Source organism: Pinus tabuliformis, chromosome J (assembly GCF_031772625.1).
Source record: "Pinus tabuliformis cultivar Carrire ecotype Pingquan chromosome J, CPIR1, whole genome shotgun sequence".
Classification (NCBI taxonomy): domain Eukaryota; kingdom Viridiplantae; phylum Streptophyta; class Pinopsida; order Pinales; family Pinaceae; genus Pinus; species Pinus tabuliformis.
In genome coordinates, this window is record NC_142295.1 from 826,727,127 (window position 1) to 827,015,484 (window position 288,358).

The following is a 288,358-nucleotide window of genomic DNA, read 5'->3' on the forward strand; positions in this document are numbered from 1 at the left end:
GAGTGTATATGTAAGTGAAGTTGTTTGAATTCCTGAGTTGATTTCCTTCCATTCCCGAAGGAGCTTAACACATGTTTCCTTTGTGTGTGAGATAAGTTGTGTGATCTCAAAGTTGGTTTCTCTCCATCATAAAAATAACTAAACACATGTAAGACTACCCTAGCAGACCTTAATTAGATATTTTATCCTATTTTATCCTTTTATTCAATAAAACCATATCACCGTCCTGGTATACACAAGAAGAGTTAATATATGGTCCTACCTAGCTCTCTTCTTGCAATTAAACTCACCTTATTTAAGAAAATTTTAATGACCTTCAAGGGAGCCAAGTCTATGGAATCCATTTGCTTTGGTTGCCTCCATAACATATCCAATTTTTTGGAAATTTTTTCTTTGTCTGCCTTAATGAAATCCTAGAAGGTCAAGATAGCACCCTCCACGATTCCAGCCAATTGGGAGGCAGCTACTAAAGTTGCTTTTTCTTCTGGGATCTAGTCTTGTTATTCTCCTACTGAAGCTACTTCTACATATACATATATTAGACATTAGGATTTCATCTGATATAGAAAGAAATAATATGGGCACAAGCCCAAAGTATTGAGAATATAATAGGATAAAATATTTGATTAATGCTAATTACCCTTGACAATAGGAACTTGAAGCAACTTAGGCAATTGGTATTTACATTTGGCATAGACTTGGTTTATGAGTCCCTGATCATAGGGCTCGTTCTCTATAAATCTCTGCAACAAAACTTGAAAGTACTGAAATTTCTCTGCTGAGCTATCATAGCATGGAGAAGGTTTTGAATTGGAGGCTACCAATTGTTGAATTTTCTTGTATTGCCATTACAATTCCTCCCATGTTAAGCATGTCTGAGACACATAAATGGTCTCTAACTCATCCTTATGATGCTGAAATTCAATCTCATTATCTCACAGTTCCCTTCTTCTTGATGATAGTTGATGTAGAGATGATACCATTCTCTGGGATCTAGACTTCATGAGCTATTGTGGTAGAGGAAAACCTTGAGAAACAACACTATACAGTCAGTAATGGGACCCAGATTCTAGCACCAACATTTTGATCCCTCTCTATGCAACCACAAACAAATGTTTCATGTTGTCCCAACTAAACAAATGAAAATAGCTAGCAACCATAGTATATCATATTCATTTGCGATATACAAAATAAATAGAATGAACAGGAAGTGGAGGACATAGAAGAGAAAAAGACAATCATGACTTTGTTGGCTTCGATACATCCTCAACTACGTTACAACATAGAACTCGAGTTGTGCTTGTCTTGGGGATCTTGGAATGCATGTATGGTCCTATCAAAATAAATTGACATATAATTCTTATAACGATGAGAAAAGAAACAATAGTCTTCTAGCTCTCATATCTAGTTTTGTACACAGAAGGAATTGGAGATACATAATTAGGTATGGTTGGTCAAGCAATTGATGTGGTAATAGAGGTTTTCCTTGAGGAAATGGTCGACTGAGCATCATCAAATTTCTCAACATCAATACCAGAGTTACAACTGGAAGTGGAAGGAGCAAGGGTGAATAATATAATTTCTTGATTGAGAAGTACCCAATCATTGTACTCTGGGAGATGAACAAAGCTGACAGAATCCTAGTGTGCATATGAGGCCACATACTCCCATTTCTCTCATAAGAGACCACATACACATTAAGTACCCGCACACACCAAATAAAAGAGGTCATCATTATTGGGAGGAATAGAATTTCCAAGTAGCGTAATGATTGAGTTAGTTTGCCACCTAAAATTAACTTGGTCATCAATGGTCAACTCGGACCCATCACTGACATGCTTATGATTGTAATTGTGCTTTCACAACTTTTGTAGAATAAACACCCCCTACTCACCACTTCTAGGCAGAAGGTCACTAAATTGAATGGTGCTAAAGGTAAATAAGAGGAAGCAAGTTCAAAAAAAAATTGTTTGAAATAATTTTCACCATTAAAGGATGGTGCAAACAATCAACCCATAAGAATATTTAGCCTTATTTCTATGAATAATGCATTAGCATTGCCTGAAACTGATGAAGAAAATTCACAACATAAATTTAAGTTAATATGAATAAACATTGAAGGAAACTTTCAACCTTATTTCTGTGAACAATGCTTTAGCATTGCCTCAAACTGATGAAGAAAATTCAGAACATAACAACTTTAACTTAATCCTAAAAAACATTGCAAAAAAATGGTATAAATATACACTATTTCAAGCTAAGTGAACAACCACAAATAGATGTTTCATTTTTGCCCAACTAAGCAAATGAAAATAGCTAGCATCCATAGTATATCAAATTCATTTGCAATATACAAAATAAATAGAATGAACAAGAAGAAGAGAATATAGAAGATAAATAGACAATCATGACTCTGTAGGCTCCGATACATCCTACACTATGTTACAACAGAGAACTTGAGTTGTGCTCATCTTAGGGATCTTGGAACACTTGTATGGTCCTAACAAAATAAAATGACATATTATTCTTATAACGATGGGAAAAGCAACAATAGTCTCCTGGATCTCATATATGGTTTTGTACACATAAGGAATTGGAGAAACAGAATTAGGTATGGTTGGTCAAGAAATGGATATAGTAAAAGAGGTCGTCCTTCAGGAAATGGTAGATTGAGCATCCTTAAATTTCTCAACATCAATACCATAGTTACAAGTGGAAGTGGAAGGAGCAAGGGAAAATAATATAATTCCTTGATTGAGAAGTACCCAATCATTGTAATCTCAGAGATGAACAAAGCTGACAAAATCCTAGTGTGCATATGAGGCCACATACGCCCATTACTCTCATAAGAGGCCACATACACATTAGGGGGTGGGGTTTGACTGTAATCAAGTGGCCAGGCTAATACAAGAATTGTAGTTATAGCTAGACTTGAGCTCTTTCTTCTTAGAGTTTTTGAAGAGGATTACTAGGTCAATCGCCATCTAAATCCTACTAATACTGCCACAAATATATTGACAATGAAAGGATAGAAGCAACTCCATATCAATCCTATTAATTCTCTAGGAATAGATTTACAATAAACATAGAGCAGGTTGCAAATTCAACCAATCAGTTAACTCAAAAATACTTTTAAAGAGAAAAATCATCATGTAGTATACACATTGAAATACATTATTGTTTGTTTCCATCCCATGTCTAGATGGTGTCTTTGAGGTCAGGCTTTAGATCCCCACTGTTGAACTTATTATATTCCAATGAATCTCCTCCAGTCTTCTGAAGCTCCACCACGAAGAGCGAGGACGTGACTTCAAAAATCTTGGCCTCAATGGAGAAATGCCCCTTTCGCCCATGCCCCCACCCCTGCAACTTCACCTTACTGTCCTTAGACTTCTTGAAACTGAATTGGGAAAGACTTCCAATCTACTCTAGCTTCGACATTATTCTCGACGCTAGCTGACTCAAAGTGAACCTCGACTCCTCCTACTTCACCACATCATCCTTGAACAGTCCCGAGAGATTGAACCCAAATGAGAGGGAAATTATGTCAAAGGCATTCAGGCAAGTTAGCTTGGGGTGGGTAAGGTGGTGTCAACATCTTCCAGTTGTTTGACATCGACATTATTGTTGGCCTTCATGGGCTTGAATCCCCAGCAAAATCAAGAAACCTCGATGAGCTATCGAACTATGATCTTCGTTAGATGGTTAGGGTTTAGCTGCTGGATAACTGGATGCCATACTTCAGAGGAAAACCAAGGAGATGAACAAACTAATAGAATCCTAGTGTGCATATGAGGCCACATACACCCATTGTTCTCATAAGAGGCTACATACACATTAATTTCATTCACACACCAAATAAAGGAGGTCATCAACTTAAACAACACCTTAAAATTTCTATTTATTTACCTTGCAATAATGCATATATGAGCCGCAACCCATTCCTTAGCTTCTCTTATTATCCCAAGTCTAGTTCATATGGAATTTGGGAGCACCAATTTCCATGTGTTAAAAACAAAGGAAGTTGTGAGACAAAGGGAGAGCCACTTGATTTTGAAGCACAAACCATCCCACAAGGAACATAACAAACAACATGACTCCATAGAAACCTAGACCATGTTCTCCAAAATACACTCCATTCTAGGAGTACAGAGTTTTCTTGTTGATTCCTGGCCTCTACACTTTGCATGAGATTTGTTCTAGAGTTGGGTGATCCATGACCTGCATAATCTGCAAGCTCATCTTACAACATTCTCTGTATATGCACAATATTTCTGTGAACATATACAAAATAGATAATACAAAATTGATAGTGTGCGATGGCTTCCAGATGCGGTGATCATTGCCTCATTTTGCGAGCAGTGGGAGCTTATAGAAAGCACCTTTACATATGCCCTAGAATCGATGACCAGTCTGCAACAAATTATTAACTACTTTCGCTTGATCGAACAATTGACCCTTTTTGAATCATCTAAAATATCATCTTAGGGTTAACATATCATCTTAGGGTGCACAATGATGACAGGGGGGCAAAAGGGGAGTCGATTTCAAAGGGGAACACCTTACGACATAATGAACCTAGCTTTTGCAAAAATCCTACTTCGATATTGATGAGGGTTTTATATGGATTTTATATTGCAAGAAAATACAAGGTTGTTGTCATTGAACTCTGCTACGGAAGAAAAACATGTTGGAAGAAGCTTCAACAAAAGCAAAACTCTTGACTACAAGCTAGAGCAACAAGAAAAGAAAGAAAATCGTAAGGTCAGTGAAGATCCCTCGACAACATGGTCGAGGAGAAAAGAATGAGGGAAATTTTAGTGAAGTACCTACCATATGTTCATGGGTTATGATAAATATCAACAAGGTGAATTTTTAATCTTCTCATTATCCTTGAACACTTGCCATTGCTTAACATTATCATAAATAACAGTTGGATGGAGTGGAATAGATGGTTAAAGTCAAGTGATTTAAAATAGATTTGTCAAGTTATCCAGTCTTTGATTTCTTTCCCAATATGCAACAATAATATTGATAGCATTAAAGAGATTATCCAATATGTCCTATATGGCATATTCATATTTCTTTAGCCTCACATGTTTAGTCTACAATTTCCTTCTCACTTGATTTACAATCAAGTTTGGAGCTCCCAATATTTCAGGTTGCTTCGAACCCATCTTTTTCATTGTTTCTACTCCCAACTTCATTCCTCATATTCATCAACCTTGTTGGCACATTTAAAGTTCAATTTGAAGCAATGCAGGAACTCTATTCGGTTGGGTGAGTTCAACAAGACACATGCCCAATTTCCTTATTTTTTATAGAATCCATTGCAATGTAAGGTCTATAATGAAAAATGGTTATACATTTATCCTTCACACATCAAAGGCATGCAATTTTTAGAAATTGGGGGTTCATGCCCAAGCAAGAAGATTCCTACATTATTGATTTTGTAGGAAGGGAAGTTAGAAGGATTTTAAGGGTTTTTGATAACATAGATCATCTCAAGCTCTCTATACAATTGTTGGGTCTCTCCCCTAAAGATAAGAATGGTGTCATATGATATACTCCTACAAAAGTGCCCTAGTGTCTACAAAATAACATACTATAAGTGTTAGGAATTCCAAAATTGTATTGCTACCCTTCCCTTGTCCCTGTAGGTCACTCAAATTTAGAAACAACTGTAGCTCAATCAAATTCAAAAACAATTGTTAAATTGCATTATTTTTCCCATGCTATTGATTGAAGGCTAAGTGTCGATAATGCTTGCAACTCAACAAATTTGTTTTAGGAGCTAGATAAGGACCAAACCTAAATCCCTTTGTATTGAAAATAAGAGAATTTTGCATGGAAATTTTCACTTCATATTGTAAATATCCTCATTCATTTTGGATCCCCATTTTAATACAAATAACAGATCCAAATCATTCAACAACTGTGCTTTAGCTGATCTAGCCCCAATTCATGAGTGACTTTCATGAAGAGTTTATGTCATCACTTGCAATGTACTTAATATATATCGGGAATTTTTTTTCCATCACATAATAAATATTACAAACCCAAAGATATTCTGATAATGTATGTGCATCCCTTACATATATTATGATAAGGCACAACTATTGTCTCTTTAACATGCATCTATTAAGAAATGATAACAATAGGTTTGTCCTTAAGCTATTCTCATGAGCTTCAACTATAGTAATACAACTAACGTAGACCAAGTTTGAGTTTGATGAACATAGTATAGGGAGTACAAGTTCAGTCATAAAGATAATTTCAGCTGTCGTGAAATTGCACCAACATAGCACTTTTCTAGAACATGTCTCTCCAATTAATATTGTTATCTCAAAAAGGGAGCTTATAGCTCGCTTCACTTTTTCTATTCTAAATCACCTTAGAGATAAGAAAACTTATTATCAAGGCATGTGAAGTGCATAAATAAGGGTGTTCTAACATGAATATCAATTCCTCAACAAGATTCTTCTGATCCAGGTGGATATTGGTGGCCACCTGCCAAGTCCACCTGGACCCCCACCATTGTCTTTCTCAGCATTCTCAGTTTCCTTAATTGTAGCACAACTTACTATTTTTAGCAGTTTTTCGGGTCCTGAACTTCCGGAGCCATTTTGAGGCCCTAAACGACGTTTTTTGGGGAGTCCGGGGGCAACACGAGTCCATGGAATGGACTGGTGTTGCCCATTCCAACAATGATAGTGCTCGGATAGATCTTTCTAATAAGCTATTGTACGCGTCAAACAGAGATCATATGCCAAAGTTACAACCCCGGGAAGTTGATGTACCAACTTACCCCCAAACGGGGCCCACAGTTTGGCGTTTCATCTCCTAGGGTTAGGTTTTGGAATGATAAGGGTTTTTTCCATTGTTTCTCAACAATAAATAGGCCTTCGACCCTCATTGTAACACAGTTCAGAGGCATGTAGCCATCACATCTCTTCTCAGAGATAAGCTACCATCGCCCTAGCTAGTTTATTTCCATTTCTGTTTGTAAGCATATTTCAGTATTTTCCATTAATGAAATGAAGTATTATTTTCGCTGCATCTTTGTGTATATGGTTATCTCTGTAATTTGTTGCGTTCCTATTTAAATCTGGATCAGTGGTATCAGAGCGGTCTGCTTTTTCTCTGTTTTTCTTTGCATGTCCCCAACAAGGTCGGGATATAAGGAGTTAGGGCTTGAACTGGTTGAACCTTTGCAAGACCAGTCTCGCAAATCTCGACGGCCTCCCATGGCGGACGAGAAGAAAGACGAGGGGGCAGGAGATCCCATCAAAATCTTGCTCGAAGAAGCACTCGAGCGACAACGGAACGCGATGATGGACAGCTTTGCGCAGATCCTTCAGCGGCTACCCAGAAGCGGCACATCGGCTTCCAGCAGCTCCTCTGGAAACGCCACACCCTTTAAGGTACAAGCTAATTTTGAAATCCCCATATTCGAGGGTCAGATAGACGCCGATGCCGTAGATAAATGGTTAAATCTGCTAGAGGGTTACTTTTCTGTTCATGAATTTTCGAGTCGGGAAAAGATTGTTTTTGCTCTTCTCAAAGCAGCCCCCCACGTCAAGGACTGGTGGGAAACCTACTGCGAGCAGAAGGATGAAAGTACTGGCTCACTATTTTCAGCCGCACCCACCTGGGATTTGTTTCGGGATGCCATCAAGGAGCAGTACTACCCTGTCGGAAGCTATGAGGATGAATACATAAAGTGGACCACGCTGCGGCAGGGAAGGGACCAAGACGTGCTGGAGTTCACCAATCTTTTCCATACCCTTCGCACAAAGTTGGGTATCAAGGATTCGGAGCAACATTTGATACTCAAATACCGTGGCTGCCTGCACAAGTACATCCAGGAAGAAATACAGTTCCTAAACATCCCCTCGCTCGGCGCAGCATACCGGTATGCCGTCAAGGTCAAGCAGAAGTTTAAACAAAAGAAGTGAGACTTTGGATTTGCGAATCCAAAGCAGGGGAAAGGTGCCCCTAAACCACAGAACAAAGGACAAAGCCAAGGCGAGACAGCCCAAGACAACCAGCCGAAGCTGCAAGCAAAGAGCAACACCGCGAAGCCGAGAAAGGACACTGGAAAATGGTGCGAGTTCCATAAGAGCTCCACTCACAACACAAGTGAGTGTCGGGCCAAGCAGTCACTAGTGGCTGAGCTAAAGGTTTCAGAATCAGATGCATGTTCCGACTCTGAGTCAGAACCCGATAAGGGGTATGAAAAAGGGAAGCAGATCATTGATGCGGATCCCAGCGCCACTGTTGCTACCGCAAAGATCCAGAAAAATGAACCCGAAGATCCAGAGGAGGAGGAGCGTCTCTTCCACTCCCAAATGTTGGTAAAGGGCTCGCCGATACAGTTCATTGTTGATAGTGGGAGTCAAAAGAACCTCATTTCGGTAGAGGTCGTGAAGCGGTTGGGCTTACCGACCACAGCACATCCACAACCATACACCATTGGGTGGCTTCACCAAGGGCGAGATCTTCGCGTGAGCCAGCAGTGTCACCTTCCATACAACATCAAGCCCTTCACGGATGAGGTATTGTGTGACATTGCTCCCCTTGAAGTTTGTGATGTATTACTAGGACAACCATACTTGTGGAAGCGACATGCTGTGTATGAATCAAGGCCCCGTGCTGTTATTATTAAATTGGGAAATAAGTTGTTCAGGATACCAGAGGTAGCACCACCTACCGCCATCTCTTTGATTACTGCAAAACAATGCAGTAAGATCATTTCCAAAACCAGGAAATTTGTTTTCCTGATGATACGCCCTCAAGGGAAGAAGAAGATAGTGGTCGCGGCCTCCAAACGGGGTCCCTCTGCACGGCAGCTACAGATGGACAAGATTGTGGAGGAGTACGAAGACATCTTCACCTCCCCGGCAGGGGTTCCTCTGCACTGTCAAGTCAAGCACTCCATCGATCTGACCCCAGGTGCGCCGCTACCCAATGGACCAATTTATCGGCGCTCCATTCTGGAGAACAATGAAATCAAGAGGCAGATTCAGGAGCTCCTGCAGAAAGGTCACATCCGTCTGAGTTCTTCGCCCTGTGGGAGCCCGATAGTGTTGGTACAGAAGAAAGATGGGACGTGGAGACTCTGTATTGACTATCGGGTGTTGAACAAGATCACTGTCCGTAATAGGTACCCAATCCCGCGGATTGATGACCTCCTAGACCAACTAAAGGGGGCGAAATATTTCAGGAAGATCGATCTGAAGTCAGGATATCACCAGGTACCAATTGAACCCTCAGATGTGTGGAAGACTGCCTTCAAATCCAAGGAGGGCCTCTTCAAATGGTTGGTCATGCCTTTCGGATTGACGAATGCTCCTACAACCTTTATGAGGCTAATGGATGACATCTTGCGGCCATTCACCAACTCCTTTGTAGTAGTATACTTGGATGACATTCTGATCTTCAGCCAGAGTTGGGAAGAGCACCTCCACCACATCCGACAGGTTCTCCAAACACTGTGGCAACACAAGCTATGTGCCAATTTGGAGAAATGCACTTTTGGCATGACCGAGGTTCAGTATCTGGGATACATCATTGATGAACAGGGGGTGCATGTTGATCCAGCCAAGGTCCAAGTCATTCGGGATTGGCCCTCTCCAACCACTCTAACAGAGCTCCGCAGCTTTCTAGGTCTTGCCAACTTCTACCGCAGGTTTGTGTTGGGATTTTCTCATATTTCTTGGCCCTTGAGTCAAGTCACCAAGGGCGGGGCGAAAGCAAAATTCTTTTGGTCTGAATCTCAACAGAAGGCATTCAAGGAGTTGAAGGATCGCCTCTGCACGGCACCAGTGCTCGCGTTACCAGATTTACAACAACCATTTGAGGTCGAGACAGATGCCTCTGACTATGCTATTGGGGCAGTCCTTACTCAACATGGACATCCAGTGGCATATCACAGTGAAACACTTTCAGACACAGTCCAGAAGTATCCCACTTATGATAAAGAGATGTATTCCATTGTACAGGCCTGCCAACAATGGAAGCATTACATTTTGGGGAAGAAAACGGTCATCCACACAGACCACTGACCTCTGCAGTTCATACAGACCCAAGGGAAATTGCAGAATGATCGCCATCAGAACTGGTCTACATACCTGCAACAGTTTCACTTGAATATCAAGTATAAAAAGGGCAGCACCAATAATGTTGCAGATTGCCTCAGTCGACCACCGATCATGGCGCTAACCACCGTGCTCAACTCTTGCAGGCACGAGACTTCTGATTGGCCACTTCTGTACAAAAGTGACCCAGAATTCGGTCACACATACCAGACACTCTTGGAGGGTCGGCAGGTTGCAGATTTTCACCTCCACGATGCCCTGTTATGCCACCTCAGTCACCTTTGTGTTCCTTCAAGCGAGCATGCCAAGATGATTTGGGAAGCACACTACAGTCGGGCTGCTGGGCATTTCGGGGTCGAGAAAACAGTGGCAGTACTGCAAAACTATTTCTATTGGCCGAATCTTCGACATGATGTTGGGAAGTACATCCGATCATGTACTGCCTGTGCCATTGCCAAACCGACCATTAAGAAGCAAGGCCTCTATACCCCGTTGCCTTCCCCTAGTCGACCTTGGGAATCCATCTCCATGGATTACATGTCAGGCCTTCCTTCCACTAAGCATGGAAATGACTGTGTTTTTGTGGTCGTCGACAGGTTCTCAAAGATGGCCATTATGATGGCCTGCAAGAAGAATATCACAGCAGAGGCCACTGCTAAACTCTTCTTTGAACGAGTGTGGGTGCACTTTGGGATCCCACAGTCTATCATCTCAGATCGGGACAGTCGGTTTCTCAGCACCTTTTGGTCCAGTCTCTGGTCAATGCTGGACACCAAACTCACGAAGTCCACAGCCTTCCATCCTCAAACTGATGACCAGACAGAGGTTGTCAATAAGATGATTGTGCACATTCTGTGCATGTATAACTCAAAGCATCCACGCACATGGGACGAGAGCCTCCCCTACGTTCAGCACAGCTACAACTGAGCTCTTCACAACTCCACTGGCCATAGCCCTTTTCAGGTGGGTTTGGGATTCCAGCCACTATGCCCCATTGATGTGGCCATGCCACTTGCAGCTACTCACATGAATTCAGCTCATGTCCAGTCCGAAACAGATAAGGCCACCAGCTTCATTGAGCGCATCCAACATATTCGCCAGCAGGTCCATGACATTCTTGAGAAATCAAATGCCAAGTACAAGCAACGACAGGATCAACATCGGGTGCCACACAAGTTTCAGGTGGGCGACAAAGTCTGGTTGCATTTGCAAAAGGAATGCCTTACTAGAGCCTATCGGAAATTGAGACCACTCTGATATGGTCCTTACACCATTACTAAGGCTATGGGAGACAATGCATTTGAGCTCAGCATTCCCCCATTCCTTGGCATGCACCCAGTATTCAATGTGGACCGCCTTCGGCCATACTTTCCACCATTGCTAGACACATCCGACATTGCAGAACAGCTCAAACCCACAGAATTAAATCCAAATTGCATGGAACAAGCTGCAACTGATCGGATCATGGACACACAGATCAAGAACACTCGCTAACAGAATATCCAACTGTATCGAGTTGTCAAAGCGGGCCAACTCCTTCAGCAGGGCAAGTGGCTCACCAGGGAACAAGTTCAGCAGAAGTTTCCTCATCTCATGGAGGACCTCAACGCAATGGGGACCATTGCTTCCTAAGGGGGGAGGAATGATCCAGGTGGATATTGGTGGCCACCTACCAAGTCCACCTGGACCCCCACCATCGTCTTTCTCAGCATTCTCAGTTTCCTTAATTGTACCACAACTTACTATTTTTAGTAGTTTTTTGGGTCCTGAACTTCCGGAGCCGTTTTGAGCCCCTAAACGACGTTTTTTGGGGAATCCGGAGGCAACACGAGTCCATGGAATGGACTGGTGTTGCCCGTTCCAACAATGATAGTGCTCGGATAGATCTTTCTAATGAGCTATTGTACGCGTCAAACGGAGATCATATGCCAAAGTTACGACCCCGAAAGTTGATGTACCAACTTACCCCCAAACGGGGCCCACAGTTTGGCGTTTCATCTCCTAGGGTTAGGTTTTGGAATGATAAGGGTTTTTTCCATTGTTTCTCAACAATAAATAGGCCTTCGAGCCTCATTGTAACACAGTTCAGAGGCATGTAGCCATCACATCTCTTCTCAGAGATAAGCTACCATCGCCCTAGCTAGTTTATTTCCATTTCTGTTTGTAAGCATATTTCAGTATTTTCCATTAATGAAATGAAGTATTATTTCTGCTGCATCTTTGTGTATATGGTTATCTCTGTAATTTGTTGCGTTCCTGTTTAAATCCGGATCATCTTCATACATCAGTCAATCCTAGCTTCCCCTCTTCTTATTCTAGCTTGCACCTTGACACTCCTCCTCCTTGCAAAAATTTAAACTATGAGACAAAAGGTAGATGTTGCATAAAGGAGCATTTAGTACTAATAAGAAAAGTGCAATACTCTGTTGTAATTTTCTCTACAAATGTGATGGAAAGTGTGCCTTTAATGTTGGAAATTTCACGGTTAATGTAGTATAAGATGAATCCAAACATACAGTCTTTTATACAAGATAAAGAAATCAAATACCAATATCCAACACCATAGAGCAAGACATGTTCACCAATTGAATAGATTCTACCCAATCTCTTGGTGTTGGAGTTGTTTTTTCAAAGACTTGTTTTTACTGCTCTTAAAGTGATGAAATCCAACATTGTTTCATATAGGAGCATATAGGAACTCTGATATTATGAATTTTATACAACGTTCATTGGGTAATTGTCTTTAACATTTTCAATTATAATTTTAAGTTACTTCTTTGATTTTACAAATTTTTTTTAGTGTTGCTTCTCTTGCTTCATATCCTCTTTTTTTGTTAAAATCTCTAGTCAAATTTGAGTTGAAATTTTAATTTATTTGTATCAAGTTCAATTTAGTTTCCTTTGACACTAATATGATGCATGTTTACTCATGATGAGATTCAATGACTCATTTTGTACAAATTAGTCCCCATGACAATGGCATGGGAGAAACTTTGTTCTTGCTAGACTTTGCCATTAAAGTTAAAGGATTAAAGCTTGGTCCTACTTTAAGGTAGTAAGATGATGGTTTATTTTTCAAGTAAAAGTTTTGTGTTTTGTTTACTTTAATTTGAAAAACTTTTTCAGTCCACCAAAGCACCATTGGATAAAGTATAATTATGATTGAAAACTCAAAATGTTGTGCATAACATTAACACCTTTGCTTCATGGTATTTCAAAAGGATTGGTGCCTCTAATGAGTTGCATAGTACAACAAACAATTTAAAAATTTGTGTTGACCACAAAAGATGACAATTATTGATAACGAATAGTTCCATATTCATTTCAAAATGAGTTGGTCCATTAGGAATATATTATGTTTACTTCAGCTGCAATGAAACTACTAGTGTCAACTTTTGTAATCAAACTACGAACAACTTGCCTAATTTCTAGAATCAAGTATGCAAGGCCATTGACCCAATCTAGACCCGAATCAGTAAGCATTACAACAATTTACAATCCTTTTTGTGTATGTAAATGATTTCAAAAAACATGTTTCCAGTCTACTAGTGTGTCCGGAATTCCAAAATTGTATTGCTACCCTTTCACTGTCCCTGTATGGCATTCAAATTTAGAAGCAAATGTGGCTTAATCAAATTTAGAAACAATTTTTAAATTGGATTTTTTCCCATGCTATTGATTGAAGGACAAGTGTCGATAATTCTTGAAGCTCGGAAAAATTGTTTTAGGAGTCAGATGAGGACCAAAACTAATTCTCTTTGTATCAAAAAGAGGAGAAATTTGCATGGAAATCGTTGCTTCATGTGGTAAGTAGCCTCATTCTTTTTGGATCCTTGTTTTAATAAAAATAACACAACAAAATCATTCAATAGCTATGCTTTGGATGATCTAGCCCCAATTCATGAGTGAGTTTCATGAAGAGTCTATCCATCACTTGCAATGTACTTAATATCTATGGTGAAATTTCTTTCCATCGCATAATAAATGTTGCAAACCCAAAGATAATATAATAATGTATGTGCATATGTTACATATATTATCATAAGACTCAAATATGGTATCTTTAACAAGCATCTATTAAGAAATTCTAACAATAGGTTTGTGCTTAATCTATGCTCGTGAGCTTCAACTATAGTAACAAAACTAATGTAGCCCAACTTTGAGCTTGATGAACATAGTATGGGGACTACAAGGTTAGTCATAAAGATAATTTTAGTTATGAAGAAACTGTTCCAACATAGTACTTTTCTAGAACATGTCTCTCCAATTAATACTATTATCTCAAATAGGGATCTTATAACTTGCTCCACTTTTACTATTCTAAATCACCTTAGAGATTCAAGAAACTTATTATAAAAGCATGTGTGATGCATAAATAAGAGTGTCCTAACATGAATCTCAAGTCCGAAACAAGATTATTTATATAATGCACATTCTTGATTTCCCATCTTCTTATTCTAGCTTACACCTAGACACTCCTCCTCCTTGCACAAATATAAATTATGAGGGAGAAGGTAGCTATTGCATATAGGAGAATTTAGATCTGCTAAGAAAACTGTGATATTATAGTGTAATTTTGATCTATAAATGTGATGGAAAGTGTTCCTTGAATGTTGGCAATTTCACAGTTAATGCAGTACAAGTTAAATTTAAATATATAGTCTTGTATACAAGATCAAGAAAGTTATGCCCAAATAGCCAACACCACAGAGCAAGACTTGTTTTCCAATTCCAGTGTTGCTACAAAATCCCTCTTGACACTGGATTTGTTTTCTCAATAGAAATATTTTTATTGCCCTTGAAGTGTTCAAAGCCACCGATGTTGCATATATAAGGATTTAGTTATGATAAGAAAAGTGTGATACTCTGTTATAATTTTCTCTAGAAATGTGATGGAAAGTATGCCCTAAATGTTGGCAATTTTGTGGTTAATGTAGTATAAGATAGATGAAAATTTACTTTCTTCTATACAAGATAAAGAAATCTATGCCCTGTAGCGAAAACCACAGAGAAAAAAGGTTCACCAATTCCACAGTTGCTACCAAATTGCTCTCAGTGTTGGAGTTATTTTCTCAATAACCTTGTTTTTACTCCTCATGAAGTGATGAAAGCCACCACTCCATATATTTTTTAATATCTTCACAAAGAACAAAAGTGACCAACTTCATATCAGCTACTGAAATATAAATAATTTCCTTTTAAGACACTCAAAAATATAATGAAAAATTATTAGATTAAACAATTTTTAATAGGTCAAGAAACCACAAAAAAGTCATACTCAGTGAGTATGAAATTAAATCAACATAAAATGTTTAATTACATCCATATAAAACCATCATTAATATGGAAGTAAGATTTGTGCAAAAGCTAGATTCATTATAGTACAATATTAAGATTCATCAGGTTGGAAAGAAGAGTACCTAAAGAAAATATAACATACGACAACATATTCTCAAGAGAAAAAATATTCATCCATGAATGACAAAAAATATTTCATTTCAGTTTGAACTCTCATCACCTACCAATGGAAACGAGGATATAGAGAGATATAAATCAGGAAAATTATATGCTTCCTTTCCAGGCAAGGAGAATTTGATGATTAATTGTACCAAAATGACCGTTTATTTAGAAGGTAGAAAATCACAATCTATTTCTTTATTTACGAGGAATTCATGTTGGAATAATCATACACAATCTTTAACTTCAACCATAGAAAATTTTAGGGGCCAATGTTCGCCCTTTGGCGAAATTAAGGGGTTTTAAATTTTTAGTGGGCGAATATTTTGTATCATAGTACATTTTTACAAATCACCTCAAATAGCCCACCTTATTTTAAGGGAGAGGGTAAAAAAGGTAAATTTAGCCCTTGAAATTAGGAGTTACAACCTTCCATTCGCCCATTTTCAAGAATATATTTTATTTAAGTGAATCCATTCGCCCATTTTCAAGAATAGGTTTTATTTAAGTGAATCCTATGGGATAAATACCATATTTATAAAAGAGGTATGGTAAATTAATAAAAATATAAATAAATGAGAGGTATGGTAAATAAATAAAACATTTTTTATATTTACTCCGTAAGTCACCTTATATACATGCAAGGGTGTAAACAAATAAAAATATAAGTAAAGTGGAGGTATGGTAAATAAATAAAAATATAAATAAACTAGACGTATGGTAAATAAATAAAACCTCTTTTTATATTTAGTCCATAACCCTCATTCTATTTATGAAGGCTCAAGAAAGAGGTTTTATTTAAGTGAATCCTATGGGCCAAATACCATATTTGTAAAAGAGGTATGGTAAATTAATAAAAAACTAAATAAATGAGAGGTATGGTAAACAAATAAAACATTTTTTTATATTTACTCCATAAGTCACCTTATATTTACGAAAAATACGTTATATTTAGGTGAAACCTATGGATAAAATACTATGGGACAAATACCATGGACTAGATTGTTATTAATACCATGCAAAAAAACATTATTAACCCTAATATTAGTATTAATAAAAATAAAAATGGCACATTGTGTTGACCCATGGTATTCACCAAAATGGCACGTGGTATTGAACCATGGTATTCACCAAAATGGCACATGGTATTGACCCATGGTATTCACCTGGAATGTAGCCTATTTAAATGGGGGAATTAAACCAGCATAGATCCATCTTTACTCTGGATCTACTAACCCCGAGAGGTATCAAATATCGTGATATGCAAACTAGAATAGAGTGAAAAAACATTTGATCCCTCTCTGGGTGGATGAAGAGTAAAAATGGATGTTGTAATTTAATGTACGTTAAACATTTTAGCTTGGTTAAAATAAAAAATAAAATAAAAATCACTTTTAATTTTATTAATTTTTATAAATTACTAATAGTAACTTTTAAGCTCCAGGTTTATAATAACCCATGGTATTGACCCATGGTAATACCAAGATCTTACAAGATTTTATAATTGAGTAAAATATTCACCATGCCTGGTGAGAGATTCGCCAAAAAATTATATATACATATTATATTATTGATAAAATCGCCTTCCATTTTTCCTATATACCATGGAGATTCGCCCATTTATTATATATATAAATTTAGGGGGGTTCTTAAAATTTTCCCTAACTTCAACATTGGCCTCATGATTTGTAAAGCCCAAGGAAGAAGTTTGCAGTAATATTTCATTGTAGCATGGTCATTGCCTTTCATTGATATTATTTTTCCTTTCAACAATTGTCAAAGAAGCATTAATTAGTTTTATATGATATTGCCTTATGGGGTTTCCTTTGCAACATCTAGTGCAATTGCTGGTTAAAAATATCTTAGGAAGAAGTGTGATATGAAATTTGTTATGGGTCTTTTGGTATTCGGTATTGCTAAGCCATGTTATTTTAATAAAGTCTATGTACATATCAATAATTTCCTGGTAAAGTGGGGAAAATCATCATCTTTAAGAATCTTGTTTCATGTTTTCTCAATTGTATGTATGATTAATTATTTTTATAATTAACAACAACAACAGCAACAATAATAATAATAATAAATTTATAATTTAGTTAGTTGTATGAGTTTTTAAATTTTAGCAATGCAAGATGTATTATGAAGTAATTGTTTTGATACTTGTTAGGCCCTATAATTTCTCTAACCTTTACCTATAAAACCCCATCCTCTCTTCTAGGGTGGCAAGAAGGGGAGGGATTCTTACTAATCCAAAAGGAATACTTGTCAACGAATATTCCTAGGGCTTCGGAAAGAAGTTCAACAACAAAATTGAAGCTTATGGCCTCTATCTTGGGCTCCTTTTATTCCACCAAAGGGTAATCGATGAAGTGAAAATTCTGGGAGACTCCTTGCTGGTCATAAAGAACATGCATTCCATATCTTCTCCCAAAACAGTGAGATCAATAAATTTCTCTAGCATGCCAATGGAGTTCTCCCTCTCTTTTCTAAATTACAATTTTATCATATTTTAAGAAGCCTAAACTCTGAGGTGGATTCACAAGCCAATAAGGCTTTTCAATTGAATGAAGGGCATATGTTTGTTAACGGAAACTATGGTTTTTCACGCATCCCCTAATTTCATAATTCAAGTATCCATAATATTTTCCCTACTCCTAAGACTTCTATTATTGAAGTGCATATTGATCCTAATCCCCCTTTCATATCACCTGCCCCTCCTTGGCTTCTCTTCCCACCATCTCCCCTCCTTGTCTTCCCTGGGCTCTCCCATTTGGTAGATCCACCTAGCACTGCTTCAGGACTCATCCATCATCTCTCCAAACATGAGGCATTATGAAATCGATACATATGAGATCACCAAGTGTGAAGGACCTAATAAGTATTCTCAGATTATGGTTTCTCACTGGTATTCTCAAGTGTTCTCCGTGAAAATTCGCTTTGTGAGTGAGCTACATTTACTCCTCATATTTCATATCGGAAAAATCACCCACTTGAAGGAAAGGATGGTTGAACTGAAGGTCATTCCAGTGTCCAAAAAAATCATGGAGCCACAATGTGATCATGGGGGAACAAAAACCACTACTATGTGTTCCACGAGGCTCTTGTATGGATCACTATATATATCATGGGTTTGGAGTTCGATTTTCTTCATACCATTGGTGTTCGACTCCTTTCTACAAATTGATAGTGTTTGGCTCCTTTTGAAGGGCCTAGGTATCCCTTGGCTAGTCAAGTTTGAAGTAGGTTGTTATGATCCCCAATATTGGGTGCCTCTACCTTCTGTGAAGCTGGTTCAGTCAATGACGCATCAAGGGAAGCATTCAATGAAAAATTCAGTGTCTTTTCATGCAAGAAAGAGGTGGTTTGAAGGGGTTCTCATTATGACCTCCATAATGGTAATGGGTTCCTGGCGCTATCATTGTCCTCACTTAGGAAAGGTGGCAAGGGATTTCTCACATGATTGGGTCATGGTCAAGATATTCCCACCCTTATCCACCTTACCTCCACCTACATGTGAAATTTTCATCAACGAGCATGCAAAATTGCGTGCAAACTTTGCTAAGTTACATGTGCTCCTTCATCAATGGAGGTAGTCGACGAGTGAGAATCAGAAAATGATAGTGGCAAAAAGAAAAGGAATTGGATGGATGGAAAACGAAATCAGGGTTCTCAGAAGCATGCTGGAAGACCTCCAAATGTAGTTCTCCAAGAAGAATTCTTTGCATGTAGATGAAAACTCGAGCCTGGACCCTAATCACCCTATTGTTTCTAAGGACTAGTCTATGTTTTTATGTTTGGTTTCCTATGTATCTTTCTCTTATTAGAGTTCTATCAAGTATATATTAGTAGAGTAATAGGAGTGTTGTTTAGTTTTGAGGTATTTTTGGATAATTGGGCATGGTTTGATAACCTGCATATGAATCTCATGAAGCCCAATGATGTAATGGAATTGTAAATTTCTAGAGTATATACTGCGTCCGAGCACAAAATTATTATAATACGTACTTTTTTTTGTTAAAAAAAAAACCATCCTCTCCTTTGTTTTACAACTTAGAAAAAAACATTTTCTACATGCATTCTTAGCCTCCACTAATATATCTATGAGAAATTGGGTAAAGGTTGCTCATTTTAAAAGAAAATGTCAATAGATTAATAATTTTGTGATTATGTGCTTGTATTCTTGTTATCCTAGGAATGCTTGTTGACATTTCTCATTTACCATAGTTTGAAGTGCATTTGGTACAAGAAAAAGTTAATCTCGGGATTCCTACACTAGTCTAAATACAATTCTTGCACCAATTTAGGAGAGTCATTAGATGAGGAAGTATGGCTGGTATTCAAAATGAGTTGTCACAATAAGGTTTTCATGGAAATCAAGGATGAAAGTGTGCGCTTCGCACTCCTAGTGATCCAAAATGGATCTAACATAGACTTCTAAGTCTAAAAATATTCCTCGTAGAGAAAAATGAAAGTCAAAGGATGCTCTTGGAAATAGTCTCATTGCATAGTTCTCCTCATTCTGAATCTAACACAATTTGAATGGGCGAAAACAGACTTTGGATGAAGAAGTTATTATAAAAGGAAATTTGCCCATTGTCCTTTGAAAAGGAGGCAATTTATTACTAAATGGGACATAAGGGAAAATGTGCTTTTAAACCTAAAATCCCTTAAAGTTTATCGAATCACAAAATTTCATTGCATCAGAGAAAATCCAAGCGGAGTGTTTAAAGGACCGTGGCCTTAGGGGATTGCGATTAGTGATCAATGTGATATAACGTGGACCGTAGATCGGGCATGCAGATCAATGGTGGATATGATAATATCGCATTGCAGATTTCCAAGAGGAAGGGACCACGACCTGCGACCATTGCGATTAGTAATTGCGATGAGGCAAATCAGGGGATCGGTGATCAGAGATCGGATCACAACAAAGCAGGAGAAGAATACACCGATCCATGTGACATGCAATATGTGATGGGCCAATCGGCGATATCAGTGATCAGAGATCGAGAATCCCAAATACCAATGGACCATGACCTTTGGGCAACGTGATATGAGATATGCGATAAGAGCATGGACTCGATAAGGTTTATGGACACGATTTCATATCATTTGAAATCCGGCCTTGGCGCCTGATAGAGGATTTTCTGTGTATTTCCTATGTATTGGTTATTATGGTCGTTTTCAAGATTTTGTCCGAAGAAAAGTCACCAATTCCTTTGTAACTGTCCCTATTCTAAAATCATTGTGCCATGCTGTAAGCGGGCATTTTGTAATAAATGATGCGTTTTGAAACAATGATGTGTTTGTAATAGGAATGTGTTATGTAACGCGCAAAGCCACAGAGCCAGAAGCTAGAGGGCCAGACGTAGAGCCATAAAGCCATAGAGCTAGAGGGCCAGACGTAGAGCCATAGAGCCAGTAAGTCAGAGGGCCAGTCGAAGAGAGAGGGAGCAGAAGAATCCGCAGAGTGGCAGAGGAATGATTGCGCAGAGAGGAATGTACATGGAAGCTGTAGAGTCGGAGGATTCCTAATATAAAAGGCTAGAGAGCCAAGCGAAGAAGAAGGGTATCCCTTTAGAGCTATCCCTTCAGGAGTCTCCCTTGAGGGAGCTCACAGTTGGGCAAAGAGCCACTAGAGGTTGGAGGCAGAGCCGTTGTTCCAGAGAAAGCTAGAGAAGCCACCAGAGGTTGGGGGTGATGCCAAAGGGGTGGTTCCTCAGAGAGCTAAGCATAGCAGAGTTGCAAAGCTAGAGAGCCATAGAGCCGAGGATTCGCAGAGAGCCACCAGAGGTTGGAGGCTTGATAGAGGTAGAGCCGCAGAGCCAGAGAGCTCAAAATAGACTTCTAAGAGCCATGAGGCTGTAATGAAGATTCAGAGAAGCAAAGAGATCAAATGATCAAGCTATTACTGATGTCCGAGGTGTGCTGAAGACAAAAGAAAGAATTCCAGAGATAGTAAAAGAATTCTAAGGGAGTTGGTGCAAGTCAGGAGCTCAAGATAGCCCAGAGTGTTGACTGAAGGAATCTAGTCTCGAGAAGTCTAGATCTGTCTGCAAAGTATGGACAGCTAGCAGAATATGATGGTATTCTAAACCCATAGGTTTAGTTGTAAATCAATGGAGTTGAGTGTGGAACTTGTAAAATAATTTAAGCCATAATCCCAAAGAGCCTATTTGAGTTGATTAAAGCTCATGGAGACGTAGCCCAAAAGGTTTGGGTGAACTCCATATTATATTGTTGTCTTTATGGTTTGTTTATTTGCTGCATTTATTGTTACGTGTGTTTGTATATCAGTTTAAGCAAATAAATTTAAGGCAATTAAGTAGTTAAAGGCAAACACAAGCATACACATATTTCAAGTTCTTTTAATTCCGCAAATTATCAATCATAAGCATAGACCTTGGAAATTATTTAAACTTTGGAGTGGGAGAGGTTTTTGTAAGTTGAAAAGAAGACTTTTAGGTCCCCATTTCAGATCAGGTGGTGTCAGATCCCCAGGATGATTAACCCCAACTTCAAAGAAGGTGATATCAAAGCTCAAGTTATACTAGAGCAGGTGGTATCATCGAGTAGGTGGTATCATGAAGCAGATGTTATCATGATGCAAGCGGTATTAGATCAGGATGCTTGATTGACAAAGCAATCTATTTTCTTGTTTAACTTGAAAGATGTTTAATCAGTCAAGGATTGATTGTTTTATTATTTGAAAACTGATTGTTGTTTGAGTTTGCAGAGGTCAAGGGAAAACTATTGATAGCTAAGTCCAGGAGAGGACAAGAAGGAAGAAGGGTTGAAGGCATTCTTCTTATCCCAAAGGACCTCAAAGCAATCCTTGAAGCACGAGAGGTCTGTTGCAAAAGGTTGCTTGAATAAGCTCTTTGTTAATCTTGTTTGAAGTTCTTTTGTTCATTTTGATAATGACAACTTCTACAAGTGAGTCCTCAAATTCTTCTTTCTTCACAACATTCTATGATGAAGACATGAAGCAAGACTTTTTCATATTGATGGATATGGTAAGAGAAATGTATGAGGATGGAAGGAAGAGCATCATACTATGAGAGCAATTGAATTCCATGAAGGAAGAGAAGCAATTGCTTTCTGACAAATTGCAGGAAATGGAGAGACAACTTCATTTTGCAAATATGAACCTGGAAAGGATGCATGAGTTGGAGACACAGCTCCTTGTTGCCGAAGAAGCCTTACTCAAGTATCAGCGTGAAGAAGAGGTAAATAATTCTAGTTTGTCTTCAATTTCCTCTAAGAATGTTTATATTGGTTCTTTTGAAAAACCTACTAGAGGCATAGGTTCCAAGTTAATGCCCAAAATGGGCTATGAAGGAAAAGGATTGGGCAAACATGCATAGGGTATTGTTGAGCCAATAATGGTTGAGGAAAGGGCTAAGTATTTGGGTCTTGGCTATGGACAATCTTATAGAGAATGTTCCAAAGCTGCCATGAAGACAATTGAAACAATTCCAAGAAGGAGTTTCATTTCAGAGCTTCTACCTCAAAAGTGTAAAGATTGTATTAAGGGGAATGCAATAGCTTGAAACATCATTTTCAGGAAGAAGGTGTTCATAAGCATACACTTGAACCAGAGAGTTGTGGAAACTCTGAAAGCCTTGAAGATATTGATGGTGTTCCAAAGGGAGCCACTTCTTCATTTGATTCACCTCCTCATGAAGGTAATAAAGGTGAAAAAGAAAGGTATAAATCTGGTTCTAACCATATTCCTTTTGATTATGTAAAGCATGGTAAATTTCCATATAAGCATTGGAAAAGAATTGCATGTTCCTTTTGTGGTTGGGATAACCATAATGTTTCTAGCTGTTGGAAGAGGATGGCCACATGCAGGAAACTTTGGAAGGAAAAGAAGAAAGAAGCCAAAGGTCCATTGGACAAGGCAAATCATGTTGTTGAGGAGATGCACATGTGTTGCACTTACTGCCATAAGTGCGGACATATTGCTGAAAGGTGTTGGACTTTGAATCCAATAATGCTTCCACGAAACTTGAAGAAGGTGGAAATAAAGAATGGCAGGAATGGAAAGAAAGATTCCATAATTGATGTATTTCAGGATGATTCACATGTTGATGCTGATGTGTAGACAAAATTAGCACCTTTGAAATGAATTGGTAAGAAATGGTTAGAATTCTTATCCAATTAAGATTGCATGTCTATTGATATAATGCACTTATTTGCATTTCTTTGCTAATGGAATGCAAGTTGTAGGGTTTTACCAAGAAGGTGAATGGAAAAGTTGAGTAGGAAACTCGCTTTATTGCTGCAACATTATGTTCATTTCAGCTTCAAAAGTCCAGTGTACTTAAGCGAAAGTTGAAGGATGAAATGCATGTATGAGGATGATGTGCATGAACACAGGGATGTTGATGATTTCCTTGTATTTGAACATGTATGTGTAATTCACTTGAAGGGTTGATTGGTTTGTTTTTAAGCATGCATGTAATGTTAATGTTGACTTGGAAAAAATTGATTTGGTCTCCAAGATGGACATAATGATGAAGTGTTTCATCTTTGAAAAAGAATCCTAAAGTTCCTTTTCTACATGCTTGACTTGAAGGGTCAATTGTTTTAAAGACATGTTTTGTTGGCTTGTTATCTAGTCAATCATTAGTATGTATATGTAAAGACATGGAGGTGTTCACAAGATGTGAAATCTGTTTCTTTTGATGAAGCAAGAGTTTGGGCCATCCAGTTGTTGTCTGTAATTCTGTTGCTGTTAACAATATGTCAAACAGATACAAATGTAAATTTTTTTGTGAAGAAGAAGTAACTTCACATTTGTTTGAGCCACCTTGGATCAATGATTGAGGAAGATAATTTCAAACTACATTATGTAACCTTCTTAGCAGGAGTTCTGCATGAAGTCAAGGAGGAAGACAGTTCTTTCGAAGAGGACCAACACATCCAAGAAGGAAGTGTTCAAAGGCTTTGGTCTAGAGGAATTATGCAAGGCAAGTGTATGGAGGCTAAAAGAAGAGGGTGGTGTACTTTCATTTACTGTTCAGATCAGTATATCAATCTTTTGGAGTCCAAAAGCTTTTTAGTGGGAAGGTGTGATCCAAAATGGATCTAATATAAGCTTCTAAGTCTAAAAATATTCCTCATAGAGAAAAATGAAAGTCAAAGGATTCTCTTGTAAATAGTATCATTTCATAGATCTTACCATTCTGAATCTAACATAATTTGAATGGGCTAAAACGGGCTTTGGATGAAGAAGTTATTGTAAAAAGAAATTTACCCATTGTCCTTTGAAAATGAGGCAATTTATTACTAAATGGGACTTAAGGGAAAATGTGTTTTTAAACATAAAATCCCTTAAAGTTATTGCATTGCGACCTTTCGTCGCATTGGAGAAAATCCAAGCAGAGTGTTTAAAGGATCGTGGCCTTAGGGAATTGCGATTAGCGACCAGCGTGATATAACATGGACCATAGATTGGGTGTGCAGATCAATCGTGGATATGATAATATCGCATCACAAATTTCCAAGAGGAAGGGACCAAGACCCACGACCATTGTGATTAGTGATTGCAATGAAGCGGATCGAGGGATCGGCGATCAGAGATCAGATCGCAAAAAAGTAGGAGAAAAGTACACCGACCCATGTGACATGCGATATGCAATGGGCTAATAGGCAATATTGGCGATCAGAGATTGGGAATCCCAAATACAAATGGACCATGACCTTTGGGAAATGTGATATGCGATATGCGATAAGAGCACGAACCCGATCAGGTTTATGGACGCGATTTCATATCATTTGAAATCTGGCCTTAGCACCCGATAGAGGATTTTCCGTGTATTTCCTATGTATTGGTTATTATGGTTGTTTTCGGGATTTTTTGCAAAGAAAGGCCATCAATTCGTTTGTAACAATCCATGTTCTAAAACCATTGTGCCACGCTGTAAGCAGGCATTTTGTAACAAGTGATGTGTTTTGAAACAATGATGTGTTTGTAACAGGAATGCGTTATGTAACGCGCAGAGCAACAAAGCCAGAAGCCAGAGGGCCAGAAGTAGAGCCATAGAGCCAAAGAGCTAGACGACCAAATGGAGAGCCACAGAACCAGTAAGCTAAAGGGCCAGTCGAACAGACAGGGAGTAGAAGAAGCCATAGAGGAATGATTGCACAGAGAGGAACGAACATGGAAGCCGCAGGGTCGGAGGATTCCTAAAAGGCTAGAGAGCCAAGTGAAGAAGAAGGGTCTTCCTTTAGAGGTCTCCCTTCAGGAGTCTCCCTTGAGGGAGCTCATAGCTGGGCAAATAGCCACTAGAGGTTGGAGGCTTGATAGAGGCAGAGCCACCAGAGGTTGGAGGCAAAGCCGCAATTCCAGAGAAAGCCAGAGAAGCCACCAAAGGTTGGGGGCAATGGCAAAGTGGTGATTCCTCAGAGAGCTAAGCGTAATAGAGTGCAAAGCCAAAGAGTTGTAGCGCTGAGGATTCGTAGAGAGCCACCAGAGGTTGGAGGCTTGATAGAGGCAAAGCCACTAGAGGTTGGATGTAGAGCCGCAGAGCGAGAGAGCTCAAAATAGATTTCTAAGAGCCATGAGACTGTAATGAAGTTTCAGAGCAGAAAAGAGATCAGATGATCAAGATATTACTGATGTTCGAGGTGTGCTGAAGATAGAATAAGGAATTCCAAAGATAGTAAAAGAATTCTAAGGGAGTTTGTGCAAGCCAAGAGCTCAAGATAGTCGAGAGTGCTGATTGAAGGAATCTAGTCCAAAGAATCCTAGATATGTCTACAGAGTATGGACAGCCAGTGGGATAAGATGGTATTCCAAACCCATAGCTTCAGTTGTAAACCAATGGAGTTGAGTTTGGAACTTGTAAAAAAATTTAATCCATAATCCCAAAGAGCCTAGTTGAGTTGACTAAAGGTCACGAAGATGTAGCCCAAGAGGTTTGGCTGAACTCCATATTATATTGTTGTCTTTATGGTTTGTTTATTTGTTTCATTTATTGTTATCTGTGTTTATATATCAGTTTAAGCAAATAAACTTAAGGCAATTAAGTAGTTAAAGTCAAACACAAGCATACACCTATTTCAAGTTCTTTTAATTCCGCAAATTATCAATCATAAGCATAGATCTTGGAAATTGTTTAAGCTTTGGAGTGGGAGAGGTTCTTGTAAGTTGACAAGAAGCCTTTTAGGTCCCCATTTCAAATCACCTAGTCTCTAGCAAAGAAGCTATAGTTTTGGTCTCCTCCCACTAAAGATAGTCCAAGATAAAATAGAGTGTGAGAAAACATGGGATGTTTGTGGGAGAGGTCTATTGTTGGGAACTTGTTAGTAACAACCTCCATTTTAGTTTTGTTAGAATATGGCTTGGTGTGGCCAAGTATTTACTGTAGAAATGTATATATATCAAGTCATATAAAGGCAGAGGTTAGCAATACCACTGGTTATTTTCCATCCCTTGTGTCAAAGACTTGTATCACCCAGATCTCTACTAGAGTCAGATCTAGCTATATATCAGATTTATTAAGAATGGAATTTCATTAAGAAAAAGAAGCTTTAATGTTAGTTTTAAATAACTTTTATGTTTAATCCCGTGAATGATTTATTGTACTTCATAAGTTAGTCTCTTTCTTCTTCCAGGGAAAAGAGTTGGTTGGATAGGGCCCAACCAACCCAGCTCGTTCTCCCTTAGATAGGTGCACTGTGCATGCTCCATTTTCTATTTTTGGTGTGTGATTTTTTTAAATGAATGGTTTTAAGAGTATGTGAAGTGTTATGAAACCTTGGTTTCTTATGATTCATGGGTATATTCTTTCAAAGGAGTGATAGTAATCCAAATTTGGAAAGCAGGTATGTGTGTTTTTAGGGATTATTATATTGTTGTGCTAATTATCTTTGGGATCCTTCTTCTAACATGGATTCAAACCCTAGGTGGTTATTCTTGTGTTATTTTTTTTTATTATAAAACCGTCAACAATGAAATAAAGCTTGGGAGCATAAGTTATGACTGAGAAACCCTAGTAAACTTGAGATTTGGTTTATCCTTTCACATTTCAATCATTTTAGTATTGGGAAGACTTGTTGATATACTGTGGAACTTGGGCGATTGAATTATCATCACACGTTTTTGGAAAACATATCTTTTTTCTTTAAGTTTGAAGTTGTGACAAAACTTTAAGGTCAATCCGTTAAGATTCTTTTATATTTATGGTTAATTTAGTGTCATTTTGCAAAGATTTTATGGTTTAAAAAGGATTCCTGATGTTAAAAGAATCAAGCCAGTAAGCTGGTTGTCTTGTGGTTCTTTGGTACAATAATAGAATCCTTAGTGAACTCTATGAATATTGAATGATTCCAAGTCACATATTGTGTCTTTTTACTTAACAATAAGAGCAGGAACAACAACATTAACATCTATACATTGAGGTCTAGTTTTGGAATGTGGAGTAAATCAAGTAGAGTATTGTATGATTGGACTTGTCAATGGTTAAAGCACGAATTTGTTTCTTTGTAGTGATGTATACACAAGTGTGAAAAGATTCTATAACAAGAATTAACTGTTGACTTGTTATTTTTATCCTATCATGAGATTTGATTGGTATTATTGGGCCCAAGTTTGACAAGTTTCTTTTGTAAGTTCATTCGAAGGAAAGAGTAATTTTTTTTAATTGAGCGAGACTTATTTGGGTTAAATTTTGAATGCATCGGAATATTTGTGCTTCCCTCATATAATTTACAAGAGATTGATGATTTGAAGTAGTGCAGGAACATGAGTAATTGAAAAGATTTCTCACTAGAGGAATAATTTGGTGATTCGTGTATTTGATTTTCTTGAGTGTGTTTCTTTAGAGTCATCACTAAAACCCGTGTTCACTTTTCTTGGAAGAAGTATTTCAGTTTAAAATCCTTCTCAACATTCTGAAAGAAGGACAACATTCAGAGTGATCTCGGTGCTAGTTTTTATGTAGTGCAAGAATATAAGCAAGAAGTTTTCATTTTTCAATTTCATGACAAAATCTGGAAATATTGATTGATTGGGGTAGAAATAGGATTTTCATAATTTAAAATATTATTTTGGCATTAATTGTGCTAAACATCAAAGTTCTTGAGGCCCTGGTTTAACAAGTAAGTGTTCTGGATTGAAAATACAATTCTATCACCAAATATTTTGACGTCGTTGTTGGGGAGGGGTTGAAAGGAAATCTAGGAAAAATATGATTTTCTTTTCTGCAGTAGAGGTAAGGTGCTTTTTTTTTTATCTGCAATGTGATTCTATTGCTTGAGGTGATTTATTTTGTATTGATTGGGTTTCTTTAGAACTATTTTTTGAGTAGCTTCAACATTAAATTTGAATTTGGATTGACTTGTTTGCAGTAAGAGTTTTTATAGATTTCTATTATTATTTTCTGCATTGGCTTTCTTTTTTTAAAAATGCATGATTAGGAGAGATAGGGGTCCAAATCCCAAGAAGGGTAGAGGAAAACATAATAAATATGAAAAATTTTCTCATAGTGGGGCTTCTGTTGCAGGCAAAAACTCGAAACAAAGTGAAACCAACTAATCTGGTACTATGCACTTGGATTTTGGAGACAATAGTTCAAGGGTATCACATCCATTCATAGGATAGAGGGAGACTATTGGAATTGGTCAAATAAATCTAAAACACAGACAACATTCATATACTATAGGGAAAATTTGTTTGGAGGAAAAAATATTGTAGATCATGAAGATTCTCATGGTGAAGGGGTTGGTGAGAATCAGCTAATGGAAGAACAATCCACCTTTGCATTTCCCATTGTGAACCCTGATGCATTCGTTCAAATGAAAAACATCCCACCTTCATTTCTTCCACATTTCCATGGTAAGTCAAACGAGGATCCCTATTTTTTCCTTTTTGAGTTTGATATACTTTGTAGGAGATATGAGTATTCATTGGATTCTCATAACTTAAAAAAATTCCCTGCAACCCTTAAAGACTCGACCTTACACTGGTTATGGGGTTGGGATGAAATACTATTACTTCTTGGGAGTAAATGAAGAGGATTTTTCTGAATAAATATTAGGAATATTGTAAGACATGAGAAATGCAAGACAAAATTTTTACTATCACACAACATGATGATGAGAGTTTGGAGGATTATTTGGAAAGATTGATGTATATCGTTTAAAGGTCAAAGCACAAATTTTACATGAGCACTATTAGATACTTGTTTTTATGAGGAATTTTGGATGATTCTAGGAATAATTTGAATCTGTTAGTATAAGGGAACATTTCTTAGCTTTATTTTGACCAAATATGTGACTTGTGTAGGAAGTTTTCACGAAATCAATCTTGATCTGGTAAGGGAATTATAGGCAATTTTATGAACAAAATATTTGGATCTATGATGCTATGATTATTGCTTTGGAAAATAAAATGGATAACATGAAAAATGAAATTATGAATACTATTAGTAAGTGGATAGAATCTTTAAAATTTCAGCAAAAATTAGTAGAAGAACAAGAAATATTGTCCATTTATTGCCCACAATGTAGAAAAAAGCATATTTTATGTGAATGTCCTACAAATGTCAAATTTATTAACAAATTTTGATATGTGCTAGTAAAAATCCTACCGAGGAATGCCCGTCTATACTTGAATTGAAGCTAACATTTGAAGAGGAGCATTTAGTCCCTAAGCCATTTGATGCTATGGGAGTATGTAAATCATGGCCATAGGTTACTATAGGTATGATTGCTGAACATGCACCATATTATCCTAATTTTCATAATGTACCACAATATTCTTTTCAAAACATGAACTATCCTTAGTCTTGGCAGCATGGGCATCAGTCTCAGTTTGGGCAATCTCCTCCTCCTTGGAGACAAGGATGGAGAGGAACACCACATTCTCATTTTTCCTATCCCATTCCTACCCATCCATATCCTACATAGTATGCACCTGATCCTATGGCACAACCCTCGCTGCGAGCTTCTCTACCTTAGTAGACATAACCCATGCCACCACCTTTGCCATTGCCACCCCTATTCTAACCACCTTAGTTTCCAAGACAACTTATGCCCAACCCAAATAATAAAGTGGTATATATGATTGATTCTATTAGATTGATCCCTTTCCCCACTTATTAGACCATGCTAGTTGGGGTCAATGACCTCCAGTTGAGATCAGGAAGGGTAATAAATTTAGAAAAAAAAAACAACCTACAGTAATCATTTAGGATAAAAATAAGGAGAAAATTCATATTCTTTCGAACAATGATGTTGTCTCACATCCTATTTGCATGCACTCAGAGTCCTTACCTTCTTCTTCAAACCATCCTCCCTTTTCAGAGAAGCTAGTTGTGGAAAACATTGACCCTACCCTTGAGTTTGACCAGATTTTGAGTTGAGAAACCTTTGAATAAAGGTTCTTCTAATTCAGGCTATAAAATAGATTCCTATTTGTACCAAAATTATTTAGGAACTCTGTCTTAAAAATCCAGGAGGGAAGAGAGTTGAATCCCCACTCTCCACTTTGTTGGGAGAGCAACTGAGTTGATGATAGGATGTGCTCAAGTTGAAAAATATATTGATCTTGGAAACCCAATTGTCTCTGTTTATGTAGGTGGTATCCTTGTAATCAATTTGTCGATAGATCTCAAAGAAGCTATTAATGTTTTAACTAGGAAAACTATGGATAAACTTCAGCTGACTCAAATCCTTACTACTCCCACCATGCTTGAACTTGCTGACATGATTAAAATCAAGATGAAGGGTGTGTTAGATTATTTTATTGTCTCAATTGATTCATGGGAGTACAAATTTTATTGTTTTAGAACCAAAGAATCCTATTGGGGAGAAACCTTTGATTTTGGGATGACCATGGCTTGCCACAACTGATGCCTATATAGTTTGTCGCACCGGTGATATGTATATTTCTCATGGGGATGCTAGGAAGAAGGTCACCTTGTACCCACCTTTCAGATCCATCCAAGGGCTTCGTGAAACCTTATGGTTGTATTATGATAAGAATAATGAAGAGACTCAATCTCTTTCCATTATTCATCAATATACTGAGTATAGTGAGGATAGTATGATTCGAGATTTTCTTGGTAACTTGGATATTATGCAAGACTTCAAACTAATTCTTCAAATTTTTAGCCTATTTTTCTAGGAAAATTGTGACCCACAATCCTCATCATCATTACATAGTTTGGTATCCACCTCAAATATTCACAAGTTAGACACTACTATTCTTGAGGTAAGTCGAGGCAAAAGTTTATACATTAGCACAGACTTGGACGCATCCCAGCAAGAGTAGCTTGTGAGTTTTCTACATGAGCATATTGATTCCTTTGCATGGAATTATGAGGACATGAGGGGAATCCCTCCTGAAACTTGTACACGTCATATTTATATTCAGGAGGGGTCTTGACCTATCTGACAATCTCAAAGGCAAATGACACCTACACTTAGAGATGTTGTCAAAGAATAACTTCAAAAACTCTTAGATGCTGCTTTTATCTATCCTATATATGATAGCTTGTGGGTCTCTCCATTGGTAGTAGTCCCAAAGAAAAATGGGAGATGGAAAATTTTTATTGACTATAGAGAATTAAATAAATCCATTCTCAAGGATTACTTTCTGCTTCCCTTCATTGATCAGGTACTAGACACCCTTGTGGGTAAAAATTACTTCTCATTTTTGGATGGTTTCAGTGGTTACAAGTAGATACGAATTGCACCCGAGGGGAGTATCCACTTACCGAGTGCTTCTTTTCAGACATTGCAATTATCGCACTACATTTCAATGGATAGTCTTGGCTATTTTGCTGACCTCGAGTGTGTATAAGTTTATATGGATGATTTTTCAGTATTTCGAGATTCATTTTAATAAGACCTAAAAAATTTGAAGAAATTGACAGTTATATGCCAAGAGGCCCACCTTGCTTTGAGTGACAAAGAATGTAGATTTATGTACAAATAATGGGTGGTCCTTGGCCATCTCATTTCTAATAAGGGTATACAAGTAGATCCAACTAATATATATGTCATCATACAACTTCTTGTACCAAAAAAAAAAGGGAAGTGATAGGGTTCCTGGGTCATGCAGGTTACTATCAAAGATTCATTGAGAATATTTCTAGTATAGTTTCCCCTCTTTTTCGATTATTGGCTAAGGATAGTATTTTTTCTTGGATCGAAGCTTTCCAATGAGATTTCAATATTCTCAATGGGAGATTAGCACAAGAACCAATTATGAGGGGGCTTAATTGGACCCTTCCATTCCATACACCTTGGATGCCTCAGATACTGCTATTGGTACAAGAGTTGGAAAAGAGGAAAATCAACAATCCTATGCCATATACTTCATTAGTAAAAACTTATTACCCGCCGAGATTGAATATAGAGTGACAAAGAAAGAGTTCATAACTGTGGTTTTTTCTATCAATAAGTTGAGACACTATATTATTGGATACTGAGTATTTATACATACATATCACTCTGCTATAAAATATTTGATGAATTAACCTTTAACTAGTGGTAGGATAGCTAGATGGTTAATTTTACAATGCAAATTCAATGTAACTATAGTTGATAGGCTAAGAAAGTCAAATGTGGTAGCTGATTTTCTTTCTAGATCGAACAATCATGGTCAAGAAATTCATGTAGATGATTTAGTTCCCAATGAATATCTCTTTGTGTTTTTAGCAAACTCCCCTTGGTTTGCTAATATAGAAAATTATCTTGTCACGGGGAAAATGTCGCCACACCTATCCACTAGGAAAAGGTGGAGGATCATTCATAATAGTGCTTCATACTCCTGGATTCAAGGAAATCTCTTTTACACGAGACCTGATCTTATTATAAGTAGATGTGTAAGAGAAGAAGATGTGTTTGACATTATAAAATTCAACCATGATGAGCCTTGTGGAGGCCATTTCACAAACAAAAGGACAACATATAAAATTCTTTGCGCTGACTAATTTTGACCTTCTTTGTTTAAGGATTCCAAACAATATGTTAAGTGTTGTGATAGTTGTCAACTGATGAGCTAACCTAGTCAAGATGATGGGATTCCTTTGTGCCTACAAGTCAAGTTAGAATCATTTGAAAAATGGGTTATTGACTTTATGTGACCTATTGCTAAAACATCTTTAAACAAAAGACATATATTGGTTTGTAAATATTTTGTGACAAAATGGGTAGAAGCTAAGGTGTTCCTTATGCCAATGAAAAATTTGTTGTTGATTTCATATTTACTAAAATTTTTACTAGATTTGGTATACCACGAGAAATTGTTATTGACAATGGATCATAATTTATGTCTAATCTGGTGAAAGGATTTATAGATCAATACAAGATTTGGCATAGGAAATCTACATTGTACCATCCACAAGCAAATGGCTAGGTAGAATCCACAAATAAAGTAATTGAATCCATCCTCACAAAAATAGTTAATATCCATAAGAAGGATTCAGACATAAGGCTACGGGAATAATTGTGACCATACACAACTACTTGGAGGAACAATACATGCCACACACCTTATGAGCTAGTGTACGGAAAATAGGTATTAGCGCTAATTGAATTCCATATTAAAACATTTAGGACGACAGTCGAATTGGGACTAGATCTATTGGAGCACAACAACGACACCTTTTGTAGTTAAGTGAATTGGATGATATGAAAAGGGATATTGTACAACAAATTATTTTTATTAAACAACAACGTAGTAAATGGAATGATAAATTAATCAATAAAAAGCAGTTTGAGCTGTGCAATTGGGTGCTCCTCTATGACAGAAAGTTCAAAAACGTTTAAGGGGAAGCTCCACACTCACTAGCTAGGAACATATGAGGTGATTAAAGTTTTATAGAATGTGGCAATTGTGATAAAAATCGTTGATGAACAAGCTACTATTTTCTTGGTGAATGGACATAGGCTTAGGTTCTATATTCAGCCCAACACTAAGAAATATTTCATGCAGCAAGTTCAGCAACAGTCAGACTTAAGACTAGTAGGTAGAGGAAATATCCCAACACTGTGAGTACTTTTTTGAGATTGCTCTTTATCTGGAATAATAAAAAGGAAGAAAAAAGGATGAAAAATGCATAACTATGAAAATTAACTTGTTGGCACATTTGTGTAAGGATATGCTTGAAAATTAGGTCACTAGCAGACATATTCTTTCTTTTTAATAAAATGGGATGCTACTTGAATTTTTATGCATGACTAACCTACCTCTGAGAAGAAGCCAATTTCTATAGGGACTTCTAGTGGAAACATAAAAGGACCAGAAGAGACATAACCCTTATCAAAGTTCAGGGCAGGTGGCATGTTAAATTTGTATACGTGTGGCACAAAAATATTGGTGCAGCTTAATTTTTTACTCAGGTTACAACATTATTCAACAAATACATCATCATTAAACGCGGATACTATGTCTTTCTTCTCTTCCTATTTCTTAATTCCCTCTGATTTCATCCTTATTCCTTAATTATATATGCCCTTCCTATTCTTCTACTTTTCTCCTATTCCCGCTTCTTTTTTCCCTCTCATTCCCTTAAATTTTTTCCCCTTGTTCTTTTTTCTTGTCTCCCTCTAGATTCATTACTCCATCCTATTTCTAAAATGTCCCTAGTAATATTCCCTCCCTTTCTTTTTATAATACTCCTATCCCATTTCTTTTTGTCCCTCTTCTTTTTTAGGTTCTAGTTATTTTTTTCTAGAAACCTCATTCGTTCCATGACCAAAAGATAGCAATACTTGATCTTGGTGATGAAGGCTCCCTAACTCTGCAATTTGTTTTCACCTAATCCAATATGAAATTCTTCTTGCTCCAACAATTGGAACCTGTCACCTATACATAGTAAAGGACTAAACATGGATGATCCTTTATGCCTAATGAAAGGAAAGTATACATAAAAACATCAAACATATAAATGCATATTTTGATCTCATATAAAACAACATCTAAGAGGGGGAACAATTCAACAAACGAGTTATATGCATATTGTGATCTCATATAAAACAACATCTAAGAGGGGGAACAATTCAACAAAGGAGTGATAACTCCTACTCTTCATCTAGATATCTTACTCCAACACATGGAATGTGCCACCTACATATAGTAATAGATAAACAAGGAATGATCATTTGTGTCTAATCAAAGGAAATTATACATAAAAGAATCAAACATATAAATGCATATCATGATCTCATATAAAACATGTAAGAGGGCGAAACAATTCAAAATCCATATAATTGTATTTCAAATTAAGTGAAATCACCTTGAAAGAAAAGTACTCCTCCGCAGTTCCTCAATCCTAACCCTTCCTTAACTGACAAACATAGATTGGGCTCATCCATGTAGTAGGGAAAGGCTCTAGCTGAAAATTATTTTACTTGATAAGCTAATATACAATCTCTCTTGCCCCTTCACCCTTAATGTGGTATGGTTATATAGGATTTTCTTAGATCTAGAACATTATCTCAAGATTACTAGTCATTATTGTTTATGTTTCAGTAATAATAATATTGTTGTTGTTAAAGGTTATGCAAATGCAAATATTGCTACATATGTGGATACTACAAAGTCAACCAACGGTTATATATATACTTTTGTAGGTGAAGTAGTGTCTCGGGTGTCTAGACTGTAGAAGACAATAGCCCTCTCCGCAACATAAGTAGAATACATAACTGCCACAAAAGGTTATAAATAGATGTTGTAGATATAGAAATTTTTAGGACATATAGGATTAGAGAAAGATAAATATTTTCTACATTATGAAGGTCAGAGCACCATTCATTTAGCAAAAAAAAACAAACATATCAGTCTAACACAAATCAATTTCAAGTGAGAAATCACTGGATTAGTCAATTGCTAGATGATGGGATGCTATACTTGGAGGAAATACAAATGAAAGATAATCCAGTTGATATGTTAACAAATATTTTGCCAAAGGATAAGCATAAGTTTTCCGAAACATTGGCTAGGCTCATGCAAATGTAACAAAAGGCATCTTGGGAAAGGAGTAGTAATAAAGAGAAAAAATATTCATTGAAGCTTTTATTTAGTCCCAAGACATTGACTAGGCTCATGCAATGTATCAAAAGGCATATTGGGAGAGGATTAGGAGTAAAGAGAAAAAGTATTCATTGAAGCTTTTATTTGGTCTCAAGTGGAAGATCATTAGATGTGAGACTAGATCAAATTAAATTGAAGTATATAATATTTTGACTTCTTCATACTTTGGAATGTTAAAAGAGTCAAATAAGTTGAAATTGTTTTAGGCATGTGGTATTGATAATCCATGGTATTAACCCATTGTTATAGATCATGGTATTGTAACAAAACCAATTTACAAGCTAAGAATCATTTATAGTCAAACTAAGAGCGAGATAAGTGAATAAATAAATGTATGTATTTGTTGATTCACTAAACCTCTAATCGTTTGCTTATATTTTTTTCCATTATCCTATTTTCCAATCTGTAATAAATTTTACCTTTAACTTATTTATTTTAAATCATTTTTATTCTCTACTATATTATTAACCAACATGACCACATCTCTGCCTAATTAAAACTAATATATAAAAATATATACAATATTAATTTAATAAAACATAAAATCATCAAATATAAAATATAGCTAATTCATCACAACCTTTCTAAAATTACAATTTCTTTGAGCTGTAATAAAACATAAAATCATCAAATATAAAATATAGCTAATTCATCACAACCTTTCTAAAATTACAATTTCTTTGAGCTGAAAGTATAGAATAAATAATTCAACACATTTTTTTCACCCTTAGAATTTTTTCGAGTGTAGGAAACACGCCTAGCCTAATTTTTGAAAGCGTAATAAACACGCCTTGCTCTCCTCTATCTATATTTTAACACTTTGTCATGAAACTACGCGCAGGAAACACGCCAAGCGTCCGCATTTCATGATCCAAACTTTACCAAATGAGTTGTACAAAATGAACAAAGAATCATAAAATGGAAATGGTTACTCTGGCACTAAATAAATGTCTGGTTCGTGTAGAAACGGCTCCTCCATTCACTTTTGGAATTGATTCATTAACTCATCTTATTTCCCCATCACTCCTCCGTCTATATTGGATAGTAATGTAATCCTCCGTCTATATTGTATAGTAATATTACATTATTCTTGGTATAGTTCCTTTGTATCTATGAAATAGTAATATCACATTATTCTCATTCAACTAAAAAATAAAACAACAACTAATCAATAAATATTGAGTTATTACAACAATATAATATTTAGCCTCGGTGTTCCACCCAGCCGTTAACGGGCTCCAAAAAGTAGAGAGTTTGGTCATCGCAACACCTGCAATCTGCAGTACAAAATTGCGGTCCCTGGTTTGTTGAAGAAGGTGGAAGAATCATTGCAGGTGGGCCGTGGGAAATGGCTTTTCAAGATTACGAAAGCAGCTGGGCAATGACGTTCATCCTATTTGTTTATTTACCGTTGAAGAATATTGACAGGTTTTGCCGTACTTTTCGTTAAGCCTGGCAAATATTTAACTATCGGCAGTTTATGAAGGACAGCGATGGGCATGTGCTCTTCCTTACTATATTCTCCGAATCCGTCCCCATCCCACCTGTATTTCTCATTGACGGACATGATCAACTATATAAATTCCAGCATCCATCGTTTCTGATCGATAACTGGTTTAAACGATAACTCTGCTGACATAATATTAAGTAAGCAATTCCAAGGAATAGTGCCTAGCAAAATGGGTAACAGCGTGAGCAACTCTCGTTTAACATTTTTTTTTTTATATATGAATTTGATATCACATGTTATAATATATTTGAAAAATTTAAAATTTAAAATTTTTTTTTACATATTTTTTTTACTTGAAATTATATTCATCATATAAATTAATATTTTTTTATTATATCAAGTATTTCTTTATTTAAAATATTTTATTTTTATTTTAACAAACACAAATATACTTACTTACACATTAGCTTCATACTACTTTGTAAAATAAATCTGCTTCTCACACTGTTGCATGAACGGTTGCTCTAGAATGAGGTTGTCGTTTCCAGATAATCAACAATTCATGTCCAGGCAAAGGGACTCATAATACAAGCGGATTATTGTTATGCCTAACCCTAAATTTTCACTTTCTGAGAGAAAGCCTTGCAAGCCCGCTAAAAGTCATTTCAGACGTAATATTGTAGCTGCCTCGGATGAGCGACATGCAGGTGGTCGTAGCATTTATCGGTTGAAGGTGGCCATATCTGCGAAGGAGTTGTGCTAGCTGATTATAAATTCTGAAAGTGCAGCGCATGACAGTAGATAGTGAGCCTTGGCATCACTTGCGTTGGAGAAATTCTTGGAGAGGTGTAGTAATGGTGGTGTAATGATCATGAATTCGGCAAGCAAATCAACAGGATCAAAACTGCAGTGCAAGGGTAAGAAGGCACTGCAGTGCACGGGTAAGAAAGATGATAATAACAATAATCATTTATGGAGATTTTTATTAGAGGATATTGTCGAACTGTTTGATAAGGAACGAAGATAAAAAGTGGAGCACCGGGTTGTTTTTCTCAGTATTACGAATTAGTTAAATACGATTATATTGGGGATATCATTAATAAATGAGTGCAGTGAGACTGAACTAAAGTGGGACTAACTCAAATTGAACTAAGACACTTGGATTGAAGGTTTTGACACCTCGTTGGTGGTTGGAATTAGATTCTCCAACACCCCCACTTAATTACAACCACATAAAAAATCAATGAAGATGCATGCTCTCTCTGAGCTAAGCTTACAATTTAAAAAATTGACTTCAAATAGATTTAATTTTCTCTTCTTCCATTCTGTAGCCTCTAAATTGTTTATGTTTTTTCTTCTTGTTGTATCATTCAAACGTTAGTTTCTTTCATTTGTTGGTGCAGGTCTTCCATTGTTCCAGGTTGTCTAAGTATGTCCTGGACTTTGTCAAAAATCAGATTGTATGTGGATTGCTCCTACATGTCATCTTTTGTGATCTTCGTCATCAATGTGTTGCAACATAAGGTTATAATAAAAAAATATTTCTTTTGTATTTCAATAACTAAAAATTTCATTAATGTTTTCATCATCCAACTTGTCTTCAACATTCATTTCCACAGTTTCTATGCAGACTTCATCATCCAATTTCTTTGGTGTTGCAAGCCATGCTTAAGGAAATTTAATAATGGTAAGTGTAAAAACATCTATAAAACCACATTGGTTATGTTCCTTCCGCTCTTCAATGAGAACTTTCTCATGTTGCACTTTGTTCTCTGCCTTTGCCTCTGTCTTTTTTTTCTCTTTGTGGGTTTCCTTATTTTCCTTTGCCTCTATCTCTATCTCTATCTCTCCTGGTATCTTCCACTTCTTTCCTAACCTGTGTTGTCTTCCACTTGGTTTGCAGACTCAAGTGTGATTATTTCACCAAATAGCATCATGTCAATATGATGTTTTTGTTATTTCACCAAATAGCATCATGTCAATATGATGTTTTTGTTTCATCACCTGCAACCGTTCATCATTAACCAACAATTCTTCATCAAAATTTACATCAACAATGTTAATTGTTGGATTCACCATAGCATTGACTGCTCCAATGGTGGCTTCACTGTGATGAACAATCTTTGTTGCTGGATTCGCAAAATTGTAATAAGCAAGCTCTATTGTTGGATTCACCAAATTGTTATTAGAAAGCTCTATTACCGTAATCACCAAGTTGTCATCATAAAGGTTTGCTCCTAGAATCACGAAATTGTAATCAACAAGCTCTGTTATTGGAATCACCAAATATTGGAATCACCAAATTTTTGTCCACTTTTGGTTGTGCACAGTGGGATTCACGAGGATCTATCTTCTTCTTCTCTTCTTCTTTTACAAATTCTTTACTCATCATCTGCTGAGCACAATCGGATTCACCAAATTCTTTGTCTTCAATTGGATTACTCCCCCTTACACCGAAACTCATTTTTTTGTTTCCAAATCTTAAAAAAAAATTCAAATATCTCCTGCCACTTTGAATTTCATAACTTCTTGGTCTTTTCCCATTTGTTGAGCATTGGCTAACTGTAGCTTAACAAGCAAATGTACTTGCATACATAGTGGTTGTCTGGAACAAAAATATATTTGTGATGGAAGTAAAAAAAATGGGTCTAAGATTTTTCACAAGGGCAATTCTTTCTCCTCAGCTTCTTGTCCACAAACTCAGATGACACTTGCTACAAAAAGTTTGAAACATTGGTCATGGAGTCTTGTGCGACCTAGCGGTCCTTCTCTATGTTTCTCTAAACGAGTCTTACGTAGCCTACACTATGATGCCATGATGAAAAATGAAAATAAAAGTGGAGAAAAGGATTGCTCTTGCTTTTTTCACAGTGGGCCTTCCGTTGCAGGTAAAAACTCCAAACAAACTCAAACCAACCAAGGTGGCACTATGCACTTGGATTTTGGAGACAATAGTTCAGGGGTATCACATTGATTGGTAGGACGGAGGGAGACTATTGGAACTGATCAACTGAATTTGAAACACAGTTAACCTTCACATTCTATAGGGGAAATTTGTTTGGAGGATAAAATATTGGAGATCATGAAGATTCTCATGGTAAAGGGCTTGGTGAGAATCAGCCCTTGGAAAAACAATCCACCTTTGCATTTTCAATTGTTGACCCTGATGCAGTCATTCAAATGAAAAACACACCACCTTCATTTCTTCCACATTTCCATGGTAAAGCAAATGAGGATCCAAATTCCTTTTTTTTGGAGTTTGATATACTTTGTAGGAGATATGATTATTCATTAGATGCTCATAACTTAAAAATTTTCCCTGCAACCCTTAAAGACTTAGCCTTACGTTGTTTTGTGGTGTTCGGAGAACATACTATTACTTCTTGGGAGTAAATGAAGAGGATTCTTCTAAATAAATATCAAGAATATTGTAAGACAAGAAAAATGAAAGATGAAATTTTTACTATCACAGGTCAAAGGTCAAAGCACAAATTTGACACGATCGCCATTATATACCTATTTTTATGAAAACTTTTATATGATTCTAGGAATAATTTGAATCTGTTAGGATAAGGGGACATTTCTTAGCTTTATGTTGACCAATTTTGTGACTTGTGCAGGAATTTTTCATGAAATCAGTCTTGATCTCATAACAGAATTAGAGGAAATTTTAAGAACAAAAGATTTGGATCTACGATGTTATGATTATTGGTTTGGAAAATAAAATTGATAACATGAAAACTCAAATTATGAACACTATTAGTAAGCAGATAGATACTTTAAAATTTCAGAAAAAATTAGTAGAAAAACAAGAAAGATTGACCATTTATTTCCCGAAATGTAGAAAAAAGCATATTTTATGTGAATTTCCTACAAATGTCAAATTTATTAAAAAATTTTGACATGTGTAGGTAAAAATCCTACCGAGGAATGCCCATCTATACTTGAATTGAAGCCAACATTTGAAGAGGAGCATTTAGACCATGAGCCATTTGATGTTACGGGAGTATGGAAATCATGGCCATAGGTTACTACAGGTATGACTAGTGAACATGCACCATATTATCCTAATTTTCATGTAAGGCACCACAATATTCTTTTCAAAACATGAACTATCCTCAATCTTGGCAGCATGGGTATCAATCTCAGTTTGGGCAATCTCCTCCTCATTGGAAACAAGGATGGAGAGGACCACCACATTCTCATTTTTCTTATCCCATTCCTACCCATCCATATCCTACACAGTATGCACCTTATCTTATGGCACAACCCATGTTACCAGCTGCTCTGCCTTAGCAGACACTACCCATGCCACCACCCTTGCCATTGCCACCTACATCCTCACCACCTCAGTTTCCAACACAACCTATGCCCAAACCAAATAATAAAGTGGTATACATGATTCATTCTATTAGACTGATCCCTCTCCCCACTTATCAGACCATGCCATTTGTGGTTAATGACCTCTAGTTGAGATCAAGAAGGGTAATAAATTTAGAAAAGAAAAAACAAAAACAAAAACAACCTACAATAATCATTTAGGATAAAAATAAGGAGGAAACTCCTATTATTTCAAACAATGGTTTTTCCTCACAGCCTGTTCCCAGGCACTCAGAGTCTTTGCCTTCTCCTTCAAACAATCCTCCCTTTCCAGAGAGGCTAGTTGTGGAAAACGTTGACCCTGCCCTTGAGTTTGACCTCAATTTCGAGTTTAGAAACTTTTGTATATAGATTCCTCTAATTCAGGCTATACAAGAGATTCCTATTTGTACCAAAATTGTTCAAGAACTCTATCTTAAAACACTAGGATGGAAGAGAGTTGAACCCCCACTATCGACTTTGTTGGGAGAGCGACTGAGTGGATGACATGATGTGCTCAAGTTGAAAAATATATTGATCTTGGAAACTGAGTTGTCTTTGTTCAGATAGGTGATATCCTTGTTCCCATTTTGTTCATAGATCTTAGAGAAGCTATTAATGTTATAACTATGGAGTAACTTTGGCTGACTCACACCCATGCTACTCCCACCATGCTTGAACTTGCTGGCAGGTCTAAAATGAGTGAAGAGTTTGTTAGATGATTTTATTGTCTCAATTAATTCATGGGAGTGTCCCACAAATTATATTGTTTTAGAACCAAAGAATCCTATTGGGGGACACCCTTTGATTTTGGGATGACCATGGCTTGCCACAATCGATGCCTATATAGTTTGTCACACTGATGATATGTATATTTCTCATGGGGATGCTAGGAAGAAGGTCACCTTGTACCCACCTTCCAGATCATTCCAAGAGCTTCATGATACCTTGTGGTTAGATTATGATACGAAAGATGAAGAGACTTAGTCTCTTTCCATTATTCATCAATAAACTGAGTATACTAAGGAGAGTGTGATTCATGATTTTCTTGGTAACCTGGATATTATGCAAGACTTAAGACAACTTCTTCAAAGTTTTAGTGCAACTTTCCAGGAAAATTGTGACCCACAATCCTCATCATCAATACATAGTTTGGTATCCACCACAAATATTCACGAGCCACACACTACTCTGCTTGAGGTAAGCCTAGGAAAATGTTTATACATTAGCACAAACCTAGACCCATCCCAGCAAGAGTAGCTTGTGATTTTTCTATGAGACCATCTTGATGCCTTTGCATGGATTTATGAGGACACGAGGGGCATCCCTCTATAACTTATACCCATCATATTTATATTCAGGAGGGTTCTATACTTGTCCAACAACCCCAAAGGAAAATGATCCTTGCACTTAGAGATATTGTCAAAGAATAACTTCAAAAACTCTAAGATGTTGGTTCTATCTATCCTATATCTAATAGCTTGTGGGTCTTTCCATTAGTAGTAGTCCCAAGGAAAAATGGGAGACAGAAAATTTTTATTGACTATAGAGAACTAAATAAATCCATTCTCAAGGATTACTTTCCACTTCCCTTCATCGATCAGGTACTAGACACCCTTGTGGGTAAAAATTACTTCTCATTTTTGGATGGCTTAAGTGGTTACAACCAGATATAGGTTACACATGAGGATCAAGACAAGACTACATTTACATGTCCTTGGGGAACATTCGCTTGTCGAGTACTTCTCTTTGGACCTTGTAATGCTCCCACTACTTTTTAAAGGACATTCTTGGTGATTTTCTGATCTCAAGTGTGTAGAGGTTTATATGGATGATTTTTCAGTATTTGTAGATTCATTTCAAGAAGCCCTCCAAAATTTGAAGAAATTGCTAGCTAGATGCCAAGAGGCCCACCTTGCTTTGAGTGACAAAGAATGTAGACTGATGTACAAATCATGGTTGTCCTTGGCCATCTCATTTCCGATAAGGGTATACAGGTAGATCTAGTTAATATAGATGTCATCATACAACTTCTTGTACGAAAAACGCAAAGGGAAGTGAGAGGGTTCCTGGTTCATGTGGGTTACTATCAAAGATTCGTTGAGAATTTTTCTAGGATGGCAACCCCTATTTTCTTACTATTAGCGAAGGATAGTGATTTCTCTTGGACTGAAGCTTGCTAATGATATTTCAAGATTCTCATTGAGAGATTAGTACAGGAACTAGTTACGAAGGGGCCTAATTGGACCCTTTCATTCCATATGCCTTGGATGCCTCGAATACTTCCATTGGTGCAACCGCGTGACAAGATGAAAATCAACAATCCTATGCCATATACTTCATTAGTTAAAACTTATTACCCACCTAGATTAACTATAGAGTGATAGAGAAAGAGTTCCTAGCTGTGGCTTTTGCTATCAATAAGTTGAGGCACTATATTACAGGATAATAAGTATTTATACATACATATCACTCTACTATAAAATATTTGTTGAATTAAGCTTTAACTAGTGATAGGATAACTAGGTGGTTGATTTTACTATGGGAATTGAATGTAACTATAATTGATAGGCTAAGAAAGTCAAATCTAGTAGCTTATTTTCTTTCTAGATTGAACAATCCTAGTCAAGAAATTCCTGTAGATGATTCAGTTCCCAATGAATATCTCTTTACTTTTTTAGCAAACTCCCCTTGGTTTGCTGATATAGAAAATTATCTTATCACGGGGAAAAAACTGCCACATCCGTCCACTAGGAAACGTTGGAGGATCATTCAAAATAGTCCTTCATACTCTTGGATTGAAGGAGAGCTCTTCTACATAGGACCTGATCTTATTATAAGTAGATGTGTAAGAGAAGAATATGTGTTTGACATTTTAAAATCAAACCACGATGAGCCTTGTGGAGGCCATTTCGCAGACAAAAGGAAAAAATATAAAATTCTTTGTGCTGACTACTTTTGGCCTTCCTTGTTTAAGGATGCCAAAAAGTATGTTAAGGGTTGTGATAGTTGTAAACTCATGAGCCAACATGGTCAAGATGATGAGATGTCTTTGTGCCCGTAAGTCATGTTAGAACCATTTGAAAATTGGGTTATTGACTTTGTGGGACCTATAACTCCAATGTCTTTAAACAAAAGACATATATTGGTTTGTAAGTATTTTTTGAGAAAATGGGTAGAAGCTAGGGTTGTTCCTTATGCCAATGAATTTTTTTTTGTTGATTTCTTATTTACTGAAATTTTTACTAGATTTGGTGTACCACGAGAAATTGTTATTGACAATGGACTGCAATTTATTTATAATATGGTGAAAGGAGTTATAGATCAATACAATATTTGGCACATGAAATACACACCATACCATCCATAAGAAAATGCCCAAGTAGAGTCCACAAATAAAGTAATTGAATCCATCCTCACAAAATAGTTAATATCAATAAAAAGGATTGGGAAAGAAGGCTACCGAAATAATTGTTCCCATACAAAAATACTTGGAGGAATAGTACATGCCACACACCTTACGAGCTAGTGTATAGAAAACAGGTATTGTTGCTAATTGAATTCCAGATTAAAATGTTTAGGATGACAGTCCAATTGGAACTAGATCTATTAGAGGCACACCAACAACACCTTTTGCAGTTAAGTGAATTAGATGATATGAGAAGGTATATTGTACAACACATTATTTTTATTCAACAACAACATAGTAAATGGCATGATAAGTTAATCAATAAAATCCAGTTCGAACTGAGCAATTGGGTGCTCCTCTATGACAAAAGGTTTAAATTTTTTTAAGGGGAAGCTCCACATGCACTATTTAGGAACATATAAGGTGATTAAAGTTTTAGAGAATATGGAAATTGAGATAAAAACCGTTGATGAACAAGTTGTTATTTTCTTGGTGAATGGGCATAGGCTCAGGTTATATTTTTAGCCCAACACCAAAGAATATTTCATGCAGTAAGTTTAGCAATAGTCAGACTTGAGACTAGTAGGCAGAGGAAATATCCAAACTATTGTGAGTACTTTTTGAAGAATACTCTTTTTATGGAATAATAAAAGGAAAATAAAAAAGGATGAAAAATGCATAACCGTGATAATAAACTTGTTGGCGCATTTGTGTAAGGATATGCTTGAAAATTATGTTACTAGCAAACATATTCTTTCTTTTTAATAAAATGGGATGCTACTTGAATTTTTATGCATGACTAACCTACCTATGAGAAGAAGCCAATTTCTATAGGGAATTTTGGTGGAAATAGAAAAGGAGAAGAAGAGGCATAACCCTTACCAAAGTTCAAGGCAAGTGGCATGTTAAAATTATATACAGGTGGCACAAAAATATTGCTGCAACTTAATTTTTTACACAACTTACAACATTATTCGACAAAGACATCATCATTAAAGGTGGATAGTTTGTATTTATTCTCTTCCTATTTCTTAATTCCCTTTGATTTGTTCATCATTCCTTAATTATATATTCCCGTCCTATTCTTCTACTTTTCTCATATTCCCGCTTCTGTTTTTCCTCTCATTCCCTTAAATTTTTTCCCCTTGTTCCTTTTTCTTGCTGCCCTCTAGATTCATTAACCCATCCTATTTCTAAAATGCCCCTAGTATTATGCCCTCCCTTTCCTTTTATAATACTCCTATCCCATTTCTTTTTGTCCCTATTATTTTTTAGGTTCTTGTTATTTTTTTTCCAGAAACCTCATTCATTCGACGACCAATAGATAGCAATACTTGATCTTGGTGATGAAAGCTTGCTAACTCTGTAATTTTCTCTCACATGATCTAGTATGAAATTCTTTAGAACAATTGATTAGTCATCGTTTTCTAGAATCAACATCAAGTTGGTGGATTGTCTTTCAATTAAGTACAGAAATCACAAGAGTACAGGAAAAAGTTTCAACTGCAAGAATCCTCTCCCAACACCACTAGAATTAAGCCAAATTTTTATATTTTATGAGGATATTTATGGGATAATAGAATAGTCATTTATAAAAAGGTAAACATACATGATTATCTAATCCCGAAATATGGGGTACCATTTCTTTCATTATATTTAAAAAAAAGTTGTATTGATAAAATATTTTTAGAGGTCTCTAAATTTATAATTGTAATCTATATGACCTTTATCATAATAGAGAAACACCCCTTTCCATGGTAAACCATTATGACAACTAAAGTTCATTCATGAAGGATCAATCCTTATTAAATTTTTTGTCATTATGTTTAAATAGACTACTATCAATTACCCTGATCCTAATTCTTTTAAAGTAATGGCCCATATGGTTGCTACCCCTTCCTAAACGCTCATGTCAATTACTATCCCTTTACTGATTTTGGCAACGTTACCGAAATTTGCCACTCCTTAACCGATTTCCGTACCTTGTGCGCTATGATTACTATCTATGCTGATGAGGAGTCAAGGAATGAAGTGACAGTGCAAGAATTAAAATCCGAAATAAACTGTTGTTTTGATTAAGTGCATGGTACCAAAATTGTATGTGTTTTCATTCCTGCACCCCTTGATTGTGAATAAAAAAGAGTTGTGAATTGTGCAGTGTTGAAAGGACTACGCTATTGTTGTTTAGATTGTGATGGTGGTTTTACATGTATCATGGCACCAGTAAGAATAGATAAATATTCAATTAAGGAGGTCGAAGAAAATGAAGAATTTGAGTCTAGCCTCCCCATTCTATAGGAATATGGATGGCTCCCTTTTTTATACAAGTTCAACGATTTTGATTCAACTGCTACAAGGGAATTCACACATAATTTTGATGGGAAGATGGTTACTATAGGCACATTAAAATTCGATGTAACAAAGTAGTTTATTTCTCATTCTATGGAGTTACATACTACCAAAGAGTAGTGGTCCAAGAAGGGTGAAGTGACAAAGGGAGCTTGGTGCAGGTTCTTAATAAAGGCTGACTACCCAGTCAATTGGAAGAAAGGTGTGCCTAGAAGTGAAATGGTTGAGAAATGGGGAAAATTTTTATTCATCCTACAGAAATTTCTTACTTGTGAGGGAAGGTATTCATGACCTATCTAGACGATACGCCATCTTATGCATTTTGAATCAGGAAAGTCTACTATTTTTCCATATTTTTTTACTCAACAGTCTTGCTAAAATGTCTCGAAGTGTTTAGAAAATCTGTGAGATTCAGATTGAGTATAAGATCTATCACTATGGGCTAGTTAAGATATTAGTTAGCGAGGACTTAAAAATAGGGGCTCTACATAAGAAAAATTCCTCGAATTTGATCAATTTGGGAACATCACATAGGTTGTGAGTATTAAGGAGCTATCTGAGAAAGAATGTATAGTTAAGGATGTTTGGTCTCAAAAAGAGGAAAAACAGGAAGAAAAATGAAAGAAAATAAAGGATTCCAAGACTGCCTAGTTTAAAGAAGAGGAGCTACAGGAAGGGAAAAGTAAGAAAGTAAGAAAGAAAATGCTATACAAGGAAGTGGCACTAGAACCACCATGTAGGTTAACAAGAGGGTTATTACAACATCAACATGAATCTTCTCATAGGAAGATATCAAAAGAAGGAAAATTTGCAAATATAGAAGTTGCCATGGAGTCAGAATCACCAAAGGAAGATTGCATTCAATCAGAATAAATAAAGGACACTCCACCAGCTACTCCTGCAAGAAAATGAGATGAAGGCATGGTTAGTGAAAAAGTGTAATTTGTAAAATGAAGCACATAAATGATAAGAGGAACCTTTCCCTTTTAGTGGATGTAGTAACAATGGGAGCCCCTACCACTGGCCAAAAGCAACATGTATAAGAGAAAGAGGATTCTATTCCTCTTGCATTATTGATGAAGAAAATTAAGAAACAAAAGGGGAGTCAAAAACAAAAGGAGGAAGAACAAGAGGATTTTTTTCCTCTTGTGCTTTTTATGAAAAAGACTGAGGATGAGAAGAGGATCTAGCAACTAAAACATGAAATCAAGGAATTGGAAGCTCTCAATCAATATACAAAATACGGAAATGCAACGTTGATGAACAGGAATGAAGAATCAGTTGTAGAAGTGGTTGGAATAAAGGAAAAAGTGAAAAAGTGGAGGATTCATGTTGCTTATATGAATACTTGCGCTAGGAGTTTCAAAAGTCATATGAGAAAGCTTCAAGGTGAAAATTCGAGGATAAATATTAAAATCCATAAATGATAAGGGAAGAAGTTCAAGTTTTTTTTTTGTAGAGGTTAGTAGACAATTGTGTTGGGACACACAACATGATTGGGTTGGGGGGATGTTAGGCCCTATAATTTCTATAATATTTACATATAAAACCCCATCCTCTCTTATATTTTATATCTTTAAAAATAAAACTTTTATGCATGCATTCTTAGCCTCCAGTAATATATCTATGAGAAATTAGGTTTTAAAGGATGCTCATTTTTAAAGAAAAGGTCGGTATATTGATATTTTTGTGACTATGTGCTTGTATTCATGTTATGCTAGGAATTTTTGTTGATATCTTCCATTACTATAGTTTGAAGTGCATTTGGTATAGGAAGCAGTGAATCTTGAGATTGTTGCACTAGTCTAAATTTGATTCCTGCACCAATTTAGGAGATTCGTTGGATGAAGAAGTCTGGCTGGTAGTCAAAGTGATTTGTCATGATAAGGCTTTCATGGAAAAAAAGGAAGAAAGTGTGCACTTCTCACTCTTGGTCTCCAACATAGCAGCTATAGTTTTGGTCTCCTCCTACTGAAGATAGTGTGAGATAAAACAAAGTGTGAGCGAACTAGTGATGTTTGTTGGAAAGGTATATTGTTAGGAAATTGCTAGTAATGACCTACGTTCTATGAGAATATGGCTCGATGTGTCCAAGTATTTGCTGCAAAAGTGTATTTATATTGAGTCATAGAAAGGCATAGGTTAGCGATACTACTAGTTATTTTGTGTCACTTGCGTCAAAGAATTGTACTGCCTGGATCTCCTATGGAGTTGGACCTACGTACATCGGATGTATTAAGTAGAGTATTTCATTAATAAAAATGAGATTTAATGCTAGGTTCAAATAAATTCTATGTTTAATCTATTTAATATTATGAATGATTTATCGTACTTCATAAGTTAGTCTCTTTCTTCTTACAGGGAAATGAGGTTGTTAGCTAGGGCCCAACCAACCCAACTGTTTCTCCCTTAGATAGATGCGATGTGTATGTTATATTTACTATTTTTTGTTGTGAGTTTTGCTCAATGAATGGTGTTAAGAGTATTTGAACTGTTATGAAACCCTAGTAGCTTGTGATTCATAGAAGGTGTATTCTTTGAAAGGAGTGATAGTAATCCATATCTAGAAAGCAGGTGTGTGTGTTTGGAAGGATTATTATATTATTTTGCTCTATATTTTGGATCATTCCTTTAATAGGGATTCAACCCCTAGGTTTTTAGTGATCTGTTATATTTTTGTTATAAAACTATCAACAATGAAACAGGGCTTAGGAGCGGAAGCTATGACTAGGAAACCCTAATAAACTTGAGATTTGATTTATGTTTGTGCATTTCAATCAATTTAGTATCGGAAAGGCTTGTTGATATATTGTGGGACCTGGGTAATCGAATTATTATCATAAGTTTTTGGCAAACATGCCCTATTTATCTAAGCTTAGATCCGTGACAAAACTTTAAGGCCAAACTACTATAATTCTTGTTGGGTAGCGGAGGTCCCGCGTAACAGTTTTGGGGCCTAAAGTGTATAAGTTAGGATAATAATATTGTAAATCTCCGAAATATGTGGAGCGCGAAACGTAATAGGTAGATTCAAAGGGTTGTCCACCCAAGAAATAGTATAGAATAATAGGTAGTAAGTCGGCCTGGCGGAATCTATAAATAGAGCAAGGCTCTAAGGGTAAAAGGCAGTGGATGAATCTTAGTGTTATGGGTTTGTAAAGACAATATTTTCCACAATTGTAAGTTCAAGTCAAGGGTGTTGGTGAGTAGATAGAGGCTCTGCAGTTGTGTGCACAGAGCCCTGGTAGAGTCCGCAGCTGTGTGCACAGACCCCTGCAGCTGAGTGCGTAGGGTAGATCTGGTTGTATTGGCGAAAGAGGTCAATAAAGATAAGTTGATTCTAAAATACTCTGTTGATTCTGAAATATTGTGGACCTGGTTAATTTCAAGTTTATATATCTGTTTATGGGTGGAGTTTATGCAAATCTATAACATTTCTGGATGCACGCACTAGTTATTTTTATTAAATGTTTGCTTCAAGACTGTAAGAAGTAGATCGGACCTGTAACAAACTCTGTAATAATAAATATTAAGGAGTTGCTTTGTTCCGGATCTGCATGGAAGCAGAGTAGCACGAAGCTACAGAATGGTTTGCAAACCCTCCAAACCATATCAAGACATCCCAAGGGTGAAAAAACCTAGTTCCAGTACCCTCCCTTGATACCTCGGGTGAGACCTCAGTTCGCGCTTCGCGTGCTGTTGCCGAAAGGGCCAATAGCTACAGGATTTGTTTGGCTAATAACTCTTCCGAACCTTGGTTAGGGCCCAATAAGCCAACAAATGGTTTCATTGCCTGGACCAAGTTCTGCCTAAGGATGTTTGATGTTGGGACGCTACAACCCTATAGAGAAAGAGTTTGAGGATTGATTGAATCAGGAGTGGTATGAGTTCATAGTAGGTCCTAGTACACCGATGTGCAAACCAGAAGTTAAACATGACGAGCGCAAACTAGTTGCCAATATTCAAAGGAGCAGGAAGTGAAGATCCAAAACAATTTTGGTTCGTGGTAAAGGGTAGTATGGGAAGCGCACGGAGTTATGGACAACAACATAAAAAATGCTAACCTAGTTAGCGTGCTGCAGGACTGCGCACTGACGCAATATATAAAGTACTCAAGCGATCATCTGAATGCGAGAACAATAGAGATCCGGGCTTAATTGAAAAAGGAATTTAGCCGGCCAAAATCAGAAACACAGTCGATCGTAGGGTTCAAAGAGATCGCGATCATGCCTGGTGAAACTTCGTGGGATTTGAATTAGAGACTGAAAAGTACAATCCACGAGGCGAACATGATGTTGTCAGATGCGCAGCACTACGCATGGCTTGTGGTGTCATTGACACCACATCTGAGGACAGAGCTGTCACAACAAAAGATCTCAACCCAGGCTGAAGCATTAGAGACAGCGATGAGGTTGCATAAGAGTCTAATACATGATATGGGGTTGGGAGTTCAACAAATCGACATGCAAATAAAAAACCTATGTTTAGAGATGTAGAGTTTAAGAAAGGAAAAGGCACCCTGGCCAGAGGTATGGGAGGAAGTCTGGTGTATAAAGTGTAGAATCCAGGGTCACGATAAGGATCACTGCCCGGTCTTTCGGAACTATGTGGCAGTGGGGGGACCAACGCTGTTATGACCAGAGGCACAAGCAGGGCCAAGCGCAGCACCCTCGCTCTAGTGCACAATCTGTTCAGTGGGAGGAAAGCACAACATGACAACTGTCATCTACTACCAAAATTTAACTAGACCCCCCAGTAGCTATTTTGCAACTTTTGTAGATCGGTGGGCCACGAGGAGCGAGACTGCGATAGTTATCAATTATTAATGGACTGGTCACTTGCCTACAAAATGCAGACTAAAGTGCGAGGTCAAGATCCAGCTGTGGCGATAGCGTGTGGTGGGTTCCAAGGACGTGGATGAGGACGAGGAGGAATGGTGCTAGGAAGGGGTTGCAAGAATCTAATCTGTTACAACCGCAGAGGACCAGGACATTGCACGTGGGACTGTACCAACCCAACCAGAATATCGTGCCTTTACTGCGAGTAGTTAAATCATGAAATGATAGATTGCCCCACATTTATAGCACAGATACGGGAGAAGAGGGTAGCGCAACCTACGACGATGCAGAATGCACAAATGATGAGGGTCGAACTACATAAGGAAGACCCCAACATAAGCATGGTGCTTAGAAGTGGCACAGCTACAGGAGAGGATAAGAGGAATGTAACCAAGGACGATGCTGGGGTTCACAAGGAGATAGATCTGGAAGCTAGGAAGAGCTTCGAAGAAGTCTCTACCCAGGTAGTAAGGATAACCCGAGCCAGAGAGGGATCCCTCAATGCTAACTACCTTTATAGAGACATGCATGAAATTGCTTCACGACAATATGGCAGTTAAAGGATTAAAAGAATTAATAACTAGGTGTGTAGGGTCAAGGTAACCTCGTGTGGTCCGAAAATTGGGAAAACATGTGTTGTGGACTAGGCGGGAAATGTGATTAACGACATAGATTGGTAACTATGAGATGGATCAGATCATTCTGGACTTAAGCTCAGATGCAAATGAACTACCTAAACAGACATGGGAACACATGGGCAAGCCCACACTAAAATGGTCTCCTGTTCAATTGCGGATGGGGAATCAATAGAAGATCCTACCCATGGGAAGACTGCATGGAATTACAGTAGATATAAAAGGTGCAAGCACCCGAACGGACTTTGATGTAATAGAAATCGTGGATGAAAGTAGCCCTTACCCTGCGTTGTTAGGGATAGATTGGGCCACTGATATGAATGGGGTTATTAATTTAAAGAAGCAGAAAATGATATTTGAGAAGAAGTCACTCGGCATAGTCATTCCGCTAGACTCGGCTAAAGGACCGCGTTACACTGAACCTGTGTGCGAGGAAGCAAGTGATGATGAGTTATCTTGTATCTACAAAATTACCACACGAAATCTAGATTGGGTCAATCCAAAAGTAGAAGGAAGAATATCTTGGGGACATGCAAAGTCCTGCACCGAAGATTCAGATGAGGAAGACGAGTGGTGGCATAATCGGTTGAATGGGGTAACCACGTTAAACTGCAATATGATGACTAAGTCACTATATTGCATCAAAGATTAGGATCACGAACTGCCGATGTATGATGGGCTGATAGTAGTAGATGAATTCCTGACCAAATTTGAAAGTGTGGTCCCAGAGAACCAATTGTTTGATGAGTTGCGATGGGCATTGTGCGCGACGACTACGCATTGGTGGGGAATGCATGAAGGAACTTTCGACGATTGGCATGGCTACAGGTGCATGATGCAGATAAGATTTAGGAACCCGGAACTACGAATAACTAAGAAATGTGATGGATGTGATGACTCGCGCATGAACCTTACCAGACGGGTGAAAGCTTATGGAGAAGAGCCTCAATCGAAGTGGTTACACTTATTTTATCATACCTTGTATGTCATTCCAAGGAACTGGTATACTGAAACCGAGCTCTGACATGGTATAGGCGAATGGGATATCTTGCGCAAAGGTTTCTTGTTACATTCCTCTTTGAAGATCAATGGATGGATACTGTGGACAACACGTTGTAGCTGGTGAAGGTCGCTATGTTCAAAATACCACTGGAACCAGAAGAAGTCATGCAACCAAACTGGTCAAGACAGTTGAGCCAAGCCCTGGAATGTTAGAATATGCAGGTAGAATATGATGTGGACGACCCTAGAAACATCAATATTCTAGAAACAGAGGGGAGTCGTGAGGTTCGCAGACCAGCAATCGAGGATCTAGACATCACCATGCCATTGAAAACAAAACAAGTAAACATCAGAACGGAGGACGAGCCGAAGTATGAAATGCTTGGGGACTATTGGGATGATGCCATGGTGAAAAAGGTCGTTGAATTGCTTCGAGAGTATCAAGACTTATTCCTGACTAAAATCACGGAGTTAAAATGGATAATCGGTGACCTGGGAGTGATGAAGATAACCTTGAAGCTGGATGGAAATCCAGTTAAGTAGTGGCCTTACCAGTTGAATCCAAAATACAAAGCAAAGGTCCACGAAGAGTTGGACAAGATGCTTGCAGGAATAATTGATCCAATGGAGGAGTCTGACTGGGTAAGTCTTACGGTGGTGCAGGAGAAAAAACAGAAAGGTGAAATTTGCATCTGCGTGGATCTCCAGAAGCTCAATGATGCATGTGTTAATGATCCATTTTCGTCACCATTTATAGATGAGGTACTAGAAAATGTGGGAGGACAGGAAGCCTACTCCTTTACAGATGGCTTCTTGGGGTACCACCAAATCAGGATCACACAACTGGAGGAACTGGAGGAAGAGCGATTTCAAGCACGATTTTATCAGCAAGTACAAAAGCAGCTAGAGAAAGCTTCACATGATCACCATCTCAAGATGTGCATGTTCAAAGAGAATGACCTAGTATTACTATATGACAACAAGTTCGAAAAATTCCCTGGCAAGCTCTGCATGCACTGGTTGGGACCTTATGTAGTCAAAGAAGTTATAGATGTAGGTGTGGTCTAGCTTGCTAAGCTCAATAGAGACCCCTTCCCAGGAAGACTAAATGGCAATTTCTTGAAGCTCTACATGGGTGGGCCAACTGCCTGACTAACCGCTTGAATGAAAGTCTCACCGCTCTAGCCAGTTGAAAGAAAGCGCAGGATGTTAAAGCAGTCTGGGGAGCAGCTGCGTGACAATCGGGGTGCGCGTAGATTTGATCTGTCACAAGGGTCGCGGTTGTATGGAAAGGGCTGTGCCGTTGTGTTGAAAAGCAGAGAGGTAATCGTTGTTGTCACTATTCATGACAAGATGTCAAATTTATGGCAAAAGAGAGCGGGTGGTGGGAAATTAAGAGACGAGGTACGAGCTAGATCTGGAACGATCTACCACAAGCTTAGCATGACGACACCAGAAAAGGCGGGAGCCAATGAATTTGAATTTCGAGACACTTATAAATCACAGGGGGCATCCATCGAACGAGCTACGGTTTTGAGAATAGTATGTCATTGTGCCTTCCGGCCGCTATGTAATTATTAATTATCTACGCTCAAGGAGTAAGCCCTAGGGTTTTGATCAGGCCATTCGAGATGTAGGGCTTTCTGAGGAAGACAATGTTGACAACTATGAGCACCACGCAGAGTTCAACATCGACGGTAGGGGATGTGCCAGAAATTTGTAGACATGAAGCAAAACTGGTCGAGATGCTACTGCCTCACCCATGGGCTGGATAGCGAACCATGAAGGATAAGGGAAAGGTTTTAAATATGGAGAAAAATGGTGGAATTGTAGTTAATAAGTCATCTCTAATGAACCTTGAAGATTGGGATCTCGCGGACAGCAGCAATGGTCTTGCAAAATCGAAACACAAACTGTAGTAGAAAGGGCATACAGAAGATATGAAACTGGAAAATGGTTGTGTTGGTACAAGGAGTTCCCGTATGTGGCACCCCAACTAGAGCTAAAATCCTATGAGGGGGTGTTATGTGTTAACCGAGCAGAGCAGAATGAGCAGTATCAGTTGCATGAATTGGTGGCGACAATGGAGCAGGAGCTGGAAGAAGTGTTGCAGGAGACAAAGAGGGAGTAGTGCGTCACTCATAGGAAGGTGAACCGCGGAGCCTAGGTAGCATGTATAACCACACCAACGAGTGAATCGGGACAAGTCGCGATGATTGTGTTGGGGGGCTGTTGGGTAGCGGAGGTCCTGCATAACAGTTTTGGAGCTTAAATCCTATAAGTTAGGATAATAATATTGTAAATATCCGAAATATGCGGAGCGTTAAACGTAATAGGTCAAGTCAAAGGGTTGTCTACCCAAGAAATAGTATAAAATAATAGGAAGTAAGTCGACATGCCCATGGTTCGTGGACCATGGGAATGTATAAATAGAGCGAGGCTCTAAGGGTAAAAGGAAGTTCTTGTTTTGGATGAGTCTTAGTGCTATGGGTTTTAAAGACAGTAATTTCCGCATGTGTAAGTTCGAGTCAAGGGTGTTGGTGAGAAGATAGAGGCTTTGCAACTGTGTGTCCAGAGGCCTGGTAGAGTCTGCAGCAGTCTCTGCGGACCCCTGCAGTTGAGTGCGCAAGGTAGATTTGGTTGTATTGGCGAAAGAGGTGAATAAAGATAAGTTGATTCTGAAATACTGTGTTGATTCTGAAATATTGTGGACCTGGTTAATTTCAAGTTTATATATATATTTATGGGTTGAGTTTATGCAAATCTATAACATTTTTGGATGCATGCACTGGTTATTTTTATTAAATGTTTGCTTAAAGACTGTAAGAAGTAGATCGGACCTGTAACAAACTCAGTAATAATAAATATTAAGGATTTTCCTTGTTCCAAATATGCACAGAAGTAGAATAGCGCGAAGCTATAGATTGGTTCGCAAATCCTCCAGACCACATCAAGACATCCCAAGGGTGCGGAAATCTGATTCCAGCACCCTCCCTTGCTACCTCGGGTGAGACCTTAGTCCGCGCTCCACGGGTTGTTGCTGAAAGGGCCGGTAGCTACGGGATTTGTTTGGCTAATAACTCTTCCGAACATGGGTCAGGGCCCAATAAGCCAACAATTCTTTTATATTTATGATTAATTTGGTTTCATTTTGCAAATCCTTTTATGGTTTAAAAAGGATCCCTGATCTTAAGAGAATTGGGCTAGTAAGCTTAATTTCTTATGGTTCTTTGGTATAAGAATAGAATCCTTACTGAAATATATGAATATTCAATGATTCCAACTCATAGATTGAGTCTTTTTATTTAAACATAAGACCAGGAACAACGACACTAAAATTTATACATTGAGGTCTGGTTTTGGAATGTGGGGTACATCAAGCAAAGTATTTTATGATTGAAAGTCTTGTCAATGGCTGAAGTACAAATGTTTTTCTTTGTAATGATGTATGCATAGGTGAAAAAGTTGATCGGACAAGGATTCGTTGATGACTTTCTTTTTCATCCTAGCACACTATTTGATTGGTATTAGTGGGCTGGGGTTTGAGAAGTTTCTTTTATAAGTGCATTTGAAAAAAAGAGTGATTCCTTTTCAATTGAGTGAGACTGATTTCGCTTATATTTTGAATGCACTAGGATAGTTGTGTTTCCCTCATACAATGTACAAGTGATTGATTATTTGAAATAGTATAGGAACAAGAGTAATTGAAAAGTTTGCTCAGTACATGAACAATATGGTGATTCGTGTATTTCCTTTTCTTTAGTATGTTTCTTTTGAGTCATCGTTAAAATCTATGTTCGCGTTTCTTGGAAGAAGTATTTTAGTTTAAAGATCTTGTCAACATTCTTAAAGAAGGTTAGAATCCAAAGTGATCTCGGTGTTGTTGTGTAAGTAGTGCAGGAATATAAGCAAGAGGTTTTCATTTTTGATTTTCATTATAAAATCTACAAAGATTGATTGATTGGGGTAGAAATAGGATTTGCAAAATTTACATATTATTTTTCCATTAATTGTGCTACGCCTCAAAGTCTAGGAGGCCCCTGGTTTGACAACTAATCATTGTAGATTGAAAATGCAATTCTAACACCCAACAATGCTTATTAAGGATTTATGTCTATGAACATTTATTAAATATTTAACTTATATGAATGCACTTGTTTACATTATTTTTTCTATTATATAAAAAAAAAATGATAACACATTAAAAATGCACTCTTTATTCAATGCTTTTATGTTTTCTTAAAAAAAACCAATGTTTTCTTTAAAAAACATAAATGTATAGTATAAAATATGGTTAACATAATTGTATTTTTTTATTAGAAGAATTGTAAAAGAAAGCTTAGAGTAGTTGATTTTAACATTCTATTTTATATGCTCGATGTACTAGTATAAAATATAATATATGTTAGTTATATAGGGAAATATTTTTCTTTAAAAATTCTGTCAACCAAAGTCTTAGAATAGATCAATTTAGATCATCAAAAATGATCATTTAAACTAATTCCAGGCAGGTGATTTCTCTATCTCAATTTTGAGAGAAGACAATGTTTCGGTATGGTATCTGTGAGATATAATTTTGATGAAGTGAGCATGCAATATTTCCCACATTATGTATTGGTTTTAAATTAATTCTATTCTTAAAGAATGTCCCATCAATATTTTCTTCCTTATGTTGCAATTCCAAATTGCAGGTATCGATAAGCAAAGACTAAGACCATCGATATTTTCTTCTTGATGGTGGAATTTCAATTTCGAGGTATCCATACGCAATGTAAAAATGATAGAAGCAATGGCAAGGTTATTTCCGTTTTATGTCTTTATACCTTTTCAACTTTCTTCTTTTATACCTTTAATGATGAGTCCTTATTTGGACTTGAAACGTGGATTAAAAATATCAGTGTAGATAAAAATGCAAAAACATATTCTTAAAAAAATGACCAACACAACCACATAAACCTGCATACGAGGTTATTTCCATTTGACAGTGGGAAAGTAAATGTTTAAGCAAAATATGATATGCCATATCACACATAAATAAAGTTCCCAAAAGAGATAACAAAGTGAGTACGGCTATGAATACCAAAACATAGAAGATACAATCACAATATATTCTCTTAATACCATCTCTTCAAACAAAATGACAATTATATCACAACATTTGTGTTCAGGGCCATCAGATTTAACCGAGAAACATAATCTAATACATTGATAAATATTTCCTTCTATGTCAAGAGCTGTCAGCTGTAAGCCAGAAAGATGAATTATGAATCAAGTCTGGTATAACCTAATACATTGATAAATGTTTCCATCTCATGAAAAATATCTAAAAATATCTAAATCCCTTCCTCTGAATTTAACCACTGAAGAACTATAATCCTCGATATCGTAGTTCTATCCTTCAAGGAATATGACGCTTCACACTGCACTTTTGTAGTTGCTTTCCATATCATCAATTCACATAGAAATCAATTTTGATAAGCATTTATTCATGGTATATCTCTATCAAAATCTATGCATGCTGAATATTCATCTTCTTAGGAAGGGATCACAACTGTCTATTATGTATATTGGAAATACATCCACTACTAGCCACAAAGTATATCCAAAGCTGAACAACCCAATGTATTCAAATAAACATATATCTAATGTGTGTATATATTATATACTCAAGGGTACTTGGGTCTGTTTCCATGTGTTTTATGGTTGGCATAATAGGGGCATAGATCATCGTTTCCAAATGTGCCATGGGGAACACAATTGCATCTGGAACAACACGTACTGCGGGCTCTTAAACACATGCTATGGAGTATGCTTTTATGCATCTTCGTCCATATTCTTCTTAGCAATGTGCATTAGGGAGTTAAAGGAAGCAATGATGGCAATGACCAACCTTGAATTCATACTCAGAATTTCAAAGAACAAACAATAATATGAATTATAGATATTGAATATAAACCCTGAAAATAGATATTGAATATAAACCCTGAAAATGTTTAGGTAGCAACAAAATATCCCTAAGATGAGCCTTGAATTGAAAAGAGAAAGCTCACAAACATAGCAGCACCATCAACAGACAAATGATGCCATTAAGGTAAAAAAACGAAAGTGATCGCAAACCACAAAAGGATTGCTAAAATGAAAAATGAAATCACAAGGTAAAAAAACGAAATTGATCGCAAATGACAAAAGGATTGCTAAAATGAAAAATGAAATCACAAGAAAATGTTGAAGCAATAGTGAACATCATGATAAATTCACAGGAAAGGAAAAACTAATTAAATGATCATAAAATCCAACAATTGTAATAAAATAGAATAAAAATGGTGGAGCTTTCTTCTCAAGCAAATTTTCCGAATGGCACTCATGGTCTCTCAGCTTGGCCTCACATATAGCTAGAGTCTTCCTCATAATGATAATTATTCATAATGCTTGAGCCTCACCAAAAAAATGATCAATAATACCATTACCATTTGTCCATACGAAGGAAATCACGATCAAATCATGATGCATTTCCACAAGAAGGGGTTAATTAAATCTATTGATGTTATCCAAGACATTGTCTCCATATACACCTACTCGGTTTGGGTTTGAAGGACCGCAATATTACAATTAATATGAGCTAGATTTCAATTTTTCCCATTTTTTCATTTTCTACAGGATTCTCAACATGTGGCCATGCTCATGGCGTCATTGTTTCTCCTCCTCCTCCTACTTCTACGACACTCTGTAATAATTTGTAAAGATAATTCCCTACAATTTTTCTTAAGAAAAACAAGGGCACAAGGTAGAATTCCAATTGAAAATGATAATGATCAAAGAGGGAAAAAAGCGATAAATGTAGCACAAAGGAAGTGTTGAGAAATGGCAACAAGAAATTCCAATTTAATTTGTCCTTGAATTAAACTAAGAATTAAAATCGAATTCTATTCTTATAGTAACTTGTAAATAGTTAATTAAGTTTAATTAACTTGATTAGCTTAGGAATTTTGAGTTGGAAATCTTTCTGAAGTCATGTATATGTTCTCCCTATATTATAGGGGTCTAGGATGAGCTAATTGTGAGTTGTAATTAGATAACTTAGTGTACTGAGTTAAATTAAGTTAAATTAGTTCTAAATTGTTTGAGGAACTAATAGTGAGTTAACAGTGAGTTGGTGCACTAATGCATTAACTAGTGCTACTTCGGTTAACTGAATATTTCCTCATCAAAAACTCATGCATGTCGATTCTGAGAAAGACCCAGTTTAGACTAGAGTGCAATGACAATGTATTATCAGTTGTCTGATTTACTGAGTTGTATAGATCATACATGCAATAAAGAACTAAACGTTGAAGGGATTGTGCAGTTTTGGATGCACTCATTTCCCATTAATATGGGCTAATCAACCATATGAATTGCACAAGGAAATAGGGGCTTGAAAAACTGGAGAATTGGCTAAGAGTTGGCCAAGAGTTTGCTTGTGAGATGGAGATTGATTTTACTGAGTGCTAGGATTGTTCTTGTAAGAACAAGAATTGTATTATCATCTTAGGTATCTGATATATGAAATAAAAATACTAGGGTTTTCAGCTGTGGATTTCCCTGGATATTTATTGTGTTATGTGTATTTGATTATCTTCATCTTGTCGATTATTGTTTTCATCGATCTATTGGTTTCCGTTGAATGAAAGTTGAAGTGGATTCTTCTCATGTGTTTTAGTACATTCCATGAGCTTGTGAATCTACAAGATTTTTTACATAGTATTAGAGCTAAGAATAGTATACTAGAGGATATTTCAATGTTTTGAGTTCAGGCTCACAGGTGAAATTTGAATTTGCATTTCATACTTCAGGATCGGCATATGGCATTCTACGGTTTGCGACTCGAGTACGCATTGGAAGGAAAATCGAATTTTATAGCCTGGAGGGACACAATGGAGGTTGTTCTAGAAGATAATGGCTTGAAGGAATTCATTGATCAAGAAATCCCTAAGACAGTAGCATTGGATGCACAAAATTTGGCCAAATGGAAGAAGTGTGTGGCGAAGGCAAGGCAAATAATCCTTGAGGGAGTTCGAGACCACATTGTCTCGAGTCTCCATGGCAAGGAAACTCTATATGCTACATGGAAAACATTGACGGACATGTATCAGAACAACAGTGACCAAAGTAAATTGACACTGAAGGACAAGCTTTGAAAAATCAAAATGGAGAAAGGCAAAGCTATGTCCAAATACTTGACCTAGTTCACTCAATGTCGCAATGAACTTGGAAGTGTTGGAATCATGGTTGCTGAGGAATATATGGCGAGTCTTGCTCTTATAGGAATCCCAAAGAGTTGGCATAGCTATCAGGACTCTGTCAATGGTTAGGAGAAGCTGCTAGATTTGGAAAGACTATGGTCAGATTTGATGCAGGAGGACATAAGGAGGAACACCAGGGATGGCTCCTCATCAAAGAATGACAATGAAGAGAATTGTGCCCTAGTGATTAAGGAGAAGAAGGGAAAAGGGAAATCTTCCAATTCCAAATCAAATTCTTATCATGGAGGTAAGAAGAAATACATGACAAAAGTTATGTTCTTTCATTGTCATGAGCTTGACCATTTTGCTACAAATTGTCTACTCAAGAAGTCCAAGAAGAAGTCCTTAGGAGGATCGGCGGGTGAGGCTTTGGCTTCTCAATTCGAATTGAACTTTTCCCTCATTGCATGCATGCTGTCATCAATCATGGGAAGTGTATAGTACTTAGACAGTGGAGCTTCATTCCACATGACTAGCGACAAAGAGTTATTCAGTGACCTAGAGGAGAAAGATCTCTAGATGCATATCGAGATGGATGACGATGGAAAATATGGTGTTATTGGATTGGGCACAATTAATTTTTAGAGGGAGCATGGGGTTCTACTAACCTTGAAGAATGTTATGTATGTCCCCGGGTTGAATGAGAACTTGGTATCTGTTTCCATGCTTGAGGATAGAGGTTATGATGTGATCTTCTCGAAAGGAAAGGCATTCCTTCGACACATAGCCACAGGTCAAGTAAAGAAGATAGGGATTCGGGTGAAGAATCTCTATACATTGGAGGTAGATGAGTGTGCTGCTTTGAGCTCAAAAGAAGAAAGGGTGCAGAGCTGAGACATTGGCAAGTTGTGGCACAGGCAATTGGGCCACTTGCACCATGGGGCTTTGAATATATTGAAGCAGATCTCTACCGGTCTTCCCAAAGGTACTCTTTAGCAAGTTGATACATGCAAGGGGTGTACTTTGGGAAAATACACCAAATCTTCCTTTCACAATAGAGACAGTCGAGAAGAGGCTATTCTAGAGAGAGTCCATTCAGATGTCTGTGGACCATTCTCGACAACATCCACAACCAAACACACATATTATGTTATATTTATTGATGACTATTCTCGTAAATGCTGGATATTCTTCATGTAGAAAAAGGATCAAACTTTCACAAAATCATAGTAGGGGTAGCGAGGGAAATGTTGCATGATCAGGTACTACCACTACACTTGTGGGCTAAGGCATGCAACACAGTGGTTTATGTTCAAAACCGTAGCCCACATCAGATAATTGAGATGAAGACACCAGAGGAGGCTTATTCCGGTAAGAGGCTAGATGTTGGTCACTTCAGGATTTTTCAGTCATTGACATATTTCCATGTGACTAAAGATGCACGGAAGAAGCTTGAGCTGACAGTAGAGTTGGGGATATTTTTGGGGTACACTGAAACACCTCACAACTATCAGGTGTACATGCCGGCCAGTAGGATGAAAGTGGTTTGCAGGGATGTCAGATTTGATGAGGAGAAGGCCATGCGAGTTTCCCTTGAGAGGGAGCTTGAGCTACATCCGAATGAGAACCTTTTAGCTCCTAATGTTGAGTAGCCTTAGATTCATGTGGAGCAGCCACATGCAGAGGATCCGGGAGTGGGGACATCCACTCTGTCAAAGTATTCAAGAGAGGGAAGAAAGCACACAAGAGAGGCTAACAGATTGTTGGATGATGCACAAGAGAATGTGGGAACACCCACTTCTTAGTGTAGGCATAGGAGGTCACATGAGAGGTACATTGGGTACATGGCTCTTATGGGCGGATGTGTTGTGACAAAGACACCTTCGTTTAAGGAAGCAATGCAGCAGTGGGTTTGGGTTGATGCCATGGTGGAGGAATATGACTCCATAGTTTGTAAGAGTGTTTGGGATGTGGTCCTGAGACCGGAGGACAAGTTATTGGTGAGCTCCTGTTGGCTTTATAAGGTAAAGAAAGCTACATATGTTAGCGTGGAGAAGCATAAGGCTAGATTTGTGGCCCGTGGCTTTTCATAGGTAGAGGGAATTGACTATGATGAGACCTTTGCTCCTATTGCAAGGTAGTCGTCAATCATATATATATTGGGACTATCAGCACATATGGGTTGGAAGATCCATCAGATGGATATGAAAACATCCTTCCTTAATGGCATGATTAAGGAAGAGGTGTACATAGATCAACCTGAAGGTTTTGAAACCTTTGACCATGAGTCACATGTGTGCCGGCTCAAGAGAGAATTCTATAGGCTTAAGCAAGCACCCCATGCTTAGTACACTAGGATAGATAGCTACTTCACTAGGTTGGGCTTCACGAAGAGTGAAGCGGATGTGAACCTCTACCACATAGTGGTCGAAGGTAAATTGTTAATCATTGTACTTTATGTTCATAATCTCATACTGATAGGTGATGATCAGTTGATCAAATCTTGCAAGGAAGAACTTGCAAGAGAGTTTGAGATGAATGACATGGGTCTCATGCATTACTTTCTTGGCATGGAGATATGGGAGGGAGATGGGGAGTTGTTTGTGTCTCAGGGTAAGTATGCCAATGAGATACTCAAGAGATTCTGAATGGAGAGTAGCAAACCCATGGAGACTCCTCTAGCAGGTAACTGGAGGAAGGAGGATGCTACTTCAGGAGAAGTAGTAGAAGCTATTGTTTATAGGCAGCTTGTGGGTTCACTCATGTACTTGGTGGACACACGACCAGATATTTGTTATGCAGTTAACCAGCTTAGGCAATCAATGGTTAGGCTTACCAAACTGTATTAGAAGGCATCAAAGAATGTGTTGAGAAACCTTAGGGGCAATTCTCAGTATGGATTATGGTACAAACTGATAGAGGGAGTGAAGCTTCAAGGTTTCACCAATGTAGATTGAGCAGGGAATCCTTCTGACAGGAAGAGCACATTAGAAGGGATACTCAGTATTGGGTTAGTGGTAGTTTCTTGGTACAACAACAAACATAGATCCGTTGCACCCAGTTCGGTAGAGGCAGAGTACATGGATGCAAGTCATGAAGCATGTGAGGCCATCTGGATGAGGACGGTCATGGTTGGTTTGTTTGGTCAGAGATGGATCCAACTATGATTTACTATGATAATCAGAGTTGCATCAAAATCTCTGAACATCTAATTTTTCATGATCGGTCCAACCATATTGATATCTGATATCATCATCTCAGAGATTATGTATTGAGGCAAATTATGCTGTTCGAGCACATTCCCACGGAGGAGCAAGATGCTGACATTTTGACAAAGGCATTTTAAACATGTAAATTCGAGTTTCACAAAGAAGGGATTGGGGTAGTTGATAATCCCTTTTTTGTTTAGAGGGAGAGTTGAGAAATGAAAATAAGAAATTCCATTTTAACTTGTCCTTGAATTAAATGGAGAATTAAAATCAAATTATATTCTCATAGCAACTTGTAAATAGTTAATTAAGTTTAATTAACTTAATTAGCTTAGGAATTTTGAGTTGGAAGTCTTTCTGAAGTCATGTATATGTTCTCCCTATATTATAGGGGTCAAGGATGAGTTAATTGTGATTTCTAATTAGGAAACTCAATTTACTGAGTTAAGTTCGGTTAAATTAGTTCCAAATTGTTTGAGGAAATAATAGTGAGTTAACAATCAATTAGTGCACTAATGCATTAACTAGTGCTACTCCAGTTAGCTCAAGATTCCCTCATCATAAACTCATACATGTCGAATTTGAGAAAGACCCTGTTGATACTAGAGTGTAGTGATAGTGTACTATCAGTTGTATGATTTACTGAGTTGTATAGATCATGCATGTAATCAAGAACTGAACCTTGAAGGGATTGTGCAGTTTTGGATGCATTGGTTTCCCATTAATATGGGCTAATCAGCCATAGGAATTGTGCAAAGGAAATAGGGGCTTGAAGAGCTAGATAAAATGCTAAGTGTTGGGCAAGAGTTTTCTTGTGAGCCGGAGATTGATTTTACTGAGTGTTGGGATTGTTCTTGTGAGAACAAGTATTATATTATCATCTTGGATTTCTAATATATGCAATTCAGATAGCAAGGTTTTGAGCTCTGGCTTTCCCCGAATATTTGTGGTATGCGTATTTGATTATCTTCCTCTTGTCGATTATTGTTTTCATCGATCTATTCGCTTCTGCTGAATGAAAGTAGAAGTAGATTCTTGTCATGTTCTTTAGTACATTGCATGAGTTTGTAAATCTACAATATTTTCTACAGGAAGTTGTGTTACCGGCTTCTTACTATCAAGGAAGATCGAGTGAGGTCCACCATAGCTAGGCTTTCAGATTTCATGAAACTACAAGTTAGTTATTGTTGAAATTAGCTATGAAGGAAACCTTTGCTAGAAGAACCTTCAACAAAAGCCAAAATCTCGACTATAGGCTAGAGAAACAAGAAAAAAAAGGATAAACCTAAAGTGGGTGCAGAGCCTTCAACGCCATCATTAAGGAGAATGGAGAGGTCGATGATGTACATGAAACATGTCCATGGGTTATAATAATGATAAAGATCAACAACGTGAGCGGTTGCACAAATCAAGGTTCAGGTGACAGTTAAAGCAGTGGGGTCCAATGGTGGAATAAGTTTCAATCATCTAACATTGGATCTTATGGTGTAGAGGAGTGCAGAGTGGTATAAGAGGGAGTTCTTCCCAAAGGGAATGCCTTATGACATAATTATATGATTTAACTTTCCATTATTATAATTTTAGAAATAATTTTTATTTTCTAAAAGATTAAAGTAATACAAATTTTGAAGCTTGTGTTGTTTCAAGTTTATGTGTTAAAAAGCCAATTAACAATCCAAAACAATTAATAATGCATTTATGTTGAGGATTTTGCACAAACATTTGTTTCTAAATATGTAGAAAGTAAATTTTACAACTTTTAGTTTTCCTAAATATGTAAAAAATAATATTTTACAACTTAAAAAGAAAAAGCTAAAATTTTACATACATAAAAAATTTAAATATTAATATTTATATAAAATATAAACAAATAATAATTTAAAAGTAGCATTTTCATTATTTTATATAAAACCTGAAAAATATATATATATAATCAATTTATCAACCCAAAATTAGGAAATTTATTGTGAACTATTATTTCAAAACTAATATAGAAGTGAAAACAATTTTATTAATCAATAATATTATTAATTAAATTTTAAAAATCATTATAAATTTTTATAATTAATATAAAAATAAAAATAATTTTGAAAAATATATTAAACAATAATACTAAATTTGTAAAATATATATTATATAATTAATATTCTATTATTATAGCTTTTATGTTTTTACAACAAAACCATTGTAAATTACACCAATACCTTTAATAGAATCGTTCATCTCCTTTACATTTTAATTGCGAAAAATAAACTACAACGAGAAGAAAACATATTTCAAGGCATTCCAACAAGCATAGCAGAAGCGAGGAGCAAAGAAGCTTTTGTTGGTAGATTTCTTGCCCTAGCTGTGCATATTCATGCTTGGAACCGTCTTTATGTTTCCGGCGTTGTTTGTCACTCACCAGAGCTAACGGTTCTTGAGAGAATTTGACTTCTGATAGATCCTTATACATCGGTATTTGGAGGTGACGATTATCAATGTTCACTAATTGCTTCGTAGCTAGGCTTGTCACACATGTGTTTGTTGATTGCTTTGATAGCTATGTTTTGTCACCATTGTAAATGGTTAATGGTTTTAGCCTCTGTTACAGTCCTAGGATCTGCAAATAATGAAAAACACTGATTAATTAAAATATAAAAATAAATAACTATTAAAATTAAAAGGAAAATTAAAAACCTCTTAAAGAAATAAATGTTTATATCATTCAAAATCAAGAAAACTCGTGCAGTCAACACAAAAATATTTTTAATATTTTCGAGTTCATTCACCCTCCCCATTGTCAATTTAAAACTCCAACTGTGGATAACCAAAAATATGTCAATTTAACACTCCAACTGTGAGATAACCAAAAGTATGGAAGGGTGTCTCTTTATTCTTGGTTCAGCAAGAGAAAATGCTAAGGAGCTCATAACTGTAGGGTTGTAAGAGGCAATAATTTCACTATGTTAGTAATCTTTCCCAATATATCTCATATGTAATAGAAATGCAAACAAGGTTTAATACTTTCTACTCCAAAATGAAATTATTTTTTTTGTCCACTAGTTTTGAGTTCATGAAGTCTCACTTATCAACTTATTAAAATTTAATAAATAAATTAAAATAATATTAACAAATAATAAAATTCAATTTTTACTCTTAAAGTACGGATATTTTTTAAATTTATTTTTAATCAAACATAAATAATAAACAATCAAACAAAAAATTTAATATATAATATCATACATATGGTAGATATAATAATGTACTATACAAGGCTACCAAAATTTAAGTGATGAAAGGAAAGTTTCCCCACTAGTGTTGTGATTGCTGTGAGCATAGAAAAAAAAATTGAAATATCTACATTACATTTACATTTTAAAATTTAAATATTTACATGATATTATGTTATAGAATATAAATAATTATATATATTTTTTGTTAGAGGATGGTAATCTGGCTAGGCTTGTACTCACACAAGACAAGGTCAATTTTCAATTTTAATCACTATCACTATAATTCTTAGGTGAACCATGTCACCTCTCTACCACTATAACCTGTCACCCCCAACATATGTCACCCCAACATGAGGCCATGAGTTAACAACCCCAAGGATTTGAACATGAAACTTAGTACTCACACTTACTTGTCACCCCCAACATATGTCACCCCAACATGAGGCCATGAGTTAACAACCCCAAGGATTTGAACATGAAACTTAGTACTCACACTTACTTCACATTTTAATCGCTTTTCCAAGTGAGCTATGGGAGGTGAGCATTTAAAGTAGATTTTACATTATAAATATATATTATTGGTATATTTTGAATGATTAAATTAAATTTATTTTGTTGGTGATTATATTTATACTTTTTATTGCTATTAACTATTTGAGATAGAGTTTGTTTATAGTGCAGAAGTTAGTTTTTATTGTGTCTATGTTTTAGAAGGTTGTTGGATCTAGTTGGATATGAAATAATCTCTTCAACTAGTTTATCCCTAGTTTGATGTGTGGTTGAGATAAGGTTGTTGAATCTAGTTGGATATGAAAGATTCTCTTCAACTAGATTATCCCTAGTTTGATGTGTGGTTGAGATATTCTCTCGTAGGATTATTACTTCACTAAAATGATCCATTTATCACAAATTAAAGATTTATATATTTATATGTAACATGATTTCATATTAACCAACATAAATCCATCTTAATTTCGGATCTATCAATATCAAGCACCTAGAGGGATCAAATCTCTCAAGGTGCAAACCTTTGTTTTGAGTGCAAAAGGGATTTGAGCCCTCTTGGAACTTGATATATCGGAAGCTAAGGTGGATCTAGGTTGGATTAATTTATGTAAATAAAGAGTCTTTCCCCATTTAAATAGACTATATTTCACATGAATACCATGGGTCAATACTATGAGTTCTCATAACCTTGTAGCTCAAATACAGGGACCTAGTCAAATATATCTTAACTACCAAAAACAAATTAATGATAATAAAAATAATATGAAAGGTAAAATTTTTGTTTTTACTATTTTAGTTTGAATTTTTTTTTACTTTAACATAAGGTTTTTTTTGTATTATTACATTAAGAGGCTCTCTCTAGCATCGTATGGAAAAGACTTTATAGTGTCTTGTATTATCCTATTATATAAACATTTTGATTTATATCAAATTACAGAAAAATAAAATAAAATTAATAAGATAAAATAAAATAAAAAATATAATTAATAATTAAAATAAAATCGTGGTAAAATAATTAATTAATTTACCATTAATAATTTTTAGACTTTAAATTTTTACAACTCATATTAAAACCAATATCTATATATATATAAAACTAACTTACCTCCATCCTAACTTAACAACAATTGATATTTACAAATCCTTCTTATGCCATATAAGCTAAAAATATGAGTAAATCAATTTAAATTTAAAAATATATATTTATTATATTTAAACTTTATTTTATTTGAAAAACTATTTTATATATAGATATTATGTTATTTTGATAACAAATTGGAAGCATCCTAAGGAAAAACCGTTAATGTGGTCAAGTAATAGATAATATTCTAGATCATAACAAACCTATTAATAATGTTTCCATCAATAATGCTTCTCAAATGTATATAATGTTAGATTATTAGCTTGACACTTAATTTACTAATGAGTCATGAATTTCAACATTGTTAATAAAAAATTTAATTCTATAATTATTAATGAGCACAATAATATATGTGTGAAGTTAAGGTGATGGCTATATGTTTATCAATGGCACTAATTAAAATAGTAGAAATTGATATAACCATTTTTAATTATCTATTTAATTTAGTGGATGGGTGGTATGTATAGTCAAGATTAGTAAATTTGTGAATTAAAATATTTCTTCAATAATATTAAAATAACAACTAGTTATTATGGTTAATTATATTTGACTATTAGTTATTATGATTGAGTATTGTTAACTATCTTAAAATATTGTTAACCATATTTGAAAATCAATCATTATGGTCAATTAGGTTTAATGATTGGCTTTAACTGATTATGGGTGACCATGTTTGACTTTAGTTGACAATGGTTCCTTGTGATTATCCATGATTGACTATATTTCATAATGATTGATGTCGATTAACATGGCTGACAATACATAACCGTGGATGATGATGTTTGATTATGATTGATTATGCTAAATTATATTTGACAATAATTGAATATGGATGACCATGTTTGACCAAGGTTGACTTTGGCCAATTATGGAAAATATTCATTAATTTTGGTTAAATTTGGTTGGTCATGGTTGGATACAATTAATTATGATTTACCATGTTTGATGATAGTTTACTACGTTAAACCATAGGTAAGCATCTATAAATGTGATAGTCTATGTTTAACCAAGGTAGGCCTTGTAATATCCATAATTTCAATTTTCCATTTCAGGGGATTAATAGAGTTTACTGGGGAGGTGCTAAGCATAGCACAATTTCATAATCTGGGCATTGAAGACCATTTTGGTGTATGATACTTAGGAGAAATGGAAAATTATAGAACTAGTGGAGAGTGGGAGCCACCAAGGAGGAGAGGGCCAACATTTATAAATAGAGAATGAAGGCTCTCATTCAGAAATCTTTGGTCATTTTACAATTCAACACCAGTTCTCGTGATCTCCTTAGCTAAGACAACCCGTGTTGTTCAACAAAAAGAATTTCTAAACGAGAATTCCACCATCATTTCAGAGAACTTTGAGTGTCTCCCTAGTGAAGAAATTTAGGGAGCTCAATTTAGAGCTTCCATTAGACATGATTGCAGGAGTTTACTCAGTAGTGTGCATTTCTTAGTCGTAGAGGTATTTTCAGGGAGAAAATTTTGTGAGAATGCATGGGCTAGAGGCTCCAGGATTTTGCAGGGAATTTTTTTATTATTAGACCAGAGTTTGGGCAAAGAATTTTCTAGGCTAGATTGGAGGCTATTATTTGGGTCGATTTTTCTATCTTTTAGCAACGGTGTAGAAGTTGTTGACCATGTGCTACGTAGGGGTTTAGTGAAGTGGAGCTTAGAGAGATACGGGCTGGAGATAGGTGGTATTCCTTAGTGGAGAATTTATCCATAGGTAGGAGAAATTTCCCGTGGTGGATATTGAAATAATTTAGTAGTATCAATACAATGGGAATTAATTTGGCCATATTGGGCAATTCACACTTGCTGGGTGTCACCAGGGATCAATGAATTGAGCCCAAACCATTTTTGGGTGATTCAGGGTTTCTTATGAGGAGTATTCCATAAATTTGCCATAATTTTCTGAGTACTTTCGAGGGGTGAAGCTCAGGGTCATTTCCTAGCAACTATAATAGTTTCCTAGCAGTTTGGATGCAAGTTATTCAGGGGCACTTTGTTCCAAATAAAGCATTGTATGGACACTTGTGTTTTTTCCATAGATTGTAGTAGCAAACCCAAGTTTCATTTCTATCATTGATGTATTTATATTTTATAAATTAACATAATGGCTCAGTTATTTGGTCCCACTTTCCATGTTTACTATTTATGGCTCATGTGCATTCGAGTTTATTGGTTGTAGCTTAGTACATGCATTTAATATTCACTCATATTTCCTAGTTAGGAATATCACAATGGTATCATAACATGATTTTGTGTAGTTGTGTAGTTGTTGGGCCAAAATTCCATAGACTAAAACTCTAGTCCAACATTAATATTCAAATTGACTTGTGCACAAAGATGTCTCAACAAGAGAAATTCCTTGTGAAATTTGAAAATTATAATTGGAATTTTGCAAGAATCGTGGAGTAGTTTGAAGAATGGGAATCAAAAATGAAAACAAGAAGAAAACGTTATTGCAGACCTGATGGAGAAGAAAATGAGGAAAGCATGATTTCGTAACAAAATTCTATTATCAATACTACAAAAACAAAGATTCAAGGTGAAGACAATGACAATATAGGAGGAAAAATACCCATTGAGGAGGGAATTCACTTAGATATACTCTTGCTAGTTTAGCATGAGGCTAATGGAAAGTAGGAGGAAACGTAAATACACCCAGTGTGACACAAGAAGCACCCTTGTTGGAGTTTCCTTTGGTAGCCTCGATTGAGACATCGATCGAGACAATTGAGCATACACCCGTTGATGAGGTTCTAGGACACATATCCATAGTTAATGAGGTGCCATGGGACATAAAGGTACCTAGAGCTATGACCAAGTTTACATATGTTAAGCACCCACAACATCTTCATCAACTCCAAGATAACCTTCTAGCATTGGGAAAGAAGGTCTGGATAGTTAGCGAGTGAATTCTACAGTGGAATGGTGAGATGGAGGATATCATAACGATTTGTGCCAATTTAGTGGCCAAGATGACATGCATTGGGGAATGATCGATGTCACTGACAATGAAACTAGAGGGGTGTACATTGGAGTGCCATAATGACCCTCTTTAGGAATACATCAATTACGTTTGCAACATTGTGGGGTTGCATCTCCACATTGTTGATAGAGAGGCCACATCACCTAGACTAATTATAGGTGTTGACCAGGTCAGTGAGATGAGGTGACATGAGTTGCACAAGGTGAAACACTCGCATGTTGGGGTTGTTGTGTGTATGGGTACAAGTGCATTAGATCCTTCCCTCATGGTTAAATGTTGAGGGATTCTAAGTTGGTACTTGGTAGAGTTGGCTAGGATTAAAAAGATGGTAGTAGACTGGGGTGACGTTGAGCAAAAGCTTCCAAACATTAGGGATACTGGAAGCCTAGACTGATGTTGTGATCCACATGGGACTACTTATCATTTACCAAATGTTGGTTGACTACGACATTGCTAGTATAGTTGACCTAGCATTTGAGCACACATATTCACTAGGGGAATTTGAGTTAGCAGTGGTTGTTAGTCAGTTTATTGACACTCTCCCTGGGTTGTCTTAGTATGATGGTTATATATGGGATTACATTTAGATATACTCTTGCTAGTTTAGCATGAGGCTAATGGAAAGCAGGAGGAAATGTAAATACACCCAATGTGACACAAGAAGCACCCTTGTTGGAGTTTCCTTTGGTATCCTCGATTGAGACATCGATCGAGACAATTGAGCATACACCCGTTGATGAGGTTCTAGGACACATATCCATAGTTAATGAGGTGCCATGGGACATAAAGGTACCTAGAGCTATGACCAAGATTACATGTGTTAAGAACCCACAACATCTTCATCATCTCCAAGATAACCTTCTAGCATTAGGAAAGAAGGTCTAGATAGTTAGCGAGCGAATTCTACAGTGGAATGTTGAGATGGAGGATATCAGAATGATTTGTGCATATTTAGTGGCCAAGATGACATGCATTGGGGAATGATCGGTGTCACTGAAAATGAAACTAGAGGGGTGTACATTGGAGTGCCATAATGACCCTCTTTAGGCATACATCAATTATGTTTGCAACATTGTGGGGTTGCATCTCCACATTGTTGATAGAGAGGCCACATCACCTAAACTAATTATAGGTGTTGACCACATGAGTTGCACAAGGTGAAACACTCGCATGTTGGGGTTGTTGTGTGTACGGGTACAAGTGCATTAGATCCTTCCCTCATGGTTAAATGTCGAGGGATTCTAAGTTGGTACTTGGTAGAGTTGGCTAGGATTACAAAGATGGTAGTAGACTGGGGTGACATTGAGCAAAAGCTTCCAAACATTAGGGATACTGGAAGCCCAGACTGATGTTGCGATTCACGTGGGACTACTTATCATTTACCAAATGTTGGTTGACTACGACATTGCTAGTATAGTTGACCTAGCATTTGAGCACACATATTCACTAGGGGAATTTGAGTTAGCAGTGGTGGTTAGTCAGTTTATTGACACTCTCCCTGGGTTGTCTTGGTATGATGGTTGTATATGGGATTACATTTAGATATACTCTTTCTAGTTTAGCATGAGGCTAATGGAAAGCAGGAGGAAATGTAAATACACCCAGTGTGACACAAGAAGCACCCTTGTTGGAGTTTCCTTTGGTAGCCTCGATTGAGACATCGATCGATACAATTGAGCATACACCCATTGATGAGGTTTTAGGACACATATCCATAGTTAATGAGGTGCCATGGGACGTAAAGGTACCTAGAGCTATGACCAAGTTTACATATGTTAAGGACCCACAACATCTTCATCAACTCCAAGATAACCTTCTAGCATTGGGAAAGAAGGTCTGGATAGTTAGCGAATGAATTCTACAGTGGAATGGTGAGATGGAGGATATCAGAACGATTTGTGCCAATTTAGTGGCCAAGATGACATGCATTGGGGAATGATCGATGTCACTAACAATGAAACTAGAGGGGTGTACATTGGAGTGCCATAGTGACCCTCTTTAGGCATACATCAATTATGTTTGCAACATTGTGGGGTTGCATCTCCACATTGTTGATAGAGAGGCCACATCACCTAGACTAATTATAGGTGTTGACCAGGTCAGTGAGATGAGGTGACATGAGTTGCACAAGGTGAAACACTTGCATGTTGGGGTTGTTGTGTGTACGGGTACAAGCGTATTAGATCCTTCGTTCATGGTTAAATGTCAAGGGATTCTAAGTTGGTACTTGGTAGAGTTGGCTAGGATTACAAAGATGGTAGTAGACTGGGGTGACGTTGAGCAAAATCTTCCAAACATTAGGGATACTGGAAGCCTAGACTGATCTTGCGATCCACGTGGGACTACTTATCATTTACCAAATGTTGGTTGACTACAACATTGCTAGTATAGTTGACCTAGCATTTGAGCACACATATTCACTAGGGGAATTTGAGTTAGCAGTGGTGGTTAGTTAGTGTATTGACACTCTCCCTGGGTTGTCTTGGTATGATGGTTGTATATGGGATTACATGATGATAAACACACTCTGGTAGGAGTTTATTATCAGAGGTGGTGTTGGCAGGGCACTATAAAGTGCCTCATATGGGGCCAGGGATTCTCCTCAGTTATGTGGGGAATAGAGGTCATGAAGGAGCAACTCAGTGGTGGATTGATCATTAGTACATAGCGGAATTGACATCTTTGTCTCTAAGGGAGGATTCAGAGGTGAGGCTCATGCATCAAAGGCTATGGTGATGTGATAGTGGAGGTGGTGATACCGGTAGGGTGTGGGATGATGTGTACTAACTCAGGTTTAGATCATGGAATTCAATGACATGTAGAAGCATAAATGTTGAACAATGGTTTACAGGTGAGCATGAAGGTGCATGGCGGTATGTCATCGTTTATGGGTTTACACCATGGAGTCAGGGAAGTGACTCACACCACGCTAGGCTTGTTTGTGGAGTGATGGATACATTGCTTCATATGGGACACCCAATGATATAGGGTGATACAATAGGAAGCAGGGGAATCTAGTGGTGTGCAGGGACAAATTGTTGTGTAAAGTCGCAAGCTGAGGTGTATAGGGATACTTTGTTTTATGTAGTGGCATATGTTGCAGCACAATGGGGTCTTAGAGTTTGGTGCAACTCACCTAGGACTAATGAGTATATTGTTTAGCATATGGGGAGACCATGTTCAATAGAGACAAATCTTCAATTGGGTTATCAAAAGATTCGAGGTGGAGAGAGAGATATCCAAATAATTACTCTTTAGTATCCCTACATACTCTTGATCATAACCTTGGAGACCTACCCACCCACTACTCTCTACTTTTGCTTACAGTCAAATAGTGTTTGCTTGTTGTCGCTTGATGCTCTCAGTACAAGAAACAGAACATGGGAGGCTCACCATAGGCAGTTGGATGAGATATAATGTGTCATGGGTAGGAGGGAGACTCTCCAATTGAGACATTTGGTGGGTACATCAGCTAATGGATATAGGCTTAGTATGGCATGGTTTAATGTTGAGGTGGCATATGTTCCACCCATGGGCTCACACCTTGGGAGGTGATTGTGAGGGAGATGCATGATGCCTTTTCGATGAGACAATCTGAGGTGTTATATTGCATGAGGTCAAATGGATGGTATCCCTAATCCATAAGCATATTTTTATACTCCAGGAAATATCAGGGTGTGCTTATGGAGATGAGATAACAAAGCTCATGGTGTGATATGGCAAGCAAATGGTAGTTTTACATGCATCAGATTGACTAAGGATACGTGGAGTCTATATATTGATTTCATGTAGAGAGTATAGAAATGGGACATGTGGATTTCTATGGACATCTATGGTCATTTTACTATTCAACATTATTTCTCTTGAGCTACTTAGCCAAGATAACCTGTGTTGTTCAACACAAGGAATTTCCAAGTGAGAATTCCACCCTTATTTCAAAGATCTACGAGTGCCTTCCTTGTGAGAAAATTTGGGTAGCTCAATTCAAAGCTTCTATTAGACATCATTGTAGGATTTTACTCAGTAGTGCATATTTCTTAGGTGTAGAGTTATTTTCGTGGAGCTCATTGTGGGAGAAAGGATGGGTTAGAGGCTTTGAGGTTTTGTAGGATTTTTGTATTTATTGTTAGAGCAGAGTTTGAGTAGCGAATTCATCAAGTTGGATTAGATGTTATTACCTTGGTCGAATATGATTATACATCTTTTGGCAGGGGGAAAAAATTTGTTTACCAAGTGTTACACAGGGGTTTATTGAAGTGGAAACAGGAGAGATAAGGGTTGGAGATAGGTGATACTCCTCGATGGAGAATTTAGCTGGAGCTAGGAGTAGTTTCTCATTGTGGGTGTGGGCAAAATTCAGTAGCATCAATTTTTTGGGGAATTTTTTTGCCAGATTAGTTAATTTATACTTGTTGGGTGTCATATGGATAAGTGAATTCATCCCAAACAATTTCTGGGTTATTTTGGGTTTCTTGTGAGGAGGCTCCAATTAATTTTCCATAATTTTCTGATTACTTTTGAGGGGTCAAACTTAGGGTCATTTCGCAGCAAATGCAATAGTTTCCCAGCATTAGGGAGAAGTTCCTTCAGGAGCACTTTCCAACACATAGAGCATTATATGGACACTTGGGTTTTGCCATAGCTTGCAGTAGAAAGCCTAGGTTGCATTTCTATCATTAATGTATTTATATTTTATAAATTAATACAATGGCTCAACTATTTGGTCCCATTTTCTATGTTTACTTTTTATTGCTCATGTGCATATGTGTTTATTTGTTGTAGATCAATACATGTATTTGATATTCACTAATATTTCCTAGTTAGGAATATTATAGACATTATTTGACTATAGTTGGAAATGGTTGACTATGTTTGAATATGGTTGGCTATGTATGATGACGTTCAACTACAATAGACTAGGGTTCACTATGTTTTATTATTGTTAATAATGTTTCACTATAGTTGACTAATTTACCATGTTTAACTATGGTTGACCATGTTTGACCATGGGAAAGCATGGTTGGAAGTGGATGACCATGGATGGTAATGGTTTAAGTATGGATGACATTATGGTTGGGAATATTTGGCCTTGTTTGACCATGGTTAACTATAGGGGAAATCTCAAGGATCCATGTACTTATTTTAAAGTGTAGAAAAATTTGTGAATCTTTGTATGTCGTGAAGCTCAAGCTATAAAAATTTTAATGACTTTTTAGTAAAAGAGTTTCCAATTTTCTAATAATTTCATATGGTTTCTAGAAACTTTTGGTGATTTCTAAAACAAAATGTTGTTATTTTATAAAATATGGGTGAAACATATTTAAAAGAAATGGAAGTTGGTTAACGATTTTCTAAAACATCATGGAAAATTAGCCCATGCACGAAATTTACCCTCTGAAATTTTCCTTGCTATAGTTGGTTGTGGTTGAATATGATTAATCATGTTCTACTATGGTTGATAATTTTTTACTAAGGTTGATTATTGGTGACTATTTTTTCGATTGGTTGACCATGTTTGACTTGGCTAAATATGGTTGACCATATATAACCATGGATGAATATTGTTTAGGATGCTTGATTGGCTGGGCATGTTTGACTATATATGGGCATCATTGAATATAGTTAGCTTTGGTTAGTCATGAATGTCTATAATTTAATTTGGTTGAATATGTTTCTTATTAGTCCATTTTACTTGAATATGAGTAACATTTATTCATCATGGTTGACTACATTTAATCAAGTTGAATTATAGTTTAATTTGTTCAGGCATGTGATTGATAATACAATAATGTCACATTTCAACAGTAAGAGGAACATGAAATTAATAATTTAAGCATTAATAATTTATTTTTCTCTCATATGTAGAAGATTTAGATCTAGTAAGTATGTTGACATTGAATAGAAATCAATTGATATCACCATAAAAAATTGTTATTATTATGCTAACTATCCTAGTTTTTTCACTTTTTCATTATCCATTATGTTTATAGGTTGGTTATTGATTATTCTTTTATATATATATATATATATATATATATATATATATATATATATATATATATATATATATATATATATATATATATATATATATAATTTCTTCATATCTATATAATATTTGGTTAATTCATCTTTAATTTTTTTAATTGAAACGGGTAGAGATATGTATTATTAAAAAAATATAGATTACAAGGCCAAAACATGTTCATATTCCAATTTTCCCTATAGGTATGATATTGAGCTCAGAGGGTCAATCCAAACCATCAAGCAAGCTCCCCATGACAAAAATTTTAGTCCCTTTCCGACTAATTTTTTTTTCCAAAAAAACCCAATATCCGGACACATTTACATTCCATTTTTCACTATTTTTGTTTTCTTTTATTCTAACTTGTTATTTTCCTTGGTGAAATACCTTTTCCTTTCTTCCCAAGTTGAGTGACGAGTCCGACACATTCTTTCTTGAAATTGTAATGAGCCATTCTTCAACAAGTGCACATTGTTGTTTGTGACATCTTCCTTATTTTTCTTGATTTTCCCAATAAGTTTCCTTTCCAACATTATTCCTTGTGGTGTTCAGAGGGGATATGTTTTCCACGAGGGTTTCTTTCTTTTCCACTTTCGTCGAGTCCAGAGAATCCTCACTCGCATGTGTTTTGTCTTGATTAATTTTTGTTTCCTTTGATGCATTTTCTTTAGGAATATAAATTTCCAGTTTATTTTCTAGTTGTTTCTCATTTTTAGACTCTTCCTCTTTGTACTTTGTATAGTGATCACCTTGAGCTCATTTCCACCATTTATACCTTCGGTATTTTTTCAAATATTTGTTACTCTGCGCATAAATTTTTAATTATATTCCATGTTTCATAACACACTATACACTAGTACGAAACATTTCCGTAGTCGATATTTTGGACCAAGACATAACTTGGGACAATCAAATTGATCTCAGCATGAAAACCCTTATTTAAGTCCATCACCACACAAATTCGAGCATAAGTTGTTTTATAGAAAATTCTTGTACCTAGGCTCCTGTAATAAAACTTTCCAAGATAATCCCCAATTTGGAGATTCCAAATATGAAATGGTAGTTTTGGAAGCCTTACCTAAATTGGAGTTGTGGATATTGATGCCATTATTAGATCAAAGGTGGGAGACCAGGGCTTCATGAAGAGATTGACACTACCCTAGAATGCTGACCGCAATTTACAAATGGCCTTCTTATCCTTAATATTATCGAAAATAACAACAAAAAAACACCAAGCCATGGGATAAATACATAGATGATCTGTCAAAATATATTTTCATGTCTCAGAGATCCATTTGTGTAGATCCTGTTATACTCCTATAGTTATAGGTGTCATATTTCATTATTGACTGCTTGAACTCTGTAATATGTTCATACCTTTCCTTGCTGTAAAGGTTTCCATATTATCAAAAAAAAAAATATTCAAAGATGTAAAGAGGGTATACCCTAAAAGAAAAATAAAAGGGTGAAAAAAATAAATGGTCAAAGGAAAAAATGAAAAAAAATGAACCCCAAATAAAAAAAGACTAGGAAAGTGTGCAAGTCCAAATGCCACTACTATTTCATTTTCTGTAAATAAAGCATCATGTACAGCTTGTTGAACTTTTTGCCACAATTGATGAATGGCCAAACAACTTAATCTTGGTCAGTTCAAGTTTGAACTTCATGTTTTAGAGATAGAGAATAAAATCTGTCCAAACTATTTAAACTTGGCAAATAAGTAGACAGGTAGAGAAGAAAAGGAGCTCAACTGTTTAATCTGAGCCATTGGAAGAAATAAGTGCATACTTAGGTAGGCTTACCATGTAAAGAAAAGAAGATTGAAAAGGGTTTGCTAGTCTAAATTCACCCAAGTAAAAGAAGAAGAAATGTTAGGCAAAGTAGGTTGGGTAGGTAGATTGCTTTGCAGGATGAGACTTGTGATAGGTTTTGTCTCTAAAAATGTGTTAATCTTATCTCTATCACAAGTGCTATGGCAGACATTACTCTTGGAGCAGCTCAAGGGAGGCAGATTTCATAACTAATTCCCCTTCACACTTATCCCCAATCACTTACTAATCTCCCCCAAAAGATATTAAGATCTGCTTAATATCCCAAAAAAAACCACTCCTTCCATTTCATCCATTGCCTAAGTAAAACCTCATGTTTACTTAGGAAAATGTACAAATATCACATATCCCTCAAAACCTATTTTCCCCTTTAAGCCTAAGTTTCCTAACATTATAACTTAGCACTGCATTCAAAAATTCATATTAACCCTAAATTTAATATATAACTCCCGTATAAACATTCCCAACCCAGTATTATGTAAATATACAATAAAATCCCCGCATTGTTAAATATTCCCACCCCTAGTTAAATTATAAACCATAGCACTGTTTGTCGGGAATTAATGGTTCATCAGGAGCCTATTAACAACCCTCCGTGCACAAACCATGGGTTAACTAACGATCCGGGTTAATTAAAACCAAGCCCCTAACTAATTAAAACAACCCTGATATGATTAAAATGTGGTTTAATATATCGGGCCCGCAACATTAAACCTCCGCCTTGTTCATAAACCATCCACCATACGATCAACCGTCACACATCGGACGATTGAAAACCATTAAAAACATTTGAATTAAATGCCGGTCCTACGCGTTAACCATCCGACAACTCCAACAATCGTCCATCATCCGATCTGGACCTCCACATCCAACGGTCCATAATCATTTCACTAACCCTCCACCACCGAATGTTAAGTCCTGGGAAACAGCAGTATTTCACTCGTACCATGGACACGCGTCGCTCTCTCATGTTGTTCGCTGCCCCTCTTCCCAAAACCGCCCAAGCCCAAAGGCGGTGTGGGAAAAACAGCTTATCGCCCTCCCGCTGACCCTTCGTTGACGTCACCCACCATGTCACCATCCGCACTGCCACGTCATCTGCCTCATAACCCCCAGTAACATCATGCTAACGTCATTTTTCCTTTGAACCAAAATTTCTCACTAAAATCATTTTTGTTCAGTATATGATAAAAAGGTCATTTTTGTTTTAATTTTGCTGCAAAACAGTGCTTCAGGTGTAAAAGGGACCAGCGCAGTTTCAGGTCCTCGACCGTCTCCCAACTAGTAAGGCTACACCAATGAGCTTGTGCCCTCAACAAACCTGCCCAGTACAGTTTTCTTCCTCTTTTAATACAGTTTAAAGCAAACCGAGGGATTTCCGAAGCTCGCAGAAGAGAAAAAATAGAGATTTACAGGGATACTTGCTACAGCCAGTATGAAATTTCCAAGACATGAATTGCCAGAGAAAGGTGGTGAAAGGACACGCAAGCAATCTTACTTTTGCCAAAAAAGCAGTGAGTAGGGGTCAAATCAGCAATAAAGAGTATGAAAGGAGCATTAAAGAGGATCCAAACAAGTCAAAGAGTATCAATGGAGAATTAAAAGGCAAATCAAATCAGAAATTAAAGAGTATCAGAGCCAACAAAGAAGAGCAGATCAGAAGTTAAGAGCAGTTAAAACAAACAGTCAGCACAGAGCTACAAAGGATACCAGCAGGCCGAACCCTGAAGAGGCAGCTTCCAGCACAGCATAAGTTAGTTGTTTTTACTTTGCTTGTAAAATACTTTAGGTTAAACTTAGATATTATCTCATATCTTTTATGAGATACCTGTTTGTACATATTTTGTTGTATAAATACCCCCTTCATCAGAGTTTTGAAGAGGTTGGGTATGTGTAGAATTCCTAGACTTTGTTGTAATAGTGAACTTCTGGAATAAAAAGCTGTTGGAAACAAAGTGTTGTCTGGCCTACTGGATGAATAATTGATGCAGAAGACCTACCAAAAAATTCTTGAATCAACCTATGGATCAATAAGTACCCTTATATCTTGTGTTTTACAGTTTTCTGAGTTTTTATATCATCTGTGTTTCATAATCTGAGTGGTAAAGAAAAAGATTAATTTAGAATTTGCTTGACTGCAGTCTATTTTTAGTCTTTATTATTCTATGTGTTTTCTTCAGAATTAGTATAAACAGTGAATTCTTGATTGCTCCTGTTTCCTGATTCTCTCATGTTGAGTATTTGCTAAGGAATTCTTAACTACTCCTTATCAATAATCATTCACTTTCCCTCTTTTCAATATGATGAAGGATTCTTAACTGCCCTTCACCCATTTGAGTCCATTCCATCTGTTTTCAGCTCTTGAATTGTTCCATGTTTGACTACGTTGCTCTGTGATGCCATCCTCTGTTAAAAAACCAAATCTAGGAAACCATCCTTATTTGACTCTATCATGCCCAATGGACTGAACTATTCTGTTTTACCTCACTGTTCTATTGAATCTCACCACCCAAACTCAAAACAAAACCCTTGAACTTCATAACTAGCCTAAAACCTTAAAAATCAAAGCTAAATCATAAAGAGAGAGCCCTCTCTAGATGCAGATTGGCTAGAATCTATATCTAAAAGATTGGTCTATGGTTACCTCGGCCGTATTCCCTTTCTTACAACTTTTGGGAACAACCTGAGTGATAACAGATCCATCACCTATGGCCAAAAGGCATTAAGCCTACAAACTAGACCTTGCTTCGAAAAACAATTCTTATAATTGAAAGCTTCCTAATTTAAAGGAACATTGAGGGAATGGACTTCTTGAACTATTGGGAAGCCAAATTTAGATTTTATAATGGAACTATATGAAACTGAAGAAGAGCTTTCTTCTTTTGGCAACCATTCTTGCAAAAGAAACTATCTTCATCGCTAAATCACTAAAATTCACCATTGATCTGATTGTAGTAGATATTTGCAAAGAAATACATGTGATCTAAGCGTAGATCGATTGACTTGGTTCATTCATATTTATTAATCACCCAATAAAATAAGATTTATTGGTTGCGTTACATTGTTAAATTCATCTTGCTTGAATCGTTTTGAATTTCTACATTCCTTAATGGTTGTGACATATTATGCTTTCCATTAAAGATTATGTTTTATTATAACATTTCTAAAGGGTTATGTTGGATTATGATGGCGTTCAATGGTTATGATGCACTATGACATACATCTTGGTTAACTTATGTTGAATTTCTATGTTTATTAATGAGTATGTTACACCATGACATTTGTCAAGGGATATGTCCAATTTCAACATTGATTGATGTCTATGTAGCAGTGTAACATTCCTATGTGGCATTGTAACATTTCTCAATGGGTATTTCAGTTCACAAAATTCTTTAATAACTATTTAACGCATTATAATATTCAATAATGTGTAAGTGGCATTGCAACATTCATCAAGGGTTATGTCTCATTTCAACATTCCTCAATGGTTAAGTTTCACTATGGTCTTCCTTAATAGGCCTATCACATTGTGACTTTTAATACTGGTTATCTCACGTTATAATGTTCCTCGAAAAAATATTCCATATAATGACATTTCATAAGGGTTTTTCACATTTTAATGTTCCTTAATGATTAAGATTCATTTCAACATTAATAAAAGGTTATGTTGTATTTTTAAATTACTAAATGTTTAGTTACATTACAACATTGCCCAATCATTATGTTGGATTAAGTTATGTCTCATCTTATACATACATTAATCCATTTCTCATAAAGGAGACTTGGTGTTCACATGGAAGTTGCATTTATACATTGTGAAGAGAAATTAAGTAAGAGGTTCTATTTAAAATTGAAATCATTATATGCCACCTTGTGATATTAAGTCATTGACATCATGGTAATATGGTTCACCACAATTTTATATAGTATTGTGTACTTAATAAGTTGATTGCATATTATGTCACATTTTGATGTTCATTAAGGGTTGGAATCTAATATTGAAGATTAACCATGGTTGATTCTATGTCAATGCAGTCGACTTTGAATTAGTGTGGTTGATTATCATTATCTTTAATGAATTACAATATTTCCTTTATGATTGAGTATTTTTCAATGTTGTTTTTTTTGCTTGATTGTGATTTATGTTTATTGTCAATGTTTAATTATTTGAAGTGGTTATCATTGGTTATAATTGAATTCAATTAATTATTGTTATATTCAATTGATTATTGTTAGAAATATATATGGTTGATAAATGTTAATTATGGTTAAATCTAATGAACGTGTCAAACTATCTAGCCTAGTATGGAAGATATGTTGTAATTTCTTGGCCGGTCTTGTCCCATTAAACATTTTAAATCGATCAAATTATATAAAAACAAAATACAAATAAAATGAAACAAGTAAAATAAATAATAATTCTAATTATTAATAAAACATTTTGAGTCATTAAAATTACATAAAAATTAAAATAAAATAATAAAATTAATAATTAAACGAATCTATATTCATCTTAAATCTTCATCTACTATGTGTTTAGAGGGATTAAATCTAACTTCTTTTTGAGTGAAAAGAGATTTAATCCCTCTCAATACTTGGTAGATAACATAAATCTAAATTGGATTATCATTGAATAAACAAATTTTCAAATCTATTTATTTTTGTTGTTTATTTATTATTTTGTGATTATTATTACAATATAATTTTCAAAAGATTTAGTTAAATCTTGTTGTGAGGACTCAATTGATTTCATAATTATTAATTGAAGTTGATTTTGTTATTCATTTTATCAATAATATATGTAAAAAAAAATGATAAATATATTCTAATTTGTCATTCAATTAATAAATATATTCACTATAATATAGTGGAATTTATTAAAAAATATTCTTTCATATTATTATCATAAAAAATGGATAATATAAAAAATATTTGAATATTAAAATTAATATAGAAATTCTCAAATTATTATTTACTTTATCATATAAATACAATTGATTTTCAAAAAATATATTTTTATTTATCATTAAATTAATAAATGATGATGATTAATATTCATTGAGGTTAGATTTGGTATAGTGAAACTTAATTAATGTAAAGAATGAGTTGGATTTTATTAGTTTTTTTTTTTTGGTAAATCAGACGAATTCACCACTGGGTTGGTTTCGTACTCATGTGACATGGTGTTGATTTTGACCACTACTACTATAACTTCTAGGTGCCTACATATACCTTTTCTGAAGAAATGTAAGTACGTTGGGGATTTGAACTTCAAATCTCTTAGTACATAACACTTCAAAACCATATCGCTACATTTTTTAATTTTATTGTTGACTTATCTCCTTAAGTTTATTCAAATTTCAATTTATACACTCATTGGGTGTAGAATTATATTTTGAATTCAATGAATACTTACTCTGCATACTTTTGGTCAACCCAAAGTGGTATAAATTGAAAATACATGACAACCACATTTACAATTTATCTCACTCTGGTCTGTCAAAAACTTATAAGTGAGCGCCCATTGGATGCAAAATAAAATTTGGATGCAAAATTTCTTTTTTAATGTAATGAGTGCCTAAACTTGGATATAAAGAGATACATTTATACTAATAATAAGAGTAGTTTTATTTTTTATCTTTTGAAAATCATCTCTTATTTCATTATTTTATTAGTTTTCTTAAGATAACTATTTTAGATCTCAAATTTTCCCTAATGTGTTTCACTATGGAGCTTGTGAGACTTTGTTTTTATTTTAGCAATGTTGATTTTCTTCTTTATGCAAGTCAAGAAAAAATGATACTTTTGATCTTTTAGATTAGTGATGATGATATCTTTATTTTATTTTATTCTTTCTTTTTCTATTGCACCATAATTTTTCATGTAATAATATTTTAAACTTTATCTTTTTCCCATCACCACTTGAGTTTTAAGTGGTTTTGAATAGTGTTTCAAGCAATCTTAAAAAGTCTCTTGTCTTTCATGTTGTTTATCTTGTTATTGTTAACTAGGTTCGTAGTTGTAGTAATTTGCTCAAATGGGGAAAGACTCTCTTCTATGAACCATATACAATAGGGTGTATTGCCTTTAATTTCAAGATTATAAGTTCTAAAATACCTTTTTCTCTACCTTTCTCTAGAATTCTATAGAGATATTGCAGCTCCAAATTTCACAACCATGTACGATAATAGGTGTGATGAGAATCTCCCATAACCAAAGGTCCACTAATTTACAATTGTTTTGAAGTCTATAATAAGATTTCCACTCTCATTCCACCGTCTATTTATATTTTTCTCAATTCTATAGTTCTATTCAATTTATATTATATTGAATATCAATTTTGAATATCAATTTTGAAATATTTGTGTAAAAACACCTTTTTTTTCACATTATTGTTGATATACATGAAGTTGTCATAAATAAATAACTGTTTATGGTGATAGTATCTAAGGAAATAGGTAATCAACTAGATACTTATTTAGAGGAAGGCTTGCACCCTTAATATTCTTTGTTGTAACCACCTGAGGGTAGTATCCCTGAGTGGCACCAAGAAAATGATAAGGCGAGAACAAAGAGCTAGGGAAGGACCCAATAAAGATCTTTGGCCAATATCTATATCTTTCCTACCCGGCGTAGTCGCCGTCAAGTAGCATTGCCAACCAGCTCTGGTAGGCATGGCTATTTGGTAGGTGTTGTAACAAAAATTGCAGGGCAAAATTTTCGAATGACAGAGTTTGCTACTGTGACTGATATGGTTAAGACGGGCTTCTCGTAATCAGTTGGACTGCTGTCTAAGTGCTGCTAGTTTAATGTGGACACAACTGATTAAAATGCAACTCTTTGGATACTCTTACTTTCTTATCGAAATCATTGCAACTTCTCAATGTGAGAATTATATCATAGTATATAGTGAAGAAAAATGATGACAACATCAAACCCATCCTTAACCATCACGTGCATGGGACTTCCACCAAACCATAAACGCAATCGAACGCTTAGTTGGTGAGCAATGATTGCGATGAAAAGAAGTTGGGCTACAGCTGTTTTCCGTCATATCATCCTGATTACTACAAAATTGCGTTCCGTACTCGAAGAAGGTGTAGGAATCATTACAGGTGGACCGCGCGAGATGCTCCTTTTTGTCCTATGGAAGGATTAGGAATGCAGCCTGGCAATGACGTTCAACCTATTTGTTTATGCACTATTGAAGAATATTGAAAGATTAGGAATGTAGCCCGGGAATGACTATGTTTAATAAAGTTCAACTATAGTTTACTTTAGTTAACCATGTGATTCGTAATATGACGATGTTGCATGTAAATACTAACAGGAAGATCATAATAATATTTTCAAGATTAGTAATTTAACTTTTTATCATAGCTATAAGATTTGGATATAGTAAGTATGTTGATATTCAATAGAAATTGATTGATATCACCGCCAACATTTAGTGATTATTACACTAACTATCCTACTTGTAGTGCTTGGTGTTTATCTCTCATATATATCATCATTAATTATATATACATATAATTCCTTCTTATTTATATATGATTTGGTTAATTCTTTTTTATTTATCACCCAACAAAATAGAGTTTATTGGTTGTGTTGCATTGTGAAGTTGACCTTCACTTGCGTATTCTAAATTGCTACATTCCTTAATAATGATTTCATATTATGACATTCCTGGAAAGTTACGCTAGATTTTAACGTTGAATGGTTGTGTTGTATTGTGACATATATCTTGGTTAACTTGGTTAACTTTTGTTGAATTTGTCTATGTACTAACATGTACGTCACATTATGGCGTTCATTAAGGGTTATATTGTATATTGCATTGTAACATCCATTGATGACTATGTGGCATTATAACATTCCTCAATGGTTTTTTCACATCACAAAAATCTTTAGTGGCTATAACACATTATGGCATTCAATAATGTTTAAGGCACATTGTATAATTCATTAAAGGTTATGCCCTATTTGAATTTTCAGCAATGGTTATGTTGCATTAAGGTATTCCTTTTTTACATATCACATTGTGACTTTATGAATTGTTATGCCATGTTACGACATTTCTTAATTCTTTTCTCGGATACTAATGTTCATTAATTATTATGTTGCATTTTGATATTCATTAATGGTTATTTGCATTACAATGTTGGTCAACAATTATGTTGTATTAAGTTGTCTGTCAAATTATAGTTCTGTTTTCTATAAAGGAGACTTGGTTTTGACTTATAAGTTGCATTTATAAAGAATGAAGAGTAATAAAACAAGAGGTTTTATGGAAGGTTGACATCACTATTATGCCATATTATCAAGACACTATGGTTCACCACAATATTATATAACTTTATGTAGTTAACAAGTTAAAAATAATATTATATGACATTATGATATTTATCAAAAGTTGGAATCTGCTAATACAGATTAACTATGGTTGATTCCAAGTCAATGAAGTTGAATTTGAATCAATTTGGTTGATTATGGTTGTCTTTAACTAACTATAGGGTTGCATTTATGGTGAGTATGTTTTGATATGGTTATATTTGGTTGATTATGCTTGATGTTTATTGTCTATATTTAACTATTTGGTGTGTCCATGGTTGGTTATAATTGAATTCAATTAATTATGGATGACTTTAATTGACTATTATTGTAAATGTATATGATTGATAGTTGTTAAGTATGGTTAACTCCAATTAACTTTAATCTCTATGGTTGGATAAACCATTTATTAAATCTTTTTATGTTCTTTGGATTATTTATTATTTTGTGGATATTATTATAATACATTTTTTTGAAAGTTTAGTTAAATATTATTGTAATATTTGAATTGAATTGAAAATTATTTATTAAAGTTAACATTCTCTCTTTCTATATATATATACTCAAATTATATATATATAATTTGAGTATATATATAGAGAGTGTGTTAACTTCAATATATAATTTGATTGATTTTAGCTAATTATAGTTTAGTTTATCATTCTTACTTTTATTTTTTCTTTCTGTAATCTAGGAAAGTGTGTTATATTATATCATAGCAATAAAAAGATTAACATGATCCTATATATTTAGTATTTTTCTACATGGAAAACTAAATCAGTAACATAGGGGAGGTGTTTTTGACTATTTAAAGAGTTTGAAATCGAAATGAAAATTTATAAGATATTATTGATTTAGCCTACCATGACTTAATTTTCTAGCTAGAGGCCCGTTTTCTGTTAGCCTTTAATCTCAAGAAGCCACGAAGCATCAAAACAATAATTTCCATAATGAAAAGCATTTAGTGGGGGAATCCACTTAGATTTTCACAAGTGGGTTTCTATCTTCTTTTGCATTTTTGGACTCCATATTTTTTACTTTCGTAGCCATGTCTGTCATCTTGATATCCATATTTCTAATTTGTTTATGAGTCTGATCTTATTGTCATTCCTTTGATATTTCCACTAACATATTTCCCATAATTGTCTTCAAGTGGTAATATATATATATATATATATATATATATATATATATATATATATAGATAGTCTTCATACATTTGGTTTTCCTTGTCCTTGTAATTCTTATGTCTAGAACCCAATTTTCAAACCACTCCAAAACTTCTTCATTTGATATGAATATGTGTTTTATCCCGGCCTTCCTTTCATCATTCTCAATTTCCTATTGAATTGTTGGTGGAGTGTTTTTGAAATAAACCTAAATTGAGCTCTTTCTAGTGATCTGGAAAGGTGGATGGTGTCGTACTATTGCAGTAAGCTCTTTCGTTGCTTGCTCATCGACCATGAGGCATAATTATTTTTTAAGAATGCAAATAGAACTAAGAGAAAAATATATGTGGGGAGCTAACAATCCATCCCAAGTAGTAGGATAGATAGGATTTCTAAGGGATTGCTTGAACCTATGATCTCCATACCAGAATTCAAAATTTATTTTGTAGGATACCCACAACAAGGCACTCTTTAACCCAATATTCTAAGTAAACATAAGAAATGAAAATGCAAAAAATGGGAATGGAAGACCAAGAAACAAACTAGGAAATGATTTGAACAACTTGACTAGAAAAGGGGAATGGCCAGTAATTCATTGAGAGAGCATCACACTTATGGTAAGAATGAAAACAAAGAGGAAGAACTATGCTTTATTTTAGAGGTTCAAACAGAATTAACAAAGCTTGACACCAAAGAGCTCTAAAATGAGTGAAGGATAACAAAAATTAGAGAAAGAAAGAGGGAGGCATTAAACAAAAATACTACCTTGTGCTCTATCTAAATAATTCTAAAAAACCACTCTAACTTACATTGGAGAATTATCAAAATGACAAGAGTTACATCCGACCGATGAGGATCATATCCTTCCATGCTTCGAAGGAAAAGAACATAAAACCAAGAACTAAAAAATAGTTTAAAATGCAACCAATGAGATAGGGAAAGAAATAAGGTGATATAAAGATAGGTGAAAATGGGGAATTTGGAATGGCTAAGAGGTGAGAATAGAATAAACTAGTAGTGAAAAGGAGAGAACAAAAAGAGTGAAAAAGAAGTAGTGAATATGAAAAGAGAATTGACCATGAAATATCAATCAAAATGTGTACTTGGCCACATAAATATCCGAGGAGTTGAGTAGTTGTGGGTTCCCTTTACCCTATGAACCAAGGTGCCAAATTATGTGCCAAATTGTTTCCCTAATTGAATTATTTTTCCATCTCCCTTGTACCTACAATTTTTTCTAGACACCAAATACTACAACCTTACGAATCCATTCACTTTCATTAATTTTTTTATTTCACACAGTGGTGATGACAAATCATGGTTGTATGGATATCCTCTATATTTTCTACATGGATGATGCCATTAGCCTCCATCAATATTCCATCAAACACTACATAACCTTCACTAATTAACTTTGTGTTTCACTCGCCATGGGAATATCACAGGGGCTTCACTCAATGAACAATAACATATCACGTGCATTCATGGCATACTAAACAATACCCTTAATTTGACTACATATTAGAAAATACCTCTAAAAAATCACATTATCTAAACCTCTACTAATACAGAGCCAATACACCTTCCCAATTTGAAGAACCCCTAGTTTCACTAGATATTGTAGGTACTATTTTTTTATTACATTTTTATAACCTTTATATCTTTCTATTAACTTTGAGCTCCATTTTTTATCTACCAATATAAAAACTCTTTACCCCTATCATATGTTCAATATGTTATGCCATTTTTTACTTAATATATATCCCCCAATATAAATACATGTGGTATGATATTGCTCCCCTAGTGAAGCCCTGTGGGAAAAATAGACATTCAATTGAGTCATCTCAAGAAAATAAAATCCATATAGTTCTTGTTGGAATTTTTCCAATTTAGTGTTTATCATAATATCCCCTAATGAACAAACTCTATTTTCCAATTTATCTGCCCATATTTTTCCTTTTCTTCTCACATACGATGGAATAACCATTGGAAATTTTCTATGAAGATTATGAATTCTCTGTAGTTGTCCTTCCATGTGCCAACATTTGAAAAATTTATATAGGGAATTTCCATTGAAAATCGTCTTAGACCAAGCCAATTATGAGAAGTGAATCACCCTCTAAAATTACGTTCTTGTAACCATTTCAGTTGGTGATAGTTATCCCATGTTGCATTGCATATAATTCAACTTATTTGAGCCATGGCCCAATGGACCCACGTAAATATGAAGTATTTATCCTCGGTGGTCTTTGAAAACCCCTCCATAATTGGATAGACCATAGTTTCCTTTAGAATCCCAGAAAAAATGAAGTTATATATATCTATAATATGGGGCCTCCAAGAATCATGAATTTTATTGACGATTTGGGGAATCTGCAATGATGTGATATGCATTGATAGCGTAACGCCAAGAGAGTTGAGAATATTATATTCTTTCATATTATAGGTCTAGCATAAAGGGACCACTCATTCGAGAGGATTGTTTCGTTCATATGTTGATGTAATTTATTCTAAACTTGATCCAATGAGATATTGTTGTCTTTAAAAAAAAATCAGTTTCATTATTTCTAGGTTTCCCATAGTATAAAACGTAGCAACAATACACAAGCCCTATTAATTATGATCTCATTGAATAAATATTCTTGCCAATGTATTATCATATATATGACATTATTCTTGTTTCTATCTAATTTTGGAAAGCTAAGTAATGCTTTGCCCTATGGGCTTGAAGTAAAGGGGCAAACTTAAGAAGATGTTCAATAAATATTCTTGCCAATGTAATACCATATATATGACATTATTCTTGTTTCTATCTAATTTTGGAAAGCTAAGTAATGCTTTGCCCTATGGGCTTGAACTAAAGGGGCAAACTTAAGAAGATGTTCTATGGATTGTTATTCTTGCAAAGCATAAGTGAAAGATTGAAGGTCTGAAAAAAATCCTCTTATGTGAATTCGGTTACATGCTAATAATTTTTATGTGCTAATGGAGACTTTTGGCCAAATTTTCATATTCCAAATTATATCCTAGAATATATTATCTAGAAGAGTGGCGTCTCCAATTGAGAGATTAAATGATTCTTTTAGATTAGAGTTACCCATTTTTTTGTACCCACATCTTAGCTTATAAGTCTCGTTCGAAATTTGTTTTTCGTTTGTTATAGGGTTTCCCATAGATTATCAATCACTTTAACGCTATCTTGCATAGTCAATTATTTCTTTGGAATTCAATTTCTTTATTTGTCACGATTTGTCTCGGGGTTCAAATAATTTATTACATTGATTTTTCTACATGGATAAACATACTTCTGATTTCTTGAAAGAGACCCGTACTCCCTAAAGATATCATTATTATGTTTTCTTACCTCCCAAAAACTATGATCCTAAATAGTAGTGGTTTTTCCAACCATCGTTCAATATTTATGAACCTTTTATTTCTCCTCCTAATCTAATAAGATTATGTTCTTTAGTGTTCTAGGTATATTTATTTCTTCATGATCCACTCCATAATTCTCTTTGGGAATTCATCCAATTTCAACATGTTTCGATAACTTGAATTTTGCTTAAAATTTTCACATTTTTAAAACCCAACACTTCTTTTAGTTTGGGCCAACAAATTTTATCGCCCACTTTAACTCAATCATGTATCCTCCCCATATTTTTTTTAAGGTTTCTAATTGTTTTTTTTTTATATTGATTTTGGGTGTCACTAAAGTTAATAACGGGTAAATTAGTAATGTTTGGAGCATACACTTAAGTAATAGTAAGGGATCTAAAAGTCAATATTGAAAATTTTCTTTCAAATTTTCTTAGAAGTTCCTCTTAAGAGGTATATCTTTAGGATTCTTCTTGAGAAGGTGCTCCAAAATATTTTGATGAAAAGGAAATCGTATTTCAAGGGTTTGGTGGTCTATTGAAGAATAAAAATTTTGGATTTTCCTAGATTTATTTTTCTTCATGAAGCTACTTGAAACTCTTCTAAAATTTCTTGAAGGTTTTGGATTTTCAAGCTAAGGGCTAACCTAATAATGATGTGTTATCTACAAATTGTTGAGAGTGATGAATGATTCTATATTATGTAACTTGAGACTAGGGAAAATTTTAAGAACCCCCCCTAAATTTATATATATAATAAATGGGCGAATCTCCATGGTATATAGGAAAAATGGAAGGCGATTTTATCAATAATATAATATGTATATATAATTTTTTGGCGAATCTCTCACCAGGCATGGCGAATATTTTACTCAATTATAAAATCTTGTAAGATCTTGGTATTACCATGGGTCAATACCATGGGTTATTATAAACCTGGAGCTTAAAAGTTACTATTAGTAATTTATAAAAATTAATAAAATTAAAAGTGATTTTTATTTTATTTTTTATTTTAACCAAGCTAAAATGTTTAACATACATTAAATTACAACATCCATTTTTACTCTTCATCCACCCAGAGAGGGATCAAATGTTTTTTCACTCTATGCTAGTTTGCATATCACGATATTTGATACCTCTCGGGGTTAGTAGATCCAGAGTAAAGATGGATCTATGCTGGTTTAATTCCCCCATTTAAATAGGCTACATTCCAGGTGAATACCATGGGTCAATACCATGTGCCATTTTGGTGAATACCATGGTTCAATACCACGTGCCATTTTGGTGAATACCATGGGTCAATACAATGTGCCATTTTTATTTTTATTAATACTAATATTAGGGTTAATAATGTTTTTTTGCATGGTATTAATAACAATCTAGTCCATGGTATTTGTCCCATAGTATTTTATCCATAGGTTTCACCTAAATATAACGTATTTTTCGTAAATATAAGGTGACTTATGGAGTAAATATAAAAAAATGTTTTATTTGTTTACCATACCTCTCATTTATTTAGTTTTTTATTAATTTACCATACCTCTTTTACAAATATGGTATTTGGCCCATAGGATTCACTTAAATAAAACCTCTTTCTTGAGCCTTCATAAATAGAATGAGGGTTATGGACTAAATATAAAAAGAGATTTTATTTATTTACCATACGTCTAGTTTATTTATATTTTTATTTATTTACCATACCTCCACTTTACTTATATTTTTATTTGTTTACACCCTTGCATGTATATAAGGTGACTTATGGAGTAAATATAAAAAATGTTTTATTTATTTACCATACCTCTCATTTATTTATATTTTTATTAATTTACCATACCTCTTTTATAAATATGGTATTTATCCCATAGGATTCACTTAAATAAAACCTATTCTTGAAAATGGGCGAATGGATTCACTTAAATAAAATATATTCTTGAAAATGGGCGAATGGAAGGTTGTAACTCCTAATTTCAAGGGCTAAATTTACCTTTTTTACCCTCTCCCTTAAAATAAGGTGGGCTATTTGAGGTGATTTGTAAAAATGTACTATGATACAAAATATTCACCCACTAAAAATTTAAAACCCCTTAATTTCGCCAAAGGGCGAACATTCGCCCCTAAAATTTTCTATGCTTGAGACTCTTTACTTTCTCCTTGTTAACCATTTTTTTTTGGCATATCACATTCCTTTTCTCATGAAAAGAAATAGGAAGGGAGAAAGGGGATTCCCTTTTCTTATACCTCTAGTTGGAGTGAAGGTATTTGATGAAGTTCCATTATTTAACATAGCAAGATAAGCTTTTGATGCAATGGCCAAGACCTAGTGTAGCCATTATTCTACAAATTGAAAGGCTCCTAGAAGGTGAAACATACATTTCCAACTAAACCTAATGGCGGCTTTGGAGAGGTATAGTTTTATTAGCATTCGATGTTTCTTACAATTCTTTAGTGAGTGTGTTAATTCATGTGAAAGAATAATGCTATCAAGATTTTTCCTTCCTTCAATATAACCCATATTTTTATGGGAGATAATATTTAAGAGTATTGGTTCACGTTCATCAAATCCAAATTTTGAAACTATTTTCTAAATAACATTATGAAGTGTTACAAATCTGTAAGAGGAAGGAGTCTCACATTTTTTTATATTTTAGAACAATGTGATGAATGAAGCATATAATGTAGAGTGAATGGAGGTTGCTGTTCTTGAATTATCCACTGGATTCCAAATGTATTCTCCTATAATATATTAAAGATCCTGAAACAAATCTACTATAAATCCATTTAGTCCTAGGGATTCTGCTTTACTCATTTCCATCATAACTTGTTCTACCTCCATTTTTGAGATTTCACTGAGCAGAAAAGTATTTTTATTAGGTGTTATGAGGGTTGGGATGGTTTGAAAGTTTTATCATATTTCCCCCTTTTGTTTGCAGTTGGCTTTCCTAGGGATGTTTTGAATGATCTTTCATATTCGCCCATTTTTCTAATATGTTTCCATGGGAATATTTGATGCAAGATATTCTATTATATTTTTTATATTGAGTCATAGACCTATAAAAAAAAATATTCTTTTCTTTTTATTTAAACCATCGTATTTGAATTTTATTACTAAAGAATTTCCTCTTAGTGATATCATTCTTCAGTTCTATTCAGAATTATTAGATTTTAGCCTCATGAATATTTCAATTTTTTTTTCCCAATAGTTTAGCTAGATTTTTGTATATTTTAGTCATTGCTAAAAGTTATGCATTATTGTACCCCAATAATTGGTGCCTCACTCCACTATTTTGTAACATTATCTTTGAAAGAGTGGTGTTTTAACTAGAACGCCTCAAATTTGAATGGTTTGTTCATTGAGCTTCCTTTCTAGTGTGTTTTTAGACTTATGAGTCAATGATCTAACCCATAGCTTAGAAAAATAGATGCTCACATGTGCATACGTTTAACGACCAATGATTCTCATATAAGAAATATATTTAGTTGCAAATATTTTGAGCATTTTCCCCTATTCTATTATTAGAAATATAATTCTTATTAGTTGTTTCCATGTCCACTAATTTTAATTCCTTAATGATTTTGTTAAAATTATGGGATTACTCCTTCCATGTCCACTAATTTCATTTAATCAACCATTTTCTTAAAATTTTAGGATTCCTCCTCCATATTTCGTATTCATGCTATTTTTCAAATATATATTTTACTATATTGAAATTTCCTCCAATTATCTAGTTTTTTAATCTCTAACTATGTTTTAATATTTTGTATACTTATCAAGAATGATGATTCTCTTTCACAATAGTACAAATCCATATTTCATATTCATCCTATTTTTCAAATCTATATTTTACTATATTGAAATGTCCTCTTATTATATAGTTTTTTATCTCTAATTATGTTTTAATATTTTGTATACTTCTGAGGAAGGATGATTTCTCTTTCAGAATACTAGGAATACAAACATAAATTATGTATACTTTATTTTCTATATTGGATTTTGAAATTTAACTAAATATGGATCTAGAAGTAATTATAAATTTTGAGATAATGATAGCCCTAGGATTGCATAAAATTTCCATGATCCTTGATGCTCCCCTAGAATCTTTTGCTATATAATGATATCCTCTCTAGAATTTTTTGCGCTATTTTGGTCATTTGGATATTTGCACATTTATTTTATTGTAGCATAACTATAACATTATTTTCTATCCCTGTTTTTCCTCTGAGGAGTCTTTCTTTAGCTTTTCCATTTAGAACCTTGTGTTCCATGAGATTATTTTCATGATTGTGTGGATGATGAGAGTTGGTAGGAATATTGTTAGGGGAGTTTTTAATTATATTTTGGTATGATCTTTTGCTCCTCTTTATTTTATTTCTATATTTTCCTTGCTATTAATTGACAAACTCCTAGAGTGGAGGAACCCATATTATTCCCACATCTTCCTTTATAATACTATATAATTTAGGCTTAAATATATCCTTTGGAGATTAGTTCTACTTGTGTTATTGGAAGTTTTAGGGGGTACCATTTTTTTCTACTGAGGTACATGTATGTCTAAGTGTTCTACATCCATGCCCTCTGACTCTTCTATTACTAGAATCTCCTCTTTCTCTTCCAACATTTCTATATCATCCAATTTATTTTCTTTAGTTTTCTAATTTTCTCCATTGCCTTGAACTAATTCTTCTTGCATGGTTCCTATATTGTTATGATCATCCTTTATCTTCCTTACATGTTATACTTTGTTGTTTAACTAGTTTTTTTGTTAGGTATAAATTCACATAGCAATAAAATAAAAAACGAGGGTTGAAATAAAATATAGAATAAAATAATTATGAAGGGGACACCAATATATGTGGTTCACCCAATTTTGGATACATCCATGGAGAAATAGCTAGTCCTTCATTTTATTCTATCTAAAAAAATAAAGGGATTAAAATGTGTAGCACATATATCACAACTTCCTCTTCTCTATCTCATAGTCTCCTCTCTCCCAATTATAATGTTATTTCGATAGCACACATCGACAACCTAATTCACTCATAAAAAGAGGGTTTCCTTCTAGTGAAAAAACCCTACCGTAAAATATATTATTATGTATATGAGGAAATCATGAATGAGATATATTGACTATGAAATTACAATATTTTACAAGAAAAAAAATTATCTTCAAGGGAACTACCCTCAAAGCCTCTCTAAGGAGGGTTCCAAAGAGTTCTTGCGGCCCCCTCTAGACCCCTTGGTAATAATATTATGGGGAAGGTTTCCTTGCATATCCTTTAAAGGATTAGGATCCATAAACAAATAAAAATAAGACGTTTGAATAGGAAGATAATGAGCATTCATAGCCAACAATCTCCCACTTGGAGACTGATTACAATAACTCCACTAAATCTACAACCATTGGACTATGCCTCAACACTGGACTTGGTTAGCTTCTCGTCTTCATCATCATTCTTGAAGATCCACTAAAATTCAGGAAAACATTATTTTCCCATTGGTTACTTCCTTCATTAAAATGTATGTAGCATTTTGACAAGTATGTGCCTTTTCCAACTTCAACTTTCCATCTTCAAAATTTGATCGTATGAAATGGTACTTGATCTATATATTCTTAGTCTTAGAATGGAAGTATGGATTATTTTTAAGATGAATATCATTCTCACTATCACTATCCAACCTATTATTCTCATAATTCTTTCCTGATTCCTCCATGAACCTTTATAACTCATTCATCTATTTACATGCCTCTATAGTAGCAACATACTATGCTTCTATTGTTGAAACTGAAACAACCCTTTGCAATTCGAGAATCCAACCTATTGTTTATCCACCTACTTAAAAAATATAGCCTCTAGTCCTCATACTTCTATCTATATCACTTTTGTGTCAATGTATCCTTGTAGAACAATGTTTGAACCTAAAAAGCATGAATTTTGAGTAATATTACCCTTCAAATACCTAAGAACCCCCTTTTATACCATCCAATGTTATTTATCTAGATTGTTCATATACCTACTCACAACACGTACAATATTTGGCTTTGAGCATACCACCACATACATGAAGCTACAAATTCCTAATGAATATGGAACCTTGGGTATATAACCTATCTCCTCTTTTGCCTTGGGACACATGTCCTTTGTAAAATTGAAATGTATGGCCAAACATATACTAACAAGTTTCTCATATTTCATTTAAATCTTCCCAACAACTTGTCTATGTACTCACTTTAAGACAATATTAATTTATGATTTTTCTTATCCCTTGTTATTGTCGTACCAAGGATTTTCTTTGTAGCACCTAAATCCTTCCTAGAAAATGAATTAGCTAATTTTCTTTTGAGCACATTTATATCATGCATGTTAAACCATGCAACAAGCATGACATCTACATACAATAAAAATATAATATAGCTATCATTACTTAGTCTCTTAACATAAACATTGTGGATAGATTGACATCGTCAATAACCTTGTTCCCTCATAAATATTTCCAAATTCAAATACCACTTCCTTAGAGCTTTCTTTAAATAATATGAGATCTTAGTTAATTTTGACACAAACATTTTTTTCCCTTTAACTCCATAACCATGTGATTATGCTATATAAATTTCTTCCTCCTAGTCCCTATTGAAAAAGGTTGTCTTTACATCTAACTACTTAGGATGAAAATCTTCTACTACCTCTAAACTTAAAATATTTATAATTGAAGTCATTTTGACAACAAGAAAATACATTTCATCAAAATATATACCATTCTTCAATACCATGGGTGTTCCAGAAACCATGGGTTCTTTTTTGTCTTCTGAGAAAGTCGCTTTTTTATAATGTTTGTTCTTTAATTAATTTTAGAGTCACTTAATAATAACTTTTATTAATTTAATTACTAAATATCACCTTAGAGATAGCATTATTTAATTAAATTAGTTACATGGTCTCTTGTTCTTGAAAAGGGACATTACAATCCTCCCTTCTCAAGATTGCTTGTCACCGAAAAATTCTAATATATAAATATGGAGTCTTGATGATTTACCTATTTTCCAAGTCTAATTGCTAGATCCCAACAAACTCTAATGAACGTAATGCTCAACTCCTACTAGATTACTATGACACCAGGTAAACCTGTAACTACCACTACTTCTGATCCAGGGTGGAGCAATACATTGAACCCAAAAGTTCATGGATAAAAAATAAGTAAGTGGAATTCTTTAGCACATATTTGATGTATCATCTCACTGCTACTAGACCACACATCTTGCCATTATCTGTCATGCAATGCAATGACCCACCTCGATCCCACTACCAACTAAGGAATCTATGATCCCCTATACAGGAAAGCGCTTGTTATGTTGTAATCTTGGCTAATGTTGTTTTCTCATAAAATCCAAATTTCATAGGGAACCAACTCATAATCTCTCACGAGCCTAACTTCCAAAGTCTTCTATCACAAAATGTGTAAATGGTACCTAGAAGACCTCTAGAGTCCACGACCTTCCTGAAAATTTCTCTTCTACTAGTTCTTAGAAACATCTAAAAATGTCCACCATGCTAATGGTGTGCTACCTGGTTTACAATTGGAATGCTATGATTACTCTGATTACCTACATGAATCCCCATATTTTTGTCTTCATGTAAATGAAATTTTCAAGTTTGATATCATACATCCATGCTACTCCCCAATTCTTCTTTTTTTGGGCTGGAAATTTGCTAAGGTGGACCTCTATTGCTGCATGTCAAGTCCATGTATATATGAAGAGGGCTACTCCACAATTTAACAGCGCACTTCTGTTGTGGTCCCACTAGAAACTCTAACCGCTCCTTAATTTAGATAAGATTGGAAATTTTCTTAGCACTCATAATTCCCAAGGTTTTGAGCACATTATCTTGTTGTAGAATTGAGTCTTTTAGTGCCTTGGTTCTTTCCTTTATTGCTGAAATGCATTCTTTTATTTCTTCTTGAGTATGATTGTCCATTGGAAGCTATGGAGGAGAGATCTTTGAAGTGATTTTATCATCCTCATCTATGAGGTAATCCATACAAATCTTTGCATCCTTTTCCTCTGCTTCCACCAACTCCTCGTCAAACAAGTGAAGTTTCAACTTCCCTTCACATTGTATGACAATATTGTGTAGCGATTTGTAAGCAGTGATAGAAATAACCTATTGTTATTTTAGTATGGCGAATAAGAATGACATGATGGGCTGGGAAATCTAATCATTGTCACTAGTAATGGTAATCATCATAGCATTTATGTATCCTAGATGGATATGTCATGGGCTTCACTGATAGTATGAAGAAAGTAATGAAACATTTACAGATTAAGATCATCACGTATAAATAAAGCATGATTGAATATGATTTTACCTTAGCTATCAACTCTAGAACCTTATTCCTTCTACTAAAAGAAAGGCTTCTAATGTTGTATAACCCATATGAACTTTCCATGATCAATTGCAACATTTCCCTAATTTTATCATCCTTATAAAGAGCTTAGACTAGTGTTGTAACCCTTAGAATACCACTTAAACAATGTACAACAGCAATTCTTACTTTCTTATCTTAATGTTTCAACAGCCTCTAGAACCTTATTCCTTCTACTGAAAGAAGGGCTTCTAATGTTGTCTAACCCATAGGAACTTTCCATGATCAATTGCAATATTTCCCTCATTTTATCATCCCTATAAAGAGCTTCTAGTGTTGTAACCCTTAAGATACCACTTAAACAATGTACAACAACAATTCTTACTTTCTTATCTTAATGTTTCAGCAGCTTGTGCTCACTCCAGTGACTCATTATTGGAACGTTAGCTGCTTGCATTAACTTTTTGTAAACGTTCTGCTACACTCTTCCAATGAGCGAAAAAGCTGTCTTTTGATGGAGACTCCCTACTTAGGTTGTCTCCTGTAATAAAAAGCTTTTGTGAAAACTCTGTCTTCCCAAGAATTGATCAAGAAGTCCTTGAATCTGGTGTTCTTCTGAAAATGTTTGCTACAACCTGGTGATGATTTCTTCACTGAATAATACAGTGACCATTCTCCAAAGTAGATATTGCACGCTAAAGATGGAAGGAATAAGGTGTTTTCCGACCTTTAACTGAATCAACAGTCATTCCTAATCTTGGATTTCAACTTTGCTAAAAATTGATAATAGAAGCAAAATGTAAGATAGATCAAGGCTGGACAGGATATGACTTTCTCACATATCACCAAAATTGCCAGCCAGAATTGAGAATTCACAAGTCTCATTTCAAGCTATTGTATAACTAGTAGTAGAGCTAAACTTGTTACTGAATCGCACCTTTAAGAATTCTTTCCTTCTGAAAAAATATGGGATTTTACAGTAACATCGATAATCTATGATTCGGGTGCAAAATTTGGAAACTTCTCAAGAATTTGATAAACATAATCGCTTGTCTTCATAGAGTCAAATAGTGTAACAGTGAGACGTTGTACCACAACCAACTCACCAGCGAATTCACCATGCCAACGACCAAGCAAAATAAAAAGTCAATGAAATTGACTTGAGTTATGATTGTAAAATGTTTCTTGGCCTGGAATTTCTTAACTTATATCCCACTGTATATAACAAAAAATAAATATGTAAAAGATACTGTCGATATCGTTGAATTTGACAGAGATGCGCTACCTTCATTTAGACATTGAAATGACCGACTGTGTTCTCACAGGTTTGCAATAGAAACTTGGCTATCATTCTTGCATTTGGTGTTACCACAAGCTAATTTCATCCAACAACATTCATCATGGCTCAACTCATCATACACTAAAGCCTGATCGACAGCATTCTTGGCTTGCCTAGCACAACATTAACTCAAATGTAGTTGACCCTGGTTGAACTCGCCCTAAACAAGAGTAAGTAAAATTGTCTACTATGTTGCCTCCAGAGATCCACGGGTTCAATTGGGTTTGGTCCATGTGCATCCACTTCATTCCTATGATCTCGACTATATTCCAACCCTTCCCGACTAGATCGTCTTCATGAAATTTTTAACCGGCTTGGCTCACTATAAATTAACAAATATGACCCCTATGTATTTAGCCCCAAATTTCTACCTATAATGAAAATTCGACATCAATGAATGGCCTGAATAGAGATCAAAGAGAAAAAAGGCCTCGAACTTACCTTTTGTCAAACAAATCAATGAATTCACCATTGTGTTATGCAGCCCACCGATAATATTGTTTTATTTTAAAATCCACCACTTCATAGGGATTGATTTGACCCTGGAATGGGAGAAAAATCATATTCATAATAAATCCATGAATTGAACCTCCTAATTTTCTCTGTCCAAATTTGAAACTAAGATTTGGTTCCCAATTCAATATGCTCCCACGTGAGGTGGTTGTGACTACTTTGGTCACCCATTGATCTGCTACTAGAAGTGGTATCTTGGCCTCAACATAAAAATGTTATTTTGTCCTCTAATTTGGCTTCTGTCTTGCAGGGATAGGGGTTTCAACTAGTCCTCTAGTGTAATAACTCTTAGTTGCATGATTAATTTCCAGTATTTTGAACCCCTTTTTCCTTGATGATCTCTTTCTCTCCTAGGGCTTTTACTCTTCACCTGACAAGATAAAAATTTATATTAAGTTTTTAGCCCCTAAAATTATTTTTGGATTTGTAACTTAATCAACTACCAAACTCAAAAAATGCCTTTAAGATGCCAGGGAAACCAAATACCCCCAGTGAATATTCAATACTATTTATCACAAATTCTTTCAAGATTTTTTCTCATAAAACCTCAGCAAAATAAATTACAAATAAAAATAAAAATTTGTTGGTAATATTATGGTAATTTTCAAACAATTTCTTTATGTTGGAAATACTTGGGGGTGTGGGGACAGTGGTTGATGTGAATGAGTATTTTATTCCTAAATTAATCATTGCTTAACTTATTCTTTCAATTCAAAATTGTCTTTAAACCATTACTTCATTTAGCATATAACAATGTTATATATAGCTTATTCAATAAATCATGAGCAACATCAAGAATCAAACATAACAACCATAAAGCATATCAACACATCAAACACATATGGACACCGAGATTTTAGGTCGAAACCCAATGTGGGAAAAAACTAGTGTTATTGTTGCCTTTGTCTTCTTCCTTTATTATAAAGAAAAATCTTTCATTAAATCGTGTTATTGTACTCGCGTAGACTCTTTCCCGTATGAAGGCACCTGTCTAGAGGAGGCTATAACCTATAATCATTCTCAAACTCCCACTAGAAGGGAGCTACAAGCCCCTAATCTCTCTTATCGACTCCTAACGAAAGGGAGCACCTACCCCCTCAAAACCGTACTTAATCATATAATATGTTGAATCGCCGAATCATCAAAACAATGGAGAAAACCAATCACTAAATCACTAAAAGCAAATTTCAACAAACCTATTGTAGCTGCTAGAGACAACCACTAGGTTGAAGTGAGGCTAGTGCTTAGGACATCTTGATGTATTAAAGATTTGCTGAAATTGACATCACACTTAGTGTTTAATCTTTTAGAAGGAAAATTAGTTTAGAACCATCCTTAAGAGGAGGAGTATGGTGCCTGTTGTAAAATGTTACTCAAAGAAACATTAGTCTTAGGGTTGTAGCGGCCAACATCACATGGAATTGCAATTCCTTAGTTGTTACAATATTTTGATAGAAGATTGTAATGAGAAGGGAAATCAATACATAGGGCTTAATTCTTAAGAATCCAATGCATCAAATTTCAGAGTGCAATGGATGGAATAAAGAATTAAATGGGATGCCAAGACACATGGAGTGCATTTTAAGGATTAGTTCTTATAGCAATACATGCATCTTTCACCAAAATTAAACTGATATGAATCTATAAATCCCTAAAAACACTTCCAACAACTACTATTACATGTAATCTGAGAAGAATAATGAAGACATATGGAACAAACACAAAAGCGACACATACTACAAATTCAGATGATCCCAAATTGCCAAAAACTTGTATTGATCTTCCATAGAGCATACATTGTATTTGAAAATAAACATAGCTTCTCTCTTGGAAAACACAAAATTTTGAACCTTTCGTTCAGTCTCATAAAACTGGTTTTATAGGGCCTCAAAGGCAAAAACCGTTACAAAATATTCTTTCTTGATTTCATTGCAATGGTCAATCATATCAAAACTTCAACATGCTCCATGGCACAATTGTACTAACCAAAACCCTAACTGACTGATTGGGAAAAAAATATTTACATAACAGGAAATGAAAAATGTCATAATCAACACAATATGTAGTATCAGTGATCATGATGAGGAGGCTGTGGCGGTTTCATGGAAGGTACGATGATCTAGAGCATAGGAGGGTTGAAAAATGACTCACCTTATTTCGACAGTGTTGGTGATAGAAGAAGAGCCTAGAAGAACCATTGATATGAAACCTTCAGCTTGGTTAGGCCCGTGTAGTTCGTTTGGGGTGAAACAAGGTCTTGACCATCCCCAACAACTGAAAGTCCCTCTTAAGATAGTTAACCACAATCTAGCACTTCATAGTAGCAGTCTTCTCATGAGAAGAGTCTAATTTTATTTTGGCCTCCACCAGTGTCTAGTTATATTTTCCCCATTGGAGAAACACACCCGAAAAGTCCCAGCAGCTAGGAAAACCTGCTTTGACAATCCTATCAAACTCATCGTTGAAGGAATTCACTTTCTTTGCTACCACCTCTAGGCACTCCTCAGCTTTTACCTTGGCCTCCTCCTTCTGGACAACCATGTATATCTCCATGATAGTTGTTAGTCTCTCTACCACATCCGTGGGCCTTAGTTCATTGAGTGGCGTCTCATTCATAAACTAAATGAATATTTTGGCAATCTGGGAGTTCTTTTCTCCCTCGTTTCTGGCCAATAGGATAAATCCTTCATAATCTTTGATAACAATTCTTTGCTCATCCATTAAGGTTATGTATTCATAGTGGTTCTTCATCTCTTTAATGATCCCATCCAAGATTAGTTGGTTGGATTGTAGTAGGATCATGTTTCCTTTCAACTTTCCTTGAGCTTAGTGATCTCATGGTTTGCTTCCTCTATATTATTTTCCAATGCCTTATGCATTTGTCCTGGTAGTCTCCAGCTGCTTCTCTTTTTGTGTTAAAATTTTCTGTGGTCCATCTAGATCTTTCTGCACCTTTTTAATCTCCCCCTCTAAACGCTAGAGCTTGGTGAGTGTCTTAGTGAGTCGTTAAGTTATATTTTTAGGGTCTTCAGGTACTACCACTGCACATATATTTGAATCTACCCTATTTTGCATCTCTAGTGCCTTCTGCTTCAGGGCCACTATTTCATTGTTTCTGTCGATGAGCTCTTTGGCAAATATATCCTTCTCTTCTTATACCTATGCAAGATCCTTGGATTGAACATCATCATTACCTGACATCTTCAGCTTATGTCTCAGCTCCTGGATTTTTGTCTGGGAGCTTTGGAGGAGAGCTTCAAAATAATATTTATCTTCACGATTCACTCCTAACTTTATGACTACCTCCTTGAAGCTCTTATTCTACATGTGGAGAGTCCTTGAGTTGGATCTCTCATGTTTCAACCTGGTTGTGGCCTTCTCCAATATTTTCTCTATCTTACTAACGGTGATGGCATTTTTTTGAGCTCAATGTACAACATCTCTCCATCCCACCTATGGAAGTTTATCTTGTTTGGCAAGGGAACACTTCTTAGGTGCAATGAAACATCCAAGACTTTAAACTGGGAACTTGAAGGTAGAGACTATGCCAATGGATGTTGAGGTGAAAACTTCATCTAATTCCTTTATAGATCCATAACATCTAGTAGTCTGGTCTGGTATGGAAATGAGAGAGAGGCCATTTTTTGTTGCATCTCTTCTCTGACCTTCTTATTTCTGGCCTCTCCAGGAGGCATTCTTGATTGAGTAGCAGCTACACTTCCTTGTGCACCTAGAACAAATACCTTAGAGAAGGATGAGGCATTAGCCTGTGATGGTTCCTCCAAGGTCACATGGAAACTTGGTTGATCTGGCATTCTCTTCACTAGCCTAGTTTCAAGTTCCTCTTCTTCTATCTCTTGGGTCTTATCCTTCTTCTTTGCATGTACATCTTCCATCTCTATATCTCTAGTCTAGTCAACGGTCCTCTTTTGGGCTTTGGCCTTGACCAATGAAGGCTCGGTCTCTATTTCTATATCCATAGGCCATGAATCAAGTTTAGCTTTCCATTCGATTTCAGGCCTATATTCATGTTCATAGGTCGAATCATTGATCTTATCCCTCCTTTGAGCAATGACACCATGAGGGTCGTAGTGCTAGGAATCTCCTTGCTGAAAATGATTTTTCTTCAATAATGATTTAGCTTCCTTGAAGGCCTTCCCGGCGTTGACAACAAAAGGCCACACAAGTTTTCGCAATATGAAAATAAGTCCCTTCTTTGCAGGGACAAGGTGGAGTTGGTTCGAGTTGAGACTTTTTGTGATAAATTCTAAGGAAAATAATATCATAGGCATGAACACGGGTAGATGGTAGGGTGGAATCTCACAGCCATAAACCTTGATCTTGGTATGATCCTAAAAAACGTACCAGTCCCCTACCCTAGTATCTTCGTTGAGCTACAAAGGCTCTCTTTGCTAGGGAAGCACTCTAGGGGGAGCGTAACCATGAATAATCTTGTATGAGCTAGCCATATACGTGGATATGAATTGGGAGTAGCCATCAATATCTGGCCTCTTTCTAACAACAATATACTAGTCAAAAACAAACTTCCTCTACTTGTTGCCAGCCACCAAGCTGAGGCCCGAGCACTCAAGCTCATCCACATGGGTATAGACAAATAGGTAGAAAAACATGGAATAATACCCAAAATAAGATGTAGCATCAAAATAGTGTAGCTTAAACTTTATGGCCTTAACTTGATAGGATAGAATGTCAAATAAGTGGCTAGGTTGCATCATCTGTCTTAGAAACCCCAAGGTGGCTTTGTTGGCTATGCTAGCATCATCATCCCCTAACATATGGGCAATCAAAGGAAGGATGGGTTGGATAGGTTCAGTGAAGATGGTGATAGGGATGTTGCTAGCTATAGGCAGGGCTTATAGGTCAGGGGCCAAGACCATCTGTAGGAAAGATTGCCTCTCATTGCCTAGGAGGATTGGGTAGTGATACACTAGGGTGACATCAGTGAATTGTTGTGGTTCTGGAGAACTAGCATAAACCAAGGCTCTTTGGATTAAATCTAGGGTTAATTTGAGTATTTTTTCTATGGAGGAGGAGACAAAGTTGTTCTTTTCGTCAATGTAAGCTAAGGCTAACTAGGAAACAAAATCTAGGAAATGGTGCATAATGGGTGCAATTTGATAATACAGGCTGAAGTTCACTACCCAGAATGGGTCCTCACCCCTAATGTGGTTGTTTTTTAGGTCGAAGCAGAGGTTAGCCAAGTGATAGACACAGGTTGGGTCAATTATTTGGGCCTCTATGTCCATGAGAGGCTCCATGTTGGCAGAAGTTTTGGCCTCTAAGGCCTTTATGGCCTTGGGGGTAATTTTACTCATCTTTTAAATTCGCTAAATGAAATAATAGGTGTACCTGAGTGATTCAGACTACCTTATTGTCTCTAGGAGAGCTGAAAATGACTTTGATATGGAGATACTCGGTCGACAAACCTTGAAAAACGTTATAGATAGGTGACTAGTGGGAGAGTGACTTAGCAGTGAAAACGAGTTAAAAAATGGAGAGGCAGGAAGTTTTTTATAGTTGGCATAGCGGTAACAGTAGGGTGATGTAATTGGGTGGACACGTGGAAAGATGTTGTTGGGTGATGGTGGGGGCAGGTTGATAGGAGTGGGGTAGGGTGGAGTTATCATTTGTTCGGAACCACGCTCACTTGCAATGCCACCTACAGATTGGTCCAGGTGGTAGGTTTTCCACACTCCAGCCAGACAGTGGGAGGGTAGACCCAACATTCCCCCCTCATAAATAAAATGGGACCGTTGGAACTAGATCTACGGATCCGTTTCGTGGGGCCGTTTGTTTAACATATGTGAAAGTCCCTCCCCCCCCCCGGAATATGGTCTGGGGGGCTTTTAGGCAAAGATGGATGGTGATCCACTTGGGAGAAGCCCGAGTTTTAATATGACGATGTGCATGCACAAAATTTTACCTTTTTCCCTAATGTGTGTTCTGAGTAGGGGTGAGATAAGTTGCTCCTCCACTATTAAAACTCTCTAACACACCTCCAAGCCGTGATAGTTTCCCCCATAGTCATTTTAACTTTTTTGTAACTTTAGGAGGCATTTAAAGGTATTTTGAATCTATACCGTGGCTCTGACCCATTAATTTATTGAAGAACATGAGGAAGGGCAACAACACTGGCTCCAACTGGAGACAATGTGTTAGATAAAATGCACCAAGAACCTACATATTAGTGACTTACTCTTTGGGCATTGAGTCAATTTATTGAGACTTTCATAAACAAAAGCTAGACACAAAAAACAGTAATGATTATTTACAAATGGCTCATCGGTATTTACAGTGAATAGAAGTTGAACCTTTCATTGCTGGAAATAAAGCTTAAGAAACTGCCCATTCACATGTAGCCCAAGCACTTCTCCTTTTAGGTTCTCCAACAATAAGGTATTATTCACTTTTTCCTTAACAATCCTGAAAGATCCGAACTAGAGGGGATCAAACTTTCCATTCTTTCCTTTGTCTTCCCTCCTGACATCCCATCTTTGTACTAAGTCTCATGGTTGTAGATACTTGTCTTTTGCATTTCTGTCAAACAAGGACTTCATTTTTTCTTGATAAAAGGTGAGATTTTGATTCACCTGTTCTTTATTCTCTTGAAGTTCTACCAATTGATTTATCCTTCTGGTCAAAGAAATTGTCTCCTCCTCAATGTCTTGCAAGATACTAGCCACTAGCATGGCTATCTTTATGGGAAAAATGGCTTTATTACCATAAACCAACTCAAAAGGGGATTTTCCAGTAGCTCTCTTAGTGGTAACCCTGTTGGCCCAAAAGGAAATTTTCAGCTCTGAATCCCAGTTCCTCTTACTGTCTGATATTGTTTTCTTTAAAATCCTCACTATTGTTTTATTTTAGGATTCAACCAATCCATTTCCCCGTGGGTAATAGGTGGTGGAGTGGCCTACTAAAATGTTATACTTTTGACAGAAATATATAAACTTTGTGGACTTGAAAACCTGAGTATTGTCTATGATAATCCTCTTGCGGCAACCGAATCTGGCAAGGATGTTTTCTTCCATGAACTTAATAACTACCACATCAGTTGCATTCCTGGCGGGGGCAACGTCTACCCACATAGTGAAGTAATCAATGGTTGTGGGTATCCACATATGTTGATCGTTGGAGCGCGGGTGTATTTCTCTAATGAAATATAATTGCCACTGTCTAAAAGGTTCCTCAACAAAAATGAGGATTAGAGGAAGAGAAGTTAATTTCTATTTTTTCAACAAACTTTTGGCACTTCTCACAGGCTCTAACATAAGTATGCACCTCACCAAATATTTTCGGCTAGTAAAAGCATACTTTAAGGATCTTGTGTGCTATAGCCCTCCATATATAATGTCCTCCATAGACACAATTATGAAATTCATCAAATACTCTGTGGATTTTGTCCTCAACCAAACACAAAATCAAAATCCCCACAGGATCCTTCCAGTACAATTGGCCGTCTAAGATAGCAAATTTATGGACTTGGAGCCTAAGAACCCTGTATTTAATATGATCAAAACTCACTCGGCACCTCGGAGAAAGAATATAATGCAAAATGTTTTTATACGAGAGAGATACAACATACTTCATTTGAATTTTTTTTGTTGATGTTTCAATCTCTCGTTGCTGGTCCAAATTTCAACTTTCTCCATCTCCTCTTGCTAGTGAATTTATTCCCAATGCTTGGCAATTTTCTCGAGATAGAATTTTAGTTAGTCCTTGTCCCTTGATGAGCTTGGTAGGCTTGATATCCATGTCATACTCCTAAATTTTAGCAATCCATTTTCCTCTCTTCCCATCACTATCACCCTAAACTAGAATGTCTTTTACTATTACTATAGGAACATAAGCTATTATGTTTGATTGTAGAACATAAATTTTGAAAGCCTTCAGGGACTTGACTAAGGCGTAAGCCTTCTTTTCTAGAATATTTCATTTTGGCTCAGCATCTCATAGCACCTGACTGAAGAATTTTATTGGTTTCTTATGCCCCACACTATTTTTATGCTATAAGACAACAACCACTGTGTGAGGAGAAGAAAAAGAAAAAATGAAAAATGGTTTTCTATAATCTAGACTGTCTAACACATGACCTTCTGCAAAATCCATTTTAATTATGGAGAATGACTTATGAGACTCAACATTCCATTTAACTTATTTATCTTTCTTTAGCATATTTTGATCTCTTTGACTATCTTAGCATAGTTAGGTATGAATCTCCTCAAAAAAATAATTTTCCCCAAGAAAACTTGAATCTCCTTATTTCTTGGCAGTGTGATGTTTTTGATAGTATCCACCCTCTTGGGATAAATTTCTACTCCCTCCTTTGCCACTATGTGCCCTAATAACCTTCCTTCACTTAGAGCGAACTACGCTTTTTTAGGATTCAAGGACAGGCCATATTTTCTGCATTTCTCAAAATTTAGACGTAGATGCTTGATGTGTTCCTCATCGTTTTTTCAAAATACAATGATATCATCCAAGTAAATTACTACAAATGTGTCATGTTCTCCCACAAAGTTTATATCCATGTCTCTCTGGAAGGTGGCCCTGCATTTATGAGGCCAAAAGGCATTCTAGCATACATGAACATTCCCCAAGGGGTGGTAAAGGAAGTTTTCTTTTGATATTCAGGATGCACAACTACCTAATTGTACCCAAAAAATCCATCCATCATTGACATTTGGGCAGATCCTACTACCTTTTGCACAATATAATCCATTTTAGGTAGAGGATAAATGTCCTTTAGGGAGGCTTTATTAAGATTCATGAATTCAACAACTTTATTTCTCAATTCTTTTTTTCGGAAGGGACTAGTTTTGCTACCCAGTCTAAGTATATCAAAGGTACAATGATCTTGGCCTCGAGAAACTTCCTAACCTCCTTTTCAATAGATGGGAGAAACAGAGGGTTGATCTGCCTAAGTTTTTGCTTATATGGTTTCACCCTGCTCTTCAAAGAGATCTTATGTTGAATAATAACAATATCAAATGTTTTTAAATCATCATAATACTAAGAAAAAACATCCATATTATTCTTGAAAAGTTCTAGGTACCTTTGCTTGTATTTATGAAGAACTTCCTTTTTAACCTTAATTATCTTAGGATCCTTCTTTGAACAAATGCTGCAGTCTTCCACTTGCTCTTTGTTTCTTGCTCAGTTGGTTTGGTTTCCACATCATTTGAGTTGAATAATCTTTATAAAGGAGCAAAACCCCTAGAAATAGCATTACCCTTCAACTATAAAATCTTATGCTCTGCAATGGTTTCTTTCCAACTAGCCTATTGTTCATATGTCACTCTCTCTTCCTCTTGATCAATTACTGAATTTGAGAATTCTCCTATAACTTCCATGAAGCATTTGATCTGCTCGTCCTATTCAAATACCTACAAATGTATGATGTTATCTAGTACCGATGGTTTGTATCTGACCTCAACTTCATATCAAAGCAATATATTTTGAGGAGGTTTAAAGTTGTTGGCATCTATAGCCAAGGATTCTACCATCCATTTTCTCTCTTTGGGAAAACATTAGATATTGAAGCTTGAGAAAAAATTATCAATTAAATCCCAAACCTCATTTTGGTAAGCCTTCAATCTTGGATGTTTGGTTTGACATTGATTCCTGATCTGTTTCACTACAAGCTATGAATCCCCAAACACAGTCAAGCACCCAATATTAAGATTTTTGGCAGCTTATAGACCAAGCAACAAGGCTTCATATTCAACAACATTGTTAGTGGCTTCAAATTCCAACTTGAAGGAGAGATGGATCAAGCTTCCTTCTAGGGACACCAACAACACACCTGCCCCATTTCCTTCCTTGGAATAGGCACCATCAAAGTATAACTTCCACACTTTATCACATTCCAATGATTGTTGACTTAGCTAGAATGATTATTGCACCTGCATTTCCTCCTGGACCAGTTCATTTTCCTCTAACAAAAATCAAGATAACTCTTTATTTTTACCATACACAATGGCATTATTGTAATGATCAACTCTTGTAATTGTCTTCAAAAATATTGATTCTCGGTAGAGCCTTCTTTCTTCTCCTCCAAACATAGGGATGGTAGTGTATGTTAAGTCCAATTTGATGGATCCTCCAATTTTAGACCCCCATTATCTAGAAAATAGCATACCATACCTTGAAGGGATATCGACCACTGCAATATCCATTACCACGCTTTTGGTCTGGGATAAATTGACAACAAAATATTTAATCAACTCTAAATGTTTTACTCTTTTGGAATCAAAAGAATACATATCTTTGTGTGGCCTTCTCATTTTCAATCCAATTACTCCATAATAGACAATGGCATCAAGTTGTGAGATGCTCCTCAGACAAGAATGCAATTTCATAATAAAATATCATAGACTACCAAAGTAACATAAAAAGGGGTAGTGGAAGAATCTTGTTGCTCAACATGAGGTCCAAATTCAAACATGGGACTTTCTTCCTAGAGGTTCAGAGTATCATGTGAAGGGGTTATGGTTGATGGACACATAAAATGAGACATATGAGATTTATAATTATGATCTTTCAATAGTTCAGTGAAAGGGATAAATATGTTGACCTTCTCTAACTCTTTTTGAAGATTAAAAGCAGAAGAAATCCTATCAACTATGACAACATCAAGAGGCTCTTTCGCTTTCTCACAGAATGGATTGTTGGGTAAAGGTGACTGCTATGTTTTAGAAACCTTCGGCTTGTGGAGACTGGACTTTGGAGACTCTTTCTTTTTGGGTGAGGCTTGATCTAAACGCTTCTTTCCTTTCTCTCCCGATTTTAAGGGATTTGAGGGAGAGGGATCCTCAATTTGGTCATGCATCCTATATATTTTCTTGGAAGATCTAAGATCATATTTGATATGCAGTTGTTCTTGCATGAATTCAACAAACTACCAACAGTAGGTTTCAATCTCACCATCATCTAGGGGTGCATCAAAATCAACCCCTCATTCCTCATGTGTTTGAGCCTCATATTCCTCATCAAAGGAGAAAATTGATTTTCCATAACTTCCATAGTTTCTTCAGCATGCTCCATTCAATCATATTCTATGTACAATGGAGGATGAATGTGATCTTTTGGCACTTTTCTCTCCCTCTATAATAGCTGCAAAGGGGGTATCCTATATTGAGGATTGAAATTTTAGTTAGGAGCTGATTGATTTTTTCTAGGATGGTTCTTATTTTCCAACTCTAATTTTACTAGTTTGTTAGATAGGTTTCTAGTTCTCAGTTTATTCATCTCATCAAGTTTTTGTTCTCGAGTTTCATTTCCTTGGATTGAGGAACTAACTTCATCCTTTCTTCTTCTCCTATCCCCATGATTGGTTCTACCTCTCCACTTCCTAGTAGAGGTAAATTTTGATTCAAATTCTAAAGCATCTATTTGGATCTGGTCAAATGAGCGAGACTTTCTCTCTCTGAGACTGAAACCAAAATCTGGCTCAAAGCCCCAACAAGTACCACTTTAGCAGCAGCTTGTGGAGGTTTGATTTTATTAAGGAGGCTAGTGTAGATTTTTTTGAATCCCTTTATAAATTCAGATACATCTTCATTATGCTTTTTCTTCATGGCATTAAATTCAGTGGGGATGTACCCATGGTCCCTCTTCTCCCCCCATTTCTACATAAAATAATTCTCCAACTCTTCACACATAGTGATTTAAGCATTAGGTAGGGCTTTAAACAATTTTTTGGCTTCCCCATATAGAGAATAGATAAAAATTCTTAACACCACATCTAGATGTTCCACATCAGGGTTCTTAAAAAAATCACATAAAATTTATATATGCCTTTGTGTTGAAATTTCATCTTCTCTTGTGAATCTAGGAAGGAGCTTAAGATATTCTTGTGGCATACCATTCAAGGGTTGTGGAAAGTGAAATGGATCATACTTGTTTAGGAGAAAAACTGGGAAAACCATATTGAGCAAGGGAGGTGGTATAAGGTTTATAACTTGTCCTTGGAGAGCAGTTATCTGAGTGGCAACTGAATGGATCTAGGTTAGGAGGCTATTCACACTCTGTGTGGGATTTTTTATAAGAATATCTTTGACCTCTACAACTTTAGGTGATGGAGTAAATGAGAAATAGGTTCAACTGACATGGGATTATTCATTTTTGACTAATGAGAAGAGAGTATTAAATGGTAGACCACCTTCTTGAGGATACTTCAAGATTCTAGAGGGAAAAGCTGAACAATTTATCACAACCTTTTGAGAGCTGGAAGAGGATACTTCTGGAAAGGATATCACGTGAACAGGGATGATAGGGATATTTTCCTTCTAGATCTGCCTAGATATGATCCTTTCGGGGTTAGGTAGAGGAGGACTCCTTTATTGTGAATTATCTAAGTGGGTGTGTGGCCTTTTGAAAGTCAAGGTGGTCAGAATGGAATTTAGATAGCAGAGTTGGCTAAGGTGAGAGATGTTCAACCCACACCCATTTTTTCTCACCTTACCAAAGGGTATATAGATGTCATACGAAGGAAATATTTTCTGATTTGTCCTCGACAAGGATGCCAGAAGATGTTGTATCTCCTAGAGACAACCCTTGGGTTAAAGTGAGACTAGTGCCTAGGACATCTTGATGAGTGTATTAGATATTTGCTAAAATTAACATCACACTTTGTGTATAATCTTTTAGAGGGAAAACTGGTCGAGAACCATCCTTAAGAGGAGGAGTACAGTGCCTAATTTAAGGTATTACTCAAAGAACAATTACTCTTAGATCTATAGTGGCCAACATCACATGAACTTGCATTTCTTTAGTCGTTATAGTATTTTGATAGAAGACTGTAACAAGAAGCGAAATAAATACATAGGGCTTAATTCTTAAGAATCTAACACATCAAATTTTAGAGTGAAATGGATGAAATAAAGAATTAAATGGAATTTCGTGACACATGGAGCACATTTTAAACATTAGTTCTCATATCAGTACAGACATATTTCATTAAAATTAGACTAAGATGAATTTATAAATCCATGAAAACACTTCTAGTAGCTACTATTACATGTAATCTGAGAATAATGAAGATGTATGGAACAAACAAAGAAGGAGCACATACTAAAGATTTAAATGAGATGGAATAGCCAAAAACTTGTATTAATCTTCCATAGAGCATACACTACATTTGACAATAAACATAGCTTCTCTCTTGGACAACACAAAATTCGTAACCTTTTGTTCAGTCTCATACAGTGGTTTTTATAGGGCCTCAGAGAGAGAAATCGTTACAATTTTATTTTTATTTTTCATTACAATGGTCAATCATAACAAAACTTCATCATGCGTTATGGCATAGTTTTACTAATTCAAACCCTAACTAACTAATTGGGAATAAAATATTTACATAAGAGGAAATAAAAGGTGTCATAATCACACGATATGCAGTATCAATGATCATGATGAGGAGGTTGTGGAAGTGGCATGGATGGTTCGATGGTTTGGATCACAGGAGGGTTGACAAACTCCTCACATATGTGACACAGTGTTGGCATTGGCAGAGGAGGTAAGAAGCACTGTTGATGTGTAATCTTGAGGCTGGTTAGGTCTGTGTAGTTCAGCCTAGGGTGAAACACAAATTTGACCATCCCTAGCAGTTGAAAGTCCCTCTTAAGATAGTTAACAATATTCTTTCACCTTAGAGTAGAAGTATTCTCATGAGGAGAGTCTACCTTTCTTTTTGCTTCTACCACTCTCTAATAGTATTGTCCCCACTGGACCAACACTCCCCCAAAATCCCAGCAGCTTGGCAAACATGCTATGACAATCTAGTAAAACACGCCATTGAAGGCATTCTCATTATTTGGTGCCATCTCTAGGTACTCCTCATATTTTACCTTGGCTTCCTCCTTCTAGACAACCTTGGATATCTCAATGATAACTGTTACTCTGTCTACCACATTTATGGGCCTCATTTCACTAAGTGGCCTCTCATTCACAAAATGAATGAATCTTTTGGCAATATGGGATTTCTTTTCTCCCTATTCTTTGGTCGATAGGAGAAAGCCTTCATAATAATTGATAATGGTCCTCTACTCATCCATTAAGGTTATGTATTCCCAATGGTTCTTCATCTTTTCAATGATCTCATCCTAGATTAGTTTCTTGGCTTACAACAGGCACATGTTCCCTTTCATATTTTCCTTGAGCTTAGTGACCTCATGGTTTGTTTCCTGTAGATTCTTGCCAATGATTTTTACATTTGTCTTGGAAGTCTACAACTGCTTCTCTTTCTATGTTAAGCTTTTATGGGAAGCATCTAGATCCTTCTGTACCTTTTCAAGCTTCCCCTCTAAAAGTTGGAGCTCAGTGAAGGTCTTAGTGAGATGTTTAGTTGAATTTGAGGGTCTTCAGGTACTATCAATGGACATATATGAAAAGTTCATTTGATTCATTTCTAGATCCATAGCAGCTAGTAGTTTGGTCTGCTATGGAACCGAGTGAGAGTCTAATTGTTGTTGTATCTCCTCTCTCACCTTTTTATTTCTTTCTTCAATGGCCTTTTTAGTAGGCCAACTTGATCCAGTAGTAGGTGCACTTCCTTGTGCACCTACAACAACTACCTCAGAAGAGGATGAGGCAACAACTTGTGATGGTTCCTCCAAGGTCACTTGGAACCTTGGTGGATCTGGCCCTGTCTCCACTATCTTGGTTTCAAGTTCCTCTTGCTTTGTCTCTTGGGTGTTTTCATTCTTCGTTGCATGTACATCTTCCATCTCTATATCTCCATCTTGGTCAACGGTCCTATTTTCAGCTTTATCCTTCACCATTGAAGGATCAGTCTTCATTTATGTATCCATAGGCCATGAATCAAGGTTATATCTCCATTTAGTTTCAGGCCTATATTCATGTTCATAGGTCTAAACATTGATCTTCTCCATCCTGTGAGCAATGACACCATGAGGGTCATAGTTCCATATATCTCCTAGCTCAAAATTCATTTTCCTCAATAATTATTTACCTGCCTTGAAGGCATGCCTGGAGTTGATAAGAAAAGGCCCCACGGGTTTTTCCAATTTGTACATGTGTTGCTTCTTTGCAGGGAAAAAGTGGACCTGGTCTGAGTTGATACTCTGCCTGATAAATTCTAAGGTAAATATCCTCGTAGGCATCAACATGAGTAGATGGTAGGGTGGAAGCTCATAGCCATAAACCCTGATCTCGATATGATCCTCAAAAGGTTACCAGTATCCTACCTTGGTATCTTTGGTGAGACGAAAAAGCTATATTTGTTGGGGAAGCACTTTGAGGGGATTGTAATGATGAATAATATTGTATGAGATGGCCATATAGGTGGATATGAATTGCGAGTAGCCATCAACATCTCACCTATTTCTAACATAAATACCCTAGTAAGAAAAAACTTCCTCTACTTGTTTCCATCCACTAAGATGAAGCCTAGGCACTCAAATCCATCCACATGGGTATATAGAAAAAAGTGGAACAATTTGGAATAATACCTGAAAAAAGATTTAGTGGAAACGTGGTGTAGTTGAAACATTATGCCCTCAAATACATAGTCTGGAATGTCATATAAGTGGCCAACTTACATCATCTGTCTTACAAATCCCAAGGTAGCTTTGTTATCTACGTTGGCATCATCATCCCCCAGTATATGGGAAATTAGAAATGGGATGGGATGGATAAGTTCAATGAAGATGGTGATAGGGAAGCTACTAGCTACAGGCAGGACTTGTAGGCCAGGGGCCAAGACCATCTTTAGGAAAGACTTCCTTTCATCAGCTGGGAGGGCTGAGTAGTGATACACTAGGGTGACATCAATGAAATACTAGGGTTCCATTGAACTTGGGTAAACCATGGCTCTTTAGATTAACTATGGGGTTACTTTGAGAATTGTTTCTTTAGAGGAGAAAAAGCAGTTATTTTTGTCAATGTAACCTGAGGCTAACCAGGAAACAAACTCTCAGAAATGGTGCACAATGGGTGTGGTTTGATAATACAGACTAGATTCCACTACCCAAAATGAGTCCTCCCCCTCGATGTGGTTTCCGTATAGGTCAAGGGGAAGGATAGCTAGGTGATAAGCATAGGCTAGGTCAGCTATTTGGGCCCCTATGTCCATGAGAGGTTCAACACTAGTAGAGGTTTTGGCCTCCGGCCTTTGGGCCCTTGAGTGTCATTTTCTTCATCTTATATATCCTCTGAATGAAATAACAGGTGTACCAAAGGGATTGGGATTACTCGATTTTCTCGAAGAGAGAAGAAAATGAAGCCATGATGGACGTAATTGCTCAAAAAACCTTGAAAAACATTTTGGATGGGTGATTAGAAGGAGAGTGACGCAACAGTGAAAACTTGTTCAAAAATGGAGAGGTGGGAATTTTTTTATAATCATTGGAGGGGAAACAGTCGGGTGATGAGGGGTGATGTAATGGAGTGGACACATGGCAAGATATGGTTGGGTGATGGCGAGGAAAAGTGGATAGGAGTAGGGCAGGGTGGAGTTACCATTTGTTCAGAACTGCACTCACTTGCAATGTCACCCATGGATAGGTCCAGGTGGCAGGTGGTCTCCGCTCTAGCCATCCTCCTGTGGGTCAGACAGTGGGAGTGTGGACCCCGCATTTCCCCCAGGAATAAATCTGGATTGTTGGATCCAGATCTGCAGATCTATTCCATGGGGGAGGGGGTGGGGTGATTGTTTAACATCTGAGCAAGTTACCCCCTGAGATGGTTTCGGTGGGGTTCCAGGTGGAGATGGACCACGTTCCACTCAGGATATGCCTGAATTTTAATCGTATGACACACTTGCACAAAATTGTAACTTTGTATCTATTGTGTGTTCCTAGTAGGGGTTCAATAAGTGGCTCCTGCATTGTTAAAATCCTTCAACAATCCTCCAATCTCTGATAGTGCCCCTCATAGTCGATTTAAATTTTCTGTAACTTTAGGAGGCATTTAAAAGGTATTTTAAATCTATACCCTAGCTCTCACCCATCAATTTCTTGAAGGACATGACGAAGGGTAACAACAAAACCAATGGATACCAACTCAAGAATACTAATGCCAAGTCACTTAATAAACAATGATGCCAATATTGAATATTTAACTATGGAATACCAATAGACTGTGTCACCGATGAAAAATGGTAACTAGATCATAACTGAATACACAAACCACTCGATACCAACTGATGTAAACCAACCAATATTCCATTAAAATTTTTAACATGCAATGTGAAATCATTCTCATAGGTATAGAAGAGGAAGACAAACAATAACAAGAATAATACGTTCTTTCAGGATGTCATGCAAGTCTGTCATCATACATTTAATCATGTAAGCTTTGCCACAACCATTGTGATCTGAAGAGAAATATGCAGCATAGGCACAACATACTCATGGATCTCTGCATACAAATAAGTACTAAAGCATACTCTCTACCATCATATACCCTATTACAGTAATTTCAATAGGTCTTTTACCCAAACAAGTTATGTGAATGGAAGTTAGTCAATGATATCACTAGTCACTGAAACAATGTCTCACAACCTTACATATAATATCAAGAGATCGATAATAAATTGAAGATATTCCATACTAATCTCTACGTCAAACAAGGTCAGGTCCTTGTAGCCACAGTCATATGTCTTTATCTCTACATACCCATCTAATAAAATTTCATATAAATCACATTCTTCAACATTTTAAAATCAACTAAAAGGACAAGTCATTACCTGCTGCAACATAAGTGTATTTATAACTAAATAGATTTCACAGTAGAGACCCTTGTCTCTATAAACCTATCTCTAACATCACTACATGTTGATCACAAAAATCTGCAATACATTCAAAACTATGTCTATACTCAATCACTGCAATATCTAGATGACAACAGACAACAATTGATCCATTTGTGATCATCCCTGATCCCCTCTACAACATATTTATCTCTGCATACAAAGGTTAAGCTATCGTTGCCACAAAATATAGACATCATTTGTATATACTATGATCTAAATAAATGACGACAACAAAATTTCATCAAATGTATGGATCTACTCCATATTTTTTGTAATCGAACTATTATTATAAACAAAGGTAATGATAATGATAGTATAAATAAAGGTAATGATAATATGATTATAAACAATCGTGAGAATAAATATGTAATACGTAAAAGCAATAATATAATTGTAGATGATAAGGTTTATAATAATAATAAGAGTCGTTGTAATAGTGTGGTAAATAGGAATGTTAACCTTGATCGTAGAGTTTTGTCGGTGGGTAATTCAAGTTCCCCCCCTCAGGGCAATAAGGTAGTAAATTTGTCGAGTTTTTCTTTTCCGCCTGCGGTTTTTAGTCTTTTAGGGAAAGGTCTTAATTTTGCCTTAGCACCCAGAAAAATCCCGATTGAAGACATCATTTGCGATGTGGAATTTGGCATTAAGAACCTTCCTGATAAGATTAAAGACACGATCAGGCAGGATTGTGCCGTTACCCTGAGGAGGGCTAAGCCTCCCCGTAGCAATATCAGCAAGGCCGAGTTTGAAGCTCTGAAGAGCTTGAACGAAATTCGTGACGTCGTGGTCTTAAAAGCTGACAAAGTTGGGGCTGTCGTTATCCTGGATAGGAAGGATTACAGAAATAAGATGCTTGACCATCTTTGTAATAGTGGGAGTTATAAGAAGCTTTCTAAAAATCCCCTCAAAAAAGTTTCCTGAGTGGTCGCTCTTGCGATAAAGTCGTGTAATTCCACGATTCCTCTTGCCCAGAAGCTTTTTGAGGGAAACCCCATCACTCCTAGGATATATGGTCTTCCTAAAATCCATAAGGATGGGGTCCCCTTGAGACCCATTGTCAATACCATCGGTGGTCCGACTTACCTCCTGGCCAAGTTTCTCGCTGCAAAGTTAACACCCTTGGTTGGGCAGACTGAGTCCTTTGTTAAACACTCAGCTTCTTTTATTGAGGATCTTAAGAGAATTAAACTTGAGCCCGAGGACATTCTGGTGAGTTTTGACGTGGTCTCTCTTTATACATGTATTCCTATTAATGAGGCCATGAGCGTTATTAATAAGCTAACCGACCCTGATACGGCTAAGTTAGTTGAGCTGTGCCTTACCTCTACCTTTTTCAGCTTCGAGGGAGAATTCTATGAGCAGACTTGCGGAGTTGCCATGGGCTCCCCCTTGTCCCCTGTCATCGCCAATCTCTTCATGGAGGATTTTGAGTCTAAGGCTTTGGCCTCCTCTCGTCTCTTACCAAAGCTTTGGAAAAGATTCGTTGATGACACTGGTGTTGTTTGGTCCCATGGTCCCGTCGAGCTGGATCGTTTCTTTAGTCACCTCTATAACCAATCCGCCGCCATTAAATTCACGATGGAAAAAGAAGATAATGGTTGTCTTCCGTTCTTGGATGTTCTCATCTCTAAGAAGGTGGATGGTTCCTTTTCTCATCAGGTGTTTAGAAAGAAGATGCATACTGAGCAATACTTGCATGCTTCTTCGCATCATTTCCCCGCTCAGAAATTAGGGGTTCTTAGCACACTCGCCACCCGTGCTGTAAGAATTTCGGATGAGGAGAGCCTGGAAACAGAAAAGGCTCATCTCCTAGATGTCTTTGAGAAGAATGGTTACTGTAGGCCCCTTGGTCGTAGAGCCTTCCTCAGGGCCAAGAAGGAGCCTTCAATCCAAAAGGTTCCTAAAGATCATATCATGGGTGTGAACCTTCCTTACATCCAGGGGACCACGGACAGGATTGCGAGAATTCTGAGGAGGTACGATGTGCCCGCTAGTTTTAGACCTCTCAACACTATCCGTGGCTCCCTCAGGTCTGTAAAAGACCCGATTGACCCTAAGGACATGAAGGGCGTCTATGTCATTCCCTGTTCCTGTGGGACCCCTTATATTGGTGAGACTGGTCGCTCTATCAATCAACGGATTAGTGAGCATTCGGTTGACTTGAGACATGGTAGGACCAAGTCCTCCGCCCTGGCTGAACATGCGGGGAAGACTATGCATCATGTGTGTATAGAGGAGGCTCAAGTCATTGCCAAAGTTGCGCAGTTTCACCATCGCAAGTTTAGAGAGGCCCTGGAGATTGAAAAAAGGCCGAATAATCTTAATAGGGATGATGGCTGGAAGATTAGCAGCTGTTGGGTTCCAGCCTTGTCTTCCTAGCCTCCTCATTCCCCTTGTGTTTAGTCTTAGGGTTTCCATCTTTCCCCTCCTTTAGTTTCGTTTTTGGCAGGTTAGTCCTAGTAAGTTTCAGGATATTAACCTTGTCCCGCTTATGATACTATTGGATACATTATTATTGGATTAGATTTTTTGGTTCCATTATTCTGATTAAATATGCTTCCTTTACTAATGTCTTAATAAAAAACCCCTTTTAAACCTTATAGTAATATTATATTTACCTAATGACATAATTAACTTTAATAATGGAATAACAGATTATTGAGTATATATTGAGTATTTAATAAATATAAATCAGTAATTTAAATATTAAAGGAGACCTAGTTTACCAAATGACCATTAAGTTTAAAAGATAATTAGATAGTAGTATAAATAAATATATATATGATATGACAATAATATTAGTTATTCTGGTATTAATAAACATGAACATTATTTTATTCTAATAATTATAATATTTATTAAGAATTCCATTTGTTTGTTTTTAATATTATTAGAATTATGAATTATTAAATATATATGATTTAATAATAAACGTATATTATTATTTTTCGAATGGCCATTATACTTAAATAATAAGTAATAAAATGGTAACATTTATTTACATTTAAATATTATTAGAATAATAACAATTATAGATTATTATACTTAAATAATAAACATGGATATTAGATTATTCAATGATTGTAATCTTAGATATAATTAACAAATTTACCTATTTAGAGGTTTGAATTACAGCTATATATTAATAAACATATTATTCTTGAATGGACCATCATATTTAAATAATAAATAATAAAATGGTATATTTTACCTAAGATAACTATATTCTAAGAGTAACATTTATTTATCCTTAGTAATATTACTAAAATAATAATAATTATAGATTATTTAACAAACTTATGACCATTATATTTAAATAATAAATATGGATATTGTATTATTAAATGATCTTATATATAATTAACATATTTACCTGTTTTAGCTTTTTATAGAAATGTTATTAATTGAATTATTGGTTTGACCAAGAGCATTAGGTCAAATTAGCCGTTGGAATATAGCCGTTGGAATCTCTGCACACTCTATTTAATCAGCTAAACCGGATTGGTTCTTCAACTTGTCCTGACGATGAACCACACTGGTTGGTTCGAAACGCGTCGACAAAAGATTGGTTATGTGATTTTGCCGAAGATTATCTAAACAATGTTATGGATCACAGAAGTCTAAATTCCTTACATGAAATAGGTTATAACATATATTTATAATGCTCAAACATATCCATATCTTCAAGAAGACAAATATGACCTTCCTCTTGCTCTTGGTGCACTTGCCTCAGAAATATATCACAAGGATTTCATTTATTAATGCACACACTAATTTCTCTAGATCAATTTCCTTGTATAGATTTTTATCCTTCCAATACCTCATGGTAAAAACCATTTAATTTTGATTACCACATGCATAAATACCATTGTAAAATTTGACTAGGATTAATATGAACCCAGACACAAATTTTAATGAGAAAAAGGCCCTTGGTGCCCAGATTTCTTAACATAATGGCACTTCCTTCATTCCACGGATATAAATTACAGTGGGAGGCTTAACAACCATGGGTGCTAAACATATTCCCTATTATTAAACTCAACCCTTTTTTTTTAATTATTGTAATAGTGGCTTTTCTCTATCTCTATCTCTATCTGTCTCTTTCTTTGTCTCTTCCACTTCTTTACTAACATGTGCTGTTGTAGACAAGTTGTCTTCCACTTGGTTTGCAAACTCAAATGAGATTACTACACCAAATAGGATCATGTGAATATTATTTTTTTTGTTTCATCATTTGCAACCATTCATTAGTAGCCAACAATTCTTCATCAAATTTTACATCAGCAATGTTAATTGTTGGATTCACGATAGCATTGACTACTCCAATGACAGCTTTATTGTCATCAACAAGCTATGTTGCTAGATTCACCAAATTGTAATAAGTAAGCTCTATTGTTGGATTCACCAAATTGTTATTAGCAAGCTCTATTGTTGGAATCACCAATGTGTCATCAGAAAGGTATGTTGTTAGAATCACGAAATTATCATCAACAAGTTCTGTTGTTGGAATCACCAAATTTTCATCAATAGGATTCACAGGGATCTATGTGCTTCTTCTTTTCTTCTTTTGCAAATTCTTCACTCATCATATGCTTGTGGTTTAGCACAGTGGGATTCACCAAATTATTTGTCTTCAACTGGATTACTCCCCCTTACGCCGAAACTCAATTTTTTCCAAATCTTAAAAAAAAAATCAAATATCTTGTGCTACTTTGACTTTCTTAACCTCTTAACTTTTTCCCATTTGTTGAGCATTGGCTGACTGTAACTTAACAAGAAGATGTACTTGCGTACATAGTGGTTGTGTGGAACAAAAACATGCTTGTAATGGTTTTTGTGCTCCTCAAAGTACAAAAAAATGGGTCTACAAATTTTCACGCGATGCTTTCTCCTCACCCTCTCGTCCACGACTACACTTGCTACAAAAAAAATTGAAAAGTTGCCCTTGGAGTCTTATGCGGCCTCGCATTTTTTCTCTATGTTTCTCACGAAAAATGATGCCATGACGAAAAATGAAAATAAACTTGGAGCAAAGGATTGCTCTTGTCAATATTATGAATGAGTTAAATAAGATTACATTGGGAACATCAAGAGTGAATGACTACAGTGAGACTCAACTAAACTGGACTAAGTGAAACTGAACAATAACACTTAGATGAACGGTTTTGACACATAGTAGGTGGTTGGAATTAAATTCTCTCACACTCCAAAAAAAGAAAAGAATAAACGGTTACTCATAACCTTATCTCTGCTAAGTATTCTTATCTCTATTTCGGTAGTTATGACATTATTTGGGACAATCTTTGGTTGAATTCGATGGGGATAGCTCGTGGCCAACATATTTTCTCGAGGTTTTAAAAACTGCCCACGGATTTTAGCCATTGCGTTTCTACAAGCTCATGTAGGTTGTAACTGCATGTTGTTGAGAAATTTTATGTTCCTTTCGAGCAAAATGTTTTGAATTGTTTCGGGCAAACAATGGTACATTCTTTGCCTGCCATCGAGCTGGCTTTTGGTTCAGATAAGTATTTATGGTTTTTTATTTTTATTTTTAGCAACATAAAATATATTGTAAAATAAGTATTTTGTTGTTTAATATAAATGGATATTTATGAGTTTTTATTATTCATTTAATTTTTATAGTATACTCATATATATAAATAAATATATATATATATATATATAAATTAAATAGTATACTAATATAAATATATAAAGTATTTTGTTGTTTAATATAAATAGATATTTATGAGCTTTTATTATTCATTTAATTTTTATAGTATACTAATATAAATATATATATATATACTTAATGTTATATATAAATTAAATAGTATACTAATATAAATATATATAATTAATGTTATATATATTGGATTGAGTCATTTTTATTATTTATCATATTTAAAATTATTATTATTATTTAATATGAATTAGAGTTTATTCCTGAATAACAAATTATTGATGTGTTTTAATTTTATGTTTTGAAAGAAAATCTCTTATAATAAATAAATCAATTATTTTTGTAAAAAATTTATTAATTTGTTAGGATAATTTATCTTAAAAATTTATATAAAATTAATAACCATAATAACAAACAATAAATATTATTTTTAAAATACGTGATAAATCTTATAATATTTTTAACATATATGATAAACCACTAAAAACATAGCCTTTAGTCCTGTAGTGTTATAAACCTAGTAATATTATAAAATATTACTGCTATATAAGATATATACTCTTCGTAGGATATTTCATATTTATGGTATTAATTCACTATTATATACTCTTCCAAGGATATCTCATATTTATTGTATTAATTCACAATCATATTAGTGGAAGGTTTGGTTAAACAATATGGGGATATGGGCAATCCAACATATATACTCCAAGATATATGGGATATTTCATATTTATGGCGTTAATTGTTATTATATTTAATTGAAAGTTTGGTTAAACAATATTTTTCATGATAAGAGGATTAAGTATTTGATTTTATTTTTTAAAATTTTAAATATATGGAGCGATTTTTTTTTAATATAAATATTATGATATAAATTTCCTTACAAAGCATTTTTGTAATTAATATGTAATATGTGTCACCCACTTATGATTTAGTTTAAATATAGTTAAAATGGAGTCCAGACAATTGATTAATTAAAGTTTTGATGAAAAAATAAATACGAAAATCAAAATGTTCTATGATTTTATGATTTTATTTTTTGGTAGTGTTTCATTCCAATTAATATGGAGAAGCTTAGTTTCAATTAAATAAAATTAACATTACAAATTAAATTTTAATAATAGTTTAATATTATAAATTATTTTTTATTTTTATTTTTAAATATATTTTAATTTATTTATAGTTAGTTCGTGCCACTTAGTTTAAATATAGCTAAATTGAAGTAAAAGAAATTAAATAACCAAAATTGCATATATTCCATCTTGGAACAACAAGACCATTGCATTTAGGTTAAAAATTATATTTATTATATTTTTTCTTTTACCCTTAATTGATTTTAGTAAATTAAAGATTTTAATAAAGATTTCCTCAAACATCATATCATTGAGTGTAGTTGTTATAATTTTAGATATAATTGCATTGTGAACTTGGTTTGTTTCTCAACTTATCACTTTTCATAAATCTCTATACAACAAACATGTTTGGTTCTTTAATTCAACACTCTCTACCAATTATGTATTTAAATCACAAGAAGAAAGCCCTACTTCTCACTATTTTATATAACTTACACCTGAATGTTTAGGATATGCCTATGCACAAAGTTTTTTTAATTCGAAGAACATTTTTGATGCATGACCATGATTGAAATAGTGACTGTAGGAGGATGCGGGCTATGAAATTATACTTATACTTTTGTGAGGTCTCCATTGCAATAATTTTAAAAAGTATCCATCACTTCTTTTAAAAATTTGTATTAAGAAATCATTTTATAATTTAAGTAGGTGAAATGCTTTTATATATATATATATATATATAATTAAAATGACATTAAAAATTAGATAGTAATAATAATGTTCCATGAACTTTAATGTATAAAAGAAAAATCTCTAGCTTTAGTAGCTAATTTTTATTTATTTATTCTTCAAAGTCAATATTTTTTTATACATTGTGTTGTATTTACTGAATGGGTAATATTATGTTGACTACATATATAACAAGCAAAAAGTAAGAATTGACGCTCATTTCAAATTGTATTTGACATTGAGAACATGGAGAAAATGGAAAGAAGTCCAATGAAAAAGAAAATTTTAAATTCTTTATTATTTTAAATAAAAAACGTTAAAGAAAAGAAGTCTATATCCATTGTCTCAATGTGGAATTTTGAAAATTTTATTACAAATTTTCATAATTAATATAAAATGAAAATATTTTATTAATCAATTATGTTTTTTTTTCCTAAATTATGCTAAATTCTATTATTGAAACATAATGGTACGCTGAAGCCATAGCCTTTGCCTGTCTGTGCCATAGTTTGGGCCAAAAACTATCAAACAAGATCTGGACTGCCCATAATGGGAAACTAGTCTAGTTCAAAAATAAAGTTGCAGGTGTTATCTTATTTCCCACGCAGGGGACACCAGCAATTACGCATAGTATTTAACCATTTTTTCAGAAAAACAAGAAAAATCATCAAAGTAACCATATGACAACAAATTTTCTAAAAACCCTGAAAACATAAAAAAACCATAAATCTCGGAACCTGAGACTCGAAGCCACGTGGCAGATTATGTGGCCGGACAGGTTGCATGCTGGTAAGCTAGGTATTACGTGATGGCGACGGGTGTTGTGCGACGGTGACGAGTGTTCCTCAATAATTGAAAATCTATAATCATCCCTGTCGTCATCTACCTGCGTTGAACCCGTGTCATCTTCTCGCTCCTCCGGGTGTGCCTCCACAACAAAACATCTGTAAGGATCCATGTCATTGTCTACTTGATGGTCATGGCCCTTCTCCTTCCTAGTTTGCTTGTCTAGAGGAGTGTCCTGCTTTTCCATAGTGCATTGTGTGCTCCTTTTGACCTTGGTAGGCTCCGCACTGGTATGGCTTCCTCTGATTATGGCAGGCTCCTCCTCGTGGAAGGTAATGGAGATGGTGGCAGTAATGATGGGCTGGTTTGGGGAGCAGTGATAGATGAAGTTGGCTGAGTGGAGGGATGGTTGAGAACTTGAGAGAATTTCCCTAGGTGCCAAGTCAGGGTGCGTCGAGTGGAGGCGTAAAGGATGTGAGCAGTTTCTGCCACTTTACGTGTTTGGGTATTGGCCTGAGGTCAGTTGAGCTGAAGGGGAGCAAGTGTCAGAGGCCAAACAAGGAGGAGAATAAGGCAATCTACCTCTACTGCCTCCTCTGCGACTGCGCATTCGATGGAGAGTTTTGGTCATATTGATTACAGGGGTAGGAAAAATACTGAAGGGAGATGGCTGAGAGGGAAGTGAGGGAGTAGCAGGTTTAGATGTTGGCTCAGAGGAAGGATTATCTATAGACGTAGGGTGGAAGATGAAATAACAGACCAAGCTTTGAGTAAATGAATGCCTGGGTCAAGATTAATGCAGCAAATAATGCTGCATTGCCTGCCCGTAGCAGTGCAAGAGCTTGGTTCCGCTGCTGCCAAAGGACAATGGCAATGCAGAGGTAGGGGATTAGAGAATGGTGCGGTGGAGGTAAAATCACCAGAGGTCATCATTGAACTGAGCCGAGGCAGGTAGATGCAGTCGGTTTGAAGACAAAGCTGGCTTAATTGCCATTTATGGCCACTGTTAATGCGTTTTATGGAATGGTATGTAGGATTACAGATGGCCATGTGGCTAGGCCATTTTCCATCCCTTGCCGCTAACATTCTTTTAACTGTGATGTGCACTCGCATCCAGGAATTAATCAATTATGTTAACTATAAACCGATATATTAATGTAAAACATGAGAAATTTATGGTAATTTTTATAATTAATGTCAAAGTGAGACACTTTATCAAATAATAATATTATTGAAGGAAAATTTTATAAATTATATACTAGCAATTGCACAAGTTGTTGTAAAGTAAAGGTCGAAAGGCAATAGCATATAGTACTAATTAATGCTTCTTTCACAACTATTGAGAAATATTACTGCAATATTGTTTCATTGAGCCTTACAAATCATGAGGCCTATGTTGAAGTTAAAGGCATTGTTGGATTATGCCAACATCAATGCCTCGTAAATAAAGAAATATATTGTGATTGGCTACCTTTGAAATCAAAGGTCATTTTGGTACAATTCATTAACTTCTCCTAGCCTAGAAAGGAAGCATAGACTTTTCTTGATTTATATCTTTCTATCTCCTTGTTTCCATTGCTAGGTAATGAGAGTTCAAACTGAATTGACAGATTATGTGTCATTCATGCACACATATTTTTCTCTTAAGAATATGTTGTTTTATATTATAATTTCTTTAGGTACTCTTCTTGCTAACCTGAAGAATCTTAAGATCGTACTATAACTAGCATTTTTACCACATGTTGCAAAGGAAATGCCATAAGGAAATGGCATAAGAAATAATAACATAGAAGAAATAAGCCAAATTTTATGCAATGCATAAGAAATAATAGCACACAAGAAAGAAGTCAAAATTTTAAGCAATTTTGTTTCTTTGCTGGTGTTCTTTTTATAATATGTTATGTTTTAGGAGATTCCAACCAGGATATGTTCAAAGTGAAGGATTTATGAAAAATCTTTTCATTAAGACTCTGGAACCATTATAAGTAAATGACTTAAATCAAACATTTCATAACAAAGTAATCTCATATCACCTTAATTCACAATGTAATGGATAATAGTTTTTGTTCATTAGAAATTGGTCTAATTTTATGAGGAAAGATTAATAGAAAGGCTTTAGTATTAAGGGGAACATTAAGAAACTCCCTCGTCATTTGTTATATGATTTTGTTAATTTAGTTACTTCTTTCTTCTTATTCTTATTTCACTAGTGTAAAATGTCGAAACTATAAAAGGGTGGTATATTTGTTATCTCTTTGGACCATTTTATTTTATCTAACTAAATCATTTCCATAGCCTAAACTTGGTTGCCATCATTCTCTTTCCATAGTGACTCAATGTCTTCAAATGCATTTCATAAATTTGGTTTAATAAATGTTGGTGGAAAACCAATATACTTCACTTTGTAGAAAGAAGTGTACATTGGATGGGCTAAAATTGTATTGCTCTTACCATGTGATGATGCCAACTAAATATTGAATTTTTCTCACCACTTATGAAATTCCCCATTCTAATTGTTGTTTGACCATGATGATATTGGCGTCATAATCCTTGGTTATGAGAATATCATTTAAGAAGTCAATTATAAGTGGTACAATTGGTTCCTCACAATTATGAAATTCCCCATTCTACTTGTTATTTTACCATGATAATATTGGCATCATAATCCTTGTTCATGATAATATCATTTAAGAAGTCAGTGATAAGTGGCACAATTGGTTCCTTGCAATTGTGAAAGTAAAGGACAAATTCATTCACATTATGTTTGAAAACTTTATACTATGAGTATTGACTCATGAAATATTGTATCCTCTCCTTTTTTTGTTTTAATTTGTGTAATCTCAAAAAAATGTTTCTCCAATAGCCTATGTTATTGTTATCTTCACAGTGACATTGCCATTAGGTTTGCTTGCTTGACATTAAACACAACTAAGCTTTTAGTTTCAATTACAAATTTCATGCCTCCATTCCTTTTTTGTTATAGAAGGGAAAGATCCCTAAAAACTATAGATGAGTCCTCATCATGAAAGCTAGGAGGTAGCTCATGAATCATCCATTCATCCAAGGTGTCATCTCCATGTTGTTGGTAGCTTCACGAGTGATGTCTAAGCCTCTTGTTAATACATTAATACTTTACATGGGAAACGTGTGGGTACTTTTGTTTAAGGTTGATGTATATTGGCCTTGAATGATACTATATTGAGCCTACATGCTGGTGAAAAATTCAGTATGCTAGAAATCACTAGAGAACATCTAGAACCAATCTACCTCCTATTTATATGTATATATAAATCCATATATGTCTGTTCCTCTCAGGATGATTTATATTTGGGTGAGGGAATCCGCAGAGGCAAACACGAAATCATGGCTAGCAGATTTTCAGAGGAAAAATTATATCCACTATGTAAACTCTTTCTTCCTAAAATCTGGGTAGAATGTTTGGATATAGATATTTAGGGAGGACCCGTTAAAATTAGAGTTGGTTAAATGGAGGTTGTATCGAGCTTCGCGACAAGCATCACTTATTATAACACTAACGGAAAATCATCTCATACAAAACCACGTGACTGCAAGCATAAGCAATCACTTTCCTTTTGTGACAAGCATGTGTTTGACAGAGAAAAATGGACAAAGGCAAAAGCAGAGGGGATTGGTAAAAGATTTGATGTGTATTAATTTTTGTTCGGTGTATCTAGGGTGCACACATAACAAAAATAGAGCTCGATAGTTAGCGACATTTTCATAAGAAAAATCGAATTTATAATTGACTCATTTCTTCATGTCGGCCATAATTTTACAAAAAATGTCGAATATGGGTTACATTGACTAGAGTATTGCCAACAATTTTCATAATGTAGTTCTGTTGGGTGGTATGCCAATGGTGACACATCATATGATCAGATGACACTGACATAAACTATATTTTAGGCAGCTATGCATGATACATTCTACCTTCCCTATATAATTCACCCAAAAGATACAAAATTTATCTCAGAGGTTGATTTATCTTGGAAAATGTGATTTTTATATGAAAAGGAATGCATTGGGCATAAGATTGTAAAATATCTCATAATCGTTTCCAATACACTATAAATCAAGGCCAAGGAACACTAACATAGGGAATAATAAGCATGCATAGAATCTAGGGCATTCATATAAATTTGATTTCTAACTACCGAGAACATATGCTTCATAATTGATTTTATCACATTTTTCTCATTTCATTGAATTAGAACTTTCCACGACACTTTTGTCAAGTCCTAAAAGGAAAGGGATGCGTTGAAATTTAAAGATCTACCTAAATTGAATCTACAACCAACTGACATTAATTAATTTAGAAGCTCATTAGCATTGTTTGTATGACAAAGTTTTGGTCCATGGAATCTTCAAACCCTAATATATGAAAGATATCTAGGAATTTCATAACATTTTTTAAACGCTCAATCTTCTTTTTCTTGTGAGGAAGGGGGATCATTTGCAAAGTGAGCACGACTTAGGTCTTCAACATTTGGACCAAGAAATAGATATTTGTTCACCTTACCTAGTGAACTTTCCAATCTAACAAGTATCCAAGAGCCTTTATTGAGAAATCGATTTTACCACATTTTGCTCATTTCACTGAATTAGAACTTGCCATGACTCTTTTGAGATTATTATCCATATAGATGCTGCTTTTTTGTGAAAATCTGCATTCAAACAATATTTCTCTTATTAAGGCACCAAAATTTTGAGATTATTATCCATATAGATCCTGGTTTTCTATTTAATGGCAATGGAATTTAACAGCCCACGACATATGAGAAACAATGAACTTGAACATTAATTTGTAGTATCTATGTGTTCATTTGAGCTTAAATAACTACTTATATTAATACAAAATTGACAACAAAATGCAACATCTCTGCTTCAATACAGGCAGCTATATTTTCAAACATCAAAGAATCATCCTCCAAACAACTAGGTATTTACCTTGAGGATGTTTTAAAACTTCAAAACATGAGCATGAACTATGTCGAGATGGCATTGAGGTAAAAAACTTACTCTGTAACATGATCCTACATCCTAGAGCTTACTCTGTGCCATGATCCTACATCCTATAGGATCTAAGTCCTAACTAAATACAAATATTCTATTCTATGTACATTTTTGAAGCTAGAAGGGAGGAGATTTAGCCTCCCCTTAGGCTAGCAAATCCATGTTAACAAATGGTAATCTGAGATCCAAGAAAAATCGAGATTGGCTTGATTTCTAAGATGGGAAAGACACAAAAGAATAATCTCTATGCAACTTTCCCTTGGATATAGCCAGTTTATTGAGTTTTTCTTCACACCAATGTAAATGGTCTTTACTGACCCTAGATATCTTCAACACTTGGGATATTATCTTGATATCAATAAAACCAAGAAAGATTTCAGCTGCTTCCTCCTTGCTTAGGCTGATGTCTGATATCATCTTCTGTCTCACACAATTACACCTTATTTTCAGTTCTTACAGTCTAGCCTCTTTCTGCAAAGCCAATTTTGGTAACATTATTAAGAGACCAACACCACAAAACATAAAATCAATTAGAGAAACTAACAAAAATCTCAATATATAATATTAACAACAATGTAAGTGTAAGCACTCTTACTGTATGCTTTGATTAATTTGAAGGAAGCCTTAATTTCGTTTTAGGACAATCAAAATGTAACACATACTCATATAAACGCGTCTTTGATATATTGTGGATCCATGGATATCTCTAGTTATACTAGATGAATGGTGTATCAAACTTGGTTTATTGAATTTAGAGCTGCATGACAACTAAGATTCAATATTTAATACACCAATGATTTGTTTGAATTAATGATATTGTTCCCAGCATTGAGGTATACATATTAGACCTGAATGCTCTTGAGTGTATATATGTAAGTGAAGTTGTTTGACTTCTTGAGTTGATTTCCTTCCATTCTCAAAGGAGCTTAACACGTTTCCTTTATGTGTGAGAGAAGTTGTGTGATCTCAAAGTTGGTTTCTGTCCATCATAAAATGAACTAAACACATGTAAGACTACCCTAGTGGACCTTAATTGGATATTTTATCCTATTTTATCCTTTTATTCAATAGAACCATATCACCAACCTAGTACACACAAGAAGAGTTAATAGATGGTCCTACCTAGCTCTCTTCTTGCAATTAAACTCACCTTATTCAAGCAACTTTTAATGACCTTCAAGAGAGCTAAGTTTATGGAATCCATTTTATTTGGATGTCTCCATAACATGTCAAGTTTTTTGGAAAATTTTTCTTTGTCTTCCTTAAGGAAATCCTAGAAAGTCAGGATAGTGTCCTCCACGATTCCAGCGAACTGGGAGGCAGTTACTAAAGTTGCTTGTTCTGCTGGGATTTGGTCTTCTTATTCTCCTACTGAAGCTACTTCTGCATATACATATATTAGACATTAGGATTCGATCTGATATAGCAAGAAGGAATATGGACACAAGCCAAACGTATTGAGAATATAATAGGATAAAATATTTTATTAATGCTAATTACCCTTGACATCAGGAACTTGAAGCAATTTAGGCAATTGGTACTGACATCTGCCATAAACCTGGTTTCTGAGTCCTTGATCATAGGGCTCGTTCTCTATAAATATCTACAACAAAACTTGAAAGTACTGAAATTGCTCTACTGAGCTATCATAGCATGGAGAAGTTTCTGAATTGGAGGCTGCCATTGTTGAATTTTATTGTATTGCCAGTGCAGTTCCTCCCATGTCAAGCATGTCTGAGATGCATAAATGGTCTCTAACTCATCCTTATGATGATGCAATTCAATCTAAACATCTCACAATTCCCTTCTTCCTAATGATAGTTGATGCAGAGATGATACCATTCTCTCAGATCTAGACTTCATGAGCTATAGTGTTAGAGAAAAACCTTGAGAAACAACACTCTACACTCAGTAATGGGACCTAGATTCTAGCACCAACATTTTGATCCCTCTTTGTGCAACCACAAACAGATGTTTCAGGTTGTCCTAATTAAACAAATGAAAATAACTAGCAACCATAATATATCATATTCATTGTGATATAAAAAATAAATAAAATGAACAAGGAGCGGAGGACATAGAAGAGAAATAGACAATCATGACTCTGTAGGCTCTGATACATCCTAAACTATGTTACAACAGAGAACTTGAGTTGTGCTTGTCTTTGGGATATTGGAACGCTTGTATGGTCCTATCAAAATAAAATGACATATATTATTATAATGATGGGAAAAGCATCAATAGTATTCTGGCTCTCATATCTAGTTTTGTACACAGAAGGAATTGGAGAAGCACAATTAGGTATGGTTGGCCAAGAAATGGATGTAGTAATAGAGGTTGTCATTGAGGAAATGGTGGATTGAGAATCATCAAATTTCTCAACATCAATAAGAGAGTTACAAGTGGAAGTGGAAGGAGTAGGGGAGAATAATATAATTTCTTGATTGTGAAGTACCTAATCATTGTACTCTGGGAGATGAACAAAGCTGACAGAATCCTAGTGCGCATATGAGGCCACATACTCCCATTTATCTCATAAGAGACGACATACTCATTAAGTACCCGCAAGCACCAAATAAAAGAGGTCATCAACATTGGGAGGAAGAGAATTTCCAAGCAGTGTAACAATTGAGGTAGGTTGCCACCTAAAATTAACTTCGTCATCAATGGTCAGCTCAGACCTATCACTGACATGCTTATGATTGTAATTGCGCTTTCACAACTTTTGCAGAATATACACACCCTACTCACCACTTCTAGGAATAAGGTCACTGAATTGAATGGTGCTAAAGGTAAAACAATTGTTTGAAATATTTTCCACCATTAAAGGATGGTGCAAAAAATCAACCCATAAAAATATTCAGCCTTATTTATGTGAATAATGCATTAGCATTGCCTCAAACTGATGAAGAAAATGCACAACATAAATTTAAGTTAATCTGAATAAACATTGCAGGAAACTTTCAGCCTTATTCCTATGAACAATGCTTTAGCATTGCCTCAAATTGATGAAGAAAACACAGAACATAACAACTTTAACTTAATCCTACGAAACATTACAGAAAAAGGGTATAAATATACACTATTTCAAGCTAAGTGAACAACCACAAGTAGATGTTTCATGTTGGCCCAAGTAAACAAATGAAAAATAGCTAGAATCCATAGTATATCATATTCATTTGTGATATACAAAATAAATAGAATGAACAAGAAGCGGAGAACATAGAAGATAAACAGACAATCATGACTCTGTAGGCTCCGATACATCCTAAACTATGTTACAACAGAGAAATTGAGTTGTGATCGTTTTGGGGATCTTGGAACACTTGTATGGTCGTATCAAAATAAAATGACATATTATTCTTATAATGATGGGAACAGAAGCAATAGTCTCCTGGCTCTCATATCTAGTTTTGTACAGAGAAGGAAATGGAGAAACATAATTAGGTATGGTTGGTCAAGAAATGGATATAGTAATAAAGGTCATCGTGAGGAAATGGTAGGTTGAGCATCCTTAAATTTCCCAACATCAATACCAGAGTTACAAGTGGAAGCGAAAGGAGCAAGGGCGAATAATATAATTTCTTGATTGAGAAGTACCCAATCATTTTAATCTCGGAGATGAACAAAGCTGACAGAATCCTAGTGTGCATATGAGGCCACATACGCCCATTACTCTCATAAGAGGCCACATACACATTAAGTGGTGGGGTTTGACTACAATCAAGTGGCTAGGCTAATACAAGAATTGTAGTTATAGCTCGACTTGTGATATTTCTTCTTAGGACTTTTGAAGAGGATTACTAGGTCAACCACCATCTAAATCCTACTAATACTACCACAAATATATTGACAACAAAAGGACAGAAGCAACTCCATCTCAATCCTATAAATTCTACCAGGAATATATTTACAACAAACATAGAGCAGGTTGTAGATTCAACTAATCATTTAACTCAAAAATGCTTTTAAAGAGAACAATCATTATGTAGTATACACAACGAATATAATTTTTTTGTTTCTTTCCATCCCATGTCTAGACGATGTCTTTGAGGTTGGGCTTTAGATCTTCACTATAGAACTTATTGTATTCCAATGAATCCCCTATGGTCTTCTAAAGCTCCACCATGAATAGCAAGGGTATGACTTTGAAAATTTTGGCCTCAATGGAGAAATACCCCTTTCAGCCCTGCCCCGCCCCTACAACTTCACCTTACAGTCCTTATACTTCTTGAAACTGAACCGGGAAAGACTTCCAATCTCCTCTATCTTCGACATTATTCTCGACGCCGGCTGACACGAAGTGAACCTCGACTCCTCCTATTTCACCATGTCATCCTTGAATAACCTCAAGAGATTGAACCCCAGTGAGGGGTAAATTATGTTGAAGGCGTTCAGGAAGGTTAGCTTGGGGTGGGGAAGGTGGAGTCAACATCTTCCAGTTTTTCGACATCGACATTGTTGTCGGCCTACAGGGGCTTGAAGCCCCGGCGGAACCAAGAAACTAGAACTAGGAAACCAGAACCAAAAAACCCCCATGAGCTACGGAACCGTGATCTTTGTCAGAGGGTTAGGGTTCAGCCGCCAAATAACCAAACACCATACTTTAGAGGAAAACAAGGGAGATGAAAAAAGCTAACAGAATCCTAGTGTGCGTATGAGGCCACATATACCCATTGTTGTCATAAGACGCCACATACACATTAAGTGCATTCACACACAAAATAAAGGAGGTCATCAGCTTAAACAACACCTCAAACTTTCTGTTTATATACCTTGAAATAATGCATATATGAGCCCCAACCTGTTCCTTAGCTTCTCTTATTATCTCAAGTCTGGTTCATATGGAATTTGGGGGCACCAATTTCCATGTGTTAAAAGCAAAGGAAGTTGTGAGATTGAGAGAGAGTCACCTAATTTTGAAGCACAAACCATCCCCCAAGAAGCACGACGAACAATATGACCCCGCAGGAACCCAAACCTTGCTCTCCGAAATGCACTCTATTCCAGGAGTACATAGTGCTTTTGTTGATGCTCAGCCTCTGCTCTTTGCACAATATTTGTTCTAGAGTTGGGTAATCCATGACCTGCACAATATGCAAGCTCATCTTACAACATTCTTTGTATATGCCCAACATTTTTGTGAGCATATACTAAACAGATAATACAAAATTGGTAGTGTGAGATGGCGACGTCCAAATGTGGTGATCGTTGCCCCATTTGGCGAGTATTAGGAGCTCGCAGAAAGTGTCTTTACCTATTCCTTGGAATCAATGACCAGTCTGCAACGAATTATTAACTACTTTCCCCTGATCGAACAATTGAGCCTTTTTAAATCATCTAACATATCATCTTAGGGTTAACATATCACCTTAACGTGCACAATGATGACAGGTGGGCAAGAGGGGAGTTGATTTCAAAGGGGAACACCTTACGGTGTAATGAACCTGGCTTTTGCACAAATCCTACTTCGATATTGATGAGGGTTTTATATGTATTTTAGATTGCAAGAAAATACAAGGTTGTTGTCATTGAACTCTGCTACAGAGGAAAAACATGTTGAAAGAAGATTCAACATAAGAAAAAATCTCGACTACAGGCTAGAGCAACAAGAAAAGCAAGAAAACCCTAAGGTCGGTGAAGATCCCTCAACAACGTGGCGGAGGAGAAAAGAATGAGGGAAATTTCAGTGAAGTACCTACCATATGTTCATGGGTTATAATAAATATCAACAAGGTGAATTTTTAATCTTCTCATGATCCTTGAACACTTTCCATTGCTTAACATTATCATAAATAACAGTTGGATGGAGTGGAATAGATGGTTAAAGTCGAGTGATTTAAAATATATTTTTCAAGCTATCTAGTCTTTGACTTCTTTCCCAATACTCAAAAATAATATTAATAACATTAAGGAGATTATCCAAAATGTCCTAGACGGCATATTCATATTTCTTTAGCCTCACATGTTTAGTCTAGCATTTCCTTCTCACTTGATTTACAATCAAGTTTGGAGCTCCCAATATTTCAGGTTGCTTCACCCCCATCTTTTTCATTGTTTCTACTCCAAACTTCAATGCTCATATTCATCAGCCTTGTTGGCACATTTAAAGTGCACTTTGAAGCCATGTAGGAACTCTGTTCGGTTGGGTGAGTTCAAGAAGACACTTGCCCCATTTCCTTATTTTTTATAGAATCCATTGCAATGTAAGGTCTATAATGAAAAATGGTTATACATTTATCCTTCACACATCTAAGGCATGCAAATTTTAGAAGTTGGGGGTTCATGCCCAGGCAAGAAGATTCGTACATTATTGATGTTGTAGGAAGGGAAGTTAGAAGGATTTTAAAGGTTGTTGATAACATATATCATCTCAAACTCTCTATGCAATTGTTGGGTATCTCCCTAAAAGATAAGAATGGTGTCATATGATATACACCTACAAAAGTGCCCAAGTGTCTACACAATAACATACCATAAGTGTCAGAAATTCCAAAATTGTACTACTACCCTTCCCTTCTCCCTTTAGGTCGCTCAAATATAGAAACAACTGTAGCTCAATCAAATTCAAAAACAATTGTTAAATTGCATTCTTTTTCCCATGCTATTGATTGAACGCCAAGTGTCGATAATGCTTGCAACTCAACAAATCTGTTTTAGGAGCTAGACGAGGAACAAACATAAATCTCTTTGTATTGAAAAGAACAGAAATTTGCATGGAAATTGTCGTTTCAGGTTGTAAATATACTCTGTTAGGCCCCTATACTATTAGTGTAACCCCTTATTGTTATTAGTACAACCACTGATTATATTGACGTACCCACATAGTGCCCATATTGTTACTATTGTGCCCCATAGAAGCCCACTATTGTTATTATTGTGCCCTTACATTATTATTGTTATGTCGATCTGATTATGTTATGACCCCTTAGACTCCTATATATAGAAAGGAGGTTTTTTCATTTGTATCATCGAAGAATTGTTCATTTATGTAATGTAAAGGAGGATGCCCCCTCGAAGAGGCTAAATACTAAGGCGTTGATCTATCTTTTCTATCTTTTCTTGAGCTGGTTTCATAACATTTGGTATCAAAGGTTTGGATTCTAGGGTTTCGCTACTCCAAATAGGTCATCATGGCATTTTTGCTAGAAATTTGTTTCTACGATGTTTCAGAAGCTAAAAATAAGAAACCATTTTAGAATACGTCACGCTGAATCTTGGGTCTGAATTTCAGAGCTTTTTGCACTATATTTGCGGAGATATGATCTAAGGAAGTTGGTCTTTTTGCAGACTCCTGAATTACATTCCAAACAGGGCACCTGGGGAAAATATCATAACTTTCTCTCTGACCATCTGATTGAAATTTCGTAAAAAGGTACAGAAAAAGGACGGACTATAGTTTCTTGTATATATTTTTCAGAGCCAAGGGTCGAAACAGTGTTTCGTGGCACGTCGTACAAGTTTGCTCTACTGAACTAGTCTATAATCAGGTCACTGTGGGAGATTGTACAAAACTCTTTCTTGGAGAATCCAATTTGGATCAGACTAGTGGCATTGCAAAGAGAACAAAGGGGGCTACCACAAGTCACAATTTCAGAACTTAAAGATCCAAAATTACAGAGTTACAGTAGTTTCAAAATCGAGCTCCTAAGATCAATAAAAAGCAAGATGAGGAAGTTTGATGGCAAGGATCCGGTAAATTGGATACTTCGGATGGAGCAATATTTTGATCTACATGGTGTACCACTATTACAAAAGGTATGTATTACATCTTCATATTTAGAACGAGATCAATTTTTATGGTATGAAGGGCTTTGTTCTCTTAAACAACTTGTTACGTGGTCAATTTTCACAGAGGAAATGATAGCAAATTATGAGGCTACAAAGAGAAACATCTTCTTTAGAGCAACACCACAACAATTGGAAAGAGTAAAATGGCTTTGTGACATAGTGGAAAGAAAAATTATGGAAACCAGGAAGCGTAAACCTCACAACTATAAAGATGGAAGTGTTGCTTCTCCTAGCCTTCCATAACCTACAAGGGTTACACCACAACAATTGGAAGAAAAAAGAGAAAAATGGCTTTGTTACAATTGTGATAGCAAATGCACTAAAGGTCATAAGTGTGCTGAGAGGAAATTATTTTACATAGAATATGAAGAGGAGGAAGAAAAGGATAAAGAAACATCAAAAGAAGAATATATACGCTTGGACCCCAGCCCAGGGAAAGAAGAAATGAATCAGACCATAACTTGTAAAGCATTGGCAAGAATTACCACTCCTCAAACTCTCAAGATAGAAGGACATATCAAGAAGAAAAAGGTGCAAGAAGTGAAAGATCACATCGAGAAAGAAGAAATGAATCCAACCATATCTTGTAATTCATTGGTCGAAATTACCACTCCTCAAACTATCAAGATAGAAGGACATATCAAGAAGAAAAATGTTCAAGAAGTGAAAGATCACATCGAGCATCGAGAAATGAATTCGACCATATATTGTAAAGGATTGGAAGAAATTACCACTCCTCAAACTCTAGAGATAGAAGGACATATCAAGAAGAAAAGGTTCAAGCAGTGAAAGATCACATCAAGCATCAAGAACAAGTTCTCCAAATTTTAAAGGATAATGCCACTTCGGTGCAAAATCAAATGAAACAATAGGTATACCAACATCGTAGTGAAATTTTTTTTGATGTAGGTGATTGGGTATTTTTGCTGCTACATCTCAAGAAAGATATTTATGAGAAGGAAATGTTGGCAATACTACATGCACTTAAAAAATGGTGACCTTACCGAATGGGAAGACTCTTCAAGGATGAGGATGTGGAAGCATTGTTTTGTGCTATTTCTATTATCCAACTAGATTGGATAAATGAAGCAAGGGATGAATGGAAGAAGGACGAAGAAGTATGGCCACTTATTCAAAAGTTGCAAAAGATCCCAATTCAAACAATATTGCCAGAAATTGAAGAGGAAGAAAAAATCATATTGGAACCTGGAGCATTCACAGAAACAAGAACCCGACAACTACGAAATCAATCAATTTCAGAGTATCTCATCAAGTGGAAGAACCTACCCACTGAAGATTCCACATGGGAGGACAAGAATTTTATACAAAAGCATCAAGAACTACTCAAGCATGGAGGACAATGCTTTTTGAAGGAGAGGGGCATGTTAGGCCCCTATACTACTAGTGTAACCCCTTATTGTTATTAGTTCAACCCACTTATTATATTGATGTACCCACATAGTGCCCATATTGTTACTATTGTGCCCCATAGAAGTCCACTATTGTTATTGTTGTGCCCTTACATTATTATTGTTATATCGGCTCTGATTATGTTATGATTCCTTAGAGTCCTATATATAGAAAGGAGGTTTTTCCATTTGTATCATCGAAGAATTGTTCATTTATGTAATGTAAAGGAGGTTGCCCCCTCGAAGAGGCTAAATTCTGAGGCCTTGATCTATCTTTTCTATCTTTTCTTGAGTTGGTTTCATAACATACTTATTCATTTTGGATCCCCATTTTATTAAAAATAACACATCCAAATCATTCAACAGTTGTGCTTTAGTTGATCTAGCCCCATTTCATGAGTGATTTTCATGAAGATTTTATGTCATCACTTGCAATGTACTTAATATAAACGGGGAATTTGTTTTCCATCACATAATAAATATTGCAAACCCAAAGATAATCTGATAATGTATGTGCTTCTGTTACATGTATTATGATAAGGCTCAATTATGGTCTCTTTAACAAGCATCTATTCAGATTGATAACAATAGGTTTTTCCTTAAGCTATTCTCATGAGCTTCAACTATAGTAATACAACTAACATAGCCCAAGTCTGAGTTTGATGAATATAGTATAGGGAGTACATGTTCAGTCATAAAGATAATTTCAGATATCATGAAATTGCACCAATATAGCACTTTTCTAGAACATTTCTCTCCAATTAATATTGTTATCTCAAAAAGGGAGCTTATAGCTCGCTTTAGTTTTTCTATTCTAAATCACCTTAGAGATAAGGAAACTTATTATCAAAGCATGTGAAATGCATAAATAAGGGTGTTCTGACACGAATCTCAAGTCCCCAACACGATTCTTCATACATCAGTCAATCCTGGCTTCCCCTCTTTTTATTCTAGCTTGCACCTTGACACTCATCCTCCTTGCAAAAAATTAAACTATGAGACAAAAGGTGGTTGTTGCATACAGGAGCATTTAGTTCTGATAAGAAAAGTGCAATACTCTGTTATAATTTTCTCTACAAATGTGATGGAAAGTGCGCCTTGAATGTTGGAAATTTCACAATTAATGTAGTATAAGATAAATTCAAACTTACAGTGTTTAATACAAGATAAAGAAATCAATTACCAATATACAACACCATAGAGCAAGACATGTTCACTAATTGAATAGTTTCTACCCAATCTCTCAGTGTTGGAATTGTTTTCACAAAGACTTGTTTTTACTGCTCTTAAAGTGATGAAATCCACTACTGTTGCATATAGGATCAAATAGGAACTCTGATATTATGCATTTTCTACAACGTTCATTGGGTAATTGTATTTAAAATTTTGAATTATAATTTTAAGTTTCTTCTTTGATTTCACAAAATTTTTTGAGTGTTGCTTCTCTTGCTTGACTATCATCTTTTTTGGTGAAAACCTCTAGTGAAATTCGAGTTGACATTTTAATTTAGTTGTATCAAGTTCAATTTAGTTTCCTCTCACACTAATATGATGCATGCTTACTCATGATGAGATTCAAAGACTCATTTTGTAAAAATTAGTCCTCGTGAAAATGGCATGGGGGGAACTTTGTTCTCACTAAAATTTTCCATTAGAGTTCAAGGATTAAAGCTTGGTCCTACTTTAAGACAGTAAGATGATGGTGTATTTTTCAAGTAAAAGTTTTGTGTTTTGTTTACTTTAATTTGAAAAACTTTTTCAGTCCACCACAACACCATTGGATAAAATAATCACCAAATGAATTATGATTGAAAAATCAAAATCTTGTGTATAATATTAACACCTTAGCTTCAAGATCATTCAAAAGGTTTGGTGCCTCTAATGAGTTGCATAGTACAAAAAAAAATTTAAAAATTTGTGTTGAGCCCAAAATATGACAATTATTGATAATGAATAGCTCCATATTCATTTCAAAATGAGTTGGTCCATTAGGAATATATTCCATTTACTACAGTTGCATTGAAACTACTAGTGTCAACTTTTGTAATCAAACTAGGAACAACTTGCCTAATTGCTGGAATCAAGTATGCAAGGCCATTGACCCAATCTAGACCCGGCTCAGTAAGCATTGCAAAAATGTACAATCATTTTTGTGTATGTAAATGCTTTCGACAAACATATTTCCAGTCTACTAGTGCATCTGAAATTCCAAAATTGTATTGCTACCCTTCCATTGTCCCTGTAGGCCATTCAAATTCAGAAACAAATGGAGCTCAATCAGATTCAAAAATAATTGTTAAATTGTATTTTTTTCCCATGCTATTGATTGAAGGACAAGTGTCGATAATTCTTTAAGCTAAACAAAATTGTTTTAGGAGTCAGACGAGGACCAAAACTAATTCTCTTTATATAAAAAAGAAGAGAAACTTGCATGGAAATCATTGATTCATGTGGTAAGTAGCTTCATTATTTTGGGATCCTCGTTTTAATATAACTAAAACAACAAAATCATTCAATAACTATGCTTTGGATGATCTAGTTGTAATTCATGAGTGAGTTTCGTGAAGATTCTATACCATCACTTGCAATGTACTTAATATCTACGGTGAAATTTCTTTCCATCACATAATAAATGTTGCAAGCCCAAAGGTAATATAATAATATATGTGCATATGCTACATATATTATGATACGACTCAAATATGGTACCTTTAACAAGCATCTATTAAGAAATGCTAACAATAGGTTTGTGCTTAATCTATGTTGGTGAGCTTCAACTGCAGTAACACAATTAACGTAGCCCAACTTTGAGCTTGCTAAACATAGTAAAGGGACTACACGGTCAGTGATGAAGATAACTTTAGTTATCAAGATACTACACCAACATAGTACTTTTCTAGAACATGTCTCTCCAATTAATACTATTATCTCAAATAGGGAGCTTATAGCTCGCTCCACTTTTGCTATTCTAAATCACCTTAGAGAATCAAGCAAATTATTATAAAAGAATGTGTGATGCATAAATAAGGGTGTTCTGACATGAATCTCAAGTCTGAAACAAGATTATTTATACAATGCACTTTCCCGACTTCCCATCTTCTTATTCTAGCTTACACATTGACACTCCTCCTCCTTGCACAAATATAAACTATGAGGCAGAAGGTAGTTGTTGCATTTAGGAGAATTTAGATCTAATAAGAAAACTGTGATATTCCATTGTAATTTGATCTATAAATGTGATGGAAAGTGTTCCCTGAATGTTGGAAATTTCATAGTTAATGCAGTACAACTTAAATTTAAATATATAGTCTTGTATACAATATCAAGAAAGTTATGCCCAAATAGCCAACACCACAGAGCAAGACGTGTTTTCCAATTTTAGCGTTGTTACAAAATCTCTCTCAATGCTGGATTTTTCTTCTCAATAGAAATATTTTTACTACTCTTGAAGTGTTCAAAGCCACCAATGTTGCATACATAAGGATTTAGTTATGATAAGAAAAGTGTGATAGTCTGCTATAATTTTCTCTACAAATGTGATGGCAAGTGTTGCTTGAATGTTGGCAATTTTGTGGTTAATGTAGTATAAGCTAAATGAAAATTTACTTTCTTCTATACAAGATAAATAAATCTATGCCCTATAACAAAAACCACAAAGAAAGAAATGTTCACCAATTCCGTAGTTGGTACCAAATCCCACTCAGTGTTGGAGTTATTTTATCAATAGCCTTGTTTTTACTACTCATGAAGTGATGAAAGACACCACTTCATATATTTTTTAATATCTTCACAAAGAAAAAAAGTGACCAACTTCATATGAGCTACTGAAATATAAATAATTTCCTTTTAAGACACTCAAAAATACAATGAAAACTTATTAGATTAAACAATCTTTAATAGGTCAAGAAACCAAAAAAAGCATACTCAGTGAGTATGAAATTAAATCAACATAAAATGGTTAATGACATCCATATAAAACCCTCATTAATATGGAAGTAATATTTGTACAAAAGATAGATTCATTATAGTACAATATTAAGATTCATCAGGTTGGCAAGAAGAGTACCTAAAGAAAATACACATACGACAACATATTCTCAAGAGAAAAAATATTCATCCATGAATGATACAAAATGTTTCAATTCAGTCTGAACTCTCATCACCTAGCAATGGAAACATGGAGATAGAAAGATATAAATTAGGAAAATTATATGCTTCCTTTCGAGGCAAGGAGAAGTTGATGATTAATTGTACGAAAATGACCTTTTATTTAGAAGGTAGAAAATCACAATGTATTTCTTTATTTACGAGGCATTCATGTTGGAATAATCATACACAATCTTTAACTCCAACATCGGCCTCATGATTTGTGAGGCCCAAGGAAGAAGTTTGCAGCAATATTTCATTATAGCATGGTCCTTGCCTTCTGTTGATATTTTTTTTTCCTTTCAGCAACTGCCAAAGAAGCATTAATTGGTGTTATATGCTATTGTCTTATGGTGTTTCCTTTACAACATCTGGTGCAATTTCTAGTTAAAAATATCTTAGTAACAACTCTGATATGAAATGAGTTATGGGTTTTTTAGTATGTGGTACTGCTAAGCCATGTTATTGTAATAAAGTCTATGTACAAATCAATAATTTCCAGGTAAAGAGGGGAAATCTTCATCTTTAAGTGTCTTGTTCCATTTTTTTCTCAATCGTATGTATCATTAATTAAATATTAATTCCTTTTATAATTAACAACAACAACAAAAACAATAATAAATTTATAATTTAGTTAGTTGTATGAGTTTTTTAATTTTAGCAATGCAAGATGTATTGTGAAGTAACTATTTTGATGCTTGATAGGCCCTATAATTTCTCTATTCTTTACCTATAAAACCCCATCCTCTCCTCTAGGGTGGAAAGAGGGGGAGGGATTCTCACTAATCGAGAAGGAATACTTGTCGACTAATTTTTTTGGGGGTTCAGAATGAAGTTCAATAGCGAAGCTGAAGCTTATGGCCTCTATCTAAGGCTCCTTTTATTCCACCAAAGGGGAATCGGCGACGTGACAATTTTGGGAGACTCCTTCTTGGTCATAAAGCACATGCACTCCATATATTCTCCTAAAACAACAAGATCAATAAATTGCTCCAACATGCCAATGGAATTCTCCCTCTCTTTTATAAATTACAATTTTATCATATTTTAAGAGGCCTAAACTCTGAGGCAGATTCACAAGATAATAAGGTTTTTCAATTGAATGAAGGGCATATGGTTGTCAATGGAAACTATGGTTTTCACCCATCCCCTAATTTCATAATTCAAGTATCCCTAATGTTTTCCCTGCTCCTAAGACTTCTATTATTGAATTTCATATTGATCCTAATCCCCCTTCCATATCACCTGCCCTTCCTTGGCTTCTCTTCCCACCATCCCCCCTCCTTGTCTCCCCTGGACTCTCCCCTTTGGTAGCTCCACCTAGCACTGTTTGAGGACTCATCCATCATCTCTCCAAACGTGAGGCATTATGAAATTGACACATATGAGATCACCAGGTGTGAAGGACCTTATAAGTGTGGGAGCTCTCTTATCTATTTCTCAGATTACGGTTCCTCACTAGTATTCTCAAGTGTTTTCCATGCAAATTCACTCTATGAGCGAGATACATTTACTCCTCATATTTCATATCGGACAACTCACCCACTCGAAGGAAAGGATGCTTGAACTGAAGGTCATTCCAGTTTGCAAAGCAATCATGGAGCCACAATGTGATCTTGGGGCCACACAGACCACTACTTTGTGTTGCACGAGGCTCATGTATGGATCACTATATATATCGTGGGTGTGGAGTTCAATTTTCTTGATACCATTGGTGTTCGACTCCTTTCTACAAATTGATAGTGTTTGCCTCCTTTTGAAGGGTCTGGGTATCCCTTGGCTAGTCAAATTTACCGGACGTTGTTATTATCCCCAATATTGGGTGCCTCTACCTTATGTGAAGCTGGTTTGGATGATGAAGGATCCAGGGAAGCAACCAGTGAAGAATTTGGTGTCTCTGCATGCAGGCAAGAGATGGTTCGAACGGGTTCTCATTAGGACATCCATAATGGTAATGGGTTCTTGGGGCTATCGTCATCCTCACTTAGGGAGAGTGGCAAGGGATTTCTCTCATGATTGGGTCATGGTCAAGATATGCCCACCCTTATCCACCTTCCGTCCACCTACATGTGAAATGTGCATCAACGAGCACGCAAAATTCTATGCAGACTTTGCTAAGTTGCAAGTGCTCCTTCATTAAGAGAGGGAGTCAACGAGTGAGAATCAAGAAATGATAGTGGCAAATAGAACAAATATTGGATGGATGGAAGATGAGATTAGGGTTCTCAGAAGCATGTTGGAAGACCTCCAAATGCAGTTCTCCAAGAATAATTCTTTACATGTGGAGGAAAACTTGGGCCCGGACCTTAATCACCTTGTTGTTTCTGAGGACTAGTCTATGTTTTTATGTTTTGTTTCCTATCTATCTTTCTCTTATCAGAGTTCTGTCAAGGATATATTAGTAGAATAATAGGAGTGTTGTTTAATTTTGAAGTTTTTCTAGATAATTGGGCATGGTTTGATAACCTACATATGTAGCTCATGAAGCCCAACAATGTAATGGAATTGTAAATTTCTCGAGTATTTGCTACGTCCGAGCACAAAATTAGTATAATCAATACCTTTTTTTGTTAGAAAAAAACCATCCTCTCCTTTGTTTTACAACTTACGAAAAAACCTTTTATACATGAATTCTTAGCCTCCATTAATATATCTATGAGAAATTGGGTAAAGGTTGCTCATTTTAAAAGAAAAGGTCGATAGTTTAATAATTTTGTGATTATGTGCTCGTATTCATGTTATCCTAGGAACACATGTTGATATTTTCCATTTACCATAGTTTGAAGTGTATTTGGTACAAGCAAAAGTTAATCTCAGGATTCCTACAATAGTCTAAAGACAATTCTTGCACCAATTCAGGAGAGTCATTAGATGAAGAAGTATGACTGGTAGTCAAAATGAGTTTTCACAATAAGGTTTTCATGGAAATCAAGGATGAAAGTGTGCGCTTCTCACTCCTAGTCTCTAGCAAAGAAGCTATAGTTTTTGTCTCCTCCTAGTAAATTTAGTCCAAGTTAAAATAGAGTGTGAGCGAACATGGGATGTTTGTGGGAGAGGTCTACTATTCGGAACTTGTTAGTAACAACCTCCATTTTTTTTGTTAGAATATGGCTCGATGTGGCCAAGTATTTACTATAAAAATGTATATATATCAAGTCATATAAAGGCAGAGGTTAGCGATACCACTGGTTATTTTCCGTCCCTTGTGTCAAATACTTGTACCGCCTGGATCTCCTCTACAGTTGGATCTATCTATACATCAGATTTATTAAGCATATATTTTCATTAAAAAAAAGGAGTTTTAATGTTAGTTTTAAATAACGTCTATGTTTAATCCTATGAATGATTTATTGTACTTCATAAGTTAGTCTCTTTCTTCTTACACGAAAAATAGTTGGTTGGATAGGGCCCAACCAACCTAACTCGTTCTCCCTTAGATAGTTTCACTATGCATGCTCCATTTTCTATTTTTGGTGTGTGATTTTTGTTCAATGAATGGTTTTAAGAGTATGTGAAGTGTTATGAATCCTTGGTTGCTTATGATTCATAGAAGGTGTATTCCTTGAAAGGAGTGATCGTAATCCAAATTTGGAAAGGAGGAGTGTGTGTTTTTAGGGATTATTATATTGTTGTGCTTTATCTTTGGGATCCTTCTTTTAACATGGATTCAAACCCTAGGTGGTTATTCTTGTGTTATTTTTTGTTTGTTATAAAATTCTCAACAACGAAACAAGGCTTGGGAGAATAAGTTATGACTAAGATACCCTTGTAAACTTGAGATTTGATTTATCCTTGCACATTTCAATCATTTTAGTATTGCGAAGACTTGTTGATATACTGTGGAACTTGGGTGATTGAATTATCATCACAAGTTTTTGGGAAACATACCCTTTTTTTTAAGTTTGAAGTTGTGACAAAATTTTAAGGTCAATCTGTTGTCATTCTTTTATATTTATGATTAATTTGGTGTCATTTGCAAAGATTTTTATGGTTAAAAAAGGATTCCTGATCTTAAAAGAATCATGCCAGTAAGCTTGTTGTCTCGAGGCCCTTTGGCACAATAATAGAATCCTTAGTGAACTCTATGAATATTGAATTATTCCGAGTCACAGATTGTGTCTTTTTACTTAACCATAAGACCAGGAACAGAGACATTAACATTTAAACATTGAGGTCTAGTTTTGGAATGTGGAGTAAATCATGTAGAGTATTGTATGATTGGACTTGTCAATGGTTATGCACAAGTGTGAAAATTTTCTTTAATAAGATTTAATTGTTGACTTGTTCTTTTTATCCTATCATGAGATTTGATTGGTATTATTGGGCCCGAGTTGGACAAGTTTCTTTTCTAAGTTCATTTGAAAGAAAGAGTAATTTTTTTTTTAATTGAGTGAGACTTATTTGGATTATATTTTGAATGCACCAGAATAGTTGTGTTTCCCTCATATAATGTACAAGAGATTGATGATTTGAGGTAGTGCAAGAACATGAGTAATTGAAAAGATTTCACACTAGAGTAATAATTTGGTGATTTGTGTATTTCATTTTCCTAAGTATGTTTCTTTAGAGTCATGACTAAAACCGGCATTCAGTTTTCTTGGAAGAAGTATTTTAGTTTAAAATCCTTGTTAACATTCTCAAAGAAGGCCAACATTCAAAGTGATCTTGGTGCTAGTTTTTATATAGTGCAAGAATATAAGAAAGAAGTTTTCATTTCTAAATTTCATTACAAAATTTGGAAACACTGATTGATTGGGGTAGAAATAAGATTTGTAGAATTTAAAATATTATTTTGGCATTAATTGTGCTACACCTCAAAGCCCATGAGGCCCTGTTTTAACAAGTAATTGTTGTGGATTGAAAATACAATTCTATCACCCAACATTTTGGCATCGTTGTTGGGGAGGCGTGGAAAGGAATTCTGGGAAAAATATGATTTTTCTTTTCTATAGTAGAGGTAAGTTTTTTTTATTTTTCTATTTACAGTGTGATTCCATTGCTTGAGGTTATTTATTTGTATTGATTGGGTTTTTTTAGACCTATTTTTTGAGTAGCTTCAACATTAAATTTGGATTTGAATTGACTTGTTTCCAGCAAGAGTTTTTATAAATTATTATTATTATTTTCTGATTTGGTTTTATTTTTTTAAAAACACATGATTAGGAGAGATAGGGTTCCAAATCCCAAGAAGGGTAAAGGAAAACATGATAAATAGGAAAGTTTCTGTCATAGTGGGCCTTCCATTATAGGAAAAACCTCCAAACAAACGTAAACCAACCAAGCTGGTACTATGCACTTGGATTTTGGAGACAATAGTTCAAGGGTATCACGTCGATTGGTAGGATGGAGGGAGACTATTGGAACTAATCAACTGAATATGAAACAAAGACAACCTTCATATACTATTGGGGAAATTTGTTTGGAGGAAAAAATATTGCCGATCATGAAGATGCTCATGGTGAAGGGGTTGGTGAGAATCAACTAACGGAAGAACAATCCACCTTTGCATTTCCAATTGTGGACCCTGATGCAACCGTTCAAATGAAAAACATCCCACCTTCATTTCTTCCAAATTTCCATGGTAAGGCAAATGAGGATCCTGATTTTTTTCTTTTTGAGTTTCATATACTTTGTAGTAGATATGAGTATTCATTGGATGATCATAACTTCAAAAATTTCCCTGAAACCCCTAAAGAATCATCCTTGCGCTGGTTTATGGGGTTGGAAGAAAATACTATTACTTTTTGGGAGTAAATGAAGAGGATTTTTCTAAATAAATATCAAGAATATTGTAAGACATGAGAAATGCAAGACAATTTTTTTGCTATCACACAACATGATGATGAGAGTTTGGAGGATTATTTGGAAAGATTGATGTATATCCGTCAAAGGTCAAAGCACAAATTTTACACGAGCACCATTAGATACCTGTTTTTACGGTGTATTTTGGATGATTCTAGAAATAATTTGAATCTGTTAGGATAAGGGGGCATTTCTTAGCTTTATTTTGACCAAATTTGTGACTTGTGTAGGAAGTTTTCAAGAAATCAATCGTGATCTCATAAGGGAATTAAAGGAAATTTTATGAACAAAATATTTGGATCTACAATGCTATGATTATTGGTTAGGAAAATAAAATGGATAACATGAAAACTGAAATTATGAATACTATTAGTAAGCAGATAGATTCTATAAAATTGCAGAAAAAATTAGTATAAGAACAAGAAGGATTGTCCATTTATTGTCCACAATGTAGAAAAAAGCATATTTTACGTGAATGTGCTACAAATGTCAAATTTATTAACAAATTTTGATATGTGTAGGTAAAATTCCTACCAAGGAATGCCCATATATAATTGAATTGAAGCCAACATTTGAAGAGGAGCATTCAGAGCCTGAGCCATTTGATGCTATGGGAGTATGGAAATCATGGCCATAGGTTAGCACAGGTATGACTACTGAACATGCACCATATTATCCTAATTTTCATAATGTACCACAATATTCTTTTCAAAACATGAACTATCCTCAGTCTTGGCAGCATGGGTATCAGTCTCAATTTGGGCAGCCTCCTCCTCCTTGGAAACAAGGATGGATAGGACCACCACATTATCATTTTCTTATCCCATTCCTACCCATCGATATCCTACATAGTATGCACTTGATCCTGTGGCACAACCCTTGCTGCCAGCTTCTCTACCTTAGTAGACACAACCCATGCCATTGCCACCCCCATTCTCACCACCTCAGTTTCCAACACAACTTATGCCCAACCCAAATAATAAAGTGGTATAGATGATTCATTCTACTAGACTGATCCCTTTCCCCACTTATTAGACTATGCCCGTTGGGGTCAATGACCTCTAGTTGAGATCAAGAAGGGTAATAAATTTGGAAAAGAAAAAAGAAAAATAAAAACAACCTACAGTAATCGTTTAGGATAAAAATAAGGAGGAAATTCCTATTCTTTCAAAAAATGATGTTTCCTCATAGCTTGTTCCCATGCACTCAAAGTCCTTATCTTCTTCTTCAAACCGTCCTCCCTTTTCGAAGAAGCTAGTTGTGGAAAACGTTGACCATGCCCTTGAGTTTGACCTATATTTTGAGTTGACAAACCTTTGTATAAAGGTTCCTCTAATTCAGGATATAAAAGAGATTCCTATTTGTACCAAAATTGTTTAACTCTGTCTTAAAAATCGAGGAGGGAAGAGAGTTCAACCCCCACTATCCACTTTGTTGGGAGAGCAACTGAGTTGATGACAAGATGTGCTGAAGCTGAAAAATATACTGATATTGGAAACCCAGTTGTCTCTGTTCATATAGGTGATATCCTTGTTCTCAATTTGTTGATAGATCTCAAAGAAGTTATTAATGTTTTAACTAGGAAAAATATGGAGCAACTTCGGCTGACTCACATCCTTGCTACTCCCACCATGATTGGACTTGCTGACATGTTTAAAATCAAGACGAATGATTTGTTAGATGATTTTCTTGTCTCAATTGATTCACGGGAGTACAAATTTTATTGTTTTAGAACCAAAGAATCCTATTTGGGGGCACCCTTTGATTTTGGGATGACCATGGCTTGCCACAACCGATGCCTATATAGTTTGTCACACAGGTGATGTGTATATTTCTTATGGGGATGCTAGGAAGAAGGTCACCTTGTACCCACCTTCCAAATACATCCAAGAGCTTCGTGAAACCTTATGGTTTGATTATGATAAGAATAATGAAGAGACTCAGTCCCTTTCCATTATTCATCAATATACTGAGTATAATAAGGACAGTGTGATTCGAGATTTTCTTGGTAACTTGGATATTATGCAAGACTTCAGATTGATTCTTCAAATTTGTAGCCCAATTTTCCAGGAAAATTATGACCCACAATCCTCATAATCATTACATAGTTTGGTATCCACCACAAATATTCATGAGTCAGACACTACTCTTCTTGAGATAAGTCTAGGCAAATGTTTATACATTAGCACAGACCTGGACGCATCCCAGCAAGAGTAGCTTATGAGTTTTCTACAAGACCATATTGTTGCCTTTGCATGGAATTATGAGGACATTCGGGGCATCCTTACTGAAACTTGTACCCATCATATTCATATTCAGGAGCGTACTTGACCTGTTTGACAACCTGAAAGGTGAATGAACCCTACACTTAGAGATGTTTTCAAAGAATAACTTCAAAAATTGTTACATGCTAGTTTTATCTATCCTATATCTCATAGCTTGTGAGTCTCTCCATTGGTAGTAGTCCCAAAGAAAAATGGGAGATGGAAATTTTTTATTAACTATAGAGAATTAAATAAATCCATTCTCAAGGATTACTTTCCACTTCCCTTCATCGATCGGGTACTAGACACCCTTGTGGGTAAAAATTACTTCTCATTTTCGGATGGCTTCAGTGGTTACAACTAGATACAGATTACACCCGAGGATCATGACAAGACTATATTTACATGTCCCTAGTAAGTATTCACTTACTGAGTGCTTATTTTCATACTTTTTAATTATCCCACTACTTTTCAAAGGACAATCTTGGCTATTTTGCTAACCTCAAGTGTGTATAGGTTTATATGGATGAATTTTCAGTATTTGGAGATTCATTTCAAGAAGCCATAAAAAATTTGAAGAAACTGCTAGTTATATGCCAAGAGGCCCACCTTCCTTTAAGTGACAAAGAATGTAGATTGATGTACAAAGCATGGGTGGCCCTTGGTCATCTCATTTTTGATAACAATATACAGGTAGATCTAGTTAATATATATGTCATCATACAACTTCTTGTACCAAAAACACAAAGGGAAGTGAGAGGGTTCATGGGTCATGCAGGTTACTATCAAAGATTCATTGAGAAGATTTCTAGGATAGTTTCCCCTCTTTTTCAATTATTGGCTAAGGATAGTCTTTTCTGTTGGACCAAAGCTTTCCAATGAGATGTCAATACTCTCAATGAGAGATTAGCACAGGAACAAACTACGAGGGGGTCTAATTGGACCCTTCCATTCCATATGCTTTGGATGCCTCAAATACTACCATTGGTATAAGAGTCGGACAAGACGAAAATCAAAAATCCTATGCCATATAATTCGTTAGTAAAAACTTATCACACATCGAGATTAACTATAGAGTGACAGAGAAAGAGTTCATAGCTGTGTTTTTTTATATCAATAAGTTGAGACACTATATTACAAGATACTGAGTATTTATACATACATATCACTCTGCTATAAAATATTTGATGAATTAACCTTGAACTAGTGGTAGGATAACTAGATGGTTGATTTTACAATGCAACTTCAATGTAACTATAATCGATAGGCTAAGAAAGTCAAATATGGCAGCTGATTTTCTTTCTAGATTGAAAAATCCAATAAATTCATGTGGATGATTTAGTTTCCAATGAATATCTCTTTTTTTTTTTAGCAAAATCCCCTTGGTTTGTTGATATAGAAAATTATCTTGTCACGGGGAAAATGTCACCACACCTGTCCACTAGGAAAAGGTGGAGGATCATTCATAATAGTGCTTCATACTCATCGATTCAAGGAAATCTCTTTTACATAGGACATGATCTTATTATAAGTAGATGTGTAGGAGAAGAAGACGTGTTTGACATTTTAAAATCCAACCATGATGAGCCTTGCAGAGGCCATTTCACAGACAAAAGGACAACATATAAAATTCTTTGCACTGACTAATTTTGGCCTTCCTTGTTTAAGGATGCCAAACAATATGTTAAGTGTTGTGATAGTTGTCAAGTGATGAGCTAACCTAGTCAAGATGATGAGATACCTTTGTGCCCGAAAGTCAAGTTAGAACAGTTTGAAAAATGGGCTATTGACTTTGTGGGACCTATTGATCCAACATCTTTAAACAGAAGACATATATTGGTTTGTAAATATTTTGTGAGAAAATGGGTAGAAGGTAGCATTGTTCCTTATGCCAATGAAAATTTGTTGTTGATTTCTTATTTACTGAAATTTTTACTAGATTTGGTATACCACGAGAAACTGTTATTGATAATGAACCACAATATATGTCTAATCTGGTGAAAGGAATTATAGATCAATACAAGATTTGGCATAGGAAATCTACATTGTACCATCCACAAGAAAATGGCCAGGTAGAATCCACAAATAAAGTAATTGAGTCCATCCTCACAAAAATAGTTAATATCCATAAAAAGGATTGGGAAATAAGGCTATGTGAATAATTGTGACCATACATAACTACTTGGAGGAACAATACATGCCACACACCTTATGAGCTAGTGTACAGAAAATAGGTATTACCGCTAATTGAATTCCAGATTAAAACCTTTAGGACAATAGTCTAATCAGGACTAGATCTATTGGAGGCACAACAAGAACACCTTTTGTAGTTAAATCAATTGGATTATATGAGAAGGGATATTGTACAACAAATTATTCTTATTGAACAACAACGCAGTAAATGGCATGATAAGTTAATCAATAAGAAGAAGTTCGAGTCGTGCAATTGGGTGCTCCTCTACGATAGAAAGCTCAAAAAGTTTTAAGGGGAAGCTCCACACACACTAGATAGGAATGTATGAGGTGATTAAATTTTTAGAGAATGTGGCAATTGAGAAAAAAACCATTGATGAGCAAGCTACTATTTTCTTGGTAAATGGACATATGCTTAGGTTATATCTTCAGCCCAACACCAAGGAATATTTCATACAACAAGTTTAGCAATAGTCAGACTTGAGACTGGTAGGCAAAGGAAATATCCAAACTATTGTGAGTACTTTTTTAAGATTTCTCTTTTTCTAGAATAATAAAACGAAAAGAAAAAAGGATGAAAAGTGCAAAACTATGAAAATCAACTTGTTGGCACATTTGTGTAGGGATATGCTTGAAAATTAGGTCACTAGTAGACATATTCTTTCTTTTTAATAAAATGGGATGCTACTTGAAGTTTTATGCATGACTAACCTACCTCTGAGGAGAAGCCAAATTCTATAGGGAATTCTGGTGGCAACAAAAAATGACCAAAAGAGACATAACCCTTGTCAAAGTTTAGGGCAGGTGGCATGTTAAATTTATGTACATGTGGCACAAAAATAATGCTAGGACTTAATTTTTTACACAGGCTATAACATTATTCTACAATGACATCATATTAATGGTGGATACTATGCCTTTCTTCTCTTCCTATTTCTTAATTCCCTCTAATTTCATCCTTATTCCTTAATTATATATGTCCTTCCTATTCTTCTAGTTTTCTCCTATTCCCACTTCTGTTTTCCCTCTCATTCCCTTAAATTTTTTCCCCTTGTTCCTTTTTCTTGTTTCCCTCTAGATTCATTACTCCATCCTATTTCTAAAATGTCCCTAGTAATATTCCCTCCCTTTCCTTTTATAATACTCCTATCCCATTTATTTTTGTCCCTCTTATTTTTTAGGTTCTAGTGAATTTTTTCTAGAAACCTTATTCATTCTGTGACCAAAAGATAGCAATACTTGATCTTGGTGATGAAGGCATCCTAACTGTGCAATTTTCTTTCACCTGATCCAGTATGAAATTCTTTTTGCTGCAACACTTGGAACCTGTCACCTATACATAGTAAAGGACCAAACATGGATGATCCTTTATGCCTAATCAAAGGAAAGTATACATAAAAAAAATCAAACATATAAATGCATATGTGATCTCATATAAAACAACATGTAAGAGGGTGAAACAATTCAACAAAGGAGTTATAACGCCTACTCTTCATCTAGAGATCTTGCTCCAACACATGCAATGTGCCACCTACATATAGTAATAGATAAACAAAGAATGATCCTTTGTGTCTAATCAAAGGAAATTATACATAAAAGAATCAAACATATAACTGCATATCATGATCTCATATAAAACAACATGTAAGAGGCATGTAAGAGGGGGAAACAATTCAAAAATCTATATAAATGTATTTCATATTAAGTGCAATCACCTTGAAAGAAAAGCACTCCTCCGTAGTTCCTTAATCCTAACCCTTCCTTAACTGACAAACATAGATTGGGCTCATCCATGTAGCAGGGAAAGACTCTAAGTGAAAATTATTTTACTTGATAAGCTAATATACACTCTCTCCTACCCGTTCACCCTTAATGTGGTATGGTTATATAGGATTTTCGTAGATCTAGAACATTATCTCAAGATTAATAGTCATTATTGTTTATGTTTCAGTAATAATAATATTGTTGTTGTTAAAGGTTATGCAAATGCAAATATGGCTAGATATGTGGATACTAGAATGTCCACCAATAGTTATTTATATACTTTTGTAGGTGAGGCAGTGTCTTGGGTGTTTAGACTATAGAAGACAATAGCCCTCTCCACAACATAAGTAGAATACATAACTGCCACAAAAGGCTATAAATAGATGTTGTAGATATAGAAATTTTTAGGAGATATAGGATTAGAGAAAGATAAATATTTTCTACATTATGACAGTTAGAGAACCATTCATTTAGCATAAAAAAAACAAACATATCATTCTAACACAAAACAAATTCAAGTGAGAAATCACTAGATTAGTCAATTGCTAGATGATGGGATGCTACACCTGGAGGAAACACAAATGAAATATAATCTAGTTGATATGTTAACAAATATTTTGCCAAAGGATAAACATAAGTTTTCCCAAACATTGGCTAGGCTCATGCAAATGTAACAAAGGGCATCTTGGGAAAGGAGTAGTAGTAAAGAGACAAAATATTCATTGAAGCCTTTATTTGGTCTCAAATGGAAGATTGTTAGATGTGAGACTAGATCAAATTAAATTGAAGTATATAATCTTTTGACTTCTTCATGCTTTGGAATGTTAAAAGAGTCAAATAACTTGAAATTGTTTCAAACATGTGGTATTGATAATCCATGGTATTAGCCCATTGTTATAAATCATGGTATTGTAACAAAGCCTATTTACAAGCTAAGAATCATCTATAGTCAAACTAGGCCCTAGAAAAATGAAGAAATAAATGTATATATTTATTGATTAAATAAAACTCTAATCCTTTGCTTATATTTTTTTCCATTATCCTATTTTCCAATTTAATACACTATAATAAATTTTACCATAACTTATTTATTTTAAATTATTTTTATCCCTTACTATATTATTAACAAACTTGATCACATCCCTGCCTAATAAAATATATATATATATAAATATATACAATATTAATTTAATAAAACATAAAATCATCAAATATAAAATATAGGTAATTCATCGCAACCTTTCCAAAATTAAAATTTCTTTTAACTGATAGTATAGAATAAATACTTCAACACATTTTTTTCAGCCTTAGAAATTTTTTTGAGTATAGGAAACAAGCCTAGCCTACTTTTTGAAAGCGTAATAAACACACCTTGGTCTTGTCTATTTATATTTTAACACTTTGTCATCAAACTCCCATATTTAATTTCATATTTTCAAAGGGCATGAAACACGCCCATGTTAGCTTCTCTCACAAAACAATAATAAATCCAAAAATAAATAAATAAATTAAATATTCCAAGTTAAGAGTTTGTGCCTAACTCTTGGGTTGTTCCTCTAAGATAGGAGTTAGTTTAGGTAACTCCTATATTGGTGTGTTTTTGGTGAGAAATTATCTCAACCAAAGGAGAAATTATCTCAACCAAAGGTGTCTAAGATAGCACACACTATCTTGAGAATATTGTCTCTCATCTATTTATTTGTAACACTACATTCAATTATTTTTAATGAAAATGAAAGTGAGAATACCTGAGGAAGCATGAGGCTTCAGCATTTTTCCACCAATATTTTGTGTCTAATTTTTATGTGTGTTTTCCATAATCTATTTGAGTCAATTTCAATTTTCAATATGTGGTATCGGAGCAATTTTGGTTCTTAGGGTCTGTTAAGCAAATCGCATGTAGTGTAGGGATATGTCGATCTTGTGTGGACCATATTAGTGTGAAGATCTTTGATTCTGTTGTGATGAGTGCTAATGGTGGAGACTGTGATTGTGCATATGGCATCGATCTTTCACGTGGATCAACCAAGAAGCGTAGAATAACAGATCTGCATGGAACGTAAGTCGTAAAACTAGGATGCATCAGATTCTAGGAGAAACTGTTGCATGAGTGTTCTGGAGGTGCTGCTATTGATGACAGAAGGACTGCATTGGAAGTTTTAAGCTCAACAGGAACCCCAGAGAAAACTGATGCTGCTTCCTCCCAGCATCTGTTATGCCCCATGCACATTACAATTCGCCATCATTGGGCAATTGCATGAGTAGCTGCGTGCGTTGAAGAAGCCTGGATCATGGTAACCTGCATGAAGGAATTAGAGCTTGGATCATAGCACAAGTAGAACAAGATGACTCTCAGATGTAATGGTGAAGGAGATCAATGATTATTGCAAGAAAGAGTGCAAACCCCATCAATGAAGCCTCCAAAATATCGGTCCACATGAGAATCTAATCCGTTGGAGATATGCCACCAATCTTAACGATCGTCTCTGAATCTTGAGGATACTTGTGATACTAGAGGCCAAGATTACAAGAATTGTACCTCCAAGTGTCTTGACCATGGCCAGACCCTCGCCTGTTTTAACCTGATCAAGAATCTTGATGATCAGCTTTCTCAAGGGAGTAATATTTGTCATCAGAAATAGCGCCAATTCTCCATGTGCAAAGACTAGAGTAAACAGTAATTGAATCATGTTGTTTCACCACTGTGAATCTAAATCCCCAAGCGGTACTACCCCTATTGTGTGAACCTTCTCAGAGGGATCTTTCCAAAACCCAGCATCCAAATCCCGTTTTAAGGTAGTGGAGACTTTAGAGTAGCTTTTCGAACTCTTCAATATGTGTTTTCAAAGCAACCAATGCGCATAAGATAAAAGCTGAGAATTGGTGTGTGTCTGAACTCTTTCTGTCAACTTTTATGCTACATTCTTTTCTGAACACCTCTGAGATCCTAACGGTTCCTCAAACCCATGCCCACATATTCGAAAAAACTAAAGATAGTTGTGCTCAAGTTTGACCAATCTGATCGTGCCAGCAATTGTCCAGTGTGTGTGAGAAATCTGCAGCAGAGGATGGAAAAATAATCAAATGTGGGAGAAACGGTAGACAGATCGAATATTTCAATCGAATGATCCCTGCATGGCTCTTCACATTGCTGTGTTGAAGGAGTTTCTGCGACGTGAACATAAAGAGGAAATTGGAGGAGTGAAAGGTGTGATTTTCCCATTGATATTAGTTATTCCAACCGAAAATCATTGATTGAAATCCGCAAGGCAAAGGTACATTAGAGACTCACAACATAAAGGTTTTGTTATTTGTGTTAATTCTTTTAAAAAGTAATCTTTTTAATGCAAGTTGTCCATAATGTATCTCAAAACTAAAGAATATGAAAGTCATAAAGGAGTCTTATCACATTCAATGAAGAGTTTTAATGGAGCGATAAGATGTGAAGTAATAAGGTTTTTGGAGTGTGAAGTAAGAAGTGATTTTGTATTTGGAGTGATAAGTGAATTTATTTGAGAGAAATTATTTTTTTGTAATCCAAAGTAATATTTTACTTTGCCAGAGATTTTGAGAGTGATTGAGTGAGTGCAGGTAATTTTTGAAGAAATTTTTCTTTTAAGAAGTTCTATAACTTTAAGAATATTCTATGACAATGTTGTCAATGTGAAATATGATGTACTCCAAATTTTAATAAAGGCATCATTTTTTGTGGTGATTGTGTCCTAGATCCACCCGAAATTGAATAAGGGGATCTTGTTGGGTTGTGTTATATTCTTTCCACGACTAGCTTATGTAGTGAACCGGGGGGTTAGAGGGGGGGCGGAACCCCCCTTCGTTGCGCCAATTATGCAGCCGGGGGGTCACAGGGGGGTGGCAGCCACCAGGGAAATTTTTTTTTGGACCCTATATTATTTTTGGCGAACCTACTTATGGTTGTTTGGTCCATGGTTTCGAACGTGATGGTTTTCGGTCCATGGTATTGGATGCTTCGACATGTATATATATGTGTTGTAACATTGAAAGGAATATAATGAAAAATCAAGCTGGTAGTCCCGGTTTTGGGATGTAGGGGAAATCTCTGTGCAAATGTGTTTTATGAGTTATGCTCTCGCATTGTTTATTTTCTGTGCTTAAGAATTCGTATGTAGGTAATTTATATACGGGGTTAAAACCTACGTTTGGTATCAGAGTTGTTTTGGCTTCAAGGGGACTCCTTTGTTGCTGACGGGTTTCGCTCGGACCTCTGGTAGACCCTGTTCAGTGGGAGATATGCGAGATTGATTCTGGTGGTAAAAGAAGATGGTGAGCAGCCGAAAGATAGAGATCGAGAAATTTAATGGTTGGAGTTTTGAGTTGTGGAAACTGAAGATGGAGGATCTGTTGGTGGATAAAGATCAGCGGATCGCAGTAGATCTGAGTACTAAACCAATGGGAGTGTCTGATGAAGAATGGAAGAAGTTGGATCGGAAGGAAAAAAAGCACAATAAGATTGTGTGTCTCGGATGCAGTATTGCTGAATGTATCAATGGAAGCTACGGTGAAGGCTTTGTGGGACAAGTTAGGGACTTTGTACCATTCTAAGTCTTTGGTGAATAAACTGTTCTTGTAGAAAAAGCTATATAACCTGAGGATGAAAGATGGAGACTCGGTGACAGAGCATCTGAACTCATTTAATACTGTGGTAAGTCAGTTAGAATCTGTTGATATTAAAATTTTATATGAAAATAAGTGCATCGGTTTGTTGTGTTCTCTACTATATTCGTGGGATAGTCTGGTTATTACAATAGGTATTAATGCAACTACCTTGCAGTTTGATGAAATAATCTCAGCCTTTCTGACAGAGGAGATGAGACGGAAAAATATGGAGAGCCAAAATGGTGATGCCTTGTCTATACAAGGATGGTTCCAGAACAGAAACAAAATTAATTCATCGAGTGGGAGATCTAAATCTCCAGGAAAACCTATAAAGGTGGTGTGCTGGAAATGCAGAAAGGAAGGGCACTTCAAAAGGGACTGTAAGTCGAAAGCTCCTGATAAAGGAAATGGATATAATGATTCTTCTTCTGCAGAGGCGAAAACTACCTCAGATGAAGGTGGGGATCTGTACTTGGATTCTTCAAGTACACATGTAGATCATGAGCCATGGTTGATTGACTCAGGTGCATCCTTTCACTTCACTCCCCATAGAGAGTGGTTCTGCAAGTATGATAAATACGATGGTGGTGATGTCTTCTTAGGGGATGATAGGAAGGCTAGAATCGTTGCTCGTGGAAAAGTAAAGTTAAAGTTGCAAGGTGGAAAGGTTAGAAAACTTCTGGGTGTTCTACATATTCCTGCATTAGCTAGAAATCTAATTTCTGTAAGTAAGCTGGCTGATGCAGGTGTAAAGACAGTGTTCGAGAAAGATACTTGCAAGATGGCTCGGGGAGCACTGGTATTGATGTGAGGAGTTCGGATTGGAACTCTGTACAAGTTGTAAGGTAGCACTGTTGTTGATGGGTGCAACAGTTCTGAGGTTTCTGAAAGTGGAGCAGAAAATCTAGTGGTCTCTAGAGAGAAGACCATGTTGTGGCATCAAAGGTTTGGACATATTGGAGAGAAGGGCCTTAGAATACTCCATGGTAAAGGTATGGTAGAAGGTATGAGTGATAGCTCTCTCGATCTTTATTTCTGTGAAAATTGTTTGTACGGGAAGTAGAATCGGGTAAGTTTCCCCTCTGGTAGTAAGAGGGCGAAACATATATTAGAGTTTGTGCACAGTGACGTGTTTGGACCTATGAAGGTTCCATGACTGGGTAAGTCTGTGTACTATGTATCATTTATAGTTGACTTCTCAAGGAAAACATGGATATATTTCCTTAAGAAGAAATCTGAAGTCTTTGACAGGTTTAAAGAATTTAAGGCTCTGGTGGAAAACCAGACAGAGAAGAAGATAAAGGTGTTGATGACAAATAACGGTGGAGAGTTTTGCAATAAGGAAATTGAATAATTCTGTAAGAAGTGTGGTATAGCACGACAAAAGACTACTCCATATACACCTCAGCAAAATGGAGTTGTAGAAAGAATGAACAAGACATTGATGGAAAGGGAAAGAAGCATGCTCAGTGGTGCTAGGTTAGGACAAGAATTCTAGGCAGAGGTAGTGGAAACAGCGTGTTACCTGGTCAATAGATCACCTTCATCAGCATTGGAGGATAATACTTCACAAGAGGTATGGATTGGTAAAAAACCCTCTCTTTCACATCTGAGGGTATTTGGATGTGATGCATATGTACATGTTCCAAAGGAGAAACAAACCAAGTTGGATAGTAAATCTGAAAAGTTCATCTTTATTGGGTATAAGGATGGTTTAAAGGGTTATAAGCTTTGGAACCTAGCAACAAGGAAGGTTGTGTACAATCGAGATGTGGCATTCAGAGAGGTGAAAGATGTTATTAAACATGAAGTCCAACCAAAGGAACCTGAGAAGATAGAGTTTGAGCTAAAGGAGGAAGAATCAGACTCTACAACAGAGGAGGAATCAAAAGATGAAGAGCCACAAACTCCAGGTGTAAGAAGATGAGTTCAAGAAAGAAGGAAACCAGAAAGGTATAGTCCATCTTCTTTCTCTTCAAATTTTGCTTTATCTCTTACTAATGATGATCCCAGAACTGTGAAGGAAGCAGTAGATTCAGAGGATGGAAAACGTTGGAAAGAGGCGACGGTTGATGAAATGGCATCTTTTCACAAAAATGAGGATTGGGATCTGGTGGAGTTGTCGGCTGGAAGGAAACCCATTGGTAGCAAGTGGGTGTTTAAGAAGAAGACAAATGAAAAAGGAAAGGTGGAGAAATACAAAGCTCGGTTGGTAGCAAAAGGTTATTCCCAGGTGCTGGGAATTGATTTTGGTGATATTTTTTATCCTGTTTCCAAGGTAACTTCTATTAGGTTACTATTATCTTTTGCTGCTGCTTTTGATTTTGGGGTAGAACAGATGGATGTGAAGACAACATTTCTTCACAGGGATTTGGAAGAGGAGATCTACATGAAGCAACCTGAAGGCTTTGCGGTGAAGGGCAAGAAAGAATTGGTATGCAAGTTAAAGAAGTCTCTGTATGGGTTAAAAAAGTCACCAAGGATGTGGTATCAGAAATTTGATACATTTATACGGGGATTTGGCTTCACCAAAAGCAAAGCAGATCATTGTGTGTATTTTAAATTAATTGGTGACCGTGTTATTTATCTGGTCTTGTATGTAGGTGATATGTTGCTGGTTGAAAATGATAAAGAAATTATCTATGATTTGAAGATCCAATTGTCCTCCAAATTCGACATGAAAGATCTTGGTGCTACAAACTATTTTTTGGTCATGGAAATTAAAAGAGATCAGGAAAAGAGGAAGCTTTGGTTAAACCAGAGGAAGTATGTCGAGAAATTACTGCAAAGGTTTAATATGCAGGATAGTAAACCGGTGAAGGTTCCCATTCTTGTAGGTGTAAAGTTATCTACTGAATAGTGTCCCAAGACACAAGAAGAGGAAGAGGATATGTCTCGTGTTCCATATGCAAGTGCAGTTGGTAGCTTGATGTATGCAATGGTCTGTACTAGACCAGACATTGCACATGCAGTGGGAGTATTGAACAAGTTTATGTCAAAACCAGGGAAAGAGCATTGAACGGAAGTGAAGCGGGTTTTCAGGTATTTGCGTGGCACTAGTGATTATGGTTTGTGCTACTAAGGAAGACCAATATTGGACAAAGTTTTGGATATTTGTGGCTTTGTGGAGATTTGGATCAGAGAAGATCTACAAGTGGGTATGTGTTTGACCTATTTGGAGGTGCAGTCAGTTGGATGAGTAAGAAACAATCTGTAGTGGCAGTATCAACTACAGAGGCAGAATACATGGCAGCCACTCATGCAAGCAAGGAAGCTGTTTGGTTGCAGAGATTGTGTTTAAGTATTGGGTTAGTACAATGACCTATAAGGATAGACTGTGACAGCAAAAGTGCGATTTTCTTGGCAAGGAACCTTGCTTATCATTCAAATACAAAGCACATTGATGTTCAGTATCACTTTGTGAGGGATATGATAGAAGACAAAAAGGTGTTGTTGGTAAAGGTGGGCACTTTGAAGAATACTGCAGATGCATTGACAAAATTTGTGAGCTTTGCGAACTTCTCTTGGTGTAGAGAAACAATGGGTGTTTCAGGGCTGGAAAAATGACTAAGCTCTCTTGTCGCCCCTTTTGGAAAGAAAACAACATGTGGGAGAATGTTGAGTTGTGTTATATTCTTTCCATGACTAACCTACATAGTGAACCATGGGGTTAGAGGGGGGGAAAAGCCCCCCCTTCGTTGCACCGATTGTGCAACGGGGGGGTCACGGTGGGGCGGCAGCCCCCCTTGTCCGGGGGGGTTTGAGGGGGGTGGGTAGCCCCCCTCTACGGGGTCCGAGGCAGCGCCCCGAGAAATTTTTCTTTTGGACACTATATTAGGTTGAGCGAACCTACCTATGGTTTTTGGGTCCATGTTTTTGGACGTGATGGTTTTCGGTCCATGGTATTGGATGCTTCGGCATGTATGTAAATTTATTATAACATTGAAAGGAATATAATGAAAATCAAGCTGGTAGTCCCAGTTTCTGGATCTAGGGGAAAATTTCTGTGTATATGTGTTTTATGTGTTACGCTCTCGCATTGTTTATTTTCTGTGTTTAAGTATTCGTATGCAGGTAATTTCTGTACAGGGTTAAAACCTACAAATCTTAAGTACACAAAGAGTGTGTTGATGATGGTGCATGCTTCATGTTGTTGCCTTTTTATTTGTTTCTAGTTTTGACACGTAAATGATCTCATTTCATGCACACATAAAGTACAATGCCAACAAGCACAACACATGTAATGAAATAGCTACAAGAAAGGATAATTAAGCTCAACACATGCATTTGCATCACTACAACAAATAATCAAAGTTTTCAACATCGGCATTCTACCTCAACAAACAAATTCACTCAATACAATCAAGTTCATGAATCTGCAAACTCCATCATTTCAAAGAAAAGTCTACATCACTACAATCAACTTAATGAATCTGTAAACTTCAACGTTTCAGAGTACAGTCTACATCAACATTATTGAACTTGTAATCAAACTCAAATTACATTGAATTGTAAGGGTGCATTTTCGGTTGAAACCGACATCCAAGTCTTGAATTGAGTCAAATTGAATTCATTGTAGTGAGTCATTAAATCATTAAGCATTTTTTGGGTGCATTTTCGACAGTGTTCGACACCCTTCCTTTAAGAAGAATCAAGTGAATGCACGAATTTTAACTCTAAAGCAAACAAGCAACAAGTTCACATCTCCTGCAAGTGAGCATGACTATTCATTCTAGAAATTTGTGTTAGAACAGTACAAAGTTCAAACCTTGAAGCGAGCCAGAGTGAAGTTCATAGCAGCAACCATCAAAGCAACCAAATAAGTTCAACTCTAACACCAATCAAGCAAGTTGAGATTGACATCAAGCAAGCATGACTATTCCTTCAAGTAAGCGTGAAGTCATCAAGTAAGGCAAGTGAGCATTCACACAAACACGATCGTCATCAAGTAAGCGTGAATTTCAGAGTTTAAGCAAGAAAGTTCTACAACTCTAGCAAGTGTTCCCAGCAAGTGCAATAAGCAACAAATCAAGCGAGCGTGCCTTTCAAGTCCCATAGCAAGCGAGCCCATCATGCAAGTAACAAAATCAAGTTAAACAGTTCACAGCATGACATCTACAGCAAAAGAGCCTGATTTCAAGTGATCAAGTTCAGATGGCGCAACATATTCAGTTGTTAAACATTCTTCATAGTTTTATCATCTCCAGTGATGAATACATGGTGCACATCAGCAAAGAAACTCTTGTTGGTCTTTCATGGCATCTATAGCAAACACATGAAACCATTGAGTTTCTTCAACTCGAGTTGCAACTTCAAAGGAATGAATTGCAAGAAAAGTGTGATACTTTCAAGTCTTTTGAACCATCCAAATGATAAGTCATTCATCCCAATAGCTTCAAGTGGCAAAGTTGTTCCAATACAAATTTCTTCCAAACCCATCATCAAGCCCTAGGAAGAAATTCAAAATAACAAGAATCGACAAGGCTTAGGATATGTCATGGATGACACCAGCTTACATATGCCAGATTATTCCAAGCCAATTAAGTTTGTAAGGGCAGGATTTCTTGCACCACTCACCTCAACAGGTTCTGAGAAAGTTGCAGACAAATAGAATTGCATGCAACCTGAAGTTGAAGTCCAACTAAAATGTTCTCATTGTCAAAGAACTGGTCATATGGAAGATCAGTGTTTTGATCTCCATCCTTGTCGCCATTGTGGCAAGCCAATTGTTCCACAGAAAAATGTCGCAACCAACAAAAATTAGCCATATTGAAGATACATTATGAATGGATCGATCCTTGGGAATGGTCATCCACAGTCAAAAGATTGTCTTAGTTCTACAACCGACTACAATCACACATAGTCCAACTAACAATGAACTGATGATGGTACTCTTATGCAGTTGAACGAGGGAGTACAACAATGAAACTCTCCTACCCCTGAAGGGGGGGAGTTCAGAATTCAGATATATTTTGGAGAATATTATCTCTCCTTTCAGCTTCCAGAGGGGGGAAAATGTCAATGAAATTGACAAGTGGTTGTCAGATTGAAAGTCTCAACAACATCGGCAAAGCAGCTAGTGGGCATCTTCATCAGCTAGTGGGCATCTTTCTTTAGTAGTGAGCATCAGCAAATTCGCCAATGGGTGATCGACAGCAAAAGCAATAATGAGCAGCTTTCATCATAGCAAAAGTAACATTGAGTTTTTTTTCGACATCATTGGCTAGTGGGCACTCATCATCAGCAAATACGCCAGTGGGCATTCATCAAATTGTGTCAGTGGACATCGGATGCTATTTTCAAGCAAAGGATAGCTGGATCCTTTTGCAGCTTGGCACGTGATGGAGTTGTCAAGCGACATTCAAAGATGAATTAGGCATGCAGCTGATTCATGTTCTCTTCAGATTTGAGTTTTTCGAGCATTCAACATTGGCGGTTTTTTAGGCTATGTTTTTTAGGATCAACATGAGAACTTGGAAGATGGTTCCTCGTTCTTATTTTGAATTTATCATTGAGAAGGGGAATTTTAGCCTCTCTCACAAAACAATAATAAATCCAAAAATAAATAAATTAATTAAATATTCCAAGTTAGGAAATTGTGCCTAACTCTTGGGTTGTTCCTCTAATATAGGAGTTAGTTTAGGTAACTCCTATATTGGTGTGTGTCTAGTGAGAAATTATCTCAACCAAAGGTGTCTAAGATAGCACACACTATCTTGAGAACACTATCTCTCATCTATTTAATTGTTACACTATATTCAATTATTTTAATGAAAATGAGAGTGAGAATACCTAAGGAAGCATGAGGCTTCAGCCTTTTTCTGCCAATATTTTGTGTCTGATTTTTATATGGGTTTTCTGTAATTTGTTTGAGTTAATTTCAATTTTCAATAGCCAAGCCTCCACATTTCATGATTGATATTTTGCCACTTTGTGTTTTAATATCCGACTTCAAAGTTCAAACTTTACCAAATGAGTTGTACAAAATGAACAAAGAATCATAAAATGGAAATAGTTACTATGACACTAAATAAATGTTTGGTTCGTGTTGAAACGGCTCCTTCATTCACTTTTGGAATTGATTCATTAACTCACCTTATTTCCCCATGACTCCTCCATCTATATTGGATAGTAATGTAAGCCTCCGTCTATACTAGATAGTAATATTGCATTATTCTTGGTATGATTCCTTTGTATATATGAAATAGTAATATCACATTATTCTCATTCAACTAAAAAATAAAAATGACAACGAATCAATAAATATTGAGTTACTACAACAATGTAATATCGAGCCTCGGTGTTCCACCCAGCTCCAAAAAGAAAAGAGTTTCGTCATCCTACACCTACAGTGTCCACCACAAAATTGCGGTCCCTGGTTGGTTGAAGAAGGTGGAGGAATCATTGTAGGTGGGCCGTGGGAAATGGCTCTTCAAGATTAGGACAGCAGCTTGGTAATGACGTTCATCATATTTGTTTATCCAGTACTGAAGAATATTGACAGGTATTGCCGCAATTTTTGTAAAGCCTGGCAAATATTTAACTATCGGCAATTTATGAAGGACAACGATGGGCATGCGCTCTTCCTTACTATATTATTTGAATCTGTTCCCATCCCCCCTATATTTATCATTGACGGAAATGAAGGACGACCATGGGCATGTGCTCTTCCTTGCTATATTCTTTGAATATGTTCCCATCCCCCCTGTATTTCTCATTGACGGACATGATGAGCTATATATATTCCAATATCCATCGTTTCTGATCGATAACTGGATTAAACGATAACTCTGCAGACATACTATTAGGCAAGCAATTCCAAAGAGTAGTGCCTAGCAAAATGGGTAACTGCGTGAGCGACTCTACTGGTAAATATGTCAAGGCAGACGATGGGAAGGTAACCATGAGTGGCTGCAGCAGCGAAGTGCGAAGTTTAATAGAGAAACGGATCAACTTCAGACTCATTTCCAATAGGTTAACATTAACTAGTATAGATTTATTTTAAACATGGAATAAATTGAGAGGGATCGAATTTGTTTAAATGCAGTGTAAATTCATTTTAGAGTACAAAAGATAATGTCAAATTTTTTATTGTTTAAATTATATATTTGAACGTTTATATGTTATATTGAGTTATTTTATTTAATAGACATTTTATTTATTAATTTATTTTTAATATATGTCAATTGTAATTCATATTAAAATATTTTATTAATAACTCACATTTAATATTCTATTCTATATAACATTAAAATATTTTATTTTAACATTTTTATTATTATATATAGCTATATATATATGAAGTTGATATCACATGTTATAATATATTTGAAAAGTATAAAGTTTAAACATTTTATTTACATATTTTTTTTTACTTCTAATTATTTTACATAAAATTCTATTAAGTCATATAGATTAATTTTTTTTCTTTTTATTATATCACACATTTTTTTTTTATTTAAAATATTTTACTTTTATTTTAACAAAAACAAATATACTTACACATTAGCTTACACATTAGCTTCACACTGCGTTGTAAAATAAATCTCTAGACTCATTAATAAATCTGCTTCTCATACTGTTCTCACGACGGTCGCCCTAGAATGAGGTTGTCGTTTCAAGATAATCTACCATTCATGTCCAGGCAAAGAGGCTCATAATAAAAGCAGATTATTGTTATGCCTAACCCTAAATTTTCACTTTCTGAGAGAAAGCCTTGCAAGCCCACCAAAAGTGATTTCAGACGTAATATTGTAGCTGCCTCGGATGAGGGACGTGCAAGTGGGGTAGCATTTATCAATTGAAGGTGGTAATATCTGCGAAGGATTTGTGCGAGTTGTTTATAAATTCTGAAAGTGCAGCGCATGAAAATAGAGAGGGAGCCTTGGCATCACTTGTGCTGGAGAAATTCTTGGAGAGGTGTGGTAATGGTGGTATAGTGATCATGAATTCTGCAAGCAAATCAACAGGATCAGCAGTGCAATGCAAGGGTTAGAAGGATGATAATAACAATAATCATTCATGGAGATTTTTATGATATTTCCTAACTTTTTGACAGGGAATGAAGATAAAATGTGGAGCACAAGATTGTTCTTCTTAATATTATAAATGAGTTAAATACGATTATATTGGGGATATCAACAATAAATGAGTGCAATGAGAACTAAAGTGGACTGAAACTAAACTAGGACACTTGAATGGATCGTTTTGACACTTATTTGGTGGTTAGAATTAGATTCTCCAACACTTCCCCTTAATTACAACCACATAAAAAAATCAATTAAGATGCATGTTGCTCTATGTCTAACCTAAGCTTACAATTTAAAAAATTGACATGAACTAGAATTACTTTTCTTCTTGTCTTATTCCAGATCATGTAGCCTCTAAATTGTTTCTATTTTTTCTTCTTGCTGTATCCTTCAAGCCTTAGTTTCTTCATTTGTTGATGCAGGTCTTCCATTGTTCCACGTTGTCTAAGTATGTCATGGACTTCTTCAAAAATCAACTTGTATGTGGACTTCTACTACATGCCATTTTTTGTTCTGTGATATTCATCATCAATTTGTTGCAACATTAGTTTAAAATAATAAAATATTTCTTTAGTATTCCAAAAACTGGAAATTTCATTAATGTTTTCATCATCCAAGTTGCCTTCAACATTCATTTCTATAGTTTCTATGTACACTTTATCAAAGCATCGTGTTGCAAGCCATGCTTCAAGGAAATTTAATTCTTCTTCATAATCGTCTTGATTATCTACACATTAAAAGTCAATGGTAAGTGTAAAAACATCTGTAGAACCACATTGGTTATGTTCCTTCTACTCTTCAATGAGAACTTTCTCATGTTGTGCTTCCTTGTCTATATTTTCATCTGTCTTTGTTTTCTCTTTGTGGGCTTACTTCTTTTCCTCTACCTCTATCTCTATGTTATGAAACCAGCTCAAGGAAAGATAGAAAAGATAGATCAACGCCTTAGAATTCAGCCTCTTTGAGGGGGAAACCTCCTTTACATTACATAAATGAAAAATTCTTGGATGATACAAATGACAAAACCTCCTTTCTATATATAGGAGTCTAAGGAGTCACAATATAATCCAACCGACCTAACAATAATAATATAAAGCCACAAAAGTAACAATAGAGGGATTCTATGGGGCACAGAAATAACAACATAGGGGTAATAGGGGCACAACAATATAAATAAGGGGTATAACTACAATAGTAATGTGGTAATCACTAGTATTATAGGGACCCAACATGCCCCTCTCCTTCAAAAAAGTGTTGTCCTCAAAGTTTGAGTAGTTCGGGATACTTCTGCATAAAATTCTCATCCTCCCATGTGGAATCTTCAGCGGATAAGTTCTTCCACTTGATAAGATACTCTGAAATTGATCGATTTCGTAGCTGTCGAGTTCTTGTTTCTGTGACTGCTTCCAGTTCCAATATAATTTTTCCTTCCTCATCAAGTTCTGGCAATATTGTTTGAACTAGGAGCTTGTCGCCTATAACCTTCTTTAAACATGAAACATGGAAAACTGGGTGCAATCGAGAAGCTGTAGGAAGCTCCAATTTGTATGCCATAGTACCAATCTTTTGCAACACCTTGTACGGACCATAATACTTTGGTGATAATTTATTATCCTTCTTAGCTTGCTTTAGGGACATTTTCTTATATGGTTGTAGCCGTAGGAATACCCAATCACCTACATCAAAACTTCTTTCACTGCGATGTTGATCTGCCTGTTGTTTCATTCTATTTTGTGCCAACATGAGGTTATCCTTTAAGAGTTGGAGGACTTGTTGTTGATGTTTGATGTGATGTTCCACTGCCTGAACCTTAGAATTTTCTCTTAAATATGATGTGATGGATGGTGGTTGATACCCATAAAGTGCCATAAATGGGGTCATTTTTGTTGCTGTATGGAAGGAAGTGTTATACCACCATTCAGCCAGAGGCAACCATTTGACCCATTGTGTCTGTTTATCAGATACAAAGCAACGAAGATATCCTTCCAAACATTTGTTTACTATCTCAGTTTGCCCATCAGATTGAGGATGATAAGATGAGCTATGAGCTAACTGAGTACCAAGACAAGAAAATAATTTTGTCCAAAAATTTCCAGTGAAAATGGGATCTCTGTCACTTACAATAATCTTTGGGTTTCCATGTAGCTTTTGAATTGTTTCCATAAATGCAGTAGAAACTGTACTGGCTTTAAATGGATGTGATAATGCACAAAAGTGTGCATACTTGGTAAGTCTGTCAACTACCACCATGATGACACTCTTTCCCTCAGACTTGGGTAAACCTGTGATAAAATCCATTGAAACCTCCTCCCAACGTTGGCTTGGAATGGATAAAGGTTGTAATAGACCTGGTGTCTTAATTGTTTCAACTTTATTTTGTTGGCAAACCAAACATTCCGCCACAAACTTTTGAATATCTGATTTAAGGCCATCCCAAAAAAATTCCTTCTTAACCCTGTGGTAAGTTTTTAAAAATCCTGAGTGCCCTCCTAAGGGAGAAGTGTGCAATTCCATAAGAATCTTTTGTTTTAGCTGGGAATTCTTACAGAGGTATAAGCGATCTTTGTACCATAACGAATCATTTTTCCAGCTAAATGTATCAGATGTACTGGAATCTTGTTGTAGCTTTCGAATAAGTGCCCACACTTCTTCATCATTCTTCCATTCCTCCCTTGCTTCGTTTATCCAATCTGGTTGGATAATAGAAATGGCACACAACAATGCTTCCACATCCTCATCCTTTCTTGAGAGTGCATCTGCCACCACATTTTGCTTCCCTTTTTTGTAGATGATTTCAAAGTCATAACCCAACATCTTTGTGACCCACTTTTGTTGCTCTTCAGAGGATAATCTTTGTTCTAAAAAGTATTTAAGGCTATCATGATCCGTTTTTACCTTGAAGTGTCTTCCCATTAGGTAGGGTCGCCATTTCTTAAGTGCATGGAGTATTGCCAACATTTCCTTCTCATAAATAGCTTTTCTTAAAAACTTTCCCTTGATTGGACGACTTTCAAAAGCAATGGGTCTTTCATCTTGCATTAGAACAGCACCAATTCCATTTCCTGAAGCATCACATTCCACAATAAAGGTTTTTGTGAAGTCCGGTGTAGCTAAGACCGGTGCTTGGCACATTGCCTCTTTAAGATGTTCAAAGGCCTTTGTTGCTTCCGGAGTCCATGAAAATGCATCTTTCTTCAATAATGTTGTTAGAGGTGCTGCTATTCTCCCATAATTCTTAACAAACTTGCGATAATACCCTGTCAACCCAAGAAATCCTCGCAGATGCTTTATGGATGTGGGAATTTTCCATTCCTTAATGGCTTTAATTTTGCTAGGGTCTACCTTAACTCCTTCATGAGATACAATATGACCCAAATATTCCACCTCCTGGACTCCAAAGAAACATTTGGATCTTTTTGCATATAATTGTTTCTCCTCCAATAGTTGTAGCACCCTGTCAACATGTTCAACATGATCCTTCCAAGACTTGCTGTAGATTAGTATATCATCAAAAAATACTAACACAAATTTTCTAAGGAATGGTTTGAAAATTGAATTCATCAAACCTTGAAATGTTGAAGGTGCATTGGTAAGGCCAAAAGGCATGACCAAAAATTCATAATGACCCTCATGAGTTCTAAATGCCGTTTTCGGAATGTCTTCAATCTTCATTCTGATTTGATGATATCCCGAACGAAGATCCAACTTGGTGAAGTAAATTGATCCATGCAATTCATCCAGTAATTCATCAATGACAGGAATGGGGAACTTATCTTTAATAGTGAGCTTGTTGAGCTCCCTATAATCCGGACACATGCGCCATGATCCATCCTTCTTGTGCACCAATACTACTGGAGCAGAGAAAGAACTTTGACTTGGTTGAATTATACCAGCCTCTAGCATTTCTGCAACCATACGTTCAATTTCACTTTTTTGGACATAGGGATATCTGTACGGCCTGATGTTTGGAGGAACACTTCCTGGAATCAGATGAATAGCATGATCATGATCACGCATAGGTGGGAGACCTTTGGGAGTCTCAAATACCTTGGAATGATTGTCCAGGACTTTTTGGAGATCTGGAGAAATAGATGATTCTGATGTGGAAACATCTAGCGAACATAATTGTGCAATTACACCTCTTTGCTCCTTTTTTAGAAGCTTTGTCATACCATTAGAGCTGATTATCTTTCCTGGTTTCCCTGCAATACCCCTTAATTCAACTTCCTTTCCTTCTGTAGAAAATTTGATGAAAAGTTCTTGAAAATTAAAAGCTATTGTACCCAAGGATTGTAGCCATTGGACTCCTAGTACAACATCAGCACCTCCCATTGGAATGGAAAGCATTGGGCTAGTCAATACATATTCTCCCATGGATAGCTTGATATTATGGCACTTTCCAGAGCAATTTATTGTTCCTCCATTTGCAATCATCACTTGACACTCTGGTGCTGGATATAGGAAGCAATTCAATTCTTTTGCTACCCTACAATGAATAAAATTGTGGGTGCTTCCTGAATCAATCAACACTATTACCTTTTTCTTCTTGATTTGTCCTTCTATCTTGATGGTTTGAGGAGTGGTAATTCCCGCCAATGCATTACAAGATATGGTCGGATTTATTTTTTCTTCATCTAGGCTTTGTTCCTGGAGTATATCTTCTTCTTTTGACCTTTCTTGCTCCTTTTCTTCTTCCTCTTCACAATCTATGTAGAATAATTTCTTCTCAGCACACTTATGACCTTTAGTGTATTGCTATCACAACTGTAACAAAGCCCTTTTGCTCTTTTTTCTTCCAATTGTTGTGGTGTCAACCTTATAGGTTGTGGAAGACTAGGGGCAACAACACTTCCGTCTTTATAGTTGTGAGTGGTATGCTTCCTGGTTGCCATAATTTTGCTTTCCATTTTTCTTGCTAACCTGAATGCCTTCTCTAATGAATCAGGTTCCCAAAGGCAAACATCATGTTGGATATTATCCTTTAAAGACCCTATGAACACATCAATCCTATGCTCCTCTGGAATATCTTTTACCCTTATGTTCAATTTTTGGAACTCCTCAATGTGCTCCATTACTGAACCCTTTTGTTTGAGACTTATCAATTGGCTAAAAAAAGTGTTGCTTTTTGTATCTTCATAATGTGCTATCAATTCTTCCGTAAAAATTGCCCAAGTGATAAATTTTTTACGAGAGAAAAGCCATTGATACCATACAAACTGATTTGGTTCCAAATATACAGTTGCCATACGTACCTTTTGTGTGTTTTGCACATTATTGAGATCGAAGAACTGCTCCATCTGTAATATCCATGTGGCGGGATCCTTGCCATCAAACTTCCTCATATCGATTTTTGGAATATGGTGGGTCTTCGATCCAACATTAGAATCTATGGAATCATGATTAACATTACTTTTGTTCACATCATGAGTTTCCTTTACAACCTTTTCACCATTAGTAAGTATCTCTTGTAGAAAATTTGTCAAATTTGTCTTCAAATCTGCCATGTCTGTCTTCAAATCTGTCTTCAAATTTGCCATGTCTTTCTTCAAATCTGTCTTTAAATCTATCTTCAAATTGTCCATCTTAGCTTCCACGCCATTTATCTTAGATTCCACGTCATTTATCTTAGATTCTACGCCACTTATCTTAGCTTCTGTTAGCTTTTGTGAGCGTGACATTTGTTGCACTTGTTCTTGTAATTTTGATATATCATGTAGCATTTCTTCCTCTTCTTCATGAGTCATGCTAGAGCTTTCAGGTTCCTTACTAGGTGTTTGCATTTTCTTTCCTCGGGGCATCATTTATCGATAATAATGCTTTACTATGCCCTTTGAATTCCGTTAAACCAAGCTTACACAAAAATTTAAAAAAAAACTACACACCTTTTCTTCACTTTATAGAAGCCTGATATTGAATCTGATGTATCTCTGTAATTTCAGAACATCTAGTTCTGAAATTATGACCTATAGTAGCCTTCTATGTCCTCTTTCCAATGCCACATGTCTGACCCAAATTGGATTCTCCAAGCAAGAGTTATGTGAAATCTCCCACAGTGACTTGCTTTTAGACTAGTTCAGTAAAGCGAACTTGTAAGACGTGCCACGAGTCACGGTTTCAACTTTTGAATCTGAAACATGTATACGAGTAACTACAGTCCATCCTCTTTCTGTACCTTCTTACGAAATTTCAATTCGATCCCCAGAGAAAAAGTTATGACGATTTTCCCCAGGTCACCTGTTTTGAATGTAATTCAGGTGTCTGCAAAAAGACCAACTTCCTCAGACCATATCTCCGCAAATATCACGTGAAAAGATCTGAAATTTGGACCCAAGGTTCAACGTGATTTCTTCTCAAATGGGTTTTTTTTGCGACTTCTGAAACGTCACAGAAAAAAGTTATAGCGAAAATTCCACGATAACCTGTTTGGAGCAGCGAAACCCTAGAATCCAAAGCTCTGATACCAAATGTTATGAAACCAGCTCAAGAAAAGATAGAAAAGATAGATCAACGCCTTAGAATTCAGCCTCTTCGAGGGGGAAACCTCCTTTACATTACATAAATGAACAATTCTTGGATGATACAAATGACAAAACCTCCTTTCTATATATAGGAGTCTAAGGAGTCACAATATAATCCAGCCGACCTAACAATAATAATATAAAGCCACAAAAATAACAATAGAGGGATTCTATGGGGCACAAAAATAACAACATGGGGGTAATAGGGGCACAACAATATAAATAAGGGGTATAACTACAATAGTAATGGGGTAATCACTAGTATTATAGGGACCCAACACTCTATCTTTATGTCTCTTTCTGTCTCTTCCACTTCTTTACTAACATGTGCTGCTGTAGACAAGTTGTCTTCCACTTCGTTTTCAAACTCAAGTGAGATTATTTCACCAAATAGAATCATGTCACTATGATTTTTTTGTTGCATAACCATTCATCATTAGCCAACAATTCTTCATCAAAATTTACATTAGCAATGTTAATTGTTGGATTCACCATAGCATTGACTACTGCAATGGCAGCTTTACTGTCATCAACAAGCATCAACAAGTTCTTTTGTGGGATGCACCAAATTTTAATAAGAAAACTCTATTATTTGATTCACCAAATTGTTATCAGCGAGCTCTATTGTTGGAATCATCTATGTGTCCTCAGAAAGGTCTATTTGCTTGAATCAGGAAATTGTCATCAACAAGCTCTGTTGTTGGAATCACCAAATTTTTGTCCACTTGTGGTTGTGCATAATAGGATGCACAAGGATCTATGTGCTTCTTCTCTTCATCTTCTGCAAATTCTTCACTCATCATATGCTTGTGGTTGAGCACAGTTGGATTCACCAAATTCTGTCTTCAATTGGATTACTCCCCTTTACACCAAAACTATTTTTTTTTCCAAATAAAAAAAAAACAACATTCAAATATCTCGTGTGGCTTTGACTTTCTTAACCTCTTGGCCTTTTCCCATTTGTTGAGCATTGGTTGACTATATCTTAACAAGAAAATGTACTTGCATACATAGTGGTTGTCCAGAACAAAAACATCTTTTCTACGGCTTCTATGCTCCTCAAAGTAAAAAAAACAGGTCTACAAAATTTCACAAGGACGATGTTTTATCCTCGGCCTCTCGTCCACGAACTTAGATGACACTTGCTACAAAAAATTTGGAAGGTTGCTCTTGGAGTCTTATGTGACCTAGCTACTCTTCTCTAGGTTTTTCTCAAGGAGTCTTAAGCAGCCTTCGCTATGATGTCATCACGAAAAATGAAAATAAACTTGGAGCAAAAGATTGCTCTTGTCGATATTATGAGTGAGTTAAATAAGATTACAATGGGTACATCAACAATGAATGACTGCAGTGAGACTAAACTAAACTGGACTAAGTGAAACTGAACACTAACATTTAGATGAATAGTTTTGACACCTAACAAGTGGTTAGAATTAAATTCTCCAACACTCTTTATTGAAGAATGAATAACCTGATGCTCATAACGTTATCTCTACTGAGTTTTCTTGTCTCTATTTCGATAGTTATGACATTATTTGGGACAATCTTTTGCAGAATTCCACAAGGATAGCTCGTCCCCATCATATTTTCTTGAGGTTTTAAAAATTTCCATCAGTTAAGGCACTCAGTGCACTGTTAAGGCATTCCTTGCGATATGTCACCTACAAAAAAAAGTTTATTTATGATTAAAAAAGTATTTATATGTTTTAATTTTATGTTTTTGACATATATGATAAACCATTAAAAACATAGCCTTTAGTCCTGTAGAGTTATGAATTTAGTATTTAACATTATATTATAAATATTAGTTAAATATTATAAAATATTGCTGCAATATAAGATATATACTCTTTGTAGGATATTTCATATTTATGGTATTAATTCACTATTATATTAGTTGAAGGTTTGGTTAAACAATATGGGGATAGGGGCAATCCAAGATATATACTTTTTATAGGATATCTCATATTTATGGTGTTAGTTATTATTATATTTAATTGAAAGTTTGGTTAAACAATATTTTAACACGATTAAGTATTTTATTTTATTTTTCAAAATTTTAAATATATGGAAAGATTTTTTTTTTTTTAAATATAAAAATTATGATAGAAATTTCCTTGAAAACATTTCTATAATTAATATGTAATATGTGCCGCGACTTATGATTTAGTATAAATATAATTAAAATAGAGTCGAGACAATTGATCAACTAAAGCCTTGATGAAAAAATAAATATGAAAATCAAAATGTTCTATGACTTTATTTCTTTGGCAGTGTTTCATTTCAACTGATATGGAGAAGCTTAGTTTCAATTAAATAAAATTCACATTACAAATTAAATTTTAATAATAATTTAATTTTAAAAATTAAATTTTATTATTTTTAAATATATTTTAATTTATTTATAGTTAGTACTTGCCACTTAGTTTAAATATAGCTAAATTGAAGTAAAATAAATTAAATAACTAAAATTGCATATATTCCATCTTGGAACAACAAGACCATTGCATTTAGGTTAAAAATTATAGTTATTATCTATTTTCTTTTACCCTTAATTGATGTTAGTAAATTAAATATTTTAATAAAGATTTCCTCAAGCATCCTATCATTGAGTGTAGTTGTTATAATTTTAGATATAATTGCATTGCGAACTTAGTTTGTTTCTCAACTTATCACTTTTCATAAATCTCTATGCACCAACCCTATTTGGTTCTTTAATTCAGCACTCTCTACCAATCATGGATTTAAATTACAAGAAGAAAACCCTACTTCTCACTATTTTATATAACTCACAACTGAATGTTTAGGATATGCCTATGGACACAATTTTTTTAGTCCGAAGAACAAATTTGATGCATGACAATGATTGAGATGGTGAGAGTAGGGAGGATGCTGACTATGAAATCATACTTATATTTTTGTGAAGTTGTCCATTGCAATAATTTCAAAAAATATCCATCACTTTTTTAAAAAAATTGTATTGAGAAATAATTTTATAATTTAAATAGGTGAAATGTTTTAATATAATAGTTTATATATATAAGTAATTAAAATGACATTAAAAATTAGATAATAATAATGATGTTCCATAAAATTTAATGCATAAAAGAAAAATCTCTAGCTTTAGTAGCTAGATTTTTTTATTTATTCTTCAAAGTCATTTTTTTAATACAAAGTGTTATATTTACTGAATGGATAATATTATGCCGACTACATGTATAACAGGCCAGAAGTAAGAATTGAAACTCATTTCAAATTGTATTTGAGATTGAGAACGTGGAGAAAATTGAGAGAAGTCGAATGGAAAAGAAAATCTTAAATTTTTTATTATTTTAAAGAAAACACGTTGAAGAAAAAAAAGTCTATACCCATTGTCTCACTGTGGAATTTTAAAAATTTTATCACAAATTTTCCTAATTAATATAAAATGAAAATGTTTTGTTAATCAATTATGTTAACTATTAATTAATATATTGATGTAAAATATGAAAAATTTATGGAAATTTTTATAATTAATGTCAAAGTGAAAAACTTTATCAAATAATAATATTATTGAAGGAAAATTTTATAAAGTATATACTAGCAACTTAACGAGATGTTGTAAAGTAAATGTAGTAAGGCAATACCATATATTACTAATTAATGCTTCTTTCACAATTATTGAGAAATGTTACAATATTCCTTCATTGAGCCTTACAAATCATGAGCATATAGTACTAATTATTGCTTCTTTCACAAGTACTGAGAAATATTACTACAATATTGTTTTTTTGAGCCTTACAGATCATGAGGCCTATGTTGAAGTTAAAGGCATTGTCACATTATGCCAACATGAATGGCTAGTAAATAAAGAAATAGATTGTGATTGGCTACCTTTGAAATCAAAGGTCATTTTGGTACAATTCATCAACTTCTCCTTGCCTAGAAAGGAAGCATAGACTTTTCTTGATTTATATCTTTCTATCTCCTTGTTTCCATTGCTAGGTGATGAGAGTTCAAACTGAATTGACAAATTATGTGTCATTCATGCACGCATATTTTTCTCTTAATAATATGTTGTTTTATCTTATATTTTCTTTAGGTACTCTTCTTTCTAACCTGAAGAATCTTAAGATTGTACTATAACTAGTATTTGCACCACATGTTGCAAAGGAAATGGCGTAAGGAAATGGCATAAGAAATAAGTCAAAATTTTATGCAATGCATAAGAAATAATAGCACTGAAGAAAGAAGTCAAAATTTTATGCAATTTTGTTTCTTTGTTGGTGTTTCTTTTTTATCATATGTTATGTTTCAAGGAGATTCCAACCAGGATATGTTCAAAGCGAAGGATTTATGAAAATTATCTTCATTAAGACTCTGGAACCTTTATAAGTAAATGATTTAAATCAAACATTTCATAACAAAGTAATCTCATATCACCTTAATTCACAATGCAATGGATAATAGTTTTTGTTCATTAGAAATTGGTCTAATTTTGTGAGGATAGCTTAATAGAAAGACTTTAGTAGTAAGGGGAACATTAATAAACTCTCTCATCATTTGTTATATGATGTTGTTAATTTAGTTACTTGTTTCTTCTTATTCTTATTTCACTAGTCTAAAATGTCCAAACTATAAAATAGTGGTATTATTTGTTGTCTCTTTGGACCATTGTATTTTATCTAACTCAATCATTTCCATAGCCTAAACTAGGTGCCCATCAATCTCTTTCCATAGTGACTCAATGTCTTCAAATGCATTTCATAAATTTTGTTTAATAAATGTTGGTGGAAAGCCAATATATTTCACATTGTAGAAAGAAGTGTACATTGGTTGGGGTAAAATTGTATTGCTCTTACCATGTGGTGATGCCATCTAAATATTGAATCTTTCTCACCACTTATGAAATTCCCCATTCTAATTGCTGTTTGACCATGATGATATTGGCATCATAATCCGTGGTTATGAGAATATGACTTAAGAAGTCAACTATAAGTGGTACAATTGTTTCCTCACAATTGTGAAATTCCCCATTCTAATTGTTATTTCGCCATGATAATATTGACATCATAATCCTTGTTCATGATAATATCATTTAAGAAGTCAAAGGTAAGTGGCACAATTGGTTCCTCACAATTGTGAAAGTAAAGGACAAATTCATTCACATTATGTTTGAAAAATTTATACTAAGAGTCTTGATTCATGAAATATTGTATCCTCTCCTTCTTTTGTTTTAATTTGTGTCATCTCAAAAAAATGTTTCTCCAATAACCTATGTTATTGTTAGTTTCACAGTGACAGTGACATTAGGTTTGTTTCTTGACATTAAGCACAACTAAGTTTGTAGTTTCAATTGCAAATTTCATGCCTCCATTGCTTTTTTGTTATAGAAGGCAAAGATCCCTAAAAACTATAGATGAGTCCTCATCATGGAGGCTAGGAGGTAGCTCATTAATCATCTATTCATCCAAGGTGTCATCCTCATGTTGTTGGTAGCTTCACCAACGATGCCAAAGTATCGTGTTAATACATTAATACTTTACATGGGAAGCGTGTGGGTAATTTTGTTTAGGGTTGATGCATATTTGACTTGAATGATACTATATTGAGCCTACATGATGGTGAAAAATTTAGTATGCTAGAAATCACTAGAGAACATTTAGAACCAATAAACCTCCTATTTGTATGTACATATAAATCCATATATGTTTGTTCCTCTCAGGCTTATTTAGATCTGGGTGTGGGAATCCATAGAGGCAAACATGAAATCATGGCTAGCTGATTTTCAGAGGCAAAACGGTATCCACTATGTAAACTCTTTCTTCCTAGAATCTAAGTAGAAAGTTTGGATATAGATATTTAGGGAGGACAAGTTAAAATTAGAGTTGGTTAAATGGAGGTTGTATCGAGCTTCATGACGAGCATGACTTATTATAATGCTAATTGAAAATCATCTCATACAAAACTACATGATTGCAATCATAAGCAATTACTTGCCTTTTTTGACAAGCATGTGTTTGACAGAGAAAAATGGATAAAGGAAAAAGCAGAGGGGATTAGTAAAAGATTTGTTGTGTATCAATTTATGTTCAGTGTATCTAGGGTGCATACATAACAAAAATAGAGCTCGATAGTTAGTGACATTTTCATAAGACAAATCGAATTGATACCTGACTCATTTCTTCATATTGGCCATAAATTTACAAAAAATGTCGAATATGGGTTACATTGAGTAGAGTATTGCGAGAAATTTGCATAATGTAGTTTTATTCGGTGGTATGCCAATGGTGACACATCATGTGATCAAATGAGACTGAAATAGACTGTATTTGAAACATTTATTCATGATATATTATACCTTCCCTACAAAATTCACCCAAAAGATACAAAATTTATCTAAGAGGTTGATTTATCTCAGAAAATGTGATTGTTATATGACAAGGAATGCATTGGGCTTAAGATTGTAAAATATCTCATAATCATTTCCAATAAACTATAAATTAAGGCCAAGGAAAACTAACATAGGTAATAATAAACATGCGTAGAATCTAGGGCATTCATATAAATTTGATGTCTAACTACCGATAACATATGCTTCATAATCGATTTTATCACATTTTGCTCATTTCATTGAATTAGAACTTTCCACAACTCTTTCGTCAAGGCCTAAAAGGAAAGGGGTGCCTAGAAATTTAAAGATCTACCTAAATTGAATCTACAACCAACTTACATTAATTAATTTGGACGCTCATTATCATTGTTTATATGACATAGTTTTGGTCCATGGAATCTTTAGACCATAATCTATGAAAGATATCTAGGAATTTCAACACATTTTTTAAACACACAATCTCCTTTTTCTTGTGAGGAAGGGGGATCATCTGCAAAGTGAGCATGTCTTAGGTCTTTGACATTTGGACCAAGAAATAGATGTTTGTTCACCTTACCTAGTGAACTTTCCAATCTAACGAGTATCCAAGAGCCTTTATTGAGAAATTGATTTTACCACATTTTGATTATTTCATTGAATTAGAACTTGCGATGACCCTTTTGAGATTATTTTCCACATAGATGCTGGTTTTTTGTAAAAATCTACATTCAAACAATATTTCTCTTATTAAGGGACTAAAATTTTGAGATTGTTATCCATATAGATCCTGGTTTTTTGTTTAATGGCGATGGAATTTAACAGCCCATGATATATGAGAAACAATGAACTTGAACATTAATCTATAGTATCTATGTGTTCATTTGAGCTTACATAACTACTTATATTAATACAAAAAAATATTGACAACAAAATGCAGCATCTTTGCTTCTATACGGGGTAGCTATATTTTTAAACATAAAAGATCCATCCTCCAAACAACTAGGTATTTACCTTGAGGATGTTTTAAAACTTCAAAACATGAGCATGAACTATGTCGAGATGGCATTGAAGTAAACAAATTACTCTGCGACATGATCCTACATCCTAGAGCTTACTCTGTGCCATGATCCTACATCCTATAGGATCCAAGTCCTAGGTAAATACAAATATTCTATTCTATGTACATTTTTGAAGCTAGAAGGGAGGAGATTTAACCTTCCCTTAGACTAGAAAATCCATGTTAGCAACTAGTAATCTGAGATCCAAGAAGAATCAAGATTGTCTTGTTTTCTAAGATGGGAAAAACACAAGTGAATAATCTCTATGTAGCTTGCCCTTGGATACAACTAGTTTATTGAGCTTTTCTTGACACCAACGCAAATGGTCTTTACTGATCCTAGACATCATCAACAATTGGCATATTATCTTGATATCAATAAAACCAAGCAAGATTTTAGTTCCTTCCTCCTTACTCAGGCTGATGTCTGATCTCATCTTCTGTCTCACACATTTGTGTCTTCTTTTGAGTTCTTGCAGTCTAGCCACTTTCTGCAAAGCCAATTTTGGTAATATTATTAAGAGATCAACACCACAAAACACAAAATCAATCAGAGAAACTAACAAAAAAGTCAATATATAATGTTAACAACAATGTAAATGTAAGAACTCTCACTATACGCTTTGATTAATTTGAGGAAGCCTTAATTTCATTTTAAGATAATCAAAAAGTAACACATACTCATATAAACTCAGCTTTGATATATTATAGATCCATGGATATCTCTAGTTATACTATATGACTGGTCTATCAAACTTGGTTTATTGAATTTAGAGTTGCATGAAAACTAAGATTCAATATGTAATACACCATTGATTTGTTTCAATTAATGATATTCTTCCTAACATTGAGGTATACATATTAGACTTGAATGCTATTGAGTGTATATGTAAGTGAAGTTGTTTGACTTCCTGAGTTGATTTCCTTCCATTCCCAAAGGAGCTTAACACATGTTTCCTTTGTGTGTGAGATAAGTTATGTGATCTCAAAGTTGGTTTCTCTCCATCATAAAAAGAACTAAACACATGTAAGACTACCCTAGTGGACCTTAATTAGATATATTATCCTATTTTATCCTTTTATTCAATAAAACCATATCATCATCCTGGTATACACAAGAAGATTTAATCTATGGTCCTACCTAGCTCTCTTCTTGCAATTAAACTCACCTTATTCAAGAAACTTTTAATGACCTTCAAGGGAGCCAAGTCTATGGAATCCATTTGCTTTGGCTGTCTCCATAACATATCCAGTTTTTTGGAAATTTTTTCTTTGTCTGCCTTAATGAAATCCTAGAAAGTCAGGATAACACCCTCCACGATTCCAGCAAATTGGGAGGCAGTTACTAAAGTTGCTTGTTCCACTGGGATCTGGTCTTGTTATTCTCCTATTGAAGCTACTTCTACATATACATATATTAGACATTAGGATTTCATCTGATATATAAAGAAAGAATATGGGCACAAGCCCAAAGTATTGGGAATATAATAGGATAAATTATTTGATTAATGCTAATTACCCTTGACAGTAGGAACTTGAAGAAACTTAGGCAATTAGTATTGACATCTAGCATAGACTTGGTTTATGAGCCCCTGATCATAGGGCTCGTTCTCTATAAATCTCTGCAACAAAACCTAAAAGTATTGAAATTTCTCTGCTGAGCTATCATAGCATGGAGAAGGTTTTGAATTGGAGGCTACCAGTTGTTGAATTTTCTTCTATTTCCAGTGCAGTTCCTCCCATGTTAAGCATGTATGAGACACATAAATGGTCTCTAACTCATCCTTATGATGCTAAAATTCAATCTCATTATCTCACAGTTCCCTTCTTCTTGATGATAGTTGACATAGAGATCATACCATTCTCTAGTATTTAGACTTCATGAGCTATTGTGGTAGAGGAAAACCTTGAGAAACAACACTATACAATCAATAATGGGACCCAGATTCTAGCACCAACATTTTGATCCCTCTCTATGCAACAACAAACAAATGTTTCATGTTGTCCCAACTAAACAAATGAAAATAGCTAGCAACCATAGTATATCATATTCATTTGCGATATACAAAATAGATAGAATAAACAAGAAGTGGAGGACATATAAGAGAAAAATACATCATGACTTTGTTGGCCTCGATACATCCTAAACTATGTTACAACAGAGAACTTGAGTTGTGCTCATCTTGCGGATCTTGGAACACATGTATGGTCCTATCAAAATAAAATGACATATAATTCTTATAACGATGGGAAAAGAAACAATAGTCTTCTAGCTCTCATATCTAGTTTTGTACAAAGAAGGAATTGGAGAAACATAATTAGGTATGGTTGGTTAAGCAATGGATGTAGTAATAGAGGTTGTCCTTGAGGAAATGATCAACTGAGCATCATCAAATTTCTCAACATCAATAGCAGAGTTACAAGTGGAAGTGGAAGGAGCAAGGGCAAATAATATAATTTCTTGATTGAGAAGTACCCAATCATTGTACTCTGGGAGACGAATAAAGCTGACAGAATCCTAATGTGCATATGAGGCCACATACTCCCATTTCTCTCATAAGAGACCACATACACATTAAGTACCCACACACACCAAATAAAAGAGGTCATCATCATTGGGAGGAAGAGAATTTCCAAGTAGCGTAATGATTGAGTTAGTTTGCCACCTAAAATTAACTTGGTCATCAATGGTCAACTTGGACCCATCACTGACATGCTTATGATTGTAATTGTGCTTTCACAACTTTTGCAGAATATACACCCCATAATCACCACTTCTAGGTAGAAGGTCACTAAATTGAATGGTGCTAAAGGTAAATAAGAGGAAGCAAGTTCAAAAAAAAATTGTTTTAAATATTTTCCACCATTAAAGGATGGTGCTAACAATCAACCTGTTGGGTCCCTATAATACTAGTGATTACCCCATTACTATTGTAGTTATACCCCTTATTAATATTTTTGTGCCCCTATTGCCCCCATATTGTTATTACTGTGCCCCATAAAATCCCTTTATTGTTATTTTTGTGGCTTTATATTATTATTGTTAGGTCGGCTGGATTATATTGTGATTCCTTAGACTCTTATATATAGAAAGGAGGTTTTGTCATTTGAATCATCAAAGAATTGTTCATTTATGTAATGTAAAGGAGGTTTCCCCCTCGAAGAGGCTGAATTCTAAGGCGTTGATCTATCTTTTCTATCTTTTCTTGAGCTAGTTTCATAACATTTGGTATCAGAGCTTTGGATTCTAGGGTTTCGCTGCTCCAAACAGGTCATCGTGGCATTTTCGCTATAAATTTTTTTCTGCGATGTTTCAGAAGTTGCAAAAAAAACCCATTTGAGAAGAAATCACGCTAAAACTCGGGTCTGAATTTCATAGCTTTTCGCACTATATTTGTGGAGAAATGATCTAAGGAAGTTGGTCTTTTTGCAGACTCCTGAATTACATTCCAAACAGGTGACCTGGGGAAAATTATCATAACTTTCTCTCTGGGGATCGGATTGAAATTTTGTAAGAAGGTACAGAAATAGGATGGATTTTAGTTTCTTGTATGCATTTTTCAGATACAAAGGTCGAAACAGTGACTCGTGGCACGTCGTACGATTTCACTCTACTGAACTAGTCTATAATCAAGTCGCTGTGGGAGATGTCGTATAACTCTTCCTTGGAGAATTCAATTTGGTTCAGACTTGTGGCATTGGAAAGAGGACACAAATGGCTACTACAGGTCGCAAATTTAGAACTAGATGATTGAAAAGTACAGAGATACATCAGAGGCAATATCGAGCTCCTACAAAGTGAAAAAAGGTGTGTAGATTTTCTTAAATTTTTGCTTAAGCTTGGTTTGAAAATTTATTTTGAAGGAATTCAAAGGGCATAATAGAGCATTATTATCGGTAACTGATGCCCCAAGGAAAGAAAATGCAAACACCTAGTAAGGAACCTGAAAGCTCTAGCATGACCCATGAAGAAGAAGAAGAAATGTTATATGATATATCAAAATTACAAGAACAAGTGCAACAAGTGTCACTTGCACAAAAAGCAACAAAATCTAGGATGGATGGTTTAAGGAAATATGTAGAAGCTAATATGGATGTTTTAAAGAAAGGCGTAGAAGCTAAGATGGATGGCATGGAAGCTAAGGTGAATGGCATGGACGCTAAAATTGATGGCATGGATGATAAGATGGAAGAATTGAAGATAAATATGAATAAGTTGCTACAAGAAATGGTCACTAAGGGTGAAAGGGTACTAAGGGAAACTCATGATGAGAACAAAAGAAATGTTAATCATGATTCCATAGACTCTAATGTTGGATCAAAGACTCCCCATGTTCCAAAAATTGATATGAGGAAGTTTGATGGCAAGGATCCCGCCACATGGATATTACAGATGGAGCAATTCTTCGATCTCAATAATGTGTAAAACACAAAAAAGGTACGTATGGCAACTTTATATTTGGAACCAAATTAGTTTGTATGGTATCAATGGCTTTTCTCTCGTAAACAATTTATCACTTGGGCAATTTTTATGGAAGAATTGATAGCACATTATGAGGATACAAAAAGAAACACTTTTTTTAGCCAATTGATAAGTCTCAAACAAAAGGGTTCAATAATGGAGCACATTGAGGAGTTCCAAAAATTGAACATAAGGGTAAAAGATATTCTAGAGGAGCATAGGATTGATGTGTTCATAGGTTCTTTAAAGGATAATATCCAAGATGATGTTCGCTTTTGGGAACCTGATTCATTAGAGAAGGCATTCAGGTTACCAAGAAAAATGGAAAGCAAAATTATGGCAACCAGGAAGCATACCACTCACAACTATAAAGACGGAAGTGTTGTTGCCTCTAGTCTTCCACAACCTGTAAGGTTGACACCACAACAATTGGAAGAAAAAAGAGCAAAAGGGCTTTGTTATAGTTGTGATAGAAAATACACTAAAGGTCATAAGTGTGCTGAGAAGAAATTATTCTACATAGATTGTGAAGAGGAAGAAGAAAAGGAGCAAGAAAGGTCAAAAGAAGAGGATATACTCCAGGAACAAAGCCTAGATGAAGAACAAATAAATCTGACCATATCTTGTAATGCATTGGCAGGAATTACCACTCCTCAAACCATCAAGATAGAAGGACAAATCAAGAAGAAAGAGGTAATAGTGTTGATTGATTCAGGAAGCACCCAGAATTTTATTCATTGTAAGGTAGCAAAATAATTGAATTGCTTCCTATATCCAGCACCAGAGTGTCAAGTGATGATTGCAAATGGAGGAATAATAAATTGCTCTGGAAATTGCCATAATATCAAGCTATCCATGGGAGAATATGTATTGACTAGCCCAATGCTTTCCATTCCAATGAGAGGTGCTGATGTTGTACTAGGAGTCCAATGGCTACAATCCTTGGGTACAATAACTTTTAATTTTCAAGAACTTTTCATCAAATTTTCTACGGAAGGAAAGGAGGTTGAATTAAGGGGTATTGCAGGGAAACCAGGAAAGATAATCAGCTCTAATGATATGACAAAGCTTCTAAAAAAGGAGCAAAGAGGTCATCAAATAAAAGAGGTCATCAACATTGGGAGGAAGAGAATTTCCAAGTAGTGTAACAATTGAGGTAGGTTGCCACCTTAAATTAACTTCGTCATCAATGGTCAGCTCAGACCTATCACTGACATGCTTATGATTGTAATTGTGCTTTCACAAATTTTTCAGAATATACACACCCTACTCACCACTTCTAGGAAGAAGGTCACTGAATTGAATGGTGCTAAAGGTAAAAAAATTGTTTGAAATATTTTCCACCATTGAAGGATGGTGCAAGAAATCAACCCATAAAATGTTCAGCCTTATTTCTGTGAATAATGCATTAGAATTGCCTCAAACTGATGAAGAAAATGCACAACATAAATTTAAGTTAATCTGAATAAACATTGCAGGAAACTTTCAGCCTTATTCCTACGAACAATGCTTTAGCATTGCCTCAAATTGATGAAGAAAACATAGAACATATGAACTTTAACTTAATCCTAAGAAACATTGCAAAAAAAAGGGTATAAATATACACTATTTCAAGCTAAGTGAACAACCACAAATAGATGTTTCATGTTGGCCCAAGTAAACAAATGAAAATAGCTAGCTTCCATAGTATATCAAATTCATTTGCAATATACAAAATAAATAGAATGAACAAGAAGCAGAGAATATAGAAGATAAATAGACAATCATGACTTTGTAGGCTCCGATACATCATAAACTATGTTACAATGGAGAACTTGAGTTGTGCTCGTCTTGGGGATCTTGGAACACTTGTATGGTCCTAAAAAAAAAAAATGACATATTATTCTTATAACGATGGGAAAAGTAGCAATAGTCACCTGTATCTCATATCTGGTTTTGTAAATAGAAGGAATTGGAGAAACAGAATTAGGTATGGTTGGTCAAGAAATGGATATAGTAAAAGAGGTTGTCCTTCAGGAAATGGTAGACTGAGCATCCTTAAATTTCTCAACATCAATACCAGAGTTACAAGTGGAAGCGGAAGGAGCAAGGGAAAATAATATAATTCCTTGATTGAGAAGTACCCAATCATTGTAATCTTGGAGATGAACAAAGCTGACAGAATCCTAGTGTGCATATGAGGCCACATACACCTATTACTCTCATAAGAGGCCACATACACATTAGTGGGTGGGGTTTGACTGCAATTAAGTGGCGAGGCTAATACAAGAATTGTAGTTATAGGTGGACTTGAGATCTTTCTTCTTAGGGTTTTTGAAGAGGATTACTAGGTCAACTGCCATCTAAATCCTGCTAATACCGCCACAAATATATTGACAACGAAAGGACAAAAGAAACTCCATATCGATCTTATTAATTCTGCTAGGAATATATTTACAATAAACACATAGCAGGTTGCAAATTCAACCAATCAATTAACCCAAAAATACTTTAAGGAGAAAAATAATCATGTAGTATACATAATGAATATATATTATTGTTTGTTTCCATCCCATGTCTAGACGGTGTCTTTGAGGTTAGGCTTTAGATCCCCACTGTTGAACTTATTATATTCCAATGAATCTCCTTCAGTCTTCCAAAGCTCCACCACGAAGAGCGAGGACGTGACTTCAAAAATCTCGGCCTCAATGCAGAATATCCCTTTCACCCATGCCCCCACCCCTGCAACTTCACCTTACAGTCCTTAGACTTCTTGAAACTGAATCGGGAAAGACTTCCAATCTCCTCCACCTTCGACATTATTCTCGATGCCAGCTGACTCGAAGTGAACCTCGACTCCTCCTACTTCACCACATCATCCTTGAATAGTCCCGAGAGCTTGAACCCCAAAGAGAGGGAAATTATGTCAAAGGCGTTCAGGCAGGTTAGCTTAGGGTGGGTAAGGTGGTGTCAACATCTTCCAGTTGTTTGACATCGACATTGTTGTCGGCCTGCATGGGCTTGAATCCCCAGCAGAACCAAGAAACCTCCATGAGTTGTAGAACTGTGATCTTCTTTAGATGGTTAGGGTTTAGTCACTGATAAATAGACGCCATACTTCAGAGGAAAACCAGGGAGACGAACAAAGCTAATAGAATCCTAGTGTCCATATGAGGCCACATACACCCATTGTTCTCATAAGAGGCTACATACACATTAAGTGCATTCACACACCAAATAAAGGAAGTCATCAACTTAAACAAAACCTCAAACTTTCTATTTATTTACCTTGCAATAATGCATATATGAGCCTCAACCCATTCCTTAGCTTCTCTTATTATCCCAAGTCTGGTTCATATGGAATTTGGGGGCACCAATTTCCATGTGTTAAAAACAAAGGAAGTTGTGAGACAAAGGGAGAGCCAATTGATTTTGAAGCACAAACAATCCCACAAGAAGCACAACGAACATTATGACCCCATAGGAACCCATACCATGTTCTCCAAAATACACTCTATTCCAGGAGTACAGAGTTTTTTTGTTGATGCCTGGCCTCTACACTTTGCACGAGATTTTTTCTAGAGTTGGGTGATCCATGACCTACATAATCTGCAAGCTCATCTTACAACATTCTCTCTATATGCACAATATTTCTATGAACATATACAAAATAGATAATACAAAATTGATAGTGTATGATGGCTTCCAGATGCGGTGATCATTGCCTCATTTTGCGAGCAGTGGGAGCTTGTAGAAAGCGCCTTTACATATGCCCTGGAATCGATGACCAGTCTACAACAAATTATTAACTACTTTCCCTTGATCGAACAATTGAGCCTTTTTGAATCATCTAAAATATCATCTTAGGGTTAACATATCATCTTAGGGTGCACAATGATGACAGGGGGGCAAAAGGGGAGTCGATTTCAAAGGGGAACACCTTACGACATAATGAACCTAGCTTTTGCACAAATCCTACTTCGATATAGATGAGGGCTTTATATGGATTTTATATTGCAAGAAAATACAAGGTTGTTGTCATTGAACTCTGCTACAAAAGAAAAACATGTCGAAAGAAGCTTCAACAAAAGCAAAACTCTTAACTACAGGCTAGAGCAATAAGAAAAGAAAGAAAATCATAAGGTCAGTGAAAATCCCTCGACAACGTGGCCGAGGAGAAAAGAATGAGCAAATTTTTGTGAAGTACCTACCATATGTTCATGGATTATGATAAATATCAACAAGGTGAATTTTTAATCTTCTCATTATCCTTGAACACTTGCCATTGCTTAACATTATCATAAATAACAGTTGGATGGAGTGGAATAGATGGTTAAATTCGGGTGATTTAAAATAGATTTGTCAAGTTATCCAGTCTTTGATTTCTTTCCAAATACACAACAATATTATTGATAGCATTAAATAGATTATCCAATATGTCCTATATGGCATATTCATATTTCTTTAGCCTCACATGTTTAGTCTACAATTTCCTTCTCACTTGATTTACAATCAAGTTTGGAGCTCCCAATATTTCAGGTTGCTTCGGCCACATATTTTTCATTGTTTCTACTCCCAACTTCAATCCTCATATTCATCAACCTTGTTGGCACATTTAAAGTTCAATTTGAAGCCATGAAGGAACTCTATTTGGTTGGGTGAGTTCAACAAGACACATGCCCAATTTCCTTATTTTTTATAGAATCCATCGCAATGTAAGGTCTATAATGAAAAATGGTTATACATTTATCCTTCACACATCAAAGGCATGCAATTTTTAGAAGTCGGGGGTTCATGCCCAATCAAGAAGATTCCTACATTATTGATTTTGTATGAAGGGAAGTTAGAAGGATTTTAAGGGTTGTTGATAACACAGATCATCTCAAGCTCTCTATACAATTGTTGGGTCTCTCCCCCAAAGATAAGAATGGTGTCATATGATATACTCCTACAAAAGTGCCCTAGTGTCTACACAATAACACACCATAAGTGTTAGGAATTCCAAAATTGTACTGCTACCCTTCCCTTGTCCCTGTAGGTCACTCAAATTCAGAAACAACTGTAGCTCAATCAAATTCAGAAACAATTGTTAAATTGCATTCTTTTTCACATGCTATTGATTGAAGGCTAAGTGTCAATAATGCTTGCAACTCAACAAATCTATTTTAGGAGCTAGACAAGGACCAAACCTAAATCCCTTTGTATTGAAAATAAGAGAATTTTTCATGGAAATTGTAAATATCCTCATTCATTTTGGATCACCATTTTAGTACAAATAACACATCCAAATCATTCAATAACTGTGCTTTAGCTGATCTAGCCCCAATTCATGAGTGACTTTCATGAAGAGTTTATGTCATCACTTACAATGTACTTAATATATATCAGGAACTTTTTTTTCCATAACATAATAAATATTACAAACCCAAAGATAATCTGATGATGTATGTGCATCCATTACATATATTATGATAAGGCACAACTATTGTCTCTTTAACAAGCATCTATTAAGAAATGATAACAATAGGTTTGTCCTTAAGCTATTCTCATGAGCTTCAACTATAGCAATACAACTAATGTAGCCCAAGTTTGAGTTTGATGAACATAGTATAGGGAGTACAAGTTCAGTCATAAAGATAATTTCAGCGATCGTGAAATTGCACCAACATAGCACTTTTCTAGAACATGTCTCTCCAATTAATATTGTTATCTCAAAAAGGGAGCTTATAGCTCGCTTCACTTTTTCTATTCTAAATCACCTTAGAGATAAGGAAACTTATTATCAAACCATGTGAAATGCATAAATAAGGGTGTTCTAACATGAATATCAATTCCCCAACAAGATTCTTCATACATCAGTCAATCTTGGCTTCCCCTCTTCTTATTCTAGCTTGCAACTTGACACTCCTCCTCCTTGCAAAAATTTAAACTATGAGACAAAAGGTAGATGTTGCATAAACGAGCATTTAGTACTGATAAGAAAAGTGCAATACTCTGTTCTAATTTTCTCTACAAATGTGATTGAAAGTGTGCCTTTAATGTTGGAAATTTCACTGTTAATGTAGTATAAGATAAATCCAAAATTACAGTCTTTTATACAAGACAAAGAAATCAAATACCAATATCCAACACCATAGAGCAAGACATGTTCACCAATTGAATAGATTCTACCCAATCTCTCAGTGTTGGAGTTGTTTTTTCAAAGACTTGTTTTTACTGCTCTTAAAGTGATGAAATCCACCATTGTTGCATATAGGAGCATATAGGAACTCTAATATTATGAATTTTCTACAACGTTCATTGAGTAATTGTCTTTAACATTTTCAATTATAATTTTAAGTTGCTTCTTTGATTTTACAATTTTTTTTTAGTGTTGCTTCTCTTGCTTCATTATCCTCTTTTTTGGTTAAAATCTCTAGTCAAATTCGAGTTGAAATTTTAATTTATTTGTATCAAGTTCAATTTAGTTTCCTTTGGCACTAATATGATGCATGTTTGCTCATGATGAGATTCAAAGACTCATTTTTTACAAACTAGCCCCCATGAAAATGGCATGGGAGAAACATTGTTCTTGCTAAACTTTGCCATTAGAGTTAAAGGATTAAAGCTTGGTCCTACTTGAAGGTAGTAAGATGATGGTGTATTTTTCAAGTAAAACTTTTGTGTTTTGTTTACTTTAATTTGAAAAACATTTTCAGTCCACGAAAGCACCATTGGATAAAGTATAATTATGATTGAAAACTCAAAATGTTGTGCATAACATTAACACCTTAGCTTCAAGATCTTTCAAAAGGATTGGTGCCTCTAATGAGTTGCATACTACAACAAACAATTTAAAAATTTGTGTTGACCCCAAAAGATGACAATTATTGATAACGAATAGTTCCATATTCATTTCAAAAAGAGTTGGTCCATTAGGAATATATTCCATTTACTTCAGCTGCAATGAAACTACTAGTGTCAACTTTTGTAATCAAACTACGAACAACTTGCCTAATTTCTGGAATCAAGTATGCAAGGCCATTGACCCAATATAGACCCGGCTCAGTAATCATTACAAAAATTTACAATAATTTTTGTGTATATAAATGATTTCGACAAACATGTTTCCAGTCTACTAGTGTGTCCGAAATTCCAAAATTGTATTGCTACCCTTTCATTGTCCCTGTATGCCATTCAAATTTAGAAACAAATGTGGCTCAATCAAATTTAGAAACAACTTTTAAATTGGATTTTTTCCCATGCTATTGATTGAAGGACAAGTGTAGATAATTCTTGAAGCTCAGCAAAATTGTTTTAGGAGTCAGATGAGGACCAAAACTAATTCTCTTTGTATCAAAAAGAAGATAAATTTGCATGGCAATCGTCGCTTCATGTGGTAAGTAGCCTCATTCTTTTTGGATCCTTGTTTTAATACAACTAACACAACAAAATAATTCAATAACTATGCTTTGGATGATCTAGCGCCAATTCATGAGTGAGTTTCATGAAGAGTCTATCCATCACTTGCAATGTACTTAATATCTACGGTGAAATTTCTTTCCATCACATAATAAATGTTGCAAACCCAAAGATGATATAATAATGTATGTGCATATGTTACATATATTATCATAAGACTCAAATATGGTATCTTTAACAAGAATCTATTAAGAAATGTTAACAATAGGTTTGTGCTTAATCTATGCTCGTGAGCTTCAACTATAGTAACAAAACTAATGTAGCCCAAATTTGAGCTTGATGAACATAGTATGGGGACTACAAGGTCGGTCATAAAGATAATTTTAGTTATCAAGAAATTGTGCCAACATAGTACTTTTCTAGAACATGTCTCTCCAATTAATACTATTATCTCAAACAGGGATCTTATAGGTTGCTCCACTTTTGCTATTCCAAATCACCTTAGAGAATCAAGCAACTTATTATAAAAGCATGTGTGATGCATAAATAAGAGTGTTCTGACATGAATCTCAAGTCTGAAACAAGATTATTTATATAATGTACATTCCTGATTTCCCATCTTCTTATTCTAGCTTACACCTAGACACTCCTCCTCCTTGCACAAATATAAATTATGAGGGAGAAGGTAGCTGTTGCATATAGGAGAATTTAGATCTGCTAAGAAAATTGTGATATTATAGTGTAATTTTGATCTATAAATGTGATGGAAAGCATTCCCTGAATGTTGGAAATTTCATAGTTAATGCAGTACAAGTTAAATTTAAATATATAGTCTTGTATACAAGATCAAGAAAGTTATGCCCAAATAGCCAACACCACAGAGCAATACTTGTTTTCCAATTCCAGTGTTGCTACAAAATCCCTCTTGACGTTGGATTTGTTTTCTCAATAGAAATATTTTTATTGCTCTTGAAGTGTTCAAAGCCACCGATGTTGCATATATAAGGATTTAGTTATGATAAGAAAAGTGTGATACTCTGTTATAATTTTCTCTAGAAATGTGAGGGAAAGTATGCCCTAAATGTTGGCAATTTTGTGGTTAATGTAGTATAATATAAATGAAAGTTTACTTTCTTCTCTACAAGATAAAGAAATGTATGCCCTGTAGTGAAAAGCACAGAGCAAAAAAAGTTCACCAATTCCACAGTTGCTACCAAATTGCTCTCAGTGTTGGAGTTATTTTCTCAATAACCTTGTTTTTACTACTCATGAAGTGATGAAAGCCACCACTCCATATATTTTTTAATATCTTCACAAAGAACAAAAGTGACCAACTTCATATCAGCTACTGAAATATAAATAATTCCCTTTTAAGACACTCAAAAATACAATGAAAAATTATTAGATTAAACAATTTTTAATAGGTCAAGAAACCACAAAAAAGGCATACTCAATGAGTATGAAATTAAATCAACATAAAATGGTTAATGACACCCATATAAAACCATCATTAATATGGAAGTAAGATTTGTGCAAAAGCTAGATCCATTATAGTACAATATTAAGATTCATCATGTTGGCAAGAAGAGTACCTAAAGAAAATACACATACGACAACATATTCTCAAGAGAAAAAATATTCATCCATGAATGACAAAAAATCTCTCAATTTAGTCTAAACTCTCATCACCTACCAATGGAAATGAGGAGATAGAAAGATATAAATCAGGAAAATTATATGCTTCCTTTCCAGCCAAGGAGAATTTGATGATTAATTGTACCAAAATGACCTTTTATTTAGAAGGTAGAAAATCATAATCTATTTCTTTATTTACGAGGCATTCATGTTGGAATAATCATACACAATCTTTAACTTCAACATCGGCCTCATGATTTGTAAAGCCCAGGGAAGAAGTTTGCAGTAATATTTCATTGTAGCATGGTCATTGCCTTTTGTTGATAATTTTTTTCCTTTCAACAACTGTCAAAGAAGCATTAATTAGTTTTATATGCTATTGCCTTATGGTGTTTCCTTTGTAACATCTAGTGCAATTGCTAGTTAAAAATATCTTAGGAACAAGTGTGATATGAAACGTGTTATGAGTTTTTTGGTATGTGGTATTGCTAAGCCATGTTATTTTAATAAAATCTATGTACATATCAATAATTTCCTGGTAAAGTGGGGAAAATCATCATCTTTAAGAGTCTTGTTTCATGTTTTCTCAATTGTATGTATGATTAATTATTTTTATAATTAACAACAGCAAAAACAACAACAATAATAATAATAAATTTATAATTTAGTTAGTTTTATGAGTTTTTAAATTTTAGCAATGCAAGATGTATTATGAAGTAATTGTTTTGATGCTTGTTAGACCCTATAATTTCTCTAACCTTTACCTATAAAACCCCATCCTCTCTTCTAGGGTGGCAAGAGGGGGAGGGATTCTCACTAATCCAAAAGGAATACTTGTCAACCAATATTCCCAGGGCTTCGGAAAGAATTTCAACAACCAAATTGAAGCTTATGGCCTCTATCTGGGCTCCTTTTATTCCACCAAAGGGTAATTGAGGAAGTGACAATTCCGGGAGACTCCTTGCTGGTCATAAAGAACATGCATTCCATATCTTCTCCCAAAATAGTGAGGTCACTAAATTTCTCCATCATGCCAATGGAATTCTCCCTCTCTTTTCTAAATTACAATTTTATCATATTTTAAGGGGCCTAAACTCTGAGGTGGATTCACAAGCTAATAAGGCTTTTCAATTGAATGAAGGGCATATGGTTGTCAACAGAAATTATGTTTTTTCACGCATCCCCTAATTTCATAATTCAAGTATCTCTAATATTTTCCTTGCTCCTAAGACTTCTATTATTGAAGTGCATATTGATCCTAATCTCCCTTTAATATCACCTGCCCCTCCTTGGCTTCTCTTCCCACCATCTCCCCTCCTTGTCTTCCGTGGGATCTCCCATTTGGTAGCTCCACCTAGCACTGTTTGAGGACTCATCCATCATCTCTCCAAACATGAGGCATTATGGAATCGATATATATGAGATCACCAAGTGTGAAGGACCTAATAAGTGTGGGATCTCTCTTAGCTATTCCTCAGATTACGGTTTGTCACTGGTATTCTCAAGTGTTCTCCATGAAAATTCGCTTTGTGAGCGAGCTACATTTACTCCTCATATTTCATATCGGAAAAATTACCCACTCAAAGGAAAGGATGCTTGAACTGAAGGTCATTCCGGTTTCCAAAGAAATAATGGAGCCACAATATGATCATGGGGGCACACAAACCACTACTCTGTGTTCCACGAGGCTCTTGTATGGATCACTATATATATCATGGGTTTGGAGTTTGATTTTCTTCATATCATTGGTGTTCGACTCCTTTCTGCAAATTGATAGTGTTTGGCTCCTTTTGAAGGGCCTGGGTATCCATTGGCTAGTCAAGTTTGCAATAGGTTATTATTATCCCCAATATTGGGTGCCTCTACCTTCTGTGAAGCTGGTTCGGTCAATGACGCATCTAGGGAAGCATTCAATGAAGAATTTAGTGTCTTTGCATGTAGGCAAGAGGTGGTTTGAAGGGGTTCTCATTAGGACCTCCATAATGGTAATGGGTTCCTAGCGCTGTCGTCATCCTCACTTAGGAAAGGTGGCAAGGGATTTCTCAAATGATTTGGTCATGGTCAAGATATTCCCACCCTTGTCCACCTTACCTCCACCTACATGTGAAATGTGCATCAACGAGCATGCAAAATTGCGTGCAAACTTTGCTAAGTTACATGTGCTCCTTCATCAACAGAGGTAGTCAACAAGTGAGAATCAGAAAATGATAGTGGCAAAGAGAAAAGGAATTGGATGGATGGAAAACGAAATCAGGGTTCTCAGAAGCATGCTGGAAGACCTCCAAATGTAGTTCTCTAAGCAGAATTCTTCGCATGTAGATGAAAACTCGAGCCTGGACCCTAATCACCCTGTTGTTTCTAAGGACTAGTCTATGTTTTTATGTTTGGTTTCCTATGTATCTTTCTCTTATCAGAGTTCTGTCAAGTATATATTAGTAGAGTAATAGGAGTGTTGTTTAGTTTTGAAGTATTGTTAGATAATTGGGCATGGTTTGATAACCTGCATATGCATATCATGAAGCCCAATGATGTAATGGAATTGTAAATTTCTAGAGTATATACTATGTCCGAGCGCAAAATTAATATAATAAGTACTTTTTTTTGTTAGAAATTGGGTAAAGGTTGCTCATTTTAAAAGAAAATGTCGATAGATTAATAATTTTGTGATTATGTGCTTGTATTCTTGTTATCCTATGAACGCTTGTTGACATTTTCCATTTACCATATTTTGAAGTGCATTTGGTACAAGCAAAAGTTAATCTCGGGATTCCTACACTAATCTAAATACAATTCTTGCACCAATTTAGGAGAGTCGTTAGATGAAGAAGTATGGCTGGTATTCAAAATGAGTTGTCACAATAAGGTTTTCATGGAAATCAAGGATGAAAGTGTGCACTTCTCACTCCTAGTGATCCAAAATGGATCTAACATAGACTTTAAGTCTAAAAATATTCCTCACAAAGAAAAATGAAAGTCAAAGGATGCTCTTGGAAATAGTCTCATTGTATAGATCTCTTCATTCTGAATCTAACACAATTTGAATGGGCAAAAACGGACTTTGGATGAAGAAGTTATTTTAAAAGGAAATTTGCCCATTGTCCTTTGAAAAGGAGGCAATTTATTACTAAATGGGACTTAAGGGAAAATGTGCTTTTAAACATAAAATCCGTTAAAGTTTATCTCATCGCAACCTTTCATTACATCAGAGAAAAGCCAAGCAGAGTGTTTAAAGGACCGTGTCCTTAGGGGATTGCGATTAGCGATTAACTTGATATAAGTTGGACCATAGATTGGGCATGCAGATCAACAGTGGATATGATAATATCGCATTGCATATTTCCAAGAGGAAGGGACCAAGACCTGGGACCATTGCGATTAGTGATTGCGATGAAGTGGATCGGGGGATCGGTGATCGGATATCGGTTCGCAAAAAGAAGGAGCAGGGTACACTGACCCATGTCACATGCAATATGCGATGGGCCAATCGGCGATATCAGCGATCAGAGATCGAGAATCCCGAATACAAATGGACCATGACCTTTGGGCAACGTGATATGAGATATGCGATAAGAGCATGGACCCGATAAGGTTTATGGACACGATTTCATATCATTTTAAATCCGGCCTTGGCGCCTGATAGAGGATTTTCTGTGTATTTCCTATGTATTGGTTATTATGGTTGTTTTCAGGATTTTTTCCGAAGAAAAGCCGCCAATTCCTTTGTAACTGTCACTGTTTTAAAATCATTGTGCCATGTTGTAAGTAAGCATTTTGTAATAAATGATGCATTTTGAAACAATGATGTGTTTGTAATAGGAATGTGTTATTTAACGCGTAGAGCCACAGAGCCAGAAGCTAGAGGGCCAAACGTAGAGCCATAGAGCCAGAGAGCGAGAGGGCCAGATGGAGAGCCACAAAGCCAATAAGTCAGAGGGCCATTCGAAGAGAGAGGGAGCAGAAGAATCCGCAGAGTGGCAGAGGAATGATTCCACAGAGAGGAACGGACATGGAAGCCACAGAGTCGGAGGGTTCCTAATTCACTACAACAAAACAGGAAATTTGCGCCATATTTAGCACCATATTTTAGTGCATTTTTTTCTCAATTGGGATGGGTTGCCTGGTGCTAAATCTGGCTCTATTTTAGATTTTTGAAAGCATCCTTTTTTGCGCCAAATTTTGTATCTTTTTTTACGCCAAATTTTACATCAGTTTTTGCATCATATTTCACACAAAATTTGTATTTGGTTTTACAGTAGGTCTTGCTTCCAGTTTTGTGTTATTTTTTGCATCTATTTTTGCATCATTTTGTGCCATACTTTTCTTCTAGTTTTGTTTCATAATTTGCATCGAGTTTTACATCATATTTTTCATATGATTTAATGCCTTTTTTTGCATCCAGTTTGTGCCAGTTTTTGCATCTAGCCTTATGCCATTTTTTCTTCTAATTTTGTACTTATTTTCACATCTATTTTTGTGCCAATTTTTCTGCCTTTTTTCACACCACTTTTTGCATCCATTTTTGTACCATTTTTTTCATCCACTTTTTCGTTTTATTTGTCTCCCTTTTTTTTATCCTACTTAGCACCATATTTTGCATCTAATTTTGCATCATTTGTTGCATCCAATTTAGCATCATTTTCAACACCATTTCTTGCATCCAAATTTGCATCCTTTTAAACATCTAAATTTGCACCCTATGTTGAACCATGTGTTGCTACCTTTCCATCCCATTTTGTGTCTAATGTTACATTCAATTTTGAGCCATTTTTTTTCTACTTTTTCATTTGTTTTTGAACCAAGTTTTGAATCATTTGTTGCACCTCATTTTGGATCCAATGTTGCATCTTAATTTGCATCCAAATTTGAGCCATTTTTATGCCCATTTTTGCACCATTTTTTCTACTTTTGTGTTCAATTTTGCACCATTTTTTGTCCAATTTTGCATCCTTTTTGGTGTCTAATTTTGCGTCATTTTGGCATCCAAATTTGCATCCTTTTTTTCTGTCACATTTTCTATCCACATTTGCATCACATTTTGCACCTAGATTTTAGTTTGAATTTTCATCTAGTTATACATTATTTTTGGCATCCTTGGTTTCACCCTTTTTTAGTCCCATTTTGCATCTTGTTTGTGTCTTTTATTACATCCTTTTTGCACCCAATTTTGCATCCTAATTTTACAACATTATTTGCATCCTCATTTTAGTGTCCATTCTTGCATCCTTGTTTGCACCCAACTTGGTATCCTTTTGTATGCCCTATCTTGTTCCCTTCTTTGTGTCTAGTGTTGCACCATTTTTTAATTCTATTTTAAAACCCTTTTTGTGTAATTGTTTGCATCTTGTTTTAATGGCTAGTTTAACATCCAATTCTACTCCCAAATTTGCATCCATGGTTACATCCCCTTTTGGTTTCTTCTTTCAAGTTTTATTTTTATTTCTATTTATGATCCCCTTTATGGGTTCATTTTACTAATTTCAATTACATAGTAAAATATCTTACAATTTCTAAATATCATTTGGCTGTAGGATTTATTTCATAGCTAGATGAACATAAAAACCTCTCAGTTTATCCTGGAAACCTAAGACAGACTGATTAAGAGAAAGGTTGTTCAAAGGCTCAGGATTCTTAGTAGATCAAGATGTAGAGCATAGATTAAGAAAAAGAGAAGGAATTCTTGTGAGTCCTCGCATGCAGGTCTTGTTCGATTTTTTAGTGTAGCTAGGAAGCACTCCTATCTAGCTCCAAAGCTTGGTTCTACACATAAGAGAGAGAACATAGCAACCTTCACAACAAAAAATCTTGATAATCAAAACTATCATAAACATATAAATATTACTAAATAAATAAATATAAACCAAAATCCCATACTTTCATTAGTTAAATAGAATAAGTAAATAATGAATAACAACATATGGAAGGAAGAACAACCAATCTATATTAATAAAGGAGTTGGAGGAAAGTTACAACCATCAGATGCAGATGTAGTTGCAGCGGCACCTTCCCCAACTCCTAGCTCCAAACCTCTCCCTCTCAATGGAGATCTTAGTAGCATGACAATACAAGAATTCCAATCATTTTATCAATGGCAAAGCCTGCAATATATAGGAAAGTGAAGGCTATGAAGATTCCCCAAATTCCTCATTAGTTCAATTTGGGCAAAATATTTTGGGTGAATAATATTTCCTCATATAAAAATGGCCTTTTCCACTTTCTAGATGCCTTTGTGCTTAGGAAGAAGCTTCCCCTTGATTTATGGCTCTTTCTTGCTTTTGTATGCTTTTATTTTTTAGGAAAAATCTAAGGATGAGGATAAAGAGATCACATTCCAATATATGAGTTTCAGAAAGTGAACAAGAGTGTCAAATTCTATTTAACTCGAGCTTTTTTCCTTGTGACTGAGTGAGAATTTTGGTAACAAAAGTTAGATGAAGTGGACAACTTGTTATAGACTAGGATAACATGGTCCTCATGGTACATAACTTTTATTATAGTATTATATAGTCTAGGAGAAAGGGGTATTTCAACCAACAACATAGTATTCTCCTCCAAGATGATGAGGAGGTATTTTCATGTATAAAACATTTAAGAAGATATCACAATTCAAATTGATAACTTAATATTTGTAAACAAATTTAATGGTAATTGGCAACATTCATAAAAAAGATAGCAGTATCCTCATATATAACAATTCTCCATCAAAAAACATTGACAATTTTCAATATACATATATGACTACTAAATCAACACTTATGTCAGATATAATTATTCCAAGGTAAATTCACAACATTACATCCAAAAATAGTAATATAATCATACATAATGGTTCTCCATAAAAAATAATTGACAATTTAACACATATATAAAGTAACAAGTTAATACTAATAATATCCTCATAATCTTTAATCAAATAAACTAAGATTCAAAATTTGTGATTATCAGATCAAAACCTTTTGTGAACACCATTATTCTAAGGTAAATTCACAACATCCATTAAAATATAGTAATATCATCATACATGATAATTCTCCATCAAAATAATGTTGATAATTTTCTATATATACATAAAATAACAAGATAAAAATGATAATATCATCATAATATTTAATCAAATCAACTAAAAGTCAATGTATGATTAGAAAATAAAAATGTTTCATAGATATTATTCTAAGGTAAATTCACAACGTCCATAAAAAAGTAGGAATCTCATCATACACAATAATTCTTTATTAAAAAAATGTAAACAATTTTCAACATATTCAGAAGGTAACAAGATAGCACTGATATTATCATCATCATTATTCGAATCAACTAAAATTCAAATGTATCATTACCATATTAAGACATCCCAAGTAAATATAAAAAATAATGCATGGCTAGCCAACACCACGAAAATCATAGTCAATATCATCCTCATGTTCATTTCCATGATCATCATCCTAACCATCCTGATAATATCATCCACATAATAATCTCCAATTCCATCACCATCCTCATCATCATCGTCTCTGATATATGGTGCAATCTAAACATAGTTTGTATCATCATCTTTGTGGTCATTACCTGTAGCATTCTAGAAAAAAAATCAATATTACATGTTAGTACTAATTCTATAGCACAATGTTAACCATAAAATGAGGTAGGACATAACAAAATTTAATAGTACTAAAAAATAAAATGAAAATATGGTTTAAGATATATTGGAGATCCAACTAAGATTACACTTGTAATTCACATTAAGTAGTAGAAGCATTTTTTAATGCATATGAAGTAGGTACCCATTGGTTCTTCATATTATATTGTGAATGTTTCTTATGATGTCCATGCATGATTGATAAATTAAGAGTTACTGGAAACTTTATTTCAAATTACAATTGTAATTCAAATTAGACATAGAAGAAATTTTAACAAAAAAAGAATGTCACAAGAAAAAGTAAATTGTTTTTAATGAAAAATAAGTCACATACAATATGAATGTCACATGAAATATTGAGTTTCTTTTAATGCATCTACTTTTCTCTATGATAAAATGGATCCTACTGTTTGTTCAAGAGAAAATTCTCACAAATAATTACTTCATTTTATCCATTATCACACTTAATCAATTATACCTAGTGACGACAATGATTCCATTCAAATTTCTTTGAACTCCCTAAATATAATGAAAAATGGAAAAGTAGATGACCATGACCATGACCACGAATGCAACCCCCACCCTTGCCTCATCCACCATGAGAGACAATGAACTTGGATTTATGACCATGATAGCAACCCCTCCCTTGCCTCGTGTCCACCATCAGAGGAATTAAACTTGGAATTAAGAGCACTCATGTTTTCTTTATTCTAATTAATCCCCAAGGAATCTAAACTTGATCAATATATCAAGGACTACATCAAGGAATAGATATATCACAAGAGAAGCTCAATAGGCTTTGCGAAAAGAGTGTCAAATAACACTTATCTTTGTTTTATGAAATAGCTCGAGTGAGTGGAATGAATGGTGGGAAACACTTACCAGGGAAAGGAATATTTTTGGTCCGTCCGTATTTCTATTATTATTTTTGCTTCTTAGAATGGAGGGAAGTGTTTAAAAAAATTCTAAAAATTATTTTAAATTTAAAAAAAAGTGCTTAAGTTTTAGTTTTTTTTTAATATATATTTAGTTTTAGGTTTTTCTAAATATATTTAGTTTTTGGTATTTGTTTTATAAAAAAAATATATATTTTGTTTTTAAAAAAATGGATTTTAAACATTCCATTCATGCTAAATTTGTGATTTTATGATAGAATTTTAAACTATATATAAAAAAATAACTTAATGCCATGTGTTGTGTCACTGAGATGGGTATTATACATCTCTTCCTTGCTAAGTTATAGAATGTGCTTGAGTTTTCTTAATGCAATGAAATTAATTATGCTCTTCATTATATCTTGAGATGTTCAACTTGCACCTAATAAAACAATAAATTTCAAATAGGTTTGACTTTGTCCTTTGTAGATCTATGTCCCCATTAATCTTGGTCTTAATATATTAATTGTCTTTTAGTGACCTTGAGTGGTCAGTCCCATTTGTTGCATGCTTTTTAGTTTTATGGTAGTAATATTTCTTAGGCTTGATAACATGTTATTTAATTTATGAAAATGTGTTATTGCCCATATTATTGTTAAATATTAATATGAAATATGTTGCTTTTGAGCATGGTTTAGCAAAAATTTCCCAAAAGGTTTATAGATTGTATTTTATAATGTAATGATTCATTGCTTGATGAAATTGTTTTGGATATTTTTTTTAATGATTCATTGATTGATGAATTTGTTATGGATATGTTTTGTAGTATATTAAATTGTATGTGATAAAGTCAAAAGTCACCTCTTTTTGAGACTTTCATTGGTCAATTTCCCTTAAGGCCATCAAGTTCACCATTCGGTCACAGGTTAAGGAAATATAGGAGTCATTAAGTGGCATTGTCCAAGCACTTAAACCTTGAAACATGGTATTTTTTAGTGACATTATACTTCCTTTCTGTGTAAATTCTCCATGAAAATAGTATCATGGAACATGACGGGCCTTGATAGTAAAGGAAAACAAAGACTCCTAAAAGAAAAATTTCACGCAAAGCACCCATCAATAATGTTGATATAAGAAACAAAAATATTAAGTGAGGTTCTACATCATATAATTAGCAAATTGGGGAGGAATTACGAATTAGTAGAGATTGATGCTTAGATATACTTGGATGGAATGGCTATTATTTGGAATGATCAAGACATCAAGATTACCAATATGTTTGCCTCTTTTCACATTATGACAATACAATTTTAATTAATTGATATCGAGGACTAGTACCATGTATCCAATGTCTAGGACTTCAATATCGCAAATGGAAAACCTTTATTTCTCAATTCGATTTCCGAGACAAGTAATTTATATGCCCCATCTCCATGGATTATTGGGAGTGACTTCAATATTATCAAGTGTCTCGAGGAAAAGAAAGGATGAGTCACAATGTTTACCAAGAGATTTTGTAAGCTATACCATCAAATCCGTAAAGTAGTCTCCATTAAAGTTCTAAAGCAATGAGTCTCCAACCCAAACATGTGGATCAGTGAGACGTAATACATTTTTGTGTGGTGACTAACTTAATACACTGTTTTTTCACTCTTTCACATAAATTAACCGCAATGTGACATAAGTAAACCAAGAGTAGACATGAAACCCTTAGGCAAGAAACATTCCCTAGATACTCAATTAGGTGCTTAAATGATGAAGTAAAAATGCAAGGGGAAAAGAGGACTTCATGATTTAACCATCACAAACATGTGATCAAGTGTGACTAGGAGTGTATAATTCATATGTTTTCCAAAGAGGGAGTGAATACATGAGTTACCATTCATTGGACCTTATTTTTTTTTCTTTTTCTTTTTCTTATCTATAGGACTTAGGGAATAAGGTTTTCATAAGTTTGGCACAACTCATAGATATAAAATTTACATGAATTTTGACTTCAACCTTAGAGTTTAGACTTAGGTAAATTAGTATAGTGTATTTTTAATGATTTTGGCTTACACTTTTTGATTTTCTTTCATCACAAATGACAAAAGGGGAAATAGCTTTCCACGAATCTATGAATTCTTAATCGTAAATGCATCATGCGATGAAAACAAATTAGTAATGTTATTCTCTATGAAAATGATGGGTATTCTTGAGAAAAGATTATGCTTTTGGATGTCTCCTCCCTAGTTGAGAGGGAGTGAGGGTGGACACCATATTATCCATGTGTCATGTATTATGGCTAGGAGTAACATTCATAAGCCTAGTAAAGACACTGGTAGGGAGAATGGTTGATTGGATAAACTTTTGGGACCAATATTCATTGAGAATTTGTACTTTGACTAGGACTAATTGCCATAAGTCAAGTACATTAATCCAAGATAAGAATAGTCATGAGGATCGAAATTTTCTAGTCTCAAATATTTTGACACTAGATTAGGATACGATCATGTGAGGACATACCTAGTGAACATCCTGGTGGGGTAAGTGCCTAGAGAGGTAATGGTCTCCAAATTTATGACTCCCAACATTCTGCTCTGATTTGATGGAGAGATAGAACTTGTTAGTTAAGGCCTTACTATTTTGAAAATGTTGGCTATGAGGATGTAAAGCATCATTGATTCTTATCAATGAAGATCCCTTCTTATATGAATATTTCAACTTGAGTGTACTTTTTTGTCTCATTATGAGTACCTCCCTAGTTTAGAGGGAGTGTCATCATCTTCATTATCATCATCACAACCACCACCATCATCATCATTATTTTCATCATTGCATTATCGTCATAATCACCATTCATGTTGTCATCATCATCAACTTCATCATGATTATGGACATTGTCATCAATTGTTCATAATTATAGGTGTCGTAAGAAATATCATCAACCCAAAAAATGTTACGAGTGCTCGAAAAGGGTTGTTAGGACACATGATATATGCAAGAGAAATAAAAACTTTATTTTTTAGAGATGATTGATGATGATCATCATCACTACCATTATCATCGTCATTATAATTTTCATGATCTCCATCATCATAATTAATGTAATTTCTATCATCATTGTTGTCATCTTCATCATGAGCATCATAATCAACATTCATGCCATTATTTTTGTTGATTGTGACGAAGATGAAAATAACGATAATGATGATCAAATGATGATGACTTGGAAGACGACGCCAAAGATAATGATTATCATTATGACCACGACAACATTTAAAAATTGGGAAGATTGGCCAAAGTCGTTAGCATCATCATCATCATCATCATTGACATTATAAGCCCCATCATCTTTATCATCATTATCATTATCATAATAATCAAAATTCATGTCATCTTCATTACCATAATCATCATAATTATTGACATTGTCATTAGTTGTTCATAATTTTCAATGTCATAAGAAATATCATCAATACAAAAAATATGATGAGTGTTGGAAAAGGGATGCAAAAGTGAACAAAAAAAATGGGGGCAACAATAAACATAAAATTTTATGAAGAGTGGACACAACATAAGTAGATGCAAAACAAGAGACTAAAATTGACACAAAAGTGGATGAAAAAGTAGATGCAATAGTTGATGCAAACTTAGAGACAAAATAGGATGTAAACATGGATTAAAAAGTGGAAGAAACCATGGGTGAAATAACAAGCATAAAACTTAGCATGAATTGTGGTGAAACAAATGTGGATACAACAATGAACTGTAAAAAGGACACAAACTTGGATGCAAAAAGGAGGAAAATTTTGATTAAAAAAGGGATGTAAACGTGGACCAAACATGGGTGCAATAGTCGGCACAAAATTAGATGTAAAATTGGATGCATCAGAAGTGGATGTAAAACTTGATGAAAAATGGGATGCAAAAAACATAAACAATATTTGATGCAAACTTGGACACAAAAGAGGATGCAAACGTGGATGAAAAAGTGGAAGAAAATGTGGGTTGCATAGTTAGGAACAAGATATGACACAAATTGTGGCACAAAAAAAGTGGATGAGAAAGGGGATGTAATAACAGACACAAAAAAAGATGCAAACTTAGATGCAAGACAAGATGCAATAAGGGATGTAAAAGTGGATGCAAACATGGGTGCAACAGGAGAAACAAAATTGGATGAAAAATATGGATGTAATGGAAGTAGATGCAAAAGAAGATACAAAATGAGATGCAAAACACAACAAAAAAGTGGATGCAAAAATAGATGCAATATTTGATGCAAAAGAGGATGTGAAGATGCATGCAAAATTCGAAGCAAATGTTGGTACAACAGTAAGTACAAAACATGGCACAAATTGTGTTACAACAAAAGTGGATGTAATTATAGACACAAAAAATAAGAAAATGAAGAAGCAAACTAAGATGCAAAAAGGGATGCAAAAGTGGACGTAAACATGGGTGAAACAATGGATGCAAAATAGGATATAAAAGTTGATGCAACAAAATTCGATGCAAAAGTAGATGCAATATGAGACACAAAACCTGATGCAAATGTTGATGCAAAAGTGGATACAAAAAGGGATGCAAAAATAAATGTAAAATTCGATGAAAACCTAGATGTATATGAGGATGCAATCGTGGATGCAAATTTAGAAGAAAACATGGGTGCAAAGGGAGGTGCCAAACTAGGTGCAAATTATGGCACAAGAAAATTCGATGCAATAGTGGAAATAATAACAGATGAAAAAGAGGATGTAAATATAGATGAAAAACAAGATGTAAAAGTGGATGCAACAAAAGTAGATTCAAAATTAGATGAAAAACTAGACACAAACCTCGATGCAAAATTTGGCGCAAAGGGGATGTAAAAAATGACGCAAAAAATGATTTTAAAAATTATGCAAAAGATGATGCAAGAGATGATGTAAGTGTAGGCACACAAAGTGGATGCAATAGAGGATGGAAAAGTTGGTGAAACAAAATTAGGTGCCAAAATTGATGCAAAACATGGTGCAAAGGATGGCACAAAACTTGGCATAAAAAATGACATAAAGCCTAGTGTAAAATATGGTGCAAAATGTATTACAATACCTGGTGCTAAACTTGGTGTAAGAATTGGTACAAAACTTGGTGCAAAATTTGCATCAAGTTTTACACCATGTTTGATAAATGGACACAAATAGCACCAAAAAAGGGCCCTAGATGCAAAAAAGGAAGAAAAAAGGGACACTAATCACAGGGTTTTGTTGTAGTGTAAAAGGCTAGAGAGCCAAGCGAAGAAGAAGGGTCTCCCTTCAGAGGCATCCCTTTAGGAGTCTCCCTTGAGGGGGCTCACAGCTGGGCAAAGAGCCACCAGAGGTTGGAGGCAGAGCCGCTGTTCCAGAGAAAGCCAGAGAAGCCACCAGAGGTTGGGGGTGATGCCAAAGGGGTGATTCCTCACAGAGCTAAGCATAGTAGAGTTGCAAAGCCAAAGAGCCGTAGAGTCGAGGATTCACAGAGAGCCAATAGAGGTTGGAGGTAGAGCCGCAGAGCCAGAGAGCTCAAAATAGATTTCTGAGAGCCATGAGGCTGTAATTAAGTTTCATAGCAGCAAAGAGATCAAATGATCAACCTATTACTGATGTCCGAGGTGTGTTGAAGACAAAAGAAGGAATTCCAGAGACAGTAAAAGAATTCTGAGGGAGTTGGTGCAAGTCAGGAGCTCAAGATAGCCTAGAGCGTTGATTGAAGGAATCTAGTCCCGAGAAGTCTAGATCTGTCTGCAAAGTATGGACAGCCAACAGGAAAAGATGGTATTCTAAACCCATAGGTTCATTTGTAAACCAATGGAGTTGAGAGTGGAACTTGTCAAAGAATTTAAGCCATAATCCCAAAGAGCCTAGTTGAGTTGACTAAAGCTCATCGAGTCGTAGCCCAAAAGGTTTGGGTGAACTCCATATTATATTGTTGTCTTTATGGTTTTTTATTTGCTGCATTTACTGTTATGTGTGTTTATATATCAGTTTAAGCAAATAAACTTAAGGCAATTAAGTAGTTAAAGGCAAACACAAGCATACACATATTTGAAGTTCTTTTAATTCTGCAAATTATCAATCATAAGCATAGACCTTGGAAATTGTTAAAGCTTTGGAGTGGGAGAGGTTCTTGTCAGTTGAAAAGAAGACTTTTAGGTCCCCATTTCAGATCAGGTGGTATCAAAGCCCCAGGATGATTAACCCCAACTTCAAAGAAGGTGATATCAGAGCTCAAGTTATACTAGAGCAGGTGGTATCATGGAGTAGGTGGTATCATGAAGTAGATGGTATCATGATGCAAGTGGTATCAGATCAGGATTCTTGATTGGCAAAGCAATCTATTTTCTTGTTTAACTTGAAAGGTGTTTAATCAGTCAAGGATTTATTGTTTTATTGTTTGAAAACTGATTATTGTTTGAGTTTGCAGAGGTGAAGGGAAAACTATTGATAGCTAAGTCAAGGAGAGGACAAGAAGGAAGAAGGGCTGAAGGCATTCTTCTTATCCCAAAGGATGCTGATGTGCAGACAAAAGTAGCACCTTTGAAATGAATTGGTAAGAAATGGTTAGAATTCTTATCCAATTAAGATTACATGTCTATTGATATAATGCACTTATTTGCATTTATTTGTTAATGGAATGCAAGTTGTAGGGTTTTACCAAGAAGGTGAATGGAAAAGTTGAGTAGGAAACTCACTTTATTGCTGGAACATTATGTTCAGTTCAGCTTCGAAAGTCCAGTGTACTTAAGTGAAAGTTGAAGGATGAAATGCATGCATGAGAACGATGTGCATGAACACAGGGATGTTGATGATTTCCTTGTATTTGAACATGTATGTGTAATTCACTTGAAGGGTTGATTGGTTTGTTTTTAAGCATGCATGTAATGTTAATGTTGACTTGGAAAAAGTTGATTTGGTATCCAAGATGGAGATAATGATGAAGTGTTTCATCTTTGAAAAAGAATCCTAAAGTTCATTTTCTACATGCTTGACTTGAAGGGTCAATTGTTTTAAAGACATGTTTTGTTGGCTTGTTATCTAGTCAATCATTAGTATGCAGATGTAAAGACATTGAGGTGTTCACAAGATGTGAAATTTGTTTCTTTTGATGAAGCAAGAGTTTGGGCCATCCAGTTGCTGTCTGTAATTTTGTTGTTGTTGACAATATGTCAAACAGATACAAATGTAAATATTTTTGTGAAGAATATGTAACTTCACATTTGTTTGAGCCACCTTGGATCAATGATCGAGGAAGAGAAGTTCAAACTACATTCTGTAACCTTCTCAGTAGGAGTTCTGCATGAAGTCAAGGAGGAAGACAGTTCTTTCGAAGAGGACCAGCACATCGAGGAAGGAAGTGTTTAAAGGTTTTGGTTCAGAGGAATTATGCAAGGCAAGTGTATGGAGGCTAAAAGAAGAGGGTGGCATACTTTCATTTACTATTCAGATCAGTATATCAATCTTTTGGAGTCCAAAAGCTTTTTAGTGGGAAGGTGTGATCCAAAATGGATCTAATATAGACTTTTAAGTCTAAAAATATTCCTCGCAGAGAAAAATGAAAGTCAAGGGATGCTCTTGTAAATAGTATCATTGCATAGATCTCTCCATTCTGAATCTAACACAATTTGAATGGGCTAAAACGGATTTCAGATGAAGAAGTTATTGTAAAAAGAAATTTTCCCATTGTCCTTTGAAAATGAGGCAATTCATTACTAAATGGGACTTAAGGGAAGATATGTTTTTAAACATAAAATCCCTTAAAGTTTATCGCATCGCAACCTTTCGTCACATTGGAGAAAAGCCAAACAGAGTGTTTAAAGGACTGTGGCCTTAGGGAATTGCGATTAGCGATCAACGCGATATAACATGGACCATAGATCGGGTGTACAGATCAATCATGGATATGATAATATCGCATCACAGATTTCCAAGAGGAAGGGACCAAGACTCGCGACCATTGCGATTAGTGATTGTGATGAAGCGGATCGAGGGATTGGAGATCAGAGATTGGGAATCCCAAATACAATTGGACCATGACCTTTGGGTAGTGAGATATGCGATATGCAATAAGAGCATGTACCCGATAAGGTTTATGGATGCGATTTCATATCATTTGAAATCTGGCCTTAGCACCCGAAAGAGGATTTTTTGTGTGTTTCCTCTGTATTGGTTATTATGGTCATTTTCAGGATTTCGTCCAAAGAAAGGCCGTCAATTCCTTTGTAACTATCCCTGTTCTAAAACCATTGTGCCACGCTGTAAGCAGGCATTTTGTAACAAAGATGCATTTTGAAACAATGATGTGTTTTTAATAGCAATGCGTTATGTAACGCGCAGAGCAACAGAGCCAAAATCCAGAGGGCCAGAAGCATAGCCATAGAGCCAGAGAGCTAGAGGGCCAGATGCAGAGCCACAGAACCAGTAAGCTAAAGGGGTAGTCGAAGAGATAGGGAGCGGCAGAAGCCGCAGAGGAATGATTGCACAGAGAGGAACGGACATGGAAGCCGCGGAGTCAGAGGATTCCTAAAAGGCCAGAGAGCCAAGTGAAGAAGAAGTGTCTCCCTTCAGAGGTCTCCCTTCAAGAGTCTCCCTTGAGGGATCTCACAGCTTGGAAAATAGCCACTAGAGGTTGGAGGCTTGATAGAGGCAGAGCCACCAGAGGTTGGAGGCAGAGCCGCAATTCCAAAGAAAGCCAGAGAAGCCACCAAAGGTTGGGGGCAATGGTAAAGCAGTGATTCCTTAGAGAGCTGAGCATAATAGAGTTGCAAATCCAGAGAGCTGTAGAGCTGAGGATTCACAGAGAGCCAGCAGAGGTTGGAGGCTTGATAGAGGCAAAGCCACCAGAGGTTGGATGTAGAGCCGCAGAGCAAGAGAGCTCAAAACAGATTTATAAGAGCCATGAGGTCGTAATGAAGTTTCAGTGCAGCAAAGAGATCAAATGATCAAGATATTACTGATGTCTGAGGTGTGTTGAAGACAGAAGAAGGAATTCCAGAGATAGTAAAAAAATTCTGAGGGAGTTGGTGCAAGCCAGGAGCTCGAGATAGTTGGGAGTGTTGATTGAAGGAATCTAGTCCAAAGAAGCATAGATCTGTCTGCAGAGTATGGACAACCAACGGGATCTGATGGTATTATGAACCCATAGGTTCAATTGTAAACCAATGGAGTTGAGTGTGGAACTTGTAAAAGAATTTAATCCATAATCCCAAAGAGCCTAGTTGAGTTGACTAAAGGTCACGAAGATGTAGCCCAAGAGGTTTGGGTGAACTCCATATTATATTGTTTTCTTTATGGTTTGTTTATTTGTTGCATTTATTGTTATGTGTGTTTATATATCATTTTAAGCAAATAAACTTAAGGCAATTAAGTAGTTAAAGTCAAACACAAGCATACACCTATTTCAAGTTCTTTTAATTCTGCAAATTATCAATCATAAGCATAGATCTTGGAAATTGTTTAAGCTTTGGAGTGGGAGAGGTTCTTATAAGTTGACAAGAAGCCTTTTAGGTCCCCATTTCAAATCACCTAGTCTCTAGTAGAGAAGCTATAGTTTTGGTCTCCTCCTACTAAATATAGTCCAATTTAAAACAGAGTGTGAGCGAACACGGGATGTTTGTGGGAGAGGTCTATTGTGGGGAACTTGTTAGTAACAACCTCCATTTTAGTTTTGTTAGAATATGGCTTGATGTGGCCAAGTATTTACTGTAGAAATGTATATATATCAAGTCATATAAAGGAAAAGGTTAGCGATACCACTAGTTATTTTCCATCCCTTGTGTCAAAGACTTGTATCACCCGGATCTCTGCTAGAGTCGGATCTATCTACATATCAGATTTATTAAGCATAGAATTTCATTAAGAAAAAGAAGCTTTAATGTTACTTTTAAATAACTTTTATGTTTAATCCCGTGAATGATTTATTGTACTTCATAAATTAGTCTCTTTTTTCTTACAGGGAAAAGAGTTGGTTGGATAGGGCCCAACCAACCCAGCTCGTTCTCCCTTAGATTGGTGCACTGTGCATGCTCCATTTTCTATTTTTGGTGTGCGATTTTTGTTCAATGAATGGTTTTAAGAGTATGTGAAGTGTTATGAAACCTTGGTTTCTTATGATTCATAGGTGTATTCTTTGAAAGGAGTGATAGTAATCCAAATTTGGAAAGTAGGTATGTGTGTTTTTCGGGATTATTATATTGTTGTGCTAATTATCTTTGGGATCCTTCTTCTAACATGGATTCAAACCCTAGGTGGTTATTCTTGTGTTATTTTTTTTTTTTATAAAACCGTCAACAATGAAACAAAGCTTGGGAGCATAAGTTATGACTGAGAAACCCTAGTAAACTTGAGATTTGGTTTATCCTTTCACATTTCAATCATTTTAGTACTGGGAAGACTTTGTTGATATACTGTGGAACTTGGGTGATTGAAGTATCATCACACGTTTTTGGAAAACATATCTTGTTTTTTTAAGTTTGAAGTTGTGACAAAACTTTGAGGTCAATCCGTTGTGATTCTTTTATATTTATGATTAATTTGGTGCCATCTTGCAAAGATTTTATGGTTTAAAAAGGATCCCTGATGTTAAAAGAATCAAGGCATTAAGCTTGTTGTCTTGTGGTTCTTTGGTACAATAATAGAATCCTTAGTGAACTCTATGAATATTGAATGATTCCAAGTCACATATTGTGTCCTTTTACTTAACCATAAGAGCAAGAACAACAACATTAACATCTATACATTGAGGTCTAGTTTTGGAATGTGGAGTAAATCAAGTAGAGTATTGTATGATTGGACTTGTCAATGGTTAAAGCATGAATTTGTTTCTTTGTAATGATGTATAAACAAGTGTGAAAAGATTCTCTAACAAGAATTAATTGTTGACTTGTTATTTTTATCCTATCATGAGATTTGATTGGTATTATTGGGCCCAAGTTTGACAAGTTTCTTTTGTAAGTTCATTTGAAAGAAAGAGTAACTTTTTTTAATTGAGCGAGACTTATTCAGGTTATATTTTGAATGCATTGGAATAGTTGTGTTTCCCTCATATAATTTACAAGAGATTTATGATTTGAAGTAGTGTAGGAACGTGAGTAATTGAAAAGATTTCTCACTAGAGGAATAATTTGGTGATTTGTGTATTTGATTTTCTTGAGTATGTTTCTTTAGAGTCATCACTAAAACCTGTGTTCACTTTTCTTGGAAGAAGTATTTTAGTTTAAAATCCTTGTCAACATTCTGAAAGAAGGACAACATTCAGAGTGATCTCGATGCTAGTTTTTATGTAGTGCAAGAATATAAGCAAGAAGTTTTCATTTTTCAATTTCATGACAAAATCTGGAAAGGTCGATTGATTGGGGTAGAAATAGGATTTTCATAATTTAAAATATTATTTTGGCATTAATTTTTCTACACATCAAAGTCCATCAGGCCCTGGTTTAACAATTTAGTGTTATGGATTGAAAATACAATTCTATCAGCCAATATTTTGGCGTTGTTGTTGGGGAGGGGTTGAAAGGAAATCTAGGAAAAATATGATTTTCTTTTCTGCAGTAGAGGTAAGGTGCCTTTTTTTATATCTGTAATGTGATTCTATTGCTTGAGGTGATTTATTTTTTATTGATTGGGTATTTTTTGAACTATTTTTTGAGTAGCTTCAACATTAAATTTGAATTTGGATTGACTTGTTTCCAGCAAGAGTTTTTATAGATTTTTATTATTATTTTCTGCTTTGGTTTTCTTCTTTTAAAGATGCATGATTAGGAGAGATAGGGGTCCAAATCCCAAGGAGGGTAGAGGAAAGCATAATAAATAGGAAAGTTTTTCTCATAGTGGGCCTTCTGTTGTAGGCAAAAACTAGAAACAAACTGAAACCAACCAAGCTGGTACTATGCGCTTGGATTTTGGAGACAATAGTTCAAGGGTATCACATCCATTGGTAGGATAGAGGGAAACTATTGGAACTGGTCAACTAAATTTAAAACACAGACAAACTTCATATACTATAGGGGAAATTTGTTTGGAGGAAAAAATATTGCAGATCATGAAGATTCTCATGGTGAAGGGGTTGGTGAGAATCAGCCAATGGAAGAACAATCCACCTTTGCATTTCCCATTGTGAACCCTGATGCAGTCATTCAAATGAAAAACATCCCACCTTAATTTCTTCCACATTTCCATGGTAAGTCAAATCAGGATCCCTATTTTTTCCTTTTTGAGTTTCATATACTTTGTAGGAGATATGAGTATTCATTGGATTCTCATAACTTAAAAAATTTCCCTGCAACCCTTAAAGACTCGACCTTACACTGGTTATGGGGTTGGGATGAAATAATATTACTTCTTGGGAGTAAATGAAGAGGATTTTTCTATATGCATGGGGTAGTTCAAGTGGCAATGGCCATGGAAATGAAGTCTCACCGAACTGGAAGTCTTGGGTTCAAATCTTGGGCTACCCTTCCCCCATAGTGGGGTGTGTAATGGACATGAAAATCGGAGGGTCCTACCAAGCTTACAAAAAAAAAATGAAGAGGATTTTTCTGAATAAATATTAGGAATATTGTAAGACATGAGAAATGCAAGACAAAATTTTTACTATCACACAACATGATGATGAGAGTTTGGAGGATTATTTGGAAAGATTGATGTATATCCTTTAAAGGTCAAAGCACAAATTTTACATGAGCACTATTAGAAACCTATTTTTATGAGGAATTTTGGATGATTCTAGGAATAATTTGAATCTATTAGTGTAAGGGAACATTTCTTAGCTTTATTTTGACCAAATTTGTGACTTGTCTAGGAAGTTTTCACGAAATCAATCTTGATCTGGTAAGGGAATTATAGGTAATTTTATGAACAAAATGTTTGGATCTATGATGCTATTATTATTGCTTTGGAAAATAAAATGGATAACATGAAAAATGAAATTATGAATACTATTAGTAAGCGGATAGAATCTTTAAAATTTCACCAAAAATTAGTAGAGGAACAAGAAATATTGTCCATTTGTTGCCCACAATGTAGAAAAAATCATATTTTATGTGAATGTCCTACAAATCTCAAATTTATTAACAAATTTTGATATGTGCTAGTAAAAATCCTACCGAGGAATGCTTGTATATACTTGAATTGAAGCCAACATTTGAAGAGAAGCATTTAGTCCCTAAGCCATTTGATGCTATGGGAGTATGGAAATCATGGCCATAGGTTAGTATAGGTATGATTGCTGAACATGCACCATATTATCCTAATTTTCATAATGTACCACAATATTCTTTTCAAAACGTGAACTATCCTCAATCTTGTCAACATGGGTATCAGTCTCAGTTTGGGTAGTTTCCTCCTCCTTGGAAACAAGGATGGAGAGGAACACCACCTTCTCATTTTTCTTATCCCATTCCTACCCATGCATATCCTACATAGTATGCACCTGATCTTATGGCACAACCCTTGTTGCCAACTTCTTTGCCTTAGCAGACATAACCCATGCCACCACCCTTGCCATTGCCACCCCTATTCTTACCGCCTTAGATTCCAACACAACTTATGCCCAACCCAAATAATAAAGTGGTATAGATGATTGATTCTATTAGATTGATCCCTTTCCCCACTTATTATAGCATGCTAGTTGGGGTCAATGACCTCCAGTTGAGATCAGGAAGGGTAATAAATTAAAAAAAACAAAAAAAAACAACCTACAGTAATCATTTAGGATAAAAATAAGGAGGAAATTCATATTCTTTCAAACAATGATGTTGTCTCACATCCTATTCACATGCACTCAGAGTCCTTACCTTCTTCTTCAAACCATCCTCCCTTTTCAGAGAAGCTAGTTGTGGAAAACATTGACCCTACCCTTGAGTTTGACCAGATTTTGAGTTGAGAAACCTTTGAATAAAGGTTCCTCTAATTCAGGCTATAAAAGAGATTCCTATTTGTACCAAAATTGTTTAGGAACTATGTCTTAAAAGTCCAGGAGGGAAGAGAGTTGAACCCCCACTATCCACTTTGTTAGGAGAGCGATTGAGTTGATGATAGGATGTGCTCAAGTTGAAAAATATATTGATCTTGGAAACCGAGTTGTCTCTATTTATGTAGGTGGTATCCTTGTAATCAATTTGTTGATAGATCTCAACGAAGCTATTAATGTTTTAACTAGGAAAACCATGGAGCAACTTCAGCTGACTCAAATCCTTACTACTCCCACCATGCTTGAGCTTGCTGACATGACTAAAATCAAGATGAAGGGTGTGCTAGATTATTTTATTGTCTCAATTGATTCGTGGGAGTACAAATTTTATTTTTTTAGAACCAAAGAATCATATTGGGGAGCACACTTCGATTTTGGGATGACCATGGCTTGCCACAACTGATGCCTATATATTTTGTCGCACCGGTGATATGTATATTTCTCACGGGGATGCTAAGAAGAAGGTCACCTTGTACCCACCTTTCAGATCCATCCAAGGGCTTCATGAAACCTTATGGTCGTATTATGATAAGAATAATGAAGAGACTCAATCTCTTTCCATTATTCATCAATATACTGAGTATACTGAGGACAGTATGATTCGATATTTTCTTGGTAACTTGGATATTATGCAGGACTTCAAACTGATTCTTCAAATTTTTAGCGTAGTTTTCTAGGAAAATTGTGACCCACAATCCTCATCATCATTACATAGTTTGGTATCCACCACAAATATTCACGAGTTAGACACTACTATTCTTGAGGTAAGTCGAGGCAAAATTTTATACATTAGCAGACACTTGGACACATCCCAACAAGAGTAGCTTGTGAGTTTTCTACATGACCATATTGATTCCTTTGCATGGAATTATGAAGACATGAGGGGAATCCCTCCTGAAACTTGTACACATCATATTTATATTCAGGAGGGTTCTTGACCTGTCTGACAAGGCCAAAGGCGAATGAACCCTACACTTAGAGATGTTGTCAAAGAATAACTTCAAAAACTCTTAGATGCTGGTTTTATCTATCCTATATATGATAACTTGTGGGCCTCTCCATTGCTAGCAGTCCCAAAGAAAAATGGGAGATGGAAAATTTTTATTGACTATAGAGAATTAAATAAATCCATTCTCAAGGATTACTTTTTTCTTCCCTTCATTGATCAGGTACTAGACACCCTTGTGGGTAAAAATTACTTCTCATTTTTGGATGGTTTCAGTGGTTACAACTAGATATGAATTGCACCCGAGGGGAGTATTCACTTACCGAGTGCTTCTTTTCAGACATTGTAATTATCCCACTACATTTCAAAGGATACTCTTGGCTATGTTGCTGACCTCGAGTGTGTATAAGTTTATATGGATGATTTTTCAGTATTTCGAGATTCATTTTAATAAGACCTCCAAAATTTGAAGAAATTGTTACTTAGATGCCAAGAGGCCCACCTTGCTTTGAGTGACAAAGAATGTAGATTTATGTACAAATAATGGGTGGTCCTTGGCCATCTCATTTCTGATAAGGGTATACAAGTAGATCCAGTTAATATATATGTCATCACACAACTTCTTGTACCAAAAGCACAAAGGGAAGTGAGACAGTTCCTGGGTCATGCATGTTACTATCAAAGATTCATTGAGAATATTTCTACGATAGTTTCCCCTCTTTTTCGATTATTGGCTAAGGATAGTATTTTTTCTTGGACCGAAGCTTTCCAATGAGATTTCAATATTCTCAACGAGACATTATGACAAGAACCAATTATGAGGGGGCCTAATTGAACCCTTCCATTCCATACACCTTGGATGCCTCAGATACTGCTATTAGTGCAAGGATCAGAAAAGAGGAAAATCAACAATCCTATGCCATATACTTCATTAGTAAAAACTTATCACCCGTCGAGATTAACTATAGAGTGACAACGAAAGAGTTCATAGATGTGGTTTATTCTATCAATAATTTGAGACACTATATTATAGGATACTGAGTATTTATACATACATATCACTCTGCTATAAAATATTTGATGAATTAACCTTTAACTAGTGGTGGGATAACTAGATGGTTAATTTTACAATGCAAATTCAATGTAACTATAGTTGATAGGCTAAGAAAGTCAAATGTAGTAGCTAATTTTCTTTCTAGATTGAACAATCATGGTCAAGAAATTCATGTAGATGATTTAGTTCCCAATGAATATCTCTTTGTGTTTTTAGCAAACTCCCCTTGGTTTGCTAATATAGAAAATTATCTTGTTACGGGGAAAACGTCGCCACACCTATCCACTAGGAAAAGGTGGAGGATCATTCAAGAAATATTTCATGCAGCAAGTTCAGCAATAGTTAGACTTAAGACTAGTAGGTAGAGGAAATATCCCAACTACTATGAGTACTTTTTTAAGATTGCTCTTTTTCTGGAATAATAAAAAGAAAGAAAAAGGATGAAAAATGCATAACTGTGAAAATCAACTTGTTGGCACATTTGTGTAAGGATATTCTTGAAAATTAGGTCACTAGTAGACATATTCTTTCTTTTTAATAAAATGGGATGCTACTTGAATTTTTATGCATGACTAACCTACCTCTGAGAAGAAGCCAATTTCTATAGGGACTTCTAGTGGCAACAGAAAAGGACCAGAAGTGACATAACCCTTATCAAAGTTCAGGGCAGGTGGCATGTTAAATTTATACACATGTGGCACAAAAATATAACCCTTATCAAAGTTCAAGACAAGTGGCATGTTAAATTTATATACGTGTGGCACAGAAATACCATTGCAGCTTAATTTTTTAGTCAGGTTACAACATTATTCAACAAATACATCATCATTAAAGGTGGATACTATGTCTTTCTTCTCTTCCTATTGCTTAATTCCCTCTTATTTCATCCTTATTCCTTAATTATATATGCCCTTCGTATTCTTCTACTTTTCTCCTATTCCCACTTCTTTCTTCCCTCTCATTCCCTTAAATTTTTTTCCCTTGCTCTTTTTTCTTGTTTCCCTATAGATTTAATACTCCAACCTATTTCTAAAATGTCCCTAGTAATATTCCCTCCCTTTCTTTTTATAATACTCCTATCCCATTTCTTTTTGTCCCTCTTCTTTTTTAGGTTCTAGTGATTCTTTTCTAGAAACCTCATTCATTCCATGACCAAAAGATAGCAATACTTGATCTTGGTGATGAAGACTCCCTAACTCTGAAATTTGTTTTCACCTAATCCAATATGAAATTCTTCTTGCTCCAACAATTGGAACCTGTCACCTATACATAGTAAAGGACTAAACATGGATGATCCTTTATGCCTAATGAAAGGAAAATATACATAAAAACATCAAACATATAAATGCATATTTTGATCTTATATAAAACAACATATAAGAGGGGGAACAATTCAACAAAGGAGTCATAACTCCTACTCTTCATCTAGATATCTTACTCCAACACATGGAATGTGCCACCTACATATAGTAATAGATAAACAAAGAATGATCATTTGTGTCTAATCAAAGGAAATTATACATAAAAGAATCAAACATATAAATGCATATCATGATCTCATATAAAACAACATGTAAGAGGGTGAAACAATTCAAAATCCATATAAATGTATTTCAAATTAAGTGCAATCGCCTTGAAAACAAAGTACTCCTCCGCAGTTCCTCAATCCTAACCCTTCCTTAACTGAGAAACATAGATTGGGCTCATCCATGTAGTAGGGAAAGGCTCTAGGTGAAAATTATTTTACTTGATAAGCTAATATACAATCTCTCTTGCCCCTTCACCCTTAATGTGGTATGGTTATATAGGATTTTCTTAGATCCAGAACATTATCTCAAGATTACTAGTCATTATTGTTTATGTTTTAGTAACAATAATATTGTTGTTGTTAAAGGTTATGCAAATGCAAATATTGCTAGATATGTGGATACTAGAAAGCTAACCAACGGTTATTTATATACTTTTGTAGGTGAAGTAGTGTCTCGGGTGTCTAGACTATAGAAGACAATAGCCCTCTCCACAACATAAGTAGAATACATAACTTCCACAAAAGGTTATAAATAGATGTTGTAGATATAGAAATTTTTAGGACATATAGGATTAGAGAAAGATAATATTTTCTACATTATGAAGGTCAGAGCACCATTCATTTAGCAAAAAAAAAAACAAACATATTAGTCTAACACAAATCAAATTCAAGTGAGAAATCAATGGATTAGTCAATTGCTAGATGATGGGATGCTATACTTGGAGGAAATACAAATGAAAGATAATCCAATTGATATGTTAACAAATATTTTGCCAAAGGATAAGCATAAGTTTTCCGAAACATTGGCTAGGCTCATGCAAATTTAACAAAAGGCATCTTGGGAAAGGAGTAGTAGTAAAGAGAAAAATTATTCATTGAAGCTTTTATTTAGTCCCAAGACATTGACTAGGCTCATGCAAATGTATCAAAAGGCATATTGGGAAAGGATTAGGAGTAAAGAGAAAAAGTATTCATTGAAGCTTTTATTTGGTCTCAAGTGGAAGATCATTAGATGTGAGACTAGATCAAATTAAATTGAAGTATATAATATTTTGACTTCTTCATACTTTGGAATGTTAAAAGAGTCAAATAAGTTGAAATTATTTTAGGCATGTGGTATTGATAATCCATGGTATTAACCCATTGTTATAGATCATGGTATTGTAACAAAACCAATTTACAAGCTAAGAATCATATATAGTCAAACTAGGAGCAAGATAAGTGAACAAATAAATGTTTGTATTTGTTAATTAATTAAACCTCTAATCCTTTGCTTATATTTTTTTCCATTATCCTATTTTCCAATCTGTAATAAATTTTACCTTTAACTTATTTATTTTAAATTATTTTTATTCTCTACTATATTATTAACCAACATGACCACATCTCTGCCTAATTAAAACAAATATATAAAAATATATACAATATTAATTTAATAAAACATAAAATCATCAAATATAAACTATAGGTAATTCATCACAACCTTTCTAAAATTACAATTGCTTTGAGCTGAAAGTATAGAATAAATAATTCAACACATTTTTTTCACCCTTGGAATTTTTTCGAGTGTAGGAAACACGCCTAGCATACTTTTTGAAAGCGTAATAAACACGCCTTGCTCTCGTCTATTTATATTTTAACACTTTGTCATGAAACTACGGGCAGGAAACACGCCAAGCGTCCGCATTTCATGATTCAAACTTTACCAAATGAGTTGTACAAAATGAACAATGAATCATAAAATGGAAATGGTTACTCTGGCACTAAATAAATGTCTGGTTCGTGTAGAAACGGCTCCTCCATTCACTTCTGGAATTGATTCATTAACTCATCTTATTTCCCCATGACTCCTCCGTCCATATTGGATAGTAATGTAATCCTCCCTCTATATTGTATAGTAATATTACATTATTCTTGGTATAGTTCCTTTGTATCTATGAAATAGTAATATCACATCATTCTCATTCAACTAAAAAATAAAACAACAACCAATCAATAAATATTGAGTTATTACAACAATATAATATTTAGCCTCGGTGTTCCACCCAGCAGTTAATGGGCTCCAAAAAGAAGAGAGTTTGGTCATCCCAACACCTGCAATCTGCACCACAAAATTGCGGTCCCTGGTTGGTTGAAGAAGGTGGAAGAATCATTGCAGGTGGGCCGTGGGAAATGGCTTTTCAAGATTAGGAAAGCAGCTGGGCAATGACGTTCATCCTATTTGTTTATTTACCGTTGAAGAATATTGACAGGTATTGCCGTACTTTTCGTTAAGCCTGGCAAATATTTAACTATCGGCAGTTTATGAAGGACAGCGATGGGCATGTGCTCTTCCTTACTATATTCTACGAATCCTTACTATATGAAGGACAGCGATGGGCATGTGCTCTTCCTTTCTCATTGACGGACATGATCAACTATATAAATTCCCGCATCCATCGTTTCTGATCGATAACTGGTTTAAACGATAACTCTGCTGACATAATATTAAGTAAGCAATTCCAAGGAATAGTGCCCAGCAAAATGGGTAACAGCGTGAGCAACTCTCATTTAACATTTTTTTTATATATAAGAATTTGATATGACATGTTATAATATATTTGAAAAATATAAAATTTAAAAAAAAAATTTATATATTTTTTTTTACTTTTAATTATTTTAGATGAAATTATATTACATCATATAAATTAATATTTTTTTAATATATCACCCATTTCTTTATTTAAAATATTTTATTTTTATTTTAACAAAGACAAATATATTTATACACATTAGCTTCATACTACTTTGTAAAATAAATCTACTTCTCACACTGTTGCATGAACGGTTGCCCTAGAATGAGGTTGTCGTTTCCAGATAAAACAATTCATGTCCAGGCAAAGAGACTCATAATACAAGCGGATTATTGTTATGCCTAACCCTAAATTTTCACTTTCTGAGAGAAAACCTTGCAAGCCCGCTAAAAGTCATTTCAGACGTAATATTGTAGCTGCCTCGGATGAGCGACATGCAGGTGGTCGTAGCATTTATCGGTTGAAGGCATAGTTACCAAATTCGAATTCGAATTCGGATTCGAATTCGATACGATATGGAAAAAATTCGACTCTATAAAATTCAATACGGAAAAAATTCGACACTATACATCTTAGAAATACTTTAATATATTAATTTTTTTATTTTATTTATAAATTTAAATAAACAATCTTTATATTCAAAATTTAATGAAAATATAAAAGTTGTATATGTTAATTTTTTTCCAAAATAGAAATTATTGTTTTTTATGTTTTATATCAGAGTTATTGATTTGTAACCAATTTACTATTTTATAATTTCCAATTTTCTATTTTATAATTTCTTATAAGGTAGGAATTATCCTTTTTTTAATTGCAATTGTCATTTTATGAAATCTTCTAATATAGAAATTACTATTTTTTTTTTTATTTTTTTATAAAAATTATAGTCTTTTTTTTCCAATAAGAATTACCAATTTGATAAGATAGAAATTACCCTTTTTTTTTTCTTTAAAAATCAACTTTTCTTTTTATTTTTTTCCAATAACAAAATATATAAAAGCTAATTGATCTTACTATTAGCTTTACCTTTCTCTATATTATTTTCAATTTTCCACCAAAGTTGCCTAGTTCTAAACTTGTTTTTCCCTTCCTCTATTATTATTATTTCCACCCGGGTTGGGCAGGTCCGAATTTGTATTCTTCTAATGCATGAACAAAGCAAAGCTGGATTAAAAATTTTACCTTGCAAGGACGATTCCTATTCAACAATTGAAGAGTAAGTTCAGTAACCTATTTCCACCAATTCAACAATTGAAAAGTAAGTTCCTAAATTATAGAGGTAACTGTAAATTTTATTTAAAAAAATAATAATAAAATAAAATACTTTTCAATTTACATACATATAACACCATTTTCTGAATTTTTCTTGAATTTATAAAATATAGTTAAACAAGGTTTAAAAATCTGTAATTTGAAAAAATTCTTATAGATTTAGTCAACCATATAGATTGGTATATATCAAACTTCCAAATCTATTTACCTTATACCTTACTTTGCTTACATGACCACTGTTCAGTGTAACCAAGCACATCACGTATTCGTTTTGGAAGCGAAACACATTCAAGTTAAACAGAATCATGTTGGGAGCGAAACACATTCACGCTAAGGTTTGGAGCGAAACACATTCACACTCAGGGACGAAGCAGAGTGAATGTTGGAGACAGCGAACCGAATTGAAATTTTCCGAATTAATCACCGTATCGAATCGAACTGCCGAATTAACGTATTTTTTTCGGCGGTACGGACGAACTTGGTAACTATGGTTGAAGGTGGCCATATCTGCGAAGGAGTTGTGCTAGCTGATTATAAATTCTGAAAGTGCAGCGCATGACAGTAGATAGTGAGCCTTGGCATCACTTGTGTTGGAGAAATTCTTGGAGAGGTGTAGTAATGGTGGTGTAATGATCATGAATTCGGCAAGCAAATCAACAGGATCAAAACTGCAGTGCAAGGGTAAGAAGGCACTGCAGTGCACCGGTAAGAAGATGATAATAACAATAAACATTTATGGAGTCATTTATGGAGATTTTTATAAGAGGATATTTTCGAGCTGTTTGATAAGAAATGAAGATAAAAAGTGGAGCACAGGGTTGTTCTTCTCAGTATTACAAATTAGTTAAATAAGATTATATTGGGGATATCATTAATAAATGAGTGCAGTGAGACTTAACTAAAGAGGACTAACTCAAATTGAACTAAGACACTTGGATTGAAGGTTTTGACACCTAGTTGGCGGCTGGAATTAGATTCTCCAACACTCCCACTTAATTACAACCACATAAAAAATCAATTAAGATGCATGCTCTCTCTCAGCTAAGCTTACAATTTAAAAAATTGACTTCAACTAGATTTAATTTCCTCTTCTTCCATTCTGTAGCCTCTAAATTGTTTCTACTTTTTCTTCTTGTTGTATCCTTCAAACCTTAGTTTCTTTCATTTGTTGGTGCAGGTCTTCCATTGTTCCAGGTTGTCTAAGTATGTCCTCGACTTCGTCAAAAATCAGCGTGTATGTGGATTGCTCCTACATGTCATCTTTTGTGATCTTCGTCATCAATGTGTTGCAACATAAGGTTATAATAAAAAAATATTTCTTTAGTATTCCAATAACTAAAAATTTCATTAATGTTTTCATCATCCAAGTTGTCTTCAACATTCATTTCCGCAGTTTCTATACAGACTTTATCAAAGCATGGTGTTGCAAGCCATGCTTTAAGCAAATTTAATTCTTCTTCATAATCGTCTTGATTATCTCCACATTGGAAGTCAATGGTAAGTGTAAAACATCTATAGAACCACATTGGTTATGTTCCTTTTGCTCTTCAATGAGAACTTTCTCATGTTGCACTTTGTTCTCTGCCTTTGCCTCTATCTCTATCTCTATCTCTCCTTGTATCTTCCACTTCTTTCCTAACCTGTGTTGTCTTCCACTTGGTTTGCAGACTCAAGTGTGATTATTTCACCAAATAGCATCATGTCAATATGATGTGTTTCATCATTAACCAACAATTCTTCATCAAAATTTACATCACCAACGTTAATTGTTGGATTCACCATAGCATTGACTGCTCCAATGGTAGCTTCACTGTGATGAACAAGCTTTGTTGCTGGATTCGCAAAATTGTAATAAGCAAGATCTGTTGTTGGATTCACCAAATTGTTACTAGAAAGCTCTATTACTGTAATCACCAAGTTGTCATCACAAAGTTTTGCTGCTAGAATCACGAAATTGTCATCAACAAGCTCTGTTATTGGAATCACCAAATTTTTGTCCACTTGTGGCTGTGCACAGTGGGATTCATGAGGATCTATCTTCTTCTTCTCTTCTTCTTCTGCAAATTCTTCAATCATCATCTGAGCACAATCAAATTCACCAAATTCTTTGTCTTCAACTGGATTACTCCCCCTTACACCGAAACTCATTTTTTTGTTTCCAAATCTTAAAAAAAAATTCAAATATCTCCTGCCACTTTGACTTTCATAACTTCTTGGTCTTTTCCCATTTGTTGAGCATTGGCTAACTGTAGCTTAACAAGCAAATGTACTTGCATACATAGTGGTTGTCTGGAACAAAAATATATTTGTGATGGAAGTAAAAAAAATGGGTTTAAAATTTTTCACAAGGGCAATTCTTTCTCCTCAGCTTCTTGTCCACGAACTCAGATGACGCTACAAAAAATTTGAAACATTGCTCATGGAGTCTTGTGCAACCTAGCGGTCCTTCTCTATGTTTCTCTGAACGAGTCTTACGTAGCCTACACTATGATGCCATGATGAAAAATGAAAATAAAGGTGGAGAAAAGGATTGCTTTTTCTTTTCTCGGTGCACGTAAAAACTCCAAACAAACTCAAACCAACCAAGGTGGCACTATGCACTTGGATTTTGGAGACAATATTTCAGGGGTATCACATTGATTGGTAGGATGGAGGGAGACTATTGGAACTGATCAACTAAATCTGAAACACAGTTAACCTTCACATTCTATAGGGGAAATTTGTTTGGAGGATAAAATATTGCAGATCATGAAGATTCTCATGGTAAAGGGCTTGGTGAGAATCAACCATCGGAAAAAAAATCCACCTTTTCATTTTCAATTGTTGACCCTGATGCAGTCGTTCAAATGAAAAACACACCACCTTCATTTCTTCCACATTTCCATGGTAAAGCAAATGAGGATCCAAATTCTTTTTTTTGGAGTTTGATATACTTTGTAGGAGATATGATTATTCAATTTTCCATGCAACCCTTAAAGACTTAGCCTTACGCTGTTTTGTGGTGTTGGGAGAAAATACTATTACTTCTTGGGAGTAAATGAAGAGGATTCTTCTAATTAAAATTTGAAGAATATTGTAAGACATTAAAAATGAAAGATGAAATTTTTACTATCACACGTCAAAGGTCAAAGCACAAATTTGACACGATCGCCATTATATACCTATTTTTATGAGGACTTTTGTATGATTCTAGGAATAATTTGAATTTGTTAGGATAAGGGGACATTTCTTAGCTTTATTTTGACCAATTTTGTGACTTGTGCAAGAATTTTTCATGAAATCAATCTTGATCTCATAAGGGAATTAGAGGAAATTTTAAGAACTAAAGACTGGGATCTACAATGTTATGATTATTGGTTTGGAAAATAAAATTGATAACATGAAAACTGAAATTATGAATACTATTAGTAAGCAGATAGATACTTTAAAATTTCAGCAAAAATTAGTAGAAAAACAAGAAAGATTGACCATTTATTTCCCGAAATGTAGAAAAAAGCATATTTTATGTGAATTTCCTACAAATGTAAAATTTATTAACAATTTTTGATATGTGTAGGTAAAAATCCTACCGAGGAATGCCCATCTATACTTGAATTGAAGCCAACATTTGAAGAGGAGCATTTAGACCATGAGCCATTTGATGTTACGGGAGTATGGAAATCATGGCCACAGGTTACTACAGGTATGACTACTGAACATGAACCATATTATCCTAATTTTCATGTAATGCACCACAATATTCTTTTCAAAACATGAACTATCCTCAGTCTTGGCAGCATGGGTGTCAACCTCAATTTGGGCAATCTCCTCCTCCTTGGAAACAAGGATGGAGAGGACCACCACATTCTCATTTTTCTTATCCCATTCCTACCCATCCATATCCTACACAGTATGCACCTTATTTTATGGCACAACCCATGCTACCAGCTGCTCTACCTTAGCAGACACAACCCATGCCACCACCCTTGCCATTGCCACCCACATTCTCACCACCTCAGTTTCCAACAAAACCTATGCCCAAACCATATAATAAAGTGGTATACATGATTCATTCTATTAGACTGATCCCTCTCCCCACTTATCAAACCATGCCATTTGTGGTTAATGACCTCTAGTTGAGATCAAGAAGGGTAATAAATTTAGAAAAGAAAAAACAAAAACAAAAACAACCTACAGTAATCATTTAGGATAAAAATAAGGAGGAAACTCCTATTATTTCAAACAATGGTTTTGCCTCACAGCTTGTTCCGAGGCACTCGGAGTCCTTGCCTTCTCCTTCAAACAATCCTCCCTTTCCAGAGAGGCTAGTTGTGGAAATCGTTGACCCTGCCCTTGAGTTTGACCTCGATTTCGAGTTTAGAAACTTTTGTATATAGGTTCCTCTAATTCAGGCTATACAAGAGATTCCTATTTGTACCAAAATTGTTCAAGAACTCTATCTTAAAACGCTGGGATGGAAGAGAGTTGAACCCCCACTATCGACTTTGTTGGGAGAGTGACTGAGTTGATGACATGATGTGTTCAAGTTGAAAAATATATTGATGTTGGAAACCGAGTTGTCTTTGTTCAGATAGGTGATATCCTTGTTCCCAATTTGTTCATAGATCTTAGAGAAGCTATTAATGTTACAACTATGGAGTAACTTTGGCTGACTCACATCCATGCTACTCCCACCATGCTTGAACTTGCTGGCAGGTCTAAAATGAGTGAAGGGTTTGTTAGATGATTTTATTGTCTCAATTAATTCATGGGAGTGTCCCACAAATTATATTGTTTTAGAACCAAAGAATCCTATTGGGGGACACCCTTTGATTTTGGGATCACCATGGCTTGCCACAATCGATGCCTATATCGTTTGTCACACCGATGATATGTATATTTCTCATGGGGATGCTAGGAAGAAGGTCACCTTGTACCCACCTTCCAGATCATTCCAAGAGCTTCATGATACCTTGTGGTTAGATTATGATACGAAAGATGAAGAGACTTAGTCTCTTTCCATTATTCATCAATAAACTGAGTATACTAAGGAGAGTGTGATTCATGATTTTCATGGTAACCTGGATATTATGCAAGACTTAAGACAACTTCTTCAAAGTTTTAGCGCAATTTTCCAGGAAAATTGTGACCCACAATCCTCATCATCAATACATAGTTTGGTATCCACGACAAATATTCATGAGCCACACACTACTCTGCTTGAGGTAAGACTAGGCAAATGTTTATACATTAGCACAAACCTATACCCATCCCAGCAAGAGTAGCTTGTGAGTTTTCTACGAGATGATCTTGATGCCTTTGCATGGATTTATGAGGACACGAGGGGCATCCCTCTGTAACTTATACCCATCATATTTATATTTAGGAGGGTTCTTGACTTGTCCAACAACCCCAAAGGAAAATGATCCTTGCACTTAGAGATATTGTCAAAGAATAACTTCAAAAACTCTTAGATGTTGGTTTTATCTATCCTATATCTAATAGCTTGTGGGTCTTTCCATTAGTAGTAGTCCCAAGGAAAAATGGGAGACGAAAATTTTTTATTGACTATAGAGAATTAAATAAATCCATTCTCAAGGATTACTTTCCACTTCCCTTCGTCGATCAGGTACTAGACACCCTTGTGGGTAAAATTTACTTCTCATTTTTTGATGGCTTAAGTGGTTACAACCAGATATAGATTACACCCGAGGATCAAGACAAGACTACATTTACATGTCCCTGGGGAACATTCTCTTGTCGAGTACTTCTCTTTGGACCTTGTAATGCTCTCACTTCTTTTTAAAGGACATTCTTCGCGATTTTCTGATCTCAAGTGTGTAGAGGTTTATATGGATGATTTTTCAGTATTTGGAGATTCATTTCCAGAAGCCCTCCAAAATTTGAAGAAATTACTAGCTAGATGCCAAGAGGCCCACCTTGCTTTGAGTGACAAAGAATGTAGACTGATGTACAAATCATGGGTGGTCCTTGGCCATCTCATTTCTTACAAGGGTATACAGGTAGATCTAGTTAATATAGATGTCATCATACAACTTCTTGTACGAAAAACACAAAGGGAAGTGAGAGGGTTCCTGGGTCATGTGGGTTACTATCAAAGATTCGTTGAGAATTTTTCTGGGATGGCAACCCCTATTTTTTTACTATTAGCTAAGGATAGTGATTTCTCTTGGACTAAATCTTTCTAATGAGATTTCAAGATTCTCAATAAGAGATTAGTACAGGAACTAGTTACGAGGGGGCCTAATTGGACCCTTTCATTCCATATGCCTTAGATGCCTCGAATACTGCCATTGGTGCAACCACGTGACAAGATGAAAATCAACAATCCTATGCCATATACTTCATTAGTTAAAACTTATTACCGGCCTAGATTAACTATAGAGTGACAGAGAAAGAGTTCCTAGCTGTGGCTTTTGCTATCAATAAGTTGAGGCACTATATTATAGGATAATAAGTATTTATACATACATATCACTCTACTATAAAATGTTTGATGAATTAAGCTTTAACTAGTGGTAGGATAACTAGGTGGTTGATTTTACTATGGGAATTGAATGTAACTATAATTGATAGGCTAAGAAAGTCAAAGTTGGTAGCTTATTTTCTTTCTAGATTGAACAATCCTGGCCAAGAAATTCCTGTAGATGATTCAGTTCCCAATGAATATCTCTTTACTTTTTTAGCAAACTCCCCTTGGTTTGCTGATATAGAAAATTATCTTATCACGGGGAAAAAACTGCCACATCCGTCCACTAGGAAATGGTGGAGGATCATTCAAAATAGTGCTTCACACTCTTGGATTGAAGGAGAGCTCTTTTACATAGGACCTGGTCTTATTATAAGTAGATGTGTAAGAGAAGAATATGTATTTGACATTTTAAAATCAAACCACGATGAGCCTTGTGGAGGCCATTTCGCAGACAAAAGGACAAAATATAAAATTCTTTGCGCAGACTACTTTTGGCCTTCCTTGTTTAAGGATGCCAAAAAATATGTTAAGGGTTGTGATAGTTGTAAACTCATGAGCCAACATGGTCAAGTTGATGAGATGCCTTTGTGCCCGTAAGTCATGTTAGAACCATTTGAAAAATAGGTTATTGACTTTGTGGGACCTATAACTCCAATGTCTTTAAACAAAAGACATATATTGGTTTGTAAGTATTTTGTGAGAAAATGGGTAGAAGCTAAGGTTGTTCCTTATGCTAATGAATTTTTTTTGTTGATTTCTTATTTACTGAAATTTTTACTAGATTTGGTGTACCACGAGAAATTGTTATTGACAATGGAACACAATTTATTTATAATATGGTGAAAGGAGTTATAGATCAATACAAGATTTGGCACATGAAATACACACCATACCATCCACAAGAAAATGTCCAGGTAGAGTCCACAAATAAAGTAATTGAATCCATCTTCAAAAAATAGTTAATATCCATAAAAAGGATTGGGAAAGAAGGCTACCGAAATAATTGTTCCCATACAAAAATACTTGGAGGAATAGTACATGCCACACACCTTACGAGCTAGTGTATAGAAAACAGGAATTGTTGCTAATTGAATTCCATATTAAAACGTTTATGATGACAGTCCAGTTGGAACTAGATCTATTGGAGGCACACCAACAACACCTTTTGCAGTTAAGTGAATTAGATGATATGAGAAGGTATATTGTACAACACATTATTTTTATTCAACAACAACATAGTAAATGGCATGATAAATTAATCAATAAAAGCCAGTTCGAGTTGAGCAATTGGGTGCTCCTCTACGACAAAAGGTTTAAAATTTTTTAAGGGGAAGCTCCACACGCACTAGTTAGGAACATGTAAGGTGATTAAAGTTTTAGAGAATATGGAAATTGAGATAAAAACCATTGATGAACAAGTTGTTATTTTCTAGGTGAATGGACATAGGCTCAGGTTATATTTTTAGCCCAACACCAAAGAATATTTCATGCAGCAAGTTCAGCAACAGTCGGACTTGAGACTAGTAGGCAGAGGAAATATCCAAACTATTGTGAGTACTTTTTGAAGAATACTCTTTTTATGGAATAATAAAAAAGAAAAAAGGGTGAAAAATGCATAACCGTGATAATAAACTTGTTGATGCATTTGTGTAAGGATATGCTTGAAAATTATGTCACTAGCAAACATATTCTTTCTTTTTAATAAAATGGGATGCTACTTGAATTTTTATGCATGACTACCTACCTATGAGAAGAAGCCAATTTCTATAGGGACTTTTGGTGGAAATAGAAAAGGAGAAGAAGAGACATAACCCTTATCAAAGTTCAAGGCAAGTGGCATGTTAAAATTATATACATGTGGCACAAAAATACTGCTGCAACTTAATTTTTTACACAGGTTACAACATTATTTGACAAAGACATCATCATTAAAGGTGGATAATCTGTATTTATTCTCTTCCTATTTCTTAATTCCCTTTGATTTGTTCATCATTCCTTAATTATATATGCCCTTCCTATTCTTCTACTTTTCTCATATTCCCGCTTTTGTTTTTCCTCTCATTCCCTTAAACTTTTTCGCCTTGTTCCTTTTTCTTGTTTCCCTCTAGATTCATTAACCCATCCTATTTCTAAAATGCCCCTAGTATTATGCCCTCCCTTTCTTTTTATAATACTCCTATCCCATTTCTTTTTGTCTCTCTTATTTTTTAGGTTCTAGTTATTTTTTTCTAGAAACCTCATTCATTCGACGACCAAAAGATAGCAATACTTGATCTTGGTGATGAAGGCTTGCTAACTCTGTAATTTCCTCTCACATGATCCAGTATGAAATTCTTTAGAACAATTGATTAGTCACTGTTTTCTAGAATCAACATCAAGTTGGTGGATTGTCTTTCAATTAAGTGCAGAAATCACAAGAGTACAGGAAAAAGTTTCAACTGCAAGAATCCTCTCCCAACACCACTAGAATAAGCTAAATTTTTATATTTTATGAGGATATGTTTGGGATAATAGAATATTCATTTATAAAGTTAAAAGGTAGACATACATGATTATCTGATCCCGAAATACGGGGTACCCTTTCTTTCATTATATTTAAAAAAAAGTTGTATTAATAAAATATTTTTAGAGGTCTCTAAATTTATAATTGTAATCTATATGACCTTTATCATAATAGAGAAACACCCCTTTCCATGGTAAACCATTATGACAACTAAAGTGCATTCATGAAGGATCAATCCTTATTCATTTTTTTGTCATTATGTTTAAATAGACTACTATCAATTACCCCGATACTAATTCTTTTAAAGTAATGGCCCATATGGTTGCTACCCCTTCCTAAACACTCATGTCAATTATTACCCCTTTACCGATTTTGGCAACGTTACCGAAATTTTCCACTCCTTAACCGATTTCCGTACCTTGTGGGCTACGATTACTATCTATGGTGATGAGGAGTCAAGGAATGAAGTGACAGTGCAAGAATTAAAATCTGAAATAAAATGTTGTTTTGATTAAGTGCATGGTACCAAAATTGTATGTGTTATCATTCCTGCACCCCTTGATTGTGAATAAAAAAGAGTTGTGAATTGTGTAGTGTTGGAAGGACTACGCTATTGTTGTTGAGATTGTGATGGTAGTTTTATAGGTATCATGGCACCAGTAAGAATAGATAAATATTCTATTAAGGAGGTAGAAGAAAATGAAGAATTTGAGTATAGCCTCCCCATTCTGTAGGAATATGGATGGCACACTTTTTTATACAAGTTCAAGGATTTTGATTCAGCTGCTACAAGGGAATTGACACATAATTTTGATGGGAAGATGGTTATTAGAGGCACATTAAAATTCGATGTAACAAAGTAGTTTATTTCTCATTCTATAGAGTTACCTACTACCAAAGAGTAGTGGTCCAAGAAGGGTGAAGTGACAAAGGGAGCTTGGTGCAGGTTCTTAATAAAGGTTGACTACCTAGTCAATTGGAAGAAAGGTGTGCCTAGAAGTGAAATGGTTGAGAAATGGGGAAAATTTTTATTCATCCTACAGAAATTTCTTACTTGTGAGGGAAGGTATTCATGACCTATCTAGACGATATTCCATTTTATGCATTTTGAATCAGGAAATTCTATTATTTTTCCATAATTTTTTTACTCAACAATCTTGCTAAAATGTCTCAAAGTGTTCAGAAAATCTGTGAGATTCAGATTGAGTATAAGATCTGTCACTATGGGCTGGTTAAGATATTAGTTAGCGAGGACTTAAAAATAGGGGCTCTACATAAGAAAAATTCCTTGAATTTTATCAATTTTGGAACGTCACATAGGTTGTGAGTATTAAGGAGCTATCTAAGAAAGAATGTATAGTTAAGGATGTTTGATCTCAAAAAGAGGAAAAACAGGAAGAAAAATGTAAGAAAATAAAGGATTCCAAGACTGTCTAGTCTAAAGAAGAGGAGCTACAGGAAGGGAAAGGTAAGAAAGTAAGAAAGAAAATGCTATACAAGGAAGTGGCACTAGAACCACCCTGTAGGTTAACAAGAGGGTTATTACAACATCAACATGAATATTCTCATAGGAAGATATCAAAAGAAGGAAAATTTGCAAATATAGAAGTTTCCATGGAGTCAGAATCACCAAAGGAAGATTGCATTCAATCAGAATAAATAAAGGACACTCCACCGGCTACTCCTACATGAAAATGAGATGAAGGCATGGTTAGTGAAAAAGTATAATTTGTAAAATGAAGCACATAAATGATAAGAGGAACCTTTCCCTTTTAGTGGATGTAGCAATAATGGGCACCCCTACCACTGGCCAAAAGCAACATGTATAAGAGAAAGATGATTCTATTCCTCTTGCATTATTGATGAAGAAAATTAAGAAACAAAAGAGGAGTCAAAAACAAAAGGAGGAAGAACAAGAGGATTTTTTTCCTCTTGTGTTTTTTATGAAAAAGACTGAGGATGAGAAGAAGATCTAGCAACTAAAACATGAAATCAAGGAATTGGAAGTTCTTGATCAATATACGAAATACTGAAATGCAGCCTTGATGACCAGGAATGAAGAATTAGTTGTAGAAGTGGTTGGAATAAAGGAAAAAGTGAAAAGTGGAGGATTCATGTTGCTTATATGAATACTCGCGCTAGGAGTTTCAAAAGTCATATGAGAAAGGTTCAAGGTGAAAATTCCAGGATAAATATTAAAATCCATAAATGATAAGGGAAGAAGTTCAAGTTTTTTTTTTTGTAGAGGTTAGTAGACAATTGTGATGGGACACACAACATGATCAGGTTGGGGGGATGTTAGGCCCTATAATTTCTATAATATTCACCTATAAAACCCCATCCTCTCTTATATTTTATATCTTTAAAAAGAAAACTTTTATGCATGCATTCTTAGCCTCCACTAATATATCTATGAGAAATTAGGTAAAGGATGCTCATTTTTAAAGAAAAGGTCGATATATTGATATTTTTGTGACTATGTGCTTGTATTCATGTTATGCTAGGAATTTTTGTTGATATCTTCCATTTACTATAGTTTGAAGTGCATTTGGTATAGGAAGCAGTTAACCTTGAGATTCTTGCACTAGTCTAAATTTGATTCCTGCACCAATTTAGGAGAGTGTTGGATGAAGAAGTCTAGTTGGTAGTCAAAGTGATTGGTCATGATAAGGCTTTCGTGGAAAAAAAGGAAGAAAGTGTGCACTTCTCACTCTTGGTCTCCAACATAGCAGCTATAGTTTTGGTCTCCTCCTACTGAAGATAGTGTGAGATAAAAAAAAGTGTGAGCGAACTAGTGATGTTTGTTGGAAAGGTATATTGTTAGGAAATTGCTAGTAATGACCTACGTTCTATGAGAATATGGCTCGATGTGTCCAAGTATTTGCTGCAAAATTGTATTGATATTGAGTCATAGAAAGGCATAAGTTAGCGATACTACTAGTTATTTTGTGTCACTTGCATCAAAGAATTATATTGCCTGGATCTCCTATGGAGTTGGACCTACGTACATCAGATGTATTAAGTAGAGTATTTCATTAATAAAAAGGAGATTTAATGCTAGGTTCAAATAAATTCTATGTTTAATCTATTTAATATTGTGAATGATTTATCGTACTTCATAAGTTAGTCACTTTCTTCTTACAGGGAAATGAGGTTGTTGGCTAAGGCCCAACCAACCCAACTGTTTCTCCCTTAGATAGTTGCGATGTGTATGCTATATTTACTATTTTTTGTGTGTGAGTTTTGCTCAATGAATGGTGTTAAGAGTATTTGAACTGTTATAAAACCCTAGCTGCTTGTGATTCATAGAAGGTGTATTCTTTGAAAGGAGTGATAGTAATCCATATTTAGAAAGCAGGTGTGTGTGTGTTTTGAAGGATTATTATATTATTGTTTTCTATATTTTGGATCATTCCTTTAATAGGGATTCAACCCCTAGGTTTTTAGCGATCTGTTATATTTTTGTTATAAAAATATCAACAATGAAACAGGGCTTGGGAGCGGAAGCTATGACTAAGAAACCCTAATAAACTTGAGATTTGATTTATGCTTGTGCATTTCAATCAATTTAGTATCAGAAAGGCTTGTTGATATATTGTGGGACCTAGGTGATTGAATTATTATCATAAGTTTTTGGCAAACATGCCCTATTTGTCTAAGCTTAGATCCGTGACAAAACTTTAAGGCCAAAGTACTATAATTCTTGTTGGGTAGCGAAGGTCCTGCATAATAGTTTTGGGGCCGAAAGCCTATAAGTTAGGATAATAATATTGTAAATCTCCAAAATATGCGGAGCGCGAAACATAATAGGTCAAGCCAAAGGGTTGTCTACCCAAGAAATAGTATAGAATAGTAGGTAGTAAGTCGGCCTGGCGGAATGTATAAATAGAGCAAGGCTCTAAGGGTAAAAGACAGTTCTTTTTTTGGATGAATCTTAGTGCTATGGGTTTGTAAAGACATTATTTTCCACGTCTGTAAGTTCAAGTCAAGGGTGTTGGTGAGTAGATAGAGGCTCTGCAGCTATGTGCACAGAGGCTTGGTAGAGTCCAAAGCTGTGTGCACAGACCCCTACAGTTGAGTGAGTAGGGTAGATCTGGTTGTATTGGCGAAAGAGGTCAATAAAGATAAGTTGATTCTGAAATACTGTGTTGATTCTAAAATATTGTGGACCTGGTTAATTTTAAGTTTATATATCTGTTTATGGGTTGAGTTTATGCAAATCTATAACATTTCTGGATGCACGCACTAGTTATTTTTATTAAATGTTTGCTTCAAGACCGTAACAAGTAGATCGGACCTATAACAAACTCAGTAATAATAAATATTAAGGATTTGCTTTGTTTCAAATCTACATGGAAGCAGAGTAGCGCGAAGCTACAGAATGGTTCGCAAACCCTCCAAACCATATCAAGACATCCCAAGGGTGAAAAAACCTGGTTCCAGCACCCTCCCTTGCTACCTCGGGTGAGACCTCAGTTCGCGCTTCACGTGCTATTGCCGAAAGGGCCAGTAGCTGCAAGATTTGTTTGGCTAATAACTCTTCCGAACCTTGGTTAGGGCCCAATAAGCCAACAAATGGTTCCATTGCCCGGATCGGGTTCTGCCTAAGGATGTTTGATGTTGGGACACTGGAACCCTACAGAGAAAGAGTCTGAGGATTGATTGAATCAGGAGCGGTATGAGTTCATAGTAGGTCCTAGTACACCGATGTGCAAACCAGAAGTTAAACATGACGAGCGTGATCCAGTTGCCGGTATTCAAAGGAGCAGGAAGTGAAGATCTAGAACAATTTTGGTTCGTGGTAAGGGTAGTATGGGAAGCGCACGGAGTTATGGATGACAACATCAAAAAGGCTACCCTAGTTAGCATGCTGCAGGACTACGCACTGACGTAGTATATAAAGTACTCAAGCGATCATCCGAATGCGGGAACAATAGAGATCCAGGCTTAATTGAAAAAGGAATTTATCCGGCCAAAATCAGAAACACAGTCGATCGTAGGGTTCAAAGAGATCGCAATGATGCTTGGTGAAACTTCGTGGGATCTAAATCAGAGATTGAAAAGTACAATCTGCGAGGCAAACATGACATTGTCAGATGCGTAGCACTGCGCGTGGTTTGTGGTGTCATTGACACCACATCTGAGGATGGCGCTGTCACAACAAAAGATCTCAACCCAGGCTGAAGCATTAGAGACAGAGATGAGGTTGCATAAGACTCTAATACATGATCTGGGGTTGGGATGTAGAGTTTAAGAAAGGAAAAGGCACCCTGGCCAGAGGTATGGGAGGAAGTGTGGTGCATAAATTGTAGAATCCAGGGTCACAATAAGGATCATTGCCCGGTCTTTTGAAACTATGTGGCAGTGGGGGGACCAACGCTGTTGTGACCAGAGGCACAAGCAGGGCCAAGCGCAGCACCCTCGCTCTAGTGCACAACCTATTCAGTGGGAGGAAAGCACAACATGGACAACTGTCATCTACTACCAAAATTTAACTAGACCCCCCAGTAGCTATTTTGCAACTTTTGTAGATCGGTGGGCCACGAGGAGCGAGACTACGGTAGTTATCAATTGTTAATGGACTGGTCACTTGCCTACAAAATGCAGACTGAAGTGCGAGGTCAAGATCCAGCTACGACGATATTGCGTGGTGGTTTCGAAGGACGTGGATGAGGATGAGGAGGAATGGGCCTAGGAAGGGGTTGCAAGAATCTAATCTGTTACAACTGCGAAGGACCATGACATTGCACGTGGGACTATAACAACCCAACCATAATATCGTGCCTTTACTGCGAGCAGTTAAATCATGAAATGATAGATTGCCCCACATTGATAGCACAGATACGGGAGAAGAGGGAAGTGCAACCTACGACGACGCAGAATGTACAAATGATGAGGGCCGAACTATGTAAGGAATACCCCAACATAAGCATGGTGCTTAGAAGTGGCATAGCTACAGGAGAGGATAAGAGGAATGTAACCAAGGATGATGTTGGGGTTCACAAGGAGATAGATCTGGAAGCTAGGAAGAGCTTCGCGGAAGTCTCTACCCCAGGTAGTAAGGATAACCCGAGCTAGAGAGGGATCCCTCAATGCTAACTACCTTTATAGAGACATGCATGAAATTGCTTCAAAACAAGATTACAATTAAAGGATTACAAGAATTGATAACTAGGTGTGTAGGGTCGAGGGAACCTCGCGTGGTCCGAAAATTGGGAAAACATGTGTCGTAGACTAGGCGGGAAATGCGATTAACGACATAGATTGGCAACTATGAGATGGATCAGATCATTCTGGACTTGGGCTCAGATGCAAATGTACTACCTAAATAGACATGGGAACACATGGGCAAGCCCACACTACAATGGTCTCCTATTCAATTGCGGATGGGGAATCAACAGAAGATCCTACCCATGGGAAGACTGCAAGGAATTACAGTAGATATAAAAGGTGCAAGCACCCGAACGGACTTTGAGGTAATAGAAATCGTGGATGAAAGTAGCCCTTACCCTGCGTTGTTAGGGATAGACTGGGCCACTGATATGAATGGGGTTATTAATTTAAAGAAGAAGAAAATGATATTTGAGAAGAAGTCACTCGGTGTAGTCATTCTGCTAGACCCAGCTAAAGGACCGTGTTACACTGAACCTGTGTGCGAGAAAGCAAGTGATGATGAGTTAGATTGTATCTACAAAACTACCACACGAAATCGATATTGGGTCAATCCGAAAGCAAAAGGAAGAATATCTTGTGGACATGCAGAGTCCTGCACCGAAGATTCAGATGAGGAAGACGAGTGGTGGCATAATCGGTTGAACGGGGTAACCACGTTAAACTGCAATATGATGACTAAGTCACTGTATTGCATCAAAGCTCAGGATCACGAACTGCCGATGTATGATGGGCTGATAGTAGTAGATGAATTCCTGACCAAATTTGAAAGTGTGGTCCTAGAGCACCAACTATTTGATGTGTTGCGATGGGCATTGCGCACGACGCCTACGCATTGGTGGGGCATGCATGAAGGAACTTTCAACGATTGGCACGGCTACAGGTGCATGATGCAGATAAGATTTAGGAACCCAGAACTATGACTAACTAAGAAATGCGATGGATGTGATGACTGCGCATGAACCTTACCAGATGGGTGAAAGCCTATGGAGAAGAGCCTCAATCGAAGTGGGTACGCTTATTTTATCATACCTTGGATGTCATTCCAAGGAACTGGTATACTGAAACCAAGCTCTGACATGGTACAAGTGAATGGGATATCTTGCGCGAAGGTTTCTTGTTAACATTCCTCTTTGAAGATCAATGGATGGATACTGTGGACGACATGTTGCAGCTGGTGAAGGTTGCTATCTTCAAAATACCACTGGAACCAGAAGAAGTCGTGCAACCAAACTGGTCAAGACAGTTGAGCCAAGCCCTGGAATGTTAGAATGTGCAGGTAGAAGGTGATGTGGAAAACCCTAGAAGCATCAATATTCTAGAAACAGATGGGAGTCACGAGGTTCACGGACTAGCAATCGAGGATCTAGACATCACCGTGCCATTGAAAACAAAACAAGTAAACATTAGAATGGAGGACGAGCCAAAGTATGCAATGCTTGGGGACTATTTGGATGATGCCATGGTGGAAAAGGTCGTCAAATTGCTTCGAGAGTATCAAGACTTATCTCTGACTAAAATCGTGGAGTTAAAAGGGATAATTGGTGACTTGGGAGTGATGAAGATAAACTTGAAGTTGGATGCAAATCGCGTTAAGCAGTGGCCTTACTAGTTGAATCCAAAATACAAAGCGAAGGTCCATGAAGAGTTGGACAAGATGCTTGCAGCAGGAATAATTGAACCAGTGGAGGATTTCGACTAGGTAAGTCTTACGGTGGTGTAGGAGAAAAAACAGAAAGGTGAAATTTGCATCTGCGTGGATCTCCAGAAGCTCGATGATGCATGTGTTGACGATCCATTTTCATCACCATTTATAGATGAGGTACTAGAAAATGTGGGAGGATACGAAGCCTACTCCTTTACGGATGGCTTCATGCGGTACCACCAAATCAAGATCACACAACTGGAGGAACTGGAGGAAGAGCGATTTCAGGCACGATTTCATCAGCAAGTACAAAAGCAGCTAGAGAAAGCTTCGCATGATCACCATATCAAGATGCGCACATTCAAAGAGAATGACCTAGTATTACTATATGACAACAAGTTCGAAAAATTCCCTCACAAGTTCTGCATGCACTGGTTGGGACCTTATGTAGTCAAAGAAGTTAAAGATGTAGGTATAGTATAGCTTGCTAAGCTCAATGGAGACCCCTTCCTGGGAAGACTAAATGGCAATTTCTTGAAGCTCTACATGGGTGGGTCGAATACCTAACTAACTGCTTGAATGACAGTCTCACCGCTCTATCCAGTTGAAAGAAAGTGCGGGATGTTAAAGTAGTCTGGGGAGTAGCTATGTGACAACCGAGGTGCGCGTAGATTTGATCTATCACAATGGTCACGGTTGCGCGGAAAGGGCTGTGCCTCTGTGTTGACAAGCAGAGAGGTATATGTTGCTGTCACTATCCATGACAAGATGTTAGATTTATGGCAAAATAGAGCGGGTGGTGGGCAATTAAGAGACGGGGTACGAGCCAGATCTGGAACGATCTACCACAAGCTTAGCATGAGGGCACCAGAAAAGGCGGGAGCCAATGAATTTGAATTTCGAGACACTTATAAATCATAGGGGGCATCCACCGAACGAGCTACGCTATTGTACCTTCTGGCTGCTATGTAACTATTAATTATCTACGCTCAAGGAGTAAGCCCTAGGGTTGTGATCAGGCCATTAGAGATGTAGGGCTTTCTGAAGAAGACAGTGTTGATAACTATGAGCACCACGCAGAGTTCAACATCGACAATAGGGGATGTGCCAGAAATTTGTAGACACGAAGCAGAACTGGTCCAAATGCTACTGCCTCACCCATGGGCTGGACGACGAACCATCAAGGATAAGGGAAAGGTTTTAAATATGGAGAAAAATGGTGGAATTGCAGTTAATAGGTCATCTCTAATGAACCTTGAAGATTGGGATCTCGCTGACGGCAGCAATGGTCTTGCAAAATTGAAACACAAACTGCAGCAGAAAGGGCATACAGAAGATATGAAACTAGAAAATGGCTGTGTTGGTACAAGGAGTTCCTGTATGTGGCACCCCAACTAGAGCTAAAATCCTATGAGGGGGTGTTATGTGTTACCCGAGTAGAGCAAAATGAGCAGTATCGGTTGCATGAATTGGTGGTGAAAATGGAGCAAGAGCTAGAAGAAGTGTTGCAGGAGACAAAGAGGGAGTAGTGCGTCACTCATAAGAAGGTGAACCGCGGAGCCTAGGTAGCACGTATAACCACACCAATGAGTGACTCGGGGCAAGACGCGATGATTGTGTTGGGGGGCTGTTGGGTAGCAGAGGTCCCGCAGAATATTTTTGGGGCTTAGGATAATAATATTGTAAATATCAGAAATATGCGGAGCGTGAAACATAATAGGTCAAGTCAAAGGGTTGTTTGCCCAAGAAATAGTATAAAATAATAGGAAGTAAGTCGACATGCCCATGGTTCGTGGACCATGGGAATGTATAAATAGAGCGAGGCTCTAAGGGTAAAAGGAAGTTCTTGTTTTGGATGAGTCTTAGTGCTATGGGTTTTAAAGACAGTATTTTCCGCGTCTGTAAGTTCGAGTCAAGGGTGTTGGTGAGTAGATAGAGGCTTTGCAGCTGTGTTTGCAGAGGCCTGGTAGAGTCTGCAATAGTCTCCGCGGACCCTTGCAGTTGAGTGCGCAAGGTAGATTTGGTTGTCTTGGTGAAAGAGGTGAATAAAGATAAGTTGATTCTAAAATACTTTGTTGATTCTGAAATATTGTGGACCTAGTTAATTTCAAGTTTATATATTTATTTATGGGTTGAGTTTATGCAAATATATAACATTTTTGGATGCACACACTGGTTATTTTTATTAAATGTTTGCTTAAAGACTGTAAGAAGTAGATTGGACCTGTAACAAACTTAGTAATAATAAATATTAAGCATTTTCCTTGTTCCAGATATGCGCAGAAGTAGAGTAGCGCGAAGCTATAGATTGGTTCGCAAATCCCTCAGACCACATCAAGACATCCCAAGGGTGCGGAAATCTGGTTCCAGCACCCTCCCTTGCTACCTCGGGTGAGACCTTAGTCCGCGCTCCACGGGCTGTTCCTGAAAGGGCTGGTAGCTGTGGGATTTTTTTGGCTAATAACTCTTCCGAACATGGGTCAGGGCCCAATAAGCCAACAATTCTTTTATATTTATGATTATTTTGTTTTCATTTTGCAAATCCTTTTATGCTTTAAAAACGATCCCTGATCTTAAGAGAATTGGGCTAGTAAGCTTAATTTCTCGTGGTTCTTTGGTACAAGAATATAATCCTTACTGAAATATATGAATATTCAATGATTCCAACTCATAAATTGAGTCTTTTTATTTAAACATAAGACCAGGAACAACGACACTAAAATTTATACATTGAGGTCTGGTTTTGGAATGTGGAGTACATCAAGCAAAGTATTTTATGATTGAAAGTCTTGTCAATGGCTGAAGTACAAATGTTTTTCTTTTTAATGATGTATGCACAGGTGAAAAAGTTGATGGTACAAGGATTCATTGGCGACTTGTTTTTTCACCCTAGCACACTATTTGATTGGTATTAATGGGCTAGGGTTTGAGAAGCTTCTTTTATAAGTGCATTTGAAAAAAACAGTGATTCCTTTTCAATTGAGTGAGACTTATTTCGGTTATATTTTGAATGCACTAGGATAGTTGTGTTTCCCTCATACAATGTACAAGTGATTGATTATTTGAAATAGTATAGGAACAAGAGTAATTGAAAAGTTTGCTCAGTACATGAACAATATGGTGATTCGTGTATTTCCTTTTCTTTAGTATGTTTCTTTTGAGTCATCGTTAAAATCTATGTTCGTTTTTCTTGGAAGAAGTATTTTAGTTTAAAGATCTTGTCAACATTCTTAAAGAAGGTCAGAATCCAAAGTGATCTCGATGTTGTTGTGTAAGTAGTGCAGGAATATAAGCAAGAGGTTTTCATTTTGATTTTCATTATAGAATCTACAAAGATTGATTGATTGGGGTAGAAATAGGATTTGCAGAATTTACATATTATTTTTCCATTAATTGTGCTACGCCTCAAAGTCTAGGAGTCCCTGGTTTCACAACTAATCATTGTGGATTGAAAATGCAATTCTAACACCCAACAATGCTTATTAAGGATTTATGTCTGTGAACATTTATTAAATATTTAAGTTATATGAATGCACTTGTTTACATTATTTTTCCTATTATATAAAAAAAATGATAACACATTGAAAATGCACTCTTTATTCAATGCTTTTATGTTTTCTTAAAAAAACATAAATGTATGGTATAAAATATGGTTAACATAATTGTATTCTTTTATTAGAAGAATTGTAAAAGAAAGCTTACAGTAGTTCATTTTAACATTCTATTTTATATGCCCAATGTACTAGTATAAAATATAATATATGTTAGTTATATAGGGAAATATTTTGCTTTAAAAATTCTGTCAACCAAAGTCTTAGAATAGATCAATTTAGATCATCAAAAATGATCATTTAAACTAATTTGAGGCAGGTGATTTCTCTATCTCAATTTTGAGAGAAGACACTGTTTCGGTATGGTATCTGTGAGATATAATTTTGATGAAGTGAGCATGCAATATTTCCCACATTATGGATTGGTTTTAAATTAATTCTATTCTTAAAGAATGTCCCATCATTATTTTCTTCCTTATGTTGCAATTCCAAATTGCAGATATCGATAAGCAAAGACTAAGACCATCGATAGACTAAGACCATCGATATTTTCTTCTTGATGGTGGAATTTCAATTTCGAGGTATCCATACGCAATGTAAAAATGATAGAAGCAATGGCAAGGTTATTTCCGTTTTATGTCTTTATACTTTTTCAACTTTCCTCTTTTATAGCTTTAATGATGAGTCCTTATTTGGACTTGAAACGTGGATTAAAAATATCAGTGTAGATAAAAATGCAAAAACATATTCTTCAAAAAAATGACTAACACAACCACATAAACCTGCATACGAGGTTATTTCCATTTGACAGTGGGAAAGTAAATGTTTAAGCAAAATATGATATGCCATATCACACATAAATAATGTTCCCAAAAGAGATAACAAAGTGAGTACGGCTATGAATACCAAAACATAGAAGATACAATCACAATATATTCTCTTAATACCATCTCTTCAAACAAAATGACAATTATATCGCAACATTTGTGTTCAGGGCCATCAGATTTAACCGAGAAACATAATCTAATACATTGATAAATATTTCCTTCTATGTCAAGAGCTGTCAGCTGTAAGCCAGAAAGATGAATTATGAATCAAGTCTGGTATAACCTAATACATTGATAAATGTTTCCAGCTCATGAAAAATATCTAAAAATATCTAAATCCCTTCCTCTCAATTTAACCACTAAAGAACTATAATCCTCCATATCGTACTTCTATCATTCAAGGAATATGACGCTTCACACTGCACTTTTGTAGTTGCTTTCCATATCATCAATTCACATAGAAATCAATTTTGATAAGCATTTATTCATGATATATCTCTATCAAAATCTATGCATGCTGAATATTCATCTTCTTAGCAAGGGATCACAACTGTCTATTATGTATATTGGAAATACATCCACTACTAGCCACAAAGTATATCCAAAGCTGAACAACCCAATGTATTCAAATAAACATATATCTAATGTGTGTATATATTATATACTCGGGTACTTGGGTATGTTTCCATGTGTTTTATGGTTGGCATAATAGGGGCATAGATCATCGTTTCCAAATGTGCCATGGGGAACACAATTGCATCTGGAACAACACGTACTGCGGGCTCTTAAATACATGCTATGGAGGTATGCTTTTATGCATCTTCGTCCATATTCTTCTTAGCAATGTGCATTAGGGAGTTAAAGGAAGCAATGATGGCAATGACCAAACTTGAATTCATACTCAGAATTTCAAGGAACAAACAATAATATGAATTATAGATATTGAATATAAACCCCGAAAATGTTTAGGTAGCAACAAAATATCCCTAAGATGCGCCTTGAATTGAAAAGAGAAAGCTCACAAACATAGCAGCACCATCAAGAGACAAATGATGCCATTAAGGTAAAAAAACGAAATTGATCGCAAATGACAAAAGGATTGCTAAAATGAAAAATGAAATCACAAGGTAAAAAAACGAAATTGATCGCAAACGACAAAAGGATTGCTAAAATGAAAAATGAAATCACAAGAAAATGTTGAAGCAATAGTGAACATTATGATAAATTCACAGGAAAGGAAAAACTAATTAAATGATCATAAAATCCAACAATTGTAAATTATAAAATAGAATAAAAATGGTGGAGCTTTCTTCTCAAGAAAATTTTCCGAATGGCACTCATGGTCTCTCAGCTTGGCCTCACATATAGCTAGAGTCTTCCTCATAATGATAATTATTGATAATGCTTGACCCTCACCAAAAAATGATCAATAATACCATTACCATTTGTCTATACAAAGGAAATCATGATCAAATCATGATGCATTTCCACAAGAAGGGGTTAATTAAATCTATCGATGTTATCCAAGACATTGTCTCCATATACAACTAATCGGTTTGGGTTTGAAGGACCGCAATATTACAATTAGTATGAGCTAGATTTCAATTTTTCCCATTTTTTCATTTTCTGCACGATTCTCAACATGTGGCCATGCTCATGGCGTCATTGTTTCTGCTCCTCCTCCTACTTCTACGACACTCTGTAATAATTTGTAAAGATAATTCCCTACAATTTTTCTTAAGAAAAACAAGGGCACAAGGTAGAATGCCAATTGAAAATGATAATGATCAAAGAGGAAAAAAAGCGATAAATGTAGCACAAAGGAAGTGTTGAGAAATGGCAACAAGAATTTCCAATTTAATTTGTCCTTGAATTAAACTAAGAATTAAAATCGAGTTCTATTCTTATAGTAACTTGTAAATAGTTAATTAAGTTTAACTAACTTAATTACCTTAGGAATTTTGAATCATAAATCTTTCTGAAGTCATGTATATGTTCTCCCTATATTATAGGGGTCTAGGATGAGTTAATTGTGAGTTGTAATTAGACAACTTAGTGTACTGAATTAAATTCAGTTGAATTAGTTCTAAATTGTTTGAGGAACTAATAGTGAGTTAACAGTGAGTTAGTGCACTAATGCATTAACTAGTGCTACTTCGGTTAACTGAATATTTCCCCATCAAAAACTCATGCATGTCGATTATGAGAAAGACCCAATTTAGACTAGAGTGCAATGACAATGTATTATCAGTTGTATGATTTACTAAGTTGTATAGATCATACATGCAATAAAGAACTAAACCTTGAAGGGATTGTGCAGTTTTGGATGCACTCATTTCCCATTAATATCGGTTAATCAACCATATGAATTGCACAAGGAAATAGGGGCTTGGAGAACTAGAGAATTGGCTAAGAGTTGGCCAACAGTTTGCTTGTGAGATGGAGATTGATTTTACTGAGTGCTAGGATTGTTCTTGTAAGAAGAATTGTATTATCATCTTAGATTTATGATATATGAAATAAAAATAGTGGGGTTTTGAGCTGTGGCTTTCCCCGGATATTTATTGTGTTATGTGTATTTGATTATCTTCGTCTTGTCAATTATTTTTTTCATCGATCTATTGGTTTCCGTTGAATGAAAGTTGAAGTGGATTCTTCTCATGTGTTTTAGTACATTCCATGAGCTTGTGAATCTACAAGATTTTTTACATAGTATTAGAGCTGAGAATAGTATACTAAGGATATTTCAATGTTTTGCGTTCAGGCTCACAGCTGAAATTTGAATTTGCATTTCATACTTTAGGATCGGCAATTGTCATTCTACGGTTTGCGACTCGAGTATGCATTGGAAGGAAAATCGAATTCTATAGCCTGGAGGGACATAATGGAGGTTCTTCTAGAAGATAATGGCTTGAAGGAATTCATTGATCAAGAAATCCCTAAGACAGTAGCATCAGATGCACAAAATTTGGCCGAATGGAAGAAGTGTGTGGCGAAGGCAAGGAAAATAATCCTTGAAGGAGTTTGAGACCACATTTTCTTGAGTCTCCATGGCAAGGAAACTCTATATGCTACGTGGAAAACATTGACGGACATGTATCAGAACAACAGTGACCAAAGTAAATTGACACTGAAGGACAAGCTTTGAAAAATCAAAATGGAGAAAGGCGAAGCTATTTCCAAATACTTGACCAAGTTCACTCAATGTCGTGATGAACTTGGAAGTGTTGGAATCATGGTTGCTAAGGAATATATGGCGAGTCTTACTCTTATAGGAATCTCAAAGAGTTGGCATAGCTATTAGGACTCTGTCAATGGTCGGGAGAAGCTGCTAGATTGGGAAAGACTATGGTCAGGTTTGATGTAGGAGGAGATAAGGAGGAACAGTAGGGATGGCTATTCATCAAAGAATGACAATGAAGAGAATTGTTCCCTAGTGATTAAGGAGAAGAAGGGAAAAGGGAAAGCTTCCAATTCAAAATCAAATTCTTATCATGGAGGTAAGAAGAAAGACATGAGGAAAGTTAAGTGCTTTCATTGTCATGAGCTTGACCATTTTTCTACAAATTGTCTACTCAAGAAGTCTAAGAAGAAGTCCTTAGGAGGATCGGCGGGTGAGGCTTTGGCTTCTCAATTCGAATTGGACTTTTCCCTCATTGCATGCAAGGTGTCATCAATCATGGGAAGTGTATAGTACTTAGACAGTGGAGCTTCATTCCACATGACTGGCAACAAAGAGTTATTCAGTGACCTAGAGGAGAAAGATCTCCAGATGCATATCGAGATGGGTGACGATGGAAAATATGGTGTTATTGGATTGGGCACAATTAATTTTTAGAGGGAGCATGGGGTTCTACTCACTTTGAAGAATATTATGTATGTCCCCGGGTTGAACAAGAACTTGGTATTTGTTTCCATGCTTGAGGATAGAAGTTACGATGTGATCTTCTCGAAAGGAAAGGCATTCCTTCGACACATAGCCACAGGTCGAGTAAAGAAGATAGGGATTCGGGTGAAGAATCTCTATACGTTGGAGGTAGATGACTGTGTTGCTTTAAGCTCAAAAGAAGAAAGGGTGCATAGCTGAGACATTGGCAAGTTGTGGCACAAGCAATTGGGCCACTTGCATCATGGGGCTTTGAATATATTGCAGCAGATCTCTACCGGTCTTCCCAAAGGTACTCTTTAGCAAGTTGAAAGGGGTGTACTTTGGGAAAATACACCAACACTTCCTTTCACAATAGAGACAGTCGAGAAGAGGATATTCTAGAGAGAGTCCATTCAGATGTGTGTGGACCATTCTTGACAGCATCCACAACCAAACACACATATTATGTTATATTTATTGATGACTATTCTCGTAAATGCTGGATATTCTTCATGTAGAAAAGGATCAAACTTTCACAAAATCCTAGTAGGGGTAGCGAGGGAAATGTTGCATGATCAGGGACTACCACTACACTTGTGGGCTAAGACATGCAACACAGTGCTTTATGTTCAAAACCATAGCCCACATTGGATAATTGAGATAAAGACACTAGAGGAGGCTTATTCCGGTAAGAGGCTAGATGTTCATCACTTCAGGATTTTTCAGTCAGCGACATATTTCCATGTGACTAAAGATGCATAGAAGAAGCTTGAGCTGACAGTAGAGTTGGGGATATTTGTGGGGTACACTGAAACACCTCACAACTATCAGGTGTACATGCTGACCAGTAGGATGACAGTGGTTTGCAGGGATGTCAGATTTGATGAGGAGAAGGCCATGCGAGTTTCCCTTGAGAGGGAGCTTGAGCTACATCCGAATGAGAACCTTTTAGCTCCTAACGTTGAGTAGCCTCAGACTCATGTGGAGCAGCCACATCCAGAGAATCTGGTAGTGGAGACATCCACTCTGTCAAAGTATTCCAGAGAGGGAAGAAAGCACACCAGAGAGGCTAACAGATTGTTGGATGATGCACAAGAGAATGTGGGAACACCCACTTCTTAGTGTAGGCATAGTAGGTCACTTGAGAGGTACATTGGGTACATGGCTCTTATGGACAGATGTGTTGTGACAAAGACACCTTCCTTTAAGGAAGCAATGCAGCAACGGGTTTGGGTTGATGCCATGGTGGAGGAATATGACTCCATAGTTTGTAACAGTGTTTGGGATGTGGTCCTCGAACCGGAGGACAAGTTAGTGGTGAGCTCCTGTTGGCTTTATAAGGTAAAGAAAGCTACATATGCTAGTGTGGATAAGCATAAGGCTAGATTTGTGGCCCGTGGCTTTTCATAGGTAGAGGGGATTGACTATGATGAGGCCTTTGCTCCTTTTGCAAGGTACTCGTCAATCATATCTATATTGGGACTATCAGCACATATGGGTTGGAAGATCCATCAGATGGATATGAAGACATCCTTCCTTAATGGCATGATTGAGGAAGAGGTGTACATAGATCAACCTGAAGGTTTTGAAACCTTTGACCATGAGTCACATGTGTGCCGGCTCAAGAGAGAATTCTATAGGCTTAAGCAAGCACCCCATGCTTAGTACACTATGATAGATAGCTACTTCACTGGGTTGGGCTTCACGAAGAGTGAAGCGGATGTGAACCTCTACCACATAGTGGTGGAAGGTAAATTGTTAATCATTGTACTTTATGTTGATAATCTCATACTGACAAGTGATGAGCAGTTGATCAAATCTTTCAAGGAGGAACTTGCAAGAGAGTTTGAGATGAATGACATGGGTCTAATGCATTACTTTCTTGGCATGGAGATATGGGAGGGAGATGGGGAGTTGTTTGTGTTTCAGGGCAAGTATGCCAATGAGATACTCAAGAGATTCTGAATGGAGAGTAGCAAACCCATGGAGACTCCTCTAATAGGTAACTGGAGGAAGGAGGATGCTACTTCAGGATAAGTAGTAGAAGCTATTGTTTATAGGCAGCTTGTGGGTTCAGTCATGTACTTGGTGAACACACGACCGGATATTTGTTATGCAGTTAACCAGCTCAGTCAAGCGATGGTTAGGCTTAGCAAACTGTATTAGAAGCCATCAAAGAATGTGTTGAGAAACCTTAGGGGAAATTCTCAGTATGGATTATGGTACAAACGGATAGAGGGAGTGAAGCTTCAAGGTTTCACCAATGTAGATTGAGCGGGGAATCCTTCTGACAGGAAGAGCACATTAGAAGGGATACTCAGTATTGGGTTAGCGGTAGTTTCTTGGTACAAAAACAAACATAGACCCGTTGCACTCAGTTCGGTAGAGGCAGAGTATATGGATGCAAGTCATGAAGCATGTGAGGCCATCTGGATGAGGAAGATCATGGTTGGTTTGTTTGGTCAGAGATGGATCCACCTTTGATTTACTATGATAATCAGAGTTGCATCAAAATCTCTGAACATCTAAGTTTTCATGATTGGTCCAATCATATTGATATCTGATATCATCATCTCAGAGATTATGTATTGAGGCAAATTATGTTGTTCTAGCACATTCCCACGAAGGAGCAAGATGCTGACATTTTGACAAAGGCATTTTAAACATGTAATTTCGAGTTTCACAAAGACAGGATCGGGTAGTTGATAATCCCTTTTTTGTTTAGAGGGAGAGTTGATAAATGACAATAAGAAATTCCAGTTCAATTTGTCCTTGAATTAAATGGAGAATTATAATCAAATTATATTCTCATAGCAACTTATAAATAGTTAATTAAGTTTAATTAACTTAATTAGCTTAGGAATTTTGAGTTGGAAGTCTTTCTGAAGTCATGTATATGTTCTCCCTATATTATAGGGGTCAAGGATGAGTTAATTGTTATTTCTAATTAGGAAACTCAATTTACTGAGTTAAGTTCGGTTAAATTAGTTCCAAACTGTTTGAGGAAATAATAGTGAGTTAACAGTCAATTAGTGTACTAATGCATTAACTAGTGCTACTCTAGTTAGCTCAAGATTCCCTCATCATAAACTCATACATGTCGAATTTGAGAAAGACCCTGTTGATACTAGAGTGTAGTGATAGTGTACTATGAGTTGTATGATTTACTGAGTTTTATAGATCATGCATGTAATCAAGAACTGAACCTTGAAGGGATCGCGCAGTTTTGGATGCATTGGTTTCCCATTAATATGGGCTAATCAGCCATAGGAATTGTGCAAAGGAAAGAGGGGCTTGAAGAGCTAGATAAAATGCTAAGTGTTGGGCAAGAGTTTGCTTGTGAGCCGGAGATTGATTTTACTGAGTGTTGGGATTGTTCTTGTGAGAACAAGTATTGTATTATAATCTTGGATTTCTAATATATGCAATTTAGATAGCAGGGTTGTGAGCTCTGGCTTTCCCCGAATATTTATTGTGGTATGCGTATTTGATTATCTTCCTCTTGTCGATTATTGTTTGCATCGATCTATTCGCTTCCGCTGAATGAAAGTAGAAGTAGATTCTTGTCATGTTCTTTAGTACATTGCATGAGTTTGTAAATCTACAGGATTTTCTACAGGAAGTTGTGTTACCGGCTTCTTACTATCAAGGAAGATCGAGTGAGGTCCACCATAGCTAGGCTTTCAGATTTCATGAAACTACAAGTTAGTTATTGTTGAAATTAGCTATGAAGGAAACCTTTGCTAAAAGAACCTTCAACAAAAGCCAAAATCTTGACTATAGGCTAGAGCAACAAGAAAAAAGAAGATAAACCTAAAGTCGGTGCAGAGCCTTTAGCGCCATCATTAAGGAGAATGGAAAGGTTGATGAAGTACATGAAACATGTCCATGGGTTATAATAATGATAAAGATCAACAATGTGAGTGGTTGCAGAAATCAAGGTTCATGTGATAGTTAAAGCAGTGGGGTTCAATGGTGGAATAAGTTTCAATCATCTAACATTGGATCTTATGGTGTAGAGGAGTGCAGAGTGGTATAAGAGGGAGTTCTTCCCAAAGGGAATGCCTTATGACATAATTATATGATTTAACTTTCTATTATTATAATTTTAGAAATATTTTTTATTTTCTAAAAGATTAAAGTAATACAAATTTTGAAGCTTGTGTTGTTTCAAGTTTATGTGTTAAAAAGCCAATTAACAATCCAAAACAATTAACAATGCATTTATGTTGAGGATTTTGCACAAACATTTGTTTCTAAATATGTAAAAAGTAAATTTTACAACTTTCAGTTTTCCTAAATATGTAAAAAATAATATTTTGCAACTTAAAAAAAAAAACTAAAATTTTACATACATAAAAAATTTAAATATTAATATTTATATAAAATATAAACAAATAATAATTTAAAAGTAGCATTTTCATTATTTTATATAAAACCTGAAATATATATATATATAATCAATTTATCGACACAAAATTAGGAAATCTATTGTGAACTATTCTTTCAAAACTAATATAGAAGTGAAAACAATTTTATTAATCAATAATATTATTAATTAAATTTTAAAAATTTATTATAAATTTTTATAATTAATATAAAAATAAAAATAATTTGAAAAATATATTAAACAATAATACTAAATTTGTAAAATATATATTATATAATTAATATTCTATTATTATAGCTTTTATGTTTTTACAACAAAACCATTGTAAATTACACCAATACCTTTAATAGAATCGTTCATCTCCTTTACATTTTAATTGCGAAAAATAAACTACCACGAGAAGAAAACATATTTCAAGGCATTCCAATAAGCATAGCAGAAGCGAGGAGCAAAGAAGCCTTTGTTGGTAGATTTCTTTATGTTTCGGGCGTTGCTTGTCACTCACCAGAGCTAACGGTTCTTGAGAGAATTTGACTTCTGATAGATCCTTATAGATCGGTATTTGGAGGTGACGATTATCAATGTTCACTAATTGCTTCGTAGCTAGGCTTGTCACACATGTGTTTGTTGATTGCTTTGATAGCTATGTTTTGTCACCATTGTAAATGGTTAATGGTTTTAGCCTCTGTTACAGTACCAGGATCTGCAAATAATGAAAAACACTGATTAATTAAAATATAAAAATAAATAACTATTAGAATTAAAAAGAAAATTAAAAACCTCTTAAAGAAATAAATGTTTATATCATTCAAAATCAAGAAAACTCGTGCAGTAAGACAAAAATATTTTTAATATTTTCAAGTTGATAGTTACTGCATTCACCCTCCCCATTGTCAATTTAAAACTCCAACTGTGGATAACCAAAAATATGTCAATTTAAAACTCCAACTGTGGATAACCAAAAATATGTCAATTTAAAACTCCAACTGTGGATAACCAAAGTATGGAAGGGTGTCTCTCTATTCTTGGTTCAGCAAGAGAAAATGCTAAGGAGCTCATAACTGTAGGGTTGTAAGAGGCAATAATTTCACTATGTTAGTAATCTTTCCCAATATATCTCATATGTAATAGAGATGCAAACAAGGTTTAGTACTTTCTACTCCCAAAATATCTAATATGTAAGAGATGCAAACAAGGTTTAATACTTTCTACTCCAAAATGGAATTTTTTTGTCCACTAGTTTTGAGTTCATGAGGTCTCACTTATCAACTTATTAAAATTTGAATAAATAAATTAAGATAATATTAAAAAATAATAAAATTCAATTTTTATGTACGGATATTTTTTAAATTTATTTTTAATCAAATACAAATAATAAACAATCAAACAAAAAATTTAATGTATAATACCATACATATGGTAGATATAATAATGTACTATACAAGACTACCAAAATTTAAGTGATGAAAGGAAAGTTTCCCACTAGTGCTGTGATTGCGGTGAGGATAGAAAAAAAAATTGAAATATCTATATTACATTTACATTTTAAAATTTAAATATTTGCATGATATTATGTCATAGAATATAAATAATTATATATATTTTTTGTTAGAGGATGGTAATTGGGCTAGGCTTGTATTCGCAAGTCAATTTTCAATTTTAATCACTATCACTATAATTCTTAGGTGAACCACGTCACCTCTCTACCACTATAACCTGTCACCCCCAACATATGTCACCCCAACATGAGGCCCCGAGTTAACAACCCCAAGGATTTGAACATGAAACTTAGTACTCACACTTACTTCACATTTTAATCGCTTTTCCAAGTGAGCTATGGGAGGTGAGCATTTAAAGTAGATTTTACATTATAAATATATATTATTGGTATATTTTGAATGACTAAATTAAATTTATTTTGTTGGTGATTATATTTATACTTTTTATTGCTATTAACTATTTGAGATAGAGTTTGTTTATAGTGCAGAAGTTAGTTTTTATTATGTCTATGTTTGAGAAGGTTGTTGAATCTAGTTGGATATGAAATAATCTCTTCAACTAGTTTATCCCTAGTTTGATGTGTGGTTGAGATAAGGTTGTTGAATCTAGTTAGATATGAAAGATTCTCTTCAACTAGATTATCCCTAGTTTGATGTGTGGTTGTGATATTCTCTCGTAGGATTATTACTTCACTAAGACGATCTATTTATCACAAATTAAAGATTTATATATTTATATGTAACATGATTTCATATTAACCAACGTAAATCCATCTTAACTTCGGATCTATCAATATCAAGCACCTAGAGGGATCAAATCTCTCAAGGTGCAAACCTTTGTTTTGAGTGCAAAAGGGGTTTGAGTCCTCTTGGAACTTGATATATCGGAAGCTAAGGTGGATCTAGGTTGGGTTAATTTATGTAAATAAAGAGTCTTTCCCCATTTAAATAGACTATATTTCACATGAATACCATAGGTCAATAATATGAGTTCTCATAACCTTGTAGCTCAAATACAGAGACCTAGTCAAATATATCTTAACTACCAAAAACAAATTAATAATAATAAAAATAATACGAAAGGTAAAATTTTTGTTTTTACTATTTTAGTTTGAATTTTTTTTACTTTAACATAAGGTTTTTTTCGTATTATTACATCAAGAGGCTCTCTAGCATATTATGGAAAACACTTTATAGTGCCTTATGTTATCCTATTATATAAACATTTTGACTTATATCAAATTACAGAAAAATAAAATAAAATTAATAAGATAAAATAAAATAAAAAAATATAATTAATAATTAAAATAAAATTGTGGTAAAATAATTAATTAATTTACCATTAATAATTTTTAGACTTTAATTTTTTACAACTCATGTTAAAACCAATAATACATATATATATATAACTAACTTACTCCATCCTAACTTATAACAATTGATATTTACAAATCCTTCTTATACCATATAAGCTAAAAATATGAGTAAATCAATTTAAATTTAAAAATATATATTTATTATATTTAAACTTTATTTTATTTGCAAAACTCTTTTTTTATATATATATATATATATATATATATATATATATATTATTTTGATAACAAATTGGAAGCATCCTCGGGAAAACCCATTAATGTGGTCAAGTAATGGATAATATTCTAGATCATAACAAACCTATTAATAATGTTTCCATCAACAATGCTTCTCAAATGTATATAATGTTAGATTATTATCTTGACACTTAATTTACTAATGGGTCATGAATTTCAACATTGTTAATAAAAAATTTAATTCTATAATTATTAATGAGCACAATAATATATGTGAAGTTAAGGTGATGGCTATATGTTTATCAATGGCACTCATTAAAATAGTAGAAATTGATATCACTATCTTTAATTATCTAGTTAATTTAGTGGATGGGTGGTATGTATAGTCAAGATTAGTAAATTTGTGAATTAGAATATTTCTTCAATAATATTAAAATAACAATTAGTTATTATGGTTAATTATATTTGACCATTAGTTATTATGATTGAGTATTGTTAACTATCTTAAAATATTGTTAATCATATTTGAAAATCAATCATTATGGTCAATTAGGTTTAATGATTGACTTTAGCTAATTATGAGTCACCATATTTGACTTTAGTTGACAATGGTTCCTTGTGATTATCCATGATTGACTATATTTCATAATGATTGATGTTGATTAACATGGCTGAAAATACATAAATGTGGATGGCGATGTTTGATTATGATTGATTATGCTAAATTATATTTGACAATAATTGAATATGGGTGACCATGTTTGACCAAGGTTGACTTTGGCCAATTATGGAAAATATTCATTGATTTTGGTTAAATTTGGTTGGTCATGGTTGGATACAATTAATTATAATTTACCATGTTTGATGATAATTTACTATGTTAAACCATAGGTAAGCATCTATAAATGTGATAGTCTATGTTTAAGCAAGGTAGGCCTTGTAATATCCCTAATCTCAATTTTCCATTTCAGGGGATTAATAGAGTTTACTGGGGAGGTGCTAAGCATAGCACAATTTTGTAATCTGGGCATTGAAGACCATTTTGGTGTATGATACTTAGGAGAAATGGAAAATTTAGAGCTAGTGGAGAGTGGGAGCCACCAAGGAGGAGAGGGCCAACATTTATAAATAGAGAATGAAGGCTCTCATTCAGAAATCTTTGGTCATTTTACAATTCAACACCAGTTTTCGTGATCTTCTTAGCCAATACAACCCGTGTTGTTCAACAAAAAGAATTTCTAAACGAGAATTCCACCATCATTTCAGAGAACTTTGAGTGTCTCCCTAGTGAAGAAATTTAGGGAGCTCAATTTAGAGCTTCCATTAGACATGATTGCAGGAGTTTACTCAGTGGTGTGCATTTCTTAGGCGTAGAGGTATTTTCGTGGAGCAAATTTTGTGAGAAAGCATGGGCTAGAGGCTCTAGGATTTTGCAGAGAATTTTCTTATTATTAGACCGGAATTTGGGCAAAGAATTTTCTAGGCTAGATTGGAGGCTATTATTTGGGTCGATTTTTCTATCTTTTAGCAAGGGTGTAGAAGTTTTTGACCATGTGCTACGTAGGGGTTTAGCGAAGTGGAGCTGAGAGAGATACGGGCTGGAGATAGGTGGTATTCCTTAGTGGATAATTTATCCATAGGTAGGAGAAATTTCCCATGGTGGATATTGAAATAATTTAGTAGTATCAATACAATGGGAATTAATTTGGCCATATTGGCAATTCACACTTGTTGGGGGTCACAAGGGATCAGTGAATTGAGCCCAAACCATTTTTGGGTGATTCAGGGTTTCTTGTGAGGAGTATTCCATAAATTTTCCATAATTTTCTGAGTACTTTCGAGGGGTGAAGCTCAGGGTCATTTCCTAGCAACTATAATAGTTTCCCAGCAGTTTGGATGCAAGTTCTTCAGGGGCACTTTCTTCCAAATAAAGCATTGTATGGACACTTTTTTTTTTCCATAGCTTGTAGTAGCAAACCCAAGTTTCATTTCTATCATTGATGTGTTTATATTTTATAAATTAACATAATGGCTCAGTTATTTGGTCCCATTTTCCATGTTTACTATTTATGGCTCATGTGCATTCAAGTTTATTGGTTGTAGCTTAGTACATGCATTTAATATTCACTCATATTTCCTAGTTAGGAATATCACAATGGTATCATAACATGATTTTCTGTAGTTGTGTAGTTGTTGGGCCAAAATTCCATAGACTAAAACTCTAGTCCAACATTAATATTCAAATTGACTTGTGCACAAAGATGTCTCAACAAGAGAAATTCCATGTGAAATTTGAAAATTATAATTGGAATTTTGCAAGAATGGTGGAGTAGTTTGAAGAATGGGAATCAAAAACGAAAACAAGAAGAAAATGTTATTGCAGACCTCATGGAGAAGAAAATGAGGAAAGCATGATTTCGTAACAAAATTCTATTATCAATACTACAAAAACAAAGATTCAAGGTGAATACAATGACAATATAGGAGGAAAAATACCCATTGAGGAGGGAATTCATTTAGATATACTCTTGCTAGTTTAGCATGAGGCTAATGGAAAGCAGGAGGAAATGTAAATACACCCAGTGTGACACAAGAATCACCCTTGTTGGAGTTTCCTTTGGTAGCCTCGATTGAGACATCGATCAAGACAATTGAGCATACACCCGTTGATGAGGTTCTAGGACACATATCCATAGTTAATGAGGTGCCATGGGACATAAAGGTACCTAGAGCTATGACCAAGTTTACATATGTTAAGCACCCACAACATCTTCATCAACTCCAAGATAACCTTCTAGCATTGGGAAAGAAGGTATGGATAGTTAGCGAGTGAATTCTACAGTGGAATGGTGAGATGGAGGATATCAGAATGATTTGTGCCAATTTAGTGGCCAAGATGACATGCATTGGGGAATGATCGATGTCACTGACAATGAAACTAGAGGGGTGTACATTGGAGTGCCATAATGACCCTCTTTAGGCATACATCAATTATGTTTGCAACATTGTGGGGTTGCATCTCCACATTGTTGATAGAGAGGCCACATCACCTAGACTAATTATAGGTGTTGACCAGGTCAGTGAGATGAGGTGACATGAATTGCACAAGGTGAAACACTCGCATGTTGGGGTTGTTGTGTGTATGGGTACAAGTGCATTAGATCCTTCCCTCATGGTTAGATGTCGAGGGATTCTAAGTTGGTACTTGGTAGAGTTGGCTAGGATTACAAAGATGGTAGTAGACTGGGGTGACGCTGAGCAAAAGCTTCCAAACATTAGGGATACTGGAAGCCTAGACTGATGTTGCGATCCACATGGGACTACTTATCATTTACCAAATGTTGGTTGACTACAACATTGCTAGTATAGTTGACCTAGCATTTGAGCACACATATTCACTAGGGGAATTTGAGTTAGCAGTGGTGGTTAGTCAGTTTATTGACACTCTCCCTGGGTTGTCTTGGTATGATGCTTGTATATGGGATTACATGATGATAAACACACTCTGGTAGGAGTTTATTATCAGAGGTGGTGTTGGCAGGGCACCATAAAGTGCCTCATATGGGGCCAGGGATTCTCCTCAGTTATGTGGGGAATAGAGGTCATGAACGAGCAACTCAGTGGTGGATTCATCATTAGTACATAGCGGAATTCACATCTTTTGTCTCCAAGGGAGGATTCAGAGGTGAGGCTTGTGCATCAAAGGCTATGGTGATGTGATAGTGGAGGTGGTGATACCAGTAGGGTGTGGGATGATGCGTACTAAATCATGTTTAGATCATGGAATTCAATGACATGTAGAAGCATAAATGTTGAACAATGGTTTACAGATGAGCATGAAAGTGCATGGCGGTATGTCATCGTTTATGGATTTACACCATGGAGTCAGGGAAGTGACTCACACCACGCTGGGCTTGTTTGTGGAGTGATGGATACATTGCTTCATATGGGACACCCAATGATATAGGGTGATACAATAGGAAGCAGGGGAATCTAGTGCTGTGCAAGGACAAATTGTTGTGTAAAGTTGCAAGCTGAGGAGTATAGGGATACTTGGTTTTATGTAGTGTTATATGTTGCAGCACAATGGGGTCTTAGAGTTTGGTGCAACTCACCTAGGACTAATGAGTATATTGTTTATCATATGGGGACACCATGTTCAATAGTGACAAATCTTCAATTGGGTTATCAAAATATTCGAGGTGGAGAGAGAGACATCCAAATAATTACTTCTTAGTATCCCTACATACTCTTGATCATAACCTTGGAGACCTACCCACCCACTACTCTCTACTTTTTCTTACAGTCAAATAGTGTTTTCTTGTTGTCGCTTGATGCTCTAAGTACAAGAAACAGAACATGGGAGGCTCACCATAAGCAGTTGGATGAGATATAATGTGTCATGGGTAGGAGGGAGACTCTCCAATTGAGACATTTGGTGGGGACATCAGCTAATGGATATAGGCTTAGTGATGGCACGGTTTAATGTCGAGGTGGCATATGTTCCACCCATGGGCTCACACCTTGGGAGGTGATTGTGAGGGAGATGCATGATGCCTTTTCGATGAGACAATTTGAGGTGTTATATTGCATGAGGTGGAATGGATGGTATCCCTAATCCATAAGCATATTTTTATACTCCAGGAAATATCAAGGTTTGCTTATGGAGAGGAGATAGCAAAGCTCATGGTGTGATATGGCAAGCACATGGTAGTTTTACATGCATCAAGTTGACTAAGGATATGTGGAGTCTATATATTGATTTCATGTAGAGAGTATAGAAATGGGACATGTGGATTTCTATGGACATCTATGGTCATTTTACTATTCAACATTATTTCTCTTGAGCTACTTAGCCAAGATAACCTGTCTTGTTCAACAAAAGGAATTTCCAAGTGAGAATTCCACCCTTATTTCAAAGAACTTCGAGTGTCTTCCTTGTGAGAAAATTTGGGTAGCTCAATTCAAAGCTTTTATTGGACATCATTGTAGGATTTTACTCAGTAGTGCATATTTCTTAGGTGTAGAGTTATTTTCGTGGAGCTCATTGTGGGAGAAAGGATGGGTTAGAGGCTTTGAGGTTTTGTAGGATTTTTTTATTTATTGTTAGAGCAGAGTTTGAGTAGCGAATTCATCAAGTTGGATTTGATGTTATTACCTTGGTCGAATATGTTTATACATCTTTTGGCAGGGGGACAAAATTTGTTTACCAAGTGTTACACAGGTGTTTATTGAAGTGGAAACAGGAGAGATAAGGGTTGGAGATAGGTGATACTCCTCAATGGAGAATTTAGTTGGAGCTAGGATAAGTTTCTCATTGTGGGTGTGGGCATAATTCAGTAGCATCAATATTTTGGGGCATTATTTTGCAAGATTAGTTAATTTATACTTGTTGGGTGTAATTTGGATGAGTGAATTCATCCCAAAAAATTTCTGGGTTATTTTGGGTTTCTTGTGAGGAGGCTCCAATTAATTTTTCATAATTTTCTGATTACTTTTGAGGGGTCAAACTTAGGGTCATTTCGCAGCAAATGCAATAGTTTCCCAGCATTAGGGAGAAGTTTCTTCGGGAGCACTTTCCAGCACATAGAGCATTATATGGACACTTGGGTTATTGCCATAGCTTGTAGTAGAAAGCCTAGGTTCCATTTCTATCATTGATGTATTTATATTTTATAAATTAATACAATGGCTCAACTATTTGGTCCCATTTTCTATGTTTACTTTTTATCGCTCATGTGCATATGTGTGTATTTGTTGTAAATCAATACATGTATTTGATATTCACTAATATTTCCTAGTTAGGAATATTATAGACATTATTTGACTATAGTTGGAAATGGTTGACTATGTTTGAATATGGTTGGTTATGTATGATGATGTTCAACTACAATAGACTAGGGTTCACTATGTTTTATTATGGTTAATATTGTTTCACTATAGTTAACTAATTTACCACGTTTAACTATGGTTGACCATGTTTGACCATGGGAAAGCATGGTTGGAAGTGGATGACCATGGATGGTAATGGTTTAAGTATGGATGACATTATGGTTGGCCATGTTTGACCTTATGTGATTATATTTGATTTCGGTTGGGAATATTTTGCCTTGTTTGACCATGGTGAACTATAGGGGAAATCTCAAGGATCCATGTACTTATTTTAAAGTGTAGAAAAATTTGTGAATCTTTGTATGTCGTGAAGCTCAAGCTATAAAAATTTTAATGACTTTTTACTAAAAGAGTTTCCAATTTTCTAATAATTTCATATGCTTTCTAGAAACTTTTGGTGATTTCTAAAACAAAGTGTTGTTATTTTATAAAATATGGGTGAAACATATTTAAAAGAAATGGAAGTTGGTTAATGCTTTTCTAAAACATCATGGAAAATTAGCCCATGCACGAAATTTACCCTCTGAAATTTTCCTTGCTATAGTTGGTTGTGGTTGAATATGATTAATCATGTTCTACTATGGTTGATAATTTTTTACTAAGGTTGATTATTGGTGACTATTTTTTCGATTGGTTGACCATGTTTGACTTGGCTAACTATGGTTGACCATATATAACCATGGACGAATATTATTGAGGATGCTTGATTGGCTGGGCATGTTTGACTATATATGGGTATCATTGAATATAGTTAGCTTTGGTTAGTCATGATTGTCTATAACTTAATTTGGTTGAATATGTTTCTTATTAGCCCATTTTACTTGAATATTAGTAACATTTATTCATCATGGTTGACTACATTTAATCAAGTTGAATTATAGTTTAATTTGTTTAGGCATGTGATTGATAATACAATAATGTCACATTTCAACAATAAGAGGAACATGAAATTAATAATTTAAGCATTAATAATTTATTTTTCTCTCATATGTAGAAGATTTAGATCTAGTAAGTATGTTGACATTGAATAGAAATCGATTGATATCACCATAAAAAATTGTTATTATTATGCTAACTATCCTAGTTTTTTCACTTTTTCATTATCCATTATGTATATAGGTTGGTTACTGATTATTCTTATTTATATATATATATATATATATATATATATATATATATATATATATATATATATATATATATATATATATATAATTTCTTCATATCTATATAATATTTGGTTAATTCATCTTTAATTTTTTAATTGAAACGGGTAGAGATATGTATTATTAAAAAAATATAGATTACAAGGCCAAACCTTGTTCATATTCCAATTTTCCCTATAAGTATGAGATTGAGCTCAGAGGGTCAATCCAAACAATCAAGCAAGCTCCCCATGACAAAAAATTTAGTCCCTTTCCGACTAATTTTTTTTCCAAAAAAACCCAATATCCAGACACATTTACATTCCATTTTTCACTATTTTTGTTTTCTTTTATTCTAACTTGTTATTTTCCTTGGTGAAATACCTTTTCCTTTCTTCCCAAGTTGAGTGATGAGTCCGACCCATTTTTTCTTGAAATTCTAATGAGCCATTCTTCAACAAGTGCACATTGTTGTTTGTGAAATCTTCCTTATTTTTCTTGATTTTCCCAAGAAGTTTCCTTTCCAACATTATTCCTTGTAGTGTTCAGAGGGGATATGTTTTCCACGAGGGTTTCTTGCTTTTCCACTTTCGTCGAGTCCAGAAAATCCTCACTCGCATGTGTTTTGTCTTGATTAATTTTTGTTTCCTTTGATGCATTTTCTTTAGGAATATAAATTTCCAGTTTATTTTCTAGTTGTTTCTTAGCTTCAGACTCTTCCTCTTTGTACTTTGTATAGTGATCACCTTGAGCTCATTTCCACCATTTATACCTTCGGTATTTTTTCAAATATTTGTTACTCTACGCATAAATTTTTAATTATATGCCATGTTTCATAAGACACTATACACTAGTATGAAACATTTCCGTAGTCGATATTTTGGACCAAGACATAACTTGGGACATTCAAATTTATCTCAGCATGAAAACCCTTATTTAAGTCCATCACCACACAAATTCGAGCATAAGTTGTTTTATAGAAAATTCTTGTACCTAGCCTACTGTAATAAAAATTTCCAAGATAATCCCCAATTTGGAGATTCCAAATATGAAATGGTAGTTTTGGAAGCCTTACCTAAATTGGAGTTGTGGATATTGATGCCATTATTAGATCAAAGGTGGGAGACCAGGGCTTCATGAAGAGATCGACACTACCCTAGAAACCTGACCGCGATTCACAAATGGCCTTCTTATCCTTAATATTATCGAAAATAACAACAAAAAACCACCAAGCCATGGGATAAATACATAGATGATCTGTCAAAATATATTTTCATGTCTCAGAGATCCATTTGTGTAGATCCTGTTATACTCTTATAGTTATAGGTGTCATATTTCATTACTGACTGGCTGAACTTTGTAATATGTTCATACCTTTCCTTGCTGTAAAGGTTTCCATATTATCAAAAAAACAATATTAAAAAATGTAAAGAGGGTATACCCTAAAAGAAAAATCAAAGGGTGAAAAAAATAAATGGTCAAAGGAAAAAATGAAAAAAAATGAATCCCAAATAAAAAAAGACCAGGAAAGTGTGCAAGTCCAGATGCCACTACTATTTCATTTTCTGTAAATAAACCATCATGTACAGCTTGTTGAACTTTTTTCCACAATTGATGAATGGCCAAACAACTTAATCTTGGCCAGTTCAAGTTTGAATTTCATGTTTTAGAGATAGAGAATAAAATCTGTCCAAACTATTTAAACTTGCCAAATAAGTAGACAGGTAGAGAAGCAAAGGAGCTCAACTGTTTAATCAAAGCCCTTGGAAGAAATAACTGCAGACTTAGGTAGGCTTACCATGTAAAGAAAAGAAGATTGAAAAGGGTTTTCTAGTCTAAATGCACCCAAGTAAAAGAAGAAAAAATGTTAGGCAAAGTAGGCTGGGTAGGTAGATTGTTGTTGCAGAATGAGACTTGTGATAGGTTTTGTCTCTAAAAATATGTTAATCTTATCTCTATCACAAGTGCTATGGCAGACATTACTCTTGGAGCAGCTCAAGCGAAGCAGATTTCTTAACTAATTCCCCTTCACACTTCTCCGCAATCACTTACTAATCTCCCCCAAAAGATATTAAGAATTGCTTAATATCCCCAAAAAAACCACTCCTTCCATTTCATCCATTGCCTAAGTAAAACCCCATGTTTACTTAGGAAAATGTACAAATATCCCATATCCCTCAAAACCTCTTTTCCCCTTTAAGCCTAAGTTTCCTAACATTATAACTTAGCGCTCCATTCAAAAATTCATATTAACCCTAACTTTACTATATAACTCCAGTTTAAACATTCCCAACCCCGTATTATGTAAATATATAATAAAATCCCCACATTGTTAAATATTCCCACCCCTAGTTAAATTATAAACCATAGCACTGTTTGTCAGGAATTAATGGTTCATCTGGAGCCTATTAACAACCCTTCGTGCGCAAACCATGGGTTAATTAACCATCTGGGTTAATTAAAACCAAGCCCCTAACCAATTAAAACAGCCCCGATATGATTAAAGTTTGGTTTAATATATCGGGCTCGCAACATTAAACCTCTGCCTTGTTCATAAACCATCCACCATCTGATCAACCGTCGCACATCGGGTGGTTGAAAACCATTAAAAACATTTGATTTAAATGCCAATCCTGCGTGTTAACCATCCGAGAGCTCCAACAATCTCCACCGTCCGATCTGGACCTCCACATCCAACGGTCCATAATCATTTCGCTAGCCCTCCACTACCGAATGTTAAGTCCTAGGAAACAATGGTATTTCACCCGTACATTGGACATGCATCACTCTCTCACGTTGCTCACTGCCCTTCCACCCAAAACTGCCCAAGCCCAAAGGCGGTGTGGGCAAAACAACTTATCGCCCTCCCGGTGACCCTTCGTTGACGTCACCCACCATGTTACCGTCCGTACTGCCACGTCATCTGCCTCATACCCCCCACTGACATCATGCTAACGTCATTTGTCCTTTGAACGAAAATTTCTCACTAAAATCATTTTTGTTCAGTATATGATAAAAAGGTCATTTTTGTTTTAATTTTGCTGCAAAACAGTGCTTCGGGTGTAAAAGGGACCGGCGCAGTTTCAGGTCCTTGACCATCTCCCAACTAGTAAGGCTACGCAAATGAGCTTGCGCCCTCACCAAACCTTCCTAGTACAATTTTCTTCCTCTTTTAATACAGTTTAAAGCAAACTAAGGGATTTCCGAAGCTCGCATAAGAGAAAAAATAGAGATTTACAGGGATACTTGCTACAACCAGTATGAAATTTCCAAGACATGAATTGCCAGAGAAAGGTGGTGAAAGGACACGCAAGCAGTCTTACTTTTGCCAAAAAAGCAGTGAGTAGGGGTCAGATCAGCGATAAAGAGTATCAAAGGAGCATTAAAGAGGATCCAAACAAGTCAAAGAGTATCAATGGAGAATTAAAAGGCAAATCAAATCAGAAATTAAAGAGTATCAGAGCCAACAAAGAAGAGCAGATCAGAAGTTAAGAGCAGTTAAAACAAATAGTCGACACAGATTTACAAAGGACACCAGCAAGCCGAACCCTAAAGAGGCAACTTCCAGCACAGCATAAGTTAGTTGTTATTACTTTTCTTGTAAAATACTTTAGGTTAAACTTAGATATTATCTCAGAGCTTTTATGAGATATCTGTTTGTACATATTTTGTTGTGTAAATACCCCCTTCATCATAGTTTTGAAGAGGCTGTGTATGTGTAGAATTCCTATACTTTGCTATAATACTAAACTTCTAGAATAAAAATCTGTTGGAAACAACTGTTGTCTGGCCTACTGGATGAAGAATTGATGTAGAAGACCTACCACAGAATTCTTGAATCAACCTATGGATCAATAAGTACCCTTATATCTTGTGTTTTACAGTTTTCTGAGTTTTTATATCATCTGTGTTTCATAATCTGAGTGGTAAAGAAAAATATTAATTTAGAATTTGCTTGACTGCACTCTATTTTCAATCTTTATTATTCTATGTGCTTTCTTCAGAATTAGTATAAACAATGAATTCTTAATTGCTCTTGTTTCCTGATTCTCTCATGTTGAGTATTTGCTAAGGAATTCTTAACTGCTCCTTATCAATAATCATTCACTTTCCCTCTTTTCAATATGATGAAGGATTCTTAACTGCGCTTCACCCATTTGAGTCCATTCCATCTGTTTTCAGCTCTTGAATTGTTCCATGTTTGACTACGTTGCTCTGTGATGCCATCCTCTGTTAAAAAACAAAATCTAGGAAACCATACTTATTTGACTCTATCATGCCCAATGGACTGAACTATTCTATTTTACCTCATTGTTCTATTGAATCTCACCACCCAAACTCAAAACAAAACCCTTGAACTTCATAACTAGCCTAAAACCTTAAAAAACAAAGCTAAATCATAAAGAGAGAGCCCTCTCTAGATGTAGATTGGCTAGAATCTATATCTAAAAGATTGGTCTGTGGTTACCTCGGTCGTATTCCCTTTCTTACAACTTTTGGGAACAACCTGAGTGATAACAGATCCATCACCTATGGCCAAAAGGCATTAAGCCTGCAAACTAGACCTTGCTTCGAAAAACAATTCTTATAATTGAAAGCTTCCTAATTTAAAGGAACATTGAGGGAATGGACTTCTTGAACTATTGGGAAGCCAAATTTAGATTTTATAATGGAACTATATGAAACTGAAGAAGAGCTTTATTTTTTGGCAACCATTCTTGCGAAAGGAACTATCTTCATCGCTGAATCACTAAAATTCACCATTGATCTGATTGTAGTAGATATTTGCAAAGAAATACATGTGATCTAAGCGTAGATCGATTGACTTGGTTAATTCATATTTATTAATCACCCAATAAAATAAGATTTATTGGTTGTGTTACATTGTTAAATTCATCTTGCTTGAATCGTGTTGAATTTCTACATTCCTTAATGGTTGTGACATATTATGCTTTCCATTAAAGATTATGTTTTATTATAACATTTCTAAAGGGTTATGTTGGATTATGATGGCGTTCAATGGTTATGATGCACTATGACATACATCTTGGTTAACTTATGTTGAATTTCTATGTTTATTAATGAGTATGTTACACCATGACATTTGTCAAGGGATATGTTTGATTTCAACATCGATTGATGTCTATGTGGTAGTGTAACATTCCTATGTGGCATTGTAACATTTCTCATTGGGTATTTCAGTTCACAAAATTCTTTAATAACTATTTAACGCATTATAATATTCAATAATGTGTAAGCAGCATTGCAACATTCATCAAGGGTTATGTCTCATTTCAACATACCTCAATGGTTAAGTTTCACTATGGTCTTCCTTAATAGGCATATCACATTGTGACTTTTAATACTAGTTATCTCACGTTATAATGTTCCTCGAAAAAATATTCCATATAATGACATTTCATTGGGGGTTTTTTCACATTTTAATGTTCCTTAATGATTAAGATTCATTTCAACATTAATAAAAGGTTATGTTGTATTTTTAAATTACTAAATGTTTAGTTACATTACAACATTGCCTAATGATTATGTTGGATTAAGTTATGTCTCATCTTATACATACATTAATCCATTTTTCATAAAGGAGACTTGGTGTTCACATGGAAGTTGCATTTATACATTGTGAAGAGAAATTAAGTAAGAGGTTCTATTTAAGATTGAAATCATTATATGCCACCTTGTGATATTAAGTCATTGACATCATGGTAATATGGTTCACCACAATTTTATATAGTATTTTGTACTTAATAAGTTGATTGCATATTATGTCACATTTTCATGTTCATTAAGGCTTGGAATCTAATATTGAAGATTAACCATGGTTGATTCTATGTCAGTGCAGTCGACTTTGAATTAGTGTGGTTGATTATCATTATCTTTAATGAATTACAATATTTCCTTTATGATTGAGTATTTTTCAATGTGGTTTTCTTTGCTTGATTATGATTTATGTTTATTGTCAATGTTTAATTATTTGAAGTGGTTATCATTGGTTATAATTGAATTCAATTAATTATCATTATATTCAATTGATTATTGTTAGAAATATATATGGTTGATAAATGTTAATTATGGTTAAATCTAATAAACCCGTCAAACTATCTAGCCTAGTATGGAAGATATGTTGTAATTTCTTGGCTAGTCTTGTCCCATTAAACATTTTAAATCGATCAAATTATATAAAAATAAAATACAAATAAAATGAAACAAGTAAAATAAATAATAATTCTAATTATTAATAAAACATTTTGACTCATTAAAATTACATAAAAATTAAAATAAAATAATGAAATTAATAATTAAACGAATCTATATTCATCTTAAATCTTCATCTACTATGTGTTTAGAGGGATTAAATATAACCTTTTTTTGAGTGAAAAGAGATTTAATCCCTCTCAATACTTGGTAGATAACATAAATCTAAATTGGTTTATAATTAAATAGACAAATTTTGAAATCTATTTATTTTTGTTATTTATTTATTATTTTGTGATTATTATTACAATATAATTTTCAAAAGATTTAGTTAAATCTTGTTGTGAGGACTGAATTGATTTCATAATTATTAATTGAAGTTGATTTTGTTATTCATTTTATCAATAATATATGTAAAAAAAATTGATAAATATATTCTAATTTTTCATTCAACTAATAAATATATTCATTATAATATAGTGGAATTTATTAAAAAATATTCTTTCATGTTATTATCATAAAAAATGGATAATATAAAAAATATTTGAATATTAAAATTAATATAGAAATTCTCAAATTATTATTTACTTTATCATATAAATACAATTGATTTTGAAAAAATATATTTTATTTATCATTAAATTAATAAATGATGATGATTATTATTCATTGAGGTTAGATTTAGTATAGTGAAACTTAATTAATGTAAGGAATGAGTTGGATTTTATTAGTTTTTTTTTTTTGGTAAATCAGAGGAATTCATCACTGGGTTGGTTTCGTACTCGTGTGGCATGGTGTTGATTTTGACCACTACTACTATAACTTCTAGGTACCTACATATACCTTTTCTGAAGAAACGTAAGTACGTTGGGGATATGAACTTCAAATCTCTTAGTACATAACACTTCAAAACCATATCGCTACATTTTTTAATTTTATTGTTGACTTATCTCCTTAAGTTTATTCAAATTTCAATTTATACACTCATTGGGTGTAGAATTATATTTTGAATTCAATGAATACTTACTCTGCATACTTTTGGTCAACCCAAAGTGGAATAAATTGAAAATACATGACAACCACATTTACAATTTATCTCACTCTGGTCTGTCAAAAACTTATAAGTGAGCGCCCATTGGATGCAAAATTTCTTTTTTAATGTAATGAGTGCTTAAACTTGGATATAAAGAGATACATTTATAGTAATAATAAGAGTAGTTTTATTTTTTATCTTTTGAAAATCATCTCTTATTTCATTATTTTATTAGTTTTCTTAGGATAACTATTTTAGATCTCAAATTTTCCCTAATGTGTTTCACTATGGAGCTTGTGAGACTTTGTTTTTATTTTAGCAATGTTGATTTTCTTCTTTATGCAATTCAAGAAAAAATGATACTTTTGATCTTTTAGATTAGTGATGATGATATCTTTATTTTATTTTATCCTTTCTTTTTCTGTTGCACCACAATTTTTCCTTAAATTTTCCATCGCCACTTGAGTTTTAAGTGGTTTTGAATAGTGTTTCAAGCAATCTTAAAAAGTCTCTTGTCTTTCATGTTGTTTATGTTGTTATTGTAAACTAGGTTCGTAGTTGTAGTAATTTGTTCAAATGGGGAAAGACTCACTTCTATGAACCATATACAATAGGGTGTATTGCCTTTAATTTCAAGATTATAAGTTCTAAAATACCTTTTTCTCTACCTTTCTCTAGAATTCTATAAAGATATTGCAACTCCAAATTTCACAACCATGTCGATAATAGGTGCGATGAGAATCTCCCATAACCAAAGGTCCACTAATTTACAATTGTTTTGAAGTCTATAATAAGATTTCCACTCTCATTCCACCGTCCATTTATATTTTTCTCAATTCTATAGCTCTATTCAATTTATATCGAATATCAATTTTGAAATATTTGTGTAAAAACACCTTTTTTTCACATTATTGTTGTTGATATACATGAAGTTGTCATAAATAAATAACTTTTTATGGTGATAGTATCTAAGGAAATAGGTAATCAACTAGATACGTATTTAGAGGAAGACTTGCACCCTTAATATTCTTTGTTGTAACCACATGAGGGTAGTATCCCTGAGTGGCACCAAGAAAATGATAAGGCGAGAACAAAGAGCTAGGGAAGGAGCCAATAAAGATCTTTGGCCTATATCTATATCTTTCCTACCCGGCGTAGTCTCCGTCAAGTAGCATTGCGAACCAGCTCTGGTAGGCATGGCTATTTGGTAGGTGTTGTAACAAAAATTGCAAGGCAAAATTTTTGAAATACAGAGTTTGCTACTGTGACTGATATGGTTAAGAGGGGCTTCTCGTAATTAGTTGGACTACTGTCTAAGTGCTGCTAGTTTAATGTGGACACAACTGATTAAAATACAACTCTTTGGATACTCTTACTTTCTTATCGAAATCATTGCAACTTCTCAATGTGAGAATTATATCATAGTATATAGTGAAGAAAAATGATGACAACATCAAACCCATCCTTAACCATCATGTGCATGGGAGTTCCACCAAACCATAAACGCAATCCAACGCTTGGATGGTGAGCAATGATTGCAATGAAAAGAAGTTGGGCTAAAGCTGTTTTCTGTCATATCATCCTGATTCCTACCCATGGAGTCTGCACTACAAAATTGCGTTCCGTACTCGAAGAAGGTGTAGGAATCATTACAGTGTTAGAAAACTAATAAACTTAAACAGCGATTCTGCATGCGGAAAGAACTGAAAAGAATCACTGAAACTTAATGCCCAGGGATACGAATTACCTCCAGCGATTGGTGAAACTGTTGATCGATTCTACATGCGGAAAGAACTGAAAAGAATCACTAAAACTTAATGCCCAGGGATACGAATTACCTCCAGCCATTGGTGAAACTGTTGATGCAATTTCCTTCTGAAACACCACGCTCCAGCTGCACATGCAAAAAGGAAAGAAGACAACTAGTCTGAAGGCACTTCCGAGCTCTGCTATGTCAGCTAGATGGTGTAGAACTGAAGGGGTTTTTGAGATAGGAGCTTGGGGACCAAACAGATGAACATATAGCTAAGCTTCCATCAAGCTTCTAAAAGCTATGTGTTAGAAAAACCACAAATCAAGGTAGAGATCAGATCAAAGTGATGGACCACTTCAGTAGCTCCCAATTATAAATTTAGTAATTGCAGTTGATTTTCTTAACTTAAGGAAACTACTGCAGTTGGTTTCCATAAGTTAAGAAAAGCTGCAATTCCATAAATCAAGGTAGCTTTTGTGTAAAATCAATGGAGCTTAACATTCTCCCACTTGGTCCATACTTCCAAACTTAATGTCTCAACTTAAAAACCATTGACAATCTGTATTAAGTAATAGATACATGAATCATGGCGATAAGTCCTCTTATGACGAGTATTATCTTCCATGTATTACTATGCATTTATTCTTATTATAATTTATGTGGCAACAATATCTTAATGAATAAACCTTATGTTTATTCTTGGTCCTTCTTAAATGAATTTTCTCAAATCAACTTAAAGTGCACATAAATATGAGAAAAAACATCACAATAATTAAGAATTTCATTAAAATATCATTGTCCATACAATGAAAAACTTCATAATGGAACCAAGTCCCATATTCAATACATGATCCTTGAATTTAAACGGTGGCATGCCCTTAGTCAAAGGATCAGCGATCATTAACTCAGTGCTGACGTGCTCAATGACCACTTTATTTTCTTTAACACGTTCCCTTATAGCTAAATACTTAATGTCGATGTGTTTATTTCGACTCCCACTTTTTTAGCCATAAAACTAGCAGCTGAATTATCACAATATATTCTCAATGGCTTAGAGATAGAATCCATAATTCTAAGCCAGAAATGAAATTCTTAAGCCATACACCATGTAAAGCAGCCTCAAACAGGATATACATAAGCATGTAGTCTTTGGTCCCTTGAAGGTACCTCATTACTTTCTTTGCAGCTCTCCAGTGGTCTAAACCTGGATCACTCTGATATCGTCCCAACAAATGCAATGTCAGGTCTTGTGCAGACTTGAGCACATATTAGGAATTACTGATCTCTTAGGTCTAGTAGATCTTCTTAATGCTGTACCATCATCTTCCTGAGAAGTATGTGGTTCAACTTGCTGTTCAAAAGTTCTTGTCAACTCTTGAACTCCTTGATCTACTGGAATATCGTCAGCAGCTTGTGGAACTTCAACAATTGGTTATTCAACACCAGTTTGTACTTGAGGGGTGCTATGAACAATAACCAATCTTTCACTTGAAGTGGAAGGTTGAGATTCTGAATGATCTTTCTCAGAAACTATGTTTCCGGTTTGATCGCTCCCACTGATCAAGTCATTTTCAAGAAACTTTGCATTTCTTGATTCCACAATCCTAGTGCTGTGAGATGGACAATAAAATCTGTAATATGTCTGAACTCCTATTGGCACCTTTCTTTGACTTGTTGGTCTGCTTTCCATTTATGCAGTCCACACAAGTCTCAAAATCAGTAAAATCTAGAGTATTAAGTATTCCTTCATTTACCAATCTTTTAATTCTATCTATGGAGATATGACCTAGTCTCCGGTGCCATAATTTAGAGGAATCTTCATTAATAACACATCTTTTAGTGCCAGTGTGAACATGCATTGAATAATATGTGACTTTGTTTTGTAAATTAATGCAGTAAATACCATTAGACAAAATACCATTCCCAACATAATCAGATTTATAGAATAGACTGAAAGATTTTTCTGAAAAGTTTAAGGAATATCCAAAAGGTACAAGCCTTGAAACTGAAATCAAGTTTCTAGAAAAACTTGGAACATAAAAGGTCTTTTCTAACTCCAAAACAAAGCCACTACTTAAAGTTAAATAACATGTTCTTATAGCTTCCACATGCGAGCCCATCTTGTTTCCTGATAAGATGCTTTGCTCACTTCCTACTGGCTTCCTTAGGTTTTGCAAACCTTGCAAGGAATTCGAAATGTGAATTGTTGATCCAGAATCAATCCACCATGTGTTAATATTAACATTAACCATATCAGATTCATAACAAACAAACGAGATTACTTCCTCAAGTTCGGGAATTCAGAACGAATTTCAGAGAAATTTGCAGGTTGTACTACTGCATCAAAATAAAGAATCACATGCTTATGTTGAGGCTTAATAAACTTTCATGTTCCACCAATGTAAAACATGGTAAAAAGAATTGAATCAAATGACATGAAAATTTCCTGTGGGCTAAATTTTCAATTCAAACAGATTCAATAAAACTTTATGAAATTTCATGTTTTACCAATGTAAAACATGCTAAAAGGAATTGAATCAAATGACATGAAAATTGCCTGTGGGCTAAATTTTCAATTCAAGCAGATTCAATAAAACCTTAAGAACTTTCACGTTTTACCAATGTAAAACATGCTAAAAAGAATTGAATCAAATGACATAAAAATTGCCTGTGGGCTAAATTTTTATTCAAATAGATTCAATAAAACTTTATGAACTTTCATGTTTTACCAATGTAAAACATGCTAAAAAGAATTGAATCAAATGACATGAAAATTGCCTGTGGGCTAAATTTTCAATTCAAACAGATTCAATAAAACTTTATGATAAAACTTATTAATTCATAACTCCTCTGGGTAGGTTATGAAATTTTATCCTAATTAATCACATAAATATAATAAAAATTCCTGTGGGATAAAATTTATTATATTCAGTGTAATTAATTACAATTTAATGTCTAAATAATCTTTATGTGATCTTGCCAATCAATATATAATTTTATTTAATTAAAGATGCTGTGGCTATTCTCTAATTAATTAAAATCATATGGATCACTAGACATTATTTTGTTGCATAAACAAAACTTAACCAGAGAGAAAAATAATGTTTACTGAAAGGAGTAAGTCAAAATGACATTTTAATAAACTCCATATAACTGTAATAATTCTCCAGCAAATCAAAATTAAGGTTAAAGCAGTCAGTATTACCAAAATGACTACAAATTGATTGTTCAATTTATAAACTTAACCCGGAGATTGACTGAAGCAGCTTTGATCTACTTTGCACTTGCATAGCAAATGCAGTTCGAAGACTAGCTGGCTTGACTTCAGGCTCCGTCCTTAAGTTTATAAAACAACAAAATAGACCAGCAAACAAGCTATTTTGCTCACAAGATAAATGGAATTAAAATCAAATTTACATTCCTTAGTCTCACTGTCCCATAATTTATTTAAGACTAATTCTTACATTAATTACAAAATGGGCTCTAAACAATTTGCAAACAAAAATGCAAATTCAAAGACTAAACTATTTCAACTGTTCAAATAGTGAAATATTCAAATATTTAAGAATGCATAAACTATTTCCTTGAATTTGCAAACATAAACTTTTTGCTAATGAAGAGTTGCAAAGAAACTTTATTTTGCAATTAGTGTAAATATAAAACCAAACAAAACACTCTGCAAAATAATCAAATTCCAAAATATGCTAACATAAACCCATTTGCTAATGCAAAATTAGCAATGCTCCTATATATTGCAATCAAGTAAAATACCCTTTTAAATTAAGTTCGGGACTCTTGATTGTATGAAACAGAGTTTAATAGTGGTCTAAATATACAGTTGGTTATATATACAACCAACTCCATTATTAAACAAACAAAAATAGACCAGTAAACAAGCTTTCCAAATTGGAATAAATTTACAGCATCATAAAACTGAAATTCATTAAAGAAAATGCCAAAAACAGTGACATTCTGATATTTGCGCGATATTATAACTATGGCACAAAATTCCTACATGCTTTGATCTCGAAAGTTTCAACACCTATATTGTTTAAGATGTATAGCGCATCAAAACATCACTTCAAACTGACTGTATGACCCTTCCTTTCTGGACAAACATTTCTGTGACAATAACATAACGTAACTTTATTACATCAATATAACACTTTATGTCCTCCATGGAATACTTCATGAATTGCATTGTCAATTGCTCCTCGTTGACAATACATTCCATAATATGATATGACAGTTTTCAGTGATGCCAATATTTTCAATGATATGACAATTCTAATGTAGACGATCAGATTGAATTTGGCAAAGATTGAGGTCATGATAAACACCTCGAAATCACTTAAAGAGAGTCTTATTGGATAGTTGTTATAGGTTTTATAGTTGTTACAGAACCGTAGACTTCGAAATATTCATATATTTAAAGAGCTTAACTATTTCCATGGCAAGGTACAAAATTATGTATGCATTCTCTTTGAAAAGATGATAAGAATGGATCTCCGTAAGTCTGGCATTTAAAATTATAAAACACCAGAAAACCGATAGTCATTCTGTGCAACAAAATAAATAAAAAATGCCCATATTCTAAAATGCCATTGAAATAAAGAATTCAGATGGACTTTGCATTATAGAATCGAAATGAAATTTACGATATCGGAATCACTTATGCAAAATGAAAAATGCGAATTTTCAAAGGAAACAATCTATGGTTATCTTATAAAACCACAGTAAAATCAAGCACCCAGTTTGAGCCGTTGTACTAAAAACTTCTTTAAGAGACTAACCTCATGCATGGATGAGAAACAACTACGCCCCAGACTAATGCCCGACACGCTAAATCTTTTACCCTCTGAGGACAGAGGCTTTCTTGTGGTGCCGGCTATAGAACAGAGACATTGAAAAATTAAAAAAAAAAAATGGTAACGCAGGCAGCAGGTCTTAGATCTGAATTGCGCCTCAACAGCTCCAGTTTGGCATGAGAATAAATATTCCCAGGTGAAAATTACGCATGATCCGCAGCCCGTTCAGGCAGATCTGCCCCCATATAAATTTCGGAGAGCTATAGCAACTATTTTATTTTCTGGCTTGAACATGGGAAGAGCGTCAAATTTAATAAAACCGTTGCAATTAACCCATCACAAAAATGCATCGATATTTCATCATCAAAGAATTAATAATGAAAAGAACTCTTCTACGTGCAGTGACATTGGGATAGCAAAAAGCTTTTATATTTTTAATAAACATCTTGTATTATTTACAAATGGGATAGTTATTATTCGAGTTCTTCATGAATACATTCAATGAATGTTCTGCTGAAGTGGAAAAAATGCAAGGGCGGGATATGGCAGCGTACATAAAAATGGCGTATGTATTATTTATAATTATTATAGACAACTATGCAAAACATACTTGTAAATGCGCACTTAATGAATGTGGAGTTCAGCACACTAACTAACCAGGCGATCAGAAACTTAAAATGCCGATTGGTAAAATCTCTTTACGCATTGGCCAAACATGCATATGCACATAATACACAGGTCATGTATACGTATGGAACGAAACGGTGGATCGAAGTTTGTTTCTTGGCCAACACACAGCAAGGCAGAGGTAAAAGGGCTCTGATACCAACTGTTAGAAAACTAATAAACTTAAACAGCGATTCTGCATGCGGAAAGAACTGAAAAGAATCATTGAAACTTAATGCCCAGGGATACGAATTACCTCCAGCCATTGGTGAAACTGTTGATGCAATTTCCTTCTGAAACACCACGCTCCAGCTGCACATGTAAAAAGGAAAGAAGACAACTAGTCTGAAGGCACTTCCGAGCTCTGCTATCTCAGCTAGATGGTGTAGAACTGAAGGGGTTTTTGAGATAGGAGCTTGGGGACCAAACAGATGAACATATAGCTAAGCTTCCATCAAGCTTCTAAAAGCTATGTGTTAGAAAAACCACAAATCAAGGTAGAGATCAGATCAAAGTGATGGACCACTTCAGTAGCTCCCAATTATAAATTTAGTAATTGCAGTTGATTTTCTTAACTTAAGGAAACTACTGCAGTTGGTTTCCATAAGTTAAGAAAAGCTGCAATTCCATAAATCAAGGTAGCTTTTGTGTAAAATCAATGGAGCTTAACATACAGGTAGACCGTGTGAGATGCTCTTTTTTGTCCTCTAGAAGGATTAGGAATGCAGCCTGGGAATGACATTCAACCTATTTGTTTATGCACTATTGAAGAATATTGAAAGATTAGGAATGTATCTCGGGAATGACTATGTTTAATTAAGTTCAACTATAGTTTACTTTAGTTAACCATGTGATTCGTAATATGACGATGTTGCATGTAAATACTAACAGGAAGATCATAATAATATTTTCAAGATTAGTAATTTAACTTTTTATCATAGCTATAAGATTTGGATATAGTAAGTATGTTGATATTGAATAGAAAATGATTGATATCACCGCCAACATTTCGTGATTATTACACTAACTATCCTAGTTGTAGTGCTTGGTGTTTATCTCTCATATATATCATCATTAATTATATATACATATAATTCCTTCTTATTTATATATGATTTGGTTAATTCTTTTTTATTTATCACCTAACAAAATAGAGTTTATTGGTTGTGTTGCATTGTGAAGTTGACCTTCACTTGTGTATTCTAAATTGCTACATTCCTTAATAATGATTTCATATTATGACATTCCTGGAAAGTTACGCTAGATTTTAACGTTCAATGGTTATGTTGTATTGTGACATTCATTTTGGTTAACTTTTGTTGAATTTGTCTATGTAGTAACATGTACGTCACATTATGGTGTTCATTAAGGGATTGAATTGTAACATCCATTGATGACTATGTGGCTTTATAACATTCCTCAATGGTTTTTTCACATCACAAAAATCCTTAGTGGCTATAACACATTATGGCATTCAATAATGATTAAGGCACATTGTATAATTCATTAAAGGTTATGCCCTATTTGAATTTTCGGCAATGGTTATGTTGCATTAAGGTATTCCTTTTTTACATATCACATTGTGACTTTATGAATTGTTATGCCATGTTACGAAATTTCTTAATTCTTTTGTCAGATACTAATGTTCATTAATTATTATGTTGCATTTTGATATTCATTAGTGGTTATTTGCATTACAATGTTGGTCAACAATTATGTTGTATTAAGTTGTCTGTCACATTATAGTTCTGTTTTCTCTAAAGGAGACTTGGTTTTGACTTATAAGTTGCATTTATAGAGAATGAAGAGTAATAAAACAAGAGGTTTTATTGAAGGTTTGACATCACTATTATGCCATATTATGATATCAAGTAGTTGACATCAAGACACTATGGTTAATCACAATATTATATAACTTTATGTAGTTAACAAGTTAAAAATAATATTATATGACATTATGATATTTATCGAAAGTTGGAATTTGCTAATACAGATTAACTATGGTTGATTCCAAGTCAATGAGGTTGAATTTGAATCAATTTGGTTGATTATGGTTGTCTTCAACTAACTATAAGGTTGCATTTATGGTGAGTATGT